General features: G+C 42.8%; 9 protein-coding genes and 1 long non-coding RNA gene across 34 annotated transcripts; 8 read left to right on the plus strand and 2 right to left on the minus strand.

The window, feature by feature from the left end:
* Positions 1-295: 295 nt before the first annotated feature.
* LOC106631505 (uncharacterized) lies at positions 296-2,562 on the plus strand. Its single transcript, XR_008732168.1, has 3 exons — positions 296-362; positions 1,593-1,656; positions 2,321-2,562. It is a non-coding gene; the product is annotated as an uncharacterized LOC106631505 (long non-coding RNA).
* Positions 2,563-2,612: 50 nt separating this feature from the next.
* Positions 2,613-12,550, plus strand: NWD1 (NACHT and WD repeat domain containing 1). Its single transcript, XM_055706692.1, is given in 23 exon segments — positions 2,613-2,626; positions 2,766-2,982; positions 2,984-3,397; positions 3,770-3,812; positions 3,815-3,886; positions 4,341-4,355; positions 4,358-4,408; positions 5,008-5,236; positions 5,354-5,421; positions 5,541-5,789; positions 5,965-6,001; positions 6,003-6,094; positions 6,097-6,149; positions 6,949-6,978; positions 6,981-7,250; positions 7,540-7,630; positions 8,007-8,231; positions 8,800-9,013; positions 9,015-9,088; positions 9,456-9,535; positions 9,537-10,019; positions 10,745-10,852; positions 11,809-12,550. Coding segments are annotated over 23 exon segments (3,330 nt in total). The 3' UTR covers positions 12,010-12,550.
* A 114-nt stretch (positions 12,551-12,664) lies between these two features.
* SIN3B (SIN3 transcription regulator family member B) lies at positions 12,665-27,508 on the plus strand. The gene is made up of 19 exons (XM_055710416.1): positions 12,665-12,778; positions 13,467-13,573; positions 14,188-14,341; positions 15,331-15,594; positions 15,994-16,137; positions 16,374-16,496; positions 17,006-17,095; positions 17,543-17,661; positions 18,595-18,802; positions 19,548-19,664; positions 20,036-20,274; positions 20,522-20,705; positions 20,930-21,524; positions 22,024-22,193; positions 22,774-22,947; positions 23,215-23,307; positions 23,600-23,694; positions 24,141-24,345; positions 24,733-27,508. Exons 1-19 carry the CDS (start codon positions 12,680-12,682, stop codon positions 24,961-24,963), a joined length of 3,411 nt encoding a protein of 1,136 aa, XP_055566391.1. The 5' UTR covers positions 12,665-12,679; the 3' UTR covers positions 24,964-27,508.
* A 4,112-nt stretch (positions 27,509-31,620) lies between these two features.
* Positions 31,621-34,727, plus strand: F2RL3 (F2R like thrombin or trypsin receptor 3). The gene is made up of 2 exons (XM_027812722.2): positions 31,621-32,262; positions 32,920-34,727. Exons 1-2 carry the CDS (start codon positions 32,172-32,174, stop codon positions 33,993-33,995), a joined length of 1,167 nt encoding a protein of 388 aa, XP_027668523.1. The 5' UTR covers positions 31,621-32,171; the 3' UTR covers positions 33,996-34,727.
* A 3,422-nt stretch (positions 34,728-38,149) lies between these two features.
* CPAMD8 (C3 and PZP like alpha-2-macroglobulin domain containing 8) lies at positions 38,150-101,946 on the minus strand. 8 transcript variants are annotated; one of them, XM_055710412.1, is made up of 45 exons: positions 101,837-101,946; positions 98,476-101,383; positions 97,743-97,838; positions 90,029-90,180; positions 88,741-88,763; positions 86,186-86,351; positions 85,995-86,047; positions 85,521-85,538; positions 84,481-84,535; positions 84,233-84,346; positions 83,343-83,427; positions 82,937-83,045; positions 82,238-82,465; positions 81,897-82,067; positions 81,390-81,518; positions 78,935-79,124; positions 77,520-77,692; positions 77,261-77,410; positions 76,986-77,147; positions 74,814-74,956; positions 73,759-73,824; positions 70,244-70,475; positions 69,499-69,652; positions 68,770-68,912; positions 68,267-68,318; positions 67,279-67,577; positions 66,631-66,856; positions 65,887-66,063; positions 63,459-63,540; positions 61,753-61,909; positions 61,213-61,287; positions 59,076-59,241; positions 58,437-58,523; positions 57,386-57,522; positions 56,858-57,013; positions 56,392-56,454; positions 55,777-56,015; positions 52,441-52,528; positions 46,952-47,026; positions 46,149-46,254; positions 45,949-46,059; positions 45,059-45,271; positions 44,526-44,600; positions 39,281-39,449; positions 38,150-38,978 (listed from the first exon to the last, which is right to left on the minus strand). In XM_055710412.1, coding segments are annotated over exons 7-45 (5,112 nt in total). In that variant the 5' UTR covers positions 86,031-86,047; positions 86,186-86,351; positions 88,741-88,763; positions 90,029-90,180; positions 97,743-97,838; positions 98,476-101,383; positions 101,837-101,946; the 3' UTR covers positions 38,150-38,977. The 8 variants fall into 8 exon arrangements, with proteins under 8 accessions (XP_055566387.1, XP_055566389.1, XP_055566388.1 ...); XM_055710414.1 differs by having other exon boundaries at positions 98,476-98,621; positions 99,060-101,921; XM_055710413.1 differs by having other exon boundaries at positions 98,476-98,647; positions 99,060-101,921.
* A 694-nt stretch (positions 101,947-102,640) lies between these two features.
* Positions 102,641-109,690, minus strand: HAUS8 (HAUS augmin like complex subunit 8). The gene is made up of 10 exons (XM_014284230.3): positions 109,008-109,690; positions 108,858-108,910; positions 108,476-108,554; positions 107,693-107,806; positions 107,111-107,190; positions 106,424-106,480; positions 105,752-105,910; positions 104,830-104,971; positions 103,672-103,813; positions 102,641-102,929 (listed from the first exon to the last, which is right to left on the minus strand). Exons 1-10 carry the CDS (start codon positions 109,075-109,077, stop codon positions 102,809-102,811), a joined length of 1,017 nt encoding a protein of 338 aa, XP_014139705.1. The 5' UTR covers positions 109,078-109,690; the 3' UTR covers positions 102,641-102,808.
* A 137-nt stretch (positions 109,691-109,827) lies between these two features.
* On the plus strand, positions 109,828-154,751 carry MYO9B (myosin IXB). 12 transcript variants are annotated; one of them, XM_055710398.1, is made up of 43 exons: positions 109,828-109,965; positions 112,804-112,885; positions 116,181-116,290; positions 119,443-120,336; positions 128,225-128,319; positions 130,002-130,064; positions 130,189-130,288; positions 130,437-130,537; positions 130,761-130,890; positions 131,366-131,455; positions 131,694-131,810; positions 132,094-132,228; positions 134,215-134,336; positions 134,938-135,079; positions 135,346-135,541; positions 136,123-136,198; positions 137,804-137,914; positions 139,006-139,045; positions 139,575-139,697; positions 140,123-140,203; positions 140,410-140,520; positions 141,066-141,188; positions 141,668-141,817; positions 141,926-142,092; positions 142,465-143,415; positions 143,967-144,033; positions 144,399-144,526; positions 145,197-145,354; positions 145,486-145,676; positions 146,142-146,240; positions 146,743-146,919; positions 147,384-147,425; positions 147,956-148,067; positions 148,251-148,321; positions 148,766-148,958; positions 149,291-149,419; positions 150,038-150,143; positions 150,881-151,012; positions 151,971-152,094; positions 152,559-152,606; positions 153,133-153,272; positions 153,557-153,684; positions 153,837-154,751. In XM_055710398.1, the coding sequence occupies exons 4-43, from the start codon at positions 119,500-119,502 to the stop codon at positions 154,274-154,276; spliced, it is 6,546 nt and encodes a 2,181-aa protein (XP_055566373.1). In that variant the 5' UTR covers positions 109,828-109,965; positions 112,804-112,885; positions 116,181-116,290; positions 119,443-119,499; the 3' UTR covers positions 154,277-154,751. The 12 variants fall into 12 exon arrangements, with proteins under 12 accessions (XP_055566373.1, XP_055566372.1, XP_055566380.1 ...); XM_055710401.1 differs by having other exon boundaries at positions 109,874-109,930; XM_055710397.1 differs by lacking the exon at positions 116,181-116,290.
* A 474-nt stretch (positions 154,752-155,225) lies between these two features.
* On the plus strand, positions 155,226-159,657 carry USE1 (unconventional SNARE in the ER 1). Its single transcript, XM_055710418.1, has 8 exons — positions 155,226-155,466; positions 155,671-155,720; positions 156,113-156,191; positions 156,705-156,857; positions 157,092-157,110; positions 157,842-157,872; positions 158,103-158,265; positions 158,487-159,657. Exons 1-8 carry the CDS (start codon positions 155,365-155,367, stop codon positions 158,667-158,669), a joined length of 780 nt encoding a protein of 259 aa, XP_055566393.1. The 5' UTR covers positions 155,226-155,364; the 3' UTR covers positions 158,670-159,657.
* Positions 159,658-167,533: 7,876 nt separating this feature from the next.
* On the plus strand, positions 167,534-225,022 carry INSR (insulin receptor). The gene is made up of 21 exons (XM_055710415.1): positions 167,534-167,904; positions 175,894-176,445; positions 199,484-199,799; positions 201,298-201,443; positions 201,735-201,879; positions 202,124-202,338; positions 204,654-204,780; positions 205,417-205,667; positions 206,043-206,210; positions 206,886-207,087; positions 211,782-212,053; positions 212,265-212,407; positions 213,070-213,229; positions 213,554-213,653; positions 213,914-213,981; positions 214,201-214,430; positions 214,802-214,912; positions 214,991-215,150; positions 215,976-216,105; positions 216,350-216,484; positions 218,149-225,022. The coding sequence occupies exons 1-21, from the start codon at positions 167,826-167,828 to the stop codon at positions 218,501-218,503; spliced, it is 4,065 nt and encodes a 1,354-aa protein (XP_055566390.1). The 5' UTR covers positions 167,534-167,825; the 3' UTR covers positions 218,504-225,022.
* Positions 225,023-227,413: 2,391 nt separating this feature from the next.
* Positions 227,414-279,555, plus strand: ARHGEF18 (Rho/Rac guanine nucleotide exchange factor 18). 7 transcript variants are annotated; one of them, XM_027812692.2, is made up of 32 exons: positions 227,414-227,598; positions 227,719-227,796; positions 234,702-234,841; positions 235,340-235,839; positions 237,497-237,707; positions 238,576-238,690; positions 239,644-239,701; positions 239,916-239,960; positions 240,240-240,320; positions 240,714-240,819; positions 241,360-241,534; positions 253,420-253,487; positions 255,038-255,101; positions 258,176-258,320; positions 259,127-259,239; positions 259,397-259,537; positions 260,019-260,269; positions 261,005-261,130; positions 262,346-262,463; positions 262,893-263,141; positions 263,987-264,063; positions 265,991-266,169; positions 266,544-266,635; positions 266,944-267,132; positions 267,798-267,935; positions 268,977-269,098; positions 269,542-269,598; positions 270,336-270,383; positions 270,982-271,449; positions 272,172-272,499; positions 274,212-274,334; positions 274,422-279,555. In XM_027812692.2, exons 1-32 carry the CDS (start codon positions 227,586-227,588, stop codon positions 274,580-274,582), a joined length of 4,779 nt encoding a protein of 1,592 aa, XP_027668493.2. In that variant the 5' UTR covers positions 227,414-227,585; the 3' UTR covers positions 274,583-279,555. The 7 variants fall into 7 exon arrangements, with proteins under 7 accessions (XP_027668493.2, XP_055563817.1, XP_027668496.2 ...); XM_055707842.1 differs by having other exon boundaries at positions 255,041-255,101; XM_027812695.2 differs by having other exon boundaries at positions 237,497-237,641.
* Positions 279,556-283,354: the final 3,799 nt, after the last annotated feature.

Below are 283,354 nucleotides of genomic sequence, written 5' to 3' on the forward strand. Positions count from 1 at the left end.
CCTAGGTTCATCCGGAATTGTATGTTGACAAATCAAGGGGAGCTGAACTGAAGGTCAGTCAAATTCCTTTGGGTAATGCGTTGGGCTCTAGATGTAGTGCATCTTGACTTGCGCCTGACCCCCCGAGATGTTATCGGTCTTTGCCTTTCTCACGTTTCACAGGGCGTGGGCAGGCCAGAGAGACTGGAAGCCTCGGCTGTTCTGTGCGGAGAAGCTGTCAGCCTTCTAAGAGAGCATGTAGCCAGCAAGCGCATCGTGGTGCTTCGGTACCAAGCTGATACCACAGGCCTCCATCTTTTTTGTGAAGAGGGATCACAAGGAAATGTGCTGCTGTTGAAGGGGGAAAGGTGGCGGGGGAAGAGGTAGGAGGCAGCTTTCAGCCACTTTTGGGCTTAACTCCTGTGTTCCTGAGAATGGTTCTGGGCTTTGAGGGGTTTGCTTTTGGCTTTTTGCCTTAAGCACGTCCTCCGTCACCGCTATCTGCATGCGCTGAGCTGCTGCTTAGGGAACTTTGGTGATACAGATTCTGTGCATGCCAACCATCCTGAAGGCCATAGCTGTATTTTACCCTAAAAAAACTTTCCGTAATACTACGCTTCTGTTAAGATGCAATTTTCTCGAATTCACACACACCCCCGTCAAGATGATTTTCCCACACACCTGCAGGCAGCAGGACTAATGTCATCTCCTTTTGCCTGCTTGGGCTAAAATCCCTTCCCTGATTATTCTTTAGCTTTTACAGCCGTTGAGCCTTCCCTTGGGCGTGGTTGATAGTTCTTTGCCATTTCACCCTGTTCACAGCCAGCATGAATCTAGGTACAGACTATCTCAAAGATTTTCAGTTACACGATAAACCTGCTTTTTTATAAATTAATTTTAGCATTTTAATTGCTTTCAAAGGGAACTACGGGAAATCCTGTCCGCATGGTGGCCTAGCATAAGCAATGATGGAAAGGTGCATCAGATGTGACCTCCGTGTCAGCTCAGTGTGCCTCAGACAGACTGCATTTGGCACTCTGTGGCATGCTGCGCAGCTCCAGAAATTAATGCTAGGGAAAAAAATGGGCAAAAATAATAGTCATGTAGTAACATGAGTTAGGAAGAAATGCTATAAATTAGGTATTTTTGTTGATTGAGGCAGTTGATCTTGCTTGTGGATCTTTGGGGTGTGAACTTGATGCTGAATGGCTCGTTTTTCATTTGACATGCCTTGAATTATTTTCAAAGAGATAGAAGCTTATGAAATAGAATAGGTTATTGAGTCTTCCTAAAACGCTCACAACAATTATGTATAAAGTCAAAGTGAAGGATGATGCAATAAAATTCTGTGCTTTATAAGTAAATACAGTACACTTAAACCTGATCTCCGTGCAGGGTCCTAGTTATTTCTGTTTTTAAAATCCAAAAGAAGTTTAGGAAGTCTTAGAGATTAGTATTGTGGGAAGTAAATGACTCTTCCACAAAAAATTCCACGTAAGCAAGGTTCTTTAAACAATTCTTTTTGAAATTGGTTCTAACTACAGCCAGTTAGCAGTTTAATGTTGAAATGTATACTTGCTCTCCTATAAAGCAGTATTTCATTTGCATTTCAGTGCTGTGAGTCCTGACAAATTTGGGAAGAGCCAGAGGGAAACTTTTCATCCTGAGATACAAAAGGTAGGAGGTGACTTATTTTTCCAGAAAATAATAAAAAGCCACAACCAAACAAAAAAAAGAAGTCGTTATGTATAAATGTTAGTGGTTTGTTTCTTTCGGTAGCAGGAAAATAATGATGAGTAGGGTTACAGTTACAAAAGAAGCTGTCTTTATCAGTTGAACTGGCTACTTTGAAATTAAACCAGTATACCGGTACGTTACAGGGTTTTTTGTGCTGTCTTCAGTACCGGTGTGCTAAAGATATTGTTTTGTTCACAGGATTTATTGGCTCTTGAAGAGCAAGAGGTAAATGTAAACTTTTCACTCCTAGCACTCGCTTGGTGACGTGTAACGACTTAGATAGCAATTGCTTACTGCGGTAAGAAAATGTGGTATTTCTGTGCAACATATGAGATCGAAAATAATTTTAAGCACCGGCATAATAATCATATTAATAGATGAACAACTTAGTAATATCATAAAATTCATAACCTATAATCAAAACTATAATCAAAAGTAAATTTCTAGGTATCTGCTACTTGAGCATGTAATGGAGCTGGTATGAAGTGTATATTCCCGTGTGTAGGACGTATACAAAAGATATAAAAGTCCTTAGAGGAAACATTATTTTAGGTCTTTTGTTTGATTGTCTGTTTGTCCTATAATATTTGGTTTTATTTCTCAGGGACCTGTGAATTTTAAATTTGGAGTCCTTTATGCTAAGGATGGGCAGCTTACAGATGATGAAGTGTTCGGCGAAGGTAAGTTTTTCACCTTTTCCTTGGCTGAAGGTTGCATAAAACATTGAGCTTCCCTGTGAGTACAAACATTCACAGTCATAACCCTCTTAGAATTCATCTTGGGAGCCTTGAAGATTTGTATATAAATCAAATTGTTATACTGAATAAACGGTTTCTTTTTTTCTAGTGGGTGTTCCCACAATTAAGTGGTGTGGAGCTGGAGGGGACTACGATGTAATGGTGACTGAGCCGTTTGGACCGAGTCTTGAAGATCTCTTCAGTTTTTGTTCAAGGAAATTTAGTCTTGAGACAGTCCTATTACTCGCTGACCAAATGGTAGTAAGGAGGAGGATAGATAATTGCCTTTCACATATCATACTTCACTTGCAGAAATGGGCTGTGAGACATGGAGCTGAAGGACATTTTATCCCTTGATGATGAAGTTCTCTCGAAGATTCACCGCTGTCGCCTTCCTTCAAGTAAAACTGTCCTGTGCCTTCCTCCTCTCCACTGGTCACGGCTCCGCAGTGTCATGAGAGAGTGCCTGGCAGAACAGAAGGCAGATGGCCTCACCCTTCTTTGCTCTGCACACGGGTACTCTTAGAGAATGAGAAGCCAAACCTCTGAGTATGGGATGTTCCCATCCTGGGCTTTTGGGCACCCTGCTTAGGCTCCTCTCCATTTTTAAACCCTGTCAGCCAGGAAAAAAACCAGCTCAAGATAGGTTCCAGTGTATCTTTTCCCTTCCCAAGCAGTCTGTTGAAATGATGCAGAATCATTATCTATCAAAACAAGATCAAATCAAGAGGCATTTTCTCCTGGCAGATTTATTCAAGGGGACTTGGAGCTGTGCAATGAAGAAACCTCTTATGTCACCACACTTTAGCAGGACCTTGAACGCTGACAGGAAGGTGAGGAATATCAGCAGGCATTTCCATACCTGTAAGCTCTGGACCAGGGCTCTGTGTCTCCACACTGCTTGTCGGGGACTGAAACCAGAAGACAATGGAAATAATAGTAAATAACACTATTCATATATATTTTATTTTTTTAAAGAGGTATCTCCAACCAAGGAGATCTAAAGTAATTTTACAAATGTTGTCATGCAGTCTTCACACATGCAAAAGGCTACTGCAACAAGGAAGTAATTTATTATTCACATCTGCAGAGAGACAGTCTGCCTTAGATTGTAGCATGAGGAATTTAACAAGAAAAAATACACAGCTGCCTTAGATTGTAGCATGAGTCATGAAAAACATTTCCTACTAACAGCACTGCCAGGACTTTCATTGCTTTCCTGTCTGGCATACCATGTGATAGTACCTAGCACTAAGTTGTGGAAGCAGATTAATCCACAAGCCATATCCCAAATCCACTGTTCTGGTTACTCCTAGGGAGCCCCTCAGCCACTCTGGTTCTCTGATACTGTTGCAAATCTGACAAGTTCAGTGAATTGCTATTTCATTTACTGAATGCTGGATGAACTGAGGAGCTAAATCGGGATGTGCTGGGTAAGGACTGGGCAAGAGCAGGAATACAGTGCTCTGCAGAGGCATGCTTCATGCCTACAGCCACAGGTAAGAATCAACCTTTCTGCATCAGCAAGTGCTGTGAGGAGGAAGCTTGAACAAGAGGAATAAGCTAACTGTTATGAACTGTTACCCTAGAATTATCACCACACTCCTTTAGTAGATGAATTATCTAGATCTTCCAAACACTGTGAAGAAAACATTAAAAAATCTAACAATTTTAAAAGAAAAGAGCATTTAAGAGGCCAGTAAAGGAACTGTGACATGGGAGCCCTCCACTTCCTCAGCAAGAGCCCTAGTTCCACTGCTAGTGGCCATTAACCCTTCTGTCCCCTCCTTCAAAAAAAAAAAAGCATTTTTTTATCCCAGTCTTTTCAGAATAATTGCACAATCTCAGGGCTGATGTTCTCTGCTGTAATAGCATTTCTTCTTGCAGGGAATATGAACTGGATCACTGTAAAATGATTGCCTCTGGAATAGAGAGTGGTGTTGATTTTACCATGTGTACTGACTGCATCAGCTGTCCAGAACGATGCCTGGTGCAGCACACCCTTCTCCTTTTGAAGCCTGCAGTCAGCAGTACACACAGCCCTGAACTAACAGCTATGTCAGAGTGACAAAGCGTGACACAAATGTTTGCCAGAGAAAAGAACTGAAATTTTCCTTTCCAAGTAAAAGTACTTTTCTGAGGAATTAAAACCAGCGTCAAAATTCTCTGTTCTGGGATCCATCAAAAGACTCTTAAATGCCTCATTCTGGCAGGGCCCCTGCACGGGAAGCTGAGATTTCTTCTATTAGAGTGGTTTGCCACAACCAAAGCGCCTGTTGCCCCATATCTAGTAGAAGCGCCTGTTAGCTACCTGGATTCTCTGGCAGCTTGAGAGCTAACCAGAGGACACGGTACACAGCGCTGCTCCTCTGTCTTCTCAGAATATCCACTCCTCCCTCAAGGGAAAAATCCTGCCACACCGTTACGTTTTACCAGGTTTTACACGGTAAGTGCCTGGCCAGATAAAGTCAGCTGCGTTGATTACACACTGTACATCACATAAAATACAACTATGGTAGCTCTCACAGGCCCAGCAGAGTCATGGTCTAAACTGCTTTTGTCTCTGCCATCTTAGGAGCAAGAGTAATATACACAGAATTGTTGGCCAGGCTTCTTTTTTTCATGCCTTCTTACACAGAGGTAATCGGGGACCTGTGTCAGCAGTGTCTAAGCTGGTGCAGCGTCTGTCCCTATCCTGTTCTCATGCCACTACGTGGCTTTCTCCAGCCACCCAGTAGGCCCCTACACATGATGCTCACCAGATTCCTCAAAGGTAGGGATTAGTCCTGGGGACAGATACAGCCCAAGCATATATCTAATTATCCATCTGTTATGAACGAGATCCAAGAAACATAATAAACAGAGCAAGAATGAGAGAATGTCTCTTTCTGTAGAAATAGTTTTGCCTGTAAGCTTTACACAAAGGCAGGAGAAAGGTCCATTTGCCTTTGTGTTCAGTCATGCACCAGTCCCGTTCACAACAGCTTCAACAAATGAGGACAAAGTGGCTCATTTTGTCATCAGGACAACAAAGGAACACACTGACTTAGATATATCTGAGGGAACCTAATCTTGCTCTTGGCACAGAATACGGGGTTCAGACACTTATAGAGGGGTTCCACCTGGGGAAACACAGCATATTAACAATCTCCAAATGGTTCCTTTTTGTCTGTGGTATCAAGAATAGCCTCTCTTCTCTGTGTATCACGGCAGGTGTCACAGTGATGGCACTTAGTTCTGATTACCAGCTGCTTGTGGCAGGTTCCCAGGATAGCTCAATGCTCATCTGGAATATGGACATTTTTGAGATGCTGCACACCCTTCCTGGACATTCCGGTGAGCCTTCACCACTTTGTGTAGTTGGAAAGCTCTATTCATGTCGGAAAAGAGCTCCGAGAGCTTGGTGATCCTTGAGCTGTAGGCACACAGGCACCTCCCAGCTGCCAGCCTTTTCCAATTGCTGAAAGCACTGAGAGTCCCTCATTTTGTGAATCCTTGTCTTATTTTACAGCTGAGGTGAGGTGTGTGAAAGTGTTTGGAAAAGGAACCTGATCACCGTCTGCACATCTGGAATCTGATTTCTGGCAGAGCAAGGTTTATTATCCAGAATAATAAACGCGTACTGAAGAACAGCCCTCACATCACCTTCACGTGAATGAGGGGCACATGATTGTATATTCTTCCTCAAATACAAAGGTGTGCCCAGGTTTAACTTAAAGTGTGCTGAAAGAACAAGAACTTTAGAAGTTACAGCCACAATGCTGAAGGCTGTAAACAGAAAAGCTGCCTCAGTCCTCACTACTCCCATCTCTTTTGCCACCTCTTGTCCTGGTTTCAGCTGGGATAGGTTAATTTTCTTCTTAGTAGTTAGTACAGTGCTGGATTTTGGCTCTGATGTGAGAACAATGTTGATAGGACACTGATGGTTTTAGTTGTTGCTGGGTGATGTTTATACTAAATCAAGCCCCTGCCAGTGAGAGGGCTGGAGGGGCACAGGAAATTGGGAGGGGACACGGCCAGGACGGGTGACCCAAACTAGTCAGAGAGGTATTCCATACCATATGACGTCATGCTGAGTATATAAACTGGGGGAAGAAGGAGGAAGGGGGGGACATCTGGCATTATGGCATTTGTCTTCCCGAGTAATCATTACATGTGATGGAGCCCGGCTTTCCTGGGGATGGCCGAACACCTGCCTGCCCATGGGAACTGGTGAATGAATTCCCTGCTTTGCTTTGCTTGCGTGCACAACTTTTGCTTTACCCTTTTTCCCCACCTTTCCATTTTGCTATTATTATTGTTAGTATTATTGTTATTATTGTTGTTCTTACCTCTTTATTCTGTTTAAATTATTAGATTGTTCTTATCTCAAACCTTGACTTTTACATTCCTTTTCCGATTCGCCTCTCCATCCCTCTGAGTGAGGGGGAGTGAGCAGCTGGCTGCATGGTGCTTGGTTGCCGGCCGTGATTAAACCACGACACCTCTTTACTAGGTCAGTGCTTGGCACCTGGAGACAGCAGAACACCCATCTTCCAGATTTCTGGAGAGGCACCAGATGCATGGATGTGTTTTGCAGTATTCAGCCCAAGGCTGGTTATGATGACTGTGTCTGAAGGAGGAATGCTGAGTCTGTGGAACAGCAACACTGGCAACCTGAGATCCAAATATCAGCTCGCAGGGCTACAGGAAAAAACACCAATGTGCAGCGTCCTGATCCAGAAGCAAGGGAAGATGATAGTGGGATTTACTGGGGGTCTCTATCCATGGCACATGTCTATCTGTTCGACTTGCTTACAATAATTCTTGTATTTTCATAGAATATTCAGAGGTTTACTGAGCCAGACAACAGATCTGGTAATCAACGGGCCTTCCTGCCCCATTTAGAGCAGAGAGCATCCTCCTCAGACTTCCAAATCCTAGTTCCCAAATGAACAAGCACAACGCTTTCTGTCGCACTGCACTTTATAGCTTTGCCCAATACCATGCGGCCAAATTAAATTTCATTGCTAATTTACCCTCTTTCCTTCATGAGAGGGGCAGCTCTCCTAGCTTCATGTCTTACTCTTGCCTTATTTTTGTGTAGATCCCTTCTGATGGAAACAGTCTGCTAGAGAAGCTTCCTGGAAGGGTTTGCTTTGTGATAACATCAGAAGGTAAGTCCATTATTGCTGCAGGTTCAATAGCACCCATTCCTTAGGAAAAGTGTTGGCAACAGCTGCTCTCCCACACTCTTTAAAAGAGGCCAGCATGTGGAATTTCCCATTTTCTTGGCCTTATTTAACTATTGTGCCTAAGGATGTAACAAAGATTTGATGAACTTCTTTTTGTGAAGAAGTCAGAACATTGCCTGTGTACCGGGAGCCCTTTCTGAAGCGAGTAAGTGAGATCTAAGTAGTGAAAAGGACTTCAGCTGGCATGATGATTTGCTGCTCTTTGGGCTTACCTTTGAAGAAATACAGGAATTAAATCATATGCATAAGGACATGGTGTTGAAGGGGATTAGAGACTTCCTCAGATCAATAAATCATTAACTAAATTTTATTGGTTTAGGCTTTGAGAAGTATGTGCAAGTGTACCTGGCAGACCCAAAGGGATTCCACAGGTTCCTGGCACCAAATCTGGAACATGAAGGAGCACTTCATATGGCTGTTATCTCTGCTGGCAACAGCGTCATTGTTACTGGTTCTCAGGCTCCATCTATCCAGGGAGGGAAGGAGGAAGGCTGGGCAACTTGCCAATCAGAAACATCTCTTTCAAATCCAGCTTACAGAATGTGCCCCTGATCCAGTAAAAAGGGTTGTCCTGCTCCCCAGCAAACTGTCTGGGGCTTGGATTTGTAGTTCTGAGCATGTCTCTACTACCGCCACAGCTCTAAAAAATGACCCTTTATTGCTTCAAGACTTTCTGTTCTTTTATTTTTGACACTGAATGGAGAGCACTTGATCCATTTAGAGGGCCAGACTCAAGCCTGTGTACACCTGAGGCCTGAAATACATTTCTGAAACGTTTCATATTTGAACTCCTAAAAGCTGCCCTGTTGCCCATTTGTGAGCAGGAGCCAGATGGAATATGCAACATCTAGAGCACCATCTCTTGCCAAAGAAAGAGGTGAACAGCCAGCACAGTCCAACACATGCAACTAGACAGCTTCCAGAGTAAAGGAAGCAAGTGGGCTGAATGGCTCCGGGTGCTTTGCACATTTGTTTTAGAGTAAGAATGCAATGTTTTGCCTTCTAGTATTAGGATGTTATTCTTTGATTTATGTTTCTGTTCAAGTTAGTTAAGGTATACTGTTTTACCTCTTAAACAGAACTAAGGAAAAAGCAGCTCAGGCACTGATGATTCCTCCCCCCCACCCCCAGCAACTTTTCCCAGGTGTGGAGTTTATCAGACCGGGAGTTGCTGACGGATATGCTGGATGGCATGGGAGCACCAGTAACACTCTTAGACCTGTGTGACTGCACTTTGGTTTCTGCCTCCCACCATGCACCATATGTAGGAGTGTGGAACCTCACAATCATCAGCAGAAAACCTTGGTGCCTGTCCTAAATACCAGCTGCACTGGGGTAACTATGTCTATTTTACCCAGCCTGAAGACACACATAAAGTCATCATCTGGAACACCACAGAAGGTGAACTGCATCTTAGAAATATTGCATTAAATTAAGCCTGCATATGGGGTAGAATAGAAACAAAACAGCTCATAGAGGCAGCAAAGGCAGGGTTAGCTTTCTGAGCATATGACGAGCATAATCTGCTCCTTTCTGCTTTTTCTAAGTATGAGATTTAGGAAAATCTGTTTCAGGCTTGGAGAGCTTTTTAATCTCCTCTTCCAAGTTTCTGCCTAGAATAGCTTATTATGACAAGGGAAAACTGGAAATATGAATAACATGCAAATTATTTCACAGTCAAGAAGTCAATCACAAGCCTCATCTGAGGGATGACAGTTGCATGCGGTTGGAGTAAGAACAGTCTTGCCGATTTCCTTCTGTTTTACAGGTCAAGTGTGTGACACACTGGACAGCTCTGCCCAAGTGAGATGCCTGGAAATAGCTGAGCAAAACCAGCTCTTTTTCACAAGGACTTGTGTCTGGAACAGTCCTTATCTTTCCACTGAACTCCAGGCAGGATGTAGCATGCATCCCACCTCCAGAGTCACAGAAACCAGTCAACAGCATGGCTATCAACAAGCAGGAAATGCAGCTTGCCATAGCATATGATAATGATAATTTAGTCCTCCTGCTGGATATTAGCCCTGCAGATCCATGCCCAGTGATTGACAGGCCCACCTACACCTTTAAAACTCATATCCCTGCCACTCTGATTTCCATAGTGGCTGTCCTTGCAGATTACAGCGTCCTCTATGGCATGACTAGCAGGGACGTATTCCTTTATGACTGCCCTTGGGCCCAAGTGTTTCCTTTGGAAGGTCACAGAAGCCAGATCTCCTGTTTGGAAAGCAGCCACGGAGAGCAGCAGGCACTCAGTGGCTCTGAAGATTCCCTGCGGTGTCTCTGGGACTTGGAGTTCTGTCAGCGGGAACACAAGATGTGCTATCATAAGGTACTACAGTGGTAACATGGCATCAATAGTCAATTACTGCCCTGAGCTGTCAGGGAGGATCCAGCTGACAGGATTCCCAGCTCCCAGAGAGAATCCCCAAATCCTGTATATAGCTGTGCAAACTGACAGGCAGCAAGGTATTCTCAGCACCTAGGTCTGATTTTAAAGCATCCTTACATCTAGATACACCATCAAGGTGTTGATGCTGTCTTAAGTGAGTAAGTGCTGTTAACACCGCTCTGACACTAAACTTAAGTCATAGGAGTTACTTATCTACAGCTTATTACTGCTCATTTAGCCAGTGCAAGCTAGATGACACGAACCAGCGAAGAGAATGAGACTTCACAAGTTAACAATAGCAACAGAAGGGGTAAACTGGGCCAGCTCAGGAGAACACGGTAGGGGAAAAAGCATAAATGATGGAGGCTGGGCCAATGCTGTTACTCTTTCACCTGACAATACACTATGGACGCGTCTGAGCTATTCCTTTCCATAGGTGGGATAATGGGCTTTTGTACAGTCACACTAAGCTCTTTGCTGTATAGCTATCAGGGCTTTATTTTGTGATACCTTCTTCCATCCTCCTTCCAGGATCACTCTTGTAAAAATCTTTATTTACTACCTCTATTCTTAAAGCATTGAATAACTACTGAATACTCTAAGGCATCCTCACTTCAACCCACATTTACCAGCACAACAGTCTAACCTTAACAATCCGTTTTCAGCCCACATCTCTTCTGAAAGGCATTTGCTGTGCATGCTTCTCAAAAGACGGTAAGTACTTGGACACTGGATTGCTGGATCAGTCCATTACACGCTGGGATGTTCCAATGGTGAGTAATTGTGAAATGCTGGCAACAACGAGAATCCTTCATTGTGCCTGCAAGCTGCAATTGCAAGGCTACAGCTGGGGTATTCCAGCACATAGTAGAGAAATATATTCTGGGTTCAAGTATCAGCACAAAGTTTAAGGGCAAGGCAAGAAAGGTTTCGGTAAGTTTCTATTAAACGAATCATCTATAATGCTATAAGCAGCATGGTTTATTTTTTCCCCTCTCACCCTTGCTCTTCACATGACCCAGTTTTACTGAGTTCAAACTGTCTGGTGACAAGGGACCATTTGAAGGAAGCGGTGTATTTTAAATACAATCCCACTACACAGTAAATACTTTATTCTGAGCATGCTTCCCACAGGTGCCTTGCTGGCTGTACAGTGCACGTGCGTACACAGCCGCTCACAGAAATGTACCAACTGCAGACAGATTTGTTGTAATAACAAAAATTGGTTGTACCATTCATGAGAATTTTGCAGCACGGGGGGGTGGGGGTAGTCCCACCATGCGCACATGGAGCAACAACTTGCCTCAATTTATACAATCAAATGTTGCATATACATAAGGTTTCCAAATATGCCTATACATATTCATAACCTAGCCCCGCTTCATATTAAAATTAGTTCCAAGAAGTAATTTCCGTAAGTCCCTCCCAACTGCACTTGCGTGGTGCCTCTTGATGGTGGTTGTGGGGATGAAGGCTTGGTAGTCTCCCTCACCCTGAACTTTTTACCTTCTCTCTTCACACAGACTCAGTTGTTCCTTGGTCTTTGTCCAAACTATAGAGTTGGTTTTAGTTAGTTCTCATCACAAACTGTCTTCAGGAGGAACTGTGGACTCCTTGCTTCAGTTAATTTACACAGTGGTTAGTAAAACAAAGCATTATTTATCAACGACAATCTAGGTAATCGTTAAGCAATTACATCTACTAAAATTTCTTTAACACCTTCCCTCAGTTTCGCTGTCCCAAGACCACCCTTCCTCGGCATAACCCACTCCAGAACACCATGGCAATGTGTACAGTAAAATCCAGAAAGAATGAGAGGGAAAACTCAAGCAACAATACAGCCGAGAAAATTCTTCTGGGAGCCTGCTTCCCACCAGCAAGCCCTCTCAGAGCTGTTCAGTGGTGTAAAAAGCAAAGATTAATAGGATAAACCAGCCTAAACACGCAGGATTGAGCCTATGGGTTTCTCTTTCTAGTCTTTTGCATCAGTGTCTTAGAATTACAATATTAAACATCGTTGAAACTCCCTTGTTGTGGTTATTGAGCCTATTGACACCTCGGTGCAGTACTGCTGCTGTGGCAAACCGAACGATCACCTCCTGAGGTAATTAAGAAAAAAAAACCCGCAAACAAACAAAGAAACCAACGGCAGCCCTGGAGCCCCGCGTTACACCCGGCCGGCACTAGAGCTCTGCGGGCCGTCGGTCGCAACCCAGCCGGGGGTTCGGCCTTCCCGCCAGGCCCACCGGGGCCCGGCCCGCCGCTGCCTCCTTCGGGGCTCAGCTCCAGCCCCGGCGCCACGCCCCCGGACCCCCACCCCCCCAGCCTCCGGTGCTGCCCTCCCTCCTTCAGGCCGCTCACAGGGGCCGCCCCATCTCCCGCGGCCGCCTCAGCGCGGTTCCCGCCGCGGCGGGTGCACGGACCGGAAGCAGCGCGCGCTACCGGCGCGCTGCCGGGTGGCATCGACGGCGGCCGGGAAGGGGCTGGGCCGGGGCTGCGGGGCGGGGCCGGGCTGGGCGGGGCGGGCGGCGCCGTGCGCGGTGACGCAGACGCGCTGACGGGGGGGCCGGGGGGGCTAGCGCTGCTGCCCGACTCCCAACATGGCGGCGGGGGGCGGCGGCGGCGGCGGCCGGGGGGGCAGCGCCCCGCGCTGGGGCGGCGGCGGCCGGGCCGCGGCGCAGGAGAAGTTGCCGGTGCATGTGAGTGAGGCGACCGCCCCGGCGGCCGCCCCCTTTGGGATCGTCGGGATTTTTCCCTTTCCCCCTCCCCGCAGAGGGCCGCTTCTCGACACCACCAACACCCCCCACCCCCACCCACCCCCAGCCCCCGGGGAGGCCCTACCTGCCCCGCACCTCCCCTCCGGTACGGTGGGGTGTCCCGCGGCCTTCGCCCTCCGGTGCTGTGGGGCACACCCGCAGTCCTTCCCCCGCACCGTGGGGTTCCCCAGGGGTCTGCGCCCTCCTCCCCTGGCACCGTGAGCACCGCCCCCCCCCCCCCCCCCCCCGGGCTTGTACCCCCCCTCCCCCGCCTGGCTGTGCCCTGCTCCCGCGGGCACCCTCCCCCGGGAGCTGTGTCCCTCTCCCCGGTACGGTGCCCCCCGCCCCCCCGCCTCCCGGTGCCTTGCCATCCTCCTCCAGCATTGTGAGGCCCACCTTCCCCGGGACGATGGTGCCTCCCTGGGGCCTGCCTTCCTCAGGGCCACCTCATCTGGTCCCGTGTTCCCCTCCCCGTGCTGCTCCCCCTTCCCCAGTGCTGTGGGGCTCCCCTCGGGGCCTGTGCCTACTTCCCTCAGTGCTGTGGGGTGCCCCTGCTGCCGTTCTGGGGCTGTGGGGCGCCCCAGGGCCTGGTTCCCCCTTTCAGGACCTCACCCCCGTTCTCACCCCGCAGGTGGAGGATGCGCTTTCCTACCTGGACCAGGTGAAGATCCGCTTTGGCAGCGATCCTGCCACCTACAATGGCTTCCTGGAGATCATGAAAGAGTTCAAAAGCCAGAGGTAAGCCCAGGCCCTGCACCCCAGGTCTGCTCCGGGGAGCTCCTCTGCCTTTGTGGGGGTCCCTCTGCCTTTGCGTGGTCCCCCACACTTCACACCATCTTTCTGGCCTTTGCAGGGGTCCCTCTACCTTTGCAGGATCCCCCATGCTTCACACCATCTTTCTACCTCCACAGACATACAGGCTGCCCTGCTGGCCTGTTCCCCAGTAGTGCACTCACTAGACGCTGAAGGTGGATTCTCTCTGTCCATCTCATCATTTTCCAGAGAGAATCCACAGGAAAAGGCAATTCTATTTTTACTTCCCACTCTGAAATGAGTGAAGAAGCCTGCATGCACAGCCCCTCTGTTACCTTTCAGCCCTAGCGGGGACGGCTGCCTTGCCTGGTCTGGGTAACCTGCACACTCACATCTCCTCTGTGTGGATAACACCCCCAGTATGAGGCTGCCGTGGTCGTTCTCTCTGTTTGGGCTAATTTCTAGGTCTGAGTTTCCCAAAATTGCTTGTTAAAAATTGCATCTCTAAGAAGCCAGATGCTTTGCACACCTCTATAATTTTCTGGGTTTAACTTGTATTTCTGATTTGGACACAAGTAACAAACTCTTATCAATTTTAGCATTGACACACCTGGAGTAATCCGACGTGTTTCACAGCTTTTCCATGAGCATCCCGACCTCATTGTAGGATTCAATGCTTTCCTCCCTCTGGGCTACAGGATAGAAATTCCAAAGAATGGGAAGTTAAGTATACAGTCACCTTTGAATAGTCAGGTAGGTTATAGAGCTCATATTCTCTAAATAAATGCTGTTACATGTGTCGCTGTACACGTATATTGCGCAGTTTAGGCTACGCAGATTGATGTGTATTGCATTGTTGCCAAAGTTTTTGCATGGTTTTCAAAGTCTATGGTAATGGGTATAATACAAATTTAAATATATATCAGTTGTTAGTTTAGCTTCCACAAGAATGATATCCCTGCATAAAGTGCCAATTCAAATACTTCATTCAGATTTGAAAACTGAAATTGTAATTGGCTTGACATATTTATAGAGATTCTCAATACATGGTGTGTGTACTGACAAATTTCGAAAAGAGACCCTGGAAGAATCACACTTTCAGTCTCCCACTGAGAAATCGGCAACAGGCAAAAAATACCCGTCAGGTATTGCCATGCAATTGTTCACATCCTGCAGTGAAAGACCTCTGCTGTAATACAGATGGATACATATTAGCCTCTGCTCCTTTTTTGCTGTTATGTGGTTGTGGAGGCTGAAATAGAGCTATTAACCTGAATTCTACTGATAAACCTGTGGTTTAACTCTTAATTAGTAGCAGTAAATATCTTTTAGATCTCAGTTCCCTTAGATCTCTGTTGCTTGGAAATTTAGCACCTTTAAAAGCCGTATGTATTAATATGTTTCTTAAAACTGACAATTCCTCTGAACAAAACAACAGTAACAGAAGCTGCAGAGTGTGTTGTTTGGGTCACCCTCTCAAGTGAGTGGATAATGCAGTGACAGTCAAAAGCACTAATGAGTCAGATGGTTCATTAGCCAGGTACGACTTACAGGATTTTTTTTTTTAACTGATGGTATTAATAAACCAGGTAGGGAAATTTACTGGCTGATTAAATCTTTTTTTTTTTTTTTTGTAGTAATCTTTTTTAGCTAAACAGCTTGAAAATACTGATGCTAGATTGTTGTTGAGCTTGGCCCTGTGTTTCTGTACAAGTCACTGTCTTGTGTGTCTCTGCCACTAGGTGCCCTCGGAGCCTGTTCCCAGCGCGCTCCCTGGCAGCGGGCTGTTGTTGCATTACTCCCAGGAGAATTCGCACAATCACAGTGACTGTTCGGAGGAGTTTAGGCAACAGCTTCCATACAAAGAAGATAAATCCCAAATTCCTTTGGAGTCTGACTCTGTAGAGTTCAATAATGCTATCAGTTACGTGAATAAGATCAAAACACGTTTCCTTGACCATCCAGAAATTTACAGATCCTTTTTAGAAATTCTTCATACTTACCAGGTAAAAAGTCTTCCATATAAGAGACTGTTGGTTTGTGCTGTAGGTGATTGACTAGTTGTTACCAAATGAAAATGTTTGCCTGTTAAACAGGCTTATACAGTTCCCGAGCGCTATCCTTTGTCCAACAATTGCCTCATGGATATTCACATGAATGACAAAAGCGTGAAAATTGTACAACTTCCCAGGCTCTGCAGTGTAAAGGGGTCATACCTAGATTTGTCTTTGCTAACCTTTGGTTGATATAGTGATATTCTGTGTGAAGTGATGCACTGTAAGAACCTTGGGCTCTCTGACAGTTACTTGATTTGCATAGCATATGGTTTTGAGCTGTTACAGAGTTGATGAGTTTTCTTGCAGAGTGAGGTGTGGTTTTGAATACATCTATGCGTATCTTTTCAGAAAGAACAGCTGAACACTAAAGGCCGACCCTTTCGAGGCATGTCAGAAGAAGAAGTGTTTACTGAAGTAGCAAATCTGTTCAGGGGACAGGAGGATCTTCTTTCTGAGTTTGGACAGTTCCTCCCAGAGGCTAAAAGGTCTTTGGTATGTGTGTGTTTAGGACAAGGCAGAATATTGAATGCTCTTTTTTTGTATGGAGAACAGGGATGCAAAACATTGTGGAAAAACATACAGCCAGTAGATAACTCTCCTCTTCTTCATTGTTTGGAATTTCGCAGAACTGGTGGTTTAACTACATGCTCTGTGTCCCGTTCAGATACACGGGATTCTTCCTGTGTGCCAGTTGAGAGCAGAACATTGAACTCATTTATTTACTTAAGTTCACAGGAAATGGACCCTGTGAAGTGAACAGTGTCCAGAAAACCGAGCATGACAAGAATCTGGAACACAGCAAAAAGCGATCCAGACCACTGCTCTTGCGTCCTGTTTCTGGCCCAGCAAAGGTATCTTTTATCAAGTAAAAACTTAGAAATAACCTGATATTACTCATTGTGTTTAGATAATTGCTGAGATAAAGTTGTAATGAGCAGCATCTTTGAGGTATGTAAGTGTTAGGTACAAGAAACAAAATTTCAAAGGTATTTTAAAAATAACAATTACCATAGGAAAAGGGAATTTTTAAAGTGTGCTTAGATATGTGTGCTAATATGTTGAATACTAAATATCAAGAGCTTCTGTGCTAAGTATTGGCCATGGAAAGGGACAATTTATTGCTTCTACAAAGAAATCTTTCTTTGGAATTCCTTCTCAAGTGATCCTTTTTGTTGCTTCGTCTTAGCTGGGAGTCATTTGATAGAGATTGCTGTGGAGGGCTTGACACAGCAGTGCTAGATGACTTATTTGGGAAATACAGAGTTTCAGCCTTTGCAGAGAGCTGTTGTATGTCAGTGAAGTGGAATTTGATAGCATTTGAGTCACAACACTTAAGTATAACTACTTATTCTTTTAACAGAAGAAAATGAAACTGCGAGGTACCAAAGATCTGTCTGTAGCGACAGTGGGAAAATATGGAACACTGCAAGAGTTTTCTTTCTTTGACAAGGTCAGTATTTGGCCTGATCTCACATTCTGTGGACTTATTTCAAACCATTTCTGTGGTTATTAATGGCCTGGTTTTCTGTACAATCTGTGTGTCAGTTGCCTGACTTTTCAAGTGGTAGAGAAAGACAGACCAAGTAAAGAGCAAATAGGTGGGTTTTGAAGATTAATAGAAATGGCTAATTAACCTTTTCCAGAATACTGGTCTCTTACAGACATGTTTTTCTCTATTTTTCAGTGATGTTTCCTCACGTACCATCTGTACCATGGATGCCTTCTGTGGTTACCAGATTATTGTTTGAAACTGGGCATTTTTATGCATATTCTCTTTTTATGTTGCAGTGTAGACAGAGGTTTGTCACTGTACCCCTGGTTCAGACTACTTAGAATATAAACTAAATAAAAGTGGTGTTCAAGTGATCCGATCATTTCTCTCCAAATTGTGCTTTAGGTGCGTAGGGTGCTAAAGAGTCAGGAAGTCTACGAAAATTTTCTCCGGTGCATTGCTCTCTTCAACCAAGAGTTGGTCTCTGGCTCAGAGTTGCTCCAGCTAGTTACACCATTTTTAGGGTAAGTTACTATCTTTTTTGCTGTGTTGTACTTTTTAGGTCTTGCTCTGTTACTTTTGGGTAATGAACTTTGTTACTGAAGTTCTGGATTTAACTTCAGAAGTATCTCCTAGGTATCTAGGTGTACTGTGCAAGAAATTGAAGGCTAATCTGTAAAGAGGACTAATAAAGTCTGAATCTGGAACAGGCTGCCCAGAGAGGTTGTGGAGTCTCCTTCTGTGGAGATACTCAAAACCTGCCTGAATGCGATCCTGTGCATCCTGCTCTAGGTGAATCTGCTTTAGCAGGGGCTTGGACTAAATGATCTCCAGATCTTCCAATCCCAACCATTGTGTGGTTCTGTGATTCTGAATCTTTTAACATATCTACAGAGCTCTTACAGAGCATTTTGAGGAGGATCTTTTCCTGTGACTGTGTATCTGGTTGAAATTGTGTATCCGGTTGAAATTGTCACAAGCAGCAGACTACCTGATGTTACACAAAATCACTGGGGGCAGAGCGTATCATGAATTCTGGAGAGTGGTATCTGTTCCTACTCCCTGTTCTAATCTCTGAAAATATAATACAGGTTTAAACATGAAATCTCAGAACAGAGCTGTGAAAAGGAGAAATAGTTCTAGCTCTGATGCGAGCTTCTTGTGCCGTTTGCCTTCCAGCAGAAGAGGGAGAGTCACACGGCAAGGATCAGTGACTCCTCAGGCAGTTAAGGGGAGTATTGGAATAAGGGGAGGAGGGAAATTATTTTCCTGCTTTAAGTCAAAAAAAACCCCTAAAGTAATTGAGAGAGAATGATAACAGATGTAAAACTTGGTGAAAGATTTCTGACCGCGATGCTGAATTGTTTAGTTTTTCTCCCTCACTTTTATGACACACATTAGCCACCTTAAAACTGTCAGAGTGAAATAAGAAAATACGCTTACTTGTGTTTTTGAAGGAAATTCCCCGAACTCTTTGCACAGTTCAAGTCCTTTCTTGGTGTGAAAGAGCTTTCATTTGCTTCTCCACTGAGCGACCGATCTGGGGATGGAATGAGTCGGGAAATTGATTATGCTTCCTGCAAACGCATAGGATCAAGTTACCGGGCTCTCCCAAAAACCTATCAGCAGCCAAAGTGCAGTGGAAGAACAGCCATTTGCAAGGAGGTATTTTGGGATCAACCCTTAACACACTTTGCGCTTACATAAATTGAAGTGGGGTCGTTAGTGCTACAGCTTCTGCATGTGCATTCCCCTCTTTATTACTGACTAGCCAGCTTTAATCTCACATCAGTTACTTACCCAATTTATTGCAATAAGATTATCCACATGCATTTTGCTGATTTTATTTAAATGCATCTCACATTGCATCTTTAATGTCTTTTGAGTCTGTGTGCATACACACATTATTCCTATAGACAGAAAAGAATATGAAATGGCCTGAAATTAATTTTCTAGGAGTGGACCAGTATGGCCTTTAGAAACGGTTTTTCTCCTGAAAGCGCACTGTGAGACAGTGTGTTAGGCACTGTTCTCGCTGAGAGCAGGCATCTGCAGCGCAGGTGCTCCCACCTCCTGCTGTTGTTGGCAGCTCTTGTCTCCTTTACTTACGGTTGCTGAGTACTGCAGAGTGGTCTCTCTGGTTTGTGAGATGACAGAAAAGGTTCTTTCAAGCTTTCTGGGCACAGTTCCTTGCAATCCATGCTCAAGAGCCATTCCACTGGCACAGTTCCACACAGACCTCTAATCACCTGAGGAGCAGTCGTGACAGTGACCTGTGAACTGGCTCTGAAATGTTCAATAGAAACTCAGGGAAGAAGTGTGCAAAAGTAAAACAGAGGAGTTTCAGACCCCGTGTGAACAGCTCTGGGTTCATAAGGCTCTGTTCATTGTTACCTCTGCACTGTTACAGGTGTTAAATGATACCTGGGTTTCATTTCCATCCTGGTCTGAGGACTCCACTTTTGTCAGCTCCAAGAAGACTCCTTACGAGGAGCAGTTGCACCGCTGTGAAGATGAGCGCTTTGAGGTACCTCTGCTACTGAGCTTCCGTTCTGCCTGCCTGCCTCCTCTGAAAGCAAAACTTCACGCTATAACAATTTTCCCTGAATTAATTGGTGGCAAATTACTGAAAGTTCTATTAGCATTTATTGGTTCAAGCTAGAGTTTGGTGTTTTCCATTTGCTTGGAGTCTTAATAGCTCTTTTTAGGCATGAGTCCAGATCTAAAAAGCACGTTACTTTCGGGAGAACTGGTGGAGGTATATTTTCCAGTAAGAAACCTTGCTGATGCTTCTTAGCTCCACCCAGTGGAGCTCATGCCACAAACCTGGAACGGCTGGTCTCCCATTTTCCTGCTGTGCCTGTTCTCACACTGCCTCTTGTGAACTCTTTTTAACAGTTGGATGTTGTCTTGGAGACCAATTTAGCCACTATACGTGTGCTGGAGAGTGTGCAGAAAAAACTGTCACGACTGACTCAAGAGGATCAGGAGAAATTTCGACTGGATGATTGCTTAGGAGGAACGTCAGAAGTGATCCAGCGCAGGGCCATCTATCGCATCTATGGTGATAAAGCACCAGAGATCATTGAAAGTCTTAAGAAAAACCCAGTTACTGCAGTCCCTGTTGTGCTTAAGAGGTAATTCCCATTCCTTTGTGTTCACCCGGCTTCTTCGAGAAACTGATACAGAATTTTTAAACAAAGGTTTTCTGTAGATGTTTCAAAAGATAACTCCTCTTCAGTGGTGGTGCTATTTTCAATTCATTTGTTGCTTCCAGGAATACTGCGAAGTCTTTGGTGCATCGGGTTTGGCTACATTTAAAATGCTTTGTGTGTACTTCTGTGGTTGTTTTTTTGAACTGAAGGAGATTATACATTTATGTAGATTGAAAGCAAAAGAGGAGGAATGGCGGGAGGCCCAGCAAGGCTTCAACAAAATTTGGCGGGAGCAGTATGAGAAAGCCTACCTGAAGTCCCTTGACCACCAGGCTGTCAACTTCAAACAAAATGATACCAAAGCTTTGCGCTCCAAGAGCTTGCTGAATGAAATTGAGAGTGTCTATGATGAGGTGCGTATGCTAGTAAATAGTCCATCCTGTGTGCCCTTTATTTATGGTATGATCTAGATGTTCACGTAGCACGTGGGACCTTGTTGACGTGGTAGTGCTCTGAAGAGTTCTCAGCCAAAAATGACTGTCCGAAGCATAGCGTTAATACTGGCTTATTTCTTCTGGCAGGAATGGCTCTGAGCATGGATTGGAAGGATCTTTATCTATTTGTCTCTTGATTGCAGCATCAGGAGCAGCATTCAGAAGGGAGAAGTTCATCCACAAATGAGCCTCATCTTATCTTTATCTATGAAGATAAGCAGATTTTGGAAGATGCAGCATCTCTTATCAGCTATTATGTAAAAAGGCAGCCTACCATCCAAAAGGAGGATCAAGCAACCATCCGGCAGATAGTGCATCACTTCATACCTGAGCTGTTTTTCTCTCAGCCCCCTGAGCACAGTATTTCTGAAGAATCAACAGATGAGGACAGAGAAAACCACCAGGGGCCCAACGTGGATACTCCTGAGCTACGGAAAAAACACGTGCCTGGGCCGCCAAGCAGTCCTTTGGATGCAAAAGCAACCTTCTGTGATGTTACAGCTGCTGAGCCCCACAACACTCTGGATGATGTTTACAGTCTATTCTTTGTCAATAATAATTGGTATTTCTTCCTCCGCCTTCACCAGACTCTGTGCTCAAGGCTCCTAAAGATTTATCGTCAAGCTCAGAAGCAGCTTCTAGAATATCGGACTGAAAAAGAGAGAGAGAAACTCCTTTGTGAAGGAAGAAAAGAAAAAACCAATGACCCAGCCATGGAACTAAGACTGAAGCAACCGAGTAAGGATAATCCAGCACATAGTCCCTTCTTAATGCTCTGGTTGCTAGTGGTCAGTCTTATATGTCTGAGTAACTGAGAGCAGCAGGCGAGCCTGTAAGGAATGTAGAGGTGCAAACCTCCACTATGTTTGTGATTTGTGGACATAGCTAATTGAACAGAATAGCTAGTTTGTATTTATCTTCTGAGGGCTGTCACGTGTAGTTTGTAGAGACTTCACGCTGGCCCACTCTTGTCAGATGTTCTCTGGTATCTCACTGTATTAATCTTTTACTTTGATTTGAAATGTAAACAGCTCCACAAGGAAATAGGTAACTACTCAAGGCAGTCCTGGAAGTGCACGACTGTTACAGTCAGCGCTCCTTAAGGCTGAACTTTCTCTTGGTAGGCATGTTCTCAAGACTGAATGTCACAGTTCTTTAGCAGCACTGTCCTTTGTATCTGTTGACTTCCCTCTGCCTCTTCCATGCATTAAAGTCACTGCACTTTTCCCCTGCCCAGGTGAGGTGGAACTGGAGGAGTACTACCCGGCTTTCCTGGATATGGTGAGGAGTCTGCTGGATGGGAATATTGACCCAACGCAGTACGAGGATACTCTGCGGGAGATGTTCACTATCCATGCCTATATCGGCTTTACTATGGACAAACTGGTGCAGAATATTGTACGCCAGGTAACTAATTTGATGGCTGTGCTGTGTGTCTGGGGGGCTGCCCATCTCCCTTCTATAGACAGATAGGTTTCTCACAGTACCTTGTAATGCAAGGCCTCAGTAAAATTAGAGCAGGTTTGTAGAAAAACTATATACGTAGGGAAAACACTAACAGAAGTTCAGTGAGATAGTTCAGCTTCAGCACAGGGAGTACATGGGAGGGGTTATTTTACCTTGCTTTTTCCAACATTTTTTGAGCTCCGGTCTTTTCAAAATTCTGTCATTCCCAAAATACATCTAAGGGGGTGGGGGGAAAGAAAAAAAAAAGAAAAAAAGAAAAGAGTCCACGCCTTTTTACTCAAATCTGTTTTCTAATTGCAGTTTTGTTACAGTTAAGGCACATCTGCCCCTCACTCTTCTCTGTTAATTTTATTGCAAAGTAGTGAAAAAGGGAGTGAAATGTGTGAAGTCTCTGAAGTTAAAAATTTGCTGCTTCATCTGAGGTGTGATGCTGTGCTGAGTTTTGTGCTCCTTTCATAACGCACTAGAGTTAACTCTTGGCCCAGACTTGCTGACTGAATTCCCCCTTTTTTAATGGAAGCTTCACCATCTAGTGAGCGATGACATCTGCTTGAAGGTTGTTGAGCTCTACTTGAACGAAAGGAAGCGAGGTGCTGCTGGAGGTAACTTATCCTCTAGGTGTGTCCGGGCAGCAAAGGAAACCAGCTATCAGTGGAAGGCTGAACGTTGCATGGCAGATGAGAACTGTTTCAAGGTAAGAACTTGCTGCCAGGGAACTTCATCAAGTGACTGTGCCACTTTACCTGGGGAAAATGGGTTTGGAAGCTCCAAGGCCACAATATGGAAAGAAGGTACCAAAACCAGAGCATAGACGGGGAAGTGGTATACTGGCTCACTGGAAAGCCCTGCTGCTTACTTCTCTCCTAGCTCATGTTTGTTGTCCAAATAACTTCCTGTGATTATACAGCATTTTATTGTGAACCTGTGTGGCCAATGTCTTGTGCCTGTAACTGTATTACAGGTGATGTTTCTTCAGCGGAAAGGACAGGTGATCATGACCATTGAGCTTCTGGATACGGAGGAAACCCAGACAGAAGATCCTGTGGAGGTCCAGGTAATATCACAGTGACTGTGGAGTCTGCTGTACTACAGACAAAGCAGATGTCTAAGAATGCTTTCCTGCTTTCTTGTTCCCAAATGTGAGACTTTGCCAGGAGAATAAATGTACCTGGGAGGTGGGAAGATTACATGTGGGGCTGTGGTCATTGACAGAAACGGGTATGTTAGTACAAGAGTTTGAACATGAATCAGCTTCATAAGAAGCAGCTTGGAAATAAACTCATTCTTTGCAGAACTGTTTGTCTTGATGAGAGTGAAATCTGACTTGAAATTGGTCTCTCTTGTAGCACCTGGCTAACTACATGGAGCAGTACGTTGGGGTGGAAGGAGCTCCGAACAACCAGAATGATGGCTTCTTACTGAAACCAGTCTTTCTGCAAAGGTGAGTGTGTTCCCTGTCCTGAGTCATACCTGCAGCAGCTGGTACTGCTCCTCTCTGCATTTGTGGCAGTGATTCTAGGTGATGTGCCATACAAGCAACTCTGGGGAAAATGCACTCATCTTTGAGGTCCAAGGGGGCTGCTGTAGTCCAGTGCACTGCATAAGAATGCTGAAGAAAAAAATTACCACCACTGCTTTGAGGTTTGCTCGTGAAACTGTTCAAAATGGAGTGGAATTGTCTAAGCGGTCCCTTCTGGGAGGAACTGGAGATATAATTTGTTCCCGTTTCCCTAAATATTTGTCAGGGCGAGTGGTGGAAGATCCTGGAGAAAGTATGAAAACTAAATGTGGAAATACAGATTTCATACTTGTGCTGTCAGCTCTGCTAGCATAAGAGAATAAATAACCAAGTGTGACATGTGCTTCATAATCCTTGTTTCGATCTAGAAATCTCAAAAAGTTTCGCAAGTGGCAGTGTAAGCAAGTGAGAGCTCTGCGCAGCGAAGTGAAGAGCTCCTGGAAGAGGCTGATTGGGGTGGAAAGTGCCTGCAACGTGGACTGCCGGTTCAAGCTCAACACCCACAAAATGATGTTCATCATGAACTCGGAGGATTACATGTACAGGCGGGGAGCTCTCTGCCGAGCCAAGCAGGTGCATCTCCTATTTCTGTCTCTGCAGCTCAGGCAGTAGCAGAGGTTGAGGATGTGAGCCAAAAGACAGGTACCGATAAGAAGTCTTGTGGCTGAATTCCTGCAAACTACACCCAGAAGTTACTAGTCTGTGTTGGATGAAACACGGAGGAGAGCTGGTAAATGCTCTGTACTTTGGTTTAGTTTAGCAGCCTTTTCTTTACCATGCAAATGTTAAGGGGGAGTGGCAAACATTAAGAAACAGAGATCTTTAAATGCAGGTATGCGTTTTTCTGTTTTACTGTTGGTATTGTCTTGTAAAGCATGTGCATCTCGGAGGTACAAGGAGGTAAGGGTTTTGGTTCCTCCCCCAGAAACCTCTCTGTGATCTTTACTGTCCTTCTTTCAGGTACAGCCGATGGTGCTGCTAAAGCATCACCAGCAGTTTGAAGAGTGGCACAGCAGGTGGCTAGAAGAGAACGTGACCATGGAGGCAGTTGATGTAGTGCAAGACTGGCTAATGGGTGACGAAGACGAGGAGATGGTGCCCTGTAAAACAACCTGTGAGACGGTGAATGTCCATGGGGTCCCAGTGAACAGATACAGAGTTCAGTACAGTCGCCGTCCAGCTTCACCGTGAGCAGAGATTTGTTCCTGGGACAAAGACAAGTAGGAGCATTGCTGGTGAAACACATTTACTCTGAGAATAGTGGTGGGAATGCAATGTATGTATTAACGATATTTATCCAAACAGCATTTTACTTTGGATTATGATGTGTTTTCCATATGGCATAGACTTGTTTCCTTGCAGTGTAATCCTCCAGCCATCATGAAGAGACTTAAAAGCTTTATGGGAAGAGGGCTCTTGGCATTGCCACACACTTTTTAGTAGTTTTCTAGCTTTAGGCCACTGCTGACCAGCCAGCACTGGAAGGCTGAGCGAGGAGGTCAGGCTCTGGGTGAACTACCACTAGTGGCTTTGTTGGAGAGATGGAGCTGGGCTGGTGTTCGAGCAGATGCTGGCAGCTGCTTCCACTTTGAAGGGTTTGACGTTCCCTATCTTCCTGAATTTGCCGTCTTGGAGCCTGCAGAACTCTTCGACATAACCTCTGAGTGCCGGCGGGGCTAAGAGCACCTGGTACAGATCGCTAGCCCCTCGATGGGCTGCTTCATTATCTGTGTGTACTAATAAGGCAACGAATGCAGTATTTGTTACTGGTGCTCTGGTGAGGAAAATGCCAAAACTGATCAAGGGTGAATAGCATACTAAACACTAACTTTCATTGATCGACTAAGTCTTTTTGAGCATAAACTAAGGGAAAGAAACTCTCTGAGCTACAGTGCTAGGCGAGAGAGCCTTTTGCAGCGCAGATGTAGTGCGAGACTGGCTAATGGGTGACGGAGACGAGGCCTAGGCCTATCAGCCACCCCTCTGCAGACACGCACCGGATCCCGTCTTGTTGCTTTATGAACTTACGACCCGCTGCAGACTCTGCCTTCTCAGATCTGGAGCTGCTTGGAGCGTGTGCGTGAGGAGGAATACCCATCGCGAGGTCTGGCCTGTTTTATTTTGGGGTTTGTATTTTGCATGTTGACTGGCAGCCTCTGGAGACTGCGTTCTCAGGCGCTTTTGCTTTCCTTGTGCATGCCCGGACTCCGTGGTTCTGCTGGGTTAAACCACTGAAATCCCATCAGTAGATGGAGCTCTCGCAGCACAGCGTTTGCACCGGATGGGCGGGTTCTCCCGGCGACTTCCCTGTTTCTGCTGGCTCAGCACAGATGCTGGATTTGCAGTGACACATGGAAATCTGTAATGGGCAGTAGGAGATCCAGCCGCAACCATCGCAGACAAGCTTTTCCACTGAACCGTCTGTACTTCTATCAAAGTTTTTTGACGTGAAACCTAGCAAAAAACCTCCCCTGAATCATGCAGAACACTATGTCAATTGTCCGACTTAATCTATTGAAAATTCAGTTGTGTTTGTCCTGTAGCCCCGCTGTGACTTTGCTCTTGTTTTTCAGGGGCCAAGGGCAAGCACACTGTCATGGAGTGTATGACAAACATCGTGTCTTGAGGCAGGTCCAGCCTCTTCTCAGCTCTGCTTCCAACTTTTTCCTGGCTTTTGGGGGAATAACCCCCCACCCCGATCTTTTTTTTGTGGCTTTGATTTTTAGGTTATAATTTCTGCCAGACCTAAGTAACAGCCTGTAGAATTTGTCCTGGGTTATTTCCGCTGTACAACATTTTGTTTTGCAATTGTCTCACTTGACAGTAGAAAAATTGGCCTTTGGGGTACATTTAATAGGAAACTGTACTGACTCTTTGTCTTTTTTTGCAAAATCATCTGTAGGAGGGAGGGAGGCCAGTCTCTGGCATTCGTGGCCACTTGCACAACCACTGCCAGCAGAAGACTTTTCATCAGGAACTCATGTTCTTGTTGTCTGGGTCTCTTAGATTTTGGTAACTGAGATGATCTGAAGGTTTTTCTCCTGCTCTTGTTCCAATAAGTGATGAAAGACGCTGACCATGTCATATAGCTTATGCGAGGGCTGGGTGGAGGAGCAAGAGAGAGAAGCCCCATGCAAAGCACAGTGTCCCCCTTTTGCTTCCAGACAGCTCAACAAAATACACCTCAGTCCTGTTCATCTCTCTGCTGTCTTCCAGTGGAGATGACAACTGTGCCAAACTTTATGGTTTTATGATACAGAAAAATGTTTACTAGAAAATAGGTTGCAACTAGTGGCTTAAAACGCATTTGATTCCAAGTGTACCGAGGTGTGGGAGGGGTAATGTGCCTGTGCACCGTCCTGTTCCATCTCCCCATTTTTAAGTGTACTTCAGATATTTTTAAGCATCCTTATTTTTTAAACCTTAATTTATAATCTGAACAGATTGAGTAAGACTTTTGCCCTTTACAGTGCTATTGTCTCAAAAATGATAGTAGCAAATGATGTGAACGGAATAAGCAGGCAGTGCAGGTTTGAGAGTGGCTTGCTAATGTCTGAGAGTTTAAGCTCAACTGCCGTGTGTCTGCTAGCACGACCTTGATTCAAGAGTTTGTTCTTCCATTTTTTTGAAGGATCTTTGCTTTTGGGCTTGTAATTGCTTTGCCAGCTCTTTGAATGTAGTTTTTTTTATATTTATTTGCACATTCAAGTAAAATAAAATATTGGTTTTAAAAGTCTGCAGCTCTCACTGTTTTAAATTTATCTTAAATTAATTTCAACTTTTTGACAATCCCCAGAATTGATTGTCTTGCACCTGAAACTGAATTTTAAATGGTGGAAAAACGGAGTTGAACAGTTGGGTAAGCTTCCCTTCAACCTGGACAGGCTCCAGGGTGCGATGATTTAGATGTGCTGGCTCACTTCCAGCAGGCAGCAAATCTTTAACCTTACCCATACTGAGAAGGTAGTGCACAGTAAGCACCTGTGAGCCAGTGCGCTAGCTAACATAAAAGGGAAATAAATTTGCTGCAAGAGGTGTGCAATGGGAGATCCTGTGCAGGACCTTATGTGTGTGCTGCCAAGCCATGACTGGATGTGAGCACGGGAGCCCATGGGGTGGCATAGTTGCTCCATGCAGAGATAGGTTGCAAAAGGAAAATACTGTGTAGTGCCAGCAAAGCATTATCTTTTTGTAGATAGGTTCATTTCTAGCAGCACCTTTTGCCATGAGACGTGTGGCGCAAAAGATACAGTCTAGGCCTGGCCCCCCAAGTCCTCACATGCTAAATGCAACAGATGTTCAAGAGAAGTGGCTGATTCCAGTTCTGAAATCTGTAAGCCCATCTGCTACAGGTTAAGACAATACAACTGCAACCATGAATATAACCCTGCACCCACCTTTCCCTCAACCTCCCCAAATTTCTGGGTAATAACACGTTTAACTGTGTTCCCTGTGAGCTCTGCACAACAAACGAATGTGTAGATTTTGCAAATTAAGCTGCAGTGATGTGACCCAGATCTGATAGGAGTTTCCTTTACATCATTCCCAACGCTTCTGTTGCCATAACAAAAGGCAACTCTGCTTTCTGTGCAGCATATTACATGCTCACAGGGAAACAAACTGTTGTTCTCCTAATAACAATCCTCTGATGCATAAATTGCATGGAATAATTTGATTAAAATCATGGTAGTGGCATCTCAGAGGACGCAGTCCACTTTACACAAGTCTTCTCGCAGAGATCTTGGACTCCTCACGAAGAGGACATTCCCTGTGCTCAAGCGGAGGGACGGCCAGATCTGACATCACCCAGGAACAGTTAGAGATTGCAGCAAGTGGACAGCTTTGGCAATGAAAGGACAGCCAGCTTAAAAAAATCTTTCAGGTTTGCAGGATGGGATAAGAATTAATGGTTTTCTAAATTAAGAATTGCTAAAGGGAGTACCTGAATTCAGTCTTCAATATTTCAGGCCTTTTTTTTTTTTTTTTTTTTTTTTTTATGTTTCCATATCACAGTGATGCACAGAGAAAGATGAGGTTGCAAACCAGTGAGAGGTCATCTAGACGTATGTTGTGAACATGAGTTTTTTCTTCATGCTTTAGCCGTTCCTCCAGATTAGAACTAAGCAACTCAACCTTAATGAAACTAAAGGTACGCTCTACTTTCCACTCATCAAAATTAAAGCCTAAATTAAAGCCTAGCAATTCTAAACCATACCTGTGCTAACAGGTGAATCCAAAAAGTATCATCCGAGACCCAGTGCTGAAAAGGGATGATGTTGCCTCTATCAGGCAAGGGACCCCTACCCCCATGTCATCATCTTGCCGAGAAAGAACCAAAAGAAGGTATTCCAGAGCATCTAGTGAGTTGTAATGATGCTAATATACTTCAAATATTCCTGAAAGATGAATTTATGTGGACTTCCTACATACTGAAGTGAAAACTGCCAGCGAGCAGAAGAGTAGTTCTGAAAAAAACCCCCTGTCTCCTCAAACATATTGCACCAGTAGAAGGCTTACAAGCGGTGAGAATGTGAGCACAACTGTGCACAAGAAGTGTGGCATAACTGAGGGAAAAGATTGGGTGGGATCCCGGCAGAACAGGAGAACTGTGACACAAGCAGAAGAGAAGCCACGCAGGGAGTCTCTCTGGAGCTGCCCGGAGTCTCTGGGGAGATGGTAAGAGACCTGATGAAGTGAGAGGATGGGGAGACGGTGTGATGGCAAAGTCAGGAGGAGTGCCCAAGGCACAAAGTCGTCTTGTATGTGCCAGAGCCTGCAAAGACAAATCTGGGGGGGGGATCCTGGTTCAAAGGACCATCGTTTCTATTTCAACAGCCAGTGGAAGTTTTCTGTGCCTTGTAATTCCATGAAGGCGCAGATGCATGCACACCCAGCGGCTGGGAGAGGCAGAGCCAGTGTTGTATTCATGGAAAACGTGAGATTGTGCTGACATGGGTGGAAATGCTTGATGCTGCTGGCGCTAAGGCAGAGCTGCTGCCTCCATAGTCAGCTGCCCCTCGGGTCGGCATCGCAAATGCAAGCTTAGCCTGGGGCAAGTATCAGGGACACCAAGATTTCTGTCTTCACACCTGCCAGCTTGCAGCTGAAGAACTACCTGGTGCCACTGGAACAGATCAGAAATAGCAAGCCCCATTATTTGCCTACCACAGTTTGCTCTTCCAAGCCTTAAAGATGTATGGGACAGGCCAGGTGGTGTTTGTACCCGCCCTCTGAGCTTTAAAATCCCTAGCCTGTTTTCCAGCATTACATCTTCTGGGTTCAGAGCCATGGAATAAAAGAGCGCCTTCTCCCACGAGATGATCTATTGCACAATGGATTACTTTAAAACCAAATTGTTACCCCACAGGGCAGGGATCACACAACTTAAAGAGATGCTAACAAGCCATGACAAACCTCTGGCATGAGAATTTTCAAGCAAGCTGTTCTGCATCCGAAGCAGTCACTAAAGATCAATCAGCATCTGAAAAATGAAGGGTACAGCAATGAGTAACCTCTCTCTGCTCCACTCCAGAGACCTGGCCATAGGAAGCAGGGCTGTGATTTGCACACTATCTGAGCCTGATTATGTCTAATTTTTTGCATACAGAGCATGGAAAAGATTCTGGCTGAGGCATGGAAAATATGTGGCCACATGAGTCATTCTATAATGGTTCATAAATCCTGGGAGAATCACAAAAGCAAAACATCTAACATTGCATCTTCCCTGTCCCTGCCAGTGGAACTCCACCTCTCAACATGCTCGGCACAAGGATGTGGGAATATGGTGAAAGCAAAGGAAATAGGATCATTTTCTCCTTGGAATAGAAGAATCTCATCAAACAGCAGCCAGGCTCAGATTTGCAGTCTTCACAGAAGAGACCATTCATAAGCTGAGGAGAAAGAAATGAACTACTCCTCAGGTTGCCAAACCAAATTTACAGTTCCTACTGCCTGGACTCCAGCTTCTGTCTTTACTCCCCTGCAGAACCAGGCAGGAGACTGGAGAGCAAAAGCCTAAAATCCAGCAAGCTCTCAAGCTACGATCTCTTGCCCCACTGGCCTACCCACTGGGCGACACTGGGAAGTGGCCATGCTGGGGCTCTGACACAGGCAATGGGAGAGAAGTTGGGGCTTCCCCAGCCATGCTGTGCAAGGCAAAGCACGGAAGGGACTCTCAAGGAGTTAGAGAAGGGGGGACCAAGCAGCAAAGGGTCTTAAAGGTTCAGGTAACATCTGCCAGTCCCTCTTACAACATTACACGTGCCGTCCTCTCCATCCAACCAGCAGGTATGCGGCAGCAGTACGCTGCTGCTCCAAACCATTACCTAACACAGAGTGCTCAACCCTCTTGGGGATTTGCTGGGTGGAGACTGCACATCTCTGGAAAAACACAGCTCTTCTTGGGCAAGAGTGGCTGAAACGCACCATTATCTACTCAACAGCAGAGGCTTCCTGCACACCCCTGTCAGGCCCCTTTCCTGCTGGATGGAGCTGCTCTCCCTGTTCCTGGCAGTTTATCAGCGGAAGCACCGTGTCTCCATCAAGCCGTAAGACCTTGCCCCTTATTGATGGTGTGTTATGGTGCTCCGGGCTGGTGCTACTGCTGATCCTTTCAAATGCAATAGCTCCAACCCACAGGACTTTTAGTCAACCTCTGCAGTGAGATCAAGAAGGAAGGTGCAGGAGCTTTGTCTCCTGTTTAGCCAGGGAGCAGGAGCAGATATAAACAGAACTGAAATGCCCGGCCTGACTGGGGGCGGCAAGGCAGACAGTAAAAACCTTTAGTTGCCACAACGTGAGGCTGCAAGAGCCCGGTGTAATCCCTGGGAGCAGGGGAGGTTTGTCTGGATCTGCAGCCCTCTTGCACTTCATTTATGTTTCTGCGGGGGGGTGAGATCTTCTCAACTTGCACCAGAAAGCATTCTGAATGAGGGTGTGGGGAAAGACCTCGGATCCCACACAGAGCCACTTGTGTCTCTGTTGGGTGGAAGGATGTCTGACAGAAGAGGTCAGAGGTGCGTGGGTTCAGTTTACACTAAACCAAATTCAGACTACATCAAATCTGACCACACTTGTTATTTCCAGGAATATTCTGGAGCAGGAAGGAGGCCCAAATGAGTCACTTGAGCCATCATCTAGCTCTGCGATGAAGTACAGCCCCATTATACTTTGGATCTGGATGCATACGCCCCTCCCAGTCCCGTGTCTGACATTGGAGTCAAGTCTTTGCTTAAGCCAGGCATACTTGCGCATGTCGTGACAGCCCCCCATACGCCTCATCCTTCACGGGATAAGCCTGGTGCTTCCGTGAGTTAAGGACTAACAGAAGGAAATGCGTAAGCAGGGTCACTAATACGGCCTTTCCCACACAGCAGCGCCCTATCGGATCCTGCACTGGCATGGAGACCCTCAGCAAGGGATGGCTGTCACACAGGCTTGTGCTGTGCTGTGCCTTTTGGGGACTCTGCCTGGCCTCTCCGGACTACGATGGTGAGTACGTACCTATGGCTGAAAAGCTGCTGTTTCTTAAAAGTACTGAATAAGTGGTACCTTTATAAGTTCCCTAGAATATTTTTTAATGAGTTCGCATGGGAGCATGCTCTAATTGAGCTTTGTGCATACTCTAGTTGAAGCAGGAGGTGACAGAAGCTGATACAGAAGAAAAATAAACTGGTGTGGAAGAAACTAGAAAGAGAAAGAAAAATTAGAGAAGTAAAACAGAACTTGAAACCAAAAACCCATAGCTAAAAGCTAGACACCCACAGCCATGACTTTACCCTGGAGTGGCCCCAGATCTTGGGATTCTTTGGAAAGCTGGGCAGACGAATTGCTTTACTGGTTTCCCAGGCCCGCTGATAGTTGTACAGCCTGGCAATTGTTTGTGAGCTGCGGGAAACCACACGACAGAGGAATTGTGTACATTTTCAGTAAGGTTGCTGATGGTTACTCCTGCAGACCTAATTCCATTAGCCGGCTTTTTCCGCCCATTGCACCAACAGCATTTTACAGAATACTCCCACTTCTAGGGACGACAGCATAAAATGCAAAACCGTAGCCTTTGGGGTAAAGCATTATGTATGCAGCCTGCTCTGCAAAGTGCAAGGGTAACTGCGCAAACAGCAAGTAACAGACTGTGTTTTCTGACAGACTACTCTCAGAACAGCACCAACGAGCAGGTAACAACATCGGAGATCACACCGTGTCCTCGAGCCATCCCTGGGGAAAAGGCAACCATAAACAATGTCACCTACCTGTTGGTACACGAGGCCACATGCTCTCAGCTGAGCAGCGTGGTCACAGTGCGGCTCATCCCCTGCCTCTACACCCTCGTCTTCCTGGTGGGGCTGCCTTCAAATGCGCTAGCCCTGTGGGTGCTGGCCACCAGGGCTGAGAAGCTCACCTCCACTGTCTTTCTGATGAACTTGGCTGCAGCAGACCTTCTGCTTGTATTGGTGCTGCCCTTCAAGATTTTCTACTATTTTCTGGGGAACAACTGGCCCTTTGGGGAAGGCCTATGCCGGCTCACCACAGCTTTCTTCTACGGGAACATGTACTGCTCAGTGCTGCTGCTCACATGCATCAGTGTCGACCGGTATCTGGCTGTGGTGCATCCTTTCTTTTCACGTTCTTTCCGCACCCCTGCCTTTGCTGCCTGCACCTGCACTGCCATCTGGCTCTGTGCTGCCATCCTCACCCTGCCCCTGACTCTGCAGCAGCAGTCGTATCCCCTGTATGGGGTAGACATCACTCTCTGCCATGATGTTCTCCCCAGGCACGAGGATGACGGGTATTACTTCTACTACTTTACCTGCCTGATTACCTGTGCTTTCCTCGTTCCTCTGGTGGTGATGCTGTTCAGCTACTGCTCAGTATTGCGAGCCCTCCTGGACAGTGGGAAGCGATACTCCTACTCTATGAAGCTCACAGCTCTTGTGCTGTTCACGCTGGTGGCCTTCTACACACCCAGCAATGTTCTGCTCCTTGTTCATTACTCCAGCTATAACTCCAAACTGTATGGCGACCTGTATATCAGCTACATGGTAAGCCTGGCCATCAGTACCTTTAACAGCTGCGCTGATCCCTTTGTCTACTACTATGTTTCTGAAGACTTCCGGGAGAAGGTGAGAAGAAGATTCTTCAGTCACAGGAAACAAAACACTACATCCCTAAAAACTTCCAAGGAAACACTGCCTCAGAAAAGTTCCAAAGATTCACTGGTATAAGCCTCCAGCCCAGCTCCCTGCTCCCAAGGCACTCACAACATCCAGTGGGGATGAGATGAAGACAACACTGGTATCCCAGAGCAGCAAGTGGTATTTCCCAGGAGACAAGTCCTTTCTCCTGTCTGCATAGCTAAGACTGAATAAACCTGGCCCACAGGGTTCTGTGAGAGGTGTGGAGTCCAGACAAGATGCGGAGTGCTGAACATGTGGAGATCTGTTACTGGGACACTGCATGCAACTTGTCACCTGGTCACTTATTGCCAGGGATGCTCTTACTGATACACCTATGTCTGGTTTTCCTCATGCATCTTGCAAGCTGATTGCTATCTGTGTTCTGTTTCTTTCTCTGCTACTGACTTGCTTGCTGTCCTTAAATGTATATTGCCTTTACCTAAAACTGAAAACCAACAGGCACTTGCAAAACCAAATTCGTAAACTTTTCAAAAGTACTAGGAAGTACCAACATGAAAGGTACTCTCCTAAACTAAAATACGCTGTCAAGAGAATGTAGAGCACTGGCTTTTCTACCAAAGATGCTCTTGCAGCACGATAGTGATGTCAGGCCATTGCTGGTAACAAGTGCACAAATCTCATTCACTCATCCTTATTTTTGCAAATGACCCTTGGCATCTGTAATTCCTTTGGGGCAAAGATTGTATTACTGGATATATTTTTTTAAAAAAATCATTATGTATCTTGAAGGGAATTAAAGCAGGAATTGAGAAAACCCTTGCTCTAGAACTCCACGCTGCTTCTGTGTAATGTCACACACAATCAAGAGCTGTCCCCTGAAACACATGACCAAGCTTGCTGCTTATTGGAACCTGTTGCAAATTTGACAAAAAACAGCCAGCTCATCTAGGGCGTTATCCCAGTAAGCAGCAAGGTAAAAAATGAGCAACAAACCTCCTTAGAGGTTTCCTGAATTCTTTAGTTTTACTTGCAGGCACGACTTCTGTCCTCACTAACCTGTGATCAAACATACTTACAGCCTACAGTGTGAGTAAGAAGAGGCAGACAAGATTGTCTTAAAATCAGTTTTTAATAAAATATTTATCAGAATCTAAAACAAACCCTTTTCCGGACTCAGACTTGCTAAGATTTGTGTGAATAAAACAAAAATGGTCATGGAAATGTTTGCATGTACATGTATGTGCGGGGGCAAAATGCAGGTGAAAAATTAGAGCCTATCTCCCGTGAGTGCAGCACTGCATGTGCAGAGGATGTGCCAGCTACTGAACACTGGAGACCTGCTGTAGCCAGGGCTATTGTCACTCAGAAATAGCAAGTACTAAAAAAAAACCCCAAAACTCAATCTGAGCTGAGGTTTTCTAAAGAGGTGATCTATTCGCAATAATGAAAACCAGGTTATTGTGCATTAAATGTCAAGATTCAATGTCATCAAGGCAAGTGCTGTTGTTTCAATGATGTTCTTCAAGCAAACTGAACATTCTTCTCGTATTTGTTTTCTACTGAGGCTGATTAAGGAGGAGGGAATGAGGCAAGACCAAAACACTTGGAACAAGAAAGAACAAGGGAACTATTGCTTTAAAATAAATACCATGGTAATGATTACTCTGCATAATGTACAGTTAAAAATATATAAATATTAATTTCATTGAAAGGATTGCAAGCAAAAATCACTGATAACTAGCACTGCTCCTGCTACTCAGTAACGTAACTTGATGTAAGTACTCTGTGTCTTACAAACCCATGGGCACTCTTCTTTTACAATGAGGGACCATCAGAAAAAGCAAAGGAGAAGCATCCCTCTGACAGAGGGCCAAACGTCTCTAAGCCAGAAACAATTTAAAGCCCAAAGCAGCAGCAGGTCTGCTGTCCTTATAGCTTTCCACCACTGAATCGGTCTCTTCCTCTGTTAAAAAAAATAATTAAAAAAATCAATCCCTTCCCTCCAAACTATGGCTGGCCAGTGTTCACAAAATTGGAGCCTGAGTTTTCAGTGCCGATACATCCTTGTGTTCTCAGGGATGGGAGCATGACTGATAAGCTTCAGAGTCAGAACTGGGCCAAAGCCTATGAATACCACTGAGTCTAATAAGGCTAAGCTGTATCCAGTGGTTCTCACGGACCTAGTCCTAAAGAGTTTCTGTATTCCAAGTAGGATTTTGAAGAACGGAGGAAAAATAATCTAGGAATTTTTTTTCCTCCTAGATAAGCATTAACGATGATTACAAGAAACACGAAAACAAATCTGGGACAGGGCAAAGCTATGGACAGAGGGACCATCAGCTGGGGGGGGGAGAAGAGGGAGAAAAAGGCAACCACAGCTGGGTAATCCCAGGTTCCTAATTCAGTTACTTAAATAAAATGACTTATTTTAACTACAGAAAGGAGCTAGTCTGGTATGGCAAGACTGGGGGGAGGCAGAGGCTGCCAAGAGCAGACAGACTAGTGATTTCCCTGAAAGTGCCAAAGCTGTGAAGAAGCATTCAAGGTGAGGTCGGGCTCCAGGATCCAGAAACCCTGGCACACTACCTCACACGCACTGTCCTGTCCTAACTGTCTCTGTTTAGGGACGCTAAGGCTGCTCTACCTTTGCCTTCAGAGGGCCCGGGTCCCTCTGGCTTTTCCTCTGATTGTAAAACAGAAGCAAGACCGCTCTGCCTCAAACAGGTGAGCGCACCGACACACAGACCCCACAGAACAAGGCTGTGATTGATGGGCTGGCACCACCAAGAGGAATTATTTAGCTGGCAGCAATGGAGAGATGCCTGCATCTTGAATTAGTACGTTACATGTACCAGAGCCTGAGGAAAGTGAAGAAAGTCAGTTTTAATACTTGGCCGAAACTCCCTACCTTCATCTCCTTGTCCCCGGTGGTGATGCTGTCTGACTGCCCAACGATCTATGAAAGGACCAAGCAATCGAAAGTGACTTCAAGTATCTATCCAGAAGCATACAATGGATGAGACAAGGAAAGTCAAGTCAGAAAGGGACCGAGGACAGGAGACTGAATAATCCAGAACATAGGTCCCATTTTTGTGGGAAGCTAGTCACAGGCATTATCAGAGTGACTAAATGTCTCATTCTCCCAGACTCAAAGCATTAAACAGCTGCGGCTGGAAGCAGCAAACAGCAGGGTTTGTATTGTGCAGCTTTGATATTTAGAAAAGAAAAAAAACCCAAACCCCAAACTCTTGTTGCAGCTCACACTAGCTCTGTTATTTACCCAGGGGACAAATATTGACTCAGTCCTGTGTGTGTACACAATAGCCAGTGTCTGCCAGGCCAGTTGCTTACAGGAGATCAAATTTAGTTTAAAGGCATTTATATACCTGCCAGACAGGAATGCAGCCGCCAGTGCTTCCGCTGTGCTGCGTGGACACAGTGAGGACATGGTCTGTTCATGCACACTGAAGACACGTGGCAAAAGCCTCTGCTGAGAAGCAATGGGTACATATGGGCAGCAGCCACGTCAAGATTTGTGAGGAGAGCTCAAAGCAGCCATGAAGGAAGGCCTGGAAACTTGCCAACAAAGCACTTCTGAAATTTCTGGGAACTTCAAGACCCAGACTTTCATCATGTCAACTACATTCTGCAAATATCTGGCCCCAGACAAAAAGGACTGGAAACTACATATGCCCAGCTTCTGGGGTACCTCCTGTTTTGTCCCCTTGTGGACATTTTTCTGGAATAAAATTGCCTTCATTTTGGAATGGAATGTCTATACTGGGATATATTCTTGTCATGGTTCCTGTGTAAACAAGCCCTAAAAATGAATGGAGCTGAGCTTTTTCCTGTTTCCATTCACCAATAAACACCCTCAAAAGGAGCTTCCACCCCACTCTTGGTCCTGGTAACAATAGAAGTGGGAAGATAAAATATTAAGACTATTTTGCAACAGGCAATCGCATGTAACTCCTCCAAAGAGAGCAATGCTGCTCCAGGCAGGAAGGGAAACCAAAAAATCTTGGGTCCTGCACTTTTGGAAACACAAAGCTTTTGTTTTTAGCTTTACCACATTGCTTGGGGCAGGCCAGTCTAAGGGAGCCCAGCCTGTGTGTGACACCAGCGATTTGTACTGGCCAGCAGACACAGGGCCTACGCATAGATTCCTATATCCAGAACAACCACTGTATGGGGAACCTAGTGGGAGCAGAGTACAAGCGATGGGTGAAGTCAGGCAAGCATTTCAAAGGACGGTGCCTAGAGTCAGCTTTATTTTCATGCTGGGGTTCAAAGGAGGAAAAGGGCTGAGAAGGCTGCAAGCAGCCCTGATCCAGCCCATGGTGCAACACAAAGCGGGCACACCCACCTAATCCTTGTCACTGCTATGGCTGGCAAACTCCCACCCGAAGCCTGCAGTCATATGGTAGACAATCAAGCCTTTCAGCCCTGACATTGGAATTTCGGTTTTCTCCTGTAAAATGTACCTGCCAGCAACTTCCCTGAACATGGAGCCACTAGGGAAGTTTTTCTCTTGTGGGATGTTGTTGTGGGTGCGGTAGACTTACAGGCTGGGGAAGATGATTAGCCTCCTGCTATGTTATAATTGGCAAAACACACTGATTTTTATTATAATAATTTGAGAGAAAACTTCTCAGCCATCTTTTCTCAAACAGCAGTTCAGCTAAGCACAAGGCCTGGACTTAGCTTCTAAATGTAGCTAGGAAATAGCATTTGCGGTATCCTGATAGTAGAGAAAACACTTTGAAATGGTCTATAGGTTTGAATTCCAGCCCCTATTTTTCCTCACCTAGAGGACACAGCATATTGGTCTCCCATCCTTGGAAGAACTCCAAAGAGGATGCACAAAAGGCAGGAAAACGGACAGAAAAATAATGCTGAGTGTCCCCCTTAGTGCTCCAGATCCCCCCCACGGGGCAGCAAAGCCTACAGTTCTGAGTGCATCAGGAAGTAGTCATCATTCGGTTTCTGTTCTGCAGCAGGTCGTCTGTAGGAACAAACTCATACAGGAGTTGATTCTGAGCCTCTTCTCTTTATTTAAATTATATATTTCTGTTGAAAAGAGAAGATAATGAATAAAAGTCACTTTCTCATTACATGTATTTGTGAAACATCACTGAAGCTGGGCAGATAAAAGCTTAAAAGGTCACTTTTTATTCTGCTAGGGATGGAGCCATTCAGGTCGCCAAGACTTTTATATGCTGCCCTGTCAAGATTCCTTGCTAAAGAGGTTAGCAAGTCAGTTGTAAGAACAGCTTTTTTGAGGAACTGAATACATCTGACCCAACACATGAATTATTACATTATATATCAACTCTCAAACCAGATTTATGATCCCCTGCTTTCCAGCTCACCATTCTACCGTGGTCACTACTTCCTGAATCTTGTCAACTTCTTTTAATGTGCTTGCTGTTGTCAGTTCTGCCACAATCTCAAAAACATCAGCTTCCGATGCATAGGGGTCTGGGTCATATTCATAGGAGTAATAAGACAGATCTGTCTGTAGTGGAGGGCCTTCCTCTGCTGGAAAGGAAACAACAGAGTCTCAGGTTGTGCTTCAGCCAAAGAAACTGCATTTCGGCATCACATATTGCATCACAGAGAAGGAGAATGATATAAGAAGAGGAAAGGATTTTTAATCAGGAAGGCAAATCAAGGGCCAAATGAGTGCCTTACATGAGTAAAGGAGGCTACACATGTCAGTGGACCAGCACACGCCTGCTTAGATTCGCATGTGAGGAGAAAAGCTGCGGTAAATCAGAATTTTCAGCTTCCCAGTCTGAGACCTGGGCACTGGAAAAAAAATTTGAAAGGGATCATATTTGAAGGAAGAAAATTTGAAAGGAAGAAAAAGAAAGAGGGCCATGTAATTGGAAAAAAAAACCAACCACAAAGCCTCATTTTACAGTATCTAATTATCTGAGGTGCTTAAGTTAGGAACAAACCTGTTCACCCTGAGACCTGCATATAGGAAGATAAAAGTAAGAGGTATCTTTGGGAATGCCCAATGTCACAGATGAGTTACTCTGTACCCTGAAAATACATCTCTCTCCTTTGACTAGGTCTAAGCCAAGTACCTCAGTTAAGGAGAAACCAATCCATACAAAGATGTGTAACGTGTACACTCTTTTAATCACTGTTTTTTAAAAGTTAGTTACAAAGCTAGAAGGCAGACAAGAAGGAGCAGTTTACTTGGTGCATGTCATGAAAAAGATCAGTGTAAGCAGCTAGATTTCTTTTCAGACCAACATGAATGAAGATTTTAGCACAACAGGCCAGGAGCTTATGTCAAAGCCATTTGCTTCTCCCTCAGCCTGAACTAGCAGTAGTTGAGATACATCTGCTTCAGTACCGCCACATACCACTGAGAAACTTCTGTCACGTAAGATAGAGACACACCACGGGCAGAAACATGTATTTACCCTCCTTGCATTCACTCCAGTCTATACTAAGACATTGGGAGGTCACTCACACAGTACGTATCCCACTCGGAACAGGCTGTGCCTCTCTGTGGTGGGTGACTGCTCACTGTCCAGAGGGCAAAACTGCAAGATAAAACTTCTAGGAGTATCAATAGGTCCCTATTTTCTAAACTGTTCCTCGAGTCAGCTCTGATGTCCATCTTCCCTGTGCTTTCTGTATACACGGCTCTAATCCACATCGAAGCAATCACTGAACCAGTTGTTGCAGGGAGGAAAAGTCCCCCTCCTCCCTCCCCCCATTGCAAAGTTGGCTTTATTTAAGAAGACTCATCAAGGCCTTTGAAAATGTTTGGTTTCTAGAAATAAAGTATCTGAAGGCTTTTCCCTGTTGCCTCCCACATCCTCCCAGCAACAAGGCTCAGCCCCAGGCAAGGGAAGACTTGCCTGAAAGCAGTTGGTCTCTGCGTTCACTTCTTCTTGGCCTTCTCCATGTGAGAACTTGCCAGGTTGTGAGCTCATTCTATGAATGGATGATTGCTGTCCACCAGGGACACAGTTAACATCACAGACTTTACTCTTCCCCGGAACGCAGCACTGGAGTCAAAGCAAAGACGAAAGGCCGACATTTCCTGTTGCATACAAACCCCTCCCCCACCTCCAAATGTTTGTGCCTAAGCCAATGTTTGCTGAACATTGATGGGGTGAAAGGAAAAATGGCCCACCGCCAGTTCAATCAATCTTAGAAGAACAGCGGTCCTGTCAATAATGCTCCTGCCAGGGAGCACTGTGAGATGACTCCACCTGGAAGCAGAGTTCACTCTGGTGTTCCTGTTAGGAGCTAGTGATGGGTTTAAAAAAAAAAACCAACAAAAAAATGAAAACCCCACCACTAAATAAAGGTATCACAATGCCTCCTAGAATTTTCTTCCAGCTACTGGTCTCTTTACTTGCTAGAACAGAACTGTACAAATAACACAGCTCCAGCCACTGTGAGAAGGCTGGGGGGTCAGACAGCACAAGGCTGGGTGGGCTGCCTGCTCAGAGCAGCGCAGAGTGTAGCACCACAGCAGCACCAACACCACCGAGTGCTGTTGCCACACACTTGGATATTGCTTTTCCATCAAATACCTGCAGAATCACATTACCATGATAGCAACACACTGTCTTCCAATGTCAGTGGCTATACACTTAGCGCTTTCGGCAGAAAAGATTCAAGCAGTTTCAGAAGTGTGTTTGTGATCTACAGAAGCAATCAAAGTACTACATCAGAGAGATGGTATAAGAGCTACTGAGGATCCCCAAGGCTCTGAAACCCACCCATATTTTCATAGCCTAGCCCGACAATGATCTTAGGAAAGCCACAGTCAGAAAGGCACTCGAGGTACCGATACTCCAGGTAGCAACCAAAATCCTGCTCCAGGAGCTTTCAGTCCAAACAAATACAACTGCAACAGGCTGTGAAAGCATACTAGCAGAGCTTCAGTGCTTAGAGCCAGAGGTGGGTCCATGCTACTCGTCACAAACCCCTGAGTCTCAGTGATCCACCTGTGAAAAAGTGCAGCTGAGGAAGGGGATTCAGACATGAGCTGTTCCAGATGAGCCCTGTCACCCTGCACACTTCCCTCCCAATCAAGAGGGTATTTCTAACCATGCCAAGAGGATTTACCCATCTGTACAACAACAGACTACGGTTTTAAGATCAGCCATTCTGCCTCACTTGCTGCAACATCTGCTGCAGACTTTTGAAAGACATTTTAAAATATTTTGACAATAGCTAGGAGCTGGAAGAAGCACTGCATCCTGGTTTTGCAGGACCGTCTATATACAACTGCTTAGCTTGACTAGCATAACTCAAAAGCTGTTGTTTATTCTAGCAAACTCACTGGTGTATGTGGAACTACACTGCAAGTCTGTGTTTGAAAGAGTGAACCCAAACACATTATGAAGTTCCCCACGGTTTGCTGGAAGGAAACGGGCTCTCATTGTTTCCATCGCTGGGGTAACATAGACAAGAGCTAACAACGAAAGCATCAATCAAACCAAGCTGAGCCTGCACAAGTCATACAGCAGATACAGAAGGATTTCAGACAATATCAACACCATGCAGTTCTCTGAGAAAATGGTGTTTCCTGAAGATTAACACAGTGAGGCAGTTTCACCAAGGTGCCCTAATCTTGATTTGGTTCCTGGAGTTTTGCATCCCTTTAGGAAATCACAGATTTAGACACGGCTCATCAGAACTTTCACTAGAAACCCAGAGCACCTGAGCAGACTTAACCCAATCACATGCTTCAATGCTAACAAACCAGTGAGTCCAAATAAGACCTGTGTATGAGGAAGGATTCATTCACTTGTTAACCTTTGATTCATGTACCGTGTGGCTGACCTGAGAGAAGCCCAGAGGATTAATGAAAATCACATGCTGGGTGCTTTTCCTGATGCAGGATTTAGTAATTTTTATTTTTGAATGCTCACTCTGCCATGGCTGCTCAGACAGCTCAGTTCAGAAGAGTATCTCACCTCCAGGAGACTCTCAACTTGAACACTCCCAGATCCTAGAACAAAGGCAGCTCTAAATGCTTGTGCTTTGACAAACATGTCATTAGGGCATAGAGGTTTCTTAAATCTAAAATCTGAATAAAAATACCACATACACAAAAAATAAAAATCAGAATTTCCACTTCAGCTTACTGAGCGAACACTGCTTTTGTCTGTTTAGAACAGAAACAAGAGGGTTATTTTTCTTAGCCACTTTAATGCAGATTATTTCAGAAACGCTGTTCTGATTTTTTTTTTTATTGTGGCCTACCATCAAGTTCCACAATTTTTTCCCCAGGTAATAATTTTTACTACCGAATTTTTATTTGAAAATAATGCAATTGCTGTCCCATTTTGTAGACCAGCAGCAAAACACTTAGTATGGCCTCGCATACCAGCGGTACCCTAAAGAGCAGTTTGTGAATGCTGCTTTAAAGGGTTCGGATTGCAAACAGTTTCCATGCTGAGTACATAGCGTTTGCACAGAATAAAAGGCAACAAGCATTTATCCCAGTTTTTTCAACAGACAGCTATCTGGTACATACACACACACGTATATAAAAAAGGGAGGGAAAACAGGAAAGACATTAAACACTGTCATATTGAATGACCTATACAAAAGATCATAATGGAATATTCACTATACTTTCACACCTTAGTAAAGAAAACTATCCATCAGCTTTTGCAGAGCAGAGGAAGGGGAAAGAACAGGATGGTGTCTCTCATGTTGGACACACGCTAGCCCGAACTCTGGTGCACAAGAAGGACATGAGAAGGCACAGAGTCTTCTCTTGAAGAATTAACTTGTTTTACTGATCTGTTAGGAGAGTTAGAGGCCAGAGGAAAATTAATGAGTGGAAAGCAGCCAGGAAAAATCTCGTCCAGTTTATTTACTAGAAACAGCATGAAACAAACTATTCTATTGACACTCCACTGCTTCTTGGTGAGATTTATTGTGAGCCATGAGCAAGTTCAACATGAAGTCTTGGAAAAAAGTGTATGGATATGAGCACCAAATAAAATGAGCAGCCACATTCCTGGCTGCTCCATCTACTGACCTTAACGTTTTTGCTCACTAAGGCCTTTTATTCCAAACAGCAGCTCTGAAAGAATCAAGACTGCCAGCTCATTTTTTGTACAGAACTGCTAAAGAAAAAGTTAATCCACCTGGATTCTAGTTCTTGCAGCGGTTTGGTCTGTTGCCATGCCCTGTTCAGCTGTTTGTTGAAACTCATTACATCAGCCTGGTTTTAAATGTGATCTTTCCAGCTTAATATTGAAGAAAAGATCACAGAGCATGTGTTGTTCAAACATACAAAGGCTGAGAAAATAAGAGGGTCAACTTGCCCACCTCTATGAACCACTTATTAAATCTTGCATGTGCACTGAATAGAGCAGGTACCACACAACATTTCCCGGAAGGAAAAGGACTAAAAGAGCTAGTCTGTAGTTGAACAGTTTCTCCTTGACATCTTCATTTTTTTCTGATTTCTGACCGTTCTGTCTTTTCTGAAAGATGAAGTTCAGCATCTTTGTTTGAACATGCTTGAGAGCCATTATACTTTAATACAGTGACAGGATAGGCTACAACCTTGACAAAAAAAAAAGGCTTTGGATAAATGCAAAGGTATGATATTACCTTCTGGATTTTGTTTAACACTGGGTTGCTCAGCTGTGTGGGTGTGTGTCTCCCTTTCTTCCGGCAAATTCTTGGCTGTAAATAAAAATAAGTGCATTGGTCATAAAATTTGTTAATGAATCTCTAGAAATGTCTGCATTTCCAGAGGTGGCATACTCTGTTCACTGAGCTACTACACTGCACATTGTGAAAGCCGACGTAGAATCTCCAAAGAGTGCTACACTTCATGGATGTTCATTTTTATCTAGGATTATTCACTTCAGATAAAACAGTATCTATTTTCTCTGAAGTTCATTCTGATTGGTAAAACATGTGTTCATGAGAATAGAAACCCCATTATTCTGAGCTAATCACAAAAGGCAGCTGCTCTTATAACTTAGTCCCCTGTAGCATGAGTAAAAAAATAATACATAGGAGGTTCTGAATTCTCCTCTTTTCCGTACCACATGTACGTAATTATCATTTGCTTAGATGAGGATTTGTAGTGTTCCGCATCTCCATCATAACAGAAAAGGGAACTGAACGAAACCTACAGGCAGAACATTGAGACATGGGCAGCTGTTCTATTCTTGTATTATTCCTGCACGATGCTACTTCCATCTGGCAATGGTTCGGGTAAATCTGTCCATCTGATCCACATACAGGCTCCCCATCATAGCCACAGTCTCGCGAACACATGCACTGTTCAAAATACTCATCCTCCAAGCAGCCAAAAATGTTATTGCATGGTCCAGAGTGAACAAAGCCTGAGAAGTAAACAAAAACATCCAAAGCAATATTTTTGCATAGCATGGGGAAGGGGAAGACGGAGTGGCAATATTTCACTGATGTCAGTTTTCCTGTTGAATTCCTTAAGGCTTCTCACAGGATTTTACAAACTTGGTAGAATTAAAAGCTCTGGGAATAAGGCTGTCTTTCTGGAAGAACCATATTGCAGCAGGTTCCAGATATAGGATAAAGCAACTGTTTTGTGTGACACAGAGGACAGAAAGGAACGTATCGTTTCTGGGGAAAGTTATTCCTTTCACTAATGCATAAAATTGTTCAATCTTCCTATAGTTAATTGTGGAACTCTATTGCATGATATTTTAGAGAAAGAAAGCCAAACTGCATTTTACAGAGTTTCAGCCCGTATGTTTATTAACTCGTCTCACTTTGTGCAGGTTCTTCCAGAACTGTCCATTATATCTTGCCTCTGAGGCAAATAGTAGTCATGTCGGTGACTGAAGAGCAGACTACATTGGTCTGCTCGGTTGTCACGAGTTCAATACTACTATCCCACAAACCTTTGTAAAACTTCCACTAACACAGACAGTGGAATAAGAGTATTTTTTTTAAATACAGTTCTGACTTCTGAATTCCTGGAAAGTATGTCTGTGGGCTCCATTTTCCAAAAAATATGCTTGGCTTTGATGCAACTTACCAACCCATTGGCTAGCTGAGCTTTCCACCTCATTGCATGTTGGCCCATCACAGAGCTCCCGAGCCAAGGGACTGTTTTCACTCACGTTGTAGAAACGAGTTGCTTCGAAAGCTGCAGGCCAGCAAGGATGAGAAATCACAACTAAGCTTTATGCCTAGAGCATTAATGCTGGCAAAAATCAAAGGAAAACAGGCATATACCTGGCTCATAGTAATCATACACTTTGATAGGAACAGGAGCTGTTTTCCCAACTATATGCTCTCTGAAAGCTTGAAACTTTACACAGGTCACGCACTGGCTGGGAATCTGTAAGAAATTGTGTAAAAGACTCAGTGTAACAAAAACTGCACTTGAAGCAAAGAGAGAGACAAATAAACACAGCACGTGCCCCTCACGTAACATGCTGTGCTGGACACGTGGGGAGAATGCAGACACCTCCAATACCAGGCATAGAGACAGATAATGAAAAGCCAAACAGGATGAATTAAAACATGATACCTTGCCAGCCTTTAAAGCACACACTTGCCATACGACAATGGCAAACCTGAAACTCAGGCTGTATTCCCTGGCTTACCTAGCAGCACTCCTGTCATCTAATGTAACTAAGAATTTACTGCTGATGACCAAGCCAAGAAAGATCTCATCTTCCACTCAGGTATGTGCTGTGAGACCTAAATTACACCGCATTTTTTCTCTGCCTTTTTAGCAATGCTAGTTGTATCTGAAGGTGAGATTATTTTGAGGCAAAAACTAAGGTGATATCTGCCCAGGAGTCCTATATGGTCTGAAGCTAATCACCTGCCTCTGTTAAGCTTTCATTTCCAACCAAACCCACAATCCTTCCTGCCTCAAAAGAGGTTCAATGAACCGGCCAGTTAAACCTGCATGGTAATCCCCATCTATGGAGGGACCACTGACTTCAGTACACCGTGCCTATGCCTGATCCACTTGTCATTTGCCTTTCATTAAAAACCAACGTAACTATAGTTAACAAAGTCATTACCTCGTCAAAATAAAAAAGGACTTTTCTTCCATCCACTTCATATCTTTTTAATCCAATTTGCTTGTTCATCAATAACTGGGAAGAAAATCAACATGTTTAGTTTCATCTCTTTTTATAGAAAACAGGTTGAAATCAGAGAATAAGAAAGATTTTAGATTGCTTAGAAAACTGATCAAACACTAAAAGTCAGGGATTTCTTCTGCTGGAAAAGGATGTTTCAGAGAGGGTAAATGCAAAAAGGATTGTGGCTGCTGTCGCACAACTTAGAAAAAGCCATCTCTGTTCCTTTCTGTGATCTGATGAGGAATGCTTGCAAGGTGCATAATGTTGAAAGTTCTTCCTGGTCCCTGGTGTATTTATATGCCTCAGACTACACCTGACACATCATCCATAATCTAATTGAATAGCTCCCAGCTCGTTTTCAGTACCAATGCTCAAGCAAGAGCTCAGAGACCCCAAAACACTCAATAAAGTCTCTTATTTACACTCCTTCAGACCACCAGGGAATTACGCTGTTGGATCACACCAGGTATTAGAGGTCCCCTTCTCCCACCAGCTGAAAACCCCAAAACATTCTTCTGCCAGCAAAATTAACCCTTACATTTGAAAAGAGCAGCCATTTGAAAGAGCCCTAGGCACCCTCCTTTTTGACAAATTGGGGTGAGGCAGGCCTCGGCCACTCATCTTCTCTCCCTCTGAGGCCCAGAGATTTGTAATTTGCGTTGTACCACTCATGCCTACAGACTACCTAATTTTATGCTTTTTATTTATTGGGACAATCTGCGTATGAGAACACAGTACTTCCTCTATCTGGGGTGCTACTGCCCCTAATGTACCCCAGCTATTTGTAAGAATACTTGAGCTCATCTCCTGCCAACTGCAGGTCTGCATGTATAGCATGATCACAGCCTTCAGAGGAAAGTACGAGCGCTGTCATTTATAGAATTACTGCATCACCTCAAAGAATCTAGTAATTATCTCCCTGGTACAGAATGCTCATGAACCACCACCAAAATATAAATGCTATCATCTGATATAATTCCACAAAGTTTTATTTCAAAGTTTCCAAAAGAGTTACTCCTCTGATTTTCTGTTTGAAATACTAACATCTCATTATTATGATGACCATCATGCTGTATGTACTAGATCAGTCAATCATTACTGTCCTGATGAACCGTATTCAGAACACATCTATCATGTGAAAAACATTTACTCCAGAAGCTGGGGAAGACTATGCTCTGTGAAAAAGGACTTGTATTTTAATCCCCGTTTGGAGAATGGAGTAACAGTCAGAGCTGATGCTTTAAGTCTGTTCTCCAAACTGTTCTATTACTTTAATCTCTCTGTCAGATAATCCCATTTGTGATGTAGGGAAGATACATTTTCATGTCTTCCCCCACAAGATGTTCCTAAGGTATTTTTGGATCTTAGAATGAAAACTGTGCAGAAAGAATAAAGCATTATTATTGTTATTATTATGTATTACAAAGAATGACATGAAGCAAAAAGCATTTCTACTGAAGTTTGCCCAAACCTGCTACCAACGGCTTTAACTGTGAATTTCTTCAGCATAGTGCTTCTAGTTGTAAAACCCTGCACACAGCTTCCTGCTATTACTGTAACAAGCAAAGGAACATGTGTTTAAGTCCCACACAATATGGAAAGGGCCAATTTAATTTGTCCTTATAATTTTAGGGGCCTGATGGTGACTGTTATTACTCAGCAGTAGATGGCTGCAGACAGTCCTTTTATGAGGGCTTGGAGAGGCTGGCGCCACCGGGAAATGCTCAGCTCAGCTAAAGTTGCATTTTTCTGGTGAAGCTTGATATATACCAGCCTGCGGTGACCTCCTGACCTTGTCGACACCCAGCATTATTAGAAGGATTTGTGGCTGCACAGACAGGGGGGCTGCCCTCAACGTGCAACAGAGCATTCATTAACCATCGCTGCCCCGGAGCTGCACGTGGGTCCGCTATGCACATACTGCTCCCTTGTGAGGGCAAACAACACACAAGGAAATCTGATTTACAGCCCTGCTCCTCCATACCAGGAGGAGAGGGAAATGGCTAGGGTGACAAGAAAATGCAGCAGTGGGAACGACAGGACTTGCCTCTGCTGAAGGTGGTGTCCAAAATACATAACAAAACTAGTACTGGGTCTTCAGTGGAAGAATTTTGGTTTTGTCAGCGTGATTTGGATACACATTTGACAGCCACAAATAAATCATTGGGGCTGTATCTGTGTCTTCACTGCCTACCGATATATACACTTGAGCTTTGTCCCTACATTTCATTTGTACCGATGCAAAGGGTTTCTGCAATAAGAAAGATGGAATTCAGCACTTCCAGGGAGACATTCCCCCTTGAAGATGCAATATCCTTCCCATTTCAGCAAAGTCTCCTACTGCCCAAAGGAAGTAATTCTGTTCTGGTTATGGAAATAGACTGCCCAGTACTGAATCCCAACCACAGAATCCTCTCGCCAAACTGAGGCACCAACTACACAGTCTTTTGCCCAAAGAACTTTCACAACAGTGGGTGTTGAACCAGCTTCTGTGTAACTTACCAGTACTAAAAAAGCACGTGCTACATGAAGTACCTGACATCCTTCTGAGATTTGCAAGGACTTAACTTGGAGCAGCTCTGTGCTGCAGGAGCTCAGTCTTACCAGTTATGAAAGAGAATCCGCTCCTTTTCCCACTAAGACAGGGGGAAAACCAAAAACAAGCTGCCTGATATTCTGAGCTCAGAGACCCTAACGGGTAGGGCTGCGCTGGGGCTCTGTTGCTTCTCTACCCATAGAGGCAGGAACACGAGATTCAGACAGGCAACAAGATGCCGCAAGGGAAAGCACAACCAACTGATCTGCTTAGCGCCACAGAAAGCCTAATGTGCTGGAGAGCTCGTTCAGCTTTAAGAAAGTCAGACTCCTGCAGTAGCAGAGCAGCTTGCTTTTTTACCCTCTGCTTCCATCCAGGCCAGGCTCGGGGATATGACAGAAGAATGGTATGAAACTGACACATGGTGCTTCCCAGACTTGATGCATCTGATGCACAAGCTGTGTGGGTAAGTCTCCCCATTTCTCTGCTCCAGTTTCAATATGCCCAGTGTTTATTTCTCATTTACAAGTGCTGACCTAGTCAAGGAACTAGCAGTGCTGAGGCACCAGCAAGATGGCACTGAACGTGACACAAGAATCTCTGAAGCCGTGAGACACACTGGAGGCAAGCTGGTGTCACAGAGCACAAGGACCATGGCAACATTAGTAGACAAGAGAGAATAAGACGTACTGCAAACAAAAGTGTTTTGAAACATCATACAGCCAGTTCATTGGGGAACCAGAATCAGTTTCCTTGCAGACAGTATATCTTCATGTTAATCGTATGATTCACAATTATCTTTAGTGTTTCTGCTACTTACTTAGAACATGTACGACGTGCCCTGAACACAGGTTAGTGTAAACCAGACACAGCACAGGAGCAGGTTGCTGCATGTAGCAGCCTTTTAGTAGTAACTAAATACAAAATAAGCATGTTTGGTTTACAAGTCTTTATCTGGGACACCTGCCTGACCCAGCCATGTAAACAGGTCTCACACCAGAGCACAGCTGGCTTGGCAAAAGAGAAAAAACTTTCAGCTCCGGGACTGAAATACAGAACCTATGTAGTTCCTTGTAACACACGAGCATATCGGACCTTCTCAGGACTCTCAGCCCAGAAACTCTTAACTCTGTCCCGGTAAAGGAGTTATTCACTCAGTACATACAGCCTGGACAATGGCAGCTCTTATTTCTGTAATTTCTTCTTAGCCCACATCAGGAAAAATAAGGACTACAGGGATTTGTTACTTAACATAACCATTTTTCTGTTCTTCTCTAATGAAAACCCCTCTGCACTCTTTGTTTCAGCTCCTTCCCTCTGCCGATAAAAAATTCCATGGGTTTAACAACATAAAGATATCATGTTGTTCTCCTGTCCCATTTTGAGTTCTCTGCTCCTAAGCCAGCTTTCCATCCATAATTTTTCAGCCATTATTTATGTAAATTACTATGAGAGAGAACTTATTTGAAAGCAGTACAAATAACTGTCACTCTAGCATCTTCAGCAGGAGGAGATAAAATACTAACCAAACCCACTACAGGCCCCCTCACCTAATTTTCTTCCTTTCTCTTACCACAAGGATACTGGAGATGACCTACTGGTGGTCTTGCCTCATCTGAATACCCATATTCAGTTTGTTGCACCATTAGTTGCACGTGAGAGAGAATCAGACTCAAAGGTCAACAGGTAAATAAAAATTGATACATTTTACATGCAATGCATTTGAAAACAGGATTCTCAACATGCAGCTTGTGAAGAGATAAAAAATTAATTTTAATATTTCTCTTCACAGGAATAATTTCATATCTGATCAACACACATCTCTGTACAAAAGTATTCTAGCACAGCTTCCTTACACTGAAAGGATGCAATTCTCTTCTCAGGGTCTAATACACAATTTTCTCCGGCCTCAGTGACAGCCCAGGAGACTATCTGATAGCAGCTTTTGACATGGATTGTAAGCCCCTGAAGAGGAACATATTGGTCTCATTTTCTCCAAGAAAATGCAATAATGTTTATATTCTAAATTAGGCAAATCAAGTGAAATCCTAGAGAAGACAAAGTAATGTGCACTTTTCCTTGAATTAGGATGTCAAGTTAAACTGCCTGGTCTTCACTATAACTCTAGCTCAAAATTCTTTCCCCAAATCCCTCCCGCTCCCAGTATAATTAAGATAAAGTTATTAACAGAAGAGAACTCTTGGAAGCAAAATACTTTTCAGCTCTTTATCAGTTGTCAAGGATGCAAAGATTTTACACCTCTTTAGTTTAATAGTCGTTAAAAACTATTTGCAGCATAAAACCCACCAGTGAATACACTGTCATGCTTCCACAAAATATAAAGCAAAGCTAAAGATCACAGTTCATCTCCCCCAGAGGGCTGGCTGGGTAAGACGCACATTCTGTCCACCTCAGTTTGGCTTGCAATAAACATGATGTTCTCCCAGAAGGGGGGGGGGGGGGGGGGGGGGGGGGGAGGCAAAAAATTCCAAGACACAGAGCCTCCAAAGAAATAGAATCCAGATGTTGGAGATAACACCGCCCACTAAGAAGCCATAAACAGCTCCTGTTAGAGCACATTTTCACTTCAGCATTTCCAAATGGGTCTTGTTTAATTACCATGCACTGTGCTCAGTAATAAACTTCATTTGGCCATGTTTAGTGAATTCGTTACTCTTGCTCAGAACATCTGCTTACTCATTTCAGATAAATATTTTTTGACAAGTGAAATCTCCTGCCTCCCCCCCAATTTTAATTGCATCTTTTTGGACAGTGCACTAACATTCAATGGCATTTGCTTCCTATTGCTCCCCATAGGGAATCCTTGCCAATTAAGAGAGCCAAGCCCTGGCCCAAAACCATGCCTTGCGCTCTCATTACAACATCTTACCTGCTCTAGGCTCTCAATATCTGCACGAAACCCTGAGAACAACGGCACTTCCAAGACAGCCATGTTTGAAGATCCAGAGTGCAGCCATCTTCCCATGAGAACAAAAAGAGAGAAAGAATGAAAACAAACTCAGAGGATCCAAGATAACAAATGGTACATGGACAACTCAAGATGGAGAACAAACTTCCGAGGAAACAAATATTAAAAGGAACTACTCTTCTTTGAAGAACTTGTTGAAAGCCACAGTCTTCTTGGTTTTACAAAATCCTCTTCTGCTTTTATGTAACAAAAATTAAGCACAAATCACAGAGGGCAGAGATGTAGGAGATGTCCAGGCAAATGGAGGCAGAAAAGCAGAAGGAAGAATGTAGTCTCCCATGGGACTGCTTGCCTTATTTTTCAATTAATCACTGAGAAAATGCACTTGGTAAAACAGAATAACACCTTGGAGTAGAAGAAACTTCTGTTCTTTCCTAAGTGGAGGGCTGTAAAAGGGTTGTGGTGTAAGAGGAATGTTACTTTCCAATAGCAAGCAGTCATTCAGCCCCAGGCTTTTGTAAACGGCCATTTTCCTCCAGCATCCAATCGACACTGAGAAAAGTATCTTTGCTAATGAGTCAGCAAACTCACTCTATTTATTAATAGAGCATTAAAGAATTTACTGCCTATATTGTCCTCTATGATATCTATGAAGGCTCCAAAAAACCACTGAAATTCAGAGTTGTTACTGCTGAAGTGTTCATAAAAAAAACACAACACAAAAACACACAGGAAGGGACGGAAATAAAGTTTATTTGGGCTGTTGCAAAAGATTTCAATTTCTTGCAGCATGGCAGAAGATTTGACATTGCAACAAAAAAAGCTCCTGCTAATTCCAGAACAATGCTCCTTTTCTCCACATTCACACAGTCAGCTCTCAACTATCCCTCCCTGGTAGCTTACCTGTTTGCTGTTTAGTTGCACCACAAAGACAATGAGCTTGGACCCAGGAGGGCTTATTAGTTCATGCCTGGTGCCAAGAGAACACCATACGCAGCTTCCAAGAGCAAATTTGCCAGATTTGAACTGGCTCCTGCTGGGCTACCTGGAGGCTTTATGTGGAGACCTCCACAGCGAGGGTGGGTGTCCGAGTTTGCGGAAGCACTGCACGGAGCCAACCTGCATGTACCACCACACCCAAGCTCATACGCCCACAGTAGCATGAGACAGCCTGTGGACAGAGCCAGCAGCGTAAGACACTTCTGGGCTGACAGCCTCCTAAGAGACATTAAACCTTGTTAATCCTGATCTAAGTCCATGCACCATGCTCCCCAAAAAATCCTATAGTATCCCTTGGCCTGAATTTTCCCCATTCTCTGTTTTGTATCACAGCCTTCTATTCCCTGTTTTCTGTTTTCTCCCTAACTCCTCAAAAGTGCCCAAGGACTTCACTGAGCACAACACTTAAAACAACTGCATTCTGAAGAACACCCCCAGCTCAAAATATTTCAATTGCCATTCTTAGATGTACTCCTCTATTCATATCACCTAAATAAGATGATGAAGGAGTTAAAAGAGCATCATTACAGGAGAAAGGGAGGAAAGGGAAGATGTCATCTGCTTTTGTTTTCTTTCCAAGCAATCAATCTCCTCGGACTGGGCTTCCTCTCAAATTTCTGTCTTTGCTCCAGAAATCCCCAGGGCAGAAGTTTCAGAAACAACAGAAAGGTTGTGCTGATGCAGAGCAGCCTCCTTAGTTACAGGCATCTTCGAGCGACTGACAAGACTTTAAGCCTACCTCCCCAGTACAAGCTGCAGTGCTTAGGCAGGGGGGAAAGAGGTTCAGAAGGTGACACTGTGTTATATACAGCCAGATCAACCCTAGCAAACTTTTGGATGATGAATTTGAGTTGCCCATTACTGGCTGTTGTTACTGGAGGAAGGAAAAATTCAACTAGGCTGAAAAATGCCTGGCCCAGGATTTCACAGGCTTGTGGCAGAGGCAATGCATCTGCCAGCAAATGGCCACACTAGCAAGGGGCAAGTGTGTTGTCAGAGATAACAAGATCTCATCTTTGCCTGGAGTCACTGGAACTGTTTTCAGGACTGTAGTCACTGTATGGCATTGCCTCTGCAGGAAGGAAGGAGACAGAAACTGGCAGGGGAGCGAAAGCTTTCCATTTCCATGAATTACATCTGAGCCATTCACTTGATTTTTGTTGTGTGAGTTCAATGACGCTGTAGCCCCACCACCTGCTGTGCTTCTGGTCACAAATATGCAGATTAGTTATGAATTTCTTGGGAATGTTTTTTTCTGTTATACAGTAGGATGCTGTAAGCCCTCCTTATTTACTTTGGTTGTGGCTTCCCGTCTTTTGGGCCAGCTTTCCAACAACCTCCTCAAAAATCAAAATATTTTGTAAAGTGATCAGCAGCTCCTGATGACCACAGCAGTACCAACGTGTTTAAGCAAAATGTTTCAATGGATTAAATACAGGTCAAACCATACTTCCTGCTGTTTCTTTATAGGCAAGCTGTTTCCTCTTAATATCTTGAGCTTCCCAATCTATAAAATGAGATGGAATTGATAATGTCTTTACAAAGTGCTTAGAGAGCTAGGAATGAAACTTGTGGAGCTTTAGTAGCAAGCCATCTTTAAAAATTACTTTAAATTTCTTTGTATGGAACAAGAAGAGAAACAATGAGCTTTAGAGAACTTATTAACAAATATCTGCACATATTGTGCCTTTACCATAGATTCCAAATTCATACCATGGCAACAAGCATATTCTGTTAGGTTTTTGGTATCCAAAACTGAAAAATAAGTAACTCAAACATTTAAGTCAAGTCAATAATATTTATAGGTCTATTGACACATTTAAGATATTGATTAATCAGTTGAAATTACCTAGTTCTTTTAGGCTTTTAAGGAAAGCCTGTTACTGAAGACCTAGAAAATAATCCAGAGCTGCTACTTTTCCTCCTGATACAAGCAAAAGACATTCAATTTGTTGTCTTCAGGGTTTGGAGAGGCAATGATGAAACTTAAAGGTAAAAAAACAAGGTGGTGTCCTCTTAAATTTTGTTCTTGTTTCTCTATGTTTGACAGATACTTTGCACTAAAATTATTAATGCTAAAGACAACGCTTGTGAATGTCCAGACATTAACTCTGTCCTACAACTCAAAATTATGGTTGAAATCTTGCATGTGAGGTGTTCTATCTTACACTATTTGAGATATAGCGTTATTTAGTATTTTTCCTGTATCAATGAATGTATCAGTACAGAAGTGCTGATCAGCAAACTAGATGGTCTCTGAGAAACAGGCAGGACATGATGCAGATTGGCATTTCCTACCTAGTGCAGGTCTCCAGAATCACTTTGTATTCCCGATGGTCCTGATCTGAAGCTGGGTCATCATCATCCACCAGTGCCCTCTCTCTGTGCAAGGCTTCAGAGCGATTCTCATCTGGAGAGACAGACCGCAGGAGATTTGGAGCTTGAAAATGCTGCTCTGACTTTGGCTCCTTCAGATTAACCAGGAGCTGGAAAGCTGGTTTGGCAATAGGATCAGGTACATTGTAAGTGACATCAATCTGCAGCAGAAAGAGGGGAAAACCAAAACAAATCAGGGCAGCCTATTAGACCCCAACATTTCACAGCATCTACAAATGCTCCCTAAAGACCAGCATAAACACCAGATCCTTCAGAGGAAGGCAATGGCAGGCACAGAGGCAACAGAAGCTTTACAACAGTTATACATAGATAAAGCCGTACCAGAGTAGATTCAGCCCACTACAGTCACATTTACATCTAAGAACTAAAGCACCATCCCGTTATATAATTGCTTTAAGAGAAATTCAAAGTGTAACAACTTCCTCACAGCAAACTGGGATTAAAAAAGTAGCAAAAAGACTGTGAGTTTACAGGCCATCTGTTCACATATTTTCTCCAGCCCCATGGCAACTTTACCTGCATCAGACAGCAGCCTTCACCTTTGGCACTCACAAACAGCCCCGTTGGAATACTGGGGATCTGGGGAGAATCCACAGTTAAGACACAGACAAGACATGGCACTCAGAAAGGAAACAAATTCAATTTTAGCTTTATTCTATACAAAATATCTTTCTGGTTATAAAGGAGACTGCAGAAGTGAAGTAAGAATGGCTTACTCTTTTCAGCCACTTGCATTTAACAATGGTGGAAACAAGCAGCAGCACAACATAAGCATCAGGCATTAGTTATGATGAAAAATGCCTTTAACTTTGAGTGCTGCCTCCTCCACATCAGAATCTAGCCATAAAACCCCAGAAAGTATCAAGATCTCAGTGTTTAACTTGTGCTTTTACCATTACTGAACTCATCCAAGTTGTCATTCAGAACCCAGCTCACATGGATCACTTTAAAAATATGGCTACATAAACACAAAGCCACCTACCACTGCAGTCTGGAGGACTTTTTTATTCATCTTGTTAAGCTCAAATGTCTCCTGATAGTCTAGATTAGTAGACGCCAAGGAAATGGTAAGGTTGACTCCTCCAACGTAAGAAAGGATAGCATATTCAGCCAGAGCCTGCAGGGCTACACATGTGTCCTAGGGATCAGAAGAGGTAGAGATCAGAATAGTGAAGAATACAGGAGCATAGTAAGCTTACAAACAAGCACTGTGCTGTATGATCATCAGTGTCTGGTAGCAAAATCTTCCTTATTAATTCAGCTAGCAAAAGAAATATCAGGTTTTTTTCACTTTTGCTGTCAAGTGCATCTGTAAGGACAAAGTCCAGGTTCCTTTCAAATTATCAGTCTGAGAAAGAGGCAGAAGAGCAATGGGAAATTTTTCTTCTTATCAGGACACAGTTTCTGTCAAGACTCTAGACAGAAACTCTTCATTGACTGTTCCTGAACCAACTGATTTCTACAGTTGATTATGCATGTACTGAAGCTAGCTTTTTCAGAGGCAGCCCACCTGAGTAGAGGAGAATCCTCCAAGTGCATTCCTTTGCTGTGAAAGCCATTTTACTACTGGGAGAGCAGAGGCCACATCTCCTAGGAGTGTGTATGTCAAAAGGGCATAAGATGTCATTTCCACTTCTGCAGAAACAACTGTACAAGAGGGGGTAAAAAAATAAAATAAAATCAAAATACCGTCTAGAAGGAGAATCTGGGAAGGCCTAGAGACAGTTCTATGAATATTCATTAACTGAAAACCAAGAAAAAGTTAAGAGTCTGTAGAAGTAAATACAGGAAGAAAAAAATGAAGTTAAAAGATGTCTGGACCCAAGATGTATTACCTTCCAAAGATCTCTGCTTCAAACATAAGCTCTTCCCTTAGATCAGTTAACCTTGTTTCTACTTCACTGTACCCCATAAGTAATTTCTCTCCCACTCCATTTCTACTTTGCTGCTGCCCATACTGTATTCCTGTCCTAGAAATTTTCATACAATATCCAGTTAGATTCCTCCTGAACATCGGTGCACCTACATCAGAAGAATCAATGGCTTTAAGTGACTCAAAAATACAGCGTTGTTCACTGTTGTTGTGGCTTTGGTAGTTTAAGTCTAGGAAATCGGCTGAAATGCCAGTGACTGCCATTAAAAGCTGGGTATACAATCCCTAGATTCATTTGAAAATACAAAGCTAAACACCTCTAAAATTAAATGTATTTGACTTCTCTCAGATTTCCGTTTCAAATGATTCCTCCCTGATGGAATCCCATATGGCTCTCACTCTTCTGTATCACCGTCTTTATAAAACCAGAGTGGAAAATGCTGAGATAGCTGGGGCTGAAAAGACAGTCCTATCTTGACCACATCTAGCTCTGTCTCTCATTTGCTCTTAACCAGCTCCTTCAGCATAATGTCACCTGCCTTTTGTTTCATCTCATTTCATCCAGACCCTGCCCTGACTGCCATTTTTTGAATACCTTAGATCATGTAAACAATTCACTGGAATACACGCAGTCAGTGGCCTGCTGTTGCAGCCTATTCCCTTATCTCTGTCTTTGCCATAGAAGTACCTGATTGAGAGAGACCATCATTAAATCCCATGAAGGTATCTTCATCAGTAACAAGAGTTCCCGTCAAGCTCCAGTGCGTAAAGCCGTCTAGGAAATAGGACAGTGGAATATGTATGTTATTACAGCAGGACTGCAGCTAAGCCTCTGTATGTGGGAAGAATCAAATCCTACTTCTGCATTGACTCAAAGAACAGATTCATGCCCTGAACTGCACTGTCCCTCCTTTTAGACAAGCATCCCCTGGTGAAGAGGCTCCCTTTGCAATTACAAAGATGGCTCAACATAACAAATCAGGTAATTCTTGGATTTTGGATTAAAATACACCATCAGAGACTGTGACTGTTACAAGGCAAACTTTGTCATAACGACAGGAAAGGCACTGCAGAGCCTCTGGTACACTTGCCTGCCCGCAGTATCAACGGCATGCCTGGAACTAAGGTAGCCAGCCCTTTCTAGAGAGATTCAGGAAAAGTCTTGCCTCACAAAGTCAAATTGTGCCATGAGGAAGACCTCATCTCACCAGTTCTATCCTCCCCAGCAACTCAAATATATCATTCAAGTTGCAAATATTATTTGCTTGTTCCTGTAAGAGGACTGCCAGTTCAGGGACTTGCCAGACTGGACCCAGGAGCACAGTACCTTGCGTAATAGCCATGCTGTTCATTTTCCGCAGCATCACAGCAGCAGAGGGACTGTGTAGCAGCGTCAGGGCATATGCAGTCAAGGCAGTAGTGTAGGGGTCTTCTGCTGAATACAAGTTGGACTCTAGGAAGTGTTTTGCTTTGTCAACAGCTGTTCTTTCTTCCTATATTTAGGGGGAAAAGCCCAGACATATTACCAGCATCTGTATCTCAGAATCACTTCATTTCTCATTACTTAGTGTCCGTTAAAAAAAAAAGATAACAAAAATAACAAGAAAATAAAAGAATACACTAGGAAAGATGCATTTTGCTCTCTGCAGAATGACACTAATGCTCTTTCTAGGAAAAGCCATGTATCACAAATTCCAAAAAAAAGGACAAACAGCATAGCAAGAATGATCTAGACTAACACTGAGACACATTTATTCCCCCTTAAAGCTGAAGAAATTTTAGGCCCCTGCAAGGCAGCAGATGAACAGAGCAGAAGTGAGCTCTCTACTGTGTGTTTGATTGTGTTCCTGACACTCTGGAGCGTCTACCAGACGCCAGAGGATAATAAAGGCCAAGGTTCCCAGGGGTCCCTGCAGCCAACAAACATGTTTTATTAACTCCCTCTATGACCTCACCATGTAGGAACGTGGCTCTGATAATTTATAGAAACAATTTAATTGGACTTGATGTAATTTGGTTTCCTTTGATTTCCCTGTGGCACTAACCTTCACCTTCCTCATTTCCTAGCTAAGATCATTAGTAACACTTGCAAATCTCCTCTAGGAAAACCATTAGATCCACACAAGCTGCACTTCCAGCAAATAAAAATGCTAGGGCTGTCTTGACACACAGCAGCCCAGAGAGAGTATCACATCACTTCCCAGAGGGGGGACACTGCTGACAGGGAGGTGGAAAGTTACTCTATGAGCACTGGAGGATTTTCTAATTTTTTTATTATTATTCTTTCTAATAAGGTTGAAGGCTTTCCAGTCCAACAAGAACTGGGGGTTAGGGGCCATCTGCTTGATGGCAGCATGGTCTCACTCTTCAAGCTCTACAGGGATTCCTCAGAAGTGCTGAGATTATCACAGTTTCTGAATAGATACTGCTGTTAGCACTGGCTGTTTCAAAGTCTCCATAATTTTTTGCCAGAATGGGCAATCCCTTCTGTCCAAGTACAGATCACAAAGACATGCTGCAAAATCCTCTACACCTCCTGCTTTAATCTTCCAGTTTTACCTGCGCAGACCTACTCACTCACCATGACTCTTTTCCCTTGGCTGTTGAAGAGCAAGTGAAGATCTGTACTCATGACTTGCTCGGCACAAATGGACATCCCAGTCATAGTTAGTGGGAATGTTTAACTATGATGTTATCTGAGCATCTCCATTCCAGTGGAATGACATGCAGGCAAAAATACAACAGAGAAGTGCACTGTTTTTACCATGAGTGTTAAGAAGAAATCTTTAAAACAACAGTTGTCCTGGAAGTGATTTTTTTGTTTGTTTCTACTTCAAAAATTATGCAGCATAATTGCATGTTCCTATGTAGCTATTCTTTTTTCCACCGTGTTCCTGTTCCGTCTCATTACAAAGAAAAGAAACATTTTCCTCCAGAGTCTTCAATCCAGCACGTTACAGGAGCGCAGCTCTCCAAAGACACTGTAATCTAATCGCAGTAGCACTTTGGCCACTGTAGCAAAGGCAGACTGCAAAAGTTTTCTGGATCCCTGAAGCCTCTGCAGCCCTAGTGAAACTACTGTTAGCACTAAGCTAGCTAGTTAAAGTATATATTACCAAGCTACCAGTATCCACATAGCCTGCAATCACACCTTGAAGTTATAAGGCAGAAAATATTTTTTGCAGCCATTTCTGGGAGAGGTTGAGGGATGGGGTTGCAGGGCAAAGTTTTGCTCTGGTAGAATAATCCTTGGTTGAAGGATGGTGGGGGATCACCTTGAATTAACAGATTCCTTAAATTTAGAACAATGTCAAGGCTTTCCAACAGCCTCTGTTACCTGGATGCTATCATTCTAGCGAGCACAGAACCTTTGAAAGTGAACAGTAGCAAAATCAAGTTTAAAAACAATAGATTTTTTTAGAACATGTAGAGCGCGAGAGCTATTTTAACTAAGTTTTTGTTACCTCAGAAGTTACACCTGTTTCCAGTAGAGATGCAACCACATAAGCTGTCAGGGAGATTTTACCATGGATTCCACCCTGGAGGGCAACAAACACAAATGACTGGATGAAAACTAGGGAAAAGGACGTTGGATAAAAAGACTCTTGAAGCAAGACAAAGAATATGTTATAAGAGAAGTTGTGGCATCACAGAACTTTTACTTTGCACAGAAGGAGGACAAAATCTAGGAACCCAGCCCAATGTTGTAGCTTCCTTCCCTAGCAATAGCCTGAGAACACACTCAACACATGTAATTTCACAGTCCAAGGCATGATTTTGAAGTGTTTTGCAAGACTTGACACCTTCCTTCCCATTCTCATGGGACAGCACACAGATAATGTTCCCATACATGCTTCTTTACTGAAATTCTCCTGGTTCTTCCTATACTGTTCTAGCCTTTGAAATATGTACATTAGCTATAAAGAAACCACATCACTTCATGCTTTTGATAATACCTTTAAAAATGCACCTATTGCATGATTTTGAGTCTGTGTAGTTTTTACCTGAATGTCCTTATTTAGTATCCTGCCCATAGCAGGAAAAGAACCATCATCTTTCTGATGCTGGATGATCCAGTCTTTGGCAGCTGTTAGTTCTTTCGGGTCAATGAAAATAAACCCACGAGACTGTGCAAAGGACTTGAGGACAAAAGCTGTTAGCCTGCAAATACGAATTTATCATCTTTACTGAGAAAACAAATTCAGAATAACGTATCAGTAGGGGGAAAACAACATTCTTAGAAAGCACAAATTTCCAAAAAACTTGTTGGGACACTAAATCAATTGTACATTAAATCACCTGAACGTTGTCCAGACTTCTGGATAAGAGCATGATTAAGGGTCAACAAATTAAACCAAAAAGTATAACTTGAAGATATGTGTCTTATTTTTGACACACTCTGAAATTCAGTGCCCTTTTATAGGTGCTCATCTGCTACCAACATTATAAAAGTTTTTATATGAAGAATCAATAAGCTTATAAATATGGAATTATTTGTAAAAAACAAAAAAAAAAGAAAAGTCAATTTTCCAATTTTGTTAGTCTTAAAAAAAACAAAAGAAAAGAGAGAAATCCAGACTAGTTGCTAAAGTCTGAGGCTGTTAGACTTTACGCAGAGCTAAGACTTGAGAAAGCAACAGCAGTGGTTTTGGAATTCTAAACCTCTGACATGCAACAAGTGCGAACTCTGGCCAGCTCTGGGAGATTGAATCATTCATTTTACAAGTCTCTGAGGAATGGGAGGATAGAAAGCATGCTGCCTGGCAGGGGATTTTTCAAGTGTTAAGTAATTTTGTGTCACCATATTTTACACCTAGGGACTGGGAGATGCCAGATTTGAGATTAAAGTTTACTATCTTAGAAACAGTGAGGCAGCAGCATCATAGAAGTGGTACTTCCCCTCAGATGAGTTCATGAAGAAAATCAGTTTAAAGCAAAATAGAGAGCAGATCAAGAAGCCAAATGACAGCACAAGCAAATGAATGAAGACAAGAATCTACAACATCTGAGACATTACGGTCAACTAACACGCTAATGGGATGTAACATACAACCTTAAAGGCCGTGGTTTCCTAAGGGGGCCATCAGCAAGATGAGCTGATTTCTCAGTTTCATAATTTCTGGCTCTCATATTGTTTGACATTCAAAGGTCCTGCACATCAGTTCTTGGGGCATAAATCCATACCATTCCATTTCATTCATGAGGGAATATAAAACACGTGGAAGAAAGACTTCTTTGGGGTTTTCTGGGTTGGTTTTGGTGTTTGGGTTTGGGTTTTTTTCTACCCCGGTAGAAGTCTCTGAACACTTCTAGAGACACCAAGTTTCTCTGTACATGCTTCAGGTGAAGTTCCATTCCCTAGTGGAATTAGGTGCTTAAACATCCCATACATGACTACTTCAATTCCAGTAGACCAAATACGTTCCTTAACTATAGCTTCTGTGCCTAAAGCCCAGCCATGTTAGTAGATGTGACTAAATCTTAACTGCCCCCGAGTCTTGAAACAACTATAATACACCTACTAGTGTAGTATGAACACTCAGCAGCATTGAAACAGTAAGTCTATAGTCATTGAGTACTATTTCTATTCTCCACTGTGTGCGATACCATGATGGAAGCTGGAAAATTACTCTTCTTTCCTTGCCAACTGTGTATTTCTCCCATTTAGCAAACACTGAATTTTCTAACTCTGTTTTAAATAGCAACTCACCACATACTCCCCGAGGAATCCCTCTCGCCAAAAGCACTGTATGAACCATCTTGTCTCTTGTAGGTCAGCTGGCGCTGGTAGCCTGGAAGTCACAAAAGAACTGGGGGAGTCCAAAATCCTCACACAGAGAAAAACAAGTATTCAAAGTGAATGAAGACTCAGACCATCTGGCACTAGTGTAAGGGATTCTGCTGCCTGAGGCAACCTCTTATTTTTCTGTGAGTGATAAAGCCAGCTCTGTCTTATTTATGCTGTAGCTTATTCAGAAATCCATTCACACTAACATCTGTAAGACTACAACTCCTGCATTTTGGCCAGTAAAAATGTTAAAAATTTGATACTTTTTGAAAAGATGCAGTATTAAAAGAAAGTTTTTTACTTCATCATACAGTCATTCTCCTTCCATTTTACTGAAAGCACCATGCAGATAATTTTTTTTTTCCTTTCATGATACAACTGGATTCACTTTTCTCCAAAGCTGTTGCTTGGAACAACTTTAATACAACATGACAATAACAGCTGTGATCTTAATGTATACGAACACTTCCTAGCTGCTAGGGCTGTCCTACAAGACTTGTTTTATTTTACATGTTTATTAACATAATATAAATAAAAAAATAATATAAATATAAACATAATATAACATGTTATAACAATAAATTACATTTATTAACATGTTAAATGCTGAAGCTAAGAACTCTCTACCAGAATGCTTTTTTGAATTGAAGATAAAGACAGTCAAAACGCTCTTCCTATTAGGAAAATAATTTGCTGCTCTAACTTGTCTTATAACCATGAACTGCCCATCCTGCTAAAACACTCTAAGCCTCTATATTGAGTAATACAGAACACACACTTTGATAAAGCTCTTAAATGCCCTTCGGAATCAAACCCTTCAGAATGGGTATTTCTGATACAGATATGTCAAACCTGCAAGACAACCGTGTCAAAGGCATTTTGTACCCACTTAATTCTCTAACATGTGAACAGACGTTTTATTCCACACTACATGACATTTTTAGGGGAACGGATTAATTTTTCATTTCTGGAGGCAAAGTTTCTTTGTTGACCTCTCCAGATAGAGGCAGCTCCACAATCCCCAGGCAAGCACTGCCTATGACTCCTACACTTCTTCCTGTTGCTCTAGAGGTTTCTGATGCTCATAGGGAATGCAGATAGAACGGTTTGAAATATGGGAGGAACAAAGCCCTAGAGATTAATGATGGTCTTGTAGTAAAAGCATTGTTGTGTGTGGGCTGTGGAATATATATAAGCACACGGTAGAAAGTGTAAGTAACTATTATTTTTTTCTTCCTCCAAACAAAATCGGCATTACATTAAGTCAGACTGCTTTTCTTCTATGCAGGCCTTGGATACAATTTACTACTTCCTCCTCGATTGTTCCTAAGCACTCATTTCCAGTGTGTGACACAGACAAATTAAGTAATGGTATTTTTACGTCAGCCTTATAATTTTCTCTGCTCTTTTCTTTGAGTGTTCATTTTGAGTTGACTTATGCTTCATTACTCTTACATTCATTCATTTGCTAGCTTGATAGCGGCACAGACTCTATTTCTTGCTTGCTCTTCTGAAATCTTCTGTTTTCTAAACACTCCTCTAGACACTTGGACTCACTGGAGAGGTTCACCTTTCTAGTTTTCACCTGTTCACCTGCTTTTGTAGAACTGCATTATGGGAAAGTAGAAAAATTACTGCCTAGTTTAGCTCGGGCCACTTCTAAAGATTAGGGAATGCACATATGAGAATTTTTGGGAATCAGCACTTTCTATGATGGATGACTAAGTGATGAAAAAGTTTTCTGGCTTGGTAAGTCACAAAAGCCTTTTAGAGCAAGCAAACAGACTTTCCCATCTAAACCTTATACTTGGCAGGGCTCCAATAAACACAGAGAAGTTTAAAACTCTTGAGGATTTCTTCTGTAAGGGTTAATTAGCAGGCAGAGTTTGGAGCCAAAAACCTGGAAGGTTTGCATATTCATAAAAAGAAACAAAAGCAGCTGATAGTGCCAAGGAAACAGTGACTTGGACTATTAAAAAATTCCCTTTGTCTTTCTGCTATCAGCAAGCACCAAAAAAATTACAAATGAAATGACTGTAGCCAGACAAAGGAAGCACCACTGGGCTTTTGCTGCTGAATACAATAAATATATTACATTTACATTTGTATTTTCAGAGGAGAACCATCTAATCCTGTCACCTCTGATTTCATGACATGACTATTGTCTGACTCATACGAAAGACAGCTTTGCCCCTTTAGGTCATTCTTGTTTTTAATGATCTCTGAATTCTTACTCGTCCTGAGAACTGTATTTAGTTATAAAACTATTTTGCACATGGCTCTTCCCAAACAGCCATGTGCAAAGGCTCTTCTTTTTCTGCTTCTATAGATTGGAAGTGCAATGAGTTACCTTGGACAAGGTAATCAGTGGCTTCACTCTCCACCTCGTGACTGAGCTGTTTGGTCTTCTGCAGATATTTTAGGACAAAAACATTAGGAGCAAAATGTATCATGTTCTGCTCCCCACATCCAAATGGTAATCGCAAAAGATTGTCCAAGTTGTTCAATGTAGGACCCATCACATCTCCTGTTTGAAAAAGAGATGATGTGTTCATTGTCAAGGAATTGCGCTTTACTTGCTTTTGAGGTCTTAGGATTAAAACCCACCTGACTACACCAATTTCTACTAGCTACACACAGTCAGCTTAAATAAACTGTATCATAAGTTGGAAGTCCTTCAAACGTTAAGTCTTAGCCCTTCAAGCTCTTGCTGGAATAAATAAATTTTACATTTCAGAGTCTGATTATCCACGATTTCCCAATTTAGACTACTATAGTTTAGAACACAGCATAATTTGTGATTATGAGGATTATGAAACAAATACTGTGAATTGTAACAGGCAGTGCCTCTGCAAAGCCCTCACACGGTATCAACTTCAAGTCACTGTAGACTCAAACAGGGTTCAAAAAAGTGACAAAAACCCCAACCAAGCAATTATTTGCCCCAGAATCAAGCAGCATATACCTTTGTAACTGCCTATGACTATCTTATCTGGTGTGTATTACTCAAATACTGATCACAACCAAGTAACAGCTGGAGCATCTCTTCATATTTGACAACAGGTACCTAGTGATAGCTCCTCATAATTGATACCTATTATTGAAGCCGTAGCTCTTTCTGATCCTGGAATTATGTTGTGGGGAACTCCAAGTGTAAATGCTTCATTGTGATTTTCATCAGTTTCTTCTTTTCTCCAAATTTTAAACTCTCCCATTGACCCCCAGCCTGTGGAAAAGCCAATGTACTTCACCTCAAGCTGTTTGGGGACTGTCCACTCCACAATAATAGACTCATTTAGCACCTGAGTACCATGGCCAACCTGAAAGGAACAAAAAACCATGCAGTTCCAAGAACCTGCATATATGAAATCAGTCTGCCATGTGTCCTTGGATCTAGTAACTTATATGTGCACCAAGAACATTGTAGATGGACTAATATCTTTCTCCTTCCCGCCCACAAAACAATCCAAGGAAGTTTAATGATAATTCCACAGACTTGACCTCCAAGGCCTTCAGAACGCTTAGCACTATAAACATTGAAGACTGAGGTCCTGAGAACATAATGTGGCAAGCAGATATGCTCTGATTAAAACAGCCCGATCAAGACTTAATACAGAAAAAGCAACAGGAATGAAGTTTTCAACTTGTGTAACAAACCCAAGGAAAATCTGCCATATGTGTGCTCAAACTCTGTTTAAGAAAGCAAGAGACTTCCAGACTATTACGTAGATAAATTCACTACCTGGATAATTCCATTTTTCCAGCTGATCCAGAAGCTGCGGAATTCATCCCAGGAGAGGATACCAGCTGTGTCCCTGCTGGCCACCGGATCACCCATTTTGCTTACAGAAATCCATGTTTTCGTATTTTGATGTCCACCAATAACAATCTCTGTCATCTCTGCCATGTCATGTGGACCAGAGGACAAGGCCAGGTGAGCATCATTGTGTGCTTTCACAGCAATGTCAAAGTGTGTCATCTGGGCAGGTTTCTGCATGTATTGGTATTCATATTTGTTAGGTGTAGAAATGTGTATTTTCTCTAGTCGGAAAAATAACGGAATGTTGTAAGAATTAGAACTTAGCTCACATACTTCAAAAATAACTCATAGCTAGCTATTTAAATTTAAACAAACAGACCTCTCCCTAAGCACATATTCTTTTTTCCAGCTTCTCTTAAACAAACTGTAAAAGTACACATGGATATTTCTTCCCATCTTCTCTTTATAACCCCTTCCAATATAGCAGATCATTCAATTGAAACTGCTCAGCTGGATTTCTTATGAAGTCTCTTAAGTGATTTTTCAGTTCTAATCTAGCAGTCAAAAGCATCACTGTTTAGCTACTGGAGCCAACTCTGAGCTATCCAAATCTCAGGTAGGAAGGACATACTGATTCCAGAACTGAACTTTAAAACATCAACTAAAAACATAGTACAGTCACAGTTACTGTCCACAGTGCTGAATACTTAAACTGTTTCATAAAGTAAAGGAATTTAATTGCCATTTCCAGAAATCACTTGGGCAGCTAGAGCAAATTCATAATTAGCCAACCAGGTAAAAAAGATCCTTTATTCAAAGGTTCATCCTACACACCATAACTCATCCATCACAGGGAAATGGAAACAGATATTTTTTTTTTTTATTATTTTTTACCATGAGATGAAGCCATATGTTTATATTTATAACTAAATTGAACAAACTTAGTATCTCATTCGTATCATAAACTTACCATTTGGACAGAAGAACACACTATAGGTATATTCTCTGGACAGTCCCTCTGGCTATATAAAGACAGAAATCCATGCATAAAAACGCAGTACTCAGATTAGCAGTAACAGCTATTCAGTTTTACTTACAAAATACAGAAATAATATTCTGCTACTGCATAGTGGTTTACATCCTTTATGAAGTTATTACACTGTATTCTGTTAGCTAGAGATATGCTAACCACTACCAGCAAATGTCACACCACAGCATATTTCTTAGATAAACAAAGCAAGCTTATCCGATAAAATTTCTATCCCTTTTATGTCTGAACAGTATTGAAGATGTACCGGCATGAACTCAGAATCAAATGGGCTCTTTCTGTACACATACCACTACAATTTATTATTTCCAGTCATGTAAATATACAATACATCAACTTGAAGATTCTTATAAATCTGTTTACATTTGATTAACTACCTAAAAAATTTCATGATTTGCCCATATTATAAATTCATATTTTCTTACCTCAATAACAACACTACTGCGAACATAATCCACTCCCAGTGGAGTCCTTTTGTCCACATAATTGTCCTCTGAGTGCTTGCCATTCTTTAAGGTCTGCATCCCATCCTGACAGCAATTAGTTCCACCATAAGCAAAAGCTTTTGCTAAGAAAGAAACACACGGGAAAAGAAACAGAAATTTTGAGATAGGAAGATCTTCAACATTTCAAGTGAAGATCTAAACGAATTAGATACAAGAGAGCTGTAAATAAAAAACACGATGATCAACTCTATCACCTTCATTCTGTTTTTGAATGGTCACCTAAACCTGGACAATATTTGGACAGCCACAGGGCAACAGAGAAACTCTTTCCTAGTTTCCAGTGCTGCAATTTTTTTATGTGATTATTCTGCTTGAAAGATGTACAGAATTTTTGTTATTTAAAATTTTCCACTGATCTCTTCAGGGAGATGTAACAGGTCCAAAACTTACATGACCACATATCACACAACAGGAATAACAATGACTAGGGAATCTGCTGAAGTTTGTTCACACAGGTTCCTCAGTGCATTACAGCTATAGAATCTGTTTCTCAGAAACAAATGAGGTTGAACAGCTAAGTTGGCAGGATGTGGAGTGACTGATTCCACTTTCGGTACTCAAAAATAAAAACTTTCTTCTGAAAGAGCAATGAAAAGACAGACTTGTAAAACTCCTTCAAGCAGCAAGCTATTTTTATTTCTATACTACCAGTGATGTTGCTCAGTCCAAGCTCATTGAAGGACAAAACGATAGAGGTGGGTTTAGCTTCCCCAGGGGCAACGCACTTCTTTCTTGTCAGATGGTGTTTCCCAGGATGTCCAACAAACTTTATACCTTTTGGAACAGAAATCTTCACATGGACCTGTGAAAGTTTTTGAACGCCATTTATTGCAAATTTCAGCTGCAAAACCAACAAGTATATGTAAAAAATCTGAAAACCACTACATGTTTAATAAAATCACAGTATGCACAGATTATTAATTCTTCCAACCTTCTAGTAATATATTCGACTGACAGCATTACTTTCAGCTCAGCAGTTCTACAAGTGGTTCAGAATGATACTACTGGAGATAGATAATGAGCTTGAGAAGAAAACATCTACAGAGACAGGATTTCTTGAAAAAAAGCATTCTTTCAAAATAAACTACTTTCAGCAGTTTTCTGATTAGGAAGGAGATTCTCCGTGGTTCAGCATCATATTTTTCGATATTTGTATTTCTGAAGTGGTGCAAGACACTTCAGACTACTACAGTTGTTTCAAGCTGAAAAATATAAAGCAATAGCATTTATTCATATTGAAAAGCAGTATTTTTATCTTGTTCAAAGCATTTATGCTGAGCGTATCACTGCATTATCCCTATACCTTATCTACTGTAACTTATAGATCAATTAGGAAATTCTGATCATAAAGCAGAACTTAGTAACTTAGCAGCAGGTATAAAGAAGCTGTTACCTCTACGCAGACAGCTAAGTAATTGTAGACAGTCAATGGGATTTTGGTCTGTTCTCCCCGGATGACATGGTATGGCAAAGTGAAATCAATGAAGAAAGGTTTAAATGTCTTTAGTTCTGTTTGACTGGCAATGCCCAACCCCTTCTCTTCAGACAGACCCACAGCTTCAGTTATCCAGGTAGTGATGGAGTCTGGCACTTCCACATGCAGCTCCGCTTCTCCTGATATGTTGCTACCAAAGAGGATAGAGAATAACTCAGTTTGATCAGATTAATGAAATGCTTCTGAATGAAGCTAAAGCACAGAGAGCCAAACATTTTGGGGATCTCCCTCCAGACCCAAACTTACAACATTGCATCAGTGTCTGCTTTGAACAACAGTTTATAAAAGGCTCAGTGTTTTTTTGAGAGCTATGGACATTTATAAGCAGCCAAACAGCAAATAGCTGCTTCCACAAAACATACTCTAACATACAAATTCTTACTGGATTAAAAGCTTTACAGGCATTTGCAGCCTTATTATAGAGTCACTTTTCTTAGAGGCGAAATGTAAAAAAATGAAAGAAAGAAAAGAAAAGAATCCTAGACTGAGGACATGGATAAAAACAGTTCAGCAATAATTTATTTAACAGCTAGTGAAATAAAAGTAATTTCTGTTGGAACCCATTGTCCTTGTATACATTGCCACATCACAGACTCTGCTTGAACATAAGGACATATGAGAAATTTTCCAGACACCAAGTTCAGTAACTGCTTGTCCAGGGGAGTGTATTTTGATTCAGAAACATTTTGGTTCATTGGTTTTTGGAATGCCTGACTCAGAAGATTTCCAAAACCATCATTTTCTTCCAATAAGGATTGAAACTAATTATTAAAAATCAATTTTATATTCTGAGTATTTAGCTTTACTGTGCATACCACAACAGGATATCATAAAACTGGTGTCCTCTTCCACGCTTTGTAATAATAGAAATTCAATTTTGTTCTGCAGACTTTGCTATTTCCCTCCTGCAAAGAAGCTTTGGCCTTGCCCGGAACAGAAAATATTTCCTCTAAAGCAAGAACAAAAGCTATTTCATGGCTCAATTGGCAGGATGATTGGTGCAGTTATGAGTACACCCTAAGGTTGTTTTCTCTCAAGTTCTTATTTATTCCCCAGAGCTTGATACACACGCTGCTAGCTCTGTAATCTTTTGAGAGCAACGTGCATCTTAGTTGGCATGGAACTCAAGAAAGCAAGATCCTCAGTATAAGCTCTGTAAGTCTACAGCAAACACACTGTCTTTCAACACTAACACCGCCTGATTCACATCCAGGACAAACTGAAGAAATGCACTTTCACTGCTTTTCAACTGATGGTTATTCACATCTTAGGCACCAATGAAGTATCTTTACTTTCATTATCTAAATCAACTGTTTGTAATTTTCAATGAGCCCAAGCTGTTGTAGTAACTAGGCAGCATATCATGTACTAGTCTGTGTGTATATTACAGTAGGAAAAGGATTAAACCAAAGAGTTTGATAAATAACTAGAGATCACTATGCCTTTGAATAGGCATGCTAGGGTCTGTCAGTTGCCAAGCCCTCTGGCCAACGAATGCAGTTCCCCAGCTCCAACTACAGAGTGGAGAGCCTGGGAAATGCACTCAGCTTGACAGCACCAAGTTATTTAAACTTCTTTTAAGCACACTAGTTTCTTAATATTTAGGTTTTCATCCTAAACTTGAGTTAGGCAGCCAGTACCTGCAATAAACTTCAGCCCTGAAGAGTGAGCAGAAGGGTGTCCTAGCTCCAGAACTGGCAGTATTCCAGTCTGCTTAACCAGACAATTTGTTGCAGCTGATGTTCTTTCCACTGGGATTTCAGCCCATAACCAGCATTAACATTATTTTCACACATGAGGGCACTTACACTTCTGGGCAGGGGCCCAAAGTACACACACATTTCCAGCCATTAGACCCTCCAGCCAGGCTCTAGGAATTTTTAGAATTGGTTTGGGAAGTTGACATTAGGCTTTTGTTTCTTTTGGGGGGGATTGTATATTATAATTATAAATGGTAGGAAAAAAAAATTAATTCTTCCTGTTCAAGAGAGTGGAAATCAAGGAATGCTCAACTCGGTTGTTTCTAATGAAATGAAGTGGAGAAAATGCAATCTGCAACTTTTTATTCCACACTCTCCCACTTATAATTAACTGCCCCAGCTCGCTGAGGCCCAAACAGGCACTTCTGGAATTCTTTGTGTATTTCTACAAAGCATATTTCATGCTCAATTGAACAGATTTGAATACACTTGCTGCAAGTTCCTGTCAAATTTAATTTATAATCATTTACTGAGAATGAAGTTTACTTGCAGACCTGCAGAAGCCTTTTATTTTTTATTTGTATTTGAATTCCTTCAAATTATCATAGATGTGCTGTTTCTGAGAGAGATTAGTTATCTGTTTGTTCATTTTTTTTTTAGTTCCAGTTGTACCTGGGGGAATCCATGATTTATTACGCAGTAAATTAAGGTTTGGGGGAGATGCTTTTGCATCAGATGAAAGAGAAAGAAGGGCTCTGTGCAATTTAAAAAGCAATCAATATAGAATACTCACCAGTGCATGGTTAGGCTATAAGAGGATTTACAGATGCAGCTATTCTGCCTCCAGCTACTCACACATATTACTCTGGGATCACTTTCCCCTACAGCATACAGAGCAATTGATGCTAGAATAGGGGTGAAAAGGACAAAAAACAGTAGCACTCACTGAAGCTGACCTTTCTGGGTTACCCTAGGGTCCAAACACAAACCCAGACCCAACTCATCCCCCTCCATAAAGGTAAACTGGAACTTCAGAGGGGCTGGTCTTGCCTCTTAACTGTGAACGCTAGCAAGACTTCCCATTACCCTTCACTGTCTTATGTGGTGCACAGAATTCTGGTTCATATGACAATTTTAGCATAGAGCTAGAAATGCAACATCACTTTATATCTTACAGTCCCTTTTTATTGCAAGAGCAGTCTGACTTGCATTTACTGTGAGGCAAGCTTATGTAATGAGTATTTCCTCACAACAGCGTATCACTGCAAACCTATATCCTCACTTGCTCTTCAGTAACACCCTTTCCATAAATGAGTAAAAGCTAGACATGTGTTGAACCAAACCATTGCTCCTTTTCTTCCCTGAAGATTCTCCTCTGCTTGTGACACCATGGTGAATTATACATGGGTTGCAATGTAGTCACAACCAAAAGGTTCAACCTGCAGTAATTGAATACACTTCAAGAACAGATTAAATGTTACAAAGAAAGTGTATTGATTAAAGCAGTAATAAACAAAAGCAACAACACCAAAAAATACCAGAGAATGCCACTGTAACTCCAGCAGGTTTTAAAGAGCTTTGTTTCCTGTAGCTGAAGAGTATAGGTTTTAAAGAGCTTTGTTTCCTGTAGCTGAAGAGTATATAACCCTCTAGACAAAATTAGGGAAATTCCCTGTCAATACCTGACATATTAAGGAAATACCCTGTCAATACCTGACATTGAAGCAGCGCCAAATCCACGTTTCAGGAAAGAAGGTTCTTTTTCTCTTCTCTGCTCTGCTGCAACAAGAAATAGATCCTTGACAATTAATTATTTTAACAAGATGGTTTTAACAGCAACTAGTAAGTCAGTGTTGTCACTTGAATGCAGCTCACATGACCCATCAAAACTCTAGCTAGTACAGAATCATTGGAAAGTGAACTGGTGTATCATTCATAACACAAATTAGTGTCTTTCCAAATGATCCCATTGTGCACACACACATCAAACAGTCTGGAGACATAGAAAAAAATACGATAAACAAGATAACCTTAAAAACTAGCATATATAATCTCAGAAAAAAGTTTTACAATCTACATTCTTACACCAAGCAAAATCAAAGGAAGCATATAGAGCATGTGACTTCCCATGATATCATGATGTGGCCTTGCTAATAGTAGTTACTACAATCACTACTTTATATTCCCCTCAGTTTCTTCTCTTGGAATTGCCTTATCTCTAATATTTTCATAATTTAGTCCATTTTTCTACAGCTGGCACGCTTCATTATCTTTTTCTTAACTAACCTCCAAAACTTTGCTAAGAGGCCACCAGGTGGTTCAGAATACAAAGGGAAGGCACATCCTCAGTTGCAGCATTAGTCACAGCACTTCATGACTTTTTCCTCATGCTGTCTGTCATTTTATTTATTTTGACCACCAGCTGAATGGTCAAAATAATGAGCAATGAGCAACTCTGCAAAACAAGTGCTAGCTTGCAAATATTGAGAAGCAACAACTAATCGACCAAAAACCAAGATATGCAAAAAGATTCAAATGATCATCTTGAAGAATGTTACTTTGCATTTTTCCAGGACTAATTTCAATTTAACAAAGCAGTGTCAGTTATAATTTTTGTTAGGTCTGTCAAGAAAATGGAAGAGTTTCCCCACCACCACCTTGTCTAAACCAAACAGATTCCTGGCAGCATGGAAGTAGAAATCAGTAGAATACAGAAAAAGAATAGCTAAGAGTAACATAGACAATATGCATTACAATAAAAATGTTACCTTGGTGTTATTTTAGAATGCATTGTAGCCACCAACGTCCCAGTATGTGGCTGAAAAGCTGGAACAGCCTCATCTGTGTACATGCCTCCATTCTGTCTGTGGTTTAAGCTCACTATATCAGTCATTACAACCAAGCCGGTTTCCTAGACAATAGAAATGAAGACCACAAAACAAAAGCAAGGGGAAAAATTTTTTTAAAAAATTAAACATATACCAATAAAAACTTTTCTGAATAGAATTCCCCAACCCTATTCCAACGTTTATGGGGTAAATTGCAATTGAAACTTGAGGATTTTTTAAAACTTTATCTAAAAATGACTGCTAATGTGAAAATAGGCACTTTATAGGCAGAGGTTTTATTTGAAAGCTCTTATTTGCTTGGAAAAAGTATTTAAACCAATATCTAACGTTACTGGGTGTGTGTAACTGCCAGGCAGCTACAGGTGAAAAATTATTACACATATTTTTCCCCTAGAAAATTACATTACAGCTTTTTACCCTTCCTAAAAGTTTCCAGTGTGTTCTGCTGCAGTTAGCAGGCAGCTCTCACATCAGACATCACCAATCCTGCACTACCAGGAATGCCAAGCAAAATGGAAACTGTCCACATAGCTTCACAGTAAAAATACAGAATTCATAAAAAAGCTGTCTGCCAGCTCTGTCCCCTAAATGCACTTATTCATAAGAGACAGTAGTTCCCAAACACCAAAGGGAGTATGAGCTTTGTTCTTTTCACATACACATCCAATTATTACTAATCATGTACACAGCAATGCATACATACCAGCTATTAACATATGTATCTTTTCCCAAGAGTTTACACCTCTTGGTAAGAGGAAAAAACCTTCAGAACAAAACCCCAAGAGATCACAGAGAGAGAAGCAGCAGCAACTCCTGCAGCAGTGGATAGTAATGAGGATTTAATTGAGGCATTGGGGGAGTATGTGGAAGCCTATGGGATTTAAGACAACACAGAACAATTTAGCTAAAAAGGACAAAGAATGAAGAGACAGAGGATCTGAAGGAATCAAGGCTCATTATTATTAGCAGGTAGGTGGATTAAAAATGGAAAGAACATAAAACATCAGACCTGTGACACTGGCTCTCTAGGCTTTAAGAGCAGCAAGTAGTAAAAGCCTATGTAAAGAATACAAAACATGTAACATGCATAGCATGGCCTTCCATGTGGCATGTCCTTACAGCTTCACATAGCCAGGGAACAGAGATTACATGCTGCAGCAGCATGGAAGGCAAAGAGGTAGGATGTCAGCAGAGTCTGCAAGGTTGGATGGACTCTACTGTGCAACTGTAGGAAGGGAAGAAAGAGGCTAATGAACAGAACTTTTCAAACAGATCAGGTAAAAATCATTTTAATCAAAAGGAAAGCAAGAAGCTAATGGAAACATAGTAGCATGTCTTTTAAAACTTAGAGATGACCGAACTGGTTTTAGCTTAAAGGACTTCATTGTTAGTATCCAAAGCAGTGAAGAAATGCATTAGTGCGTGAGTACATTAAAAAACCCCAACAAACCTAACTTGTTTTAAGTGCTCAGCCTGAATGCTGATGCAAATACATGGCACAGACCAAAGGAAATAAGATTTTTAAAATCTGACAAGTTTAACTATTGAAAGACACCAACCAACACAACTGCCTAAATATATGGCATTTAAGTAACAACCAGACAAAGGATAAAAAGAAAACATTACTGATCTTTCAACACAGATGGCCACAGAAGCTTTCTGAACTAGGGCAGGAAAGAAGTTTAAAGGATTTCCAGAGAACAGTTTAAAAGTGAAAAGGCTATAAGGAAAGACTCACATCCCACCTTCCTTCCCTGTCAAAGTAACTGCAGAAGGGATCTGCTAGCTCACCCATGACTGGAAGAATCTTCTGGTCCCTTGTCTAATTTTCCAGAGCATCAGCATGAATTACTTCACCCAACAGGATATCTGGCCCTCTCATCAAGATTGGCCAAAATCAAAACACATTTCTCCACGATTTTTGCTGCAGCTGTACTCTCTGTTCTCAGAAATCACTTTTCAGCCTACCCCCCAGCAGAAACAGCTCTGATATGAAAAAAAACCCACAATGGCCTACAGAGCTGAAAATTATCCTGCACACATAAAAGTAAAAAAGACACTCCATAGAGAAGTGAGGCTGATTCTTCCTACTGTAAACGCGAAGCGAGCATCCTTGGTGATGTCCCAGTGCCAGGGAAACACAGAAGATCTACGGCGTCTACGTGAGGACATGCCTGGCCACCAGAAGTGCCCTTCTTCCTTTGGAGCTCCAAAAGCATCAGATACATCGTACTCTGCAAGCTCCTGAAACACCTGCAGGGAAAGGGAAGAGACTGCTGTCCTTCGGTATAAAGGCTACTAACTAAAGGTAAAGTGCATTTAGTGGTACTAACAGAAAGACATCAGTGCCTTAAGCTTCCTTTTACCTGACTGGCTGTCAGCTGAAAACCTGTCTTCAGCAGGTAGACACTCTTATCCACAGTGGCAATGCAGACACAGCTTGATTTTGCAGCTCTGACCTTGATGTTCACAACATCACCAGGTCTTGTTTCATTTGCCGAGAGAGCCACAGAAACCTAAGAATTTAACATTAAATCCCATTATCTTGACTCAAAATCAGCAGACAGAACTACAAAGAGTAACAAGACACCACCCCTTCCTCTCCACTAGCTACATTGCCAATACCTGATTTTCAAAGGAGGACTTCACAGTGAACTGCAGGCTGTCTGTGACCCCTTCTCCATTCTCCCTGACATAATACACCAGAAGACGGCCCAAGGGAGCCATGTTGTGAACTACTGAGAAACGGAGGAATGTCATGCAGACTTCAACCTCTGCTGCAGGGGTACTGGTAGGTGCTAAAAAATAAATTGTAAAAGGGACAGTTTCATTTATCAAAATCACTCTCTTCCTCCCTATTCAAATGCTGCAAGGCGCAGAACTTTACATCCAGGACTTGCATCCTTCACAAACTCTTCTTGAACTCAGAATCTTTTCCCTTTTTCTTTTCTTTGTGAAAGCTGACAGACAATTAGCACCCATAACATAATGAGCAATATGGAGAAGGTGGGTAGAGATTGACTACCCAGTGTTTTGCCTGCCATAAACCCAAGGAAATACACAATTAAGTTATCAAGCCATTTAAAATAAACAAGAAAAGTATCCATTGCTGCAGAACACTGCAGAGAGAAAAAGTATTAATGGGTTTGAAAAAGGATTATGCATCATTTCACCAGCAGCAGTTAAATAGAATCATAGAACAGTTTGGCTTAGAAGGGACCTTTAAGAATCATCTAGTTCCAAGCCCCCTGCCTCGGGCAAGGACATCTTTCACTAGATCAGGTTGCTCAGAGCCCAGTCCAGGCCCTGGCCTTTAACACTTCCAATGATGGAGCAACCAGTGTGCCTCTGGGCAATCTTTAAATACAACAGCTCAGAACCAACCTTCGGTGAAGAAAGTCATTACAAATTCTTAAACCACTGGTTACCAGAAGCTGGGTGGGCACATCTAGGAAAGTTTCTTTTACTTTTTACCAAATTATCTGAAACTGGCTGCTATTGCACATGTTGCTAGGATAGACAGACTGTTGTATGCATCTTCCCATGCACACCATTCTTTATCCCCAGTTCCCTGAATTCCCCAGATTTGTATCTTTCTGTTATTCCTTGCACAAACTAGGAGGCCACACTTCATTTCGCTTCCCATGCTGACTGAACGATCTTCTCCTTTAGCCTGATTGCTGCTACCACTCCATCTATGTTCTCTTCCTAGTTTTAAGCTCAACCAGCTTAGTACATTGCCCCAGCCCCATCATACGCTTCCCTGCTACTCAGCTGATCCCAAGCCAAGCATATTAAACTAGAGGGGTTTTAACAGAGAAGCTACAGAAAGACTAGAGAAAACTGCAAGAATTACCCCTCTTGGAGAAACTTACCTTGTTCCTATGACTATGTGTGCAATGGATCGGTATTTTTCTTGCACAAAATTATTCTGTGCCCTTTAAGGACCACCAAATTCAAAAAAAGAGGATACTTAGGTTTGCAGAAAGTTTGTTTTTCCCTGAAAACAGGGGTGAGTTTGCATTTCTGATGCTAGCTACCTGTTCCTGGGAAGTGTGCGATATCAATGTTCTTCTCAAAGGGAAAGGTGGCTCTTTTGCTCCTCTGCTGGGTGATGTTACTGGGCTGCAGTCCTGAAAGGACAATGTTGCCTCGTGATGCCACTTCATAATGTAGAGTGAAGTTGCAAGGACATGTGGACTTCACTGCAATCCATGCCTCCTCTCCTACCTGCACCCAGAGACAGAAAAGCAAAAGATCTGGTCTGTTACAATGCATGCTTTAATGTACAAAGCACAGAAATCTATTTGGGTTTCAGTCCACACGAGACATGACCCCGCTGTTAAGAAACGTATACTACATTAGCACTGTTTTCATGAACTTTTTTCACAATAAATAGGGGTCTGTGCTCAGCTCTTCACTCCCTGCAGATCTAACAGGAGAATGGGCTGGGGGGTTGCATGCATTAATGAAACAATAAAGGAATCTCTGGAATCCTGAAAGTTAAGCCTTTTGGCATGGAGCAGCTGTCAGAATTGGTTGAATTTTAGACACCTCTTCAGCAGTCCAGCCCAAAAAAGAAAGAGATGGGTTGGGGGTGGGAAGAGATGTGCATTTGATAGTCTTTGCAGTTGAACTGAGATTATACATGGTGATTACTTTCATATGGCAAATACTAATTCAAACATAACCAAGCGTGGCATGAAATTACTGGAAATAGATCTGAGGAAAAATACTTCCAAATTACACAAGTCTTGATATTAATTTGCAAGTCTAGCACTCAAGGAGCTGTCAAACACATAAATAAATGAGAAGAGAGCTTCTTTTTTCTGGGTAAACTCATTTGATGACTGCAATAGGCTTCAGAGCAACACACTGACTTCCTGCACTTTTTGTGCACTGAAGTCCTACAGCCAGAGGTACTCACCAAGTACTGAATACCCTGAGACAAACCCCCCAAATACTGCCAATCCCAACAGCACAGGCATCAGTGTGCAGTCACGGGATTAGGACTGGGTCATGTCTGGCTAAGTAATAAGCCCTCCACGAAGGAGACGACTTTCCTAGGAACACAAACTTCTTGCTTCTGGGATATGAGGAGCAGCTAACACTTGTGTTAACTATGGTTTCTTCAGCAACTTCCACTCCTGACCCTCCTGCCATTTTAAAGCATAGCACTGCCCAACTAAGACTGTTAAGGCTGAACAGCAATATTAAATCCTGATGAAATCTTTCAGAAAACCTCCACTTACAGTGTCATCTTTCCAGAAAGTATATATGGTACAAACTGAAATGGCAAGGACTTGAATACAAGGAGCTGCTAATGGTTAAATACAGTAAGAATGCCATAGAGGCCAAGAAGTGCCTCGTGACATTAAATATTTGAAGTATTAAGAATTCCCCAGTGCAAATGATGAAATAATTAATTAAAAAATGAATGTAGCTAATTGGAACACCCAGTAAGAGCTGGCAAAGCAGGGAAACAGTTCCTACCATCAGCTGGTCATCCAGCTCCTAGCTTTCCCACAGAAGAATTAGTTCTAATCAAGTTATAATAAGAACGATGTGTCCAGATTAGCAGTGTATAATCCCCTTTCCATACCTCAGGAAACTTGTAAAAGATTAATTAGCCATTAAACTTCCATGAAATGCAATGATTAAAAAAAATTGCTCTTATTTGGATACCAAGAGTCTGAAACCAACCTGACGGATCTGCTCACAATGGAAATCTAAGTGTGTATATTGCCAAAACCCACAGGTTTTTTTTCTGCAAAGCAATATGCAGACCCACAGCATATCTTCTTGGGAAGAGAACAAACCCTAAACAACCCACAGTAAAACAATATGCAACAGGAATCATGGTTAAATCAGATCTTTCCTTTAGGAGAGAGGCCACAACAACAATTATTTGGAAGGACTACATTTCTAGAGAGGCACCTACAAAAACTACAAAAGATGACAAGATAACTATGGTCATAGTTCGATAACTGGAAGAATAAATAGATCCAGCTGAGATTTAAACTGGAAGTTCTAATGAGACTACACAGACCTAATCTGGACCTTCAGTAATTGAGCTATTCCTACTAGTATCACTTCCAATCTTTCAACATTTGTTGACTTGAACTAAAGCATGTAATTTTCACTGAGCAATTCATATGTAAATGTTACCGAGATGCACAGAACATATATTCAAATACGAAAAACTTAGACCTTGCCAGCACCTGTATTCACCCTCTCTCCCCTGTCTGCACAGCACAAAGGAGAATGAGGTGCTGTGCAAAGCATCAAAGGTATTTTTTGTTTAGAGCCAAGTGCAGCCCACATCGAACAATTATTTATTTGGTGGCTGAAATGGAGCTACTTCAGACTTTGTAGTGGAAACAATAACAGTCCAGGATCCCAGAAACAGAAATGGCTAGAAATATTTAATTAGAACAAAGTACTTTAAGCCAAGAAATGCAGTTTTTGCCACAATTGAATATGAAGACTACATACCTGGAAAGGTTTATCTGGTGCCTGGAGCTGGATGTGACACTTGCTGGGCGAGTACCAGCTACTGATGGACAAGTAGTTTGGCAGATACTGATCCCCAGATGGTTTCCCATCAATCGCAGTCACTTTGGTCTTAACAAAAGTTACATCTGAATGTTACGCATACATAGAAAGCCTGATGTACTCTCTTCTTACATTGTATCCCCATCTCCCATTTTATACTTTCCAGCTCTTCATCTCTTGTCATCCTTACATAGCAACACTACTCTCCAAATCCTAGACCCTTACTACTATATGTTAAGCTGTATTCCAAGAAGCATCTTTTCATGATGGTTATCAACACCAGTTCTATTGGCAGCAAGAAACAAAGCAAGTGTTTGCTGCAGTTAAATCAAGAAGTTGAAGCTAAAAGGCACCGATTTCCTGTTTGTAGCACTGATTTATAAAGTGCAGGTTTGACAAGATTAGTTATGTTAAAGCCCACTAATCCTATAAAGAGCTTTGACCCACCTCCAGCCAGACATATTGGGCAGCTGTAGGGATGGAGGGGATTTCAAACTCCACCAGGCCATTTCTTGATACCAGTTCACTTGTATAAACGTTGTCCTTTGGTGTGAGTTCAGCTTTAATTCGGATAGTGACTTTGTTAGCTGGACTTCCATCAGGGTAAGTGACTTCTACCTACACAGTGTTTCATTTACAGAACAACAGTTTTTACATTATAGGCAATTCCAGTCAAGGACAGAAACAGCAGGTGGGAAAAATACACCAGAACATGGTATAACATCCTGGGATGAAGTCAGTATAACCTTATATCAGCCACATGACAGTGTCTCTACTTTTAATCTTACCTTTCCTTTGTAAGGCAGTCCAGGTTTGAAATGTTTTCTGGTATCCTTGGAGTACTTGATATCAATCAGCTGTTTCTGAACAGGTGTTGAGTCATCAAATGTAACCTGCTTGCTTCCATCAGAGCTGATCACCGTGGCCCAGATATTGACTGTGCCTCTAAAATGTTCTGGAACATCAGCTGGCATCATGTCTTTCACACACACATTGAAAACAGCAGAGCCATCAATCTACAAAGTGTGTTGGGGAACAGAAACATAAGTTTGCATTCACACTCAAAAAGGGTCTAGAAGCCAAATCTAAAGTGTAGGCACTTGCTATAGTGAGTTTGCAGCAGTATTTTTAAAGGATGTGGAATGAATGAATTGGAGAGTGGGCGAAGCAAGGAAGAAAGCAAGCAAGTTTCATTTTCCTCCCTTATCCATCCACTAGCTCTGTCACAGTCCCTCATTCTCATGTTCTCCCTCACCACTATATGCTCTAAAACCAGATCAATACTATGCCAACAAATTCTCATCCCCCCCAAATCATAAACACACAATGTAAATATACGTAATATCTTTATTACACTGGACCCAATTATTGCATTCATTCATTTATTTTCTGATATGCCATCAGTAACATTAAATAGAGCTCTGGTACTAATGTCAAAGAGTACAGATCAGGTAATTTTTTGCAGCTGACTCCGTGGTCTCCCTCACCTGGGTGGTCTTGAGGACAGGGTGTCCCACTTCATGCCTGTAGTACCCTACACCATTTATAGTCATATTGACAATTAACTTTCCTGTCACTGGTTTTCCAAATGTATATCTGCAATGAAAAGAAGATAATGAATAACTTCCAGAATAACAGTCAGCATTTTCCTGACTATATCAAGGCTAGTACCATGTGACCTGCACATCTAGAAAACAGAAAGAAATATCACAGAATGTTTTCCAGCTTGTTATTGTCAACACGTTTTATGATGGTTCTTACATAGGAAAACTTCTGACAAGGACCAGAAAGCATCCAAAAAGTCTGCAGAAGATTCAAGCTCCAGTGACTGCACCATCCTGTGGCTGTACTACAGTCCGTAACAATGAAACTTTATCCGGGACATGTTCCTACCTGGCATGGACAGTTCCTTTTTCACAGAGTGAAAGGTCACGAATGTAGCGAGGGGGATCAATCAGCAACTCAAACTTTGGTAATACTACAATGAAAAGAAATACAACAGAATCTTTTCAAGGAGATCTTACTGTCCAGGTTATAGCAAAAGCATATACAGCTCTGACAAGATCGCTGCTTATGGTCAGATGAGGGCAGCGTAGCTAACACTAGAAGGGACAGAACTCAGCAGAGAACGAATCAACAAAAGTCGCAAACTGTGACCATCTAGGCGAGACGACCTTAGCAAAACACCCTGAGATTTTTACTGCTTTTCAGAGGAATCTGTGTTCCAGGATTTGAGCCTGAGCTGTTTCTCTTAGATACATGGTAAAGAGGACAACTCGCTACTGACTCCTCCACAATATGTTAGGAATACAGGTGAGATATTAGCAGTTGTCAGTGCCTACAAATGCTTGTGTGATCAGGTCAGATGTCATAGATTGTGTGCTGGGTGTAACGATGCCCACCTTTCATCAGAGGGACTCAGACTGAAAAAGGGGGTAGCAAAAAAAAGAATTCAGAATTTCAAGGAGGGCTCTGGGAAAGCAAGGAAAGCACTGACAGACTGAAAGCACCTTAAAGAGTTTTCCAAAGCAAAATTAAATCTTTGTTACATGAATAGATCATACAATATGACATCCCATTTCAGGTCCTTTATGAAGTGTGGAGGACAGGAACAAAGGGCTTGATTAAGTTACAAATGTCTATACCCCTGAAGTACATAGCCTCTAAAGAGTTTTTCCTCACGACCTTTTAAAAGTTTCATCTCAAGTAAGAACATTTCATAATATTTTGTTCTTCCAAATGCACTTGGAGTTATAGCCAAAGTTGATTTCGATACAACTCACCGTATTTCTGAACTTCAAAGGATTTGTTGTATGTGTGCCCCTGCATTTCAGCAAATATGAGCCATTCACCAAACACTGGCTGATCAGACAAAGGAAAAGTCATATTTACAATACCTGAAAAAGGAAACAACATACTATGAACTCCATGTCACTCATCATCCCTTGTCAAGGCTTGTTGAACACAACTCAGTATAAGCAGAAGCAAAGGCAAACAACAATACACTGAGAAAAAATAATTTGAAACTTACCACAACAAAATGGTTTCAAATTGCTCCACTCTATCATACGAGACCCCCGAGGATCCTGCATAGTGGTTTAGGAACGAGAAACATCACAGTGAAAATGAATATCACGAACACATTTAACTCAGTTTGCAACAAAGAACTTCATTTTGTAATATATACACTTCACTAACAGCTCAAATGTAACTAACACCTGCCAAAATTTTTCCGAAGATACTTTACCAGGGGGTATTCTAAAATTCAGACTCATTTAAGGACACTGCTTCTATAACCAATGCACACAAGCACTGTCAAGTGACAGATCTTTCACCTATCTTATAAGACACCTATCTTCGATGGGATGAACTGGCCTCTGAAGATGCTTTCTTTCTATTAATAAAGGGAGCTGTACAACTAACAAGACATTTTTTAGATGACTAAGTCAGATGAAATTAATCCCGCTGTTTTTGTCAGCATTAAATCTGTGACTGAATGCAAACAAGAGGGTGAATTCTTCTGCTTGCTGACAGCTAAAGAAAACACATGGTTTAAAAAAAAAAAAAAAAAAAAAAAAAAAAAAGACTAGACACAGAAGGAACCTCTCATTCACCTCATAAGGAAGAAGACAGGAGCACCCTTTCCTTGCCATGAATTTCTATTGTCCACTATCATAATGTTTGGGTGCAGAGATGAGAATGGCCCTGCTATATCAGCCCAGCCAGATGAAGGATAGGAGTGTGTCTGCATTGAAAAGAAGGGAGAAATTGAGTGGGACTGTTACATTTATTAACCCCAGTGAATCTAGCCAATTTCTTCTCAGGCTGAAAAATGGGAATGGATTTCTGAAACTGAAGTAGAAAACAAGTATATTTGTTGATGATAACAAAAAAAGCAAGACACAAAGATCAGTTAAAGACACAGGGATAGAGATAATTGCACAGGTTACAGTTGGGAACGGCCATAATGGACTTGAAAAGGCACAGACGCATGACTGGTTCCTCTCAAGGCTACAAGAATCTTGCGCCTCTATAGGATACATGCTAGATGATTGGCAGACAGATACTCACCACCACATAAGCTTCAATCTGAAAGGAAAGAAAAAAAAAAAGAATAAAAAGCTTTACAAAACAAAGCTACTTTTCCGCTTCTTGTGATGAACTGCTGAGACACAGCACAAAGTGACAAAGTTTAAACATCTCTATTTTGGTAAGACTAGCCTGAGAAACACACATTTCCCTCACACATCCAAGTGGAGAAGTAACACCTTGCATATCCGTGCATTACCTAAACAAAGTGCAAGTCTGAAAAATTCTAACTGCTTTGGCATAGTTACATCATATTTCCTAGTGTTACAAAAGCGTGTATTCTCCTTCATCAGTAATGTGACCAACTAAATTGTAAATAACAACAAGCAATCCCAAGATATGCCTAAATAGGTTAAAAAAATCCAACTATATTTCTGCTAAATGTACGTTAGAATAAAACACAGGTTGCCAAGTATTCCATCATATTTTACAGTGTGAAAGAAAAGTTTTTTTTACCCTGTCATTGACTGGTCTCAAGTCAGAAGTCACCATAAAGAGGTTTATCAACACTAAAAAAGGAAAAGAGGAAATTTATTAGTCATCACAGCTGACACTGAGCAGAATATCTCATCCTAGAATCTACCCTCAAGAAAAGTTTTGCTTGAAAGCAGCCCTAGCATCTGGCAAGTTCTCCAAGGTCACTTTACCCTTCTGCTTGGGCTTATAGACAGGTTTATCAGTCTGGATGAACACTGATGATCCCTTGCTGTCAATGGTTACTGTGGTATAGTTGTGAAAAATGTAGCCTTCCTCTGCTAAATGCCGGTTGCCCCAGACTTTTAGATGTGCTTGTCCACGAAGTCCTGAAGGCACCTAGAAAACAGACCACAAGTTGAGGAAGACACAGAAAAGCCTTTGCGCTTTCTGGGGAACATAACTGACACTGAAGTGAGCAAAGAGCAGGCACTTGTTCAGTGCAACTATGTGTTAGTAATAAAAAGAAAATGAGGAACATACTAGATATTTTCCAATGTATAAACTTCAAAGGAGGTAAAGTCATGCTAAAAACAGGCAGGAAATTCTCTTCTGCCCTTTATCACTCAAGCAAAGTGGTATTTGATCTACATGTGCAGCTTCCACTAAAGATGATGTGTTACATGGGGAAGTCAACCATGCTATGGAAGACACGGCTCTACTGATGGGAGGAAAAAAGGATAAGCCCACAAAAAAACCCCGCCAAAACAAAATATGCACGCTTGCACATTTTCAATCAGTTCTTCAGAGAACTAAAAGACTTTTAAAATTAAATTAGATTAAAAATTATGAAGCAAAAAGTCTGATAATACAGAAATATTATGATAACAGGTCATAATTTGAAAGTGAATAAAATAAATATGAAAACAGCAATAACTGCATATTTTATTCAACAGTGAGTCTTTGGATAAAGAAATTACAGCATTTGGTATAACTGCTGATGTTTCCTATTACACAGGTCTACATGACACCTTCTCAAAATGAAAGTAATACTTACACACTTGTACATTAACACAGTAAAGAGTGAGGAAGTATCAAACCCTTCCTAGAACCTAATTCCCAGGCACAGTTTAAACGCTGACAGGACAGAGCAGTATCAACATCAGCCATATAGTAATTACAGAGAAGGCAAAGACAACTCTGGGGTACGCCACCAAGGCAGAGGAGATCCAATCGGGCACAACAGACCATCGCTAAGCAAGTTAGCCTTCTGTGAATCAGAGGCTTTAGCTTACTTACAGGCCAGTGATAATGTAGATGATGCAGTAGGTGCTCTGCTACAGTAATACAATAGAACTGTTCCCAAATACCTGGATCTACTGAAAAGAGGCCATTTTTTCTTATGGCACTGCACAGAAGAGACTTATTCAGACATGACCAGCTTCAATCAAGAGCTAGCGATGCAGTACGGAAATTTTTTTCCCCAGGGTCATATGCTACAGGGATTCATCTAGTATACTATCCAGAGCCTACTGCTATTCCAGAAGCGCATCACAATTTAATATTTATATGATTTGTTTCACCTACCCCATTTACCTCCCATCAGAGCTGACAACTCCAAAGCAAGTCCTAAGTTAACAGATCCAACACTTTTAAGACTTGTTCTTCAGTCCAGCTCTATTTTGCCTACACTTGAAGCAATAATCTTCCACCACAAATCACCACACATGATACACATAATACACCTCTTCCAGTTGCAAATGTTTTGATCATGCTTTATCAACAAGACTGAAAACCCTACTTTTCAAAGATCTAGGAAGAGAGATGAAGACGAAGGTCCTGTACTAGCACAGCCAAATTATCTCACAGAAACCAAGAAAATGGCTTCATTTTTCTCTGTATGGTATCACTTGGTCCTACATATAGCATAAACTAAATTACTTCTTTCAACGAACAGTGAACTCTGAACTAGTAGCATTTAGCTCACTCTGTGGCATGAGGAAGGATAACTCATGCAAGGTGCAGAGCAGGGGAGATCTTTCACAGGATGTCTTTCTGCTGTAAGAATGACTACTTTTCACTGCACCTCAGATCTCCAGTATCCTAGGGATTCAAATAAAGCCAGATACTGCTTTAAAAATGTAATTTACTAAGGTAAGCGTATTTAATGTCTTTTTAATGGCTAGTGCAACTCTCTGCCAGAATTGCATTTAATTTCATCATATTTTTACTCCACTACAAATCCTCTTTGGAAATAAAAAAGTTGTTCTCATTCCCTCCATCTCTTCAGCAAGTGTAAGCTTCATTTTATGGACTATGCTGATGGCAAAAATATTACTGATGTCAATGGTTAAAACGTAGCAAAACTAGTGAAAAACTATGCTTTTTAAATAATATAGCATTACCAGAGTAACTAGCAGAGACACAATGTTCAATAACCTGCCACTACTATGGATTTCAGTGGTCTGTGCAATGCTCCACATCACTTAATTAGCCATATGTACTGCCATTCTTATAAAATAATCACAACAAAGTTCTACATTGACAATGAGACACAGATTCAGCCATTGATTTTCTTCAGTGGTGTAAGGGCCTGATAAGCTGTGATGGATTAAGCTTTGTTTTTTCATTCTTCGCTCTTCCTCTTGCAAAGCTTGCATCCTCCTCAGTGTGTGCACCAGAACATGACCTGTATTTGTGCCGCAGCTGCTCAGAGAGCAATGCCTGATGTGATTGAAGACAAGTCCCTCATGTTTTCACCAAAAACATTAAAATAACTGACACTCACCTTCAGTTTAATTGTTCTTTTATCTGAAATGAGAGAGAGAGAGTTATTCTCCTCAGGCTACGGTACTAACATTTTAGACATTTGCAGTTGACTGAAAGGAGATGCCATGTCACAGAACTGCTAGCTGCAGTACCCCTTCATTATGATTTCACCTGAAGTAATTTTCATGTACTGTGTAAAACAATCTGCAGGGTGAGCAAGTCAGACCTAGTAGAGCTCTCCAAAATGAACTGGGTCAACATTTATTTACAATTTTTGCACAAGGTAAACTGCAAAGTGCTCTACAGTTAGAGAGTACCACCAAGGCTGAGGTTTCAGCACAGGGTATCCTACGCTTACAGAAGTATTTTGCTGTAAAACAGACTTGACCTCTTTTGGGACTTGAATAATTCTCAAAACAAACACTCACAGAATCTATTTTGATTGCTGCATACAGCCATACCCAAGATTTCTCTTTAGCATATGTTGTCCACATGTGTAAGCAACACTCCCTTTGAATTACTTAGCAATTGTCAGCCAATTTCAAAGAGAAGAGGAGGATAAAACCAGAAACAATCTGTTCCACGAAAGGAAATGTTTTTTCTATAACTCCCAGTTCTTACACACAGAAGGGTTAAAGCATGATGGTTAAAAAGCCTGATTGCCTGAGCCTTGTCTACATTACAGCTTACACCACTAGTAGCAGTGGTGGAACAGTGCTGCTGGACTTCATTTGCACTAAGGTAAATTCATTCGGTTTTAAGCTGGACATAACCAAAACACTTTTTGTCTTTACACACAGGACAGAGAGGTATCTGTCTTGGATTTTAAAGACTTACCCAACTGCACAAATATTACCACCTCTCTCAGCCCTACTCAGTCCTGAAGACTGGGGAGACTGCATTTCAGCAGTCTCATTTGAAAATAAGGTAGAAAATTTATGATGATGATGTAATTGTGTATTTTTCTTTAAAGTGAACTTGTATCATTCCTTACACAGCTTCCCAGTGTCAAACATTCCGGTTTCAAAATGAGAGATACTCACTATAAAACTCTTTAATATCAATTATCTAGGGCCTCTGTATGTCTTGGTATTCCACAATTATCAGCCTTGGATATTTCAGATCACATACATAAAAACCACATTAGCACAATCAACTGAGAACGTTTAGCAGCAGTCAATTAATTAAATATCAGTTTGGTTCCAGTTCTGTCATAACCTAAAGCAATTTTCAAAGAGGTACTGGTGTGCTCCCACAGCACCTCAACTTATAAACTAGTTCTCAAGGTCAGACTTACAGGAACTTACCCAGAACTGTTCCATGGCCTCGTGACACAGTTTCTCCTTTGACTACTAACTGAATCTGGACTGTTGTCTCCTTGATGGAGTTAAAGATGGTTACACTTATGGCTTCCTCAACGCCAGATCGGAAAACAGAAGGTGCTGCAATCAAATAGCCCCTGAGGAGCAAAATTGGAGGTGGATGGTCAAGAACAGAAACAAGAGTGCGATCTTTGCTTGTAAGTCACTATGTATGACAAAAGGAAAAGAACAGATTACTCTGTAACATATTTGCCCTGCAGCATCACATTTGCACCCACCATCAGTCTAGGCCTGTCTCTAATATGCATAAAATAAATGCAGAATGCACGTAGAAATGAACAGAGCCTAAGTGGCTTACAAATGCTTACTCTTTAAAGACAGTAGCATTAATGTTTATTGCATGTAAACTATAGATTTATTTATACGCTATATATAAAAACAAACTAAATCTACAACTAGCTAATCATAAAAAAGCTGAAACTCACAAAAGAGTAAGAGGGCACCTAAACCTCCAATAGAGTTTTGTAGATAATGCTTTGTTTTGAAACAGATTAGATACTTCTAACATTTTTGCCTCTATTTTTCATGGTTCAACCTGATACATTAAAAAAATGACTCTCAGTGCTGACACTCCACACTTTCTATGAGGCAGTCTTGCATATGTGTCACATGTCTAACCTCCCAATTTATATACAAGCAGCCCAGAAACTGCAGTTACAAGACTGGGCTCTAATTCTGTTCTGCTACCACTTTTGTGTTCAATTATATCCTGCAAGTTTAAGAACCCCAGCAAAAAAGAATTATTTTAGCAGGCACAAATACAGTTTTAAAGCCACCCTAGATGACCTCCCATATATACTACAACCCTTGTTTCTGAATGGAATCTGTACCATTACTCTGTGCTGAATGGCACCATGCCATGAACTTGCCAACTAAAAGCATTACAGGCTCTGAGCTTTTTGATGCGTTGGGCTGTAAGCAACACATTTATATTCTCTTCATGACACACCTTTCTGGAGTTTTTTCTAACCAAAAGGAACTTTTAAAACAATGCAATTGCTCATATGACTTTAAGCCAAATTTCTCAGCTCATGCCTCTCTACAGTTCCATAAGCCAGGTTGCTTTAGTTCATGATTAATTATCACTTTGGGATGACGATGATGGTGTTTTACAGCCCCCCAAGTAATCTTTTATCAAATTCCAACCCCATGTTTCTCTCTCAGCAGGCCTCATTGCCATGGAGATCCCACTACCCCCAAAGGAAGTTCAGATCTCTGTGGCATTTGAGTTAAATCGCATGGGGTACTTGCAGATTCAAAACCTTATGGTTGCCAGGTTTGAAAATTCATCAGAACAATAATAAATAACAATAAAAAGTTACTACTTAGCCTGCAAATTCTTGGTAAGAAAGACAGCCCATCTAGCTGTGGAGGGAGAAAGAGTACCATCTGCATCCAGTATGAAATGATTAGATTCAAACTGTCACATAAGCACAGCACTATAGTGCCATATGTGAAGCACATGTATTCACATTGTTCTAAATTGGTGCAAGTCTTTCTGAAGTATCAGTCCATTGGTACAGCCATTTAAATCACTTAATAAGTGGCATTTCAATATTTAACTTGACAATTAAACAGTTAACTTGACAGTGACTGGACAGATCCTTTATGCACATTTGACTAACAGCTCTGTCAGGTTACACTAAAACTTGGCAGGACATGAAATATTTCCTAGTAAGCAAGTGAAAATAAGTTCTCCATGGCACTCAGTTAATGCAGCTATTCAATGATGTTGATGGGCTAGAATAAGCTCGGGGTAAAGAACAAAGCAAACCTTAACCAAAGCTAACCTAAACACACCAGAACGAGCTGTGGATTCAACCCGGATGATTCTCCCCACAAGAATGCCTCACATGCTCTTCGGGAGCAACCAAGAGTACCTTCAACCATCCCAAGCACAACAGCAGCCCCTGCGCAACACCCCGGATTCCTTAAATAATTGTTTGCAGATAAAAGCTTTGCAACCACTCGCTGGAGGAGCTAGAGGCAGGTATTTCTGTGGCGGCTTTCTTCTTCCCCCCCCCCCCCCCCCCTCCTCCTCCTCCTCCTCCTCCCTCCCCCGCCCCCCGCCTTTCCCTCTGCTATGCACTTTTGCACCGGCGAGTACAAACGTGTTGCAGGCTCGGGAGCCGCCGCAGCTCGCCTCCCCGACCCCAGCCCCTCGAGGGGACTTTCTCAGGCTTTGTTAAGTGGTTGGTGCAGCCACCCCCGGAGCCCTTAGCGGAGCACAGGGGTTCGCGTCCCCCCCGCCACCCTTTACGGGGAAGCTGCCGACCTCCTCCCGGTACTTACTGCCTCTCCCGGGGCTGGGCTGCGCTCAGGCTGCAGAGGGTCAAGAGGACCCCCCAGGCGCAGCCGGGCTCCCTGCGGGGCATGGTGGCTCGGGAGCCACAGGCCACGGCGATCTCCGCGGCCAGGAGGAGCCTTTTGTTCCCGGCAAGCGCAGCCCGAGCTTCCCCGTCGCCCCGCTCCCGGGCTCGGCTCCCCGGTGCCTTTGGCCACCGCCCCCGCCGCGTCCCCGCCCCCGGGCCGCCCCCTCCTGGCCCCGGTGCCCGCTAGGCTCCGGCTCCGGCCCCCGCTCTTTGTCTGCGGCTCCCCGCCTGCTCCTGACAGCGTGCACCGGGGGAGGGGGCCGGGCCCCGCCGCAGCCCGCCCCGGCCGGGTCCCAGGTGCGCTGCCCGCCCAGCCCCGGCGGGCTCCCACCTGCGGCCACCGCTCCCCACCACCACCACCACCACCACCACCCCCCTCCCCTGCAGCTCTGACAGCCCAGCCGGGCCGGCTGCTCCGGCACCGGTGCCTCGTCCGTCGAGCCCAGCCAGCCCCGGGAGTACCTGCCTGGTCTCCCTGCCCTCCGCCTCGGCTTCCCCAGGGGGGCCGGTGTGCCTCACGCAGATGCAGGAGCTGCAGAAGCTCAGGTCCCCAAAACTCCCTAAAGGTCCCAGCAGCTTGGACCTGGGCACAGCATCCCCCCGCATGGGCTGGCCCCATTAAATGAGTCTTTGTACTCCCAGGCACTCCTCTGAGTGTTGCCAAAGAACTGCTCTCCAACTCAGAACTCGGTGCCGGCACTGATGCTGCTCTGTCCTCCTCCATCCCTAGGCCCTGATCTATCCATCTCCATCCCTCTGTCCTAGTCCGTGGTCACAGGGGCTCGAGACAGGAGGGGGAGCCCTCACTACACCAGTTTGAAGAGGGTGCAGCGGGAGAAGCATATGCAAGGCAACAGCAAACTCGAGGTGACAGAGTAAATGCCAAGTCTCACAGCGACGGATTCAATGCTGCACATAGATATCAAAGAATGACTTCTCCCATCCCTGCTGGAGACAACGCAGAATCCCAGATGTACCTCAACAGAGCTGAGCTCTCCTCCCATGAATAAATGAAAACCTGCCACATAGGTAGTTTGAATCAGTTCGCCCACACCCCAACACCCCCCACCCCCCTGAAAAAAACTTTAAAAATACTATTTTTTTCTAGATTATTTTCATTATTTGAACCTCAGTTCCATTTCTTCTAAAAATCACTGATATGGAGTCCAGCATTTAATTTAGCAAAAATACAGATTTGTTTCCAAAAGTTAATTTAATGGTTTACCAAAAGCCCTTTCTCCTAGCTTCTCACAAGAAAACCAGCAAATCATGTTGCTAAAGCTGCTAAACTTTTAAAATTATTTTTCTCTTTCAAAATTATTTCAATCACCATATATTTTAGCAGTATCAATACCAACACATTTTCTGCAAGTCAATCCATTCCCTAAAAACACAAAGTCATCAAAAAGGAATGAGGTTTCCCCGTCTACTTCACCAACACGACTTCACAGGCTGATCAGGCCCCAGCCAGGAGAGCACAAAATGGTGCCTAAATTTCTATATTGCTTGAAACATACACTAATTTTAGTACGAGACATCACTTCAAAAAACTCAGTAGCTTTTTGATAAGTTCAGATTATCTTCAGTAATGGATAACACTGCTAGATGTGGCTACATTTTCCTACTTAAACCTGTCTTAAAACAGCACTGTCTTATTTTTGTGGAGAGGTGTTAACAAGTCTAGAAGAAGAGGGAAAACTTAAACAAAAACCAACGACCACCTAGGCTAGGGCTTTGAAACACGTGCCTCACCTGAAAATTCTTTGTACCAAACAAATGAGTCCCAAATCAAAAGGACTATTTATTTTGCAAGGCTCACTGCAGTTTCTAGGACTGGACACAACAGTGTAAAATCACAGCCAGGCAAGTTTAGAAGTGTTAAAGAAACCACCTAGTTAAACCCCTCTTACTACATCAACAGTCCTTTACTGTTTGTCTACAGATTTGTCAAGATCAGGGCAGAGAACTGAAGGAGTTTTATTCAATACAATAAGATCATTGGAATTACGCTCCCACTACTGAACAAGAAGTTTTTTTAAGATTGTTCACCACCATGGGAAAGGTTATTTTTATTTATTTTTAGTGGGATTTTTCTAGCTATAGCTCATCTGTGGGAGGAGTTGCAGAATGTCTTGGAGCAGCTTTCAGCTTTTAATATTATGTAAGCTGAATCCATTTTGCTTGCTGCTGTGCTATTTAAGCCCAACTGCTCCTCTCTTGCTCATTTCATTGCTCATGTATCTTCACATGACAAACAATGCTATGAGAGCTATCAAGGGACTCTTTTGTTCGCCCAAAATTGAAGACACGTGCAAGAAAGCACGAAGTCAAAAAGAGGCCCTCCTAACACATCTTTTCTCTCCATCTTTAAAGTATATAGGGCTTTACCTCTGATCTCCCGTTCTTCAGAATGTATAATTGTACTCAAATGCTGTACTAGGAGTTGTACCAGCTGTGATGGTCAAGGCTATAAGTGAGACTGTATCTGTAAGAACCAGTAATGTATTTTGTTGATTATGTTAATTAGCTTAAGACATGAATGCTCTCCACAAAGCTTGCACTAGTATTTTTCGGGGTGATGTCTGTTTGACTGGCATTACACTGGTTTTACATGGAATTAGATAAAAAAATCTGAATGGTGGGCATTATAACAGCTGTATTTTTCTACAAATGTTTGGCTAGAACATTAGTTTTCTTTCTCTATACTAAATGCAACTATGGCACAGTTGAAATCATCATTAACTTGCATCGAATCTGTCAAACCTAGGTCTCACTTCAAACAGTTTATGATACTCTTTAATAAAATAACTGTTTCATAACACAGCTTGGCCTTGCAACTTAACTAGAAATGTCAATAGCTGGATTGTCTAAATTAAGAGTGGATTCTTCTTTAGTGTTGCATTCTCTTTCAGTTTATTCAAACTCTAGATCCATAGAGATTGTTTCCCAAGCAAGCCAGCTAGGCTTTATGAGAAGCAACTTACTAAAAAATACATTAAAGTTGGCATGTTTTGTGGGGGTTTTTTCTGGTTTTGGGGTTTTTTTTGGGGGGGTGGGGGGTGGGGGTGGGTGTGTTTGGTTTTTTTGGGGTTTTTTTGAGACAAACTGAAACATGCAAAGATAAAGCAAAATCTGGTAATTCCAAATTCTTTTTCAGCTTCATCATATTCTCAGATACAGAACTTTATACGCCTCAGTATTTTCCTGCCTGCAAAACAGCAACACTAATGTTAGTCTCCTTCCTAAGAGTAACACTTAAGATCATGTTGGAATCTTTTGATTAAAGAATACAAGGAGGCAAAATGAAAATGAAGCACCTCTGCTGTTCTCATGGTATAGCAGCCCTGAAAATGAAGCACATCTGCTGTTCTCATTGTATAGCAGCCTATAATTGATGTACAATATCTCACCAATCAAAGCAATGATTTTGTAATAATTTTGCAAAGATCAGAAACGTTTTGAGTGAAACAGCATCATGTTTCCTAAAAAAAGAATTATCTCTACACTTAATCCATACCTCTTTTCTAGAGCAGACCCACAAAGGATTCCTTACAGGCTCATGTCTGAGACCTACAGAATATGTACCAAAAAAGTCGAAGTGCCACTAAACACCCATTCTGTAGTCATCCACATCTCTGAAAAAGCTCTGGGTATGGACTTCAAAGCAGCAACTGGATTCAACAATGAACTGATAAATGCAGCAGAGTACACTTCTAAAATGGAGGTCCATCATCTGCAGCATAATGCTGCAGTATTTTTGAACACAAAACTCTGTATTTCTACATTTCAAAAGCCACAGCTAGAAATTATCATTATGTGGAGTACAGCCCTTTTAAATCATTGTTAACATTTTTTAAAGGAGAGATTTCTTCCAAAATTGAAGATTTTCTATTTGGTATTTACTGACTACAAGCAATATCAGGCAATTACATTCTCTAAAGACTGCAAACCATCTTCTAATTATGAAAGTATGTGCAATCCTGTAAATAAGGCTAGGATCAGCTTGGTCTGGGGGGTGTGTGTGTAAAAAAGAGGCTTTAGATATCATTTCAAACTATTTAGTTACTGAAATGGAATTTTCTGTGCCTGCCAAAATGAATCCTATTTAGTGTGATGCAACAGGTGTTGGAATTCCAGCAGCCGCCTGCAACCCACATCTGGTAATAGTTAAGAGTTTAAAGGAAGTTCTATAAGAACTGCTTATGTATAAAAACTATTCATCAGTGAAATCTATGGGCCATATTCACCCACCCGCTTGCACTGTGCATAGTTCAGATTTTTATTTCGTTTACAAAAAACATAATTCTGCTCCTCATGAAATTTTAGGAATCTCAGGCACTTGTCCAGGTTGAAAGTCTGTGGTGCGGGGGATTGGTATGGCTATACTGGTGCATTGGAAAGGTGAGGGAGAGACTGCAATTTATAGAAGAAGGTGTGAATAAATCTGTATTGGTAGATCTAATTAATATCCTGACCACTTGTACATTCTCATCGTTACTCTGCAGAAGAACTTCCCCTCCAAAAGTCCCATCTACCTAGTAAATAAGCTATGTGTAATGTTAAATTTATCAGACAGGTATGTGTCAAACAAAAAATAAGAGTTAACACTAAGCTCTAAATAATACTAATTCTTGAGTACTGCTGCTCTCAGCTGTGCCTCCTTTTGCTTTTTTCCACTCAATTGCAAAATTCAAATCTGTAAGGCTACTCACAAGAATCAAGTGGTAGGATCACACCATTAATAATTAGCCCTTTTTAACTGCCTCAGCATGAGTATTATCACTAACCCACCACACAGATGACCAGACTTAAAGGCACAGGAGGTAATACTCACTTATTTAAAGATTTTGATAATATATGCGTAAATTGTGTACATAAGTAAAACCAACTAATTTATTTAGTTTTGCATGAAGTACCGTACACACTAGATTTCAGCAGAACGTGGGTGAAAAATTAAAAAACACCCAAAACTGGACAAGTCACCAGCCTTAGGGAAGCCAGAATCATTTGTGCCCCCCTCCCAATGGAAAAAACATTCATGTCAGTCATTACATACCATCAGACAAGAAAAAGGTCTCTAGTTAATTTTTACAGCACTATATTCATGGTATAAACCCCACACCCATTTCTTTAACTCCTAGTTTTGTTCTCCTTTTGTGTTTCTATGACAGCCTCCTTTCTGTTAGCCAAACATAGATATGTAATGTAGAAACCGATAACTGCAAAAAAAGTGTCCTATCAGCTTTGCTGTACTACTGCAAGCTTACCAGCCATGAGGTTAATGTCTTTTAACAAACTACATCAGTCCAGATACAGAGTGGTAGAAACAAGACTGATCCTGCCTCCCAGGCATACAAGCATCTCTAGAACAAAATTACAAGGAAAGGATAATTAAAGAGCACATCTAAAATAAGAATGTAATCTGAGTAGCATATAACAATAGGATAATGGCATTGAGAACGTAATTATTACAGTTATGTCAAAAATGTTTATTAATCATCTACAGAACAAAAGAGGCTGATCTTTCACAGTACTATACCATTTAATTCCTGACAAAATGACTGAAATGGTGCTAAGAAGTCATTCCTATGGCCACATGCTGATTTAAAACAGGAATAGAGCACCATGCTTAATTAGCAGCAGTTGTCATTAAGTCATTTAGCAAGAAATTACTTCCCAGTTTTCTTCTCCGCCTCTACATACGACCTATGCAATATAAGTTTGTGCATAGTCAAGTGTTTGGTGGGAGTTTTATACAGAAATAAGGGATCTAGAGAGGCTGTGAAGTCTCCACACTCAGGGTTACTAAAAATTCAGCTGGACACCTATATAACTAGGAACAGGTGGAGGTGTCCTTTTATCATACAAATCATATTAAGTCGAGAAATTTGATTTTGTTCAGTTAGGTGAAGACAAATTTCTCAAGAGAAAGAAGGTAGCAAGAAAGGGTTACGGGCTCTTGACATCTTTGGGTACTGCCTATAGAGATTCTATACTTACCTTGTCAATAATACGCTGTAGTTGCCTAAGTGTACTGACATCGTCTATAGTCGAGCTAATAAGCTTCATCGTGGTTTAGCTGGGGATCAGTGCTGCGCTCCTAGATACTTGTTTACCATTTCACTTACAGAAATACTGTCGAAGTTCTGAAGAAACACACAACAAAGCTTGACTGCTGAAAAGATTAAGCACCAGAGTATCTTTTTGGTTAGCAGTCCTGAAAACTACTGTTCAATCAGCTGTTTAATTACCCCACCCCCCCATGCAATAGATATTAAAACAAGGAATGCAATTTTGGTACCCTACAGGCCATCTCCAAATACACTTTATCTACATAAGACATAACTAAGTTTTTGTTTAAGAGGCAAATTGTGTTTGCTTCCCTAACACATGAAATTTAAGATCCTGAAATAGCAGGAAGCTCAACAGGTCCTGCATATCCATTATTATTTTAAAAGAAACTCAGAGGCATTTGAGACTCCTCTGCAAACCTCACCCTCCATCCTTGTGCTTTACAGACCACACAAATGCAGTGGAAGAAACAACCTAAAAATCATTTCTATGAGTTGAACAGGAATGCTCACACAATCACTGGAAATGCTCTTAATTGGTGTGGCTCAGTGGTGCATTTCAGAGCTGTTAGATCTTCTGCTGCCGTGGAACTCTTTTTCATGTCCTGGCAATCACAGACCAGCCAGTTTGTTTATCATATTCAGTATGAGTTTCCAGATCTCCAACAAAGTAGTATTTACTCTGAGGCAGGGAAGGCTGCAGTAATCCAGTAAATTCTCATTAGCCTAAAATGCAGAAACATCTGCTGGGGTCACGAGCTGCTTACTTGCTGCTGCTGAGCAAAGAATCAGCTCCATTCAAAGCCAGTGTGAGCAAAGAACTGAAGGAATTGTAGGATTGGGGGTAGCAGTGAAGAGACAAACAGGCCTTGATTATCTCCTGGGCTGCAGCTCCACTGTAGTGCACCATAGGCAAGACCTTACCTTGATCACTGGTGACCCTACAGCACGGAGCACAGGAATTACAGCAAAAAAAGCTTAGACTCAGCCCTCCTGAGCTGGTGGTCAAAAGTGTCAGACAACACCAGCATAACTGAAGAGTATATGGTCAGAGCCTCCCAAGAAATGCTGGAATCCAGGCAAGGCAATCTGTGCAGAGCAAATCTAGTTTAAAGTCTTTGCCAGTTGCTTTTTAGAGAACTATGAGAATTTTGCAGGGCTGAATACCTACATTTCTGTGCTCCCCCCTCCCCACTCAGGCTCTCAGACCTAGCTGGCTCATTTCCAAAAACTAAAAGCAATTGTTAAAAGCACTTCCCTGTGCTGCTCTGCTCTGCTCTCCCCCGTCCCCCCCAACAAAAAAAAATAAAGCACTTTAGAACACATGAATGTTAACAATCAGTCAACAAGAACTTCTGGCCTAGAAGATGAATAGATAGATAGTAAGTACTGTACAAATTTAGATACCACAAAAACTAAATCTACATCGATGCAGGTTACAGAAGGAGGAACATTATTAATTCTAGGCTTAAAAAAAGATATTGATAACCTGAATAAAAAGAACGCTTAAGTTGTTTAGGATTCCAACCGATTCAGAGCATGTGACATTGTCAGAAAATAAGTGGAAAATACAAAATAAGTGGTGTCACATCTGTTTAGCTCCTGCTCCAATGATTCTGCAGTTCTTTGTTGTTGTTTTTGTACAGTGTTAAATATGGCAGCATCTAATTCTGCGGCTATTTCAAGGTGGACAAGGCTAAAACACTTCTGCAAAGAGCCAAAACAGAACCACTTAGAAAGAATATTCAAGAGAATCAAGATTGAAAAGTCTCAGTTCAAAACAGTTTAAAATTCTTTCCTGGACAGGCTAGGCTTCTTTATCTAACGCTTCTATCATTTGTACAAAGAATTACACTAGTGTTGAATTTAAGAAAAAGAATGACCAGAATGCTCAAATCAATGCCTATGATTCTTCCAAAACAATGAGTGCACATCCCCAAGCACTTCATTGTTTTGTACATGCAGTTGGCCTTTAGCTCCAGGACTCCCACTTTGCCTTAGGCTTATTGTACAGACAATGACTGCTGCCCGCAGCAGCAAGGATGAACTACTGCCCCAGAAAATTTAGAGCCTTTAATTGTGATCATAGCAAGCAGAATTTGCCACCCTTCTTCAGGGAAGAGAACTAAGAGCATTCCACTTTTTAGTGAAAATTTGTATTGCTGTCTGTTGCTTAAGTAACATTTGGGTGTATATATACATGCAAACACTAGTATCTCAATGGTAGAAAGCCACCTGACTGCGAAGGACGGGTTTAATTCAATAATTTCTTTTTTTTAGACCAGCAATGAAGTCTACCATCAAGAAACCCTAAGAAAGATATTCTGACTTATGCCTGTAGGGACAGACTTATCAAGATCCTATAAACTTGATTTTCATTTAATCCCTTAAATCCCTCATATTTAAGAAGATCCCTCAACTTTCTGAGTCTTAGAATGACATACTTATCATAAGCAGGTTAAAGGCATGAGGACATACATCCTAGCAATTACCCAAACCTATTAAAAACAGCTGTTTGATCAGCAGTTTCATCATACAGGAGCATTTCTAATGAGATCTCCATCCACCAAAAACAGAGACAACTAATTCGCAGCTAACCTATGATTCGACTGCTTAGTGAAGTTCCCCATCCAGTGGCCAACTTCATAGGCACAGCTCATGTTCCTGACCCCGAGCACGATCCTGCTGCATGCAGCACCTATGCCTCACACGCTGAAGGGCAGCACACACAGGTGAATTATTAGGTGCAGATCATCTAATGTGTTTAAGGAAGAAGAAATGACAGATGAATACCTTAAAAAAACACATTTCCTTCCCACTGGGTCACGAATACATTGCTCTGGAAAAAAGGACACTGATGTTATACAAGGAGGGTTTTAGTAGTTCGTTATATATTGACTTCTCATCCAGTGCATGGCACATCTTACTGATCCCATTACTATAGCTTCATTTACTCCTGATTTTTAATAAGAGACAAGAATCTAGTTAGACTCTTAGTAATGCCAGGAAGAAAGTCTGAATAGCACTTCAAGGAGTGCAAGGCAAATACTCCAAGTATTTTTTGAGTAGGCCCAAAAGATTTATAGACACAGCTTAAGCCAGAAACATACCACTATGCAGGCAACACAAAGCAAAGCTTTTGAAAAAACATCACAGAAAGAGGTTCCACAGGTGAAAAAACCAAACCAGGATACTGCATGTCTTTCAGAGAGAAATGCATGCCATATACAAAAATGGAAAGAAAAAACACGCCACATCTGGCATGTACGTTTGTAACACAACATACTCACTCTAAGGCCCTCGCCCAGTAGTTAGGTTTGAGGTTTCTCTCCACATTCACAATCTTCTGGCCTCAGCATTATGGGTGCCAGGAGGTCACAGCTTGCAATCGGGACTGGTTAGCGCCTCTAATTCCATCCCTGCATCTACTGTGTAGCATTAGCCCTACGTAAGCCCAGATGGAAACAAAAGCTTCCGCAGGGTACCAGTGAAGATGTTCAAACATGAAGGCTATTGCTATAGCAGTGGAAAATAGTCTTTATTATTAAAAATAAAAAAGAATTCTTAAAAGAGAAGGCGTCAAGTTAATACAAAGGCATTTATGGTTTTAATAATTTGTTTCCAAGACAATCAGGCAACAGGTTACCCAAACTCTTCACTTCTAGTTACAAGCAACCAGGCTGCTTCCAAGCATCAGCCTCGGTACTTGCTGCCCGCATAAGTTTTCCTCTCAGCAAATCCAGAAATCAGGGACAATTAAGAGTTCCTCCAGAAGATGTTCACTGAGTGACCAATGATCATGCTGTACATTTCTACAGATCCTCCTGATGAGATCAGCAAATGCACCATACCACATACACAATTCCACATCTACATTCTGTTCCATTTTAGAAAAACTACTTTGGAAAGAGATGCAAATCAGTACACTTGGATCCAGGTGCAAGAAAGTAAACCAAGAAGATTAGCAAATATGACCTATTTATTCTTAATAATACCACTTATTATTTATCTTTCAGTCTTGTCAAGGCAGAAAGTGATGAGAAAGGTGTCACAGAAATTCATGTTAAAAAAAGATGTCTCCTTACTGGACAGCATGCAGAACAAAACTCCGTTTATTCTGTTAGTAAGTACATACGCTGCTGGTTTCATATGCTGGTATAACTGCAAATTTGGACAACTCATATGTTCATACAAGAACTAAAAAGATAAAAACTCTGCTGGCATTGATTTAGTACCCACCCGTCAGCAAACAATACACAAACTTAGTTGAAGTACCAGCGTTTCACAACATCTAGTCCATGATTTTCTTCACATATGCTTTGGTTATGCAGAGAAACTTCTTTACTAACTTCAAACGACAGGTTCTCCACTTGTGTGAAGCTCCTAGAACAAATGAAGCAAGCTAAATCAGTTGCTCTGGAGGACAGTAACTTCTGGTTAAGCCCAAAGGCTATATGCCTGGACATTCATATCATCCTCCTACCACAAAACACTAAAATGTGGATTTTCTTCCCAAACGGCCAGAATTTGTAGGATAGGAGGGGGAGTTTGCCGGAACGGGAGACACATAGCTTTACAGACTATCAATTTTCAAAGATTTTAGCTGTAATCTCTTCTAGGGAAATGGAGGAAGGAAATTTATCATGCTTTATCTCTTCCTCATGCTCTCAGTGATATTTTGTATTTGTTGACACAATATTTAAGGAACAAAACCCCACACTGTTCTGTGCTCCTTGTGCCTGCTAAAGGATGATATATTTGCATGGTTATTATTCAAGACATAGTGCTTCCACCTTACTTTCCTGTCTCCTGGAGTTCACTCCCCTATATATTTGCCAGGGCTATTCTTGCTCACTGAAATTCTCAAGTAATCTGTCAGAGAACGGCACACTAAAGTAATTCCCTTAGAATACACAGGCAAAATAACCCAAACATCTTTAGTTTGGCTGTAGGTAGGGTAGGGACAGAAATAAAGAAGTCTACTACAAAAAAAGAATTAAACTTAGTGCTACTATTCCATCAATTAAGCCTCCTCCAATTTATGTTCTGGGTGTATTTGGGTGAGATCTGTAGATTTTCCTCTGAGAATTTAGCCAATGAGTCTTTTCACCTGATTTGTAAATACCTTTGAAGCTCTTTATCCAGTTTCTGAGACACTTCCTTAAGCTCTTTCAGTACACCACATGTTTTTGCACTTTCTTCCGAGTTGCTTGGCATAATTTCTGTCAGAAGCTCCTGTGTGATAGTTAACTGCTTTTGCAGTTCATCTACAATATATGTTAAAGATATTATACAGAAATGCATGCACTGGTATCACTTAATACATGATTACTTAATAGCTGGAGTAACAACAGAGACAGCTGAACTAGATGATGGAAAACTACTGTTCAGCTTTCACAAGCACACCATGAGAAAACTGAAAGCCACATTATTTTCAGCTATTGGGACTAGCATCAGTAACAGGCTATTAAAACTGCTAATCAAGCTCTCATTTCAAGTACAAAGATTTTTACAAGACAAATGCAAGAGAAAAACCCCAAGTTTTAAACATCCAAAATTCCCTGACCAGCTACATATATTGCTATTGGCATGTACCCCCAACATCAAGTTTATCCAGTCCTTTCCTTCAGCATTCACAAACCAAAGATAGGTATCTATTCCTCCTAAATTCTTCAATAAACCTTTTCCATTTGCTTTAAAGTGTAAGCAAGATTACTGTAAACAGTTTAAGAATCTTGTTTCTTGCAGAACAGCAGTTTAAAAACATAACTTCCACACTTCAGTACAAAACACATGTACTAATTTATTAAACATTCTCCAATTCAAGACAACACACAATATATTTAAGCTCCAGTTCTACAAGAAACATGAGCAAGTTTACCCACGTGACTATCTCTCAAACACAGAAATGAGATCACAGCATTTCTACAACGTGCTTACCCATTAGAAACAAGGAAGGAGGAGGAATGCCATGAATACAGTTAACAGATAAAGAAACTCGCTAAAGAAAGTCTATATGAAGACTGCCCTAGCTTAGAAAGTTAATTTTTTTCCTGCTGCAAGATAAAAACCTTGTTTAAGCGCAGTTTAGTGGTTAAACAGACAAGAATTATTCATAGCAAAACATGTGACTAATGTTGCAGGCCAATGTCCACACAAGCTCTAAGAGCACACAAAATTCCTCCAGGCCACAGACAGACCTAGCAATAACAATGTTAAGTATTTTACCATACCAAAACCCCACTATTTCTGAACCTAAGTTTGATGAATCAAATTTTCATACCAAGGTATGTTATCATATCTCCTTCTATGTGAATATTCTTTATGGGCAATTCATGTCTAGTGGCATCCAGGGAAACTGCAAAGCTTTTATATTGCTGTTTAAACTGTTCACAAACAGGAATAAGGCGTGGAAGTACCTCCAGCTGAAAAAGACACATGATGAATCGACATTTATTCAAAAGCAGCCATTTTGTTACTACAGACCTGGCCCAATACAGAAAAATAATTTATTAAAAACCCCAAATACCACTTTGAAACACTCATTGACAGAGGAATTGAATAAATTTGTGGGATTATACTCCCACCGTGCTGTTTAATAGATTTTCCTTTACCACTTCAAAATGCCTAGGTCAATACCAGTTTCCTTGTTACTGTAGCTCAGAGGTATTAGTAACATAGCTTGCAAAGTGTTTTATATTTAATACTTTGACTGCAGTTAACAATGTATTCTCCAAAAGACAAAAGTCTTGTTTAATTTTTTCAATGCATATTTGTTAAAAGCAAACAGAGGTTCAGTTTTGAAAATTTAAGTATTCAAAAATTAATTATTCATTAGGAACATGCCTTCTTACAACCAGGCCCAAACTATTGCTCTCTAACACATAAGACAAAGAACAGAACACGTTCACTTCTCATCTAACATTTAGCATCTCAGCCCTAGCTGTAACTAATTCCATAACTGCAGGATGTTCACATGCCTTAAGATACTTGCATCTCCTGTGCATCAACTACAAACTGCTCTGGCAACCAGTGCGCAATTGCTGCCCCTTGCTCAATAGCTCTAACTTCTCCTTCCTGCCTAATTGAAAGAGACAACAAAAAAGTGACAAAGGCATTTGCTTAGGTTACTAGAGCACATTAAATGCCACACCACCTAAGTGAGCTTGTTTGAATATAGAAGCATAAATTGTAATAAAGTCTACCTGTTTGTCTAATGCATCATCAAGTTTCCGCTCTCTCTCTTTAAGTAAAATTTCACGCTTTAATTTGAAGAGCTTCTCTTGTTGTCTTTCCTTTTCTTCATGCAACTTCAACAAGTTTTCTTCCATTTCTTTCTCCAGCTTGGCAAGATTTTTTCCAGCCTATGACATCCAAAAAAATACTCACAACTGAAGTAATGCTACTTCTAAGTAATTAACATATTCTGAATAAACAAATGTAAGCTTCAAACCAGGTCAAAGAGCTTCAATTAATGAATCTGAGACCTCATGCAATAAGCACAGTACATCACAGTTAAGGCCCTCCCTGCTTCTTCCCCCACCTCTGCTTATTTTTACTTTACAAGAAGTATTAACATATTTTTAGAGCACTGAGTGAACTAAGTCACTTCTACAACCTTGAACTACAAACACACTCACAGTTTTCCCAGAACTTCTGCATACCCCTACTGCATGAAGAACCAACACCAGTTTAATAAACTGGCACTGAATTTGCTCCAAGAGTCTTCAAACCAAGTCCTACAGTTCCACAACCATAAACACATGAAGTCATAAAACATTAACTTTTACAGATCAGAAAGCATAGACAACAGATTAAACAATTCCTCAATATCAAGTTCTTCTATCTGAAACACCAAATACTTGACTGACTCCCACCTTTACTCTTAGGTAAGTCAAAAGCAGCGTCTGAGATTCCAGCTCTTCTGTCAGATCCTTCAGAAAAGGAAAGAAAAGAATATTCCACATCAATTTGGATATTAAAACAATTGTTTTCCCAATGTTCAAATAAATTACTGAAAATCCAAGTTGTGTCCAGAACTACCAGAAACTCTCAGCTCGATGAAAAAAGTTTGGGGTTTTAAACAATGCATGTTAATTAAATATACCTCTTTGTTCCACCAGTTTTACAGCATTTTCAGCAGATTTTCATAATACTGATAGAGAACTTGACATTTCAGTGCTACATTAAACAAGATCCCTAAATAAGGCATTTCAAATTGGGTTAAATCAATGTTAGCTTTCTGAGCAAAAACATCAGCAAATATTTAAAGATAACGTGATATAATAAAAAAGTATGGACAGGAATACAAAAAGAACCCACTCGAGGAGATCCTACAGTTGGAGCAGATTCTCTACCACAAGAAACAAAAGTAAAGCTTTAGTCAGTGTTGAGAGGGCTGATAAACAAAACAAACATTGACAACAGTAGCACAGATTTCAGTCAGGAGGCTTTAGATCATCCCAGGACCTCAAAGCTGTTACCAAGATTAAAGAAAACAGCAAATCTTCATTTCACACATTTCAAAATAAATATGCATAACAAATGAAAGCAATGAGACTTACCACTGCTTTTTTTTTATCTGTTCTTTCATTTTTCTTGTAAGAAGATTCTGAGCCACAAGTCTTTTCACAGACAGGCTTAGCTGTACGACAACAGAAAAGTTATTGCTCCCTTCTACCAAGGTATATAGGGTGTGTCAATATACCATCAGGCTCTTCAAAGGCAAATTTCAAAATTATCATGTCTACCAGTAAAGAAGAGTTGTGCTCTCTTTCTAGCTCTGATTACACTCACAAGAAGATGTGGATCACATGAGCATTTAACTTTAAGTGACAGTTACAGATAGGTGTGATACAATTTTCAGAAGAGCTGTAATCTAACACCCATCTGTTACGGGGTCTCAAAGACTTGAGAGTACTTTAATATTTGATCTTAAACAAAAAGAACAGAGCACCCAAAACATACTAAAAAACAAGAGGTTAATTTAAACCCCAAAGGTCTTAATATCTCTGCTTAAAGACACTTGAAATAACACTCAATTTAGTAAAATCCTTTTGTGAATATAGATGAATACAAGGGTTACATATCATCAAGTTACATACTTTAAAAATAAAAGAAGAAACAGAGTATGAACAGAAGCTTACGGTTAATAGCTGAAAGATCAAGGTCTGGTCGATTACTTTTATCTTCACCTAGTAAGGTGGACTGCAAGCTACCGTTCCCAAAACTACTTTGATTAAATGAGCTAGCGGTACCACCTACAGAAAGAAGCTGTTATCAAAATAAAAGAATCAGAACAGATTTTGCACAAGTTTACAATTACATATGCTTTCACTAATATGTGGCAATCTTACACAAACCTTTACACATTTACTTTATACCCATGATTTGTGTACTCTCTAACTTGACTAGAGATAAGGTGTTAAAGAGGAAATCATTCTGAACTACATCACAGTTGAACAACACTCAGGTGGAAAAGGGAATAATGTTATTTCCTCAGCATTTTCAAGTCAAGGTCCTATCAGAAAATTCTTCTGCAATTCTTGCAAAAGAAATAAAAAGGGAATGCTTTGCAGACAGGGATTTTGAGTCATTTACACTGGGTTTATTAAAAAAGTAAAAGATGTAGACCAATGGTGAGGGCATAGTAAAAGAGTTCAAAGCCTTGCACAGAAGGCAAGAGATACACTTATTTTAGACAATCCGATTATTCAGTTCCAGATCCAGACAAGAGTTTGATGCACTTGAGTTTACACCTGTTAGTCCCAAATCAAGTATCCTAATTCCCTTTTTTTACAGATAATAATTGGTAGTGATGCAAATAATATAAAATGTAATATCTTAACTACTCTAAAATGTTGTTGAAGAGTTCCACAGGTTGGAAATACAAATTCACAGAACAACTTTTAAACTTTGGTAAAACCCACCAGCAGAAGTTTCACATTTCTGACGAACAACTGATCTTGGTTTAGTTGCAGATCGTTTCACAGGAGACCTCGAAATATCCTGACAATCGAGAAAAAAGACTGAACATAAGCAGCAACCATGACCACAATATATCTTACCGCCAACCTGAGTGCTGACAAGAAGTGAACACAATCCCTGGCAGTCTTGGCGCTCTGCGAGCCACCCGAGTACAGCCCCCAGTTCCCCCCGCAGTCTGCACCTAGTGACACACCACAACTCCTTCATAACCCCAGTGAAGTAATTTTTTCTAAGGCCTCGCCGCCGCACCCCCGAGCCGCCCCTCACACCATTCCTATACTTCGCTGAGCGACGCCTGAGCTCGGCAGCGAGGCGTCCAAGTACCTTCTTGTCGACTTTCTTATCGTACTGCAGGTAGCGCGACTTCACGACTTGTCCTGAGGAAGAAGGAGGGCAGGGAGCTCGGGCAGGGAGCTCAGGCGGGCCCGCCGCCGCGCCCCAGCCCGCGCGGCCCCCACCTCACCCCGCCACTACCTTTCTGCTTTTTCTTAGACGCTTCTCCGCCTGCCGCCGTACCGCTGGAGTCTCTCTCCTTTGAGGACATACTGCAAAGACAGCCGGAGATAACACCGAACGAAGAGACGGGCGCGGAGCCGCTCCCCACTCAGCCTCTTGCCGCCTCAGCCGCCGTCCCTTTCGAACCGCCGCGCAGACGCTACAGGGGCAGAGGAGGCTGCGCGCCCCCTGGCGGCGCGGAGGGATGAAACAAACCGTCGCCGCCGGTACATCCGCAGGCAGGCACTGACGGCGCGGGCGGGGGACCCTCCCCAAGGGCGATGCCTCCCACCCGGACTGCGCCCGCAAAGGACTGCCGCGCTCCCCTCAGCGCTAGGGTAAAGCAAGAAATGAGAGCCTGGCAACGCCTGCGGCATGACTGGCACCAAACGCTCTTCCTTCCCCAGGCCTCTGGTGGGAGGCGGCCATTCTCCGCGGTTTCAGCCAGTGAACCTCAAGGACGCAACGCCAGGGAGCGGGGCGGCGAACACCCGCACCGCCGCCTCGCCCTTAGCGGAAGCCCTCACAGAGCTGAGAGGCGACGCTTCCAGCCGAGGACGGCACTGGAGTTCTTTGGTTTTGACAGGAATCCACCCACTCCTGCTTCTCGCCGCAGGGCCCTGCCTCAGAAAACACCTGGCTCCCGACAAGCACCCGTTCCCCAGCCGTCTTGGGAACCGCAGGCGGGGGCGAGGCGGCCGGGCTAAGCCGAGAACCAGCCGCAACGCCCCCGGGCGACGCTTCGCGCCTCCCGCCCCTGCGCGCCGCCGCGGCTGGGACGCATGCGTAGTGCGCCCGCGGCGCTGAATGGGCGCCGCCCTGCCTCCCCCCACCCGGAAGTGGCGCGCGGGGCCTGTGGCGGGCGGCGGGGCTGGTCGCCAGCGCTTCACCCACTGGCTGAGGTAACCGGCGGCAAAGCGCGGCCCTGCGCCCCTCGGTGAGCGTCCGCTCTCCTTGTTTCCTTTGTCCCCTTTCTCTAGGGTGTTGCTGAGCTCTGCGGAGGTGGTTGGTGGCGCCTCGGAGGGACCGGCTCTCACACCGAGCCGGAACGGCACTGCCCACCGACCCTAGGGGCCGGCGTGGCGGCGCGCTGGCGGGGGGGGCGGGGGTGCGGTCTGGCGGGCGGGAGCTGTGGGGCTCCGCCGCTTTCCTTAGGAGGCCGGGGGCCGGCAGCCGTTCCCCGGGGGCACCCGTGGGGGCGGTGGGCTGCTCGGGGCCGCGGGCTGGAGCTGTGGCGTGCCCGGCTCTGGGGCGTCTGCGTGGGCTTGTCACGGGCGGGATGGTCGATGTGTGGCTGCCGGCCCGGTCTGTAGCTGATGTGCCCCAAGAGCTGGACATTCCCGAAGGGAAGGAGCGTGCCTCACCTCCCACCTGTACCGCCCGGCTCTCAGGCGATGTGCAGGAGCATCTTGCCCTCGATGTTAACTTTCATCTCATGCTTACTGATTTGATTTTTTCACCCCCTCAGTGTCCTGCTTTTTCACATGATATCCCTAACTCTCCTTAGGAACAGCCTGTAAACTTTTGTACAAATATCTCAGCATCTTTCAAGCAATTCGTTAAAATTCTCCGGGTTCTTTTCCTTTCTGTTTTTTGGGCAGCTCTTGACAGTACTAATACTGCTGCTGCTGTGTTGAGGTCATGCTTTATGATGGTGACTGTCGTCTAGTTGATAGATGCCTTTAGCTGTTTGTAAGTTGGTAGTGCTGTGTCTTTTTGGTAAGTTTGAGTTTGCAGTCTCTGGAAAGTAAAACCTCTGCAAGCTTTTTGTGTGTGTGTTTGTAGACTAAAAGTAGCAGTGTTGTCCTGATCAGTGACTATTGTTACCATGCAGTTGATATAGGTACATGTCATTTAAAGTAAGAAGACTTCGCAACCTTGTTTTCTATTATTCTGTAAGTATTTTGACAAAATTCTTACCCAGCTTTATTTGCAAGTCCTGTTGGTGAAAAGTGAGAAGTACTTTGGATGCAAATGAGTTCAGTATTCTTTGATTTCATCTTCTGGAAATGGGTGGTGGTGTGGCAGAGGGCTGGAGATGATCTCAGGCTTCTGGCAAATGCAATTAGCCTTTCAAAGATGTCATCAACATCCTCCCACGTTACTCCTAGAGGTGGATCAGTATCGGTTTGTCTACCTAGCTGTTTGCAAATAAAGAGTTTGTCATGGGTAATTAGAAGCTTTCTGATTTCAGGTCTGTTAGCTGGAATACCTGACTGAAGTACTTGCTCTAAAGTAAGCGTGAGGCAACCCTGCATTCTGGTTTAGTGTATTAGTGTTACACCCATCAAGTTTTAGTAAATCTTTGGTGTCTTTAACTCAGAACCTTGTCAGGAACAAATCCATTTAATGTAGGATAAACTTCTAATGCATATGTATATTTATGTTAGCATTAAGATTTATTGTGTCTCTTTTTAGTTAGCTTGATTATTTTTGTCTTTGAGCTAATGAGTTTCTTTACCCGCTCTACGTTTAAAGTTGAGTAAGGTTGTACTTTTCAGGATGATGCATTTAAGGCCATTTCCTTAATCGTTAGTGTTTACCTATTAGCATAACCCCCCCAAGAGTTACTGCAGTATTGTGATGAAACTGTTTTGTAGAATTGCATGGTTTGTGTTGTTTGGTAGTGAGGGGTTTTTTGCCCTGCTTGAGCATTTGTCTCAACAAAAAGCTTTCTCAGTAGTTGAACATTGTAGTTTCTGCAGTGACAGGGCAGCTGTCTGTGCAAATGGATAGTTTCATTGGAGCGGGAAGACTCATAGGTTTGTGTTTTTCTGTGGAACCTAAAACGCTTATAGAACTGAATAATTTAGGAAGAGTAAATGCAGCTGATGAAAACTTTAAATGAGGTTCACCTAGAAAGTAGTGCTTTGTACAGAGTTTTCTGACAAAAATTGATTCAAATGTTAGACGTCTTGAATAATCCTGTGTATGAATAACTGTTTGACTCAGTTCTGTATTACTTAAGCTAAATATGGCCTTTCCTAGATGGTCAAATGCCATGATTCACATATCTTAGGCATTTAAAAAGGAAAAATTCCTAAAAGATGCAACAGCATTAGCTATCTTAACAGTCAAGGAAAAGAGTGGAAAATTATGATTCAACAAAAAGTTTGTGGGGTTTTTTTGAATTTTTGAAGGCTGAAGGTGTTTATTAATCACATTGCTAAGAAGCGAGACCTACTTATTCAAATATCTAGGGGAAGTGAAGCCTGAGATGCTGTTAAGGATTTTTTTTTTTTGATAAATATCTATTTTAATAGATGGTCTGCCTTCTGAAGAGACTAGGAGTGTCTTTATTTCAGGAAATGGAAATTCAGAGGTTTTGTCTCTAGTATATCATGTTTTCTTGATGTATCAAGTGACTTGCATGGCTTACAGAATAGCTTTTATATAGGCTTTATTGTGTTCTTTGTATCTGATCACCAAGTGAAACTCAATGCAGATCTTAGAAAAATGTGCTCTTCCTTTAAAGACCAACAATGTTTAAAAGTGGGTGTAAAGGTATTTTCTAAATACATACATTCTGCTGATGATCCCCTTTATTTTTCTTCTAATTCACATAAAAATCCAACCTGAAGTTTTGTAAGAAAATTTCTTATCAGTGTAAACGCAGCATTAGACCAGTGAAATTTTTACTTCCTTTGCTGACAGCTGTAATGCTATTAAGGATAAACTTTAAGAAAACTGCAAAAAGTGGTAGAATAGTCTCTACCATACTTTTGCTTATATTCTTTGCCTCTAACACTCTCTGTTGTTTTGTCTTCATTCCTAGTGTTCTCAACAGGACCACATTTTCATTTCCTCTGAATCATACTCAAGTGTACATCTGTAACTGACCTCATGCATTTTGTAAGGTAATAAATATCATGTTATAGACCTTTAGTGTCGCTGTAAGTCTGATAAGGTATCCTTGTCTTGAGGTTAAATTAACATTAAGAGGAAGTAGAGGTCTGCATCTGAGGTGGTTTGGGACTGTAGATTGGGATCAGGGTAGGGTCTCAAGGGCTATAAGGAGTAGGGAGAAAATAACCAAGGAGGAACTGCTGTAATGAAGGTAATTTCTTTGGCTTTTTCCTGTATTGTGTTGCATTACTTGCATTGCAGTCTAGCTTCTCCTTTGTTAGGCAGTCTGTGGCAGTAGCATCTCTGTCAGGGTTGGTTACAAAGAGTAGTAACAAACATGTTGTAAATTTACATGCTCCATTCAGAACTACTCCTTTTGGAGTAGAAAAAGCAGAGAGCTTTTAGTTAAAGAAAATCAAGGATCTAAGGTTGTTTACTCCAGCAGAATTTTTTATGACCAAGAAAAATATTGTGTTACTAGAATGCTAGCAATATTCAGGTAATCTACAAATGTCTGGAGTACTGGGAAAAAAATTAAAAGCAATTATGCTCAACTAACAGCAACTATATATCCAGGGTTGAGTCCTTTGCCTTACCTGTAATGCACAGTTAATTGCGGAACCCTTAGGGTGTCTCTGTAGTCTGTTTTGCTGGAAACTGCTTGCTTTGGAAATCAAGGGTAAGTAGTAGCTGAATATTTTCTAAATTGCTATATGTTCTCAATTTGATCAGAGGGGTCTCTTTTGGCAGTGGTCTTTGGCGATTTAGGTATTCAAGAATATTAGGGGTCAAGTACTCATAGATTTCTACTTTTGTGTTGAAAATTACTTGATGAACAATGTGAGAAGCTTGAATTTTTCCATTTGAGGAATGCTGCACTGGAAATGCACATGAAAATATGAAGAACTGGAATATTATAAAGTTCATCCTCAACGATTTTGCTGTAATAGTAGCTTTCCCTTTTTAGCTTCACTGTGATTCATTGACTAAATATGTGGCTTCAAATTATGCCTTATTTAAACTAAACAGATACCCTTCACTGATTGAGGCAAAGTTCTCTTGTAGAATTTTACTGTGTTATTAAGTGAACAATATTGGCTTTAATGCATATTAAAAAAACCTAATTGGCTTAATGAAGACTCGAAAATGCTTAGAAAATACCATCAAAATTACCATACAGAATTGGAATTTTTGGGTTTCTTTTTCTATTAACATTGAGCAAAAAGTGAAATTACACATTGATGATAAGTTATGTAGCCTACTGCATTTCTTCTACAAAGTGTTGAAGTAGTCAGCTGAAGTGTTGCCCTACTCAGTGATTTAAGTGGCAAATATAATCAGTCCTCCAGTGATGGACGAAGTAGTACAGCCCCATGTTCATCTAGATTATTGTTTGGTAAGCTCAGTGGGGTTTTATTTTTTTTATAAGCAAATGGAAGTACTAACTGATAGGTAATATAAAAATAATTATGGCCTTAGACTGGTGCCTTAAAAGCTTGTTATATTAGTGCTATTAACAAATAAACTGTGTGTAAGACTTTCAAAGGATAGGGGAGCAGAAAATAACAAAATCCTGAAGAGGTATTTTGGGTTGGGTAGACTTGCGTCTGTTTTTCTAGACCTGTTGGAATTATCCTTCTAAAGCAATTGAGAGTAAAGATGGCCTGTGACTGGTACCTTACATTTAAATTTGTCTAGCACTATTTCAGATTTACTTATCTTCAATCTCACTGGAAATAAGTACCATTAAATTGTGTATGTTATACTGGCACAATGAAACCACTGTCTAAAGAGTGCGAATCATACATCACTGTATCCTTTAACACACTAATCCCACGCAGCTGTTGCCTCACTCATCCTACAGAATTAATGCTGTCTATAATGTTGTGAATAAAATGCTAGAATCAAAAACTTTGCATTTCTCTTTTGACTTGTCTTGCCCCACTTGCCTAACTTTGTGTTTGTATCTGTAAAATAGGACAATGGTGAAAGATAATGCTTTGCTGTGTTTTGAAATGCTGGTGACTGTCCTTAGCAAATTTGAAGTGCTGTGAAGATGTATACTTGTGCTACAAAAAACCTGTGAAAAGTAAAACATTTTAAGGAGAATAGGAAGGAGCCTGAATGTGAAGTCTAAAATTAGTTGATATGCACCTAGTGCCAGTTTCTGCCTCCCACTTACTAAATTCTCTAACACACAGCTTTGTTTTTTCCCATGTATTGGAAAGGTGGTTTTTATAAGAAAGGATATTGAAAGAAATTGGGGTAACTTTGCAGAATTTCAATCTACAGGACAAACTCAACAGCGGCTGCTGTTTCCCTGTGTTTGCTGTTTTGCATGCTGACCAGAATGGCTGCACTATTACCTTCTACTCTTATTTCTCCTTCCAATATTCTCTGCACCTGAATTCAGGCCTGTGCTTCCTTGATGAGCCAAATTACATTGAATAATTCTTCCAATTGCTTAAAAAAAATCTGAATAATTAGAGATCATAAAATTAGAAGGAATCATTGTAATCATCTGTTTGGAGCACTTTTGACATAAATGAGAGGGTAAAAAACCTGGGGGCTGGCTGATTTTCTAAAAGGAACTTCAGCAATCAGGTCTCATTGGTAGTGTCAGTTAAGTTTTTTTGCAGTGTAGAGTAGCCTTCTGGTGACACTTAGGTCGTATGTTAGCCTGAGTTTGCCTGGCTTCGAATTCCAGCCCCTGGCTTGTGTTATAGCTTTGTCCTCCAGACCGGTGATTGTTACCAAACTGTAGTTCCCCATGCAAGGACATAAACTGATACCTGTATCCTCTGTGTGTTTCTGATAGACAAAGCTTCGAGAGTATTTTGCTGTAAGGGGGTATTTTCTAAAAGATTTTTTTGTTGTTGTTGTCATCACTGTTCTTATCTCAGCTTCTTAATTGAATTTCAGATATCTTCTATATGCAGTATTGGTCACACACCTTCTGAGTACAAGGGTAATATGGCCGCCTAACTAAATACTTGTTTGATGTTTAACTGGGAGTTACATTCACTGTCATGCTGGTGGTGTTATTATTGAATACCATGTTTAAATGATTAGTCGCTATGGTTTGCAAGTCTATTTCAGAATAGCTTCCATTCCATCCCTCTGGTATGGATTGTTTCTTGGGTAAATCTGACATTAGATATTCGTAAACTTAGTTGAAATTTGTTTAGCATTTATTTTCTTGCTCCTATACTACTGAACTATGTATTTGATACAGCTTTCTGACTACTTCCCTTCTCAGTCTCTCTGTGATACATTCTTTATCAGTAACTCTTTTCTTTCTTTTAGAACCATTGTGAAAATGTTTACTTTGATGCCAGGAATCCAACTTCACTAGAATCTAAACCTCTAGTTGCTTGGTGATACCCTGTTCTTAGTTGAATACTGGGACTCATTAGGTAACTGACTTATAACCTGTTCAGTATATGTTCTTTTGCCTTTGTGTTCTAAGTTGTGACTTGAAATACTGTTCAGTATGAAGTTAGAGGTCTGTCTCTTCTACAGCAGCATCATGAAATAAATTTTATATCCGTTCTAAGAAAATCACAAGTAGTTGGAGACCAGCAGGTTTTCCCTCAAACCTCTCTGTTAGTAATGACTAGATAGTCACATTCTGATTGTCAGATAGAAGAATTTAAGCATCATGGTAGTTCTTCTGGGACTCATTTAGGGCATTGTCAGGTAAATAAACTGTAGATAACAAAAGTAGAATTGGTTAAAAGGAATTAACAGTAATGGGGTGCTACTCCTCCTTAAGTGACTTTTAGAAATGTTTTTTCTCCTTAAAGCCTTATGATCAGTATTAAATGATGCCAAGTAGCATATCTGGTTTAAGTTCTTGTGTGAAAGAGCAGTCTTAAAGCTCAGTGCTGCTGAAGGTAAGCAAGTAGTATCTGAATTGCATATCTAGTTAAAATGGGGCAGTTATGCTGTCTTTCTGTTTACTGGTGATGTGACTGTACATTGAAACTGTGTTTCAGGAAGTTCTTTCTACTGCAAATTATCTTCCAAATCATTCCTTTAAAGCAATGGATGCTTGCTTGAACTTCCATCAGGTTGTATGACAACTGCATAATTGTGTTGCTTTGTCAGAAATCTGTCATCTTCAGTCATACACCTGATCAGACACTGCCAGCTATCGCATTGCTGTTATTACTGTAATTGGCCAGGTTTTTTTATCAGTAGAGGCCATTTGGGTTCCGGTTTCCTCTTTAGAAAGTGTGTTATGGGAGTTTTGAGCAATGTACCAGATATATCTTGGTAGCCGACATGAGATGAGGTTATGTATATTAGTGAAGTCAGAGGTCAGCACCTAGCTTCAGCTCTTCTTTGTGGACAGTAAGTTGGTGCCATGTTCTTAGGGTGTTGTTTTGGCAGAAATGCTTACTGAGGGGACTTCCTCTATCATACCAGACTGTGTGTCTGAAACTAATTGCTGGGGGGGAGGGGGAAGGGGAAAGGGGGGAGGAAGTCTGCATAAGACTGTCTCCCTTGAACTGGCTGCCTAACTTGAGAGGAAAATGGTCGCTGTTGTTCTTTTTTTTTTCTGTCTATGCTCCAGATTCATCTTCCCCATGAGCAACAGTCTGTCTACTATAGATTCTACTGTATGTTAAGGTGTTTGGGCTTCTATAAACTAAGAATGCTTTATACTTGCATAATTACTTCAAAGGTACTTCAGACTCAGTAGCTACTGGTCAGTGATAATTGCAGGAAATGGAGAGGGCACTTTGAGCTCACTGGTCCATCGTTCTGTATGACAAGTGCTTGGAATAAGTTCTCCTTAATGAATGAAGAATGGAATTTAATGGGTGGGAAAAAACATTCTCAGAGAGATCATACAGCTTGATCAGAGATGTGCTGTGGTTTGTCTTGCTGCCTGTGGCTTCTTAGCCTTACTTTTGATGAGCAGCCACTAAAAATGATCCAGCTTGCATAACAATGTCTTCTGTAAGCTTATTATGCAGAGTTCCCTTAAAGCACAGTTCTCTACTTGAAGGCTGTTCATGAGGCAGAACTATGTCCTGTGTTTCTGTGAAGTGATTCGTCAGTTGTAGTGGAAGTGGCAGCTAAATGCCTCCAACTGTACTGATGTTAATTTGCAATGATTGCTCTCTGTGGCCTTATGCAAGTTCCTGTGCAGTTGTTTAGTGGCAAAAAGCATCTTCATTGGCATTTCTCTGCCTCTTTTTTTCTTTTTTTTAAAATGGATTTGGCATGTAAGTGTATAATTGGAACACTTTGTTCTTGAAACAAAAATTGAACCAGTATTCTGGGTATGAAGTCTAGACTATTAAAAAAGGGGGTACTTTGTTGTCCTTCTCCTTGTATTATCCATTGGTAAGCTGATAAACTGTTGAACTAAAACAGTGTAAGCAAACCTAAGGCCTCGTGATCTGGCTGCACGGAATTGCAGTTGGGAGAAAAAATACTGGCAAAGGCACAGAATGTTACTAAATGTAGAGGCTTTTAACTTGTCAGTAAGGAAGAGATTGACTTCTGTGAGGTTGATGTTAGGCTGAAGCTGGATTGCTGGCCTGCATCAAGGGTGAAAGGAGGAAAAAGTAATCAGAATGATTATTTTCTGGGGGAGACTCATGCATGAGGTTCCTGAAATCCAGTGAGGAAAGAGTTAATGCAACAGGTATAAGGGCTTGTGAATTAAGTGGGTTATTTGGGATCCTGTAGCTGAACTGAAAACAAGTTGCAATAAGACTTAATTTTACTTTGCTGCCTAAGATGGAAGATAAAAAGCACATTCAAACCTTTCTGTAGTAAGGATGTGGTTCAGTCAAGTGAATTTAGCAGTCTGTTTTCTGAGTAAATTACGCATGTTCAAGAAATCACTATGGTGATTAGGAGGAGTTGACAGCAATGTTTGCACTGGTCAGCTATAAGCACTTTTTCCTTAAAGCTGAGTGGGGTAGTGTACCTGTCTTGTACCTTTCAAGGAAAGAGGTCACTTGGGAGAAACAAAAAAACCATGTGGATCTCAGTGTTAGAACCATCTTCTTCCTCACACCTGGGCACTGTTCCTTCTGAAATAGTTCATGGCTGCTCTAAACTGTCACTGCTGATTTGAGAAGTGATCAAACCTTATTTTTACCTCAAGTTGCTGGTGCAGCTTTAAGGGAGGGTTTGTGTGGGAGGACGAATAGCCATACAATGAACCAGGTTATGGAAATTATCTGGGTTAAAACTAACCTGGGGAAACAAAGAAGTTTCAATTTGGACATTTATCCCAGTTCAGTTTGCTTTCCAACTGTATGAATACTTGTGCTGCCCTAACAGGGAGGAAGGGGTGGCATGGAAATAGAAGGAAAAGTGAAAAAAAGGTGGCGGTTGTGACAGCTGTCTGTTCCATGGGATAGGTTGAGCAGACTGTTTGAAATAGTATCACTGATGTGCATAAATAGTGCATTTGTTCTTTAGTAATTGGACAATTCAATATGTTTATTCTCTTCTCCAGAAAATACCTTGCCCTAATACCTCTTATACACATATTTTTTAACACTTTTTTTCTTTTTTCTTCTGCTTTTTTTTCTTCCAGATGATGGGCCCTGCATATTAAGCAGGGGTAGAAGTCTGAAGCCCATTTGGGGACAGAATGAGTTTAAAGGATGCTGACAGTGCAGTTTCCCAGGGAAAGGCAGCCTATAATCTTGACATATACCCCCAGCTCTCAACAGAAAGTGCTCCCTGCTGCAAAGTGACAGCAACCAAGGACAGCACATCTTCGGATGTCATAAAGGATGTGATTAATATCTTAAACTTGGATGTCTCAAAACATTATGTGCTTGTGGAAGTAAAAGAATCAGGTGGTGAAGAATGGGTACTTGATATAAATGATTCTCCTGTTCATAGGGTTTTACTTTGGCCTCGTCGTGCTCAGGATGAACATCCACAAAAGGATGGGTACTACTTTCTTTTGCAAGAAAGGAACACTGATGGGACCATCAAATATGTCCAGATGCAATTACTTTCCAAGGAGACGGATGCTCGGCGATTGGTTGAAAGGGGTTTTCTTCCATGGCATCAGGAGGACTTTGATGACTTGTGCAATCTCCCCAACCTAACAGAGACAACACTCCTAGAGAATCTCAAATGCCGCTTTCTAAAACACAAAATTTATACTTACGCAGGAAGTATTCTGATTGCGATTAACCCCTTCAAGTTCTTGCCCATTTATAATCCTAAATATGTCAAGATGTATGAGAATCATCAGCTTGGGAAGTTGGAGCCTCATATTTTTGCCATTGCTGATGTGGCTTATCACACAATGCTTAAAAAACATGTTAATCAGTGCATAGTTATATCAGGTGAAAGTGGGTCTGGGAAAACTCAAAGCACAAACTTCTTAATTCACTGCCTCACGGCACTGAGCCAGAAAGGGTACGCAAGTGGTGTGGAGAGAACTATTCTAGGAGCTGGACCAGTTCTGGAGGTAAATTTGTGCTAAAATAGCCTTCCATGAAATTTCTTGATAACTTAAATAACTTTTGTTGAATACTACTTTTGAGAATCACCTGCTTGGTTTAGGCTTTAAATATGACTGGGCTGCATTGGTGTTTGAATGTGTTGCTTGATTGCTTCTAATTGATTTTCCTTAATTCATCCTTCCATTCAGTTGACTTCCTGTTGCTTTTAATTTATATTTAACTTAACTTTCCACCACCAAATGCTAATATTCTGGGACAGAGGTTACTTGTGTTTTCGTTTTAAAGTTTTGACGGCATTTGAGTCAAATTGCAAGTAAATGTTTTCATAAGAAGATTGTTCCACTGCGTAGTGTAACTGTGCCTTTGTGCATAAGCATGTTCTGCAGCATTTTTATGAACTCACTTTTTGAGGGAGTTATTTCCTTTCTACAATTGTTTTGAAGAGAGCAACATTGTTAGTTGGGGAGAAAGTATGAGTCTGTTTTAGATTTTAGTTACTGCAGTGTTTCCAACAGAAAGCAAAACTAAACACGTGAGAAGGAGTGGGTACAGCTGATCTTGCATTAGGTAACAGCAGGACAAACTTAAACTGATCCCTTAGACTTAAGACTCTGTTGTCTGAAAGGAAAAACTCTGAAAGCTTGGATGGATGAAATGGTCACCCATAATAAAATCTGCAACAGCAAGAAGCTTGAACATGGCCATTGTAGTTTTTAGGTTTAAATAGTCTCAAGTGTAAAATGCTTTCGTTAAAAAAAGAAAATTAAGCTTTTTAAAACTTTTAGATAAAATGTGGAAAAGCAATGAAGTTAAGCTTTAAAACGTGTTACATTTATAAGTGTGATTTGAAAGCTGTTCTGTAAAGAATGAGGAGTGTATGCAAGTTCTTTTTTGCCTTGCCTTCTGTTGCTTGAAAGAAGAAGTAAAATTGTTTGAGGTTTGTTGGTTGCTGGAGCTCAAGTTTGCAGTTCTAAACAGAAAACAGGAAGGGGTCACTGTGGAAAGCACTGTTTGATCAGCTGATCTTTCTGTCTTTGATAAAATTAACTCTTTCAGATCCTAGTCTACCAGATGTGGTAACAGCTGTGTCAAACCAGGTAGAGATGTAAAATCTTGTCTTGCAGTACGTCCATTGCATGAGAAATGCGCATATCCCTGTAGTCAAAATTAATAACTTTGCTGGTGTCACAGGTAGATGTTGCCTATTTCTGGGTCATCACAAGTAACCAACTTCTTCAGATGTCCCATTGAGCATTTAGAAAATAGCCTTGCTAGCTAGAAATTTGTTGATCAATTGAAAGCTTAGCTTGCAAACTTGCTAGTTAGATTCTAACATGGCTGTTGGAGTACATCTCATCTGAAATGTGAGGCTCTTTTCTGAAATTCTCAGAGAAACCTCTACTTTGAGGGTGTTCCACAGTCACAAATGGATTCAGTGTAAGCTTGACCTCCCAAATATTGTGAAAGATGAAGAAATTTGCCAACTAAATGTAAAAAATATAGGAACATCTGAAACCAAAAATGTCTTTCAGAATTGAATATATTGGGATTTGTATTAAAAGCATAATTTCAAGTCCGTTAATAATAGAGAAAGAAACCTTTTCGAAACTTGCAGAAGCTAAGATTTGTCCAGGTTGAAATAAATCACTGGGCTACCTGTGATTTTGGCACAACTTGACTTATGGTAGTGGGATTATACTTCTCTGTTCACAGAACTTTACATCCAGAAGTGATGCAATGTTAGGTTTACATACCTACGGAACATAGAGAAGCAAAATCAAGGTATCTTACTTTGGCTACAGCAGAGTAGATTCAACCAACAGTGAAGCTTCCATGTTTCCCAATATGGATGCTCTTGTGCAATTCTAGTCACTAAGTGTAACTTTAAAAAATACCCAAGTCAGATCTTGGTCTCGGGCAGGAATGCATGGAAAGCTTACTTTGCTTTGTGGAAGTTAGACTGGCAACAGGCTCTTCTGCTAGCATTGGTCACTTCTAAATCCAACTGTGGTGACTCATTTGGGTTTTTACTTAAGGGAACTAAAGTGGTACAAGGGAATTTTTCTTAAATAGATGTTTCAAGGGGATTTTTTGCATGAATGGTTTTTGTAGTGTGCCTAAACTAGTTGAGAATGTTCTGCTTAATTTTGAAATTTTATTCTGAGTCTTCATGAAAGATGAGAATATACTCTTGACTGAAGTCTGTTTCCCTGACTTTTATGATGTAGAAATTGGTTGCATTTTGGCTCAGAACTTCCCCTTTTTAGTGACCTCTTGTTTTTCTGACACCTAAGTAAAATGTGCCTGTTTATAGGCTGACCTTTTGTAAAAGTTCAAGGAGTTAGTGAGCACTTCTAGCACTATTAGTGTGTTATGGAGGTGGATTTATAATTTTATCATTTCATACTGAGTTAACTTGGAAACCTGTGTCTTACTGAATCCTGTTTCTGTGTTAGCCAACTAATGTCTGTTCAAATCTGTGGTTTGCAGATAAACTGTTGTCAATATTTGAGCTCCTTGTTCACAATTTCTAGACTTCGAAGAATGGAGTTGTAGCTGTACTGTGAAAGGGAATTTGACCTTAGATGTTGTCTGATGAAATACATAATACGGTGGCAGCATAGTTAAAAATTAAATACGATACTAGCACAGTTGCTGTCACATGCACTAGTGAAAGGAAACCTAGTAATGGGTTAGTTTCTGATCCTCAGACGCTTGTTGCTGAATCTCAGCACCAGAGTCTGAGCCGTTTATGAGATTCCTTGTTGGGGATCTAATAAGTGGAGGTACCTTGCACTGCTGCTGCTGATGCCATTTGGCACTGCTTGCAGCTTTCTAGAGAAAAAGAATCTGAAAGGCTGGCTGCTTCCATTGGGGCAGTGATGCTTCAGCATGCATTGCGCTGATTTTTAACAGTTCGTGAGATACACAGTTGCCTTAGCTGGGTAGGAATTGCTCTCAGGTTTTATTTTTCTTTTTAATTGTTGCTCCAGGCTAATGTAAATCATGTCTAGTGAAGATTTCTTTAAAAGTGGTAGGAAGTTAAAGATAGGCTTTGTTTTAAGATACTCCTGACTTTTTCATCCTCTTCTAAATTTAGCAATTATAGTTCCCTGACTTGGAGTTTTGCCTTCTTGTATTGACTTTTAAGTTCAGTTTACTTACAGTTGAAGTCCTAAAAAGGATTTTATATTTGGGAACTATTATTTTGATCATATTGGGAACTGAATCAAATCTTTATCTCATAGAGCCTTGAACAAGAAAATTAAATCTTTCTGTACACACCTAAGAAATTTCCAAATTTGTATTTTCCTTTCATCAGGGAAATGGCTTAAAATGCATGTTTCTGATATAAAATGCATGGTGTGCAGTCTAAGACTCTAAACTTATTTTAGAGCCTAAAGTTAACTTACCAGATTCTTCAAGCTGATTAATTAGTGAAATGGTAGGAAATTGAGCGAGGATTGGATGGGAGCATCCGGCAACGGACATAGTAAGAGGGAATTGGAGCTTCCTCTTCTGGCAGCAAAGCTCCTGTTGGCTCGGTCTGTTAAATTGTAGCCCTTAGCATCCTGGGTTTATTACAGAAGTTACTTTCTTAGTGTGCTGAAAGTTCATTTCCCTCTGGAATGGAAGCTTAGGAGAGGTGAGACAGATGTGGCAATACTGGAGTTGTCGTAACTTTTTCATGTATTATTTTGAAAAGCAGTCCTTATATCCATTTGGATATGTTCTTGAAGATTTCTTAATGGCACTGAACCATCCTTTGAAAAGAATTAAGGCCCAGATAAAATGGAAATTGGAAGTATTCGTTAAGTGGCCTTCTACAGAAGGCAGTTGTAAATATGAATGAATTACTATTGACAGCACAATCAGGTGGGTGGGGAGATTAGGTTTCCTAAAACTCAGCGTACTAAAAAGCTTGTTACATTTCATTGTAGAAATTAAACATTTAATGCTTTACCATTCTATGGAAAACGGAGTAAAGCAATTTGCTGTCAGCTCTGTTTTCTTTATTACAGTCCCATTGTGCTTGTGGTTTTGGTATATGACAGACTTAAGCTGAATGGTATTTCAACTCTGGTCTTCATTTGTATTCACTGTAAAAGTCTACATATATATTTAGTGGGTGTAGTCTGTTCTATTTAAGGGAAAGTAGTTGTTTTGAGGCTATTATCTGCATGTGTTTGTTTTAAGAATCATAATCAGAGGGGGAATGGAACTTCCTTTTTCCATTTGGTTGGATGTTACTAGATTTTTTTGGTAGAAGTGTGTTGTTGCATGCTTTTCCCTGCTGCATGCATCTCTTGCGGGGGGGTGGGGGGAGAATCACCTTGTCCTTTATACAGTCTTATGTGGATAGCATGGACTTCCCCAGTACGTACAGCATGCAGAGTTGCAAAATTTTCCGGAACACTGCAATTCTGTGTCGATGAGTGGATATTTTGCAGCGTGAAGACCACTACTGAACTGAGTTCAACTCTGAAGCAGTCATTTCCTCTTCCAGGGTGTGTAATTTGAGTCTTTTATGTCATTTGGCACATTAAAAGATTAGTCTGTGCAGTGATGGTTCTGCCATAGAAACTCTGATAGCTTTTTCAGAATATGGTAATTCTTATGAAGGAATTAAGTGAGATTTTTAGTTGTGTTCCTGAGATAGATGATAGGAGCGTGTGTGTGGTTTGGGGTTTTCTTTTTACAGTAAATAAAAGGAGAATTTAGCATTTTTCTGAATGCTTTTAAAGTGTCATTGTTGCAGGAGTTTTGAGCAGCAGGCTCCAGTTTATGCCTCCTACATTCCAAGGTAAGAGGATGGGTTGGATGACTTCCTGGCTCCCGGAATAGGCTATCCCAACTCTGATTCCTGTTGGCCTTGGTCTGCTATTTTTGGCTTGTCCTCTTTTTTGTTTAGCTGGTGTTCTTGCATTGGAGAGATTTAGTTTTAGGTTTTCATTTTTTTATATTTCTCCTCATGGACTCACAAGGGAAAGCAGTAAATGGATTTGCTATATATAAATGAATATTTCTCTTTAGCTGAAATTATCTCCTGTCCCCTCACATCTTCTGAATTGATTTTTATAAAGGCCTGGGTGGCTCCCTGCAAAGGCAAAACAGGGAGCTATTTCAGTTGAATTTGAGCTATGTATATAGAGTGCCTGGCTAGAAGTATCTGTGAAGGATGCTTTCTGTGCAGAGCAGTGGCTAGGTAATGTGGGAGCTTAATTCTTATCTGTAATACTTTTTTTTTTTTTTGTAGGATAAAGGTACAGTAGGTTAAAGAAATCTAACTGCTAAATACAGAAATATTTAACATTTCAAATTTTTGCACCTTTCTGATTTTAGGCAGGGATGTCACATCTTACATAGTTAACTCATCAAAGTATATTGAAGGATATGGTAGCAGTGATTAGAGACTAAAGTTAAATGTTACCAAAAAAATAACAATCCACACCCAAAATGTTAAGCGACTTGGAATGCTCTTTAAAAAATTGTAAATGTTAAAGGCTCGTATGAGAAAACCATTCAATACATGAAAACTTTCCTAAAAACTGGTATTATTAGATCAGCTTTTAAGAATTTGCTGTACGCTTTGACTAAATACCAGACACATGAGATCATAAGAGCTTTTAGTTTTAAACTGTATTCATTGCTTACATGAGTAATCACTAAGAAAAGTTTTTCAGGAAGCCTGGGTTATGGGATTTCTTAACTCTGTAATGCCAGAATTTTTATTATTAGAAAATAATGTGGCAAATCTAGCTATACTGTGTTTTGGTTTCTTAACTATAACTAGTAAACTGATAGTTAACTGGAGACTTAAGTTAGAAAACCTAAAAAGAAGGTTTTCTGAAATCAGTTTTCAAGTCCACTGTTCTACAGCCTGGCAAACATGACTATGACAGATTTCTTAGTACACTAAATAGGAAGTTGGATGGTGTTCTTCAGTGAGCCACAGCTGAGCCACTGTTGGTGGGAGAGTAGGGTGTTTTTGATTTATGAATCAGACAATTTGCTGTGCTGATGTTACTTGACTACCCCTTTTCATTTGGTGGTGTTTGGTAGCTGTAAGGAGTTGATCTGGATTGTATACCTGCATTAACATGCATGTGTATGTAAAATGAGATCTAAAAAAAAATAATCTGGGCCATAACTTGTTGGATAGTAGCTACAAAAAGATACTGATGACTCTGGTCAATGCTTACTTTGAAAAATCTTGAGTGGGGATGCTGTTTGCATTATAACACATGTAGCACAGTCTCTAGAAATTAGAAGGCTGAACTCAGCCTCAGTCATCTATAAGCACTGCTGGACACAAATCCTCTCTTTAGAAACCCCTTCACTTTTCTGAAGTTACAGCAGAATCACACTGTGGGTTTTCACCCTGCACAGGAAAAGCTCCTTTAGCTTATTCTTTCAGGTCAGAAATAACAGTTGTCTGAAAAATTATGGACATTCTCCTAGTTTATAAGAAGCTTCTTGGATTCTTTGAACGGTAGGCAGCTGGCAGTGGAAATCTACTTGTAAGAGAGCTTTGAGAACCTATTTTGGAAATAGTGATCCAGGTGTCACGCTGCAGTGCAGCTGCAACCCTTAAGGTAGTTTGAAAAAAAAACTAAAACAAAAGGTAAGAGTGTCAATATACAGACAATATGACCATCATGAAAACATTACTCCCCTAGGATATACACCATAATGGGCAAGTTTTATGTATAAACATGTACAGTATTCACATGTCCATCATTCTCCGGATGCATATGTGGAGGAAGAGGGTGGCATTTTTGTGAAATCATTCCACGAATGTTCTATATTAGGGGGGGCGGATTTCCTAATGGAGGCCTTAATTGCTTGGAGCTTTAAGAGGAAGTATCTGTGGCAGGAATTGCTGTTGATAGTCTACACGGAGCGATTGTTTGGAAAAATACACTGCATTTTACACAGGGTTTCTTCTCTGTAATGCTGGATTGCTTCCTGCGTGTTAAAAGGATGACAAGTTTCTCTTTACCTGAGAACACATAGTTAAGAGTTGATAAAAGTTAAGGGCATTCCCATTTACTAATTCTACTGGACTTTTAGATGTAATAAATTATCTTTACAGTTCTTAAGTGTGGCTCATGCAGAGGATATTTTGTGTTATATGTGCACTAGCAACTATCAGAAAGCTTGTGACACAGGAAGGAGTATTAAAGATGCACAGTTAGGATTTCTGCCATACCTGGGTTTTCCCCTTCCCTAACACCTCGTAATGAAACTACATTTTGCAGTGCCGTGAGTGAAGTAAGCTGGAGTATGACATGGTTCTGTAAACCAAAGGTTTTCTGTTTGTCTTGTTCCTGTTTTTTGAATACAGAACTTTGAAAATTAATGTGCTAACTTTATGCACAAGACCTTAATGTTCTATTCTCACTTAAAGAAAAATTATGTTTATTGTGAAATTTTTGAGTGGGAGCAGTACAGTAGGGAATAGGATGTAGTTTGTGGCTTTTCTATGGGAGAGGCTGTTTCATGGTAACTGTGCTGTCGTCTTCCTACTAAATATCCTCTCTAAGGTCATAACTGTTAGTGATTCAGGCTGGTTTGTGCTGTGATTACCTTTCCTGTAGATAGGTGAAAGATATATTTATATTCCTGTAGATATATCTTAGAAATATCTAAATGTGTTATTCCCCTTCCTCAGTCCCTCAAATATTATTGCATGGGGCAAATAATAAATGTATATAGATCTGCAAGGAACAGCAGAGGCTTCCTCAGCTGCCTTTTTGATGCTAGTTCCATGGTATTTCAAGTTTGTGCTGCAAGCTAACAGGACAATGAACAATGAACAAAAGAGCTTGAAAAGCTATGTGTTGGCATATTTCGTTTAATTGGAAATTAACTCATTTTGTTTCATTACAGGCATTTGGAAATGCAAAAACAGCACATAACAATAACTCCAGTCGTTTTGGAAAGTTTATTCAAGTCAACTATTTAGAGAATGGTATTGTCCGAGGGTAAGTACAGTATGAGGTGGTTCTGGAGTTGATTGCTGCTTTTAGGAATTGATGAAAACTGTTGCATATAAAATGCTGCCTTACTGAGGCTCTTCTCATGTGAGAATAGCTTGCCACTGTGGAGTTTCAAGACTCTTAACTAGCTTTGTGGAGTGATCAGGTGATGCGTCATATTCTTACCTTGCTGTACAACTGTATCAGGTTAAGAATTTGACTGCTGCTGCACCATTACCCTCATGTTAAGTGAAGGCTTTTTTTCATAATGCCCATTGTCCTCTCCATTTTGCAATTAAAAACAAGATCTGAATTTTTATGAGGAGTGAAATAGATTTGAGGAAGCCATTTTAAAGATACAATTTAAACATTATTACAGAGATAAAGGTGACTATAAAATTATGATTTTACTTAATTGAAATTGTGTGCTTCTATCTGAAGGTCAGTCATGAAATATTCTATGCCTTCATTTATTTTTTTAATATATGATAGTCACAGCTGAGTCTTAGAATTCTATTTATATTTTTTTATCCCATAGGAGGTGCTATAATGTCATATTACTGTAGTCCCTCAACATTAATCAGAGGCTACGCTTCGCTCTTCTTTAGTAGTTGGCACTTTCACTTCAGGTGAAAAATGTCCAGAAATTTTCTGTGATATAAGGAATTTGTGTGCAAATACTTGCATATTTACTTGTGTAACATCATGCCCCAAAATAATTTCTGTCAGATCTTGCTTTGTAAAATGCATCTTAAATTTTTAACGTTTGTATCTGCAAAATTCACAGGAGTATGTCACATGTGTTTTCACGATGTACCTGTGCTAGTTTCGGTGCAATGACATAATACGTAATATTGGTGTGGAATTCTGCCTGAAGCTGAAGCTTGCTGCACTATGGAGTGTCACTAGCTGTCACTGACTTCTGTGCTCCAGTGTGTCTTTCCTTTGGATCTTGTCTGTGTTTGCAGTTTACAAAATAGCAACAACATAAATGCCTGGGAACTCTGTACAACATTTGCTTTGAGTGTTACTGTGAATAAAATTGGCATTTTTTCAAACAGTCACACAAGCTCAGGAGATTGGTACAATTTGAATACATTTTTTTTGTCTTCAGCACAAGAAAAACTCTGCTCAAACTTTGACCTTATTCGCTGTATCCCATGTCAAGGAGTTTAGATAATAATTTAGGAGGTGACTTTGTCAAACTGTAAGGGGGTTTCTATCTGGCTGGCTTCTATTTCAGGCTGAGATGTACTGTCATAAAAATCTAGCAGATTGGTTAGATTGAGAATCAGAGAGTGATCCAGTGTATTATTGGAGCTTTGTAGTCTTGGCATTCCATGTCAGATAACTGTTAATCTCAGAGTAGATAACATATTGTTAACACTCTGCGTATCTTGTTTCTGCTTTCAATTTTTCATCAGCACTTTTCTAGCTTCGTCTGCCTTTTCTCCAGTTATGTCTACTAAAACCAAGTACTGAAGATAGGTGTTAGTTATTTCTCTTTGTTCCACTTACAACGTAGTGCATACGGAAATTCTTGTTTTAGATTTAAGATAGTGACTAAGCTGTTCTCTTGTATATTCCAGTGCACATTTCATTATTTGAATTCTCTTGGCAGTTGCTGTCTGTTTTGTGAGATCTTCGCCTTTGCCTTCATGCTTTTTTAATTTTTTGTGGCTTTTCAGGGCTGTTGTTGAAAAATACCTGCTTGAAAAATCTCGTCTGGTTTCTCAAGAAAAAGATGAAAGGTAAGAGATAATACAGTTTACTAACATGATTATAATCAATGCAAGAGTTTTAGAGCATCTAAGGTATATAGAATAAAAGAAAATCTTTATGTTTTCATGAAAGATAAATGTATTGACTTTTTAGGAACTACCATGTCTTTTATTATTTGCTACTTGGAGTCAGTGAGGAAGAACGTAAAGAATTTCACCTCAAGCAACCTGAAGATTATTTCTACCTCAATCAGGTAACGTGTGACAGGGATTTACCAATGCATTGGTAAGTGTTGTCTGTCTGTTGTGTTAAAGATGAAAGAAAGAAGAAGAGATTTTACTTGTTTTCTTGTGATGTTTGGGCTTCTTTCTTTGCTTTTAATTATGAATTTCTCTTCACAGCATAACTTGAAAATTGAAGATGGGGAAGATCTCCGACATGACTTTGAAAGATTAAAACAAGCCATGGAGATGGTTGGCTTCCTTTCAGCAACAAAAAAACAGTAAGTACAATCCTTTAAGCTTTTGCTACTGATAGCTAGGTAATGTTCATGAATTGCAGTAAACTGTATGTGTGTTGGGATTGCATTTAGTCCGGTAGAAAGCAAGCGGAGCTGAGTATTTGAGGGCTTACAGACAAATTCTTGAATATAGATTGAGGTCTGCTAATCTGTTATAATGAACTCGTAAGAACAATTCTTATAAAATTCTTTTTTTCTTCCTTAGGATTTTTTCAATACTTTCGGCTATTCTTTATTTGGGCAATGTTACATACAAGAAGAAAGCTACAGGTCGTGATGAAGGGTTGGAAGTAGGACCTCCTGAAGTGTTGGACATTCTTTCCCAGCTTTTAAAAGTAGAGTATTTCTCTTTAGCTGTAATGTTTGATACACCTTTTTGCCATGCTCTGCCTCAGCATTTTACTTGAATATCTTGTTGCCCAGTTTGCTATGTGTAGGTCTGGTTTATGATACTTCCACATTTATCTTATGGGAGGGGAAACGGATGCAATTGGTGAAATTATTTGGGTTAGGGATGGAATATAACCCATAGCATGGAAATAGAATTTGCTTACTTGCTAATCGTAGAGCTGAGCCAGAATAAATTTAGTGTAGAAGTGTTTGCTGCCATAGGGAAACATCTGAATGAATCTAAGCTGAGAATAATTTGAAGAAGCTGAAGAGCTTGTAAAGCTATTGATGAATGATAAATGTAGCTGTTGTCAAAGGGCTTGGGCTTCTCTGAAGAAATTGTATGTCCACCATTGCTATCAAGTTACTCATTGAGAAGTTTGAGGGTGACAGTAACTCTTGGTCTTGCTTGTGTTGAAGGTTAAACGAGAAATTCTAGTAGAAGTGCTAACGAAAAGAAAAACTGTGACTTCTAATGATAAGCTTATTCTGCCATATAGTCTCAATGAGGTGAGTAAAAGAACACTAGTAGAATGATTTTTAAATAACTGAAACTTACTTTTTTTTGGATTAAAAAAATGCTAAAGGTACACTTTACATTTAGCAAGGGAAGTCTGGAAAGTTAGGAGTTAACATTAAAGGAAAACTTTCGTTTTATTGTCTGCTAGGATTGTAACCTTTAAGTGACACTAGTCTGAAGTAAAACCATTTTTTTGAAACAAAGTTCTGAACATTGTTTCATCTGCAGGCAATAACAGCTCGAGATTCAATGGCAAAGTCCTTATACAGTGCTCTGTTTGACTGGATTGTTCTGCGAATTAATCATGCTCTCCTTAATAAGAAGGACGTTGAGGAATCTGTTGCAGTGAGTTTCTCGCAAAAACAAGTCTTTGTAGAAAGTTGTGTATTTAGAGCTAACAGAAAATGCTATAGATTACATGTTCAGATATCTGGAAAAAATTTAGATTCTTTTGAAGTCCATGGTAAATGTCTTGTATTATTTAATCATGTCTGTTTTCATGACAGACATAACTGTTAAATATTCAAAATCTATTAGCGTACACTACAGTGCTTTTTGTAATGGTTAGCTGTTGTGGGTTAAGTTGCTGTATGAGATTGCTTAACTAGATTTCCACATCTGCTTTTAGTGTTTGTCCATTGGTGTACTTGATATTTTTGGATTTGAAGACTTTGAAACCAACAGTTTTGAACAGTTCTGTATTAATTACGCAAATGAGCAGCTTCAGTATTATTTCAACCAGCATATTTTCAAATTAGAACAGGTAAGAAATTAGAGCTGCTGAAACAAACGTTTTTTTATCAAGTGCTCATATATTATGCAAATTTAGCCACTGTTCTGCAAAACCCCATGGCATAATTTTTGTAACTGCTTGAATGTATTTCTGAAAGCCTTATTTTTTTTTAATGTTTTATCATTGCTTGCTATTATTTAAGGTTGTAGCTTTGCTGTATTTAGTGCTCTACATAAACTAATGATTGCGAGGCCTTTCTTCAGAGGGCTAGCATCAAGTTTCTGTTTGACTGCAGTAAACTGAAAAGGCATTCAGGCATCCCTGACAGAAGTCAGATGAAAACTGTAAACTTTGAGTTTGAAAGTCTGTAGGTGAGGTGTTTGTTTCAGGAGGGGGCATTTGGGGGGGGTGGTGGTTGTTTGGTTGTTTTTTTAATGATAGGAGGGATGGTTTTCAAGTTTTTGTTTTGGTTTAGTGGTTGGAAAACAGTTTCTCTTCTTTTTGTCAGTTTGTAAATAATTAATAACTGGTCTTTGTTGCTTCTTCTACCTGACTGCATTTAGGGGATGCAACTGTATGTTGATACTGGCAGTAGTTCTGAAATCCTGATGTTACTGTTGTATGTTGATTTACTAATTTTTAGATGGTATCATCCTCATACAGAGGTCTTTGAGTGCTGCAAGAGCTAACAGATCCTGGTTTTAGGCAGAGGTTTAGGGGTTTTTTTTGTTCTAGACATGGATTTTTTTTTTTCTGGTTTGTGCTAAAGCGTTGTTCTTGGTTCACTCTGCTGGAAGAAAGAAGTTGCTTTGTAGTATGTGGTATTTTGTCAACAACCTATAAATAACTAAACAAGCATTTTAAAGAGAAGAAAATTGCCAAACATAAAAACTTCGTATGTAAACATAATGTTGAGGTCCCTGTTTTGTAACTTATAACAGAAGTGACTATTCTGGCTAACTAGAGTAAATAGTCACATTGTTTTCTTTTTTCTAATGCCATTTTTCCAAAAAACCTTAATCCTTGAATGACCCATTTCCTGTATCTCTTGCAGCTTGAGGGCCCTCAGGGGAGGGATCTCTATATCTTTTTAAAGAAAGACTTTGTCTGTGGAAAACGGCAGTTCAGCTCTGTAATGTGGCGTGCACACTGAGCAGTCTGTCATTAGGCAGACTGAATTCTACCTACTTAAAAATAATCCATTTCTTATTATCATCTGGGACAGTGAGAGGTGTTCTTTGTCTTTTGTTAAACATAAAACTTATTTAGCTAATTCTCTGTGCAACTTTTTTTTTTACGTTACTACCTTATCATTAGCGGTTTTTTTCTGTGGGCATTAACAGCATTTAAAAAAACTGATGTTTTGGTTCCATATCTTAATGGGAAGCTTGTCCTGTCATTTGATGCATTGTCATTTCAGCAGAAGAGCTTCACGTTCTCTTTGTCAGAGTGTGCCACATTTTCTGAACCTAAGCGATATGCAGTGCTTCCTTAGGGAAGTTCTGATGCTGATGTATACAGCTTAACTGCCTGTTTTGAAACTTCTGTTATTTTGTCTGACAGTGCAATTTGGTAATTTGGGAACTTGAGGTTAAGTAGTTGTCATTACCTGTAATACAAGAACTATGGAAGAGAAAAATAGACTTAAATTCCTCCAATATATGTCTACATAGGGTTTTAATGCAGTGATGTAGATGTGAGGTTTAACTGCAAGGTCATAGGCTGCTGGTTGCTGAGAAAGCACAGCAAAACATTCTTCTCACTGATTTGGTTTTTAAATAGTTTCACCCCAAGCATCTGCTGTTGAGTGACTTGCCTAGGTGGACCTTTGATCTGACCCAATATGCCTGCTGTTCTGTTCTTATTTATAAATATCTTCCTTATTTTTGTTTCTGCTACCTGAACTAACAAATACAACTTGCCATAGCTTTCAAGGATGTCTTTTAAGCACTTAGACCGCAGGACATTAAAGGTCAGGGCACTGTACTGATAAGGGAATTTTCTTGAGCTACACAGGAGGAATATAAGAGTGAAGGGATCACTTGGCACAATATTGACTATACTGATAATGTGGCCTGCATTCACTTAATCAGCAAGAAGCCCACTGGCCTCTTCTATCTTCTGGATGAAGAAAGCAAGTAAGCAACAAATGTCTTCTGAACAAAAAATGTGTGGCAGGGAGGAGGGAAGGACTGTGAAAGGGAACAGAAATACAGCACTTCTTAAACTGTTGTGGGAAGTGAAGGGTCATCTTATGACTATGAGCTACACTCAAGTTTGCTTCTAATGACTCCAGTGTGGTGATGATGGAGATTGATGCTAAAATTGAACTTTGTCTTAAGCAAACTTAGAAACTTTCACTTTTGTGTTTCACCGTGGAGTGGAATTATATTTAAAGTAAAATGCATGTATATAAGTCTTTGGGACATTAAGCAGCAAATGTAGTAAACAGTTAATATGATGCTAACTAAACTTGACTGTTGAAGTGAGAGGAAGTGCTGACGTACACTGGAAACCTCAGAACATTCTGTGTGTGGAGCTGTTTGGTTTTGGTCTAGAAATTAAGCCCACCTCTAGGATTCGAAGCAGGTGTGTAAGACTCGCAGTGTAGGGATCTTGGACAGTACAATACTTTCCACAAGGATCAATAGGTGTCATTCACTATCACCTTGCACCTCAGTAACAACTACATACCTGTAGTTGAAAAACAGCTGACCTCCTTTTGTTTTGTATTCCTAGTTTTCCACATGCCACAAACCAAACTCTGCTTGCAAAATTCAAACAGCAGCATGAAGAGAACAAGTTTTTTGTTGGAACCCCAGTGATGGAGCCTGCTTTTATTATTCGACACTTTGCTGGGAAAGTTAAATACCAGATAAAAGTAGGTGATAAATCTGATTGCTACAAAAAACAATTCCTTGCCTTTCTGATGGGTTTTGTCAGGGTGTAGAAAATTTGCTGGGGATGGGCTGGATTGTATGTGTCCTCAGATATACTTCAGAATATATTTATTTGGTGTTGTTGTAGGATAATGCTCACTGTAGTGAGAACTGTGTAGAATAATGAATTCTTTTGAATAGCAATTAATATCTTGGATCAAAACACAGCTTTCCTGAGAGCTTGTGGTTCAATGTGCCTGTTTTGCAGGATTTCAGAGAGAAAAACATGGATTACATGAGACCAGATATTGTTGCTTTACTACGAAGTAGCGACAGTGCTTACGTTCGGGAGCTGATAGGAATGGATCCTGTAGCTGTGTTCCGTTGGGCAGTTCTGCGAGCAGCTATTCAAGCAATGGCTGTTTTTGCAGAAGCTGGGCGCCAGAGAGCTCAAAAGACTGCAGGTACAGTATGAAAAAATGTTCTGCAAATGCTTTCAAATACTGTGAATTGGTTAATGCTTGTTGACAGAACTAGTTTATGGGAAAACCTTATCATCCAGATGTGAACTTGGTTTGTACTGAGGGCAAAACTGACTTGTGAAAGTGGCTTGACATTCACACACTAAATTGATTGTCACTGTTTTACTTGAGATCACTCAGACTTCCAATAAGTGCACAATTTCCAGCAGGCTGTGCCAACTTTTAAGTCCTATTTGTAAAAGTTGGGGAAGGTATAACTAGTTCTAGTATGCATGCTCGTCTTATCGCTAGTTTTGATCTCCTCAGACCTCCTTGAAGTTTAAATGAGATTCAGGGTTAAATACTAATTTTGAAAAGCTTCTCTGAGCAGCTGCAACTTACTTTCCAGTAGTAGCAAGTTTTGAGAAACAAAGTGGACTAGCTTAATAACTGAATTACTAGACAAAAACTCCAGGCCCTTGGATAGATATTTTGGTTGTTACAGATGGTGGTTTTGTTGGGCTTTTTTTCTATTATGCTCACAGCTTTGTCAAAATTCAACTTACTGTTTTATTTCATAACAGGAGTGGTACGTCAAGGGCTTAGAGTTCCCCTTGGAGAGCTCCAGAGATCAAATACACCAGTAGAAAAATTTTATCGGTGAGAAACGCATACTTAACCCATGTAAGGGAGAATACCTGAATTGCTGAGTTGCATTTTCATGTATCAAATGTCATCTAGATATTTCCAGAAGAATAGCAAGTTTTATTTCTTCTATCTTGTTTTGTTTGGCCTTTTTAATACTATCAAAACAATACTCTAGCCTATTTTATGTAAGACCCAGTACTGCTAAATTTTGGTGACGTAGCCTCGTTTCCATTTACCACAGGGTTTTTGAGCTGTCTGTCTGTATATGTTTTGTATATGTTACTCTTAGCAGTGTGTATTCCTCTGCAGCCAGTCTGCGTTACCAAAGGATTCGTTGGAGCACTCGTTTTTTGCAGCCTCATGATGTGATTAGGAGGCAGGGCAAGTCCTGCAGAATTGCCTCCACGTATTGCTCTGTGTAGGCATATTTGCCTTTGTATGGAATATTTAGGTGTTATACATGTTCCTTTTGCAGCTGCTCAATGCTTGATTTCTCATTTGATTGTTCTGAGGATTTCAATATAAATGCTTTTGAAGACATCATTTCTTTTTATGAAAACAAGAAGCAAGTAGAAATAGGCTGACACTTAAAGGCCAGGGAGGCACATTCCCGGACAGACTGACCTTCTGAGCATGCTCCGTGTAAAAGTGAAGCCATGAAGTATACATGAAGTAAGGACTTCATGCTGCTTTATACTTACTTCATCCTGGGCAGTTGCTGTCACTTGTGGCCCCTAAGAACTAAAGATACAATTCGGTGAAAGGATTGGTGGTAGCTTAACATACCTGTTGCCTTGTGATATCTCAAAATAAAATCTTGATATTCAAAAGTGTTCAGAGGTACCAAGGGAAACAAGAAACCATCTGTAATAATGTGGCTGCCTGGGTGAGCAGCTCAGAATGGTAATAGCATCTAACAGTCAGAAGTGATTCTTACGCTTCTGTTATTTTTGGTTTGTGCCTCTCTGGAGAGTAAAGAAGGTAAGTTCTATGCCAAGACACAACACTTCACAAGCACGGTGCATGCTTAAAATAATGTAATCTGCCACAAATTAGGGACTATCCCAGGCTTACTTTGAAAAGCTAAACATGTGAAGAAGTTTGAAATGGAAATGAAAAACAGGATTTCATCAAGTGTTCCTGTAATAGCCAGTTTTTAACTGATTTTTTTTCTGTTTTTCTGATGTAAGTCTGCTTAAGCAGCCTCATTTTAGTAGTCAAATCTATATATAAAAATATTTACTGTTTGATTATAAAGAAGTTTATATCTATCCAAAAAGGCCTCTTAGCTTAACAAAAAGGCTCCTTGCCCATTAATTAAATTTTTCTAAATTTCCCTCTCTTTTCTGAATTGATGGCTCAAGAATTTAAAAAGCAGAATTAGAGTAAGTTTAGTATGAAACCCTGGTAATTAAATTTTAGGGCACTGACAGAGTAGCAAGTGCTGACTTGACATCAGAATCATTCATGCTTAGGAAAAAGTAGTCTGGGATTGACCTGCTACTGTTTGGCGCACACTTGGTGATGGGACCTCTTGAGTTTTTAACTCCTTTTTTCCCCCCTCTCATGGCTGTGTATCTTTGTTTGCCATCTTTGTTTTGCTGTGAATCATTTTAGAGACATGCATGAACAAATCATCGCAAGTATAAAAGGACTTCCATGGCAGGGTGATGATCCCTGTAAGCTGCTTCGGTCACTCAGTCGACTTCAACACCGCTCCCACTTCATGTGAGTTCTGGTGCTCTAGGTATTGCTTTGGAAGTACAACAATAACCAGGCAGTTATTCTAGTCCATGAAAAATATACTTGTCCCAAGTTTGCCTTTGCAAAAAACTAAACAAGACAATTAAGAATAAAACAATTCCTTCTAGAAAATATAAAGGCTGTACAGAATGCTTTGTTGCTTCATTGCATTAGCAGAAAGTTAAATTTACTTTTCATGTAAACTTGCTTTAAAACCCAAGTATGTAGTACAAGCTTGTTGCAAAACATTTGACAATGAAATCTCTCACAAGTTACAACTAATGGTTTCCTGAAATTCAGGTTGCTAATGTTGTGTATATCCCTGGGTTAAAACTCTACGTGTGCCCACCTATGCATGTGTAAGAAAATCAATCTGTGATCCATTGTATAATAATAAAAATTGTAAAACGGGTGGCATGGAGTTGGAACATGCCTTCCATCACAGAGTTAACATGCTTAGAATTAGGAGGATGTGAACTACAGCCCTGTGTCTGAGAGCTTTCATTTCTAAGTCACTGTCTGTCTGTTGGATGAGAGCTATGTCTGAGGTTTGTGTAGTGCCCCAGGATGTTTTGGGGGTGATCTCAGATGTGTCAAATTTGTAAGTGGAGTGCTGGGGCATGTGTTGTCCTTCTGTGAGCAGCTAATTACTTTCATAGGGGTTCTGGTGCAAGCAGCAATAACTTCTGAATCAAGTATTTTCATTTGATAATGCCTTAGTATTATCACGAGAGTTCAATGACTGTATGGTTAGCTAAAAAGAGTAACTTGCACAAAAATAGTCTATACAACAGTGGAGTTCTTGGTGGCTTTAACTTTAGAGAAGATGTTCCACTTTTGAAAGTTTCCAATACCTACTGAGTTTATTAAAAAAACCCAAAACTTGTTGCGAAGCAGTTTGCATTTCTTGCCTTGATCACTTGTAAGAGACATGCATGAACACGCCCTGATACTGTTGTGCTAATTTTCTTCTATCCTTCATCTTCCCTCACAATTTGCACCAACTTATGGCTTGCTGAAATAACCATAAATCACGTGTATTTTTTTTTCTTAAATTATCTTTAATATTTTAACAGGAAAAGTAGAGGTATCAAACAAAAGCAGATCATTCCCAAGGTAAAGCTATTCAGTAAATTCAGATTCTCTTGGTTTGTTTGGGGTTTTTTTTGCACTGTGAACATTCATTTTGATTAGCAGATCTTACTTCAGAAAATACTGTTTCATAGTGTAGGAAAGTTATCGTTTATCCTCTAAAACTTCCTTTTTTGACAACCTAAAGGATGGGTAAATGTTCACCTTTATAAGAATTGCCAAACAGGGCAAAAATTCTGAATTGGCATCTGTTCATGGCATCTCTAGTCTAATTAAATACATAAAGCCATTGCTAATCAAGTCATGGAAGGCAAACACAGTGATTGTGTAATTCACCTTGTTCACCTTACACTCTTGGAATGGGGCAGTGGAAAAGCTTCACTCTTTAGAAGATGCTTTAATCTGAAATAGAAATAATCATGAAGTGTAATATGTCCTTGAATGTGGAGCTCTAGGTAGTTGGTTTTGTTCTTACTCATTTTGATGCAGACAGAAATATTTCCCCTTCAGTTAAGAGACTTGCACTTCGTTGATTATAAAAACTTTCTTCTAGAACTTACTGGATTCCAAATCTCTGAAGCTCATAGTAAGCATGACTCTACATGATCGAACTACAAAATCCCTGTTGCACTTACACAAAAAGAAGAAACCACCTAGCATAAGCGCTCAGTTCCAGGTAGGTGACTGATGTGGTGGTGTACACCTCTGGGTGCACCCTAACCTCATGGGAACAGACCTTCCTGGTCTGATCTAGGCTGATCTTGCTGTAAAACAAAGTGGTTCTTATGCTTGGGATTTGACTGAAGTAGGGCTTATTACTTGATTAAAGTTAGGCTGCATTTAGAGACTACCCTTATGCTATGAAATGTGTTAGTTCTCTGTGCCAATCAGCCTAATCTTTTTGTGCAAATCTAGTGCTACTGTTACAGCATTTGCAAACCCCACTTTTTGTTACCTTGAGAAAAGGTAAAAACAAATACAGGGATCTGCTATGCAGTATGGGAGAAACTTACTTCTGAGGAAGAAGCTGTACTGCTGTCAAATGCAACTCAAAATGCTCTTGTCTGTAGAATAAAAATGTCTTTGAATATTTCATTTTAGACTTCACTTAATAAGTTATTGGAGACACTGGGTAAAGCTGAGCCATTTTTCATCCGTTGCATCCGCTCCAATGCTGAGAAGGTAAGACTGCCTTAAGCGTTGAGCTGAACTGACTGCTGAGGATCTAAGTCTTCTGACCCTGTAATAACCCCCTTTCAACTTGTTCACTGTCATTCTGTATGAAAGTGAAAGGTAACTAGGGTGTGAAAACAGAATATGCTTTCTCTACTGGACAGAAATAGGACTCTTCAGACATTTACTAGCTGTTGACTGCTGATCTGTTTCAGAAAGAGATGCTTTTTGATGAAAGCTTGGTGCTTCAACAGTTGAGATACACTGGCATGCTAGAAACTGTGCGAATCAGAAGATCTGGTTACAGTGCCAAATATACATTCCAGGTATGTGAGGAACTGGAGGTGGATTATGTTTTCAGAAATACCTGCTCTTTTTGGACAAACATCCATTGCCTCAGAGTCTTTTGTGTTTCTCTTCATATGAAGTTAATGACTGCTTGTGATGAATTGTAAAAATTCATTGTAGTTTTAACAGAGCCTGCATAGTAACAACTTGTTCTCTAAACTATCGTCTGAGTCATCCACCAGCAAGTTGTTTTACTTGTTGCATGAAGGAAAGCATTGAGTGCTGTGTTGGAAACAAGCAATCAGTGCTGCACATTACTGTCTCCCTATGTGAATTAGCTTTCTGGAAAACTTTTTGTGTGTAGCTTTGTAGATCACATATAGATGATCTTTACTGTTAACCAGAGGCTGAATGAAGCCTACATGTTAGAGAGCAGGGAAAAATATCTCAATTTGGAGTGAGAAATAAATACTTTCAAACCCCTATAGCTTAGATTTCTTAACTAGATTTCTAAAATAAAGTTAAAACTCTAAACTTGTGAGTTGCCTTCTAACTGATCTCTTGCTTTCTCTGCTTTTCACAGGAATTCATAGACCAGTTTCAGGTGTTACTGTCCAAAAATGCCAGAGCCTCTAAGGAAGATATCTGTGTTTATTTGAATAAACTAAAACTGGATGAAAACTACTATCAAATAGGGAAGACCAAGGTCTGTGAAACTTTCCATAAGCCAGTAAGAAATACTGAAGTACACTGCAAAACTTGGTGCAGGTCATTTACAGGTGTTACTCTTTTCTGCATTTGGTATTTAAAGTACCTGTTTTAATTCTTGCAAGTGTTGACACATACATCAGTAATTGCCTTCTTGGTTTTGATGCAGCCTGTCATCTTGCAATACAGTACAATTCTGTGTTACATGGATATTACTTTTGGGAAATTGTTGCTGTTGGCATTTGTCAAACAGGTCAATGTTTTCATTTTAGAAAGGTTTGTGTGTTTTAGAATCCAAACACTGAAATTTGGTAAAACAAAATGACTTCTACTTTTTGGGCGTGCTGTCAGCTAATAAGGTTTGGTTCAGTAATGAGCATTACCGTTCTCATATTTTTAGCTTGTGGAGATACCTCCAGTGGAGGCTGAAAGGCTCCTATTAACTGTTTACTGATGAGCTTCTCTTTAACTGAGCAGGTTTTTATGAAAGAGGCTGAACGGCAGATACTACAGGATACACTACACAAAGAAGTGATCAGGAAAATCATTCTCCTTCAGAGCTGGCTCAGGATGGTTTTAGAAAGGAGACGCTTTCTCAGAACACGGCAGGCAGCCATTGTTTTACAGGTATCTTGAGAATTGCCAATCTTCTTTTCCTAACAAGCAAACCCTCTCAAATAACACTCCCCACCTTCAAGTACTTTAGAACCTTACTGTAGAAATCTCCCTTCTTAGGCTTGCTGGCGTTCCCGTTGTGTTAGGATGGCACTGCAGAGGAATAATGCTGCCGTTTATATTCAGTCAGCATGGCGAGGATACAGGGAGAGAAAATGCTACCTTCAGCAGAAGAGGAGGATTTATCTCCTGCAAGCCGTGGTCAGAGGCCATCTACAGCGTAAGAGGTAAAGGAAGAGGAGCAATATGATAGGAAAACATGCGTTTTAACCACTTGGCTGCTTGGCTTCACCTGCCGGGCTCAGTTTCTGTGGGATATGTTGACTTAGTAAACAACTTAAAGACAGTTATTACCATGTGATACTGCAGTCAGTACCACATGGCTAGTGGTGTGTGGAAACTAGTTAAGCATTTAGTACTTGAGCATTATTCAGCTGAGCTGCACTGATGCATGCCAGTCCTAATAAGACTTCCATGCAGTCATTCTGGGACTATAGGTGTGTTTGTATTCCTGTTTAGGCTGCATTTAAAGAATTGGGGAATTTTCTTGATTGCTGGACATTAAATATTTGTGTTTTCATCTTACAAATTCTTAACAGATTTCAGAAAATGACTGTAGAAAAGCAGAAAGCTGAAGAAAAGCAGAGAGAAATGCAGGAAGGTCAAGACAGAGAGAATGATATGAGCAAGGATGAGCGCAGTGAACCAGGAACAGATCAGTTGCCTGTGAAACATCAGTCAGAGCTGGATCGAGCTGTTGGGGGCGGAGATCGAACTCCGAATGAGCAAACTGAAAACCTGAGCTCATCTGAAAAAGCCACTTTACCCCAGAAGAACGTGACAGAGGGCTCCGAGAAAGTAGCGAACAGCCGGGAGAAACGTGAATCTCGCCGGCAGAGGGGGCTGGAACATAATGAGTTACAGAATAAGCATGTCCTGTTTTCTTTGGAAGGACCATCTTTACTGTGCCATGAGGAACAAACCTCTTCTGAAGAGGCCCTGGAAGCTGTTCCAGAGCCAAAGAAATCCATAGCACAAGACACTGTCCTTCAAGGAAGCAGTGAGGGAGAGAAAAGTCCAAGTGAAGAAAAAGCCCTTTCAGACATGCCACTATCAAGCAAGATAAAAGAAAGTAGTTCTATTCCTGAGCAACCACCTGTATCAGAAATAGGTGATAAGGCAGCTGATAGAATGAAAACACAAGGGAATCAAAATAACCAGATAAAAGGCAGCCAAAGCTTCACCTGCCCTGAAAGGCCAACAAATCTTGCACTGAATCTTTGTAATACGCTATTTGCTGCCGGGAGATTTCAAACTCCAGCTGAAGGCTGGGCAGATAAAAACAGACATCTTGTTCAGAAGGCAACCAAAGATCTGGATAGTCCTACTTCTTCCCCAATCCAGAGATATGTGGATGACCCGGGAAAGCTCAAGTACAAGAGAGAGAAGTGGAAAGGAAAGAGACAATCTGATGCCAGTCAGAATGATATGCTGAGTCAATCTTTGGATGAAAGAACACGTGCGGATAAGTCTCCTCAGGATCAGCTAGAGTAAGGGCAGCTTCCTAATTATTTTTACTTTTTCAGAGGACAGGTATCTGTAATACTTAAAAATAGATGGAGGACTCCTAGGAGGCTGTACATCTGGCATGAGAGGGAAAAACAGAGCTATGACCAACTGCTGCTTTTTCTTGGCTCCCTGTCCTGCAGTTAAATCTGTATGGGTAGAATATTTTCAGAAGCTAACAAAAGCTACAAAGCCTGCCTTGCTGAATTAAAACAGAGTGTCAGGGCTTTAGTTAAAGTAGTGTCTGGAGTTTATTTTCATTTGTCTTTTTCCATTGAAAACAAGGTCTTAGTGACTTGCAGTTTACAAGCAGTATCCCTCTGATATGGCCAGAAATCTGACATACCGATTTTATTTTTATTTTTTTTTTCACTTCTCCAGTACATCTTGCATTTAAAAGTGAGTTGCAAGAGTTGATTAGGATTCTGTCTTGATTGTGACATTGATATGTAGGTTATTTAAAAGGTGTCAAATATTAAGAGGCTACAGACTTCTATAAAATATATATTCTAAAACTAATCTTGTGAAATTGCAGAAAGAAGGGGAGTTCATCTTCATTAAATGATCTCTCAATGCTGGCCCAGTCTGTTGCCGTGAATCAGGTACTGGTGCTATTGTGCATATTTATACTTAATTATTCTTGTTTATTAAAGATTTGTGAGTAATTGGCTATAGTGTGTTCTGTATGCCAGTGTTCCTTTCAGGTTGATTTTTTTTTTGGCTTGAAATCCATGTTAAAAAGTCATTAGCAAATATACAATAATTTGAAAACTTAATTTTTAATAAATGGATCCTTGATCAAAGCATTAAATATACTTGGATCTTACATTAGTAAGCTAATATCTATTGGGTAAAATGTTTTGTCTGATAAAGCAAACTTTTTTCACCATTCTAGTTTTTTAAAGCCAATTTAGAAGAATCTGTTTCACTCAATATGTAGTTTTTTAACGACTCCTCTCTACTGTAGCAATCACCAGATACGGTAGAAGAAGAAAAAGGCAAGAAATATCCTGTGCAAAAGAAGCCCAGTGACTTCTTACCTACCTCGGATGCAGTTGTTTCCATGCAGCCAGCAAGTCAGCAAGTAGATGCCAAGTACGTATCATCTGTGTGACTGGCCTGCCTTTAAGAAAATGAAAAGGAGATTTTTCCACTGGTACTTGAATTGGGCATCTTGAGACTGTGATTGTAGAGACACACATGTTGGCATCAGTTATGAGTGGCTGTGTTGCTGCTTCGTGTTGATGTGAGCATGATATCTGACCCTGCTGAGGAACAGATTCTCTGCTTCTTGCATAACCCTTGTCTTTGAACTGGTTCTTTTTAACCTAAGAACCACCATACAGCTCAGGTCAAAGGTTCATGTTGTGTACTGTCATCCACACTGAGAAATAAGACACCAAGAAAAAACCTTAAGAACCCAGCAAGCAAGTAATGCTGTTTCCCTGGCCTGCGACTCCAGCTTCTGGCGTTCTGCAGCTCAGGGACTTCCAAAGCCAGAAATGATGTCTTGGATATGAGAGGTGTTGACTCTGTGTATATTGAGGGGTAGTGCTCTAGTCTAGTACATATCAGAATGTCCAGGTGTACTTTCAGACTCTTCCCTTTTTTGTGCTGCACAGTGTTTCTGCAGGCTGGAACTTAAAGTAAATATGCACAATAGAGGTTTAATCCTGTTGTGGGTCATTGTTAAAAGAGGCTTTTCTTGTAGTAGAGCCAGTTTTCATTACTAATGGGACAAACCTGTATCTGCTTTTGGGTTCAGGTCTGCTTTTAAAAGTCCTTTGCGTAGACTTTTGGGGAAAAAGCCAGACAAGAAAATTCCAAAGGAGAGTCCTGATGTGATTGATGAAGCAGAAGGCCTTTCCCTTGTATCTTGTGTCCTCTTCCCAGAAACAGGAGGAACCCAGAAAGTATCAGAAGGTGAGTTTCTGTGACTTAATCTTCAGCTTGCTAATGTAATCTTTCTGTGATGTTTTGCATGGCTACTGAGGGAACAAATACTGTAGAATTCAGTCGTCCTGTTTTACTGTAAAAATTAATTTCTTTCCCAGCTGCTTCTGGACAGCCAAGTCGCCTCCAGGCAGGGGAGCGCCACATGAAAGAGAGCAGTAAAATGAAGAAGAACCGTACTATAAAGATCAGCAAGATCTCAAGTGTGTCTCAGAATTGGCGAGCTTCCATGGTCCGTGAGATTGCAAATGCCAATGAACTGAAACATCTTGATGAGTTCCTTCTAAACAAGGTAAAAGGCACTCAACTATGCTAAAATTCAAGTCTGTGTTCACTGTGTGGAGTTTTAAAGACTACTTTTTTTAGGTGCAAGTTTACATTATGATTTAAAGCAAAGGGGAATTGATATCTTGACTGAATTAGGTCTGTATTAAGGCCCTTCTTCCTTCCTTTGTCTCTGAATGTGTTATATTAAATCAAATATTCATGGCGTTAGTGTTACTTCTCCATTTGTTTACAAACAAGTGGGCCGCAGAAGTTGTTTTTCTTAGAAAAAGTATGAGTTGTTAAGGAAATAGTTCTCTAGAGAACTAACAGCCTGACTCTCCTATTTTGTATCATCATCACAGTGCGTTAAGGAACGTTGTTTTAAATAATTGGAATGGTCATAGATGACTAAGCTCAGCAACTGAAGCTTTAACATGGGTTGGATGTTCTTGTTTTAATGAAAGTTAACACAGATGGATTTGCCTTCTAGATCAATGACTTACGCTCCCAGAAGTCTGGTGTTGAATGCTTGTTTTTTGAAGCCACGGAGAAGTTTAGAGGAAACATCAAGACCATGTATTCTGCTCCAGTAAGTCGTAACTCTAAAAGTGAAAAGTTGGTAGGTGATAAGTTGAGTGTGTGTTTAAATGCTTGACCTACACTCCTTAACAAAGCAATTTAGCAATTCTTAGCATAGAATTTAAAGCTGAATGTTAGACTTGAAAGAGAACATTTTACAGTTCCGCTGTAATCTTAACCAGACTGTTTTGTTCATTTTTCTCATTCACTTAGCTGTAACGTGTTTTTAGAAACGGATACATTTTGCTGTCTTCAGCCTCTTAATGTTGCTGTGCTTAAACCCAGAGAGGTGCCAATAGCTTTTACAATATTCTTCCGACACTGCCTTGTCTCAGCCAAATACCCTTCTACAGTAGGGAAGTGTGCTAGCTTGTTTCTGTCTTCGGCTGTTATCTTTTACTTTAATCATGAGCATGCTTTCTCACCTCTGAACTTAAGCACATAAAAATATGAAACTGTCTCGGTGGTATCCAAAAAGACTGTCTTCTGAGTAATATTTTTTCATTGTCTAGAATGGGCAAATCCATGTTGGCTACAAAGACCTGGTGGAAAATTACCAGCTTTTAGTTACAAATCTGGCCAAAAAAGGGGAAGAGAAAGAAGTCAAGCTGGTTTTGAATCTTTTCCAGTCCCTTCTGGATGAATTCATCAGAGGATATACAAAAAAAGAGGAATCTGAGCAGCCCAAGGTATAAAACTTTAGTCTGTTACTGGCTTATGGGATGATTAAACAATGTTACTCTCATAAGAAACCTGTGTTACCTCAGAAACCTTTTCCATAGGGTTCTTCATTATTTGTAAAACACTTCTGATGCACAAATCATGCATGTAACAAATTCTGAATGCTGGTACACCTTTTTGGAATTGTTCATTATTTAACTCACTCGATATTTTCAGAATCTTAAACGTTTGTGCATTTTCTCTGAAGGTTTTAGAGATGGAATTGCTTTATCGTCAGGCAGTGAGCTCAGCTGATTTTTAGGAAGTTGACAGAGCTCAGACAACCCTTGTTGTACCAAGCTGAAGCTGCAGTATAGTGTCTCAAATGTCTGGAGGTGAAGAAGAGTCTGGGAAACTGAGTAGGGGAAAAAAAAAAAAGGCAATGGAATGTCTGAATTGCAGAGACTAATGCCAGTTTTGTATTCCACTGCAGCAAACCAAAGCCCGGAAGAAGAAACGAAAACAAGATTGTGCAGTAAGTACTTCTTTCTTGTAATAATCTAAGTCCTCAGCTGCACTCACAAGAACACAGAGAAAAACACTCTTGACAGAGCTTGACTTTTATACTGAAGTTCCATTTTATTTTGCATGGTAAATCACTTAACTCTTTTATGAAGATATGACACAATATAAAACTTTTCCATCAATCAAAGATCTTTCTTATGCAGTGATATGTGGTACTTGCTTGTCCATAATATCTTTTAGAACCTAACGGTGCTCTCAATTACAAGACTGTTTAAAGGAAAACAACTACTAAATGTTAATAACAAACTAGAGCTAATGTATTGCACTGATGAACTTTAACCAAGGCAGCAAGTCAATTATGAAATGATCCAGCAAACCCAGCGAACTGCCTTAAGATAGGGTGACATTCCATTTCAAGGTCAAAGCCATCAGCTGTAATTGTAAAATAAAAGGGAAAATCTAAGATGGGGTAGATAGTTCTATTCAAAATAATTTTAAAAGGCAAAAAAAGTCCATTAATTTCTTCCTGTCTCCCACCAGATTGAAGAACACAATGGCCATGTATTCACAAACTACCAAGTGAGCATACGGCAATCGTGTGAACACTGCTCATCCTACATCTGGCCCATGGAAAAGGCCTGTCTCTGCAGTGGTAAGTAAAAACACCTCATTCGTGCCACTTAGTTTACAATACGTGCAGATTGCTTGTAACTTTGGCTGGTACAGGTAGGGCTTAGTGAACAGTACGTGCAGCTTGTATAGTAAGTGAATAAAACAAGATACTTGGCATTTTAACATGATTTGGAATGCTTGTAATCATTGCTTCTTTCTCTAGTTTGCAAGTTGACTTGTCACAAGAAATGCATGTCCAAAATCCAGAGCAGTTGTACATCCTGTGGAAAAAAGGTAAGAACTGGAGATCTGGCATGCGGTACTGTGATACCATAAGTGATGCATGCAAAATGCTGCATTTTTTTCCTCAGCAAATGAACAGTGGATGTCCAGGTGCTGAATAAAAATTGCTTGAACAGTTTCCTTTTCTACATATAGGCAGAGGCAAGCCCTGCAGTTGCAGAAGCAGAACACTCTTCTAAAAGAAGTTAACTTGGGAACTCTTTCTTTAAAATGTGTGCTGTGTTGGACAAACTGTTGGAGAAATCCTTCAATGTGTGCCTAAAGTTTCTTTGTTGCTGCAGCTCAGGAAATCTATTTTATGATCAAAGACTTGTAGCAAGCCAGAGTAAAACACTTGGCTTTTGTTTCTGGAAGCATAAGCTATGTAGCATGAAACAATGGAATCTTCTAGCTTGGGAACAGGTATTCACAGTGCTTGACCTGTATGAATTCCAGAATGAACAGGATGCAGAACCACGTCATTTTGGAGTGTGTGTGAGTTCCCTGACCAGTGAGAGAAATTCAGTCCCCATTGTCATGGAGAAGTTGCTGGAGTATGTGGAGATGCACGGTCTCTACACAGAAGGCATTTACAGGAAATCAGGATCAGCAAATCGTATGAAGGAGCTCAAACAGTTGCTGCAAGCAGGTCAGGCAATGTTGTCCACCCTTTTGACTTCCTTGCGTGATACCAGTTTTCCCTGCAATTCTCTTCTACCTGAAAGTATCTGGCACTTATACTAGTGTTTCTTAAAAAACAGCCTTTTGGTGGCCATGCAGGCTGTTAGTATTTTTCTTGGCTGGAAAAAGCTGCTTAGTACATATAAGTTAATATCAGCAGACTTTCTTTTTTTTTGTTGTTCTGAATTGCCACTTGGATTCTGTGAACAGGAGACTTGAGTATTTCTAATCTTACTTCTTTGGGGTCCCATTGTGTACATCAAAGGAATGAACTGCTCTAAAAAAACCATTAATTTTCAGATCCAAATTCAGTGAAACTGGAGAATTACCCTATTCACACGATTACGGGCATCCTTAAGCAATGGCTACGGGAACTACCAGATCCACTAATGACATCTGCACAGTACAATGATTTTCTCAGAGCTGTAGGTAGGTTTTAGAAATGTTTGAAACAATGTTTTTTTTCTTTTAACTCATTATGTCCTTGGGAAAAGAAACTTAAGATGCTCATGCTGGCTAAACAATTTCCTTCCAGTGCACTTACAGCAATGATTTTAGACATTTTACAAAACTCTTTTCAGGGAATTTCTCCTCTAGCTTACTTGACCTTGCTTCAGGATTCCTGGTTTTTGTTGTGTAGCGTAATGTCACTATACAACTGCTCTTTCTAAAAACAGCGAGTGTGGGAATAGTTTTCCTTTCACACACAGTTTTTTCTTCTTGATGTTCTGAACTAGGTCTGGATATGCAGATGTCTCAAATCTTTAGATTCATTTCACTTCAGCGAGATTAAGGCACCCTAAATATCGTTGGAGATCTTGATGTGTCACTTGATGATGGCGAACAGCAGTAGCATCTGAAAAGGCAGGAAAATTGCAGTGCCACAAGGGGTGCTTTAACATCCAGTTGTAACAACTGGTAAATGAAATGACAGTGTGACTTCTAAGAATTTAATCTGTTATCTGTTGCAGACAGTTTGCGACAATGTCGGTACTTTGCACAGTGTTGCACAGCAATTATGATCTTGTGCTTTCTCCCCTTGTGCAGAACTACCAGAAAAACAGGAGCAACTCTGTGCCATTTACAGTGTCCTTGAACAGCTTCCACAAGCAAATCATAATACCTTGGAGCGACTCATCTTCCATCTGGTCAAGTAATGAGTTTAATTACTTCATTCAGAGAGAAACTCCCGTGTGACTTTTTTTGAGTCCCTCTTGGAAGCTTTCTAAAATCTTTTGAGCATCAGTGTAGGGAGTGCTGGTTTAGAAATTAAAGAATTTAAGTCGACAATTGTGCTTAAAGAACAGACAGGTGCTTACTTCTACTGTCTGGTGAATTTCTATCAAATCAGGTAAGAACAACTTGAAGACAAGGTCGATCTGAAAGACTTGGCGAGTCATCTGAGCACCATGATTGATACAGATGGGTACACAGTGAGCTGAGGATGTTGGCATACTTGGTAGGGACTGTGTAAGGATTATATATGCTTATATGTATGCCAGTCTTAGGAGCAGGGATAAATGGTACTAGTAAAGGGATTGCCCTTATCCAAGGAACTTGAGAATTTTTCAAATGCCTCTCTGAACATAGGGAGAAGGGATTTTTAAAGAGAAGGTGCTGAATCACCAGACATACTTTGAGAGGCTACCAAACTAGCTTAACCCTGGGTGCCTTCTTGTTTCTTTTTCTGATGCATGAACCTTTGTCTACTTAGTAGGTGTGAAATAACTTCAGAACTTCTTTAGACTGCTATACATACTTAGTACCCTAGAAGCATCCGTACATGCTATTTGGGAACTGTCAAAAGTTTAATCACATTGCTTGTATTCTAACAAGGCTTGCCTAAAATCCTTTTTTTTTTCCTTTGCCCCCCTCAACATTGAATTTCAGAGTGGCTTTGATAGAAGATGTCAATCGTATGTCACCCAATGCCTTGGCCATTGTTTTTGCTCCATGCCTCTTGCGTTGTCCTGATACCTCTGACCCTTTAACAAGCATGAAGGATGTTTCAAAAACAACCATGTAAGTTTTAGCAGTCTGCTGCAAAGTACTACTTTGAAATACGGTGGAAGGCCAGTACTGCTGCCTGCATTTGTTACAACCTTACTCATATCCAGCTGAGAAACTGAGGGATAAGAATTGCTAAATGCTAGCTCAGCTAGTGTTGCCAATTTATGGGCCCTTCTCTGAGTTGTTCCACGTGTCTCAGGTTTACAAAGCATAAAGTAGGATGACTTAAGTCTTAAATATCGGGTTTGTATTTTAAGTCAAGACAATTTTGGTGGGATTGCACGCTAATCATATACATTTTGCTGAGGCACAAGCCATAATAAACGGTAGGATATAGAATTCAACTGTCTCCTGCATACTTGGAAACCCCTGATAACTACTTCTTCATTGTTCCTTGAAGAAGCTTCTGTCCTTGATCCTCTTTGTTCTCCTGATCCTCCAGCAGCTCGGACTCTCTGAATGCCCCTCGCCATCCTCACTACATGGCTGGCCTTGCATCTACCTCCAATGCAGAGTTTGAAAAATGACAGCTTTTGGTAACTTCTTACTGACCCATGGGGCCATAGAGGTGGAAAAGGGTAGTTGCAGGCTTGTTCTGTGTCTGCCAGTCTGTGCCAGCGCAGGGAAGACAGGTAGAAGATGCAGAAGCAGTTAGCAGCCACGGTAACGTCTGTTTGCTTACCACTGTTGTGTACAGTCAGTGTGAGAGGCTCTGGGGTTATCCCAGGAAGAACATGTGCCATTACCTTTAACACTCTGTCCTGTTTTGCTTGCTGTATTGGACTGTTCACCCTGTTACCAGGCAGTGCTACTCCTTTTAAGGCATCATTGGGACATTTTGATCACAGGCCATCCGCATGTGTGCGTGGCAAACATCCCCAAACCTGGAGAGGCACCTCATCCCACCATGGTTGTCTCCAAGACTTTTATAGTATGAGGCTGCTCAATAAACTCTTGCCCTTTTGTCCAGGTGTGTAGAGATGCTCATAAAAGAACAGATAAGGAAGTACAAGATAAAAATGGATGAAATAAATCAGCTGGAAGCAGCTGAGAGCATCGCTTTTCGACGACTCTCATTGCTTCAGCAGAATACGGTAAGTGTTGAAATAAACCACAGAAACACACCATCCAGCAGAAAGCATCCCACCAGTTTCTTGGGAAGGGATGTGCAACTTACTTATCCTGTCCATCCCATTCTGTAAGTGAAAGATCAGTTGCACAATAAGAAGAAAAGGGATTTGGGCTTGCCCAAAGCTGTAGGTAGGAGGTAAATAATATACAGCTGCACTGGAGTCTGATAAATGTAGAGCTCAGGAGTGGGGATCTGCTCTTGTAGTGGTCAAAATCTATTCCCTTATAATTCAATCAGCAGAACAAAGATTGCTGAGTCTTTTACAAGGCAAAGGAGTTCCTTCACTCCAGAGATGGATGGTGGGCAAAAATACGCTGCATTCTATTAGGGCAAATACACTTTTTCTTTTGTGTTTCTTGTACCAATTAAAACAAACCAAACTGTTTGAAGCGACATATAGTGAATTTGGTCTTCATCTCTCTCTAGCTCTGGCCTGTAAAACTTGGGTTTTCTTCCCCTTATGAGGGGATGCTGGTACGTACACTGCCTGCGTTAAGAATGCATGGGGTTTTTTTCTTACAGTACTATTGCATGACTAAAATACTTACTATGTGTATTGTAACTTGGTTTTAAATATTCTTTTCAACAATCGAGACTGCATGTGTTGATGCAACTTTCTCCCCAGACTGCATGCAGGGCTGCTGACCTGTCATGACTCTGGTATTTTATAGACATTCTGAATGTAACTTGTACTGAAAATAATATATATTAATATATAATTATATATATATAATATTACTCATAAGTGACTACTAAAACTGAGCTGAGGCTGGCAAATCAAATTACCGTGCTTCAAAAAAGGTAACAAAATACCAGAAATCAGGTGAATAGAAAAATTTATATTACTTTTTTGAAACATCTGTACGGGTAACTAACAACTCTTCATCAATTCTGTCAGCCTTTCATTTGAATTATTCATTTGTCTTCCACCTTGCCAGACAGTCAAGATTTGTATAGCTGCTTATGACTGAGAAGTGTTTCACACAAATTCGTCTTGCAGAGTAAAAGCTCACAGGTCAAAGGAAATGATAGTGGCAACTCAGAACTGGACTTGCTGCATGAGGAAGAGGAAGTTTCTGAAGCCGATAATCGGGAAAAGGAGATTCTCATTGATCGCATACAGTCAATAAAAGAAGAAAAGTAAGTCACCCTTTATTTCTGTAGGTCATGCCCTTTGCAGTTGGAGGTAACACAGATAATAAAGCAGTATATGTTTTGTCTAGAATGGTCCAGTTAATTCTGTTCTATAGACCTTTATGGAGGTGAAAAGGGAAATACAAAGGATTAGCTGAGAGAAAATACCGTGAGAATTAATATTTAATGACTACTTGCAGGAAGGCTTACCCCTGAATACAAGCTGCATGAAGTTGCTCTTATCAGAGGCATTGTCCTTCTAGAGTGCTACAATCTCTGTTTTGATGCAGGGAAGATATAACTTACCGGTTACCTGAGCTTGATCAGCGAGGCTCTGATGAGGAAAATGTAGACTCCGAGACCTCGGCAAGCACAGAGAGCCTGCTTGAAGATAGAACAGGACGGGTGGATACCGAAGGTCAGTACTAAGGTAGTATGTGTTTTTTTTTATTATTCTACATCTTTCATTGCATACAGCCAGGTGACCAGATGTTATCTGGCCATAGTTACTTGTATCAAGATACAGTTTTATGCGTGCTTTCAGTATCTAAGTATCTTGTTTCTTTAAAGCAATTATTGGATTACACTGCCGTGCTCAGAACTCCAGTATGTCTGCCAAAGACATTTGCAAAGTGCCTTCTCTTTTGCAAACCTCTTCAAATTCTTCCTCTGCATCCCTGGCTTCAAGACACAGATCATCTTTAACACTGCCCAAGATTAAAGTGCCCCGTCGAACTCCAGTGATGCCAACAGCAAATATAAAACTTCCTCCTGGGATTTTCAAATGTACAGAATCCCAGGGCAGGATTTCAGCTAACAAAGAGTCACCAGTAATGGTGAGACAAAGGGAGCAGCCAGCAAGGCGAACTGATAAAATCCACTCTGTATACATTGCACAAGGGTCTGCCACGGTCCATGCTCAGGAACTCTTGGATGAGTACAAACCAACAGCAAAAGTAAAACGGAGGTTTTCGGACCCTTACTCTCACATTCCCTGTGTAGAGAAGTGAAATACTTAGCTGTCTGGACTTTTTTTTTAAGTTGACTGCAACTTTGGCTTTAACCCTTTGAAGGCTGTGAACTTAATTCACATTCTTTTAAGTGGCTGCAGGGAAGACAGCCTGGACATGTACTGTACTGTAAGGGTTAAGCAGAGTTGTCTAAAGCAAATATTCTTCACTTTAAATTAAAACCCTGCAAAGAAAGTAGAACGTAAAACTGATGTTGAGTAAAATACATGTGTTGAGTGTACAGGGAAACATCCCCTGATTCTGCTACCCGGGCCTTTTTCCATTTGCCTTTACAATGGACTCTAACAGTGAGTTTGGATCAGTGTGTTGCCTTAATTTTTTATTTTTTTTATGACAGTTTTCTTTGTGGTTTACAAAACTGTTAATGTAATAGCCTTAACTGAGACCAAAATATATTAAAAATGTTTATTAATACATTGCACTTTTAAAAAATACACGTGTTGGTTTCTAAACATCTGTTTTGTCTAATGAACGGTTTCTTCCGAAGGAAACCTTTAATCTGAATTGCATTATCATTGTGAGTACTTGACAAACCATTGGGAAAGCACGAAGGGCAAGCCCCTGGTGTTCCTCCGAGTATTTTGATGCCCTTGGAGCAAACGAGCAGCTCAGCACGCAGCCACAGTGCAGGACCCTGGCACGGTGCGGAGCCGCCTCATCCTCCCCACGCTTCACCCCGTGCGGCACAACCCCAGAGGACCAGATGCGATCTGGCATCAAAGGTTTGGAAGCAGCAGGCGGTGCACAGCAGCCCTTCGGAGCTGCTCGGGCATCCCGGGTCCGTCGGCCTTGCGTCATGCTGAAGCGAAGGCAGAGCACAGTTCGGGCGCTGCTGCCTCCATGGCTGTGGCTGTGCCACCGCGGCACGGCCGCAGTGGCCCAGAGCAGCAGCCGGCTGTGAGGGTTGGGTTGGGTTTAGGGTGGTGATGGTTTTAAATAAAGCGGCGGTCAGAGCACCGCGCTAGAGGCCGGCCGGCCCGCCCCGCGCCTCCCGCCCCGCCCCAAGATGGCGCCCGCCGCCCTGCCGGAAGTGGCCTTGAGGCGGCTTCCGCTGGCGCCCGGCCGCCATGGCGGCGACGCGGCTGGAGCTCAACCTGATGCGGCTTTTGAGCAGGTGCGAGGCGCTGGCGGCCGAGCGGCGGGACCGCGAGGAGTGGCGGCTGGAGAAGGTGAGGCCCGGCCCAGCTTTCCGCACCGCGGGAGCTTCCTGACTCTCTGGCCCCGCAGCAGCGCGGTGGGGCTGCTGGGAGCACACTGAGGGCAGCGAGTGCTGTGCAGCGTTAAAACCACAGCCTGCCGCTCAGCCATGCAGAACCCCCTGCCAGACGAAGCTTTTGCTTAATACTGTCGTTTAAAGGCTTTTTTCTCCTCAGTATGTGGCCGCTCTGGAAGACATGCTCCGAGAGCTGAACAAGCAAGCCAGGTGAGTCGCTCCAAAGTCCGATGGCAGGCAGGTACCTTGGGGTTTCCTTCACCTTATACTTGCAAGACAGACGGAGCCCGCAGACACCGCAGCAGCACCTACACTTCCCTGTGGGAATACCAGGCGGTGAGGGAGAAACTGTGCCCGCCAAGAGCTGCCACGCTGCACTGGCCTGGCATCACCCCGGCCCTGCGTGGGCCTGTGCCCGGCTGCCAGGGAAATGGGGCATCCAGGGAGCTGCAAGTATGTCCCTAGCCCGGGGCTACTTCTCTTAAGAAGAACTATGCATTAGGGTTCTTTTTATTTTATTTTATTAGTCACTTAAGTCACTTGAGCAATAGAAAATACTGATAACTTCTGGTTTTCATATTCTTCCTCTTCAATTCCAATAGCAAGCCAGCCCCAGAACTGCTGAATGAATACTCTCGCAAAGTGGACTTCCTAAAGGGGCTTCTAGAGGCTGAAAAATTGGTAAGATCTGTTAGTTCAGCTTGAAAAGACTTAAGTGTTCTATGCTTATGTTCACCTTATTGTCTGGTTCCTATGTTTGCCTTTATGTCTCAAAGTAACACTTGTGAAAATCTTATCAGGCAGTCTGTGTAAAAACATGAATAAATGTATAGGGGTTTGGATGTTTTTTTAAAAGGGGGTATTGTATGAAATCTGAAACTTCTGCTATTGGAAAGCAAAGTACGTCTTCCCTGCATACTTCTCACTTCTTGGATGTGTGAGATAGAGGGGCAGGTCCTGTCCTTTAGGCCCGATGCCCCTTCTGGATGGTACCATGTGTGTCTGGGGAGCTGTGAGATGCCAATAAGCTGTACTGCAATTACTGCAGGTGCAGTCAGTGCTGCTGATCAGACAGATTTCACTGTTCTATGGGAAGCAGCTACAGAAGGGCTCCCTGCATCCTTGGTGTCACACACCCCAGTGACCACACGCTGCAGAATGTGATATTCATGACTTGTTTCATCCTGCTCACAGTCTTCATCAACTGAAAAGGCTCTGGCCAATCAGTTCTTGGCCCCTGGACGTACCCCTACAACAACCAAAGAGAGAACCCCAGCTACTAAAACAGTTCATCTGCAGACAAAGGCTCGTTGCACAGGCAAGATGAGGAGTGAGCTGCTTGGTACAGTATGTTTTGGTGCTGCTGCTTTTTACTGCTACTTTATATATTGTCTCCGATTGCATTCAGTTGCCTTTGGTGGCTGTGCCTCAGGCTGGGGGTGGAGGGGTGTGTGTCAGCTTTTCTGATTTGGATAGTCTGCTGGACACAGGCACTATGCTAGACCTTGGAGGACTGGCTTTTATCACTGGCCCTTTGTAATTCTCTTTTTGTTTTGTTTTGTTTCGCTTTCTGCCTCCCAGGACCCCTTGACTATCGATGGTAAGTTTAATCTGTTGTTTAATTTTAGTTAACCTGAGTCTTACAAGGGAGAGAAAGAGGAATGTCAGGTATTAGAGATTGGCCAAAGTGTGCTTTTAATTTAGTGGCTCACTTCTTTTCAAGATAGACAATTTTAAAAACAAACAAAACCAAAAACCTGAACAGATAACACTTAGCTTTCATCAGTATGGTAGCAGGGACTTTCAGGAATCTGTTTTTCTAGAATTTGTACAGAAACAGACGTTATAGAATTAACAAGGACAATTTACCTTTGTTGTTAGTCCTGTTCTGAGCAAATCATGTGATTTTTAGGCGCTTAGAGTCGGCGTTCTTCAATTCCCCTTTAAATATACAGCTGTGTTATTCGTGTAGGGAACTGGTAGGAATTAATTTGCGGTTTCCATAGCTACTGTTACAGTGGCTGGAGCTAGGCCAATCTGATGTGTCCTGAAAGAGAGTGCCAAGACACACAGGCTTAAACCATGCCCTTGGGGATATGATTAATCTCTGGGTTTGTTTTCTCTCAACCATACTTTTGATGTTATGTGTTGTCTTTTCCCTGTGGAAAGTAAGTAGGCATTAGAAATCCATATTCCCTGGGGTAGAGGACCAGGTAGCATTTGGACATCTGAAAATCCCTTCTAGAAATCTTATTTCTTCAGCCTATGACTGCACAGGAATTTATAACGTGCTATAAAACACAAATGTAACTTTTTTTTTTTGTCTTCCAGATTATGAGGACTTAAACATAAGGAAGCGAAAGTAAGTAAAAATTTCTCGTTCTGATGCTTAAGTGTTTGGGAATTACTTTCCCAAGAACCTTTAAATCACAAATGTACTTCATCTAGAAGTACCAGCAACCTGCTGGTAGAAACTAAAATATGATGACTTCTTGTTGTTTTGTCAGAGTTGTAGAGTTCTGGGGAAACCTTGGGAGATAGACCCACAAGGAAGTACAAATACCAGTGGTTTTTTCCTTTATGTTCTTGCAGAGGCCCTGCATCTGATGAGAAGCAGTCAGCCGTCGAGCTGGATGCTGTGTTACAGCACCATCAGGATATGCAGGAGAAGTTAGCTGAAGAAATGCTAAGTCTGGCTCGCAGTCTCAAAAACAACACTCTGGCTGCACAGAATGTGATAAAACAAGATAACCAGGTAGCGCATGTTGAAGTGCTTGCCTCTCAGTTTTGCAACCTAGAAGGTTAAAGTGCCAATGTGTTAAATACTGTATCTATAACTTCAGATTAAACTGGGGAGATGCCTGGAGGCAATACCTGTCTGCTTTTGTAGCACAATTACCTTTTCTCAGTTGGAAAAAATAGCAGTCAGGACTTTTAAACCTGAGTTTGAAACCATTTGTTCTCTTTGTTCCTCAGACACTGTCGCATTCTCTCAGGATGGCAGACCAGAACTTTGAGAAGCTCAAGGATGAATCTGACCGCCTTGAACAGCATGCAAAGAAATCTGTCAACTGGCTTTTATGGATAATGTTAATTGTAGTTTGTTTTATATTCATCAGCATGATTCTTTTTATCAGGATTTTCCCCAAACTAAAATGATTTTTTTTTATTATTATTTATTTAAATTCCCAGAAGTGCGGTTGGAAAGCTCAGCTGGTATGATAACTGTCAGCAGTCTCCTTTTCACCTATCATGTTCTTAAAGAGGCTGTCCAAGGCTTGCCCTTGCATCTCTGTCTTGTGCAATCACTGGATTCAGTGAAGGGTTTCGTGACGAAGGCTTTCTTGGATGCTTGGTTACTTTTTACCTAGTGAATACTGTTGCCTATTGAGGGGAGAACTGGGATAACATGGCAATTTACGCTGAGCTGCTGCTAAGTTCTTTAGCGTATAGGTATACTCCTGTTTCTAATGTGGCTGTGGCAAATGTTAAAATTCCTAAAAGGCGTTTACTTGATGCAAATACAAGTAACAGTTGGAGTCTTACAGTTTTTCCTGTCTTTACAGCTTTACTGCGCTGAACTAGGACCTTGCTGCCAACAGGATATTTAATTACAAAGTTATGTACATACACAGCTGTAGGGTATAGAAAGAGAATGCTGCCATTGAGTTGCTTGCCTGGCTCCGATTCAGAGAGTATCAGCAGGTAAAATTATTCTCAGACTCACATTTTTCCCATATGGGTATTTGAGACTTTGGACTTGGCAGTCTTCTTCATTTTAGACTTACTACAGAAGGGCTGAAGTTGCTTGCTGTTGCAATGTTTGCTTCCTTTTTTTTTTTTTGGTATGCACAAGTGTTCTCACTTGCTCATTGTCTGTTGTTGCTGTTGCATCAAGAAAACACTGTGACCCTGGCACAGCAGAATTGTACAAACAGTACTCTCCATATGGCGTGAACCTCACCTGTGCAAACATCTTTTCACTCTTAAGATGTGGGCAAAGGAAGCTGGTGTCTCCAAGACAGAAATAATTTTTTTAGAAAATTAAAAATTCAGCCTTTACCTTTTGAGACAAATTATTCTGGTCAGGAGTGTGTCAAACTCATATTCCTAAGAGGTCATTACAATAAAGCAGATACAAAATAAACTGGAATGAGTATTTTTTTAAATGCTGCTACTGCTAGAGAGCATGCAGTAAAGCAAGGTTTGTTGTGACAACGTAAAAGCCATTTCAAGTGCTTGTGATAAGCTAAAAACAAGCCATTCTGCATCTGTGCAGTCATTAAGAGGAAGTGAGGAGCAGCAGGTGGCCTTTGCTGAAGAGCCAGAGGGTTCCTCTGCCGTGCCTGTCGCAGCTCGGAGCCACCAGCTGGGTGTGCTAGGCACGTCCGGTGATCGCTGCGGCCCTGGCTGAGAGCAAGGGGCGGGGAGGAGCTCTGTCACAGCAATGGAGTTCTTACAAAAATCTGACTGCTGCTTTGAACGCATCCCAAAGTAGCAGGCTCTTACAGAGTTGTTCTTTGTTCTTTCCCAATCCAGTTGTGTTAATGAAGACAGTTAACTTTTTTTATGTAAAGCATTTTTGTTCATGTAATAGGATGTTTGCAATAGTATGCCATTCACTTACAGATTATCAAATGAGTGATTATACTATGAAATACGGCTTTTTATTCTAGCTGCTACTCTGTGTGATATCCTCATTCTGTTTGAGCAAACTAGTTACCTTGAACTTTATAGAAATGTAGCAATCCATTTATGGGCATTTCTATTTTTCTCAGCAGTTTTTCTTCAACTGTAACATTTGACATCTCACTGTGCTTTGTTAGTGAATGCTGTCACCAAATTATTTTTTAATTCTGATTGGTTACTACTCTCCCTGTGGGCATCTCAGTGCTGAGCTCTTCTCTTAGAGCAGAGGTTGTATGTAGTGCCGGAATGATTTTTGTGATACAACAGTAATTCTTCATCATCAATAATATTTTCCCCTTTATTACTTGAGTTTGGTTTTTTTTTTTTCCAGCTTGCAAAAGACTTGCTGTCATTGCAGCTGAATTTTGCTGTCAGCCATGTGTTGGCTCTGCTTTTTGGCACTTAGAAATTAGAAGTTCAGTTGGAAAGACCTGAAGGGGAACTACTAGTGATAGCTCGCCCACAGGAAAATATCCACCCCTCCAAGACTTAACAGCCATTCCTTTACCAAGAAGCCTGCTAGGAAATCAGTTCAGAAACACATGCTGTTTAGCTGTTGACATTTTGTGAGCGTTTGTTACTTTGAAGGGTAAACTGCCAGAACTGAGACTGAATTCTGTAATTACTAGCACCTTTTGTGATATCTCACATGACTGTTGAGCGCAGTGCCTCCAGTGCTGCACAGAGCTTCTGGTTACCTCTGACCCAGTGGAAGAATGTTACCTTCTGCCCTGGCAAACCCAACGGATTAATTGCCTCAGTGGCCAGCAATCTCCCTGCATGCAATGGCTGTGTTGTCAATTGGCAGTTGCAGTCTTTTGCTTTTCTTGAGTTCCTTTAGTGATTAATAGTCATTCAAAAGCACTTTGGAGATGGGTTCTGGTAGTATTTAGAATAAACAATCACCCAAGGCTTTGTGACATGTCATAGGTGGAGTGACAGTTTTTATTTTTTACTAATTATGGGGGGGGCAGGGGTTGTGTGATCTGTCACTTTAGCCCTCGGCTCCATTTCGTAGCATGGGGCTCTGATGTGCTTCCCTCTACAGAATAACGTTATATATAGAAATAGCTTTCTGTGAGAGTTGCAAACATTGTGAAGTGAGAATTGCTTAACTTTCCCAAAAGCTTGGGAAATCCAGATGGAGAGATGTTTATCAGGCATAGGGCTGGGCCTTCACTGGCTTCTTGGCAGACTACCTACTTTCAGAGAGCAAGTAAAAAAAAAAAAAAAACAAAAAAAAAAAACCAAAAAAAAAACCCTACCAAAAAAAATTTTGGAGACTTAGGTCACGTCAGGACGGTGAATGCACCATTTCCGAGCCTGGCAGCAACAGTAACCATGGGTCAGTCTAAGCTTTTCTGGCAAACATCCTTGGTGATATAGACTCCTTGTATTATAATACTTAATGTTTAAGTGGTGTCCTCCATCACAGCTAGATCTGATGTTTTGGAAGAGTTGTTTACAGTACATAGTCTGTCAGTAAAGATGCGGGAATATCAGGAGCAGAGCGCTGTATACAACAGCTCCTGTGGCTGGGTAATCTCAGCTTGTTTTGGGCATATGTTGCCCAGGCTTTACGTTGCAAAGTCTCTGCTCGCAGCCTGTAAAGCCTGACACGCAGCTTTTCCAAACTGGCAGCTGTTCTGCCAAAAGAGGGGGTATCTTGTAAAAGGGCAAAAACAACAGAGTGGTATTGCTCACCATGCAATACCAGGCAAGTCACCTCTGTTCTGTCTCTGATTATGAAGTTTCACGTCAGGTTTCCAGCAAAGTCTTATGATTAATAGTCACAAGCACGAAAAAAATTTTAACCACAATAATATAGCAGATAGGAGCAGCAAATAATAATCGAATTTCTTGGTCTACAGCAGAGTGCTGATGCCATGCCACAGTCCTACACCCCAGTGCAGGGCAGGTAGCTCTTGTCCTGATGTGCCACATTGCTGAGGCTCGGTGTGTGCTCACCATGTGTTCCCACTGAACAGGAGTGACATTAAAACCCAACTTAGCTAAATCAATACCACCTGTCACATGATGCTGCCGTGACATTTCTGGCATGCGCGCTACCTCCTAATAGGAGGTGGAAGTGGGAAGCAGCAGCAGTTAGTGAATAATGGATCAGATATGCCTGATTTGTAACATTTACAAAGAAAGGGCGTGTCTCCTAGCTACAGAAAGAACTGGTTATCAAAATGGGAACTAGAAGTTCTGTGTCATTCAAAATACAGAATATGAGATAAAGCAGCATGGAGCACACAGTTGTGGTTTGCTGAACTCCCCTATGCTGCCTGGAGTGCTGTCCCTCCAAATTTGGCTCTGCATCAGTAAAAACATGCGTTAGTGTAAAGAAATGAAAAAAAGAGACAAAGCAAGGGGTGGCAAGTTGTAGGTTAGAACTGGTGTAGCCAGTTGGTTGCCTGGAGCGTGGCATGCCCATACCACGTATTAGAGTGACGCTGTTGCAGCCGCTAACTTGCACGTGGTTGCTGATAGAGAACAGCATGCCTGGCAGCAGGGGAGTAGGTTGTGCAAACTAGGTGTGGGGTTGGCTTAGGTGTACCTGTGAGAAGCTGTAGGAGAGAATGCTGGATGAGGGGGCTGAAGGCCAGATACAGATCTTTCTGGCTGTGTAACAGCTGGGCCCTGCTTGCTAGACACAGGTTGGGAATGCTGAACTGTAGGGTGGTTTTTGTAGCAATGAAGAAAAACTGAGGTTCTTTTAAGTTTAGAAGTTTGATGCCAAATTAGAACAAAGATGTTCCAACAAGGAATGGAAACAAAGTCCAATAGTGCATCTGCCTCTGTGACATCCAAAAACCGAACAAAACCAGAAACTGGATAAAAGATGATAAGACGAGGCAATGCTGCAGTAGGCCGTGGAGAGCTGTGGTTTCTTTTGCATCCTTCATCTCCAGTTTCTTTCCACATGTGACAGAGATGCCCTCTGCCACTTTCACCTTGGGCAAAGGTTGTATTTGCTAATGTAACAATAGAATTCCCCAGAAGGATCTGACAGTGTTTCCTGTTTCAACAGTAAAAAACTGTCCTTAGCACAAAAAGTGACCGGATCTTCATCCTCTGAGCTTTCTCCCATCAAGAAAGGAGCAGTCACTTACTGGATTTGGTGCGGACGGAAGGAAGGGTAAGAAAGAAACTTTGTCAATCCATGACGTGAAGTATTTTATATTAAGAAATTTGGCAAATGGTTCTGTGTGACTCCAAACAGGATGAGATACATTTTCCAAAATTGGCTCTCCTGTACTCTCAGCTTTGGGTTTAGTCACTGAGAAGTCAATTCTGTAGCCTTTACAGCAACATCCTGCCAATGCTGCAGAGACTTGGCTATTGTGGGCTTCAACAGCAATTCTTTTGCATCTTCAAAGGACAGGAGGCTGAATAACGTGCGTACTTCATGGTGAGAAACTTGTGAGCAGGCAAATATGTTTGACAATAAAAATAGAGCAATCTGAGCAACAGTGTAACTATTCACCTAGGCAGTTGCGACCTGTTGTGAGGATCAGGCAGTGCTGAATGGTGGATGAAGCAGAAAGTGAGAATTCTGACTCTCAGCTCGGCCTTCTGGCTTGCTGCGTAGCTTTGGCTCACTGAATTTCAGCTCTGTTGTTCTTAAAATTACTTAGAATTACTACCGATGTATCTTCTTAGTGAGTCAACTGCTCTAAAAGCTCCTTTTGGGCACAAAGCTTTGTGTTCCTTGAATATTCCAGGGCTGATTAATTAGCATGGAACTTTACTTTTGTAACCCACCCACGTGTTTGGTTCCAGTGCATATTTCATGAGAGAAAGATGTATTTCGTTCTCAAGACGCACAGCTTTCAGCAAGCGCGGTGTCTCGGTGATGGGGAAGCCAAGCTGTGTTCTCTCTCATGTGCAGTTGCATCAGTACAAGGATGACTGCAATCCAAGGGTAGCATGCAAACACCCATGCATTCAGCGTCCCCACGCTGCTGCAGACAGCAGGCCCTGCAGATAAGACTTTGAAGAACTGTGTTCTTGGTGCCTAAGCAACTTTGTCTCTTACCTTTTGTTAACTTGAGCAGGGGAAAGCTCAATGAAAATGATGATAAAGCTGGCAGCTTCAGCCCTTTCAGAAGGTAGGGAGTAACGTCGAGCTGGTCTACAAAGTCATCTTCCGTACTCATTTGTGCAAAGGTGGTTCCTCCTCTAGGGATGTTGCTGCCAGGGGTGGGCTTCCAAGGGCTTCAATTCCTAGCAGCATCGATCTGGAGGAGCTGGAATCTGCTTAGGATGTTGGTATGCTTAGGCTGGTTTCGTGTGGAGGCATTTGTAAGGCAGAGCAGTATGACTGTGTTTCCAGTCTCACAGAAAAGGAAGCTTGGGACACTGCTCCCAAAAGTTGTTTGGGTTTCTTTGTTTTTTCCCTCAACTTTTGTGGGCTAGAGTAGACCAGTGCACACGGAATGCAAAAACTAGTGCAAGGTTTGGGCCCCAACATTTTTTTTTTTTTTTTTTGGTGACAATATATGTCAAAGTTCTTTTCCAGGACTTGAAGCCATGCTAGATGTGCCATGTAAAAGCAGCATAATCTGAAACATCTTTGGGCATGGTAACATGTCCATAGCCCTAAGCTATTTTAACCTTTATATTTTTGTATATTTATAAGAATGAGCAAAGAATAAGGGCCTGTGTTTATTATTTTCTTTTTAAATGGTGAATGCCATTGTTTGGAGGGCACTGACCCTACAGACAGACTTTATGCACCTTTTATGAGGAGGCATTAGACATACAGCTTTAAATTGCTGTTTCTCTGGCTTTTTGGTACCCTTTCAGTCCATCCTGTGATTCTTGGCAGCTGTGAAGTGACTAGAGCAAAGAGGAATCCATGGAATGGCTCTTTTTTGGGGATTTCAAAAGGAATGGGGCTTTTGATGGGGCCCGTAAACTTACTGCATTATCTTGCGATGTACTGCTTTCATACTGTATAGTATATAGCACTTTTACTGGGTATTACCTCAGCTGAAATGCCATAGATGACAAAAACAGAAGTGTGTTTTCATGAAAACACCACAGTGGGGTTCCAGCTCTGAAATCACAATAAAAATTTTGTCACACTAATTTTCTAAATAGTTTCAAGACTAAAAGATCCCTGCCTTCCACATGCACTGAGGATTCTTTAGACAGAAATAGTAACCTGGCTGATACTCTTTGTACAATTTTGTCCTGTGAGGAATATTATTCAGCAAGTGCACACTGTTCAGGTATGTAATTATAGATAATCTTCTGCATCAAAGATTAAAAAAATATTGAAAGTTAGAAAACAGAGTATTATTTCAGAGTTCCGTACCCATTTTCCTTTCCTTCCCTGGCAGTTGATACTTCAGGGATTTATTTAAGGAATGGATCAAAACAGAAAAAAAGTCTTTGTGGCGTCAGATAGGTAGATACCCTCTGTTTCAAGTCTCTATTTATTTTCTTCAGAGGATTCAGAACTGAACCCCAGTAGTTTGCAAGTGTTACAGTTCATAGCAGATACTTACCACTGCTTAGTTACACGTTATTTTAACTAAACCATGAAACATCTGTGGAGGGGAGAAAGAATGTTGTTGAAGAAAGGAGTCCTATTTAATATATCAAACCAGTGACTTAGTGGTTTCTTGAATCAGACATTAGAGAAGAATCTGCAGTGCAGCTATTAGGAGAGAGAAGAGGAGAAAAAAAAGAGTAAGCAGGTGCTGGCTTAGTTTCTCAGCACCCACATTGCTGCTGTTGGTTTATCTGATTGCAAAACTAGTGTACTGTAGCACGATGAATATGTAGCAGTGAACTTATGGGAAAGATGCTGGAAAGATTGCACCCTGATATTCTTAATCAGTAATTAGAAACTAAAAATAGTATTTGATGGAAAGATAATAAATCTGTAGCCTTTAATCCTCTGGTGCCAATCTGTAAGGTGATATCATTATTATATGAAAGGCAGTAAGAACATAAGTGTGTAAGCAAAAGTAGGTTGCTATTACAGTCCCATTACAAATTCCACATGGCCCAAGCTGTCTAGATGCTGTTTGGCTCTGTGTGTTTTGTGCAAAGTCTATAGTCATAAAGCAGGTTAATTTGCAAGCAGAGAACACATAGTTTTGTTGTTTATTTCCATTCCTTAACTGCCCTGACTTCCTGAAGTGTTGTGAAATGAGTTAGGTGCTGAGTCTCTGCTGTACTTGTGCGTCCTAAGCAGTCGTCTGTTCTTGAGAAAATGGCAGCACGAGCAAAAATGTGGGGGATGTGTTCCCACAATGGCAGTTCTGATGCACCAAAGGCTGAACCGATAGTGAACATGCTGTGCAGACACACATCTTTTCCTGCTGTAATGGTGACAGAGAAATCGCCGCCACTTAAGCAGGGCCTTTCATCTTAAATAGTTTGCAAATGCAAAGATGTAGTTATTGTTACATGGGTACCATCACAGCTAATACTGCTCAAACTCCGGTGATTCAGTCGAATCGGGCCATCGGCTTCTCCCTGTCCCACTGGGAAACCTCAAAGAACGTCAGAGGGAACCATACCAAAATAGATGTGATTTCATAGACCAGTCCTCCTCCCGTTCACGACTGTGTAATATCCCTGTGACAACTGCAGCTATTCTTTAAACGGAGAAGTAACACAAAGTATTTTAAATAGTGCAACCTCTCTTCATGCAATTTGGTGCCTAGAAAAAGGAGCCCATGCCAAGTGCCCTGCTGGCCACCACTGGCCTGCCTGCTGGCCTACCAAGCAAGACACCTAATACAGAATCTCTTGTAAGGTGAAGATGGTGGAGGAGAGCATTGAAAGAATGCTTATTTACCAAGTATTTTTGGACTAAAAAAGCTTTAATGCAGCAGTTTGTAACTCAGTATCTTGCAGAAATGGGTGGAAGCGAGCGCCAGGTAACTGCTATCATGGCTTAGCACCGCTACAGCACAGAGGTGATTAAAAAAGGAGGCAAAGGCAGCGAACGCTGAATCCCACCGGGAAAAAGACAACCAGAAACTAGAAGTGGCTCTGATCTGGGCCATGGCGGCGGTGCGCAGGAGGTGCCCCCCCCCCCCCGCGCCCCCTTTCCGATGCTCTGAGGCCCAGGCGGTGTAGGGGAGGAGGGGCAGGCCCGCGGGGACAAGGCCGCTCTCCCGCCGCGTTCAGGCCCGCCGCCCGCGCCCGGGCTCCTCGGTGTGCCTCGCTCCAGGCGAGGCTGGGCCAGCCCCGCGGAGGCCGACAGCGCTGCCCCCCTCGGCGGGCTGAGCCCCCGGGGCCGTCCCCGGCAGGTGGATGCCGCTGCTCCTCCCCCGTCCCGTCCCGTCCCCTGCCCGGCTCCGCGCCGCCTCTTGCCGCCGCCCCGCTCCGCTCCGCTCCCAGCTGACGGGGGCAGCCCCTTGTTTACTGGCCAGGGAGGCCGCCGCCAGCCCGGCCTGCGCTGGAAGGGGCCGCCGCCGCCGGGGCTGCCGCCGAGGAGCAGGGAGGAGCCGGGCGCTATAAAGGGGGCCGCGGCCGCCCGCCGGGTGTCTCACCGACAATGCGAAGCCGGGCCCGGCCCCCGCTCCCGCCCCGCGGCCTCTGATTCGCCCCCGCCGGGACTCGCCGAGCCGCGGCGGCTGCAGCGACGCGGGCATGGGACCGAGAGCGGCGGCGGCGGCACTGGCCGTGGCCGTGGTGCTGGCGGCCTGGTGCGGCCGGAGCCGCGGGGAGAGTGAGTGCGGGCCGGGGGCGCGGCCTGGGCGGCCGATGGGGCCCGGGCGGGCGGCGGGGCCGCGGCCGCCGCCGGAGGGGGTGAGGCGGGCGGCGCGGGGCGGTGCGGCCCCGCTTACCCTTTGTACCTGTTCGGGGCGAGGCGGCGGCGTCGGCCGCGGAGCGGGGCCGGCGGCTGTGGCGGGGCCTGCGGGGCCCACAGCCCTCCCGCGGGGGGCGGCGCGGGTGACCTTCACCCCGCGGCTGAGCCCCACGGTGGCGGTGGGGCGGCGGGCGCCGGGCGGGAGGGCTGTCGCTCGTCCCCGGTTTCTCGCTCGTCGGGGCTTGAGGCCAGCGGGGCCGCGGGGTGGGGGGGGTGGTGTGCCAGGCTGGGGCCTCACCCGGCACCGGAGGGGCTCAGGTGTGAGGAGGGGCGCGGCCCCCGATCCCACTCCGCTGTCGGGAGGTGTCGGTGTGGTGGGGCTGGGGGGTGTCCTTCCTTCCCCGCCCGGCCTCCAGCTGCCTCGGACCCGCGGGGGAGGGGGGGGGGGGGCTGGAGCCCCGAGGTGGGCAGCGGGGTCCCCGGGGGCGCCGGGTAGGGGTGTAATGATGCACCGCAGGCCGCAAGTGCGCTAAATCCACGGAGTTTGATGTACGGGAGGTCACAAACTTGCTAAATCCGCGGCAAGTTTCAGCCTTATGAGCTCTTTTGATGGGTCACGTTAAATAAACTTGCATAGGAAAGTCTTCTAGTTAGAGGTCTTAATTCTGGGTGATTTTTACAGATGTTCTTTAATGAAAGGCACGTGTTTGTTTAAAGAGAGCTGACTAGATAAATAAATTCTCTCTCCTGCAGACGACCCCACAGCCTACCTTTTAGCTTTCCCATTGGAAGAGCTGATAGCAAGAGAATCAGTGCAAGCGCGGACAGTGTGATGAGGGGCGGTTTTGAGATGTGTGTGATACTCGGGGAATAAAGCAGGATGTATCCTTAAGACAGCCTCCTTTTCCCAGCAATCAGACAAGTTCTATATTGCAAAAATAGCCTAGTTTCTTCCTCAGTCATGTTCTTATGCTGGAAGCCTTAAAAGAGACCAGTGGTATGGTTTTAACTTGGGAGGGTAGGTTCCAGCTGGCAAGCGTGTACAAACCTGCCTGTTACAACAGAGAAATGGAAAAGGTAGTTGACATAAAACACTAGTAATAAATACATATACAACTTTAGTCCAGCAGTTCCTAATTTTAAAACATTATTATTATTATTACTACTACTACTACCGTGAATCTTCTCATTTATTTATTTGTATCATACTTGCTTTTTGGGCTGCAAGTGTATTTGTGATCTTAACTCCCTAATCTTTGTTGTATTACTACAAAAATCTGCTCTCCAATTCATGGATGGAGAGACAGGAATGATGCACAAGACCAAGTAAAATCTGGGGTGGAATGTTCTTATGTCATTCATGTAGCGCAAATACTTTCTATTTTGCAGACAATTTAGATTATAAGGCCCCTAATTAAAAAGGTTTTCAGCTGCTATGATGTTTGACTCCATTTTCTGAGAATGATTAGATCACACAGCGCTACAGTGTGGGGGGAAAACAACACGCTAAATGTGAAGGCCTGCATCAGCATGGCTGGAAGGGTAGATGCACGTACAATAGTATAAGCAAACAAGTTGTTCCCTGAGCAACGGAACTAATGAAGTCTGCTTTCTTGGAGATTTGTGTCCTGCGTTCTCTGCAGACGTGCCCCGTGATCACACTGCTCTCCAGCGACAATAGACCCCCCCACCTCTGAGCCCAACCTTGCACAGTTTTTCTTGTACCCTATGTCTTTCTCTTCCCCTTACTACTTTTAGGCAATGTCAAGTAAGAAAGCATCATGTAGTATGTCTATGGGTGGTTCAGCAGGCGAACTGGGGGATGGTTTGAGTTCACACTTAAAGCATCCTTTGGATGGAGATGCTGAGTTTTTCCTCCTTAATCCATCCCGTTTTCCTAAGTCTTTCAGGATCATGATGTGCGAGAACTCTCTTCCTCTTTTACATGTGAATGAAGTTAGTTGGTGAGTTCAGAAGTTACTGAGAGGAGTAGAAGCAAGGGTTAAGGAAAGGAGACCTGACCTGCACATAAACTGATGATACATATATCTTGTTTTATGAAGAAAACCCAGTTTGTGTGTTGTGTTTTTTTTATCACTGTGTAAACATACTGCAACTGCTTGAAATAAATCTCACACATGACTCATGCACGTCAATTCATTAGCTGTGGTATTTAGGGTGGGATTTACCTCATCTAGTTTTAGGCAGCTACCAACTCAGCAGCTAGCTTTGGGCTCCTTTTGTGATTAGTAGAAAATTATAGTCAATAGTCACTGGAATTTAGAGGATGCTTCCTCCCCTTCTAAACTCTTCACCTAAATTTGGGCTCCACACGTCTACTCCTTTGCCTGCTGCTGATGGTGGGAGCTAGAAATGTAGCTCAGATCTCTTTACCTACATCAGCAGGTGGGACAGATTTCACTTTGTCTTTCTGTAGTAATAGCCTTTGAAAATAATTTGTTTCTTTATTATTTCTAGCTCATAGCAGGTTTTTATTTAAAAGTATTTAAAATAGTGCAACCTCTCATATGTGCTCAGAAACTCATTAAGAAGCTGGTCCCTTGTTCCACCTCAAGCCTGTGTTAATTTTTGACGTTGAGAGACTCGGTCTAGAGTGAAATTTTGCTCCCAAGAGTATCAAGTAGAAAGAGTAGGTGCAGCAGGCCAGGGCTGTCTCAAAACCAGGCAACAACTGTGTCTGTCAGCTGTCCCAGCATGCCCTCTTGCTATTTTAAAGAGTGGTTGTACACTAACTGTCTCTGAATAGTCTGTAGAACCCGTAAGCTTTCTGGAGGTCAGTTGTGGGGTGACTGTCTTGTGGACTATAAATTACGTTGATATTGGCAACGTGTAAAACCTGTTCTCTCTCCCTTTCAAGTAACGAGGGATCTGAAGGTCTGTCGGCATTGATCTCTGCCTGTTACCCTGCGCGATCTCCTGCAGTCCTGGGATGCAGTCGCTTCGCTGCCTTTTATCTTTGCATGGGAAGCACAGCAGCATGAGTTGTGTTTTCTGTTTATGTTTTAAATTGAATGCAGAGATCATAATGATATAGCAAACCAGGCTTTCTAGGCCAGACTGTGAGGCTATCCATGCTTTTGGCATTAAGGAAAGCGACCTCCGTGAGAGGTTTGCCCTGGTTCGGCAGCGCTGTCTTCTGTAACGGAAGAGAACAGGCAGAGATGTTGTCGGAGGGGGCCGGAGGTGTATACATGGGCTTCTTTCTGAGTCCATATCTCAGTTTGCTTCATTGCTCAGATCTCAATGGCTGAGGTGGAAAACTGAAGTTTAAAAATTAATATTTCACAATTAAATTATTTTATATCTGTGAAACTATTGCTACAGTAGGCTAGAAGCTGTCTTACAGTCCTTTCTACTAACCGGTCGCTTAACAGGGTGTTTTCCTCTCCCAGCAGTTATCCCAAATCCTTTTCCCAGTTTCCTAATACTGCTTCTAGAAGTCAGCCTTACATAGAATTGCAAGGCTTTTGACTTGACCAAAGTGAGTGTCATTTTTCTTAAAGAATTAGTTTCTTCAAGTAGGCAGCAAAGGCTATAAAAATGCAGAATTAACTAATAGTTACCTGAAATGGTTTGTGATCTTTCTGTGCAGTGCTACATTGTTCTGGTCTTGATTGATAAAGGGCCAGAGCTCTGAAGCAGTGAATCATGAAGGTTTGGTATCCACATGGTTTACTATAAACAAGCCTTAAGTTCCAGCTATTCCCCTGGTTGGACTTTTATCTTGAACACTAACCTCTGACATCAGATCCAGTTTCTTCATTCAGTACTTTAAGGTTACCAAACTAGTTTGTTCAAGAGGCTTTGGCATCTTGGGATTTTTCTGTTTGTTTGTTTTTAAAATGCATGCTTTACAACATTTTCTTGGGGGTCTGATGAAACATATCTATAATTATATTTTTATTGGGTTTTTTTTAAGCTGCTTTGAATAGCTTGGTAACTAGGGATGGAGGAGTGTTTCCTCTCTGGCAGTGTAGTGCTGTGCTGCTGGACATGGAGCCTGTTTCTGCTGAAATTTAGGAATTTATGTTTAGTAGAGATTTTGCCAGCAGTTTGAACAGGAATAGCTTTGGGCCTACTACTGGAGAATCAATTTGAGATTTTTATTTCCCTGAAAGCTGATTTATGTGTTTTTTGAAACCAGGTTGTCTGTAGCATAATTGACTGCTCAACTTTGTTCTCCTTCTGGGATCAAACCTGCCTAGCTTTCATACTGAATTGTTGATTAATTCCCCTGTCCCTGCAGAAGAAATACTATCAAGGGAAGCTATGGAAAAACACTTACTATTTTGCTTAAAACTGCTTCTTGTTGTCTTGGTAACAATAAATTTATGGGGTGACTTAAGCAGCTACTGCGTGAGCAGAAGGTACAAACTGCTGAACAGAATTCAAAAGCGTGAAAAGATTGAGAACCCTCATACAAAAAAACATATTTTGTTTCAGGTATTCTTAACTCATTATTCTCACTGATCATTGTGGTGGTAAAAAAAAAAAAAAGGAGCTCAGATACTGGGGCAGTATTTATCACTGAAAAACTAAACTTAAGTAGAACATGAAGAACAGTTCTTAGGTGTGATTTTTTTTCTAAATGTGGGAAAAATCTGTATAAACCCTTTTAGTCTTTGTAGAGTTACCATTGTATTAGCTTTTTATTCAACTGTTTATTTCAGAACCAAACCTCTAATTTGTTTTAAATTCCTCCTACGTTTCTATACCAGGCTAATGTCACTGTTTGATACTGCCTTCGTTAAAAGGACTTGTGCAGAAGCCCCCGGTGTTGGAACCCCTTAAGCACAGCAGACAGCGTGACAGGTTTATTACGTTGCTGTTGCTCAGCTTTGAAAGAAGCAGAGTTTGAGTAACTCAGGTCACATCCTGGTTTGCCAGGATGTGTGGAATCTCCTGTCTGGTCTGTGCCGGCAGCACTAATTACAAATAATGCATTCTGTATCAGAGTTTGGAACAGGTGAAAAATACAGGAATAGTTCTAAAGTGCAAACAACTGGTGGATTGTGGATGTGCACTTCCAGCTCTGCTGGATTTAGATGATTATTTAACTCCTCAAAATGCTTTTCTGCTTACTCCCAAGCTTTGCCTATCTCTTTTTAGATTCAGCTTCAGCTACCTTTCTTCTTCAAGTCACCTGGTCAAAATGTTTGGCTATCTTAGCCTTTGGTCACGGATCTCCGGTGAGGGATGTGTTTCAGGGTGGGGAGAGCTGAAGGCGAGGGAGGTTTGTACCTTGCGTGGGTGTTTCAGTCACTGCATTTTTTGAGGAGATAGGAAGATCTTTGAGGGGCTTGCTGGCTGTTTTGGGCCAGGAGCAGCACTTAGTAGTGATCTCCAGAAGCCTGTAGCGGTACGGGTCAGATTCACAAGCAGTGTAATTTGACTTCTTTTGAGTCTGTAGGAAAGTGGTGAGCGCTGCGACCTCTGGGAGCGCAGATGATCAGCCTGGTGCTAGGTAGAAGCAGAGAACACTCTCTGTGAAGCCTTGCTGGATGCGTACCTTTCCTCAGCCAAGCAGGACCATGATCTTCCTTGGTGCATGGCACCCTACCCTCTGGTGCGTGGCATGGGGCTGATGCAGCAGCTGACCACCCGGGATAGCTCCTTCAGACCCCATTCCCTGGCTGCGTTACCAGGTGATAGGAAGTTTTTTGTAGCCTGAAGTGCAGCCACAGCACTTGCGGGACTTCCTGACTACCAAACTGCAGTTCTTTTCATCCGTGCTCAAGTTTTTGCTCTCTTCTCTTTCTATGGAGCTGAACAGGGATAGCCATGTGGATTAAGGGCTTGTCTGGGGGCCAGCTTGTGGCTTGTTTCTAGTGACTTAATTCTGGTCAAAATGATGTAAGACTGATGTAATTATGCTTAGTGTGTATATATATGTATATATATGTTGTGGCCTTGAGCCACAATAAAAGCCTAGAGCTTTTACTCTTAGTCTGTAGAGCTGAGTTGTATTTTTTGACCTTTCCTTTTCCTTGAGGTCAGCTGTATACATTCACGTTACTCAAGGTAGTACTTCATACTGTGATACAGCAGCTGGTTGTAGGTACCACTTCGGCATGCTGTATTTTGCCTGTGTGCTCAGCAACCAGTATATAAGAACCAAGATGCTGGATTTTGAATTTACTGGATAGTTTTAGCTGCACTGGTGACTTGTGCATTGAATGTCAGCGTCCGACTTTTATTTGTCCTTCTGTTGTTTCTCCTTTCATGAAGAAACCACTGGCCTACCCTGTCATACACTTGCTTCCTTGGAAATACCTCTTAATTTTTTTAAATAAGTAATTTAGAATACTTCAACTAGATCTGTGGCTCTCCCAGTGCTTTTAGCCCATGGTTGGGATGTGCAGCGAGACAGCTTTCTGGCTTGCTTCCAGTTTGGCTGCAGTTTTTCATGGGGCAAAGAGGTTGCTGCTAGCTGCACATCAGATTTCCTTTCCCACTTTGAAAAAGTACATCCTTGATCTTTGAGGCACTGTGCACATTAGCTTTTTTCTTCCAGAAAGCAATTTATGAAATGGCTTGGATATAGTGCCAAAAAATCCCATTGGGCAATAACATTGTTTCAAATCCTATATTAGTGTTGCCAGATTTGGGGTTTTTTTACTGCACTGGAACAATTTTTTGAATAATCATTAAGACATTTGCATAGAATTTATTTTTAACCCACACAGCAGTGGTCTGTGTAAAACCATGAGGAGTCAGACAATTGTAACTATTAAACATCTGTCTCTACATCAGTTTTTTGAGGCCTGATCACTGCTGGGTGATTTCTTGCAGCTGCGATGCAGTAATTTTAGTCAGTGAGCTTTACATGCAGTGACAAAAAGAGTAAAGTTCCTGTGCTTTTAATCCGGGGGGGGTGGGGGGGGGGTGGCTAGCTCAGCCTTAGACAAAAGAGGGGAAGTGGGTGCAGTCTTAAAAAAAAAAAAAAAGGTTTGTCTGTGTATTTCTATGAAGTTTGATTTTTAAAAGGGTTATGGCTGGGACTTCCATTGTGCTTTACAGGCATAGGGTTCAGAATTTCCTTCTTGATTTCTTACCTGTGCTTAGACTTAAAAAAACCCCAGTATTTCCCTAGTCAAACTTTTTCCTTCCGGTCTTTTCCTTTTGTGGGTGCCTGGATTCGTGTTATTCTGTTTACCTTCTAATTTATGTGACTTTTCCTTTTGCCAATTCTTTGGGTTACTGGTTCTGCTAAATAAACTGTCCAGATAGTCAAGGCAGGGAGATTTGCAACCTTGAGAAAATAATAACAAAAAAGTCCAAACACCTAATCTGAAAAGAATGCTTAGGGCAAAAATTACTGGTGTAGTAAATAACTCCTGTCAGCAAAGTCTGGGCAAGAGTGTAGGCTGTACTCTTGCATGTGTGTATTTCCAGGTTTTTCTGCTCTCTTCTGAAGCGTTACCATTTCCTAGCCATCATTCTCTTCCTATCTTTCCCACCCTGTAACCATTCTAAATTACTCCCTCTAATCCACTGGCATTAATTGCACAATCTGAGATGAGGTAGGTGTGTCGCTGGCAACTATCTAAAGAAAACAGATTCAGTTGCATAGAGGTCTCTTACTTTTGTAAATGCCAAATGACGTCTCAGGACTGGTGTTACAGCTGCAGTCGTGACAGAGGTAATACAGGGAAGATCAAGATGGCAGAAAAAAAATGATGCAATAGTTTTATTTTGTAATAATATACCAGGGCACATTCCCCACAGTATATTTCTTAACACTGGGAGCATGCTTTACTGAGAAGGCCCTAGCCACATGCTCTGAGTGCAGCTATATATTACCGTACGGTTGGACAAAACTGTGTATTTAGAAAATGAAAACAATTACCTTTTCTTGAATAAATTAGGTTGTTCTTTGCCTTCCAGTTTGCAGAAGCATGGACATTCGCAACAATCTGACCCGGTTGAACATGCTTGAGAACTGCACTGTGATCGAGGGCCACTTGCAAATATTGCTGATGTTTAAAACCAAGCCTGAAGATTTCCGTGAGCTCAGCTTTCCTAAACTGACAATGATTACAGACTACTTGCTGCTTTTTCGTGTGTATGGCCTGGAGAGTTTAAAGGGACTTTTCCCCAACCTCACTGTGATTCGGGGAACTCATCTGTTTTTTAACTATGCGCTCGTCATTTTTGAGATGGTTCACTTGAAAGAGATTGGCCTCTATAACCTGATGAACATCACTCGAGGCGCTGTGCGGATTGAGAAGAACAACGAATTATGTTACTTGTCCACGATCGACTGGTCAAGGATTTTGGATTCTGTGGAAGATAATTACATTGTGGCCAACAAGGATGACAAAGAAGAGTGTGGAGATGTGTGTCCGGGAACTGTGAAAGGGAAGAGCAACTGTCCGCCTACTGTGATAAATGGCATTTTCATTGAACGCTGCTGGACCCACGATCGCTGTCAGAGAGGTGAGTCTGCCGGGTGATGTATGTCGACTACGGTTTTGCTGTCAATTTTTAACCTGTCGTATCTGTTGGAGGGCTAATAGCTACCTATTAATTGCTACCTTTAAGCACAGGTTCCTGAAAGCAAGGCTCAAAATTGACGCTGGACAGGTGAGAGAACCTTTGGGATGGAGCTGTAGTAGCAGTTCTTTTACCTATGTGAATAATGTATCTAAAAATGTTGTGTTTGGTTTCTCTGGAAAGTTTGGGACTGCCTAGAGCTCACAGGATCAACAGATCTTGAGTGTAACTGCTATCTTGTATAATAGTTTGATGGTTTAGTGTCTCTGTTGGGGCTTGGGTGGAGGATTAGAAGTCCAGGTTGACTGAAGAGCCACAGCAGGTGGGAACAGAATGGCAGGGAAAAGTCTTTATGGAATAAACCTGCCACTAGAAAGGTGCAATTACATTTTTACTGAAACCTTCCTGCCATAAAAAGGTGTAAGGAACATGATGATAAGTGAGCAATGTTTGCACAGAATAAGAAGCTGGAAGCTGAGTCAGACCTGAAGGGAAAAGGGAAAGGAGGAGTGAGGACCTGGATGGGGGTTACCCGTAGCAGGAGCCCTGGGAAGGGTGAAATAACTGGGCTTTGAGCCTGGGGTTTTAATTCAGGGCAGAAGGTATGTTCAGAAAGCTAGCCACTGTTGCAACCCCTGAACTCCAGTTCTTAAACTGTATTTAGGGTTGCTTTTGCTTTCATACAGATTTGTTTTTTCCAGACTTGGAACTGACCTTAAGTTTAGTTTTAATTATATATTTACTGTGATTTATGTTAAATCTGACCTGACGGGGAGCAAAGTGAATTGAGGTAAAACTGACAGATTTAGAGTTGACTGTCTTTCTGGAGGTAGTGCATCCCAATGAAGCAGTGTGTCCTAAGATGAAATTAGGAAACTTGTGGGCTGGAGAGAATTTCTTGCCAAGCTCTAAAGGGCAACTCTGAGTGCTAAGTGCCAAATTTGAGAAGGAATTCCTCCCAGTATGCATAAACTAATGAAATTAATGTGGTTTCCCCTCTGCTACTCCTCACCTCAAAATCATCTAGCTTCCTTTTAAAGAAAGTGGTTATTTTTTGTCACCAGAATAACAGGGTATGAGCAGGAAGATGCAAGCATGTATGTGTGTGCCTTTTTTTAAAGTGAAAAATAAGGTTATAAAGCATTTTAATGTATGAACTCTTTCAGTACACAGTTGTTATCAGTGCTGAAACCTGGTTTCTTATGCATTCATGTTTTATGTTTTCTGCTGTTTCATAAGGTTAAAGATGTAAGTGAAACTATTTCAGTAGCTAGACTACTCATAATGTCCCTCACTCCTGTGAATTTTCTGGGGCTGTGCTGCAGCAGGTTGGAATGTGTGGTTTCCTTCCTTTATATAACTGCCTGTTCCCATGAAACCTGTAGGAATGTAGTCTTTTACCATTGGGGCAGAAATCGCAGCTCCTGAGCCTCTCGTACAGGTTCAGCTAAATTTGTTAGAGGATACCCATACAGCATCACACACCATCTGAGCTTAGTTCCTGAAGGAGCCAAGCTAGTAAGTCCATTTGATTTGCATTTGAAATTGAAATTTGAATTTGACAATGGTTTTGAAAGTAATTATATACAGATGCTCCCATCTGGCTTTCTGTGTTCCTTGCGGAAGATTTAGAGAAGCAATACTCCTACATATTCTGGCTGTAACTGGTATGTGTTTTCAAAACCACTTAACAAGCCGCACTTATCTTGTTTTGAATGCTAAGTTTTCTACTTTTATTTATTGGGAGCTGGTGTTTTCAGCAAGCTGGTATCTATTATATTGTGACACCAGCCTGTGTGCTTCTAAAGTTATTTTAACAGCTTGAGTAGTCTTTTAGACTTTTTAGGCTTTTTTGAGTAGCCTTTAGACTTTCAGCACACACACTAGTAACTATGGTAGAGGTTAAGTGACATTTATTTAGTGAACCTATTGGTGGAATTGCTGCCTTCTCTGTTCTCGTGCCAGCCGTAACATATCCTTAGCATGTGTAATGGTTTTGTCGGGATTATTAAGGGCTTGTGTGAATTGTACTTTGGCTTTCCTTAGCCTGAAGAGCCTCGTAGCAATTCCCAGTATTGAGGGCATTAATGTCATGAAACGTTTCCCTCTGCATTTTTACAGGTTATCTGGGAATCTTCAGTGGCTCACGCTGTGCCGAAGTCTCCCATTTCTCTGGTTTTAAGTGTATTCTCTTTTAGTTTTGCTCCTTGTTTTTTAACCAGTGCTGGAATGAAACGTAGCCATTTCAGTATAATTTTCTTGGGGAAAGTTTGCATTTGTGTGTTGTTTCAACAGAGGTTATTTGTACCTCTAGCCTGTTTTATAAAACTTGGTGTAGAATCTCCTATTTGCTACTTTTTTGTTGTGCGGGAAGTTGTCGCTGCCTAAATGGGTAGCACTGCTGCCCTGGGGCTGCTGGCCAGGATATTTTGTTTGCTGTTTTGTCTACCAGAAAAAAAATCCTTAAAGAATATGTAGATATTTTGTTTTGATGTTACAGTGTGTGTCAGTTGACAAAGACAAGTCCCAAGCTGGCAAGCTTTTCCAGCCTGTTAAGTTTGAGTCTTGCTGAAGAAGATTAGGAGATGGGCAAGAGAGCAGGTGTGGGAAGGCTGAAAGATGTCGCAGAAGGGTCTTGTGTGAGTGAGAAGGGCGAGATGGCTGGAGTTGGAGTGGGGTCCTGGGTGTCCCCCATCTCTTCCACACCGGTCTCAGACCTTCCCCTGCCTGCTGTATTGTGGTGGCTTCCTTCACGTTATCCCTGCCCCATCTCATATTGACGATGCATCTTGGCTATTTCTCTATTTTAATCAGCACAGATATTCCACTTAACTCCAAAACTAACTTTCAGTTATAGCATATAATTACCTCTGAGGCACATATCCAAGTCTCTGAATCATGCTTGCAGCTATAACTTCAGCCCAGAAATTTTTTTAGTTTGTGATAACATGTTCAAGACAACAAAGTGAAGGATCTTCTTACAGATGTTAGAGCTAAGGTTGTGGATGAAAACAGCGGAGGAACTGAAATGATTTGTGGGCAGCTGCATGCTTTGAAAAAACAGTTGCAATACTGAGGAATCTGGGTCTGACTGCAAAGATGTGTAAGTGGGTATGCCATAGATTGAGATTGGTCAGGATGTGTGTCCTGAAAGTTTTCTTTTTTTTTCTAAATTACATGTGTTGGTGTGAAAAGCAAGTTGGTTCAATTAAGGCCAACTCATATTTTAGGTAGGAAGAGAGGGAAGTATGTAGTTGGTTTGGAATTTGGGTCTAGCCTTATGCTGTTTATGGCAGCCAAGTGCTGTTCCTGTTCTGAAGGTTTTGTACCTTTCCAGCCCACATTTTTATAAGGTTTTTTTTTTACATACATACTTACTTTTATTGCCATAAAAATGCAGTTCTGGGTTCGGTGCAGCATGTTCATGCAGAGAGTGTCTTTGCTGAAGAACGCAGACAACAAAAATGCTGGAAATGCCACGTCCTAGACCTCAGTCTAGATTTGCCAAACATGATTTTCATATTTTGCATTTTTTTTCCACATGTTGATGTTGGGGTTTTTTTATGTAATAAAAATGCTATATGTCTGTCACTTCACTTGCGGAAGGAACAATTCCCTCTGAAACAGGATTTCCTGCCAATTCTCTGTGCAGTCAGATTTCTATGTCCATACATAATTTGAAGCAGTCTGATGTTTCTGGCAGTATAATTATAAGGGCAGGTTCAGCCTTTTTCTTGCATATTAGGTCATCTGGAGGTGGAGTAAGGTAATAGGAAGGAAAAATGGAATGGCCAAATAAAAAAGACCAGGAAAATGATCTGCAATATCAGTCCCTTGGTGAATATCAAAGGGCCACGCATTCCTGGAATATAAAGATGGATATCTGAAATACAGGCTTTGTTCCGTAGAGGATATGATGAAATTCAAGTTCTCCTATTCATCCTGAATAAAACCTTTGTGGGAGTCTGTTGTCTTCTTGACCTTGGGACTTCACACTACCAGGAAATTTGAGTTATGAAGAGTGTGGGCCATTTCAGGTTTGTCGATAGACTCTTTCTTTGATCTGTTGCTTTATGTGATAAAAACAGAAGCCATGTCTCTCACTTGGTGCAATCTAGAATTTGTTGCAAAATACTAACCTCATGGAAAGAAAGCAGAAAGTACATGAAACCATTTGGGCCAGTTAAAGAGGACGGTAAGACAGAGCTGATAGAAGGGATGATGGTCTGAAGTAAGTGACGTGCAAAGGAGCCGCTAAAGGAAGGTACTGTATGAAAATAATAATGTTTGTCCAGATTTTGTTATGACGTTGGGGAAGCAGGTCTGGAGACTAGTGATACAATGGAATCTCTCTTTAATTTTGCTGTGATTTATCCAGGGAAAATTCTGGGACGGGTAGGGGATAGGTAAGGAACTGAAGAGTGGCTTTAGTAGCTTGCTTTGTTTCCTAGGACAAGCAACACAACAAAGCAAATTAGAAAAACGTTGCTCAGCCTGAAATACCTTTCAACTGCTGTGAAATAGCACTGGTGCCAGGAGAAAATCTGCAGCTATGAGCATCTTCAAGGCAGGTTTGAATAACAAAGTTCAGAGGTGTATGTGGGAAACATTTTGTGATGTTTACTTAGGTAGAAATATTACTTAGCAACAGCTTCCTGTAATTTTTATGTGCTTGGAATTTCTGTGACCATAAGCTTAGTTTTACTACCTTCATATGGGAAAGGGGTCTTGAAGCACAGAACAGACTTAGCCAACCTCAAGGGCAAGATATTTTTAAAGCTTCAAACACAAAAGAAATTTTTCCAGTTGCTACCACATGAAGTGGAAGAGCTCCTTTTATTTGGAGATCTTATCAGAGCTGCCTTTCCCCAGCTCTAGCTCTGACAAATGCCAGATGGAAGTTGACACCCGATAATCTCACTGGGGCGTCTGTTCTGAACCTTGCCAAGCGACAGCTTTATTGAGTGCGTGTAGTGCTTGTGGTTGGGGCTATTGTGATGCTTGCAAATGGCTAGACATCCTAAACTAATTCACGTCAGCTTATTAAGAGGACTTAAGAGATTTATGGTGCTTGATGGTGTGATACAGCCCAGAATTGGGGGAAGAGGGGTGGAAGCAATCGCTCCATACAAATGGCTATTTAAGAGTATGCTACTTAAACACACCAAACAAAACTTGGGGCTGTGAAGAAGTATCTATTAGGCTTTTCTCCACCAACCTGGGGTGATGCAAGACTGTGGGATTTCAGTATGTACCAGTTTCAGCTTGCTGAGAAATCCCCATGCGTGCAGCTCCTGCGGTCTCACCACATGTACGTGTCTTCGGCTTCTTCACCACTGCACCTTGACGCAAATGCAGGGGACTGAGGATTTGCTTCCCCCACCCCAATTCCTGACCAGCACTTTAGACAGAAGCCACTGTCAGATCTGTTCTGTCATTAGAGCATGTGCACAAGAACGAATTCCTAGCTCATCCAACAGTTAATAAGCAGTAAATACAGAGAATCCTCCCCCAAAGTTAAGATATCTTAATTTCTGTACAGAGGGCTTGTCAAGGCAAAGCTTTTTGGTTAGTTAGAAAGGAGAATGAGGTATTTTGCTGCTGATACAGTGAAAATTGGAAAAGTTTCCATCTCGTTTGGTCTGAGTTGCCATTTTAATTCTTTCATCCTTAGCCCCTTCCCCAAAACACTTGTTATTTAAGTCAGTCTCTGGGCCACTGAGGAGGCTGAGAGGAGTTTAATGCTTCACATGCAGGAGTTCAGCGCTGACATTACTGGAAGATGTTTTAAGATCTCTCATCTTCAGTGGTGACGTTGACTGCTCGTGATTTTCAGGGGTTGCCTGGTAGTTGAGGGTACTTCAGATAGAATACTTACTTTTCCCACTTCAAGAACAGTTCCAAGCGACCTTATTTGCTTAAACAAGGGAACCTGCACTGCCCCTGGTTTGATAAAATGTACAAGAATGACAACACTTATCAGACACTTTTGTTGGAAATTGCTCTGTCTGGGCATGGATGTAGAAGCGGGAAGTCACAAAATGTAAAATAATAATAACACTGAGCAAGAGTTAACCTGCGTTAGTAATGCACGAATGGGAGAGCTGCAAGTGGCTCAGCCTGGTGTGATGGTCTTGCTCAGTTTGTTTCATTCAGAGAAAATCCTGCTGCATGTTGGGGTTGCTTTGTTACTGTAAGTGAAGATAAAGATTTGGCCAGCTCATAGATTCTGTATGTTTTCCTCCCTTCAACACCCCCTTAAAGAAGGCATAGCAATGATTCTGTATTTAAAATCTTAAAAATTTTACTTGATTGTAAAAGTATTCTAAATCAAACGCAATTCTGATGCCCCTTCCCAGATTTCAGCAGAGCAAATTAAATTTCAGTTGTGTATGATGGTATAGCATTCTTTCATTTTATGATGAAGGAACTGGAAATCTTTGTTGTAGAAGGCTTTGAAGGGATTGTGAACCCCTGAGTCCATACAAAGAAGTGTATTCAGTGTGTGAGAAGACCAACCGAAATATGTCACTTGGCAAAGCTCTCTGAAACATCTTTCTCTATCAGGAATTGGGTTTGACAGAGATTGCCTCTGTCAGTAAATTTTGTGTTTAAAAAAACCCCGACCACCACAAAACAAAACACAAAAAAGTTCAAAAAAACCCAGGTGTGACCAGCACAAAGATAGTTTCTGACTGGAAGGTTGAGGATTTCGGGACCTTTTGATTAATTACAGAGCTGGTGAATAACCAACCATGTCCTGGAGGAAGCACCACTAACCATTCTCTCAGTTTGTAACAATAGCTGCTTAAAAGTTCAATGATTGTACTTCCCAATTATATCCTATAATTGTCCACAAGTTCCTTTTGGAGGGATGTGAATGAACTTGCTGGGATGTTTATGCTTCTTCATTAGGGCTGTTGGTTAGGTGAAAAAAACCCGGCGTGCTGGGCAGGGGGAGGTGGTGGGGGTACTGGCTGGACTGCCTGGCAGCAGGCTGAGCTGTACATGCCTGTAGTTATTTCAGTTGCTGCTTTGATCCAAGGTTCGTGGCTGGCATTGCATAAGTGTGCAAACCAGCACGTGGCGGCTTGGTCACTGAAATACTGTAGATTACAACTGTGTGCGTTCATCGTCTTTATCTAGATTTTTTTAGATGAGGGTACCGGGGGGCACTGGGCTGGCTGGGCTGGCGTTGTTTGAGAGTCGTCAGCGTTGCTTTTATTTTGGCTCGTGACATTTAAAACAAACAGAGTATTAACTTTGGCTCTTGGTAGTGCTTAAATGTTGGCTAAGTGAGTATAGGGTTTTCAGATGAAGAGTCTGGCTTCCTTGTGAATGTGTATTTAAATGAACTGGAAAAAACAGGGCAGGATGCTCAGCACCTGTTCATGTCCAAAAAGTTTTCCAATGTGGAATTTCCTTCTCCCTTCTTCAAAACAGGGTCAGAATTGCTGTCAAGAAGGACGAAGGCAGAGCAAGAGGATGCTCTGTACTAACAAGGAGCTTCTAGCTTAGTACCCTCAGTGTGAATTCCTTAATTTGAGAATGCACTTTCTGATTTACCTGACCAGAGGCTGCCTCCTGGGCACCTTGAGAGGTTGGAGGCTCTGAGGAAGATGATGTTTTAAAGGAAATCCGACAAAAGAGTTGGAAAGAAAGTCCAGTTAGAACAGCATTCAGCAGAATGCTGGGATTAATTTCCTTCTACATATTTTTAAAGAACTTCGGGTATATGGTGTTTCACTGGCATCACTTCGGTGCACTCCAGAAAAATAAATGTGATTTTAATCTTGTGTATCAGGGTAGAGGTGCCCTTTTTCAAGAATGTCAAGAAATACTGCTCTGTTGTAATGTAAATGGGGCAGTTTCAGCTTTTGAAGACATCAGCTCCCACACTGCAGTCACTGAAGCACTGGCAGGTGTCGAACAGTTAAGCTGTTAAGTATTATGAGCCTTGTTCATATGCAAGCATAATGAGGGGGACAGGTATTTAGCAAGGTTGGTGCAATAAAGACTGTAAAATTTGCAAGGTCTTCTTAGTTGGGGAAGGGGGATTTCGTTAATCTGTTCATAGAACTGCTCCAGTCTTCTGTTTCCTGTGCAATCTGAAGGCTTCTGGAGATGTACAGATCTCATTGCTGGTCACTTGGGACTCCTGCAGAACTGCTGCTGCTGCTGGTATGTGGCCACGCTGGAATTTCAGGGCCCTGACGTGATGAACTGAGCCTGAGCTCACGTTACAGGGTAAGACTGATGTTTTTTAAGTCAACCCACTGAGTTAAGGCAACTTAGGTAGCAAGTTTGTCAGAGATCAGAGTAAAGATCTGCATCCTGAGTGAGCCACAGTAACACCTAAGGTTGGTGGCTTTCTGGTTCTTTGTGTGCCTCTCAGTTCACTTTAGCCTGATCCCTGAGCATAAGTCCTCATTTAGTGCTTTTTAAAAAAAACGTGAATTGTTTGGGGCAGGGAGGGAGGTGGTTGATCTCAATTTATTCATCAAAATAAAGCTTGCCGGTCTGTAGGATTGTAAGGAAGGGAAGGTTTCTAGGGCAAGGGAACAGGCATGGCTTGGAGTGGTGTAGCCATAATTTCTAACTCAATTTTTGATATTTTTTCTGGTTTAGTAGCTGTGAGGCTTTAATGAACAGCACACAGCATTATTGCAATGTCAGGCTTTAATACCTGTGGGCAGGAGCAGCAGTGACAGCAGAGCCACACATGCGGTGAGGTAGAGGTTGGGCTCTGCGTGGGTTTTCGGAGATGCAGGAGCAGACGCGCCTTCCCTGCCGAGGGGAAAGGTTTCAGTGCTGAGGTGTGACGTTCTCGTGTGGCAAAACTTTAAGGCAGTTTGCGTGACATACGATGGGTTTGCCTGTGTGCTGGCTGATTTTTTTTCCACTTATTGATGTGAAGAGGGCCAAGTTCGATACAGTGTTCAAGGGAAGGATTATTTGGTGTCTGTGGGAGAGCTGCTGAACTTGGCAGCTTTGCTTTTGACAATGCGAGTGTGATGCCATTAGCTTCTGAGTTGTTTGTTCTGAAATATCTGAAAATAGTAACTGAGATTTTACTAAGCAACCTGCTGCAAAAAAATCCAAGTCCCAGCTATTGCACTGAGCTGAGCATCTGGAAATCTCTTGTGCAGAAACTTCAAATTGTGTCATATCGTCAACTTTTTATGATTGAGAAGGTACGTAAAGAATGCTGGCACTTGAAGGTGGGCTCAAACCCTGCTGCACTGTTAAAGACACAATTAGAAAATCTTAGGAATGATGCAGGAAGCTTTGCCAGCATATTGGGTTTCCTAGGGATAAGACACGTGCAATTCAGCAGACATCATGGCATAACTAAGCATTTTTCTGTTACCGTTTTAAACTTCATTAGGCATCCATGTTGCGTTACCATGCTGCCAGGATTGTAATACTGCATGAGCAATGAAAGTATTCATTAAAATTAGAGTGTCAAATGTTTTTCTTGTCTTTTCTGCAAAGACAAACCAATTCTATTCTATGGGTAGTGAAAACATAACAGCAGTGGTTTAATAAAATGAATAGGACTTGTTTTTTCTGGTCTTCAGTTTTTTCTGTATGTCATCTTTCTGAAGTAAGGCTGATCGCGCTGGATGTGTTTACACAGCTTCAGCTCGGGATGAATGAGTCCAAGAGTTCCCTTGTAAGTACCCCTCAAAAGCTCCCAAAAGCCAGGGAGGAAATGGAGCTCCTCGGTGTGATGTCTGACTGTCTGAAAGTCTCGCCCAGTGGAGCCTTAATGCAGCTTAAAGGAGTAAGGCTTTTGTTTTTAAACTGTATTTGAAGCGAAGCCTTTAAAGCTCAATAAACATTTCTCTGTTCATTCAATTCCATGGGTGGTAGGCTCGGGGAATCTGGAGCTCTGTGTTTCTGCCAGAAGGGAAAGCACAGCATGCAGTAGCAGCCTTACCTGGAGACTTAACGAAAAAACATTTGTGTGGAAACTTGTGCTTTATATGAAACAACTTCTAACCTCATAAGCAGGCTTCTATAATTGTTAAATTAGCAAAAGCAGAGTCACGTGTAGATAACCTTTACCTTAGGCTTCTCTTCCACCCTCAATAACCTTATCTCCAGGACCGCTTAAATAATTTGTGTAGAGTTTGGCTGTTCTTTCAGTGCTTAGATATCGGGTTTCTAGCCCACAAAACTAGAAGTCTATTAGAACTACGTATCTGCATCAAGTGTCAGGTTTTGTTCCGGGGCATATAAAATGTTCTCCTTTGAGCCTGTACAGTGTGTGAGTTTGGTGGGTGTGATAAGAAAAATGTCCTCGTGTTTTGCACAGCTCCATTGGCAGAAGGAGAAGTTGCTGCATGACAGTCCTTGTTGGTCAGCACCAGGGAAGAGCGTGTTGTTTTTCCACATGCTCTAATCTGTGATAACAAAAAGAACTCCAGATTGTGTTTTTCAAACACGCTTTAGGTCTCTGGGTGCTGAGATTTGCCAGTGACTATCCGCTGTGGTAATACATCCGTCCACCCAAAGCCTAATTTAAAGTGGCGTGGTTTCAAATATGAGCCTTGCTTTGATACGGAAGGAGACTGAGCAGGACTCAGCACAAAATTGTCAAGTGTTTTGCGTTGTACTAAGTATTGTGCAGAGGATTGGGCAGTGGATGTGGACTTGGATACCACAGATCTCTTCTCAGTGCTGCTGTTGGCCTCTTGGGTCCCTGCCCATGCCCCAGTGGTTGTCTGTAAGGTGGAGCTGCTCAAAGCGACCTGCTGACGAGCTCGACTTCAATAAACTTCAGACGGCAAATGCAGGAGATGCCTTGGGGCAGAATTTAATTTTAAATGGGTTTAGGCAAACAACTGTCAGAAACGTCTTGGGTAAAATATTTGATCTGCCCATGGACAGGCGGATGGACTGTACAGCATCTCAAATGCTTCTGCAGCTCCCTTCCCTTCAAAGATTGCTTTCAGTAACGGCAGCTCTGTCCAGAGATTTGAAACCTCTGTAGTTTGCTTAAGAAAAAGACTCTTTGTCCCAGGAGAAACTGATACAGCTTCAGGTTTCTCGTAGGGGAGAGTCCCATCTCTTTTTCTTGCTAGGTAACACTAGTTTGTGTAGGTTTGGTTTTTTTCCCTGAAGGATTCTGTCCATTGTGAGGTTATTTCCATAACTTTCCCCTGCACACACAGTAATTGCACCATTTAGGGATTGGCGGGTGTCACAGCTCATGCTATGGTGTCAATTAGACCAGTCTTAATTGCTCTGAAATGGACAATGCTGATAGTAGCTGGTGATTAGACCATTATCTCGACTCCTGTGCTGATAAACATCCACGAAGCTGAAGCTTTTTGGTGATCGTGGCACACGCCTGCACAGTTCACATAGTGTAAGCAGATCCTGTTCCTCTCCATGGCCGAACATAGTTTAACGGGCAGATAGTGAGACCTCTGCTACTACTGTACTTCCTTATTATTGAACAAAGTGACTTCAGTGATGCTCAGTGTTATTTTTAAGTGTTTACCATGGTAGAGGCATGATATGAACCAGGCTTTTCACCGTTCTGATTCAGTTGAAGCCATTAACTGTCGTGGAAGAAAGAAGAAGAATCTCCCCTGAGTTTAATGTAACTTCAGAAGATTCAATTCCCTTGTTGTTGGCCTCTGCTTGTTGGGATGGCATGACTAGTTTGGGCTTAAATTCCTTCAGATTACAGCTTTCTCTTGCATAATTTACAAGGAGAAATAGATTAATAGCGTCTAAGGGTGGCTTGTGCAATGTAGTTAATGGTTTTTTACTCATCTATCGCCCTTTGTTTTTCCTTAGGGTTGTATTTGTGTGGCTTTTGGTCATTTTTGTCACTTCTTATTTGACACTTTGATTAGAGAAGCAGAGTAATGTGGCATAGCACACATCATATAGATCAGGAACTATAGGGATCAGTATGTTTGCAGTGAGAAGCCATTAAGCAGATATATGTCTGGATAGAGCACAGTTGGATAGTTTGTGCAGGGCCACGTACTACTTTACTATGTTGAGTTACTTGAAAACGGGCATTGCTGCTGTGCTGAAGATGGCAAGGGCAAGTAGTAAATAAAAATACACTTCATAGAGAGGTCTCAACTGCTTGGCTCTGGGACTGCAAGCAAACAGTATCTGTTTCAGTACTGCTAAGTAAATTCTTATACCTAGAAATAAACCGTGGAGAGCATACTTACAGCTTTGGGCAAAGAGAGGAAGGTGTAGAAATTAGTGAGCACAAGCTGATGAGGCCAAAATGACTAGAGTAGTTGAGAGAATATTATATGGGTGCATATGACCTATGCATTTGATACTAGTATACCTAGTAAGAAGATACTGCGTAGTTTTCTCCTTTCCACAGTTGAAATAGGATTTTAAAAAAAAATATTATTGTAGGTTCAGGGAAAACCATGACACCTGTTAAAGTACTGAAAGACAGGCTTTACGATATTTAGGTCTGGATGTATCTACATGGGAAATAAATCTGGTAACCGAAGGATGTACACGTTAGCCCTGGGGTGGATCCTTCCTGCACTGGCTGCTCACGTGGGGTGTAAGGGCTCTGGTTTGGCTCCTGCCAGGCTGCCTGCTGCCAGCCGGGGGTTATGCTGGGGAGCAGCACTGCTTCCAAGGGCGCTGTCTGCTTGGAGAGGCTGCTGGAGACCCCAAGTCGCCTTCCCGTTGCTACTGTCTCTGGTAGTAAGCCTCCTCTTGGCACAGAGCAAAACCCCTTACCCTTGGAGCGGCTGCAGCGGGACAGAGAGCGGCGTTGTGATCAGGTTCCCACCACAGCCCTGCTATGTCCAGCGCGGAATTGGGCAGCGTGCCAAATGACCACGCTCAAAACCAGTTTATGCATCCCGGTAACTTAAGAAAAATAATTCTGATTGGTGGAGCTAGTTAGCTCTGCTTCCCAAGAAAATTCAACCTCCAGATATTTCTTTGCACAACTGGCCTTCAGGGAATACTTCACCTTTCTGTCTCTTCATCCTCTCCGGAGGTGAGGCAGGAAGGGGGAATCTGGAATAAATCATGTTTCTTCTTTCTCTCTGCTTCTTCGCAGCATCTTCATCCACAAACACAAATTCAGTTTCAGCATCTGTGTTTACAGTTCATGACTACGCCATGAAATATGTCCAGATTAAAATCTTAACCTCTGTCTGACATTTCTGTGTAGATCATTAGCTATCGGCTTAATCTCCTTGTGGTTAATCTTATACTTCCACCCATTCCATTACCTTTCTCAGTTATGGACAGCTCCGCTTTCGTGTTTGCTGTAAACTGTGTGTCCTTTTTGGTGTAGATTTGCTGTCGTTTTGTGTGTCCGGGTTACATTTTGCACATCTTTTCACCTAACATTTGTAAAATACAATCTTCCTTACCCCACGCAGCTGAATGTGTTAGCTTAGCTTTCATTGTTTCATGCCTTGTTTACTACAACATTCTTCTCTGTGGCCTTGAGAAAAGCAGTCTTAGCCCTCTCTTATCTTTGCAGAAAGCAAAGGTTATACGTTTCACCTCATGCTTTGATCGTGTTGCCCCTTGTTTTCAGGACAGGATTTGTAGGTAAAACTAATAGCTTGTCTTAGACTTACGTTTGGAAAAATTTAGAGGGACCTTGTTCTTAGACCATCACCGTACGCTGAAGCACTTCTGCGTGTCTCCATTCATCTCTGTTTCTCAGTAGGGCAGACACCAGCTCCCATCCTTCTCTTCTATGGCTTGTCCCGATGCAGCAGCATCTCTCGTTCAGCACCAAGCTGCTGACTTCTATTCTGGTCACTCCATGCTCTCAGTCAATAAGAAATAAATTGGTCTGATGAGAAGCTTGCCCCCAGCACTGTGCTGACACAGTCAGCTGGCTGGGGAGGGAGGTGGTTCACATCCTGCTGGTTCAGGGATCCAGAGTGCAGATCTGTAATACAGCACGGACGGAGACTTCACGTGCAGTTACGCTTATTTTAGGATGCCTGTGGCTGCCTGGACCACTTCACTGATTCTCTTGGGTCTGCTGGGATCACAGTCTGAGCGAGCAGGTTTGATGGGAGTAGGTTAAAGTGAACAGGGATGTTTTCAAGATGCTGTACATCAGAAAGAGCAATATATAGTTAAATATTAACATGAAGCTTTCATGAGGCTCCCAGGTGGTGTGTCGGCTGTTGAATGATAGAAACAAATCCTTAGGTTGTAATAAGGATTGGCATTTAACAAACCATAACAACAAAAAAGCACCCTCATAGCTGTGAGTAAAATTATGAGCAAAGCTTTACAGAAAATTTCCCCAAATTAACTTTAAAGATTCTGGTCTTGGTCTAAATTACAGATAGTCTGTTCCAATGTACAGAATCAAGTACAGTATGAGGTGGCAGATGTGCAAACTACTTTAAAATTAACTAGACCTTACAGATCCTCATGTTTCCCAGAGGTTAGGGATGCTGAGCGTCTCTGCCCCTTTGTATAGGGAAACAGATTTCACATAGTGGCTCTTTTGCAAATTACTGTCAGAAAGGCTGAATCTCGGGGAATTCATGCCTCCCAGTCCTCAGGTAGCTGAGGGATCGGGGTGGGTGTGGTGGCTGCTTCATCTTCCATCACAAGCACCAGAGGCACTGGCAGTCGGAAAGCCTGGAGTTAGGATAGATGTCCATGGGAGCGTTACACTTCGTGGTAACTGCCTGGGGACTCCAGGTTTTGCCTGAAGATGTAGTGTCAGTTTTGGGGCTTGCCTATTAAAGAAAAAAGCAAGCAAGCAGAGGTTGTGGTTATTTCCAAACCCTTATGCTGCGCTAAGCTCCCATGTAATTTTGAACACAAAATGCAAGGAGCAAGCTTGATCTGCTTGCCAGAGAGTGGCACAACAGCAGCATTGTAGACACTAGGTAAAGTATTTACAACTTCTCGTCGCTATCCTTGTGTGCACTTTGTGACACTTGTTCCACCTTTAACAGTGCTGCTGTGTTTTCAAATCAAACTCCATGTTTTGGTATTTTGAGCTTGGTTGCCAACAGTTTAGTCAGATTTCTGCAAGTTGTTTTTACCTGCTTGGGGGAATCAGCTTGATTGAAAGGTACTAGGAGAGTGAAAACAGACCTAGTCCTGAGTTTTAATTTTTTAATTATTTTTTTTTTATTTCACTTTTGTCCCCTAGCTCTGATCAGAGACGTGCTTGGCTCTGTAAGTTCGTTTCATAAGGGGCTTGCGGCCATGGTGTAAACACCACATGCACCACTTAAAATGCATGAAAGGAAAATGATTCTTTGATCTTTATTCTATCTGGGCAATATTAGGCACACTCGAGTGGAGGCATCCACTTCTCCATGCGAATAGTTGGGGTGACAGACAAGAGCAGGAGTGAAAACCTTCAAGGGAGAGAAACAGAAAGGTGTAGGATATTGGTGAAACGAGGGTCTGTCCTGAAGGTTCAGTGGGAGAAGGTGAGGGACTTTCGTAGCTGAGGTTTGTAGCCCAAGAAGTTCTGTCCCCCAAAATAAGAGATGATGGTCAGGCTGCCTGACTACCTCTCTAGCCACGGAGGTGAGCCATTGAGTCTGACGTTAGGCAGGGCTTTGTACGCCTGGGCAGGGGTCCTGCCTCGTGTCCTTCGTGTGGTAGCTGGAGAAGCTCATTTGCAAAGGTTACAACTTTTTAAGAGGGTGAAGAGTGAGTGATCAAAGGCATTGTGGATCTGTTGTGGCTGATGACTTCCTCCAGGCTTCATCATATGACTTATGTATAAAAATATTTTCATGTATCATATAAATGAAAGTATGTGTGTCTATATGTATGTATGAGTTCCTCTTAGGAAGTTTTCTGTATTCTTTGGCATAATTCGTACATGAGTAAATGTCTCTATTTCCAGAGAAATACCCCACCAGCAGTTGTAATGCAGGAGGTAGCAGGTTACTTCGCAGCCTCAAGAGTGGAAGGTCGCATGGAAGAGACTGCGTTTCGAGAGGCATCTGCCTTCACTGCTCTCCTCCTCTATAAAAGCAGAGCTCAACCTTTTCCCCTTAATCTCCATTCACCCACTTCTTTCGCAGACCTCCATATCCTCCATTATCGCCACTGGACAAGGAACCACTGGACATCTCCAGGCCCTTTTATCTTCACTAAACTCACATTTGCTGACCCTAACAGGTCCACACAACAGTACCAGCATCTTCGTCGGTTTTGGCTGTGGTGGCTGTTCTTGGCTGGGAGGATGCCTCATGGGAGCAGCCAAACACAGGGGGGTTGCAAATGGCACCAGTCCCATTTTGGAATATTTGAGACATTCCCCGTAGCTCCAAATGAGCACGTAACTTGTGAAAGGGTTGGGAGGTGAAACACGTTTTTTCTTATCCTTACTGATAGATGAGATAAGAGTTGTAACATTGTCCTGAGAAATTTCAATGGGAAGAGTTTCCTTTCTGTTTGAGTAACAGCGTGTTGTTTTTGGAAGTCACTGTCTATGGGAAGGGAGGCACCTGCAGTTAATTTTATCTGTTCCTGTGTAAATACAGACCTCCTAACGTTTCCAACTCGCAGTTCAGTGGGGTCATGGCATTATGTTCTATAATATCTCATTATATAAATAACACTTTAATTTTTGTGCTGGTTGTAAAGCCTTGAATTTATTTGGCACTTGCTCCTTCCCGAGTTGGTGCTAAAAACTGAAATCCTGTGTGCGGTTACCAGCATTGGAGTCGATACGTTTTGGGAGGGTTGTTCCTTGGATGTCTTTGGCGTTGGGGAAAAGGGAGGGATGAGTGTTGTTAGAGCAGTTGAACACTGTGAATAAGTGTCATAAAGTTTGCTTGAATATCTTGTGATATTTCCTGAATTTCGCTTGATAACTACAGCCGGCGTCAGGCGTTGCTGGCAATCTTTTTGTAGAAGCATGTTAACCTCTTATTTTTTGTTCTGTTCTAGTTGCTCTATTTATTTTGTAGGTTTAAGAAGGTCTGGGAGAGCTACTGTTGTTAGTCACTAAGGCAATCAAAAGTCCTTGTGTTCTTTACAGTCCGGTAGACCTCTATAACCATGTTCTTCCCCGGCACACTGCCATTGTGATGCCCTGGGAGCAGTTTGCCCTGTGCAGCCCAAGAATGCCGCTGTTGGGGTTTAGGATTTACGTTTCTGCCTTTCTGGTCTCGGTGACATGAAGAAATAATTGAAGGACATAAGCCACAGTGCGGAGGGGTTGGCAGAACACTCTTTTTCTTGCAGCAACCCTCTGTCAACCTGCTGTGCTATAGAGTTTTAGATTTATACCTAGTTTTCGCTGGATGCAGTTTTATTTAATCTTTAATAGCTGTTTTCAACCTGACAATACATTAATGCATTTGGATGAGGTGTCATCTCAATGTGTTCAGATCGCATAAATGCTCAGAAGAAAATAGGTGAACATGTTAAAAAAATGAAAAAGATTGTTTTATGGATTAAAATCATGTTATAGAACTCTGTAACAAACACTGCTTAATGACTTACTGAATTTGGAGTCTTCTTGACAGAAGGAGAATGAGTTAATTTTGAGGAACAGTGATCAAGTGAAAAATGCTGTGTACATGTAACATGATTCAATACATAATTCTATAAGGAGGTAAGATTAATACGAATTTCAAGAGCAGCAATGCCACTCAGCACTTGCAGAAATTCAGGAAACAAGCACAAACTCTGCAGTGCTAAATTAAGATCACATGCTTGCAACACACTCAGGAGTTACTGCCGTGGGCAATTAGTCCTTGGGTTTCCTTTTTTTTTTTTTTTTCTTGTTGGTTTTGTTTTTGTTTAGAACCACAAGAACCCATTTCTGTGGAGGTCATTGTCATGACTGTACAGTGAGGAAATTAAATTACGGTTCCCACTGCAACTGTAACTGGAGTATGGTTCTATGTGGGGGGGTGTGTGTGCAAGACTGGATTAATTTGTATGCCAGATACTGCAGCCATTTACAGTAAGAGAAAAAAAAACACAGGGAAGTGCAGAGCTCTCCGATACTGTTTCTGTGGGACTCTGGCTTGAATTATACGCATGTGCACGTCTTATAACATTACACTAACTTAAGCTCTGGCATCGAGCGATATGTATCGCGGCCAAAACAAGCCATTTTAAGCCGTGTCAGTGCTGGGTTCAGACTGGCTTCCTCCCACATTTTTCTCCTGGTTCTATATACGCCTCAAAATGCTTGCTGTGAGAAAAACCCTGCAAAAAGCCAGTGAAATTGCATTATCCTGATGAGTTTGGTGGCATCGTGGGCTGCAGGCGGTGGGAGGCGAGGGCTTGTTTGGGGAGCTGGCAAGGGGTTCAGGCGTGTTTGCCCTGTGCAGATAGCGGAGCGGTTGGATGCCTCCCTGTGCAGGCAGCAAATGCATTGGCTGAGGTTGAGGGCGGTTCTCCTGCCGCTGTTGTTTTCTGTCCTGGATTTCATTGGATCTGGAGCCTCCTAATTGCCTGGTCTGTAATCAAAATACAGCTTGTGTAAATGAGACGGGACCTGACGGTGCAGGGTGAGTTTGCTCCTTGCCACTGGCTGGTTCAGTGGCCAAGAGGAGCGGCTTGCGCGGGACACAGCTGGTGACCCCGGCCGGCCAGGATGGCCTATGGTGGCCTGGGCTGCCGCCTCTGACCCACGTTCACATGGATGGGGCTTGTTATTGCATGGGCGAAAGATCATGTCAGTTCACGACAAATCAACCCCAGAACCATGTGGGAACATCTGTGTATATATGCAGCATTTTGACGTTCACACGTGTGGTTTAGAATTTTGTCTTAAAGAACTGTGTACCCCTTGTCGTACCCAGGCCACCATCCATTTCAACACTCAGTTCAGCCCACCCAGGACGTTGCTATTTAAACCCATCCAGTGGCAGAGGATCCCCAAGGAACAGGAAAACTTACTCTGAGTGATTTTTATCTTTTTTTTTTTTTCCTCTTTTTCTGACAATTCCCAGCTATTGATTTGTTAGCAGAAAGCAAGAAACAAGACCTAACACAAATGTTTTTAATCATACCTCAATATTCAAACTGTGTTTACTAGCTGAACAACTTAATGCTTAATTGACTTGCCTGTTAAATATGGATCTCCTGGTTACCTGTGTTGGCTTGGGAATGTGTTTACCATATCAGTGTGTTTTGTTTCCACCTGAAGAACAGGGAAGTGGTGAAACTACGGGACTGATCCACAGAGGTAGACATTCCTTTGCGCTGACTCTGCTGCCTTTTGTCCCCCCCAGCTGGGCCTCAGCAGCCTGAAAAAACGTCAGTTTGAATCTATAATCAGAAAAGTTTGTAAAATGCATTGTTTCCCAAGTCTTTGGAGCCACTCGAGCTAGCTAGTTAAATATTTATTCACCCCTGGAACTACAGGTTTGAACCTCTGTGTCGGCTCTGTTTCTCCCTCATCCAGGGCAGATTGGTTAAGTGCTATGCTCTTTGTCATCTTTGGGACAGGGATTTTGAAAGTCCTGTCTTTAAAGACCTGCTGAAGCGGTTTCATGGCAGTGACGAATAGTTTTGCGCTGGTGCTGGTGCTGAAGCACTTTTCCCTGAAGTAGCTTTTATGGTGCAGTGTGGGGGTGTCTGCCCCTACCCCAAAACAGCTCTTCCCTTGTCTCTAACTAGGATTTACAAAGTTCACTTTTGACTTTCTTCTCTTCTGTGCGGAATGACGAGAGTTGACTTCTGCTCCCTGGGCTGAGAGGGAGGCACCGCATTGTCCAGAAGTCCCACAGCACTGTGCAGAGGCTGGGGCTGTATAGCTGCTGTGTCTGAGCGTACCCTGTGCCTCCTCGGTCTGCACCGAACCGTGCCCCAGCTCCCCAAAGCTGCCCCAGCTCCCCAAAGCACGGTCTCATTGCAAAGAGGCAAGTCTACACGGGCCAGTGGTGATTACTGGAGTCTGCAAACCCCAATGATGAAGGGGTGATGGGGTGCACTGCTTCAGCACGAACCTATTCAGTGTTGTCCTGCAGTGAAAGCATAAGGTGGCAGCAAAAAAAACCAAATAAAAAAACCCTCTTCTGACCCATCTGGAGTCACATAACCTGGATGCTGTAGTAATAGTTGTAAGAAGTGGTAGTGAAGATCGGCTGGAGAGGTTTCTACGTGATTTTCACGTGCTTTCTAGCATGCGTACTTTGACATGTCAAGATGACATCTATTCAGGATCTCTGTAATGAGGATGTACACGAAATAGTGATTGACAATTTCTGGTCTTGAGTGCTTAATGGAAAAAAGGTGTTGCCTTGGCTGCTTTGCTTTCTTCAAGCCGTCTTTGAAACATCAAAAGCTGGTAGAACAGGAAAAAGAGAAAGTTCAGAACAGTTTAAAAATGGTTTAATTGTACCTTCTAAAAACCTTTAGAGCTGAGAATTTAAACAGTTTCTGCCCTGTGAATATTTGCAGCTGAGTTTGAAGTGTGTAAATAAGCACAGGACATGGAAGATTAGTTTCCATAACAAACTGAAAGAAGAAATACTGGGTGGTATAATGTTAAATAGGTGCCATGTGTCACTGGGTGTTTTGCATGAGGGACAACTTTTCCAAATTACCTGTCTGCTCCGCTGACTCCTTGAGATACAAATGTTGTCTCCTGAATATTATGAACTTCATAGTTCTTAGGCATGAAACAGACCTGGAAAAATACTGTTTTGGAGGAGGCGCTGTGACTGATGTTGCTATCACTTGCCCTCCAGCTTGCGGAGATCATTCCTGCATGTATTCGCCGCAGCAGTTTACTTCCCAGCTGGATGCTAACTCAGCCTAGGGAGGTGTGTGCTGCAGGGAGCGCTGGTACTAGCAAGCGTAGAAGTCCTTGCAAGACATCAGTGTGTTGGTGCTCACTTAGGAACACAGGGAGGTGTGTAAGAAATAGCCCAGAAAATTTTTTTCCCCCATAAACCTTGATATTTTAGACTGGAATTAGCAAGTTTGATAGTGTTTTGGACTAAATTCTGGAATTTTCTCTCATGTGTTTTTCTGTTGCCAGTACTTCTAATAAACTGCAGCCATGACATCTGTTGCTAGACTGTGCTTCATCTGTGGCCTGGTAAAGAACATATAACTGTGCTTCTATAGCAAGCTTCTCATTTTATAGTTAGACTGTAGGTATCACCTGCAAGTTGCTTCTGTTTGGCTGTTGCTCAGTTACTGTTTGTGGCAGGTTCCCAAAACAAGACCTAAATTTGAAATACACTCCCGTGTTTCTTGTTAACAGATTAATCTTGAGGGATGCACAGAGGAAATACCTGCAGTGAAGGGCTGACATGGAAGCAGTAAGATATTTGAGATTAAATTGACCTTGTGGTAGAATTTCAACCTTACCCATTTTGTATTTCTTCAAGGGATTAATCAGGCTGGAACAAACCTGAAACTGCTCATCTTTACTGTCCCATCTACTGCAGCTACTGCTGCTTATTCCACAAATGGCCTTAACCACTTTAACACACTTAATTCTGCAATCCTTTAACGTGGGGTGGGACACGATGGAGGGGGATTTTCTTCCTAACCACAGCTGGGGATGTGATGGTCAGTACTTAGCAGCACGCTGTACTAGGGATCCTGGGTGCTGCTCATTTAGCTGATAAAACTAGACCGTGTTCCGTGATGGGTCTGCTCACGCACATTAGCCAGTAATTAAAAATAACATTTTAGCCCCCAGACATTGGTGTGTCTGGGATGTCCCCAAATAAAGCCCCTCTGGCTTCAGTGCTGAGTATTGGACAGAAAGCTGGGGAACTGTGAAGGCAGGTGGTGGTAATTCGGTGTGAGGCTGCTTGGTCTGGCCAGCCCAGATCGCGGGAGGACTTTGCCTTCCTCCACCGAGGGCGCGTGGGTGGCGCGTCAGAAGCCGTTCAGATGTGCCCTCTGACCAAACGCTGTGTTCGCTGAGGAGCTGGGGTCTTGATCTACGTGTCAGCAACTCACAGCTGTAGCCCCGAGGCTGGATGTCACTGTGCGGATAAATCCAGGCCCATGTCCCCCATCCCCCACCTAAAGTTCTTCCTACTGCTCCCTAAATGGTTCCGTCAAAGCCGCGCTTGGCTTTGGTGCTCGCTCTTGTAGCGGAGATTTCAGCTTTGTTGTATCTTTCCTGATGGCGTGTTCCAGATTAAGCAGTTGGGTTTAATTGGTTCAGCCTCATTTGAACCGTTAAGACTGAGGGAGAAGGTGCTGAGCAGCGGAGGGGCAGGACCATCCTTTCCCTCCGAGCTCCCCTGGGTTTGCCCAGCCTCCCCTCCCGCTCCCTGCCCAGTGCTGGTCATGGGGTTTGCTCTGAGCTACGCTGCCACTCGGTTTCTATTTCAAAGCCCAAACGGCTCACTGAAAGTATTGTGAGGCACTAAGTGATGGGCAATTAGAAAGTAAACCATAAAAGCCTCAAGCAATAACACTCGTGGGTGCCCTTCTTTTTGGACTTGCTGGGAGAGTCACCAGCAGGCATGTGTGGGGTGCCAGGGCAGCAGGCTTCCTCCGGGGAACCTTCTGACAGGGTGGTAGGCAGATGGAAAGCAAATCCTGATAAAGCTGAAGGGTTATGTAAAAGTATTGTTGGACGTGCATTACTTGCGGCACTGCTGTGGGAAACTACATTCTTCTGGCTGAAACTGGCTGTCCCAGACTGGGAGACTCTTGCTGTAGAGTCTCATCACTTCTGGGATTCAGGAATAATGACGGAGTCGCTGGAGCTCTCCTGGGAGCCTTGTAGTACAGGTCCGAGAGACTCGTTTTTTCTCTTTTTGCAGATGAGCATTAATGAATTGTGAGAGTGAATGATAACACTCTCCAAAAAATGTTTTTAAAATTTGGAGTTTACACTGCAAAGTGGAGATGATGCAGATGCCTGCGCTTGTGGCATCTCGGGCTCGTGCCCTTTGAGAAGAAAGATGCCAGGCCAGGCAGGGTGACGTGTCACTGCTGTAAGCCCTTCACGGTCATGCCGCATCGGGTTGTCCTGTGGTACTCAGTTGCCTTTTCTCTTTTCTCTTCACAGTTTGTCCACCTGCCTGCAAGTCCCAAGGCTGCACCTCTGATGGTCAGTGCTGTCACAGCGAATGTCTTGGGGACTGCACAGAGCCAAACAACCCTGAAAAATGCGTGTCTTGCCGCAACTTCTACCTTGAGGGCAAATGTGTGGACACCTGCCCACCCGGTTACTATCGCTTTGAGGGGTGGCGTTGTGTGACCTTCAGCTTCTGCCAGGAACTACACAACAAATGCAAAAATGCCAGGGAGTCGGGGTGTCACGTTATCCACAATAACGAATGCATTCATGAATGCCCATCAGGGTACATCATGAATTCCAGCAAGTAAGTACCAGTGTCTGCAGGCAGAGAAACCATGCTCTAGGTTTGTGTCCTGTGTCAAGACCAAGAAAAGTTTCCAGCGTCAGCGTGTCTGTGACAATTACCTGGTTTAATTAGATTTGCAAACTAATACCTCGCTAATTGAAGCCATTAAAAGCAGACGGGTTGACCTACCACGTGCTGGTACTTTGTTCTTCCCTTGGTTCCCCTCAAGTCTGGAAAAAGTGGGAAAGGGAGATGGAGGACGAGGAAGAGGAGCACCCTCAAGCTGCAAGGGTCTTTCTGTAACCAAGTGAGACGAGGGAGATGGGCAGTGGAGAGGCTTTAGTAGCCCTGCTTCCCTTCCCATCCAAAGCACACCTCGGACTGGAACGCCTTGCTGTTAAGCAGAATAGGGAAAAGTCATGTCTAATGAAAAGAGCGTAGCGCATTTTGAGTGGATCATTCTCAGAATCTCTGTCCCTTGTCCCTGTAATTACTTTCATTGAGCAGGTTCAAGCTGTGCCAGACATAAATGGACAGTGTAACAAACAAGTGCAGCATGAATCAAAGCAGCGAACAGCCATTCTATCTGTTCCCAGGGTTTCTCGACAAAGGAATTAAATAATTTATGTTGCTGAGCTGTTTATCACTGAAAACTTTGTTGTTTGTCCCACAATAACATTATATATTGTGATGAGTCAGATTTCCTATGAATATTGGTAGCTTTGTGCTCACAGGTATTTGCTCCTGCCATAATGATTTCAGGGAATTCACTCCAACGGGACTTTTTATTCCATTTCCTGTTTTGCTTTTTAAAAGAGCGAACTAGCAGCCCCCGGAGTCGATACGCTGCTTGTCTAACAGCAGCCATCACCTCCCTCCTATGCTTGTTCCAGGCTGCTGTCAGTAGGACCTTACACCACTAGTCCGTGCTTTTCCTAGAGTATTTATTTCTCTGAACTAGTTGGGAACACATTCTTGTGGTGTTGTGACCAGGGCAAGCAATCATCTTGCTGCTATTTAAGAAGTATTTCCCCAGAGCACAAAGCACATGCTTGCTTGCCTTTCTTTAAAGCAACATTTTATGCAGTACTTAATCAGAGGATTCCCAGATGAACGGCCTGCTCTCTGCTCATCAATTACCTGTTTGGTTAATGATCTTGGCATGGAGACTGTGGCTGGATTTCTTGATCTTGAAACCCCTGGTATGCATAGGACTGAGAGCATCGTGGTGGGTGGGCTATTTAAAATCATCAAAATCAATTCACTCTGGTTTCTGTTGTGTAGGAAGGGACAGAATGATTAGTGTTTGAAATGTCGAAATGACAATTTAAAGAATTATCAGTTATTTGGAGTTCGTAAGAGCTGTGTGCTGCTTACTGCAAGTGGATCCCATGGCATGTTGTCAGGACGCTGTCGCTTTGCATTGATTACTCAGCTTTTGAGAGTTGCTGAGGACGCCTGAGATGGCATTCTGCAAAAGCATCGCATCTGCATTCCTGCCTCTCCTGTTTTCCAGCTTGCACTGTACACCCTGCGCAGGGCCCTGCCCGAAGGTTTGTGACTATGGGAAGGAGAAGACAATCGATTCAGTGACATCGGCGCAGGAGCTCCGTGGCTGCACAGTTGTTAATGGAAGCTTAGTTATAAATATCCGTGGAGGAAGTAAGTTCTGTCTGTGGAAGGGGGCAGGGAGTGCTGGCTGTTAGATGGGTGAATGTGACACCATCCCTGAGCTGGAGCATTTCGCTTTTGCTTTGACCACCCTGAATCTTAGAGTGATTCAGAAAAATAAGCGCAAAGCAAAGGCTCTTGTGATGTTCGTTTGAGGTTTTCATAAGGTTTTATGAATTATGAATTAATGTAAAGCAGCTCTATTTAATATGGTTGGGCTCCGATATCAGTGTTTCTCTCTGTGATATCAGAAAACTAAAACCCATGTTTTCCTCTCCGTAGATAACATAGCAGCTGAGCTAGAAGCGAATCTTGGCTTGATAGAAGAAATCTCAGGTTACCTAAAAATTCGCCGGTCTTATGCCTTGGTTTCTCTTTCTTTTTTTCGTAAACTACATCTGATTAGGGGAGAAACACTAGAAGCTGGGTGAGTTCTTTCAAAATATACTTCATTTTAACACTGAAGTGTAAGGAGTACTAGTGCTATGAGGGTCATTTGTATTGGTAAACAATTTCCAAGTTATTTTTAAATGTTCCTCTGCCCAGGGCTTGTGGCCTGCTAGGGAAGGGAGTTTGCATTCATTTTTCTTTGGTGTCTGGGTTAGTGCATGGGGGGGAAAAAGTTTTCAGTGGATCCTCTCCCAATCCACATTTTCATTCTCTGCTTTCAGGAATTACTCATTTTATGCATTGGACAACCAGAATCTCCGCCAACTCTGGGACTGGAGTAAACACAACCTCACTATTGCACGAGGCAAACTCTTCTTCCATTATAATCCCAAACTGTGTTTGTCAGAAATCCACAAGATGGAGGAGATCTCTGGGACTAAGGGCCGTCAGGAAAGGAATGACATAGCCCTGAAGACAAATGGTGATCAAGCCTCATGTAAGAACGTCTTAGGAGGCAGCGAGACTTGCATCATTTTCATCTGCCTTGCTAACCTCACGCTCTTATTTCTCTCAGCCCAGCCTATGATGTTTTTCCAGGGACTGTCCTTTTGTCCTTTTGGGGAAGCACCAGACTCGCTGGTTGCTTGTGCACTGGGGCAACACTGTCACTGTGCCACAAGTAGAAGTACTTACGGGTTCTCCATCTGGCCAGGAGCCTACCTGGCCAACTGCGGTTTTCAGAAGTTTGCTCACTGTGTGCTCAGCTGTGATTCTTGCAGGGTTCAGTGTATTGTTGTGCCTTTTTGAAGAGTTTAGCACAACTTAACCTCAGTCCAGATTGGGACTTTGTGTTACAGCTGAGTACCTGATTAATAGTCATAATCTTCTTTTCCCGTGTCATGAGCCGACAGTCCGCACACAGAGTAAACATAGTAGAGAAACAGGATTTCTACCCGTCTCTGGAGCCATGTGAGAGAATTGCTGTGACAACGGTCAGAGACATTTTTCCAACAATTTCTGTTGTGCTTCTCAGAGGTTTTTAAGCCAACAGCTTTCTTCAAGAACAATGATAAGACAATGCCTGTGTCAGCATGGCTAAGGAGCAAACACACAGTGTTGCTTTATGCTTTAACTAAAGTCATGCTACTGAAGAGGTAGCTTTGCAGATACTTTGGCAGCAACACTGCCGTAAGTGCATCTCTTCCGCACCCCCAGCCCTGCTGTTTGTTCCCATTCGGTGCCACACACAATCCCCCTTCCCGGTTTGTGCCAGTAAAACTCTTTACAGGTCTGCATGGTGAACCAGATTGTAGAGTTAATCTGGGATAAAAGATGGCAGGCTTTGTTGTTCCTAGCTCGTGTCGTCTCTCTGCTTTGATTTATTGCCTAGCCCCGCGAAGTTGTAGATGTGCACAGGAACAGGGGCACACACAGGTTGACACACGAGATGCTTAAGCAAGTATTGCCACCAAAAAACCCAGCATTAATTAAACTATGATTTCAGTTCTTTGCATTTCAGTTCCTTGCTCTTTTCACAGCTTGCAGTGCATCTTAGATCATCCTGCTTCTCTGCATCTGGAGACAGCGCTGCTTAAGCAGCCCCTTCCCCAGCTCTGCCCTTATTATGCTGACGTAGCTATTTGTGAACAAAAGTGAAGATCTTTCGGTTAAATCAGTTTCCTGATGTGGTTTGCCACATATCAACACATGCAGCCGTGCCAGCACAGCAGGGAGAAGGAAGTCTAATGACTGTACCTAAACACTGGCTGTGCCAGTGAAAAAACATACACAGAGCCATACTCTCAGGTACACCACTCCAGCCTGGGCAGAGTGAAGGGGGACAGGGAATCAGCTGCCTGTAAAGGTCATCTCCTCCTGTGAGACACTAACCAGCTCTTCCCATGTTTGGGGATGAGCCTGGATCTGGGGTTCAAAGCCAGCTCTGTTGTGTGGTTGTGTGCAGCTCCCAGCCGGGGAGCTGGTTGATTCGTTTAAAGGCACCTGGAGGAGATGGTTGCGTTTCTCTTCGCCAGCTTCAACTCCACCCTGCTGAGCTGTTCTCTGTGCCGCCCCTCCACCTCAAAACACAGGTTGCCAGTGTGATTGGCTTTTTGTTTGTTTTTACATTTCAGGTCTTGTTTTCACACTGGCAGCATCCTGTTTACCAAAAAAAAAAAAAAGGGAAAAAAGAAAAAAAAAGCCCTTGTTTGTTCCGGATGTGGTGCCAGTGCAATGGACGTTCTTCCTCCCTTGTGCAGTTACTGCAGGAATGGCAAATCCAATCTGAGCTACACAGTCAGTCCTTCTTGGGCTGCTTGGACATACCATATCGTGACGCTACCCTCAAAACTCCACCCTCCTGCACTACTTGTTGTCCTTCCCTCCTGTTCGCAAAGGGACCGTGCTGCTCCCAGGCAAGGCTGGGAATCCACACACTTAGTTTTTGTAGCCTCTGCCTTCTATGCAAACCATATTTTGCTGGGTTCAGTTGCATAGATCATGGTGAATTTTAAAATATGTGGCCTTTAGGTGTCCCACTTATTAGAATTTAGTTCAGCTCTTCTACGGGGTCATTTTCATAAAACTATAGAAAAATTTAAGCTGGCAGGAACCTTAGGAGGTCATCTAGTCCAACCCCGGCTTAAGGCAGGAATAGCTTCGAAGTAAGATAAGGCTTTAACGAGCAGCTCTTCTCAGTGCCAACTTTCTCATAGTCATCTGTGGAGAAAATAAACGTCAAAGATAATTAAAAATAGAAAACTTTTATTTATTAGCATTAACGAAATCGTTGTTGGTTCTCTTTTGTTACAGGTGAAAATGAATTGCTGAAGTTTTCATCCATTAGAACTTCTCATGACAAGATCCTGTTGAAGTGGGAGCCGTACTGGCCTCCAGATTTCCGTGATCTCCTGGGCTTTATGCTTTTTTACAAAGAAGCGTAAGTGATCCACTGTTAGGTTACCAAATAATAGCCATGCTGGGATTCCGCGAATGGCAGTTGGCATTGAAGAGCAGGTATTAGATTTGCTGTAGGCACAGCTATTTAGTCTCTGTGGCTGTCTGGCTCCTACACTTCAGTTTCCGATTTTACCCTTATATAAAAGTGTTGATGAAGATCCCTGGCTTACTGAGCTGTGTACAGTCAAAATTCATTATTTAAGAAGAATCCAAATATTAATTGTTCCAGCTATTCTAGACATACATACTCTAACCATGGAGTTTATCATCTCCCCACTATCTCCATGGGATGTTGAGGTTTTTATTCCCTTTGAGGTGGGGAGCACTGTTTTGGAATTGAGGGTTACCAAGCTGATTTTCATAAAGCTGAAAATAATTAGCCTGGATTTAGTTCTTGGGTTCGTCTGTGGAACAGTACCTGTCCTGTGATGCTGTTAGGAGACTGGGTTGCAAAACTCCCTATGCTTCATTTTGAGAATACATATAATGAGGTAGCTATACTTTCTGCAAAGGGTAAAGGATTATCACTTTCAGTGATGTATTTAAAAAGGTTGGGTTTAAAAGCTTGAATCAGGATTCTGTTAGTTTGAGGCTTTTTTGTTTTTTTTTTTTACAGCCCATACCAAAATGTGACAGAGTTTGATGGCCAAGACGCTTGTGGGTCAAATAGCTGGACAGTTGTAGATGTCGACCCACCTCCACGGTCAAATGAGCCCAAAGCCCAGGCTCAGCCAGGCTGGCTGCTAAGGGGCTTGAAGCCATGGACACAGTATGCTGTCTTTGTTAAAACTCTGGTCACCTTCTCGGATGAACGAAGAACATATGGTGCAAAGAGTGAAATCATCTACGTCCAGACCAACGCTACTGGTCAGTATCGTTAAAATAATGTTGCCTTGCAAGTGGAAAAGAAAAACAGATCTAGTCTTTTACTGGTAGTTGTGATAGTCCCATATCTGTGAAACCGGGCACTGCCGTTGCTGCTCTGCTGTGGTGGGAAGTTATTCCTAACCCAGTGGAAGGAGGTGTGCGTCCCTGCGTGGGGGGGTGGTGCCAGCGTGCCCCCCTTCTGTCAGGCTCCGGTGGCCGCATGTAGGAGACTGTGTGCAGGCTGCTGTACCTGCAGCAGCACTGCTGGCTCTCAGCAGACCCGCTGTGGAGAACGCTGCTTATTCCCGTAGAAGTGGAAACTTGCCTGTGTTTGTCCCTCGTTCTGTCGAACTCTGTCTCTTCCTGCCCACACAGTTCCGTCAGTCCCATTAGATCCGATATCTGTTTCCAACTCTTCATCCCAAATCATTCTGAAGTGGAAGCCACCCTCGGAGCCCAACGGGAACATCACGCACTACCTGGTGTTCTGGCAGCAGCAGGCAGAAGATAGTGAGCTGTATGAACTCGATTACTGCTTAAAAGGTGCGTGTGTGTTTTTCTCTCTGTGCATTTTTTTCAAGCTTTCTCAGAATTCCCTGGGCATTCCTCAAGCAGCTCGGAGGTGCTCTGGACGCCTAATTTTGCAGATTCCCAGACTGTTGTTGAAGAAGCAGGCTGAGATGCAGCTGTGTTCTCTGACTGTTCAGTTACATTATACGTGAGGTGCTACTGCCAAATTATGTGCAAAAGGTCTCCAAAACCATTTTTTTACAAAGTGATCAGCTCTTTTTTCCTTTGGGGATCTCACTTCTGCACTTGTTCCTTTTAAACTTAGTAATAAGTTTAATAACAGCTACAGAGACAGTAAGGGGAAAAATCTCAGTGCTTCTGGAGATCAGTGGCCAAGTTAATTTTTGAAGGCATCCTGTGCCTGTTTTGCAATTCTTTCAGAGCACAAAACTTCACTGAGGACTCCCAAAATCTCACCTGTTACCTAAACTGAGATGAACTGGGGTAGAACTCTGGCCACAACAGCATCTGAGCTCCATTCCAAGACCTGTCATAAAAAAGGAAAAGCTGCTCGGCCCTGGATACCAAAGCTCAGGATGCTCACATGTGCTGTGGATCTTGTATATGCTAGTCTGGGATCTTTGTAGGATCAAACATCTGCTTCTGCTGTGTCAAGCCTGAGTGATACTAAAATTGTTTTGTCCACAGGGTTAAAACTGCCCTCAAGGACGTGGTCTCCTCCTTTTGAATCCGAAGACTCGCAGAAGTATAATCAAAGTGAAAATGAGGATGTCAGTGGAGAATGTTGTTCCTGTCCTAAAACAGACTCTCAAATACAAAAGGAGCTGGAAGAATCTGCCTTCCGCAAGACGTTTGAGAACTATCTTCACAATGAGGTTTTTGTCCCCAGGTACAAATATCCAACAATATCGTCTAGGTGGCCAGGGGGTAGGGGAATGTAATTGATTATTAAGCAGAAATGCCAGACGCGGTGTATTGCCAGTCTCTCTGGGCTTCCACGAGATGGACAGTCCAGCTCAGTATGTGTGTCGGAGACTGGTGAGAGCTGAGCACCTACAGCTGCTGTTATTACAGACTGGGAAAATCCCGCTTTTATTTCCTTTCTCTGAATTCTCCTCAGCTTGAGGATAAAGTGAGAATCCTTAACAAATAGCAAAATGCCTGCAGCTCATTTAAACTTGGGTGATGCCAAAAATAGCTATTTTTTTCTCTCTTAAAATTTTGTGGTCTAGCTTTTCACTCAGTCAAAAAGAAAGGAAAAGAAAAAGGGAAGTTTACCATCCCATAGCCTTGTCCTTTAGCACGGTATTTGCGGTCGTCCTTGCACTTAGTCTGGGAAATACCTCCAATACCATGAGGAATGCAGCTGCTGTGGGTGGTGAATGTCCTGTTTTGAATGGCACACACAGTGTCACATTAAGTGGTGTTGAATGTCTTCACACTTCATATGCAACTTACAGAGGAAGCACTGGGAATCAGGTTAGAGTCTGTAATGATTTACCCTCTTCGCTGTCATGCATTTTCTGCTTGAAATTTATTCTCTGCTTACCACCCTTAGCTAATAAACATTTATTTGTAGCTGCTTGACAAAAGCTGTGTTACTCCACTGAATGTTTTTTATTATTGAATGCACTGCTAGACAGTGTCTCTTCTCTGCGAGCCTGGTTTGATGCCTGCAGCCAACACATGGAAGTTGTGCAGTCGCTCCTTTTGCTCCTTCTTTGCTCTTAGTGCCAATCAGAAGGACAAGTTTCAGTGTGCAGAATGATGCCAGGACACAACGTAGTCAGAAGCAGAGGAGAACCAAGCCATGTACAAAAGCCAAACTCCTCTTGTTGTAGGCGGACAATTCTGACAATCTGATTTTTTTTACTTTCTTTTTTTTTTTTTTCTTTTTTTTTTCCCCCCAATTTTATTGTGCAGCCAGCCCAGGATGCTTCTCAGACCAGTTTCTGGGGTATGTATTTTAGGAAGAAACCAATCACCAGGATGATCGCCACCTTGTCAGCCTGCTAAGGAAGAAATCTCCACTTCCCTAGGCTAATTAATCCTTTTAATACAAGCCTCTTTTGCTGTTACAACTCAGCAGTAAAGATACCTTCCTGCTGATGTGTGTCCTGCTTGTCTTTTCTGACAGGCTCCAGGCTGTCACAGCATAAATTATAATTAGTTTTCCTGTGAATAGTGTGTATTTTTTGAATATTCCCCCTGTGCCTGTTGCCTGCTTGCAGGGCAGCCTGTCTAGAGCCTGGCAACTGAACATGAAGTGTGTTTGACTTCAAGCGCTTTTTGTGTGGCTCCCGATAATTTGTTGACCTCTCCGGAGGTACTGCGTGGACTCCCCTTGAGACACCAAGCATTCTGCCAGTCACGGGGAGGAACCTCACGGATGAGGTCAGCAGGGAATATGAGATGGCAGGGGTGCAGAAGACAGAGCAGTTGAGAAGTTACTCCCCCGATGTCTTGTCTCCTTGTTTTCCATCTTCTCCTGTCCCATTCCCAGCTCTCTGGTCCCGTGCAGTATCCGGTCCGTACGAAGCTCTGCCACGGATCTGCCGTGCTCTGCCTCAGGCCAGGTCTGATCTCACTTGCTGGGAACCCCTCTGGAAGTCACAGAAGCTGTTCCCTCCCCATGTGCACGGCTGATTAGCTACTCAAGGAGATACTATCACAAGTCTTGTGGGTTAATTTGCTCTGGCAAGGCAAACCTGAAGTTTCTAAATGCTTCTTGCTATACCCACCTTCGCAGGCAGAGCTAGCAGGTATCTTCACACCCCATGCTTCATAACCTCCCTTTGTAGCTGAACAAAGTGGCCATCAGAAGCTGATGCTTTGTTTCTTCTTTCCTGTGTTGTTTGCTCTTCTATCGGAACAAGTCTTGCACAGATTGGAGCAAACAGGTAAACATGCTGGAACAGGTTGCCCAGAGAGGTTGTGGAGTCTCCATCCTTGGAGATATTCAGAACCTAACCAGACGTGGTCCTGAGCAGCCTGCTCTAGCTGCCCCTGCTTGGAGCAGGGGGGGCAGATGAGACAGTCTCCAGAGGTGCTTTCCAACCTCAACCACTCCATGATGCTGTGGAAAGCATGGAAAGATTTCAAAAGTCATGTAAAAGCCCTGAGAGGCAGAGGGGAACTAAATGGCTGCAATTCAGGGTGTAGTTTCAGGTATATTCTCCACCACCACTACTGCAGAAGCAGCAGTCTCACTCCTCTCTCCGTCTCTATCCTGTCTCTGTCACACACACTCGTGCCATTACAAATATTAGTGGGTTACAGAGCGAACAAGATCTGGGAAATGACTCACATGAAAAGTAACTGTTTCTCCTGGGTTTCCGAGTTCAATTAATTGTACAGGCAAATATATAAAGGCTTTTGCCAGCACAAGGAAGGCAGGCCAGCTGTTCCTGGGCTAGTTTCAGGTGTGTGGAAGAACTTGGCCCAAGCTAGCTCAGGAATTATTAAAATCCCCCAGCACAGGCCGTATTGCTTGTGATGAGTTGTCACTTCCATCCTCCTGGGAACCTCACACACACTGATCATCTCTGGCAGTAGGACGAGAAGGAACCTGAATCTGGGTGTTTCACAGGGAAGATTATTGGAGCTACTGAATTGGCCATAATGAAAATTTCTCTGAAACAACTATGGGAAGACATCAGATGTTTGAAAATACAGAGAATTTGGCAAGAAAATTGCTGTAATTCCAGGATATTAAATATGGGACGATTGGGGTTTAGAGCTTCAAAAGTTTTTCTTGCTTTCTCTTACTTGAGAGGGAAGAAGTTATTCTTGCGTTTTACTCTGTGTTGCATCAGTGGTCAAATTACTGTTTTACTTGTGAAAAACAAAATTCTCTTAAACGTGAGGAACAGCTGAATCCACACTTTGTAAACAGTGGCGTGTAGCTTTGCTTTTAAGTCCAAACACAGTTCTGGTTGACCGTAAAGAATCCTTCCAAAGGAGGGAGGTGGCCTGACACAGACCTGGGTCTCTGAACTCTGCCCCGTTATTAGGGGACACTGTTCAGAACAATGCACAAGCTGAGATAACAGCAGCTCCAAAGTGAGTTAAATAGTAATTAGAGAAAGAGAAAACTAAAAACTGTGATGCGCTCTGCCGAACTTGCTGTTTGGCATCCCGGTTTTCGTCAGGTGGATGAATACGTTTATGTTGTTGTGTACAATCTGATGTTTAGTTCGAGAAAATCTTAAAATCTGCTTTCCAGCTGGTTGCATTTACTGTTCGAGGAGAAGTAACATCAGGGGATGAAGCTGGGGGTTGCAAAGAGCTGATCTGCGCAGTCCCCCATGGTAGCTGCAGCTGGCCAGTCGTTTGCCTGGTCGTCAGAGGGTGGCAGTGGAAAGTTCAGTTCAGCAGCAAAGATTTGCTTCAACAGCTTGTTACATTTTTAGAGACTGGCGATGCCTCAAGGGTGGGTTCAGTTCAGGTCACTCTTTGTACCCTTTAATAGCTGCACACACATGCACGCACAAAAAAAGATCATCCTCCCCTTAAAACGCGTGGTCCAGTTTTCAAATGTCATTAATTCCTTTTATGTAACCTAATACTATATACTGATTCACCACGTTGGTTAGTTCCCAACCTGGAATTCCTCGTGGCAAATGTGTGGTAGGATGTGAAGTGTTAGAATGAGGAGTTTTCTTTTGGTACGTGTTGCTTCTTCACCGCACACACACACCCCACCCCACCCCCCTCAGAAAATGAAATTTGTGAATGGTTCTTGATTCTGGTGAATTTATTCTGTTTATTTACTGACAAAATCTGACGTTAGAGTTGGCTGGTAGCGCTCACTCGCAAACAGGGGAGCTGACACGATCACACTGCTGGTTCTGTTTTTACAACTGCAAGAAATTGATTTTCAGACCGAAGTGCAATAATTTGAGAGGCAATATTTGGTTAGCAGAACCGCACAACTACATAACTAGTAAGTCATCTGAATCAGTGAGTTTTAAATGTGGCTGTTGAAAAGAACGTCATAGATGTGGTCTCTCAGGAAAAGGTTAAAATTATCTGTCTATCTAGATTCAGCCTTAGGGTTCCGAGGGGCAGATGTATGCCAATAAATGCTTTATAAATGCAAGTTTACAACACCTGGAATATGTGGCACATCTAAGGTCATCAGAGTCGGGGGCTGTGGTATGACCTCATTTGCTCCAGGCTAGAATGTGTAGGAGATGAACTCCAAAGCATTGCAACACTGTACACAGCATCCGTGAGGCAACCTAGTAAAGCTGTATCTAGCTGAGAGGACCTAGAGGAATTTGAATTCTCAGGCAAATACTTTAGACTTAGATTTTTTTACTTTATTTTTTTCCCCCCTGTATGAAGTTGTGCAAGGAGTCAGTCTGGGGGATACGTCATGTTAACAAGCTCTGTGCATTACAGGGGGTGCGATAGATTGCTTGTTAAAAAAAAAAAAAAAGTCCTGAATTTCTTTGTTGCATTGTAAATATGAGGCTTGAATTTGAGTTCTCAGTGGCACTCTGAGCTCTCCCATTTTAACTCTTCCTTTTCAGGTGAATGTGTTCACATTGAATGTAACGATTAACATTTATTTCATAGGCCATCGAGAAAACGAAGAGACCTCGGCTCTGTGGCAAATGCCACTGTGGTGATACCCACCATCGCATCCTCTCCAAACAGCTCTGCAGCGGCATCTGAGAACACAGAGGAACAGAAACCTTTTGAAAAAGTTAAGTCAAAGGAGTCTTTGGTTATCTCAGGCCTGCGGCATTTCACTGGGTATCGCATTGAGCTCCACGCTTGTAACCATGATGCTCAGGAATCCCGATGCAGTGTGGCCGCTTATGTCAGTGCCAGGACCATGCCAGAAGGTAATTATCTTCCTGAGCTTTGCTTTGGGTTGATGAGTGTTCTCAAAACGCTGCTTTTCCTACGGGAGCCAGCTGCAGTACAGAAACATTGTGCGGGCCTGGTGCTATCTTTATGTCCTGTTAGGAAAGGATGATGGATGAAGTATTGGCAGTTTTGAATTCTGCCAAAGACCTGAAATAAAATTATTATTAACCATGAACTTGGTTCTAGCTAAGGCTGATGACATCGTCGGTCCAGTTAGCCATGAATTGGTTGAGAAAAATACCGTGCACTTGAAGTGGCAAGAACCAAAGGAGCCAAATGGTCTAATTGTGCTGTATGAAGTGAATTACGGACGTCTCGGGGAGACAGAGGTGAGAATTTCTGCTGGTCCCTTAAAGCAGCACGTGTGGAGAAGTAGCTCCGCCTGGGAGTCCAGAACTATTCAGTCTTTACAGTCCTCATGCCTGTGGTGTTCTGTCCTGCCTGCTTTCCTTGTGCATGAGCCGACGTGGCATGAAACTTCACTGGTGAATCCTCTGGAAGTCTCTCTGGGGTGACATCAAGAAATAAAAGTCTGCCCCAGTGATGCCTGTTTGCCAAATAAGCTTGTCTAATAAATAAGCTGACTTGCTGCAGGTGTTGTTTTTAGGAATTCTATTTCACAGAAGGACAGAAACCTAAATACACCTAAATTTAAGTTGCTTAGAGAAATTAAGAAAGTGTTGAGCGGCCAGAGGGCTTGTGGGCAGCCCCGCTGCCTGTGCAGGGTGCCTGTGCCCTGCGGGTAGGAGGCCTTGCCAGCCCCGGTCGGGTTTCAGGGCTGAGCTCTGGTACAGCAAATGCCATATGCTCTCTGTAATCTGAACCGCTGCACTGTAAAATGCAAATCTGGGACAAACCACTATATTGGAAAAGACCCGGGCATGTGAAAGCCCGATTCAGCTGCGTTTGCCAGACAAGGAGGCGAGGGAGAAATCCTAGCATGCTGTTGCAGAGGTAGCGCAACGCAGCCTTCCTCTTCCTCCTCCTGCAGGAAGCACACTACTGCGTTTCCCGTAAGCATTTTGCCAGCGAGCAGGGCTGCAAACTCCGTGGACTGCAGCCTGGAAACTACAGCGTCCGTATACGAGCTACATCACTGGCTGGAAACGGCTCCTGGACAGAACCTACCTATTTTTATGTGGCTGATTATTGTGAGTCCGTTTTACTTTACAATATTTAATGCCTGGTAGAAACCCAGGTTATTTTGGGAAGATGGGGGTTTAGCAAACAGCACACAGAGAAACGTAGGGGGTCATAAAATGTTTACCGATACACGGATTTTCAAGAAACTGAACTTACTTAGAAATGTCTGGCTTTTCTGTGTGAGTTCTCGTTCTGACCAGCCCTGCATTCTGTATCTGAAATCACCTCTAGTGCCATGAATGTTCCAGTTGATTCAAGGGGAAGATTTTATTGAGGAAAATACTTGGATTTTGGACCTGCGTACTATCTCCAACTCTTTCTTTCTCTTTTAGTGAATGCTCAGCCTAATATTGCCGTTATAATTGTTCCGATTATTTTTGCCATAATAATTGCTGGGATTATTGGAGCTGCTTATGTGCTTGTGAAAAAGAGGTGAGTGTAATGTTATGTTGGTTTCACCAGACCAAGCAAAACTTATCCAAATGTTTTGTTTATTTGTTGGGAATAAGCCTGTGTTGATTTTCTAATTTAGATAATGATGGCGACATTAATTTAGTTTAGGAAATATTCTGTGCCTTTGGAAACTGGGACAGTTTGTATTTGCTGCATGCTTTGGGAATTAATCAAACTGCCTTCGGTTCTAATGTGTCAAAGGCTGCAAATGTGCTGAAGCATTTGCGTCTCTCTTCCAGACAAACCGAAGGACCAACTGGACCGCTCTACGCATCCTCTAACCCTGAATATCTCAGTGCCAGTGATGGTGAGGGCTTTCATCCGTCACTTATTTCTTGTGGAGTCATTCAGACAGCACAGCAGTTTGGGATTGGCATTGTCTTTATGGAGTTTTCTCGTCTTTTTTTTTTTTTTTTTTTTAAATTTGTACCCCCAGTGTCCTGTGGCAGTGCTAAACAAGGCTGCTACAGAAATGGCTTTCAAAAGATACTTGCTCAATTCAGAAATGTTTCCCTCTGCTCAACAGTCTATGTCCCCGACGAATGGGAGGTTCCACGAGACAAGATCACTCTCCTCCGAGAGCTGGGACAGGGCTCCTTCGGCATGGTGTACGAAGGAATCGCCAAGGACATAGTGAAGGGAGAGCCGGAGACTCGAGTAGCTGTGAAAACCGTTAACGAATCCGCCAGCCTCCGTGAGCGCATCGAGTTCTTAAATGAAGCTTCTGTGATGAAAGGGTTCAGCTGCCATCATGTGGTAGGCATCACTGGGTACCTTGGGTGATCAGCAAGTCCCATCCCATAGCAGTTCTTTAGCGCTTCCAGAGCTTGATGTTCAGCTTACAGAAGCAGCCTGTCCACAGAGGCAGTTGATCAAAAAGAGATGGGATCTTCCCATGTCCTATTTCATACATTTAATAAAAATTTCGTTTAAAAAAAAAATTTCATCTGCCTGCACCGTTTCCCTTCTGCTCTTCCAAAACCTCTCAGCGTAACAAGGCTTTGCGGTGCTGTTCTGAGCTCTTCTTAGGGGGGTGTTGGCTTTGCTACAGCCCCCTCTCCGCATAGCTGGGCTCTGCCCAGCGTGTTTGGGCACAACCCTGAGGGAATTTCTCGTTTATTTTCCAGGTTCGCCTCCTCGGGGTGGTCTCAAAAGGGCAACCTACTCTGGTGGTCATGGAGTTAATGGCACACGGAGATTTGAAAAGTTACCTTCGCTCTTTGAGACCCGATGCTGAGGTAAAGATAGGAGAGAGGGAGTCTGTTGCGCAACAGAGTAACTCGATTTGGGTTTTAGTACTTCTTCATTTGTTACAGAATAATCCTGGTCGGCCACCACCAACACTGAGAGAAATGATCCAGATGGCTGCGGAGATTGCTGATGGCATGGCCTATCTGAACGCCAAAAAATTTGTTCATAGAGATCTTGCGGCTCGTAACTGTATGGTTGCAGAAGACTTCACTGTAAAAATTGGAGGTAGGTAGCATGTGATCAGAAGATAATTCTGTGAGTCAGGTTTGTTGTAAAGGCAAATACGTGAAGCCCGAGACCAATGTGGCAAACACAGGTGGTTTTCACTGGCTACCTTTGGAAATGCAGCAAACTTTCTGCTTTTTCTTCCCTGTGAAAGTATTTTATGGACTTCAGTAAGCATCTCCTTCAGAGCCAGAGCAGCTTTTGGCACCTTCTCTGTTCCCAAACCTTTGTCCAAAAGGTTTGTTGCCTTTCCAGCCTAAGCTGCCTAGGGTTATCTCACTGTTCTTTGCTTTCATGGGAATTACGACAAAGAAGGTGTTCACTCCAACAAACCAGGTGTTGATAATCCTATCATTAGGTCAGGTGCCTTCTAAAAGTCAATTATCTTCCACAAGAACCAGTTTTTAACCCAAACCCTTTTGGAAATAAGTAAATTAACATTTAAAGATAAACCAAATCCCCACAGGGTGGTGGTTTGTCAGACCTCTTTGGACTTAAAGCCAAGACAGTGGGATTTCAAGGCAAAGAGAGCTCTGTTGTGCTTACAGAGGATGAATAAAAATAATGTTTAGAATACAAGCTGTCACTAAAAAATTTAACTCTGGAGTGTCTATCACAGCGCTGTAGAAAAAAACGCAGGGGAAAAGGGAAATGTTTTGAATGTTAATCACGAGGTGACATGACTGCAGGTTGGGCCATAGGAGGCTTGCTGGGTGTACGAAAACAGCCTGGCATCAAAGGAAGGAAACATTCTTCTGGAGATGTTGCACAATCAAAGTAGCATGGAAGGAGAGGCATTTAATGCATCCAAATTGCTTTTCTCAGACTTTGGCATGACCAGAGATATCTATGAGACAGACTATTATCGTAAAGGAGGCAAAGGACTGCTGCCCGTGCGGTGGATGGCACCCGAATCATTAAAGGATGGTGTTTTCACTGCTTATTCCGACGTGTGGTAAGTTGTACTCTGCAATCCCAGACGATTCCAGCTCAAGAGCTCACTACTTTAACACACATAGTTTAAATTGTGAGTTGCTGACTTCTTCAGAGTACCGACAAAGCAAAAACATTGTTTTGAAACCCTCTTCTTAAAAATAAAAGTCGTGTTCTTTTAAAGTATGTGTTCTCCAAAGTGAGAATTACAGCTTGTAGATCTCTGGGGTGTTTTATTCTTACCAGGAGTCCTCTGTCTTTCTTAGGTCATTTGGTGTTGTCCTTTGGGAAATCAGCAGTTTAGCAGAGCAGCCATACCAGGGACTCTCCAACGAGCAGGTGCTAAAGTTTGTAATGGATGGAGGATACCTGGATCAGCCAGACAACTGCCCGGAGAGGCTGTAAGTAGTAAAGCAGGGGACAATTGTCCAAGCTGCACTCTTTAGCTAAAGTGTGGCCAGCAAAAGTGGCCTGACACGTGGCACCTCCTCTAACCCCTTCTCGTCGGGGAGGGACAGAACAGACTTTAGCGAGCCACCTCTCGAAGAAATGCAACTGAAGCATCCTTAGTGATCCAGGAATTAAAGACCTGAGCCAGCCTATTTCACTAGAAGGGAAATGAAACCACCCTGGGCCCTATGTTGTGAGTACAGGTTTAAGGGATGGAAGTACAAAGCACAGGAAAAGCTTAAATTACAAATAAGCGTTGTATCAACTACCCAAACAAAATGTTTTTCCTCCACTCCAGACTAGTGGATAGCAGTTGGCTCATGTAACATTGCAAGGCCTGGCCACCGACTGCATCCATGTGGCTACAGAGGCTGGAGAGCAGCTTGTTAGTCCAAGGTCTGCTGAGCTTTTCTGTAATTCATCTCTCTGTACCACGTAAATAGTCTTGGGAATTACAGCTTTTTACCACTGATTTTCAGAAATCCAATTTATGGTTAATGAGGAGGGAGAGGCAGGAGAACGCCGTGGTGCTGAGCCAAGAGCTGTTTATCGTGGCTGAGACCTTTTCATTTCTGCTGCAGACTCGTTGCCTCACTTAAAGTACAAGGCTGGGCTGCCTGCAAGGTTGGGAGAAAAGGGGGCACTGTGTGAAGACAGTGAAAAACACCTCCCGGAGATCACAAACCGACACCAGGCATTCTCCTGCGCTGGGGTTACGGATTGTTCTCTGCAGCTGCTCATGACATTTATTGTCTGGAGGCTACTGCAGCCCCAGGTTGGCTGCATAACCAGATGCTCCCTAAACCCTCCCTGTCAGAGTAATTAAAAAAGTCCCGTTACTGAGCAAGGGCATTTTGACACATTTTGACAGAAGGGTGTGAGGAGGAACTGCTGACGCAGCACACAGTGGTGAGGGGAAGGAGCCCTGGCTGGAAGAGGGAACACAGGTGGTAACTCGCTGGTTCAGGTAACCTCTTACCCCAGCCCGCTTCTGGCCAAAACAGCGCTTCCAGGGTCAAAAAATAAACATGTTTTGTGCGTATCCTTATGAAAAAAGCCTGCTGTCCTAGACATCTGTCTCTCACGGCCAGATACAAACTCCAGTTCGAAACTTTATTTGTACTTGTGAGTTCTTTCTCCATGGTGTCTGATAACACATGACCTCTTGCTGCAGCCAGTCTTTTGGGTGGGATGTGTACAGGACCTCTGTCCTCTGCACAGCCTCCTGTTTTCCTTGAAGTTGTAGGAGCTTTGTTATCTTTCAGGCTGAGTTAAAATTAAAATCGAATTAATTAAAAAATTGTGACCTGGCTATAGGCGTGTGTGCACATACACAGAGTGTGTGAACTGCAGCCCTGTTTCCTTCGGAAGCCAAGTTAAGAACAATTGAAGGAATTGGAAGGAATTTTTGATCTAGACAGAAATAGAGAAAAAAAAGGACTGTCAGGATCTACAGGCAAATATGGAGACTGGAAAGGGAACAGACAACCTGGAGTGTCAGAGGAGTGGTGCAGGTGGTGGGTGGTCTGACATGGATACCCGTCTTGATTTGTGCCCGCGCTGCCCACATGAAATTGTTTCTCCCTACCCCTGGCTCTTGTTTGTCCTGCTCTAGGCACAGCCTGATGCAGATGTGCTGGCAGTACAACCCAAAAATGCGCCCCACCTTCATCGAGATCATCGAGATGCTGAAGGAGGATTTGCACCCCAGCTTCCATGAGGTCTCATTCTTCTACAGCGAGGAGAACAAACCTCTGGAAACAGAGGAGTACGAGATGGACTTTGAGAACATGGAGAGCATTCCCCTCGATCCCTCCTCGTACTCGCAGAGGGACAAAGTGCTGGGGCGGGACAATGGGCCCTCCATGGCCCTCAAGGGGAACTACGAAGAGCACATACCTTACACTCACATGAACGGTGGCAAGAAAAACGGGCGGATTCTCTCCATGCCCAGGTCAAGTCCCTCCTAACGCTTCCTGTTTGGCCCAAGGGTTGTGTCTACTTTTTTTCCCCTCCACAAATCTCAGGACTCTTGTTATTGCTGCCACAGTGTATGACACACATCTACAAACTTCAGATTTTTAATCATCTTATGATTAATACTTTTTTTTTTTTTTTTTTTTTTTTGCCAAGTTGACTGGTTGTCAGTGGACTTATCTGTGAACATAAATGGAAGAGGTTTCCATGGCTGCTGTCCCTTCTGTAACCATGGTTTCAAAACAGGAAGCCACCCTGTAAGTTACACTGAAGGAGGAGCGTTCACGTTTGCCAACAAAAGACGTGAAATTCACTGGTATCTGAGCTCCAATGTAACAGTGCGGAACAAAACCTCTGCAGGAAAAAAGCATTTCCAGTAGAATTCCAGGCTTTCAGGCATACTTTTCACTACAGCTGAAGGATTCAACACATCAGTCAGACGCGCCAGATCCTCAAATTGACCAATAGCTGCTGCTTTCATACTTTTTAAATGGGTTAAATCCCAGGGTGCGCGCGCGCGTGTGTGTGTGTGTGCGTGTGTGTGTGTGTGTGTGTGCGCAGTATATATATGTGGGGTGTATATGTATAGCAAAATATACACTTCCCTTTTTTTTTTTTTTGTACATAAGTTTTGTATGTTCTCACAGAAGCTTTCCTCTTCTCGGAAGTGTGTAATCTTTTTTCCCATTTCCCTGGAGTGACTGAATCCTAAACAGATTATTTTTATACTAAGGACTCTTGGGAGTAGGTTTTCTCTCATTAACAAATGAGGAAAATGTGCTGGGAGCCAAAGGAGCAGAAATCTGAGATTTGTGGGTACTTTCAAGACCAAACGAAGTAGGAGTCCCCTGACCCGAGCTACGGAGTTTTCTGTCCTTACAGCATTGAGTATATATATTGTTTGTTGTAACATATTTAAAAGTGTCTTTAGTTTAAATTTTAACTTCATATAAATTATTGACTGTTTATGATCCTTTCGGGGAAGGGAGAATTTGGGGGATTGTTTGGTCTTAAAGTGGTCCAAAGATTTCAGAATGAACTAATTTTAGCTGATGACCCTTTTAGGAGCTGTGAAGCACATGTTAAGTTTATACTTGACAAGGCTTTACAATACAGTTTCATGATTTATACAATGCAGTCAGCTGGCTCTAGTCGAAGCCCTGAGATGAAGTAGTTGGGACTTCACATGGTTGTTGGGGGCTGAGGGACACCACAACATCCTGATCCCGAGTCCGACTACTCCTTTGCCCCTGCACCCCTTGCTTTGCCTTCTGTGCACGCTGTGCCGCGGAAGCAGCCGGCAAGAGAGGATGAGCAAGAACTCTGAAGAAAGACACTAAAGCCAATGTAAAGGGGGGAGAGCACAAGGCTCTTGGCTCTGCGTGTGAAGCAGAAGCTGAACGTGACTGTGGTTAGCTACCTGCTGCCTGTCTGCTGCTGCTCAGGCGTCTGGCCTCGTGCTGCCTGCAGGCCTTTGATGTTTTCCTGAGATACCCACGCTGTGTCCTGCAGACTTCCTGGGACGTGTGCGTTAGCCACTGCTTTCAGCTCTTCGGGATGTCAGCTTTTGTCTTCTGGACCGTGGTTTGTTTTGCTGCCGTTTGCATTAAAGAGACAGAGCTGATTAGCATGAAGATGTTAGAAAATAATTGTGAAACTAAACGTGTCTTGTAGTGATGAGGGAGTGTGCTGGCAGGGAGGAGTGCTAAAGCAAGAAATGAAGGTGATCGATGTTGCAGGCCCTTGTCATCAGGAGGTGGTTTTAAAAGGGGGGAGAGATGCTCAGTCCTCCACTTCTCCTGCTGGAGAAGTCCAAGAGCCACTTTGTCCTCCCTGCCAAGAGAAAACAAGGTTCTGCCTCGCTGAGAGTGGGGATGCCAAGCTGGTGTGTGGCTTTTTATTCCAGCCCAGGCGGTGCAACTGATTTCTCCCTGTAACCGAATGCAAGGGGCTGGAGTCCGTAGGGAGGCTCCTCTCCATGCCCGCTCCACCCAGCCACGCTGTAGCTAAACCAGTCAGTGTCACACCAGGGGAGGACGACGGACTCTGTGCACCACCAGGAGCTGTCGGGCCTTTGCGCTGGCTGAATCTGGCCAGTTCAGACAAAGGTGGAGGGTGTAGGTTGCTCGCAAAGTTAAATGGAAAATACACAGTCCAGACATGGGTGAGAACCTTCGATTTCAAAAGGCCTTGTTTACATTTCTTCTGCTTTACAAAGTAGTAACTGTTCAGCAGCTCTATGCTACACTGCAGGAAAGAAGACATATTCTCACACTTTTCTAAGGAAGAGAAGTTTTTCTTATTAGAATTTTTTAATTTATTTTAATATATAAAACAGTGTAAAAAAAAACCAACCCAACAATTTGTTTTCTTAAACACACAGAACGTGTAAATTTGTATCCATAAAATCTTGGCAGGTGGATGTGGTGGGATTATTTTTGTCTTGTTCTGGTGCAGTCTACCTCAGTATTTCTTAAGGATATTTTTAATACTACGCACCTCTAAACCTGTTTAAATATTCTGGTCTGGACCTATTGTGGATCAGGGAAAATCAATATCAGCTGATTCCAATACTAGGGACCATTCACCGAAGGAATGGGTAGGAGAACGGCTCGTCACTGTTTATCGCTCATCTGAGCAGTAGTGACCAAAGGAACCGATTTATAAATTTGGATCTGATATTCTGATATCATCCTCTTGGTTCTGTTGTGATTTTAAAAAAAAAAAAAAAAAAAGGAACAAAAGAGCCATTTAAATGTTTGGACTTCAGTGAACTAATGACCTAAAAGGCTTCCTCCTGGAGCAGTATTTGCCGGCGTGGAGCAGGGACTGTGACCAGCCCTTGTTATTGGAGTTGGATTGGGGTACCTTGGTCACTGCCCTCCTCGCTGTGCACAGGTAATCCGGAGTCCTGCCAGTAGGATGTGACCTCCTGAAACAAACTTTTCCCAGTATGGCCTTGTTTTGATAACATTTTAAATTGCAGTGCTATAACTGTGGGAATAGAAGATCTTTTATACAAACAAACATGGGAACCTTGTATTGGGTCTGGCTTTTAAATTTAGTTGATATTGGTTGGCCCTCTGAGTACACGTGATTTGCAACACTCAGATCACTGAACAAGGGAATGTGTGTTTGGCTTTGTGGGCAGGCAGTCCATTCACACGGCTCATATTGTCATCTTCACTCTGCACCAAACGGAGCAGTTGTTTATACCCAATACTGTGCGTAAAGATTATTCCAGTTATCCTTTCTACATTATGCCAAGGGTGAGGAAAGGCATTTATGGTACTGGTGGCGAGAATATCGTTTTTCCCCTTTTTAAAAACACAAAAAAATTACACTAGCTATTGCCACTCACGGCTGTTAAAGATTACACTCACTTAATGATAGAATTAGGATGAATAAATGAACATTGCCTGTAAAGCCGAGCTCTCACTTCTGGAAAATCCTTTACTCTCAGCCTGTGTAGCTGACACTGTGGTCTCTGTTGTTGGAAGATCCTCGCCCTGGGGATGCCCAGGTCCCTCACTTGGATCTTGCCGATGCCTGTTCAGGGACGCCGAGGGTTGCGTACGAGTTGAGATTGCATGTGCTGGATGAAACCTCTCTGCAGGGTGTTGCGCAGGACTCCTGCCCAGGAAGGTGTGCTGTGCCAGCAGGTGCTGCGCCTTCATCGGCGGGAGCTGCTGCTCTTTGCTCTGGCAGGTTCCATGTCGGGGTGAGGGTACCGCTGCTGCAAGGGAAGCACAAGCCAAGCAATAGCAGAGGAAAGCAGGTAGAAGGGCTGGAGGAGGGCAGCCTTGACCGGCAGGTGGGAAGCTCGCTCTTTTCTTGGGGTAGTGCTTGTTGGAGGGTTGGATCCTGCCTTTCGTGGGCAGAGAACTTCCCGCTCGCAGCACAGGGCAGCAGGACAGACGCTTCACCCTGTTCAGGTGCAGCAGTGACCTCCTGTGCGCAGTCTGGGGACAGGGAGGGTACCAACAAGTAGCCAGGACTTCACTACCCTTAAAGGTGGTGAAGCAGGAGGTATAAGAAACAGCTTTCTGTGCTCTGCTTTGTTTTCACTGAGCAAATGTTCGAAGCATGAGACTGGAGAGGTTTCTCAGAAACGTTTGCATGTTAAATTCAATTGCCACTTCCTGATCGCCTCTTGCAAATCTGGTACTTCTCTTGCAGTACAGTGCAGCACTGCAAAGCTTGGCTGATAGGTTAGAAACATGTCTTTCTTGGCTGCTTGTAAATACTCTATTGTGTTGTAAAATAGAAGAGCTAATAATATAAACTCTGTGCCAGCACTGGCTTGGGAAGGGTGATAGGAACTAGACCATGCTGCGACGAGGATATTTTCTGTCGATCATAAAGCAGATCATAAAGTGTTGGTATGGAAGAGGCTGCTTTTAGGTTGCTAAAGGGTACTCTGAATTTCTGGGTAGTATCTCTTTTTCCTCCTAAATTTGTATTGTAGCGATGGGACACTTTGCTTAATTTTAGTATGTTGCATATAATGTTGGTATCTCTTTGGAAAAATCTCAGAGTCGCTTACTGCGTTACTGACCTAACTATGATTGAGGGCAAATAGGAAAAGGCAGGAACAAGAAGGGTGCTGTGTCGGATATTCCTGAGCCTCCTTTTTAGGGGAGGGAGAGAGGCAATCCAGTTCCCTCTTAACGTCACTGTGACACGAAGATGGACCCTGAGGTGTTCCAGGCCCTTCGCTGCAAGCAGTGATTCCTGATACTAAGACTGGAACTTTGTTTTACAAATCAGGAAGTAAAATATTTTTGTGCCATAAAAACCTTACTCTCAAGGCTGTGCTAGGTGCTCCCGTGATCCATGCGAGGTCGTTTCAGAGCCTGGAGTGAGCAAGAAACTGCAGATAAACCCTGTGATCCTCTCGCTGTGTCCCAGCCTCCCTCAACGCTGCCTGCTGCCATGGGGAGACTCACAGGCACGGCCACGGCAGGAACCCGTGCCCCTCCACGGAAGAGCCAATGCCCCTCGCAGTATCCTGTGCGTGTGGTCCAGGGAGGGAAAGGAGCTGTTGAATGGATTGGAATCAAGAAATAGTCGCTTCAGAAAGACATGACATTCAAAATAAGATTAGTTTGGTATTTGTATGAACTTAATTGAATTTGGCCATTTTATTACCTTCTGCTTGGCTCTGTGTTAACTCTGCTTGGATTCTGTATGTGAGCGTTGGTGTAAGAGCATTAACATGTTCAGCCTGTTCTGTTCTGGCTTGCCTTGTTATGAGCATCACAAGAGTGAAGCCAGTCGTACAATTGACTTTTAGAGGAACCTGACTGTTCAAAAGCAATTTTAAAGCTACCATTTCTAGCAAATCTTCTGTCATTAAATGTGTATTTCTTTTTTAAATGAAATTGCTTGTCCTTCTTAAAAGTAAGCACTTATTCTTGCAGTTTCAGCAAATAAACTGTAGCACAATGCAAGCTATAAGGGGACAGGTAGAGAAATTACTTTTTAAATATTGTATAATAAAGTTAGTATTAACTCCTACAGCGTTGTTATTTTTTTGCCAACAGATTTGCAATCAGCAAGAAATTACGTTTCTGGTAGTAGTTTTGTTCTGAGTCCAGTGTTTTCAACTGATGGTATGAAATAGTTTCTTTTTCTGAGTCCAGGTCCCTGTGGGAGTGGTGTCTGGCCAGCTGGGAGGCCCTGGGGCAGTTCTGGCAGCTAAAGAGGAACCATCAGTGGAGTTTAAACATGGGCATAGGTGCTCTTGCTTAGCTGAGTCCCAGCCCCTTAAGTCCCAGTGTCACCAGTAAATCCTGAGCTCAGGACTAATTACCTGAGATACCTGAGCTGGACTCAATAGCAAAGCTCCTCTTTTAATCCAGATTCTCCCAGCAACATCTACCATCTTAATTTCTGAATACTTTTCCTAGAACTGAGTCCCGTGAAAACCAGCTGATGGACAATTTTAGAAAGGCCACTTCTCAATCTGAAAAGGGAGAATGTTATTTAATGAGGAAAAGCATTAGCTTTTGCTTTAGTTTGGGGAATGAATCTACTCTTGAAGTATCAAAACTAGTTTGTGTTTGAGGACCTGCATGGATGGGGGGACCGGACATCAGCTTTATCAAACACAGCCAAAAGCAAATGCTTTCTGCTTGCACTTAAATAAACTAAAGACAGTTTCAGTTACATGTTAAGTGATGTTCTGTGAAGTCTTTTTTTTTTTTTTTTTCTGTTTAATCTTGCTGCTCCCACCTTTCTCTCTGCATATCTAAGGTTCCAGAATACAAATAGTATTGCAGTTACCTCTTGTTGAAGTAAAGGATCAAATGTGCCATTTTTTTTAAAAGGAAGAAAAAAAAAAAACCCTTTCCCCTTTATTTTTTCAATGTTTTTGTAAATAAGAGCCAAGCAGTGACATGTACAGAAAACATCTTTGAATATTAAGGGAAAAAAAATCTTGCTGTGTGTCAGAATATTGAACAATTAACTGTTTTTATTAAAATTCTGAATAAATTATCCAAGAATAACTGTTCATTTTTTGTCTGCTGTCTGTGCAGCACTGAATGCTGCTTTACCACAGAGAAAGCACTAAATTTATATCTTGGAATAAGCAATACTTTCAGTTGCAAAATGAATGGTGTTAAGAAAAAACCCCAACCAGATCTGCCAATTATAGGCTTGTGGTCTGAAGCCCGTTGAACTCCTCTGCCTGGTGGCTTGGGCAATCCGTGCTGGGCTCTGTCCTCACAGTGAGGGGTTCTCGGCAGCCTGATGCCATTACATAAACATTGGTAAAGGGATTCCTTCAGCCTGAAACATTGAGAACTGCTTCTCTGTAATGTAATTTTGTTATTTCCCCATGAACGGATCCGGGCTTCCCTCCCTGTGCAGGGATAAACTCCAGTGCTGGCAGTTTTAAAAAATAAAAGCTGGAGGATCTGCTTCATCCCTGTCCTGCGGCTGAGCAGCTGTAACCGGCTTTGCACCAGGAATCACCTCACCTTCTGTTCTGCAGCTGCTCTGGAAGCATGAAATCTTCCTGACTTAAATCTTGAGGTTTTTCACCAAAGGTGAGATTTCCATCCTGATCAGCTGCACAAATGAGGTAGGGGACATACTGTTGCTATTTTTCTTCTCACTGTATTTAGGCACTTAGTTAAGACTGTGCTTTCCTGCCAGTCAGCAAAATCCTTGTGTTGTGCTGATCCTTGTAGCCTTGGGATTGCCGCCGCACACGCCTGCAGGAGCTGCTGCTGGGGCAGGCTCCGCACCGGGGCTGATGGCCGGGTGGGATGGTGCAGCCACGCAGCTGGTGGAGTTAATAGCTTTGGCTTAATATCTCCTTCCCCCTGATTCTGACCAGCCACAGCATGATTTGCTCAGCTCCGCGGCCGACAGGCTGCTCTGCAGCCCTGGCTCTTCATGCCCCGGCCCTGCTGATGGTCTTTCGCTGCCCGACCTGAACGTGTGTGCTTTGGGGCTGCTCCGGACCCGCGTGGGGCTCTGCTCTGCCACCTGCCCCTCAAAAGGACCCAGGGATATCGCCTGGCGCTCGTGCAATGAATTGCCATAAAAGCGAGTAGCGAGATTTTCCTTTCGCAAAAACGTGCTGCTTTTTCAGAGGGGTCGAGGTGAATCCTTGCCCCTGTCCCTGCCAAGTTCCAGTAACTGTTTCCTCAGGGCTGGGCTGGGCTGGGGGGGAGGCGGTGGTGCTGGCTGAGCAGAGCGCGTGCGGTGCTGATGCCACCTAGTGCCTCTGAACGTGGGACTGGACACGACAGCCGGAGCAGCTCCTGCTCTGCCCGCTGCCCCACGCCTGCTCGGGCACACCAAGGAGCTCAGCCGGACTTCAGCTCTTTCCTAAGCCCATCTGCAGTTCTCTTACCGTGAGAATAAGAAACAAACTGGTATTTGAAGATGTTTTGGAGTTGCTGCTTCTAGCACAGGCTTGTTCTCTGGGGATGCTAAAATTCAAAATTAAGCAAAGCCACAAAACTTGAACTTGCTGTCACGGGAGGTTTGCTGCCTGCTGGGCTCTGTGGGATGCTGGGCAGGCACTGCTGAGGCTCAGCCAGTTCTCGTGCCATCATCCTTCATCACTTTTCCAGGTTGCCTGCACAGCTCTCCTTTGGTAACCTCCAAACCCTGTCAGACACGGGGCAGGAGGAAAAGATCTTGTCCTCATTCAGGCTGAGGATAACTCACCATCCCGTCAGCTGAAGCAGCTGCCTGGTATTTAGGAGCAGCCCTGACTGATACTAATCAAGCTCTTGTGGACTTCAGAGAAATTAAACCTTAATTCCTCTTTGCTGTTGTGGTTTCCTGGAGCATGGGGTAATTGCTATCCAAGTGCTGCCAAAGCTGCGGTCTCTGAGTAATTGGAGTATGAGTGGATCTTGTTCTGATTAGGGCTTGGCTGGGGTTGATGCGTGCTCGGGGCAGTGGGATGAGGAGCATGCGCTCATCAGCCCGTGGGGTTTGTTGGGAAGGAACGAATGGCCGTGCTGAAAAACCTGAGCCCAGGCCATGCTGGGGGCTTTGCTTGGTGGACTGCAGGCAGCAAGGCCAGGGTGTGGGGCTCACCCTGCTCGCTTTGGGAGCTGAAGAGCCTGTCTCTCACCTGCATGCATGAACATGGCCAGCACACGCGTTTCTGTGCTTTGCTATAACTTCACCCCATGCAAGATAAGACCTGCTGGTCTTTGGGGTCTCTGTTGCTGCCCAAGGTCAACCCAAGACAGCAAAAACAAAGGACTAGTTAACAGGAGCCCTGCGTGAGGCCTCGCTGTCCCTGGCAGGAGGCTGATGAGTAATGGTGCAACAAGCCCACAAGCTCAGCTGTGCCTGATGATCTTTCATGGCACACACAGAGTGGTTTTTCTCTGAACGGAACAGGAAGCAGTTTGCGGTAGTTGCTGTCCTCGCAGCCATCACTGGTTCAGCTGCTCTCAGGGACCCTGCACTGAGCCTACAGCGTCTGTGACCTGCCCCCTCCCCGTGACTCTGCTGGACCTCCCAGAGCCCCGACCCCCCTGAGGGTGGGAGGGAGCGTCAGGGCAGCACTGGGACTGCTATCGAAGGAACTGCAGCATGGGAGGTGCAGGTGTGTTTGTGCCATCAGAAAGGGGAAGCGGTGAGGTGGTTGAGCCAGAGGCCCCTGTGAGCAAACCAACCACACGGCTGCTGCTTCCCTGATGAGTCTTCGCTTCTTGCTTTGATCCAGCAGCTGGAGAAGAAGCCGGGGCTGTCAGATGCAAGCATGCACAGGGAACCTGCCAGAGAGATGCCTGCAGCCCTCAGGGTAAGTCACTTTCTGCATGAGCTCCATCCCGTGACAACAGAGTTGTTGCTCCTCTTCCTCAAAGCCTTGTGAGGAAGCAGCTTGTCTTGAAGCCAAAAGTCCAAGTGCTGGGTTTTGTTTGGCCTCCTCCCTGCACACGCTTGAAGGCGAAACGTGGGCTGGGGGAGCCTCAGCCTACAAGGACCTTCACTCTGCTGTGACTGAAGAGGAGGAGACAAGGTCAGGGGTTAACTCAGTCTGTCCCTGTGTTTGGTCTTGGGCAGTGCTGGGGTAACTGAACATTCTGCGGGTGCTGCTCTTGGCTCCTGCTGCTGCTGTGCCACAGCAGAAGGTTTGCAAGGACACCTCGGCACTGCCCACGGCTGGGCTTGGGCTGGGCACAAGATGGGTCCATGCCTGGATACCTCCAACCTTCTCCCCCAGCTGCCCACCCCAGGACTGGGGACCTGGCTTATCGGGGAGATCGAGGCAGAGCGGATGTGGGAAGGGGAGTGCTGGGCAGGTGACGTTCTGGGGTTTGTGGCCAGGCGAGGGGAATGCCCTTCGCCACTTGCCTTTGCATAATACCAGCCCAGTGTGGGCTCCATGCCATGGAGGTGATTGTGGCCTTTCCCAAACCGGCTGAGCTCTGCTCAGCAAGGCCACAAACATGAGCTGAACAGCAGGGAGAAGGTTTGGTCTGGCCCAGGAGCCCAATAGCCACACAGAGATAAAACTCGGCTTCTTCAGCCTCATCGTGGGATTGGGAGCAAAGTTTGGAGCCAGTCTGAGCTGTGGGGCTGGTGCTAATCGGGAGCAGTGGGCTTGGGCACCTCAGGGAGAGGAGTTCAGTCCCTTGGGGTGGTTTGGAGATAGCCAAAATAGCTCCCACCTGCCTCCCAGCCTGGGAGAGCTGAGAAGGGCTTGGAGAAAGGTCCTTGCCAGGGGATGGGGACGTGCTGTGAGCTGCAAGATGACAGTGATGTTGCAGACAGACAGGGTCTTGTGCCTTCTCTTGCAGAGGCTCTGCCATGGCACTTGAAAACGATGCCAAAGGTGCAGATATCAAGCCTGTGATCTTAACTCTTACCCTGCATTGAAGGTGAAGGTGACTCTTACCCAGGTGAACGTTCTGCACCTGCAGAACTGCCTTAAAGATGATGGTTTGTCAGGCTGACAGCTCATGGTCATGAATGGAAGCAGGGAGGTTTTGGCAGAGGGGGAAGTGGGTTATGGTGTGTTAACAGCTTGTTTTCTGTTTCTGTCGGTAATCCTCGAGTGGCGTTGAGGGGCTCTGTGTGCTCCAAGGCCACTAAACCCCAGGCCCTGCTGTAGGAAGTCACTGACCCATCACACAGGTGGGAACGCCAGAGACCAGGAATTTCTCTCTGGCTACAGCTTCCATCAGCTGATACTTCTGACAAAACACTTGGCTTCTCCACTCCCCCCTTGGCAGCCCCTGGGCTGCAGCCTGCAGTGCTGCCTTAGACCGCGCTGAGCTCTGCTGTGCTCTGTGCCGTCGTCTCCTGCTTGGGGTTATACCTTGCACAGGGCTCAGAGGGTTCCCAAATGTCAGATTCGCTGCTCAACCACTCCTGGCCATCGTTTTCAAAGCGCTGGAAGAAGAGATGGTCCTTTAAGCGAGGTAATGGCCTTGTGTGCGGGGAGAGCTGTCTGAGCTGTGTGTGGGGAGCTGGGCTGCTGCAGGGCAGTCGGGAGAGCCTGTCCCAGACCAGCAGGTAGCAAAGAGTTCTGGGGCATCTGGGCAGAGCTTGGTGGTGGGCGCACCCCGCTCCTCTCTGCAGGGGACACTGCGAAGTGTTGGTTAACACTTTTCCTTCCGTTTCATCTTCTTTTCAAGGCACATAAATGCTTTTAGGAGCTGGGTAACGGGTTAAATATCAGCCTTCTGGTTTTGTGATAAATTTGTTTCATTGCTGCCAGTGAGCTGGAGGTCCTGGTGTTTGTAGACAGCTGTCTCTGTGTGGCTGCCCAGCAATGGCTGAGCCTTATGTTGAAAGTTTGGCATTTGAGCAGATGCTGGGGAAAAGATTCCTCCAGGCTTTCAGAGAGGGCTGACGAGCAGAACGCCTGTGTTTGGAGCACAGTCTGAGCTGTGGTGGTTTGTGTGGCACTGACTGGGCTTCACGGTGTCTGACACCAGGGATGGGAAATGCCAGCAACGGTGTGAACTGGCCTCATTCCTGCATGCAGTGCCGTGACTTGGAAAGAGGGAAGTGAGAGCCCCAGAAAGCAGGACGTTTGCAGTCCCAGAGGAGCCGGACACTGCTGTCCTTGCCTGCAAGCACTAACTTCAGACTGATGTTTTTGGGTATCTTTATCTGTGGTATTAGAGCTCTTGATATTCTTTCTCCCTTGTTATCCCCTCACCCACCCAGTTCTCTTCTGGTGTGTATGTGCAGGAGATCGATATCCAAACTGAACTGTCAAAGGAAGGTTAATTCAGAGCAGGAGGCAGGGTCGTGCAGGCTCTGATCTGTGGTGAGCCTCAAGCAGCTCCCCAGAGCCCCGGCTAGGACACCCCCCTCCAGCCTCCCAAGTGCCATGCCTGCTGGTACAGTTACGGGCTCACTGGGAAGGCTCAGGTGGGCTAAGGTCTATAATAAGTTAGTCAGCCTCACAGTGTTTGCAAGCACTGACTGCTTTGGAGAATGTCTCTGTAGAGCCCTCTCCCCCCAGCACGTGCTTGCAGAGCATTTTGTCCCGCTGGGGCTTGGGCTGTGGGCACAAAACATTTGGGTCTTGCTCAGCTCTTCTTGTTTTGGCCTTCTGCACCGTGGCACTCGCCGCTCCATGGGGGACCTTCCCTCCGTGCCTGGCAGTCACTGGAGGAAGCTGCACGGTGACTCTTAGTTTGTGGCTTGGACAGTGTCAGAGGGGCTGCAAATCCCCCCTCAGCCCTGCCAAGACCCTTCAGCTGAGAGCGGGCTGAGGACTGTGCTGGCTCCCCACTCCTCTGGCCCTTCACGCCCAAAAAACAGGCCCCAAACGCAGTGATAAGACAGCAGCTTGCTGTACAGTATGTTACAGTGTCGGACAGCTTATCTTCTCCCCTCCTCCAGCCTGGGCCACATGAGCCAATCCCCACTGCTGCCAACTGCTGATGATGTGGGGCCCAGACCAGGCAAAGGACTGCACTTCATCTGATTTTGGCACAGTGAGTTTAGCACTTGCTTTACTGAGGTTTTACCCTATAGCTCTGGGCGTTTGCAGGACAGTATGTAAAGGGCAGCTGGTGTGGGGCCAGCAAAGCAGGAGCCAGGAGAAGATGGAATAATTTTTGTTTCTTCTTTGTGCTGCTCTCTGTGGTTTCCCAGCAGTCTCTACCCATGACTGCTGGGAAATGCCCAGATGCTCTGGTCTTTCCTTCCTCCTAGGATTGTTTCACATAGTAGAAGTGACCAGTGCCTTTGTCCTGCCACGTTTGGTGTGGCCTTTCCCCACTGGAAGTGCAGAGAGTGTTTGATGCTTGGGGGATGTGATCTGCATGGCAAGAGCTCACATCCACGTTTCCTTTGATGTTTCCCCTGCCAGCGCCAGCCTGGCTCCAGGGTCACTCAGGGACCTGCAGCATCCTGCGCTGAGCAGCAGAGCAGGCAGCTGAGAATGGGCCACTGCTGGCAAAGCTTGTTCCAGCACTGGCTGCTCTGGTGTCCTATGGTGTCCTCAGGACTCTGCTGTCCTGCCAAGACATTTGTGGGTATGTCTCCAGTGAATGGCCTGTCTGAGGAAAATGAGCAAAGGCAGTTGCAGGAGGGAGATTTTGACTGTAGGTCTGAATAGGAAGTATTAAAACCTTTGCTGGGGTCCCAGTGGCCTTGCACAGAGTTACAGCAGCATGGAGTTTTCTTCCTTGAGACAAACTAGCTCAATTGGCTGATCCCACTGTCCCCACAGCACCAAAACCCCCCGAGACTAACCCAAAGCATCACATGCAGCGGACATCGGTCACTACTTCCTTCCTCCCCACGCAGGAGCCTGGAGTCATCATGTTTTGCCTGCCGGGAAGCCCTGGCAAAGTTCAGCAGAGCCCCGCTTGTGTGCAGCGACCTGCCCAGCCCAGCCAGCAATGCTTCCTCCCCAGCTCTGCCCTGGGAATTCCTCTCATGAGGCTGCTCCCTCCAGCAATAACCTTTTATGGTTCCTGGCCAGAGGCGAATTAAGCAACTGCAATACCTAATCTGCTTAATGTTCTCCTAAAGCAAACAGCATACGTTCTTGAAAGTGTCATTTTGTCATCCTATCTTCAGCTTCAGCTGAGTAAAGGTGAATGCTGCTATCTGCCAGTGCCTAGAGAGCCAAGACGCACCATCCCCTTACCACCATGCTGCAGCTAGACGGAGCATGGGTCCTTCCAACCAGGCTCGAGCACAGTCCAGGAGACTCGAGAGGCTCCAGAGCTTGCCATACATGCTGATATACAGGTGACCACCTCGATCGTGGATATAGGGATGTCCGCAGACCCCCAGACCTGCCTCTCTCCTCTGTGTCCTTCATGCTGGTCCTTCTTTCCCCATCATGCCAGAATCTGATGCCTGAAAGTGTTTTTTCCCCCATAAGCCCCTCCAGCAGCCCCCCTTGCCCAAGCATCCACACAGCTTGGCTCTATACATGGTGCCAGCCCAGCATCAACTGACTGAGGTGTTAGATGTGGGGAGCCCTGAATTGTCATGTCTGATACTCATGCATTGCCTAAAATGGTCTCCCCATTGCTGTAGCTCTGTACTGCTGCCTAACAGCCACTGCCGCCAAGCTCACCGGAGGCTGGCTGCAAATCTGATTTACTGCGTGTTGAACAGGAGTGTCTGTAGTCTCTGAGGAGAATAGAAGTTGTTTGGTGGGCCTGGAGGGGGTCTGTTGACTGCAGCCTACGTCTTAGCCAAATCCTGAGCCCTGCATGGCACAGGCAGAGCACGGGGAATATTTTCCAGGCCTCCAAGGAGCTGACTCTGTTCCAGGGATCTGCTTCAGAGCTGCAGACTGGAGCCTGATGCAGGCCCAGAGTAGCCTTGGCAGGACAGCCGGACCCTGTGTGGGAGGAAAACACCTCTTTGTTTTAGCTAAACCTGAGGGCCAAGGCTCTGGTCTCCGTGAGGCCGCAATGCTTGTCAGCTCCCGCAGCTATGTCCCTGCTGCCTCTCGGGGCTTTGCTGCTTCCTCTGCAGGTAGTTCACTGCTGCAAGTGGTAGCGAGAGCAGGGAATCTCCTTTTTCTTCCTTCCTTGGACTGGTATGAGGGAAACACCATTTGTCCTGGTCCCCCTGGGACCCTCCCCACCATCTCGTTGCTCCCCTAGGGTCCGTTCTACTTCAGCCTTCATCGCAGCCAGTTTTGGAGACTCAGTGGCTTTTACAGCCCACTGGCATCTTTGACTGCTCTTTCCTGCAAGCTCATGCCAAAACTGGAGCTGGTTCAAATGTATATTCACTTCAAAATGCTGATTTTTTTATTACAAGCTGAATGGAGGCAATCCAGATGCATCCGAGGAAAACAAAAGGCGATGTTCAATAGCTCACTAAACCTCCACCAGCTTTACAGATAGAGCGTTATAGGTGCAGCTATGTCCTGGGCAGGAGTTTGCCTATTAATTAAAAATGACTTGTGAAGTAAATTCTACAGCCTTGCTAGAAAGCCTGTTTCAAATTTTCCCTGCTCTTATAGTTAGAAAACCCTTAATTAAAATAGTGCCTTCACAGAGTGCTAGCTTTCTTTATTATTTATAGACCCTCACTTGAAATTACTGCACACATTTAAACACACCAAACACTTCTTAAAACAGAAAATCTGGCATCTTCAGCGTGCAGTGGGATCCAAGGAACAAAGCTCCAAACTCTCCCTCACGTTTGCTGCCTTTTTCTAGTTGGCACTACGCAATTTCTGGCTGCATTGCATAGCATTAAAACCCACAGCAGGATGCAAGGTTTCCAAGAGTGTGTTTTTTAACAATGTCTTCCTCATATTAATGTTTTTATACTTGGCTTTCCTGGAGTATGATGGATTTCTAGCAGTTTCTTGCTGTTTTTTTTCCTGTTGGACAGATATAGCCGCTTACAGTCTCTTGCTATTGATCTCTGCATCTTCAGAGATCCACCATGGTGCTGCAGCCAGCAGCCTGGCTTTTCTCCATTTGCCTCAGCTGTATGTATCCAAAGGAATACAAGGCCTCTGTGAGTCATGCGATGGTTTAGAGATTGTGGCTAAAGTTTACAGTGTGTCTTGTTACATCGGAATGTGCTTCAGTCAGCTGGACAATCTATTGTAGCATGAGGCACATCCAGACCTTGGTTTTGTTTCTCAGTGAGTTATTGGATGGTGTACACACACTCAGGTTCACACTCGCTTAGCAATCCTGGGCGGGGAAAATCCTCATGAGTGAGCCGGCACCATGAGAACTATGCACTCCCGCTGTTGCTCCGCATACTCAATGTTGTCTGGAGTCACTAATGTGCCTCCAATTTGGCCTCCCAGTGGCATCCCTTATTCCTTATGGAAAATAAAATCACTGTCAGTATTTTTAGTCATAGTTTTCTGTTTTAAAGTCCCATAATGTCAAGCACAGCCATAAAAATATACTTAACTCTTCTGGTTTACTGTGGAAACAGACTCTGCAGCACCGGACATCCTAAAAGGGTCTGGCTGGGATGGTGCAAGCCTGGTCTCTGCTGTGCACATGCTGTGGCTCGAAGGATGAGGTTTCCGCTGTTAGAGAATGCCTGCACCAGGTTCCCAGAGGATCGAGGCTGCTGAGGTCCTGAGATTTCCTGGTAGTGCCTGTCTGCAAAGGGTGAGGGACCAGAGGGCCACGTGGAGCATTCCAGCACTGCCTAATGTCACCTGTCCGTGTGTAGCTGATTTTACATCCCTCTTAGCCATCTGGTTACCTTGCTGTGACCTCTGTCTTGCAGGATCCGACTGCAAGCCATGTTTACGGGAATTCACTGACCACAGCACCCCTGCTTTGGAGTATCGCAACCCCAAAAGCTTCCTCCCATCCCTGATTGCTGAGGATGACAGCAGCCTCTGCACCAGCATGGCTGAAGAAAAGGCAAGTATCCTCTTTCCTTCTGCTACCACCATGTGAGGCAGGAGCCAAGGTCAGCAAGATGAGTGGTCAGCATCATACTCAGAGGGGTCTGTGGTGGAGTAAGAGTGGGGGAAAGGAGTACTGATCCAGATTACCAAGGAATACAAGGTTATATTGCTTCTGCTGCTGGGAAAAATCATACCTCTGTGCTTTGTATTGGCGTTAGGGGGAATGAGACACAGAGGGATCTCAGGGACTGGAGGCAGCATCCACAGACCCCTGTAGCAAGCCAGGCCGGTGGGGCTGGGGCAGGTCTAGCTGTGAGGTGCAGTAGGAGAGCGCTACTATTAGAAAGTCTAGTTTGGAAAAACCAGCTGCAGGCCTGGCCCTGCTAGCTGCAGGTGGGCTGTTTGCCATGAGAAGGGAAAGAACAGCAGCTCTAGCTCTGCACAGGAGGGTGGGTGCGAAGCTCTCAGGGGGGATTTGTGCCCTCAGGCTAAGCTGTCAGTGCCTTTGCAGGAGGACTCATCTTCCACAGAGCTGGATGCCCCAGCAGCAGACTCACACAGCAGCACAGAGGATCTTCTCTCAGACTCCACTCTCCACGGCACAGAGTATTACAGAGATCTGGGACTCCTGAGCCTGCCAATTGCCAAAACAGTGCCAGAGACAGCAGCACAGCCAGAACAAGCAAGCCAGGCTGTGTCTGCCACTTGCTTATTGGAAGAGAGACCAGGGGCTCTGAGCAAAATGTCTGTGGATGTTGCTTTTTCCAATCCTGTTTCCTGCTCAGTACGTTACGGCAAGGCTGACTGCCATTATCTGAACAAAGGCCACATTTGCTCCTGTTCAGCAGCGTGGGAAGATGGTGCCAGCACTTCTGAGTGTCCTGCAGATGCAGACAAAGAGCTGGACCTGCAGGAAGCTGAAGAGTCTTTCCCCACACTGGTGAGATCTATGTCTACCTCTCGAAGGCACAGCTGGGAGAGCCCTTTATCACCCATGGACTGCAAGCGCAGGTACAGCAGAACTGTGAGCAATACTTGATATATGTGGTACAACGATGAGCGATATTTGATATATATGGTACAATGATGCTACATGAGGCTGGAGTGATCACATTTCCCTGAGCTCGAGCTGCGGCTGGATGGTCTCCCTCGCTTGCCAGCATCTGCCAGAGCAGCTGGATGCCTACTGCTCATGTTGGGTAGGATGTGGAGGAACAGATGCTAGGGCAGCAAGAGGCTTTTAAGTCTCCTTGGCAGTAGGAAGACCCTCTTTTCCCAGTCTTGGGGCAGGGAAGATGATCTCTCATCTGGAGAGTGCTTGTTTCTGTCAGGAGGGAACCTTGAACAGCATAAGCTGCCCTGATGGTGTCCATCCTCTGGCTCCGAAGGAACTTGGCCCACCCAAGGGATCAAGAGAGCTCTGTCAAATCCTTTTCCTTCTTGCCTGTGAATTGGCTTGGTGGTGCCTGTGCCTGCAGTCGCCGCAGTGTCCTCCAGCCCTCTGTCCTCCACATGGCTGCAGAGGAGAGCATATTTTAAAGTATGATGCTGAGCTCTGCCTGGGAGTGGTTTCCAGGCCTGGCATTACTGCTGTTCTCCACTCCTGCCACATGAATGCCTTGGGCTCCAGGATCCTACACACATGCATTCCCTGCTGACAAATGTATTGATCTCCAGGATGACTGGGAGTTAGGTGCAAGCCAGCAAGGACTATTTTTATCTCTCCTCCTTATAAGGTACCCTAAAATTATCTCGGCCTGAGATCTTGGCAGTTCTTTATCAAGCTCAGACTTTGGTTCTCAGACCTATTGTTGTACCATGTGCCACGTGCACGGTTTATGCTGCGTAACAGGCACGTGAGCAATGGCGGCACAGAGTGGTTGTCAGTGTCAGGGACTTGTTCGGACCCCTCGCTGGGTGATTAAGCATGTGTGAGTGCAGGGCCAGGGAAGAGGAATATGCCCCACTGTCCCTTAAGCAAATGCTTCCTGAAGCCTGTCTCTGGCAGCAGGAATGAATTGACAGTGATCTGCAGACAGAACTGATGCGGAGTAAGATTTTCCACTGAGCCCTATCCATCATTTTGCTTCTATGTTGTTGGCACTGCAGCAGCACTTGATGTTCAGAGAACCATAGGGCACTGGGGGAGCCGGTCCACCCCTCGTTTCCCAGAAAAGGATTTCTTTTTCCTTCCTCAAAGGTGGGCCCCAGCGAGAGCAGGATTTATGATACGATGCTACAGTGATGATTCGATAAACGACAACTGCCACTTCTAAATGTCCAGAGGGACTTTTCTGGCATTGCAGCTAACAGGGCAGCAGCTCTCATGCAGGCAAGGCAGGCTGCTGTCTGGGTGGCTGCACAGTCTCAGGGGTTGCTAAGAGATCAGCGAGAGCTGTCCAGCCTAAACATCCCGGGTGACCAAGGAGCTGGTGGACTTGCTGATGGCAGCCAGAGAAACTGTTTTTAAGAGGCTCAGGACTTGGCGTCCAGGCTGACGCTTCTTGGCATTTTCTTTTCCGTGTGCCTGCCGTGGTGACCCTCATTGTTCCAGCTGCATGACCTCTTTAGGACTGTCCACCCAAGGCTAGGACATTGCAGGGGCTGTGCCATGCCTGACACAATGGGCAGGTCTGCTAAACTGGCTTGTTCCTCTTCCTTGTCTTAGATTCAGCCTGGATGCCACAGAGATGGGCAGTGACCCAGAGCAGGAGGATGTGGAGAAGGGGAGCCTGTCCTGCCCACAGCCTTGCGTGTCCCTTCAGCTGCCCAAAGGGGAACTGGAAACCTGGAGCAGCAGTGGAGGTGCCACGGTAATCAAAGTGGAGATAGAGCCATTGTGCTCGAACCTCATGGTCAGCCCTGGCTTGGAGGAGGCGGTGAGTTTGCGAGGGCTGTGCGCATATTGGCAGCAGGGCAAGCTATGGGTGCAGAATGCAACACTTGCAGGTGTTGGCTGCAGGCTGGACTCCCTTGAAGCCAGCATTGAACCAGGTATGCCAGGAGGTCTGCAGGAATGTCAGCAAGGATGGGCTTTCTCTGCTCTGGGACAAACTGCCCCATCTTGCAGGATAAAGGCCCTGGGAGCTGGCTGATGCACAGCCCTCTTTCCCATAAATCTAGCTGGAGTTTCCCATGCTGCAACTTGTGCCTGTTGCCTCTTGTCCTGTCACTGTGCACCTCTAAGAGGAGTCTGGCTCCACCCTCTCTATAATCCTCTGTCGGGTAGTTGAAGACAGCAGTATCACCCCCCTTTCAAACTGCTTTCCTCTGGGGAGTATCTTTAGATTCAATTAGTATTAAAAGGACAATTGCATCACAGTGCTACATGTTCTATAAAAGTGAGAAGTGCCTAAGAAGGTTTCAGCTACAAGTGTCGCTTACTCCAGCCTCCCTGGAGCCCACACCTGAAACCAGCAAACAGCTGGGCCTTATGGCTTGCTGTCATCAGAACCCTGACAAAACGAGAGAAGGGCTGAGGAGTCAGTCTGTTTCCAGTGACATTTTGGGTCTTGATCTCATCTTGTGCTCCGACATAGCACAGGTATCAAACCACACAGCAAGGGAATCGGCCCTCAGGCTCCCAAGGCAGGCATGCAGGGTAGGAGGCTGTGGGAAGGCAGGGATGATCGCTGGCACTTAAGCCGAGATTCCTTGCATTACACCTTGCCAGCCATACTGTGACTCGATGGGGGCTCCCTTGGTGCACAAAGGACCAAAGATATCCATGACTTTTTACTGCTCCAGGAATGTGGCAGCAACGGGAAGAGACTGAGGTCAAAGTCTGTCCCATCAGCATGCGAGACGGTTGCCCCCCCTCAGATACACTGCAGTTTTGACACTTCTCTTCCAGCCATGGAAGGTTGGTATAGACTATATATATGGCATTAAATGAGTTCAAGGTGTCTGTAATTAAGAAGATAAAAAGCTGGAGATGTAGCCTCTGCAAGCCCAGACATATTCTGCCCTTCCCTTCTACATGGTTCCAGGAGCTCCTGAAATAAAAAGTCAAGCTGACTTTGAGTCTGATCCTGGCTAACAGCGCAGTCTAATCTTAGACATGCCCATCCCCAGTGACACGTTGCCATATAACCTCTCTGTGGCTGGTGCACTGGTCACTCCCTACTCGCACCAGGCAAAGATGATTTCCTAGGAACAAAAAGCACTGCTTCATCTGCCTGGATTTAAGTGTGCCCTTTCTCCTGTACCCCCAAAGAATGGAGCAAACATGGTCTGTTCGCAGGCCCCTTCTGACAGCGGTGCCCTTAACTAACCCACAGTGCCCAGCTGGCAGGGAGCAGGCTTTGGGACAAGGCTGTCAGATTCTGGTTCCTGCACTGAAAGCCAAAGAGCCTTAGAAAAACAAAGGCACCCTAGCTCCTGTAAAATTCATTTTGGCCTTCACTGTGCTGCTGGAATCCATTAATACCTCCCATCTGTGAGGACTGCCCCAGAGCAAAATGTAGAGACTTGTTAAGAGTACAGCCTGGGAAGTGGAAGTAAAGCTGGCTGTCATGGGGAGGGTCTCTGGGGTGGTATCAACTTCCACCCTTTAGCTGCAAGCAGGATCTTCAGAACTTAATGTAATACAGGCTGGAGAAGGGAGGGGTAACACAGAAAAGTGATGTAGCCTCCAACTCCCCCACAGAACTGCAGTGCAGCCTTTCCCTCCCTAACTGCTCCCAGCACTTCTCCCTGCCCATTAAAGGCAGAGTGAGAGCCCGGCAAGATTAACAGGATCCAAATGCATAGCTTGCAACATGGTGCTCTGCAAAAGCAAATCAGGATCCCTGCTGAGAGTGTTTTGTGTTCCAGGTGTTGAACCCCCTGCTCTGGAGATGCTGGAGAAGGACCACGTGTCCCCAGACCACGTGTAGGTATTGTCAGTCCTGGCTGTTTTGAGCTGGCAGAGATTCTTGAGTATATCTGAGCTAGTGGAGATTGAATAGCAAAGGAGATCCCACCTCATGCTGGGGCATAGCTGAGAAGTTGGTTTTAAACCAGCACCTGATGCTTTGTGGGGTGCAGAATGTCTTTGCAAGGACATTTTTTAATCCCTCACTTTTCTTTTGTCCCATTCCTGGTAGGCTAATTGTCCAGCAAGTACTTCAGGAGCTGAAACATTATCATGGGTAAGAGTATTTGGGAGAGGGATGAGGGTGGGGAGGCCATAGGTCTGCCTAGGACTCACCTGGCAAATGACACTGTGGGGCAAATCCCCAGGGTACCAGAGTCACTGTATTCTTCCAGTGAAACTAAGGCAGAATTGCAAGGAGAAGTAGCATTTCATGTGCCTCTTCTGTAACTCTAAAGATGTTCCTGCCCTGTCTCCAAAGATGAGCCTTTCTGCTGACCCAAAGTTCCTGCTCTTGTGTTCTTTGCTGTGCATCTGACGTCTTTTCCCTGCACAGGGCAAAGCAGAGAGCTTGTGTGCAAGAAGGCAGTGATTCTTCTCCACAGAACCTCACCTGGTTTGAGTTCCTGTCTAATGAGTAAGTGAGACAGATAGTAATCCACGCACTTTGTGCTCCCAGTACAAACTGATTTCAAGCCCCCCTCCATCTAAACTCTACTGCCCTGCTAATACTGCATGCAAGACACTGGTATGTGCAGCGGTTCAGCCAGGATCTGGGCCTCATTGTACATGGCACTGCAAAAAGACAGAGACAGCCAGAACTCGCACACTTGGAAATTTCAGCTCCTTATTTGCAAGTGTCCCATTAATAAATTACATGACTGGTGCTGAACCAGATCCGCCAGGAGATGGAAAGCTCAGAGATGGGGTCCTAAAGTAACGCTTCAGATGAGCTTCATCAGTGATCTCCATGAACTGTGCCTGGGCAGTTAAATTCCCCTTAGTTAAGATGTTTTTGGTCTTGTTTCAGAAATGAGGACAGTGGAAAAAGCGATAAAGCAGAGAGAGGCACGAAGGTGATGCGACGTCTGAGTTCCCTGCGGAGCCGAGTCACCGGATCCTGGCAGAAGGATAAGGTGAGGGAGAGGTGCCGAATTTGTGTAAGGAACTGTTGAATTCTTCAAGGGGATCTAACCCCAGGGACCAGTTACTTGGATTGCCCTTGGATGGCTGAGGCCGCTATATTGGTCCGCAGATGTGCTGTGACCCCTAACAGAATGCGCTGGACAGAATGATCCCTGACTTTCAGCCCACCTTGCTCCAGGGCATGTTCTGGCTGCTTTCTTGCTGTCTTAGCACGAGCTGTGCAGACCAAGAGAGGAGTGCTTTGGCTGGGTGACTGCCTGGATCACCTGCTGTGCCAAGGGGGAGAGCCTGCAGAGGCACAGACATGTGCTGCAGTGCTGGGTCTTGCCCTTCGTCGCACATGGACCTAGACTAAAGGGCCTTTAGGAAGGCATTTGGGAAAAGCACTACCATCCCAAAGGTCTGGGCAGAAAGGTGCCCACTGTACTTGCTGTGCACCAGCTTCCTGCATGCTCGTTTTTACTGGTGGGGAAAACAATGTGTGAGCAGTGCAAAGCCTGTAATGGAGCTCTGTTTTTCTCTCCTTCCAGGGTAAGAACAAAGAGCAGCCAAAAGAGAGAGAGAAGGAGAAAGAGATAAAGGAGCCAAAAGAGAGGTGGAAAGAGATCAATAGACACCAGCTTGTGCCAGGGGTTTTCTCCAGCTGCACCAGCTGCTCACTGTGTGCCAAACCTCTTGTGAATAAAAGTGGTCTGCAGTGCCTGAGTGAGTATTGCTGGCACTGTCTGGCTTTGCCTGGCTAAAACCCACTCCCCAGCCTTCCCTCCAGCCCAGGCTGGCCATTCCCCTGCTTAAAGCAGCCTCACGGGTTGCTTCACTTCTCTGCCTGGCTTCACTGTACCCCATCACCCTGCTTGGCCTGGCTTGCTTGTTTCTCCAAATAGTCCAAAATGATCTCTAAATCTTGCCTGGCAATAGTTTATCCTCATTTTCTTTGGCCACTTGACCATTTCCTGCCCCTTTCCCCCAAGGAGGGTTCTAGGCCAAATTTTCCTTTAATTTTTTTTTTCACTCAAAGTTCTGCTTTCTCCATGCAAATATGCCTGCTGCCTGAGCGAAGCTGAATCTTTTAGGGTGTTTTTCAGAGTGGCTCAGCATCTACCCTGTGCATGGGCACAGGAATTTCTGGAGTATCCAAAACTTTATTATCTAACATAAAAGTCAAATAGACCCTCCTAGGACCTGCATGGGTGAGCTTGTTGCTTTTCAGATATAAGTAGTGCACAGGAATGGCAGCTGCTCCTTTGCCAGCGTGCATGGGACTCTGTCCTGGCACTGCATTCACTGTGGCATTGCTGCATGGCTTTGGCTGATGGACAAACCCCGCCCCTCCTATTTGGAGCAGGTACACAGGGCACTGAAGAACATTTTAATTCCCAAGGGATTGTCTGTGGGCAGAGAAAATCCTCTGGAAATGAGACAATTGCTCTCTTTCTCTACCCTGTATCCTCAAGCAATGCTCGCTCTCCAGTAAGGGTCTCTCAAAGGCTCTTAAGGTCAGTAAAACCTTCCTAGGGCATAAAAGAACTGGCTGCCCTTGGACGCGCACTGTGAGAAGTATATTTTCCCTTCAGGGCAGCTGGAGGGAAACTGAAAAGGACCACAGGCCTGGCTATTAGTGGACGTTTTTCAGGTGTCACAGCAAAAAAAGTAGGAAGCAGGGAGCTGAATAAGAGCAAGTGCTTTATGGGTGTTTAGAGAGAACCCAAACATTAAAGGAGGAGCAGAATTATGCCTTGTCACTCCTGTCTGTGGAACCTCCTAGAAGAGGCTCAGTTTGCAGTTTTGCACACTGCTCTACAAAAAATATCTGAACCTGAGAAGACCCAGACAGTCCTTGATCCCCAGTACACTAAGAGCTTGCAGCCATGCTCTGCATGGTCTTGGGAACTCTGAGGTCATTGCCAGTGTGAGTGATTCTTCTCTGGACAGCCACTATGGAGATCTGTGATCTGGAGCGCAAGGAGTTAGTGCTAGCTATCGAAATGGGAATATAGCTCGGCCTATTGTCATCCATCATAAATGCACAGGGACTGGACATGAGTTATAGTAATTTCTACCATGTTTCTCAGCCCTTCCGTGAGGAATCTGTGTTCTTGAGTCTTGCTAACACTCAGGAGAAAAACCTCCAAGGTGGCCGAGGAGCTGGTTTGTGTTTGAGACTCTGTAACATCTCCTTTGGCTTTCTGGGCTGCTCAAGGGTACACTGCCCAGGCTAACATGGGTGGCAGGGCAGCAAAGCTGGTTTTTGCATGTTCCCTTTGCAGTGCTTGAACTGAGGCTGAACAACTGGGCAGGGTTCTGAGATGTTCATTAATGGCCTGTCTGTGATCAGATCTGGATTGAGACTTGTTGTGTGACAGCTGTTAGCCCGAGAGTGACTATATTTGGATTTTGCTGGGCTGAAACCCTTTGCAAGCTGCTTCTGGGTAGCAGAGCTGATAGTTGATATCACTAGTTCCTGTTATTGCAGCTAGGAGCAACGCATGGTCTCCTGACTAGCCACTGATAGGGCTCCTGAAAAGCAAGCTTCGGGGCCACTGTGCAGCCAGACCGGCAGGCCGACTTTTCGGAAGAGCAAACTGCTCTGTCAGGGCTCAGTCTGAGCTGCGGTTGTTGCCAAGATCTGAAGGTATTTGGCTGCTGATCTTGTTTTCTCATAATGAACTCACATTTCACCATCTACACGCTTTGGCCCTCGGCCAGCTCTCGGTCCATCTCACGGTCAGGTGCTGCGGTTTATGTTCTCTCTACGGTATTTTTAACTGCAGCACCACCACGTGGTAGAAGACAAAAAGGCTCATAGAAAGAAAAGATGGTAGTTAAAGAAAGGGATGAGCTGAAGCCAGGAGGAGGAAGGATGGGAAAATGATTAGGAAGCCTGCCTGAGGTCCTTCCACTGTCCAGTAGACACAAAAAGTCTGGTGGCTTCCATAGCTGTGATGAAATAGAGGAGCAAGAGATCTTCTTATTAAAGTAACAGCAGGAGGAATTCTGCTTTTAATTCAGAACAAGGAACCATTGTTCTGCTAGAAACATGCACGTGAACTGTGAAGAAGGTAGGCAGCCCAGGTGGCCCTTGTTTGGTGGTCACTTTTTTCCCTCTCCCACTCGATTCCTCCCATCTATCCTCACGCCACACAGTACAAAATCTGCCAGGGAAGGAGGCTGTGATATGTGTTGAGAGTATAAGTGCAGGAAACATTCTGCAGCTCCAGTTTTGGAGTCTCACAGATGTAATGTTAGGAGCCTGGCAGGGATGAAAAACAAAGAGGAATTCTTGCAGTCACTGGAATCTCTACAACAGTGGCCACCCAAACTTCGCTGTTACGTAAACTTTGAGCTGTGAGTCTCTAGGTTTATTGTTCACCTGGAAATGGAGAAAGCTCCTTTTCAGCCTTTGCTGTCAAGAGTAGAGAAGGTTCTGTGCCTAAATTAATCCTCTCTTATAAACATGCTTTCAGAGTTTATGCAACAGGAGTTAGATGAGTCCCAGGAAAGCCCTGACAGGAAGAGAACTCTCCAAGCAGGCTGTGCCATGGAGGTGAGCCAAGGATATGCCATGGAATACAGATGGCAGGAGGATTGCTTCCCTCCTAGCGACTTGTGCTTGAGCACTGAGGTGCTCACCCAGTAGAAGTGGGTCTTCTGCATCTTCTTTAGTTGAAAGTTACATCTCTATTACTTTATGGGAAAGGTGGAGCCCCCCTAGGGGGGGGTCAGATGGACCATTCCCTTCAAGAAACCTATAGCTGCAACCAAAGTGTTTGGTAGGGTTCAGACAAATTCCTCTTCTTTAAGAGAAAGTGCTCGGTTTAATGAATCTTCCTGAATAATACAGGCTGGGCTGGACATCAGACTGTCTACTCATCCTAGGCTGACCCTTGCTGGCTGCTTCAGTATACAGGTCGATTTATAAGAAATTGCTGTAACGACTAGTCTCCAGGACTTATTTAAGGCACGTTGCGAAAGAGATCTGGAGAACCATTTTCTTTCTCACAACAGTTCTGCGGGAAAATGGAGGACATAGGTTCCTGGCGTTTGTCAGGCAAACATCCTCCACCCATGCTTCTTTATCTGTAAGGGAGGCCAGAGTGGCTTTTGGTTTTGACTTGAAATTCGGTGTGAAATTCACCTCTCACTTGGCACTTGTGCCTGCATGCTTTTGCTTTTAGGATTCCCAGTGCAGCACCAATAAGCTAATTGGGAAGGGCGGTTTTGGCTTGTAGTAAGAAGGAATTGTTTGAGCGGAAATTTCAGCATAGAAAATCATAGCCCACACAGAGTCCTGAGAAATCTGAAAAGCAGCAGGCAACCTGGAACTTCGCATTTCTGGAGGGAGACACAGCTGCCAAAAAGCTTTTATTTTGGGGGGGGAAAGGAGGTGTGGCTGCTGTAACATGATGACAGGGATAAATGGACTGGGAGTCCCACTTGAAATAAATTATTATCGACAGGAGTCCAAATAAAACAGGCAAAACCAAAGCAACTGCGATAGGCTGTGGGTTAATGCGGTTAAGAGCCAATGAAGCAGGATCTAAAGTAAATGTGAAAGTGGTCTGCAGCACTGGTTTCAGAGGAAACACTGAGCTATGAGTCTGCTGACACAGAGCTGGCTCTACTGAACTCTAGAGATTTTAGAAAAGGAAGCTGAAGAATATACTATTCTTAGCATTTCTCCTTTTCTGCTTTTCACTTCCATTTCATATCTGGGCAGTACTGCCTTCATCTGGAACATGTCCAAGGTGCTGCTCTTTGCATTCCCTGATAAGACCTCAGGATCTTGTACACTTGGCCTGACAAATGCATAAGGCTGTATGACAGTAATCTCCCTGCAATTCATTCAGTGAAAAATCTTTTGTTATTGCAGAATTACACAGGATTAGAAAGTTAGTGCTATTCTCTTCTTTGCAATCCAAACCTTAGCTCTAAGCTACAGTCTTTCAGCTGGTTGCTGTGCCAGATTTTGCACTGATTTTGTGGAGATGCCCTGAGGCCAGCCGCACAAGCACAGCACGTTCTCTCCATGACAGCTGTAGTTGGGCAATCTGCAGTGCTTTACTTTTATATTACAGCAAAGCACAAAGTTTGAAGTGTCTAAGGATGAATCATTCACCAAGTGACAGCCAGCTGTTTACCCCCGAACCACTTTCTTTAATGATTATTTCTCAGTAGTGCTGAGAGGCCCCAGTAAACAACTTGGACCTTGTTGTGCTTAGTCCTGTACAGAAGCAGCACAAAAGGGTACATTTCTGAAAAGCTTGCAAGTACAAGATGCAGAGAAAAATAAAATCAAACAGGTTGCAGTGTGGAAACCAGAGATGATATTGGTCCCATGGTGGTGTAGGATTTCAGCACATTTCCAGCCCAAACAGTGGTGGGTTCTTTCAAAACAGCGTGGGAAAGCTGTAGGGTGGAGTTTGAGAGGGAAGTTTGTTTTATAATTGTGTACGTTGCATTTTCAAGCTTGACAGGCAACTTGGATGTGACAAACTTGTGATGGAGATCAGTTCAGTATCGTAAATCCTCAGAGCAACTCACAGATCAGGAGGTAAGGTTTAGGTCATGAGCTTTTCTCATTTTTCCTCCTTGCAGAGTACTTCAGCAGCCCAGTGCTAGTACTAGGTCAAACCTTATTGGAGTCAGGGAAACGGTAATTTTTCCAGCAAGTGATTTAGTTATACAAGTCAGTGTACAAATCTGCTGATAGTGAAGATAATTCTCCTTTTCTTTCGGTGTTTGTCTGTGCAGGGGTCGTTGGCGAAGGCCCAGGCAGGCACTTGCAGCCACAGGGTTGATAAGGAAGCCAGTGTCCTGCCAACCTGCTGGGGACCCCAACCTCCCCTTGGCAGCAGTGGCTGTAAACATTTCAGCATGTTTTGAATGACAAATCCCACCAGGCTTTTAATAACAAATTGTGTATTTAGAGTAAGTCCCAGGCGCTGCGCAAACACATGAAATACTGTGTTAAAGCTGTCACTCGGGATGCTACATCCCATCCGTTAAGGGCCTGTTTAGTCTTTGTTCCCACCAGAGGCAGACGCTGATGGAAGGCAGGTCCCCCGCAATGCCCCGTGGTGCGGGACACTCACCGCCATGGCTGGGGCAGGGGAGAGGCCTGGCGGCTCTTGATTCCAGCCATCTCCCCCATCCCGGGAGCGGGCTGAGGGGGAAGCCCGGGCTGGCGGTGGTCGGTGCCCTCCCCGAGGGGAAGGCCCGGGCTATCGTTGGTGGTCGCTGCCCTCCCTGAGGGGAAGGCCCGGGCTATCGTTGGTGGTCGGTGCCCTCCCTGAGGGGAAGGCCCGGGCTATCGTTGGTGGTCGCTGCCCTCCCTGAGGGGGAATCCCGGGCTGGCGCCGGTGGTCGCTGCCCTCCCCGAGGGGACCGGGACCCTCCCTCGGCCGGGCCGCGGCGCGCAGGCGCGCACCCTCGTCTTCCTTTTGCTTCCGGGACATCGGGGCGTTTCCTGTTGCTGTGGCGGCGGCTCCCGGGACCGAGAGTGCAACCGGCGGCTCCCGGGGGAGTCCGGTAAGAGACCAGGGTGTCAGCGCGCCCGCCGGCGCCCCGAGCCTCGGCCCCCGGCTCCCCGCGGAGCTATCCCCTCCCGGCCGTAGCGAGCCCTCCCGGCACGGGGAGGCCCCCTTCCCAAGGCCGCGGCCCGGTGCCCACCCCGCTCCCGGTCCCTGCAGCGGGGCAGTGCCGCTCCCGGGGCTCCGCAGTGGCCGCGCTGCGGGGGATTCAACGGGCAGCCGCGGGGGGAGCCTGCCCGCCGGCCGCGGCCACCTAGCAACGTGCCGCAGCGGGCAGTTACACAACGGCGGCCTCGGGCAGCGCGGAGGGGCTGCGGAGCTCAGCCCGGGCAGCCGGTGTGTCGTCCCCTTCGTGACGATCCCCGCAGGGTTTACAGCCGTCCCGGTGTAGCGGATCAGGGCTTAATCTGGGGGACTGTACATAGCTTGAGAAGATCCAGGCTTTGTCTTAGAAACCTCTTTTAGGTGCTAAAGGAAGAGCTGAAATACTGCGATGCACTTTAGGCAGGCAAATTGATGTTGCCTGATGTGGACCTGGTTCGCTTTATGCCACCGCTGGAGTCTGAGCATCCTTATGCTTGTGATAACAAAATCCAGCACCTCATCATCTCAGTTGCTTGCACAGGTAGTACTGCAGCAGTGAGAGGAGTCTGGGATGTACATAAAAAGACTTTAAATGCATTAAGGAACAAAAAACCGGTGAAAACTTTCCCACAATTTTGATTACTGACCCATTTTAATTATTCCACAGCCCTGGCATATCAGGGAGAGGAGCAGGAGATAATACCACCTTGTAGGCTTGGCTTGTGTGTGCTGGAAAGGTAAACCCTGGTAGAAGCGAGGAGCGGTGACAGGTTTTGGAGGAGGTGGAGGGAAGCAGAGAGTGATCTAAACGAACAGCTTTCAAAATGCTTCTGGTACTGTATTTGGGTTTGCTGCTCTAATAAATAAGCAAAACTCCTGAATACTGTTTGAAGATTTTGTGCTGTGGTTTTGTTACTGTAGTATCTGTGCCTTCTGTGTAAAACCGAGGGAAGAAATGGCTGCTTCTCCATTCCTTCTCACTCCCCTCTTGAGAGTTTTGTAGGTGGCTTTTTTATATGGCATAAAAAAAATGCATAGAGTTATAAGGTAATAGTTTCTCTTTGATACGGTAGAAGAAACCAACCAATGAAACACATGGCTCTCAAACAGGAGCCACCAGACATTTTGTGTTGTAGTTCCACCTAATGTTTACCTATGAAATACTTTAAATACCTTTTATGATTGTCATCGTTGCTGTTTCAGTTCTGTAGCGTTCCTGTAGAATGGGGGAAGGGTGCAGCACAAGAGATTTGAAGTGGTACTCATATTTCTTTTAGGATAACATGCTAATTTTACTTTGCATTATTTAAAAACCAGAAACATCAGTTGTTCATTTGTTTGATTTGTGTTTCTGTGCTTAAAGAAAATCCCAAGGCCACCAGAACTTGCAGTGTTGGGAATGACACAGCCCCAGCTCCCCATCCATCTGATATTTTGCAAATAAAAGCAGATACAGTCAGAAAGTAATTACGAGTTGGTTTTGGTGACAAAGAGGAGTACTTTAACAGGGAAGCTGAAACTTGATAATTTAGTGCTATTGCTCTCTTGCATGGTCTGTCCCTATTTCAGAGTGTGAAGTTATCACCCTGTACCCTTTCAGTTTTCTGTTTCTGCCTCTGTGTAATTAGGCAAGTTAGCAAAACAAGTAAACAGCAGTCACCAAAGCCACTAGGACAAAGTTAAATTTGCTCTGAGTTCCTGAAGGTACCTGACCTGGATTTACCGAATACAGAAACTTCTTCATGTTCTGCTGAAACTCCTCCTCTTTCCTGAGGAGATTTGTCACAAAATCACTCTGCTTCTTCTGGAATGCTGTGGTTTGAAATGTTTCTCAGCTGTTGGGTTGTCTATCTCTATGTATAAATTCAAACTTTATATTCTGTATTAATCGTTGATAGGCAAGTTGTTTCCTTTGTCAGTTCAAAAAAGAGGAATTACCTTGTAGGGTGCAAGGGTGAGGAAAGAGGGAAGAAATTCTCTTTGATCCCTGAAGTATCAGACATTTGAAAACAGAAAAAATATTGATTTCACAAAAAAACTATTTTGACCATGGTGCTCTTCTGCTGATTGGATTTAATAGGTGGTAAATATATCCTTAGCTTTAAAATAGTGCTTGAACTTCTTGTATCAATAGAATCACTGTTAAAAGGTGTCCCTGCCTGAACTTAGCTGTTTTAAAGGGGGGTTTTAATCTGTCATTTAAAAAATGGGAAAAAAAACGTAAGTGGGAGGTGGGCTGGGGGTTAGTAGTTCAGTTTTAGAATAATCATAGCATATCTGTCTGTTGTTTGTAGTTGTTTGCAAATGGCCTTTTAAGATTTATTTTATTGGGCAGTGCCATTCCAGACTAAAGGTCAGGGTCATAATACTCATAATATCTGATGAGTCATAGATTTGTCCTGGAATCCAATTCTGCAAGACATTTATAGGACATTGCCGGTGTCTGATCCAGTGGAAGATATTCCAGCTGGAGGAGAAAATGTATTTGCCTGCCCTTTTTCAGCTAGGTTCACTGCCCTCTTGCACACTGTGAATCAGTGTTATGCTTTTGGGCATTGTAATGTGTTGTCCAATAAAATGCTCTTAAGTTGTAAATTGGTTTCTGTGAGCCTTTGGGAAAGCATCTCATTAATAAGGGAAGGCTTTTTATTATACCAGAGATTAATTTCACTACCCTCAGTCATGAACAGGATCTTCTATGATGTTTGTGAGTCTCTTGGTCTTAAAAATGTCTTTGGATGAGGCCCTTGTTTCAGTTAGCCTATTAGGTCATCGCTGGCACTAGCCCATGCAGAATGTTTCAGAGGCAGTGACAGCCCCTGTAGTAAGCAGATGGGGGATAATATGATGCTCCCCAAATTCTCACTTTTGACTCCAAGCCTGCTGATTTAAGCCCAGAGGCAACTATGGTGGGTTTGCTTAGTTTCCGTGCTATGTGTGGCATTGATTGCTGTTGTGCCTTTAGCTCTAGTAGTGGTGGTCCTGTCCCCATCCAGTCAGGGTAGCCCAAATCCTTGGACCTTCTGGGCGTGTAGGCAGTTTAACTGGTGCTCTCAGCACTAGCCAGAGCTATGGCCCTTCTGCATAGTCTGTGTTGAAATGAAATCCTTTGGAGGATTGGTTTTTTTCCTCACTAAATTAATCTTTTTGCAGTTCCAGTGAGTGCTTGTGGGAGGAGAGGACAGGGAAGAGGAAAGGAAGAGCCTGGGTGGCAGGCCTCTGAGTTTTTAGCTTTGTCTTTCTCAGGAAAACTTTCTGTGCCTCTCCAGTTTGAGACAAGCTTGCTGACATAACTGTCCATTTCATTTTTGTACCTTCCCAAATTCTTGATCTGAGTAATACCAAATACTACCAGTTACTGATGATGCATAGAAAAATATTTTTGTCAGTTGTGAGGTTACCAATGCTCCTTTTCTTTGGATGTCCATCTGTGTTCTCTAAGGTTAGATATTTATTATTTCTATACACCTATAACAACCCTCCACATGTATCTCTGCTCTTAATGTGTGCAGGTTCCTGTCACTTCTTTGCTGTCCTCTGGCTCTCATTCTTCACTGTTTTCTTGAACCCTGAAGTTCTCTAATACCCTGTTCAGAGAGGCTGTCCAGAAGAATAAAGAATGCAAAAAGGTCTCAACAGCGAAAGGAAATCACGTTCACTAGTATTTGAATGCTTGTTCTCGTGCCTAATTGGAGTGTACTTGGTTCAGCACTGTCTGCAAGTGTGTTGAATAAGGAAAGCTGGAGCATATTTTATAAAATGAAGTATGCTTATAAAACAGTCTGATTCTTCTTGTCAGTTTTCAAAATTCTCGTCTCTTATGTGGACAAAAAATAATGCCACCTGGAAATCATTAAGCTAATTGCATTTCAGATAGTCTGTTAGAGAACCAAGGCCTCAGATTCAGCTGCAGTTTTCTGAGGCTTTTCTGTAGCATTTTCCTGGTTTCCAGCATGTTCTCTCCTGTTGTGTAAAGAATTTTTCAACAGCATGGAAAACTAATACACAGCGCTATTAGATACATCAGCTGATTAAGTGAAAAATACCTACCGAGAGTGAAACAAGCTGCTGTCTTTAACAGAGCAAGTGCATTATACTAAAATTGAAATACATTAAGTTGATATCCCTATTACAGTTACCTTAAGGTACCAAAGTTTTTGAAGTAAATTGGTCCTGCTAACCATTAATAGGAAAGGAATTATCTAATGTAATTGCTAAAGATAGGTTAATGTCAGAGAATATAAATGTCTAGTTGAAGTCTGATAAAGTGTTTATAGATAATTATGTTACACAATTCTAGGGGAATGAAGTGATTTCAAGACAAGAGGTGATGTTGCGGGGCCGCATGGGAGGGCAGTGGCTGTATGAACACTTCCCTCCATCATGGTCCTGCCCTGAAGGGGACCCGTCTGTAAGCTAGACTCAAATCCAACCCAGCTTGATGTCACGGAGAATTTTTTCTATTTCCTTTTATGTGGTGGGTTTTGCCCTACAGTTTGCTCCTTTGTCTCAGGAAGAAAGAGGTTTCCATTGTCAGCTAGTTGTTTGTTGTTGTGACATGTCTTTTAACAAGCTCTTCATTTTCTGGTGATAGGTAGAGGCCTTGTCAATGTTGAAATAGCTAATATATTGGTTATTCTCTACATAGTTTTAGCAAGTGAATAATTTTGATACATTTTTATCATATGCTCGCAGAAGCATGTACATTTGAAATTACATATAGTGCCTTTTGTTTTGTTGCGTGGGGTGTGGTAGTGGAAGAAATATCACAAATAAGAGAGCAGTTATAGAAGGTGATTGGTTTTGTGAAATTTTTTGTGTGGCTGGCACTCAAAGTGCAGTATTTTGCTTTTATTTCCTTCACTTGAGGAAGCTGCGTAACATCTGAGTGTCTTTTGGGCCTCTGCACTCAGTTTTTTTCTCAGTCCTGTTTTTATACCTTTATTAATTTATTTGTATTTAAGGCCAAGTAAGCATTTTGCTGCTCCTGTTCTCAGAGTTTTACTGTAATTATGGAAAACATTTATAAGTGAGTATTGCTCTACATTAGCCAGGAGCCTTAAAACAGATCACCAGTCTTGGCGCCAGGCATGGGTGATAGTTCTGTTTGGAGGAAGAAACTGTAAATAATTTTTCCTCTGTGCTTTAAACATAAACAGGCTTTTCTCTAGCAGATACGGTGTTCATCTTCCCAGTTTTGTTCTATTTCTTTTCTAACATGCATGCCTGAAATACATGGGAAGAAACAAATCCTGGTTTCCTTTACTGTCTAGGTTGCTGGTGTCCAGCTTCTGCTTTGGTGAAAGATCTTATTTTACAGATGGACAGAAAGACTGCAGAAAATATTTAATGTTACCAGTTGTCATCCTGTTTTCTCAAGCAGTCATTATTATAAGGGGGAAAAATGGATTTTACTATACTGTTAATGGTGTTATGCCTTGGGTGAAAAAGAGCTGCTTTAGTTCCTTTATCTGGAAACAGTTCCTTTGTGAAGCTCGGAAAGTGGCAGTGCTCTGATGGTGGTAATACTCTGATGATTCTGTGGTGCATTTTGACTGTAGTTACTTTAGTTCCTACCAATTATGCAGAAAGGCAGCTATTCCTGTGGAGCCAAGTAAACCCTCCTGAATGGTATCAATTTTGAACTGAAAGATGTGGAAATAACCTTTGCAAATCTGAGGAAAACTGCTCTGGTTGAGTGGAGGTTAGGCAGAATACTGTTAGTGCATTCGATAGTGTCTCTTTGTGCTTGCATGTGTGAATTGCACTATCAGTGATTCTGAGTCTTTTTGAAAGAACTTGAGTATTTGCTGTAAAGTCAAGAACAGAACATGCACAACAAGGATGCTTGCTGAAACACCTGAGCTTACTCTGCATCTCTTCCAAAATTAAGATCTTTTGTGTGGCACTCTTCCCTAGATGAGAATGGCAAGAATAATTTAAGTTAAAGCCCCTCTTTGTTGTGTCTTGTTTCAGATTGTGCAGTGAATGTCCATAAGAACTGCAAGACTTTACTGGCTGAATGCAGCAGCATCAGACCCAAGGTAGGTTCTAAAATGTGCTCTTCTTTTATAAAAACAGTGCTTGACATAGTAAGCTTAATTTAGTGCAGATATTTTAGTTTACATCAGGACAGAATCTTGCCCTACATCTTCAAGACATTGAATAGTTATTAACTTGTCATTATAGTAATTTATGACAATGTACGTAGGGAAAATAGTGAAACGTTTTATTGCTGTACTGAAAATTACTTACCATTGCTTGAGTCTGTCAGAACTGTGACTAATCCTTTTAGGAATGCTCAAACCCATCATTTTTGGGGGGAACATAATTGAATTATATGGTACCTCTGAATTTTATGCTGCTATACTTTAATAGGTTGTGCCATCTCAAAGCTAATGGAAGAGTGTGAGGGGTGGAGGGGAATTTGGTTATAACAGTTACATATTATTTATAAGCTAGGCAATGCAGAATAAGTGATTTCATTTTTGAACTGTGATGAACTTTGTCTTGCTAAGCTGTTCATTTTTATCTGTGTCACTGTGGTGCCTGTGACTGCATGTAAGGTCACAGGCTGGTTTCAGATAGCTGTCTATCTGTCGGTTTCTTTGTTCTGGTATTGGTTTTGAAAATCATTTCCTCCTCCTGATAACTAATTACACTTGAGGGAGTTTTACTTTGTTTTAACCTGCAAGTGTTGATGATTTCAGAGACTGATAGCAGATTAGGGAGTACTGTGAGGGAGAGAAGAGAGAGCAGAACAGCTCAAACCTGGGCAATTAGAGGTTAGAGGAAGTGCTTTCAGCCATTGGTGATTTAGAATGTAACTCTTTTGAGGGCAGAAATATTCTTGTGGGGGTTTTGATGTATAGCTTTAAACTTCTTAAGGCATTGTGCATTTTCCTTTTAAACCAAAAAATTCACTTGCTGTGATGCTTTTGTTTCCACTCTTTACCATGTCCCAAATTTTCGTGGTTGAATCAGCCCTGACAAACCACTCCTGAAGAGAGTAGCACAAAATTGTGTGAGGAATGAAGTCAGAAATTAGATCCTCAAAGTGAAGCAAGACTCCCCAAAAGCCATTTGTCACAGACTGTTTTACTTATTTAATTTCTTTGCATCTTTGATAAATTCTAGCTCAATGAATTGTAACTTCCTGGTGTTGCAAGAATGAGAAAGTTGTACAGATTACCGAAGATGCCATTTTAAAGAAGCAATCTCAATTTTTTGTTGAAATTGGCTGGGTTTAGTTAGTATTGCTGTAAACAAAGTGTAGGTGAAGACTGTCTTCGTAAAGGGTTTGCTTTCATTTAATAAATTATTTATTATCATAGATGTAATTCAGCTGTGACTTCAGTTTTGGTTCTATATCAGTCTGATTTATACTTGATGGCATTTTTATACAAAGTGTTAATGTCTATATGCCATTCTTCTGGAATGTGAAAAAAATCAAAAACTGTTACTGTGTCAAATCTTTTATACTTTCGGTATACAGCTTCACTTACAGTTAGTACTATATGGTAGGAAAAATATGATTCATTTTGGACTGGAAGTTTGGTCTGTATGTGTAAGAATATTGTATTTTTTCCTATAGCAGAAAGATTTTCAGCACAGACCTTCTGGATCTCCACAGAGTTCGCCCCAGTGTATTTCCCCAGGTTTGTACTAAAGAATGATTTCTGTGCTCAAGGCTTATCTGTTCAATTGTGTTTTTTTCTTTAATATGTTTTAAAGGCTATACACAGTGTGTTATTGAAGTATAGAAAAGGTCTCTTTTAATAAGAAGGCTTCATTTTTTTTTCTATTGGGAATGGCTTAGAGGCTCCTAGCAATCTCCTGTGTGTTTTTATCTTTTTATTTTTCTTTATACCTTCTTGCTGTGTAACCTCAAAATATCATGGTGAAAAGGGATCAATAAGCTAGTTTTTCATTGATTGTCTATTCTCTGGCCTCTGAAAAGACTAGAACTGTGAACTTTGTTTTACATCAGATTTTCATAATTGTCTATTTAAAACTTGCCTGCAGCTAGTGGTTGCTAGAAATCTCTAAGACAAGCTGGCACTAATGGTCTGAACATAAATCTTTGTTGAAACAAAGTGGGAAAAGGGATCTGGGAGGAAAAAAAAAACCCAAAAATGAACAGCTTTATTACAGCATAGGCTTTGAAATAGCTTTTTGCTACTGGAAATGACCATCATGGTCACAGGTGTATAATTTAAATGGTGTTTTAATTTGTAGATGTTACAAGGTCTGCATTAATAGAACAGGCTTTTTGACTCTCCAGTGACTGACCGTAACTAGAGCAGAATTATTTTCTGCCTTGCATTTGGTCTGTTTGGTTGCTTTGATGGATGTAAGAAAGTTGATGTGAATGTCTGAGTATTACTATGTTTCATGTGTTTTTGTTAGGTATTTGACTTCCATTGCAAAGGTGTACTTTCTTATGAAATGATTCTTACCAAGAGGTAGCACAAAGGGAGTAATTGTTATAAGAAGATAAGTGGCTGTTTGTGTTACCATGAATGGTTTTCTGCATTTAGTAGAAAGTGCAGAGACTGAAATAGGAAACAGTAAGGAATAATGAAAATAGGAAAAGTTGGCTGTAGGGCTTGTCGTTGAAACATCTCTGTGGTATACAGTCTGGTCTGGTGTGATAGGTTAACAATGATCAATATGGTCTCTCAGCAGTGTGCAGACAGTGCTAATTGAACTCAGAAAATGGCTTTTTGTTGGTGCAGACTCTGCTAGGCAGCCAGTATTTATTTTCCATAGTCCAAAGCAGAAGCTGGAAATTAAAGGAACAGCTAATAGCGTGAGCATTGTATGTCTTTACCCATCCACTACAGACTGCAGTGCACAGCAAAAAAAAAAAGCCAGAGGTATTGTATCAATTTAAAAGAGAAACACATTTTTAACATGTAGTGTTTGTGTGTATGTGTCCCATCCCTCTCCCCATGTATTGCCTCTGGAGATTTTTAGATTTGGCCTACCATTGTGAAACAGAACTTTGTTCTTGGCTTTTGGAGCACAGAAGGAGAACTTGATGGCTGGTGATTTCAATACTTTCCCAAATGGAAACAGGAGAACATTTATCACCAAGCCTTTGTTTAGGAAACCTGCCTTTACAAATCTTGCTAATATCTGATTAGTCTCCTCTTTCAGGACAATGGGCTTGGGTCTCATCACTTGGAGATAGTGGAAGAGGACTCAGTTTACCTAGTTTGTTGTAGACTGAGAATGTGCATGTGCGTAGCCAGATTTCAAACCCAAACAGGTTTTGGGAAAGGTATTTCCAGCAAGAAAAGATGTGGTGATACAATTTCTATTACATGTCATTGATGAAACCTCCCCTGCAGCTCTAATACAATTCTAGTCAACTGTTTCAAGGAAGATGAAATGAGAGACAAGCAGATGTAGAGTATGGGATATCAAGAAATGTGGAAAAACCTGTTTCATAAGAAACATGAATACCTTGATTTAGCTGTGTTTTATTGAGCAAGGCAGAAGTAGAGTGAGAGATAATTGTTAGCGGAGGTACGCCAAGGAGTGCAGACTAAGAAAGGGGGAACTTCTGGGGATGGGTAGACACCAGTGTTTTTACAAGAATAGTTGTAAATTGGTGATGCGTCACCTTGGCTGGGAACTGAGGACTATCTGAGCTGCTGCAACAGCCTGGTCCTGAAGCAGCCTCTCAGACCCAGTACAAAAGGAAGAGTTGCATCTGGGTGTTAAGGCAAAGCTTGCCTGCAATGGCAGAGCCCTGGGTCCAAGGATCCATGAGATCTCTTCCACTCCCGTGTCCTTAAAAGCACTTTGAAAAAAGGGCAGCTGCAGACCTTGTTAGTGATAAGTTTTAAAGATTGTCTGGCTGATTCTTCATCTTTGACTTCTCTGAAGTTTCCTTTTTAAAAGGATGTATTTTGTCTCCTGTTCCTTATCATTTATTACAGACATTAGTGCTAAATAATTATTTTTTTATATCCATTTTTTATAACTCTATTACAGGCTTCCATGTATTGTGTAATAGTGATTAAAGTTTTAAATATCTTTCCAGTTCACAGTCTGTCTAGATTTAAAAAGCATTAAAAAGCTGCAGTATTAAAATTAAATTTAGCTCTGGTATCTATTATGTTCAGTGTGTGTGCATGCAGATATAAATCACTGTGTAGCAATAAGCATTGCAAAGAACTTGTGGGTTTTATGTGATCTCAGATTTTTCTTGTTTGCCATGAAATGTTCTGTGCCCTTATACGGTAGGGTGTGAATAATTGTGTGTAGGTTCTGGTGTTTTACTAAAGGAGAAGATACTTTGCAATTTCCACACTAAATGGGCACAGTAGGGACCAATTTCCTGCACTTCAGACCTGCTGATTTAGCCAATACAGTAAGTTAAGTGGCAGCTTTACATTTCTAGAAGGATCACAGGTAGTATAAAAACAGTGCATCTCTGGGGCCACTTTACTGTGCCAAGTCTGAGGGCAGCCAGTAGTGAGCATGGGGAATACAAATTCAAAAAGCAGCGGCAGAAGCAATACAATTCCAGCTCATCCTGAGCTGTCTTTTTGTGGTTCCTTTTCAAGAAAATGGAATGAGAATGTTTTTTTGGACAACGAGCTTTTGACATCCAAGATCCTGTCTGTTCTCCGTCCACATTCAGAGAGAGGTTTGAGAGCAGGCGATTTGCAGTGTACACCTCATTTTCTGAGTACCAATTCAATTTTTGCCTCTCTAGCCACTTCTTTGAAGGAGCAGCCCCGAAGTCTTCTCCTGGGACCGGATGGCACCCCAGTACTGTCACGGAATCTCGGTATGACTATCACCCAAAGAGGAAATTCTCAGTCTTCATTGAATACTGCTGGAGCCGTTAATAAATTTGGGTAAGTAAACTGCTTCTCTTCTATTTCACTAGCTTTTCCTGTCCCGTGCCCCCGGCAATGTGAAACAAAAAACAGTTACAGAACTAAAGCAAGAACTCACGTTGGTTTTCAAGCTCAGAAAAGATTTATTGAGCTTTTAATGCTGAAATTAATTTCCCTGAAAAGTAAGCTTTTTTCTGTTGCTTAAATCACCTTGTCTGTAGTCCCTCTGTACTATGAAACAAAAGATATCCTATCAAATAGGGCAGTATTTGAGTACCTCTGTCTACATTATGGCTTTTGTGGGTATATTTGTCTTTAGACTTGTGGAAATTCAGAAATGTCTTCTAAGTTCAGTTATTCTAGGTTGTGCTAGTTCTGACCAGTGTAGGAGACAGCAGTGTTTTAAATTGCAGGATACTATGATTAAAATAGTAGACTGATTCAAAGCTGTCTGCTGTTTTAAGTAGTAGTTTACTTTTTATGTGCCACGGTTATGCTTCCTTCGTAGTGAAAGTGCCCTTTGTACTCTGAACTGGCTATGGCTTGTCACCAGGTGATGTCTTTTTAAAATGTCATACTAGAAGTTGCATACTTGCTCATGCTGCTCTAATTAAAACTGTAATATTTCAGTGATGGAGTTGCTAAATTGATTTGACTGTTTAAAATTTGAGTGCAACAGTAGTTTTTATATATTTAAAGTTAATTTCACTGTAGTTTAGGAAAAATGCTTGTTAAAGTAGTTGGATTTTTTTTTTTTTTTTGTCAAGCAACTTAAAAATAACGTTCTGTTTTGGTCCCTTGGTCTAATTTCTTTGGCCATTTAGACTAATTTCAGGAGACATGGATGAAGGGGATTCAGTGTTTATAAAATTTAAGCAGACTTCAGATGACGTTGTCTCGCTTGCACCTTCAACAGCAGACTCCGTTTTTCTGGAAGGTATGGAATTTTCTGTGCTTTTCAGGATTTTTATTCAATTTCTGACACAGTCTTAAAGCAGCATTGAAATGTCTTTACCCTTGTTGTTGTTAATGATGATAATGAGGGATACGGTGGGAAACAACAATAATTGAAATTGAATGTGCTTTTGGTCTAGATGCATATTCTGTATCCCTCCGAAGTGAAATAGAAACAGATGCTCATGAGTTTGAGGCAGAGTCCTGGAGTGTTGCAGTGGAACAGTCTTATGCAAAAAGGCAAAAGAAAGATGTTATAAAAAGGCAAGATGTCATTTATGGTAAGAGTATTTGTTATTCTTGTAACTTTTTCTATTTCATAGTGCCAGTGTTTTGAAACAAAGCAGAAATCATTTTTACTGGCTCCCATTTTGACTTGTGCTTGGAAACTAAAAATGAGTGAAGATTTTCAGGTCTTGTTTACCTGTGTTAGTGTGCATAAGTCATCCTGTTAATGATTTAAAGCAACCCATAGTTTTCAGTATGCCTGTGTCAGCAGCAAAGCCCAGCTATACAATTAGGGAATGGCTCAACTGCAGCTGGGAGATGTCATTAAATGAGTAGGGTCCATCCCTGTTTGGCTGGGAGATTAACAGGGCAAATTTAGGAGCTTCACATCAGCGATGCAGATTGTGGTGAAGAAGAAGGTGGTGCAAAAGATGGTGGCTTTTGGAGTCTGCTCTTCTACATCTCACTAGTCACTGCACAGCATATAAATGACTTTTGATTTTTTTTTTTTTATTATTATTTCCCCTTGCCCAGAACTAATGCAGACTGAAATGCACCATGTTAGGACACTGAAAATAATGCTGAAGGTATACTCCAAAGCCATGAGAGAGGAACTGCAGTTCCCAAATGCAGTTATCAACAAGCTCTTCCCCTGTGTGGATGAGCTGTTGGAGATGCATGGGCAATTTCTGCTCCAATTAAAGGAGCGACGAAGGGAATCCTTGGAAGAAGGCAGTGACCAAAATTATATAATCCAGAACATTGGAGACCTCTTGGTAAAACAGGTATGAATTAAATTCTACTAATGTTGTTGACACTATTTAATTTCTGAAAAGCTAACTGTAAGGTTAAAGTTATGTAAACATTGATTTAGTACTGGGTTTAAGATGATCTTCCCAGTGTAATGTGTGAGCATAACTCCCAGGAACACAGGGTCACAGATAATGTGAGATGTTCATTAAGTGTTCTTTAGGCATGTGTGTATGCATGCTGTGGGATATGTCTGCAGATGGCTTGGTTCTGTCTTTGGTCTGTTTCAAAAGTAAAGTAATGCATTCCTGGAGCCATGTCAATGCCTGGTGTCCATGGCTTTCCTGCATTTAATGCCGAGCTTCTTGGTTCTGACCTTTTAAAAATGCAGTAAAGATCCTTTGAAGTCATTACAGCTTTAGCACCCATTCTGGTATGGAGTGGATGCAACAGTTTCTTTCATATATCATGACAATTTTTGACCTTTCACCTTTTACAGTCCCTCAGTCTTTTTAAATGCAGAGGCCCAGAAATCCTTTTAAAAACTCTCATAATGACAACCATCATTTAATGTTTGGTGATCTTGTGGTATTCCAAGCTCTCATATGTCACACTGCATAAATCTCTCATTTCTGGTACAGAAGAAATTGAAATACCGAAGAAATGTCTCAGAAATCAGTTACCATAAAACCATGTTAAACCTGGGTCTTGCAGTGGAGGTAGCTTTGCTCATAATTGTTCACGTCTTTCATTCTTATGTTTCCAACTAGTTTTCAGGTGAAAATGGGGAGAGAATGAAAGAAAAATATGGTGTGTTCTGTTGTGGACACAATGAAGCTGTTAGTCACTATAAAGACCTGCTCCAAAGCAATAAGAAGTTCCAAAACTTAATAAAGGTAAACAACAACCAGAAGTCTACCGTTCTGACTGTCCATAATATACTTGACTAATTCAGGTTTTATTTTTTACTTAAAAGATTCCTTAAATTTGAATGAGCAGGGTTAGAGTCATGTTGTCATTATTTGATGAGTTGTTAGCTTCTTTTATTTTATGACTTTTGAACTGTTTGGACACAAAGCCACGATTAGCAGGTGTTACATTTGAGGCAGGCTCTTAAGAGCACATAGGACTAGGGAACAGTATTTTTTCTATTCATGGCTCTATCACTGACAGCCCTGCTGTGTGGCCGTCTTTGTAAATTGGCTTCATAATAAATAAAATCAATGATAAATGCTGTTGATGAACTACTATAGAAAAAGCAGGTACTCTTCAGCCAAGTTTTACCCACTACGTCGTCTTTCCAAAACCAGAGGATTGGCTCCAGGGTGGTTTGTTTGTCTCCTGCACACTGTAATGTGCAATTAATAGGAAGGACTGGAAAGACACAGCCTAAGTGAAGCCTGTAACCTGAATCTCAGATGGCATGGCACAGTCCTAAGTATTCTCATTTTCCAGTCATCAGTAAGTGATACTGTGTGAACTTTCCAACGTAGTTCTATGCTTACAGCTTCTCTTAACTAGTTGTCTTTAAAAGTGAGAACACTTTACTTTCAAGTAACTAAGTGAGTGGCCAGAGTTTTAAAATATATAGCTCCAGTACTTGGAAAGATCTTGGTACTGCATTCTGCTGCCAGGATTGTGCTCTACTAGCAGTCAGACTAGTGGGATTCTGATGCTTTACAGTCTTCCCTTTCTAAACAGAAATGTATCTCTGTAGATCAGCTTGCTGTGGTAAAATAAACACTTAGCTTATTCATTATTGACCTAATTTGGCTGTTAGGTCAGGTTTTAGAAATATAGTACTTCTCTGTATATGTAGGGACTAATCACATTATGAAAGGCAATCAGTTAGGAAATAGGCCATTAGATTTGGAACTTGCTCTGCTTGGCTCCAGGTTTAGTTCAACCATAATAATACCTAAAATATTTTCCAGTGATAAAAGCAAATTTTAATGTTATCAGGAGTTTTGCTTTAGTAAAAGTGCAGCTAATTTTGTGGTGCTATGCCTAAATGTACAAAAATGTTTTGAGACACAAGATGTGTGAATGGAGGGGTGAGAGAGTTAGAGCAATGTATACAATGGATATGATGAGTCTGTCTTGTTTTCTAGAAAATCGGCAACTGTTCCATTGTGAGGAGACTTGGTGTTCAGGAGTGTATCCTTCTAGTTACACAGCGCATCACCAAATATCCAGTCTTGGTGGAACGTATTATTCAGAATACAGAAGGTAGGTTGTTTAACTTTTCCCAGAAGCCTCACAGTTGCCTGCCAGTTCTTTTTCTCCCATATTTTGAGTGTTCGTTCCTCAGACAAGAAGGGACAGGCTGTTACTGCCTTACACCTGGCTTTCTCACTTCTTTGTTAGCTGAAGATGCTGTTCTAGATGCAGATCCAGATCAGTCTCACCTCATCAGAGGGTCAAAAGCAGCATTCAGTTTCAAGTCTGCAACCACAAAACCATAGTAGGTTAAGCCTGTCAGTTCATTAGAGATTTAGAGCTTTAGGGTGTTTTATTTTATTTTATTTTAGAACTTCAGCTCTTAAGAAATACTGTTAGATATTCATTATGGAACCTTCATGTTAAAATATGTTTGGGTGGTTTGTATCTTGCATTCCAGAGTTGAAAATGTGACTGACTGCTACTCTTTTCTCTTAGCTGGAACTAGAGATTATGAAGAGCTGACTCAGGCCCTTAGTTTAATTAAGGACACAATCACTCATGTAGATGCCATGGTAAATGAGTGCGAGAAGGGGCAGCGCCTTAAAGAAATTATGCATAAAATGGAGCTAAAATCATCTGGAAAATGCAAAAATGGACTTTTCTTCCGCAAGGATGACATGGGACAGAGGCGGCTTCTGCTGGATGGGATGCTGTACTGGAAAGCTGCATCAGGACGACTCAAAGGTAGAGAAAGGACCAGTAAGAGAAAAAGTACAGTGGGGAAACAACTTTTTATTTATTGTCTTTTTAAGTAACTTTATTACTGATCAATTGAGTATAAAGTAAGACGAGAATAACCTGCCTGTTTAATAGGATATTGGAGGAAATAGCACTTGTTCTATTCTTGGCTTGTCCAATAAGCATCTCTATAATGGTGCATGATAAGTTCCTTACGCTGTTTGCTGATTATCTGCCTGATCTGCTTTCCAATTCAAGAGGGAGGTCTTTAGATAGATGACAAAGCTTTGAGTCATACCAACTTAGTCTCCTGTGGAAAGGCATTATCTTGTGCGAGCTCTGTTTCACACTTCGAAAAAATTGTGTTGTGTCGACCCCATGACACCTTTGTTCTGCATAATGTCTGTTTTGCCAGAAAATCAAAACGGTGTCTGCCAGTGAATGTTTTAACAGCTTCATTGCTCAAGTATTCAAGGAGAAGCTTCAATGGCACACAAAATGCAGCCAAGAGTAGGTAGTACCATGAATGGCTGCAGTTCCAGAAAAATCTGCTGTTGAGGGAGACGTGTTGCCTCACGAGTGTTTGAGTCAATGCATAGGATGCCTATGTAGGTGTTCTCAAGCTTTAATTCCACTCCATTTGTGTTGTGCTGGTTCTGCACTACAATCTGTCTGTGGACAGCGCAATTGGAAGGCAGTAGTAGACCCAATATTGCAAATGTTGACGTGCTATTCCCTGACTCACAGGAAATTTAAGTCGAGATTTTTTGAGTCTGGAGCAGTCTTTCTGCTTTAAAACCTGACCTGCTTCTCCCTCCCTGGCTTTTGTTTTTTCTCTGTTGTTACTGTAGATATTCTGGCAGTCCTGTTAACTGATGTACTGTTGCTCTTACAAGAAAAGGACCAAAAATACACATTTGCATCAGTGGTAAGTATTGTTCTCCTTGTTTAATACATTCACTTAGAGTATTTATGAAAGTGATAGTAATTACAGAAGAAATACGGTTAAGAGATGTCAGATACTTGTTGTGGTAGGTTCAGAAGGAAAATTAAGTTAACAAACCAGACAACTATTATAGAATCACTTTTTCTGAAGTAATTCTGGTACACGTTGAATCCCTCCCACTATCTCTTAGTGCAAAATAGTGTTCCTTTGCGTCAGCTGGTTCTAGCTGCCATGTCTGCAGTTTTTTGATGCCCTGCACATGTTCTGAGGTTCACTGCTTCTCCTTTTCTGGTGCTGTGACTTTCCCTTTCGCTGAACTTTGTTAGGCTGCTATTTTATACAAGTCATGAACATACTAGAACTGTGCTTGGAAAGGGACTTGCCAATAAGGTCTGCTTCTGTTTGCTAATGTGCAGGGAAATAATTTTCCATTTCAGTTAGGGGCGTGGTAACCATGGTTACATAGCCTAAGATTTACTGGGGGCAGAGAACTTTCCTGAAGTAAATGTAATAAGTACTAAATGCAAATGTAATTACTGCAGCACTCTAGAACACTCAGAGGATTTGCTTGCTTTTCTAGGGCATTTCCACAGGTATCCTCAGAGTAGTTAATTGTGTACATTTTGTCCTGATGTAGTTCAGTTATGGCTGTAATAGAACCAGTAACAGAGAAACTATTTTATGTAATTGTTTTCTTGGACATATTTTTTTCAAGACATTAACATTAAAGCTGAATTCTAATGGCAAAAGCTATTTTGGTGACCTCAGGGCTGTAAAAGCAACTGCTTTTCAAATTACCCTTCTTCTAATGCACAGAATATCGATGCTTTCATAAATCAGGATGGCTGCAAGTTGTTCCCTTTTGAATAGCATTAGGTAAATCTTTGAACAATAGTTAATTTTATGACATTGCCTCTGATAGACTAATTCTGCCCTGTTTTCCAAATAAACAAAAATCTGAGCTATGAGCAGAAGAGCAAGTTCACAGAGGGGAAGAACATACTGTTAATGTCCAGCATCTTGACTGTTGTACTTCTTCATAGATAAATCAAGCAAATGAGAGGAGCAAACGGATTTGCTAAGTGATTCTGTTTTTCCAGTGACCTCTGTTCATGGCTTGAATTGCAATACAGCTGCTCAAAGACGCTGGCAAAACCTGGTGTTCCTGCTGTCTGTTTCACAGTTCAATTTTCTTTTCATCCCTCTAGATTATGTTGTGAAGGTTCAGCAGTTACCAAAAGCCATTTTCTTCTTCTAGGAAGGCTCTTTCTAGGCTATGTATGTTGGACCTATGGTGTACGAAGCATAGATGGGTTTTTAGTAACTAATATCCCTTCTGTAAATTTGTTTTCATTGCAAAGGCTGACAGCTAAAGCAGTTAATCCTTAGTTATACAATAATTGTCACCTGGTTTTATTATTCACAGGACCTGGTGGCACACTGTAACACCTCTGTCTTATGTTTTTATTTCTTTTCTAATTTGCCAGCTTGGAACTTCTAACACTTCCTTTTGTTCTCTTCTTTCACTTCACATGTGTCATTAGGGTTGTTGTTTTCTATTTCAAATTTTGGCTTTGCCTCTCTTTGATCAAAATTTTTGACCCTGTTCTTGACTTCTGGGACCCAGTGGGAGTCTTCAGGTCTTTAAATCAATATATGCTTTAATATTCAGTTACCAAGACCTCTTGTTTTTGAAAGGTACATTCTTCATTCCATGTTCTCATCTGTAGTTGATAAGTATAAAATGACGTCAAAGGTCACATGAAGAGGCCGTAGCAATAAAGTTACAGCATTGTGATGTTATGGCTCATGGTGGCCCTGTATAAGTAGGAAGACAGGGGGAACTGGGTAACACAAACCCTAAAGAACATATATAATGTAGTGCAATAAATTATATTTTGTTTTACAGGACTCTAAACCACCAGTTATCTCATTGCAAAAGTTGATTGTAAGAGAGGTAGCTAATGAGGAAAAGGCAATGTTCTTAATTAGTGCTTCCTTAAAAGGACCAGAAATGTATGAAATTCACACAAGCTCGAAAGAGGAGAGGAATTCCTGGATGGCACACATCCGTAGAGCTGTAGAAAGGTAAATTATGAATGAAAGCAGAAAGGCTTGATTTCTTGTTTGTCTGTCTTCTCTTTGCAGGACTCATAGGTGTAAACTTAAAATAAAAATCCATTTGACTCTCTTCAAATTTTCATTGTAAGACCAAAGCTTGCAAATCTGTTTGCGTTCTTTGGGAAGCCACTTATAAAGATGCAATAGAAACCAGCCAAAGACTTTATTCTGCTTTTTTTAAAAAACAAACGAAAAATTTAGTTGACTGATGTACAGTGCAACAGGGCTTTGGTTAAGGGAGGAATTTTGATACACAAAGGTAAACCACATCCTAGGCAAAAGCTTCAGGTTGAATCCTGAGATGCAAATCCAAATGTATATCTGTCTCCCCCTTTGAACAGCTGTCCTGATGAAGAAGGAGGAACATTTAATGAACCTGAAACAGAGAGGAGGCTGGCTGAAGCAAGAGCTGCTAAGTTAAAAGAATTTCAAGGTAATGACTTAGTTACATGTTTCACAAACTGCTTCTCAGAATCATTTGTGATTTATGACTGTCTTATTCTTTTATCCCATGATATGATCAAGTTTCTCCTTCACAAGTCTTTCAGGGTAGTGCTATATAGAAATAGTAAGTTAAATATGTCTAATAAGCTTTGTATGCTCCATGAGTTTTCCCCTTAACTATTAATTATATCTTTGCATTTGATGCTGTAATCATAAAATGAATAATAATCTTCTAAACTGAACATTGTATGCTGACAGTGATTAGGAAGGCAGAACTGAGTTTGTTTCTTCCTTCAGAGCGTTTGAACATGAAAGATGACCTGATTATACAAAGTCTAACTGAGAAGCAACAGATTTATCTAGAAATGTATGAAATGAATGGGTTTGAAGACCATTCCCAAGGATCGCGATCTAGGCTACTTCTTCGGGGGGATATCTCAGAAAATCTGCAAGGAGAGGCGATTTTGAAGTCTGCAGTGACAGAAGGTAAATGCAATGTGGGAAGGCGTATGCATTCACTCAGATGCAAGGGTGTGGATAAGCGTACAGGATCTCTAAGTACAGGTCCTGAAAATCATCCTGTAATAATGTAATACTTTTATGTAACGCTGTTCAGACTCTCTTATTCACAGAACTGGTCTGCAAGATACGTAGAGTGCACCTGTATTTATAAGTAGAGAACCTCCAAAGCTTGGATTTTTTTAATTTCAGGGATCAACCAGTGGAGTCTTAGGATGTCTCTATTTAGATGGGTAACTGAGTGCTCTAATAATACGCCAATCCTGAAATATAATATTATATGAGGTTCATATATTAAAATAGCCTGTCTAAAGATAGTATACTTAGACAGAAAATAACGACAAACATAATTTTTATTTTGGAGACAAAAAAAGAAAACCCAAACACTCAAGGCTTGATAATCTAACCTGCAGTCAAGGAAGAGGTCATCTTTATATGCACAATACGAAGAGTATGTCATAAAGAGCTAGTCACAAAGGAAAATTCATCTGTCTTGCAGGAAATCTCTCAAACTGCTTGATCTTTTAATGTAATTGATGGTTGAATATTTCTTTTTTACCTTGTTAGCATGATGCACTTGCCTCACTGCATAAGACATGGCTGTTTACATGGCATGTTCTCCTCTTTCCTAGCTGAAAACCTCCAGAACTTTATCTTCACTCACCTAGGCAGTGGATCCTGTCATCCTGAAGATGGCTCTGGGTCAGGACTCCCCAGGAGAGCAGAGACCTTTGGAGGATATGACAGTAGTCCCTCAATTTCAAATAAAAGTAAGAAACAGACCATTCAGCATTCTTCTGAGCTTCTTAGCTCTTTACTGTGTTTCTCTGTACAGATAATGAAATAAGAACAATTAATTAAGTGAGGCTCTGATACAAGGAAGCTTCACCAGGCTCTGAAAGGAGGATAAGAGCAAATTTCTAGCATGAAGTATTAGCATGTTGTATCTTTTGCTTCTGATACCAACACTAGGGAGCAGAGTAGGCCTCTCTGTTAACACTGAGGGCGTTACCTTAACCCATACTTTTTAAATAACACAATTCCACACAGAATTCTAATTTTGTTAAAAATAAGCTTGACCTGAAAAGCTAGGGAATTTGATTTCAGCTGCCTGCTTTTATTATTGAATCGTAAAAACTTTTTTTCTACTTTCTTTTGTATCTGCACAGTCACTAAAGAGTTGCCAAAACCTTAGATAATATAAATTGCTCTTTTAGCACACATGATTTATCAGTTCATTAATTGAATGGAAACACTAGATACTATTTATCTCTATTTTTGCTTCATGCATTACTGAAAAATAAAATGATCTTTATTTCAGTGATTGTTAATCTGTAGAATACTTTCTGTTGTCTCTGAAAGGCTATATATGTATGTCATACCATAAGTGCTTTATACAGTATATTTATATTCCATCTCCCCCTACCTCCTTCCACGCTTCCAGTGGTGCTGCTTTGAATAGAATTTTTCTGCTAACAACTATTCCATGTTACGAGCTTGCATTTCTGGTAGCCACAGACAATCACTTTCATGCGTGCATTGTGGTTGCTTTGCTTAAAATACTATAACGTAATCTGAACTCACTGTCACTCTATCTTAACCCACTCTCCTTCAGGTTTTATACTTTTTTGAGCAGTCCTACCTCATCACTGTCATCTGCTCTTCCATTTTGAATCATCATGGAGAAGCCATGCAGTTGCATATTGGCTCTAACTTCAAAGCCACAATTTTTTTCTGCTTTCTCTGTTGTGCAGTGAGTTGTCACAGGCCCTGTGCTGTTGTGAGCTATTCATCCTCCACTCTTCCCTCAGGTGGTGGTTTTAGGAAGAACAGTGGTGGTGACCAGAGACAGTGGGACTGGCGAGGCCCTGCACTAGGTTCAGATGTGCAGCTCCCTGACCTCCCTTCTGATGCAGAAGAAGGATTGCAAACCGTACGTTGGGCTTACGCATGATTTAAATGCATTTCCTCATGTTCCTCTTGATAAGAGTGGTGCAGGACACATCTTGCGAAGTTAAAAGTGGTAATAGCTGGTAGGGCTAGGCTGTAACAGAGTTGTGTCTGTCAAATTACTAGGCTCCATTAAGGATGTTTTGTGGGGCGAGTGGATAGCTTAACACTTGAGAGGCATGCTAATTGGGTTTCAGATTTGTTCATTTGATGCTGTACCATTAATGCTAGCTTTAATCACCATGCACCTGTTTCAGCCTGGCCTTTAAGTATTTTTGATGTGTGTCCTTCAGAGTATGGGAGCAATCTGTGCTCCGTCAGTAAATCTGTTCCCTCCTGAGACGAACCCTTCCAACTTGTTCTGGCAGCACTACCAATGCCCGACAAGTGTCTCAAGCACAGATGTTGGTTTTGTCTTTTTTACAGAGTGATGTAACAAGGCTGGATGACAGCAGTGGTTTTCAGCTGACCATAGAGTCTCAGGTACATTACTTCTGCTGTTACAAAATTGAATGGCAAATAGCCATATTATAGCATGCAAAAACAAAACAAACAAAAAAAAACCCAAAACAAAACCACCACCAAAAATCTTAGTATCTTTAATATCTATGGAACCACAGGCACATTAACATCCTTTACCTCATGATTCAATGCATTATTAACTCCCTGTCCATGGCAGGGGCGTTTGAACTAGGTGATTTTTAAGGTCCCTTCCAACTCAAACCATTCTATGATTCTATGATTATGAATACAGAGATAAAATGCCCATTAGAGAACAAAGCCGGGCTCTGGGTATGTAGACAAGCATTTCAAAGAGCTGGCTTCGCAGCTCACTGACAAAACTTGCCTCTTGAGTTTCCCGTGAGTGCTATACCTGCGTAGTGATTCAGTGCTGGAGCATGGGAGGAAGTTATCATTAAGTAGCGCATGTGAAGAAAACTGATGATGAAGATTGCACGCTGTAATCCCAGTGATATTTGCTGGGCACTGATTCACATCTGTGCAAGGACTAATACACTGAAATTCACTGTGCCTGCATATTGCTCTGTTGGCTGTTCCTGTGTTAGAGTACTCTTGTAACCATGCACCCATTGTGTGTGGGTTTGTACACATACCGTTTACATTCACTGCTTAAAAATAATAAAGTCATGCATCAAAGCAGAGCTCTCTTCAAGTGTCTAATGTCTGTCTTTCTTCCCCCTGCCTCCCCTCCTCTTCAGCTTGTCCAAAGGATACAAACGCTGTTACAGTTGCTCTTCAGTCTTCAGGTAAACCACTATTTATTATCCAAGAGGTTTGTTAGGTATTAATTGTAATCAAATTTATGCAGGTGTTGAGAGGAGCTACCTTGAAAACATCCCCTAAAGCTAGAGTGAGCTGCAGATTTTAAGACCTGAGACTCAAGGAAACAAACATTGTGTCCGGTATTTTGAAGGAAGTGTTAGATCTGTTGTCTTAAGTAATTTTTTCTTTTTTCCTACTTGCTTAAATGCTGTTCTTTTGCTACTTTGAGCTCCATCTGCTCTCTGTGCACGTTTCGTCTTTAAATTGTTGTTGATATACACATGTGTATGTATTAGTTGTTTTTACTATAATCTTGTAGTCAGCAATATTTTGACTGATTGGATTCAGAGTAAGAATTCGAGGTGCAAGTAATTAATTTTGATACACATAAGTGTAACTTACTTGCTTAGCCATCTTCAGTATCGTGTTAGTCACAATGGGCTGTACAAGCTGGAAGTTTGATCTGCTCATGAAGACAAAAGTCTCTGTGATCTAACCTGGTAGATGGCATTGTCTTTTGTTTAGCTGTGCATGTTTTTTGAACCCATATGCCTTATGCCGAACATCTTATTTCCCCTCCAGGCAGTGATATCTCAGCAGGATAGCTACATTGAGCTGCAGCGTGCCACCATGGTAGACCGGGAGAAGCAGTATCGACTGCAGTCTACACGAGGCAATCTGCTGCTAGAGCAGGAGAAACAGCGGAACTTTGAAAAACAGAGAGAAGAACTGATGAATGTACAGAAACTTCAGAACCAGCTGAAGCTGGAGCAGCAACGCCTGGAACGGGAAAGAAGTCGGCAGCAGAGGGAATTTGAAAGCACAGAAGCTTGGCTGCAGGAGCGTGAAGAGGAGACTCGGCAACTGAGAGAGAAGTTGAATCAGGAGAGGGAAGAACTCGAGAGGCAGCGAGAGGCCTATCAGCATGACCTGGAGAGACTGCGGGAAGCTCAGAGAGCGGTCGAGAAAGAGAAGGAGCGTCTAGATCAGCTAAGGAAGCTGAAGAAGCAGAACACAGTGTCAGGCACGTTCTCCCCAGAAATGGGACAGGTGAGGAATTAATTTTCTTGGAGTTTTACTTCTGTTACCCTGCTTGCTTCTGAACAACGGTTGTCCTTTTTCCGGCACTACTACATGTTTTCTTTTCACTGGGCTCCTTGAACCATCATCTGAAATAGCTGGTGATGGCTACTGTCAGAGAGATCGGAGCTTGGCAGTTCCCCAGTGTCTGTGAAATTCCACCCAGACATTTTGTAAAGAGAGTACTTTTTTAAAAAACATAGAAACAGAGAATGGGGGGGGTTTAATGTGGCTGACTGAGGATTATTTTTTTTTAAATACAGGAACTGCCCTATTGCAAACAATTGATTGCAGAAGATGTGCTACATTGACAGCATTTTGTACAGTTGACTTCTAAAAACATTTCTTGTGTTTGAAAATAGGAATTTTGGGGTCTGATTAAATTGGTTCATTCGTTACTGTCTGAAAGTCCTGCTTTCTGTCCGTCCTGTCATCACCTAGTATTGTCTGCTCCTGCACTCCTTTGCCAGGTGCAGTATTAAGCAGTCTGGAGCTGCTGAGGTTCTTTTCAGTGTTCAAGGTCTTACAATCTTGCTTTTCCTTCTGTTTTCCAGCATGCTTTAGGCTTAGTTTAACCTGTCATATTTTTCACTAGAAAGTGCGTTGTGCTCTCAGGGCTGAGGGTGGTCTCTCCTTGTATCTGAGAGGGTGAAGATACCTGTTTGACCTAGAATGATTTTTTCCTCACATAGAACCAGATGCTAAGTCATTCTGTCAGCTTCAATGGAGAAGGGTTGGAACCATCTCTCCCCATCTTGAAATCCTCTGTGAGAGTGAGCGTCTCCGGGATGGATTACCTGGAACGGCCAGACTTGGTTCGCAGGGACAGTACCACCCTGGAGAATCGTCCAGTTCTTGCATTGAAGAATGAAGTGCCAATACATCTTCTGAGTGCAACTAACCAGATACAGAAACCAGCTGCAGTCCAGCAGCAGATTCCTACTAAACTGGCCACTTTTGTAAAAGGAAGCAAAGAGAAAGGTGGGAAGAACAAAGCATCTCATAGGACAGACAGTTCAGGTAAGTGTATTTAAATGCATTTCTAATCTTTACCAGCATCACAGGGAGAAAGAATGCTGCCATTTAAACCTCTGGCTACCCCTGTGGAACCCAGAAATTAATATGCTACAAATTGTTAGTGTGATTACTGCAGTCAGTAGACTCTTAAAATCTTGAAGTTAGGAGTTCCATGTGTATACTCTATAAATTGGAAATATAGCCCAAAGGGATAATGTGGACAATGGAGTTCTGTAATCCAACGGGACAGAATGGTGATGAGAGGTTGTAAATCTGGATGTAAAATCCTCTTGCCTAACTGTAGTGTTAAAGGAAAACGGTGCAGCGGGAAGCTTGTTCTGCATGAGCAAAATGTTTTGAGGCTGGCTTACCCTTTTCTCACTATCTGTCCAGAGTTGTAACAACATTGAAGGCGATGCCTTTCTTAGCACCAGTCAGTCATTAAATACAGATTTCCAGGCCAGAATTGAGGTGTAGTCCATGTTGTAGAGTTCAAAAGGGCTAATTTTGTCACAAATAGAAGCAAGTAAAAATACAGTCATGCTGTCATGATGTAATTTCTGCTGCTAACTGCTAGGTACTAAAGTAGTGATCTTTGCCAATGACAGATGCAGTAAAAACCATTTTTTCTCTACCGCTTAAAATAGCCTTACTGCCATCTTAGGAGAATGACTAATTTTAAGTTACAAAACTATCTTTTTAGCTTTGTGTAGGGTTCAGACTTGGCAGGCTTACCCATCACTTGAGCCTATGCTACGACAGCAGCCTCAGGGCCAAACCTGGCTCAGGAAGGGAGGGGGAAAGTCTTTCGCTTACTGTAGCAATGTCTGTCTCTGTTGTGCCTAAAGTTTAGTACATTTGCAAACTTGCTTATGTTTTTGCACATAAATGAAGCCTCATAGGATCTTACCCTGAATACCAGATGCTGTTAAATGGGAAAATAAAGCTCTAATACCACATCTCCCCAAGTTTATTTTTAATAGCTCTTACATAATGATCTCTGTAGTGGAAATTTACTTAATGGTGTTTTTCTGTAATTTATGTGAAAGATATAAAACACAAATATATTGGTCTCTATTCTCTCGTGAGCATTAGTGGCGTGCATGCTTGTTACGCCTGTCTGCAGATCTTGCAGTAAAATAGAACAAGACTTTCTGCACCAGAGGCAAAATACTGTGTATTGAATTTGGGTTTTGTGATGTGTAAGGAATGTGTACTGAGAGGAGTTCTTTGGATCCAGAGTAACTGTTTAATGAATTGCTTTTATTGTTGAAATTAAGAAACTGAGAGGCTGTAACACCAGAATTAATGTACTGTGCTGCTGAGCAGCTGTGAAATGGAGAGCACAGAGAGAAGTTCATCACAGTCCTGTGTGTTAAAAGTAGCACAGATAGCCGTTGCTATTTGAATGCTAGGGACAAAGATATTTTTTTCCCCTCTTCTGTGCTTTGTAATACTAGGTTTTAAATCTGTGATTGTCAGGGCCTGCTAGTAACTGAATTAGAAGTCCTCAAGGAGAGGAGAGAGAAAGTATTAATGGTCTAAACAGCTGAAGAGAAAATTTAAGTAACTTGCAAGAGAAGCACCAGCTCTGTGTGGTATAGCAGCTTCCTTGGATATGTAAAATTTTCAGTACAGTGGGCCCCAGCATGAAATAGTGAAATTGGTGAATTACTGCTAGCCTCAAATACTGATTGGTAAAATATTTTCTTTAGCATCTGTTGATCAGAAGCAGCTACTTCCCCCGAGGCTTGTTGGACGAGAGGAGGGTGTCCTGAGAGGCAGGCGATCAGCAAGTCCAGTTCTCCCAAGCAGCCAGACCACTGCATTCCAGCCAGGTATGTCTTGCCCAACTTGCATGCTCATGGAAATGCATGTCTCTGTGCAGTGTCATGAATATGTCTTCTTCCATTTTTTTTCTATAGAATTGTATGGCCCTACAGATGCTCAGCCGGAAGCACTTTCATCTGCCTCAGCGAACCTGTTCAAACCCAGTAACGTTAACGTTCAGACCCTGGTGACCCCTCAGCCGAGTCTGTTAAATGTGCAAGATGATACCAGCAAAGAAGATGTAATTTTCTTCTAATTCTTTCCATTTAAAGATTCATCTTCTGACTTACTGTTTCAAGAACTCAGGCCCCAGTGTGCAACGTGACACAGACCTGACATGGATGTCTTTTCATCCCTGCCCTGTTACTACTAGCAAGGACCAGACCAGGATTACCATTCTACTTTGTTGGCTTTTCTGCCAGCAGGTCAGAATGAGGACACAGTAGTAACAATTTGCTTTAAAATTCTCCAGACGTGGAAATGTATTGACACATGGCATGGGTATATAAATTCAGAGCATATCAAAATGCTGCCGTTTATTGTAATGTGCTCTTTTTGGAGAATGTACACTCTTCGTGGGCACCATCTTGTACATTGTTATATTGGTTGAACTGCCCAGATTTTTATGTAAAAATTTTAGTAGTAGGCCCAAAAATGGCTGCAAATTTTTAAAACCATTTTCACAGGTAAACGGTCAGTAATGGGTAATGCTAATAGTGTGTTGATAACTAGTTGACTAGTAAGCCAGTCTCCTTACAGCCAGGCGTGACGGATGTTGTGATACCGGCTCAGAGAAGCTAGACTAATCTGTCTGTTTCTTTAGTGAATTCAGTGGAGGACATGCTCAGTGGCGAGGTACAGTGGAAGAGAGAAGGTAAGCTTCTTTACAGAGTCTTCAAGGGTCAGGAGCTCCACCTGCTTGTGGATGAGAAGGGCTGGACATGTGAGAATATACAGCGGTAATGAAGAGCTGGACTAAATGCACATTTCATTGGCCATTAGCTTGCAGGGATACCTGTCTCCTTGGAGACACTGGGTTGCTCTTCATGTTAGTGACAGCAGTACGGGTTCCCAAGCAAAACTCGTGAGCTGGTTCAGAATGGGCTTAGAGACTTAGATTTTATTCTTTGCTGAAGACATGTATAAGAAACATTTGAATACAGTAATTTATTGTCTTGTTTAATCCTAAGTTTTCTGCATCTTTTGTTTGTTAACTTGTTGGGACTTTACTCCAAGTACTAGGAAGATATCAAAGCTGCTGTTACTGCAGAGACTTCTCTGCAGCACTGTGTTAGGAATGAAGGGAATCAGAACTATTTGGTTTTAAAATTGGAAAAAAAAGAAAAAAAAAAAGAAATACTAAAAAAAAAAAAAATACTCCTGGCTAAAACCTGTGCTGGTTTAGCTGCTTATAGCTAAACCAGCTTTGATACCTCTTGTTAAATGGGTCAGTTCTTAATCATGGAATGGTGATGACATTAAGTGTTCTGAGCAAAAGGCATTATTTCTCTTTGTAGTAATTTGCACAGTCATTTTGTTGTGTTGTATTACTTCACTCTGTATCTCAGCTCTTTATTACACACATCGCCTAAGGATGTGTATTCCAATATATGTTGAATGTGACCAGTCAGATATATTGTGCACAGGAGAGATTTTTTAGAGGGTTTTATTACAGAATTAAAGGAATCAGTATCTCAGAGCTTAAAAACCTGGGTTAATACTTTTCAGAACACGATTGAGAATATATTTTTTCTGTATCTTTAACTCTGGTTTAAAGTGATTTTTAGCACCAGTGAATGGAATGCCTAGTCAGTTCTCCATCCAGTCATGTGGGAATGGCATCGAATGGCAATGTGTCAGTCTCCTTAAATCACTGATGCTGTCTCAGCAGTTAGGCCCTATGTGACATTAGTAAAATTCTTTAAGGCCTTAACTTCACTTTGCTTGAAAGTATTTTTAAATATTTCTGTAGTGCAGGAAACATTATAAATTTTCAGCAAAAAATACAGCGGTTATTTTCAAGTGGTGATAATGTGGGTTATTGTGTTCAGAGAAGAAATAGAGAAATCTAAATTTAGTAGTCAGTGTGAGGGGAAAGATAAGCTAGAAAATACTGAATTGGTCTTAGGGAGCAAGCACTCCTTGCTGTAACACTTGTTGGATTTAAGGGGTTTTTTCTTCACTGAGTGATGCTGGTATAAACCTGAAGCAATGGCACTGAATTCAAGGAGAGGGAACTCCAAACCATCTGGCTTCTTACCACACTGGTGATACTCCCCCACCTCCGAGCAAATTATTGCTCTGAAATTAGACATGATTAACTGTCATACCAAAGGACTGCTTGGTAAATCATCAGCACTGCAGAATTTACACAGATTATCAGCGGCTAGATTTGCAGAAAACAGTGTAGGGAACATAATGATTTTTGCATTGTTATGATACGATGTTGATGATGGTTAGAACATGGTTCTACCCTGGATTCATTTTTTGCATTCCTTAAAAGCTAGGTTGGAAAGGAGGGGAATTCTTCTTAAAATGAATGTAACTTCTGATTAAGCCAGCTTGTGAGATCCAGCAGCTCTGTAGGACTGATTTTTGAGCTGGTTGATGGGGAGACTCCAGTCATCTCTGACACCCATGCAATTTCTACTGTAAACATTCTGTGCATTCTGCTGTTTCACTGTACATTCTCTCCTTTGTGCTGTGGTTGGGGCCACTCCTAGTGTAAACTATGATCCTGTTGCCTTAAATTACCAGGTTTTTAGAAGGAAAGCTAAGTTGCATCAGTGGAATTAAACCACCTCAACCAAAGAGAGATGTCTCTGTTTGGGTATTGGAAAAAAAATTTTTTTGAAACATTTATTTAGCTTAATTTTGTGTCTGTCCTAAAGTATGGGACAGAGTGTTCTATGGACTGAAGAGGTTGGTTTGGCTACTGTCGTCGTCTTCTTCTTCTGTGCAATGAATGAACTTAGATACAAAACAGTGACATCTAGAAAATAAAGTCTGCAGCAAGGCCTCATTTCTTTTAATGTTTTAATTAAAACATAATTGTTTTAATACTCAGTCAGCAGTGCTTCAAATAAGTTACGGCTGTTAGCAAATGGATCCAGGACTGTTACAGGCTAGGCTGTTGGTTCAACACCCCAAGAGCTCCTTGAAATATGGGTTTTCAATCTGTAACTGGGAAATTACCTTGAAAGTCATTATTTGTCCTCAATACACATGTCTAGCTGCAGCTAGCTTTATGAAGACTGTTTTCACCTGGAACAGGGACTGCATCTTCTTTCACTTGGGTCAAAATCATTGAAGTGCCATACTAGGTATTCATGTGGCATCCTGTTCAGTACCATACCCAGCTTGGAGAAGGTTGTAGAATTAGCGAATTCTGTGATATCTTATTGCTAGTGCAGCATTTACCACACCAGAGCATGGTAAAATTATTTGTAGAAGACTGAGGGGAAGATGAATAACGGGTCATCGCTTCTGCAAAACTGAGTCTGTGAAGCTGTTATCAGATTACTCCAGCTGAGTGAGCTAGTTTTGGAGTCTACTCAAATCTCGTTCCTACAAAAATAACTCTTCTAGGTGAAGTCGTTTGCAAAATACTGCTGTGTCCTGGGCTAAGTAACCTGCTGTTGATTCAGAGTCATATCCTTTCCATTTGACTTTTTGATTACTTCAGATAAAGATTCCTTTTAAGTGATACCTGAGGATTAGACAGTTCAAAATTCTGTGCCTCCCAGGTGCCTTTTGGCTTCTTTCTGAGCTGGGGTGTGGAAGAAAGCACGAGCTTTGAACTGCCACCTTCTTTGCTTTGTGTCACAGCCTTAAAATTATTGTCATGTTTGTCCTTCAGTATTGTGATGTTGCAATGTAGAGGCTGTCTCTGTGGTTCTGATTTTCCATTTTAACTGGTGTAAAGGATGCTTCCTCTTTCCCTTCCCATCTGGAATATGGTCATTTTGTATTTCAGACTGAGGATCCCTCCATGTTCACTAGTACTGAGCACATCTGCCCTGTGTGCACTGTAAATGCTTTCCTAGTTTCTAACTGTGCTATCTGTGGATTGTAGTTGTGGCATGTCCCACAAATTGAGATTGCTAATCATTTCCCAGTGTGAGGCAGAAGAATTGGTATTTCTAGAGACGCTTGCTCATCAAGGTAATATCATTTGTGCAAAGGTAGGAGTAATTCTAAATTATTTGCGGACAGTTTTGTCTTTCTGAGTAATAGTCAGATGATCCTGTGTACATGGAACTTGGTGTTTGTCATTTGCATTTACAATGGAAGTTGAAACTTAAACTGGGAAAGGGTTAAAAATACATACTTCATTTCACTTCTACTTTGAACTTTTCAGAACAGGAGCTCAGGCTCCCCGGTGCTGCTCAGTGGAGACCCTGTGTGTTGTACCCCTGTGCAAGGGAATTTGGAGCGTTTTGTTGTCTTCCCCAGCAGTTCTCGCATTTACAAGAAAATAATCTTGACGCCAGGGTACGTGTGTGCTATCCTTGCCTGGCGTTCTTGCTGAATAGGTAAAAGACAAGCCTTCTCCCCTGCTCTCTCTTTTGAGGCCAGACCCAATGACTTTGTAACCACTGGCGGCTCTTTATCATTTACCGTCAGTGTGTGCTTCATCAAATACCATTTGTGTGAGCTCTGGTTCATAACATTTGTGCCATGTTTATAAATCAGTTTTTTATATTTTTGTACTGAAATAAATTGGAGCACTTTAGAAATGTTTATTTCAAATTCCATTTCTGTGTGTGTATCTGGAAGGAAATCTCTCATGGAGGTAGATCCCAGCATAACTGCGTGCATCTCACTTGGAGCTGTGAACTCTCTTGATGCTCTTTAGTCTTAGGTCTGGTTTCTAGGCCCACCTTGCACTGTAAAGGTTTAATAAATAATCATGGTCCATGGTTAAATTGACCATTTTGTTGGGGAAGAGTTTGGTTTTGTTTTTTGTTAGGGTGTAAACACTGTAAATAATTCCTTTACTGTTCATACTGCAGTAGCAACATCTTTGTAGTCTTTATTTTATTTGTAAAGTTGATGGTTAAATGTTAATATTATGTTGAACTGTGCACTCTTGATTAATTGTAAACTTGATCTTAGCACACCAAATGATGATTTTTACAATGATTGCAATGTTTCTCCACTGAAGGATTTTCAGAGCTGCAATAGGACTGAAACCAACTTCTAGCAATAAAAAAGAACACTTAAAAACTGACTGCCTTTAGATCTTTTTTTTTTAAAAAAATTATTATTATTTTCTGTTTGAACTAAATCTCAAGGCAGCAGCCACTTCTCATGTGCTGCTCGTTTTCTACCTTGGACAGAAATAACGTGCCATGTGAACAACACTCCGATGGTTTTCCAAAGGAGAGGAATGGAGCATAGGAGGTGTTAAGTGGAGGATGCTAATAGCTGCAGACCTTGCCAGTGAGGTGAGCACCTAGGAAGAAATCAGCTGGTCTCAAAATGTTTGAACTCGGCATGCTAGCAAGAGAGTGAACCTAACAAATTTGCTTGTAATTAGCAAGTAGGTACTTTGCATGGTGCCAGTCTGAGACATGCCTGGCTCTGTCCCAGACAGTATCAGTTCCTATTTGGAACAAGTATAACAAAAATAGAAACTTTCTCTGTAGTGCTTGTGCCAGTTTGGCAGCCCTCGCTCCCTACACCATCCCATAGCCTCTGGCTGGTACAGTGCTTCCCAGCTCCAGAGTCAGCAAGTTGCGTTTCCTGGTAAAATCCCCACTCCGAGGAAGCCCAAAAGCTGTAACCTTAAATAATTTCTAGAGATTAGAACAGATGCAAAACTGGGGAGAAAGGAGGAGAACTGGGACTTGGGTCGGTGCTCTCTAAAGGAAGAGGGATGATGTTTGTCATCAGAATCCGGGGCTGTAGTCAGTGCTGAGGAAAACCCTCACCTGGTGTTGGATGACAGTGCCAGTGGCGCAGCCTGGGAATCACACAGTGATAAGGCTTTGTCTATCAAAGAATCTTTGGAGGACCCAGGTTCTTTGTGTACAGGAGTCGGCAGGGTACAGTCTGCATTTGTCAGTCTCTGAAGTGCAGTTGACATCTGGGTTGTGGCACAAACTGGAACTTAAGTGGAAAACCAGAAGTTTTTCTGTTTTTCCTGATGTATGTAAATAATCGAAAACTTACAGGCACACCAGTGTTTAAAATAAGACTTGAGCTTTATGGGGAGTAACAGACTGATGTGTTAGCGCATGAAGTTTTAAAGTGTGTGTGTATAAGCTATTGCTTGCAATTCCTTTACGGCAATATTTCTTACTGTCTGCTTCTGCTCTGTTCGGCTTGCAGGGAGCTCGGCTGCCGCGGCCGCTGGAGGTCAGTGCCCCCGTGCGCTTTCAGACCTTGCTGTCTGCTGCTAGAGCAAGGCAAGTCATGTCATGTCCCTTTCTACGTATTTTTCAGCAGCAAGAAATGGCATCAAAGTGGGGGACAACTGAGAGGGACAGTCTAGGCCAGAAGTTAGGAGGAGCTGCTTCCAGAGAAGTGGGTTTAATTTTTATTTTCTAATTGCACTGTACTGTGCTGCAGCCATAATCATGTGTCAGACCAGTAGGAATTACTTCAAGAAAGACAAAAGAGCCTGGATCAGGGAGATCCAGGGTTAACGTGTCCAAGAGGGATCCCTGCAGCACAGATTCCCCCTGGGAACTGCCTGGATGAGGCAGCCCAGAGCTCAGCTTGGGCAAGTTTAAATCTTGGGCAGAATTTGCATCTGTTACAAGTTTGGTGCTGCTGCGGCCATCAGTCTTCAAAGGAGTGTGGGTGTTTCCGTGTTACACTTCAGGCTTTGCCGCAACAGCAGGGTAGGCATTCCTTTGGTGATTGCCAGCACCTTGACTGACAGTATCATTGATAACGCTGTCGCTCCTCTATGAGGCACATTCTCTGTTTTTCCGAGAAGGGTGTGATTTCAGGATGGACCGCGGTGCCTTCAGAGCTGTTAACTTGCTCATACCAGTATTCCAGCAGCTCCACCCTGCCTTGTCTCTCTTTAAAATCTGTAGCTAATTAACCCGAAACCCAAACCACATTCTTTCTATTTGGATGAATCATTTTGAGGCCATAGGCAATGACCAGCTTTATGCTAAACCTTCCTCTTTCATGTGGGTGAGACATGGCTGATGGTTCCCATCCGTGCATCTGAGATTTATTGGCAAGCCAGATGCTTGAGGACAAACGTGCACAAAGGATATTGGCTCCGTAGTGTGTGCTGACAGTGGGAATGTGCTGGTTTCTGCCTTTCCCTTTCCAAACCCCTGTGACTCAAATGCAGTTTAATTTCTCATCCCTGCAATGGGGCCAGCCCAAGGCTCAACAGAGAAGGGATGTGGGACCTGTCCTTGTGTGGTGCCTGCATTGTTTGCTGCTTCTGGGACCATGGGATCTGGCAGAGGATCAAAGCCAAACCCTCTTAAGAGCTGGAGTGTGCAATGCACGGTCCCTGGCTCCGGGACAGTGTCGCATGCACAGGAGGCTCAAACAGGGCTTTGTTGCAGGGCTCCTGAGCAGCACCGTGTAGCCATGCCTCTCTGGTGTCAGAGCAGTAGCTGGTGCTTTTTCACTGTATGGGGCACAGTGTGTTGCTAGAGCTGAAGCTGTCTCAGATGACTGCATGTGACATGCAGATCTTTCAGGAAATTTCAGCCCCAGTAGATGTGTAACGTCCTTTTTCCCTTCTTGAACATTTGAAGTCACAGACACAAATCACACTGGGTGTAGTTAGTGCTTTGTTTTTCCCGGGCTGCTGTAAATTGTCATTGTAACGTTGTGTGCTCCAGTTTCTTGCTAGATGTCTGGTGGGTGTACTGCAGAATTTGAATGATCCGTATCCCATCTTAGCCAGAAAAGGGAAATTCTCAGTTACTGCTGTGCTGGGTTTTTTTGCGATTAACAGCGCTGGCCATCCACAGCAGAGAAGAGCGAAAGGCTGTGTGCTGCCATGGCACTCTGCCCACAGGGGCTGCTGAGCAGGGTGCACCTATGAATGAATGCAAGAAGCAGTGCAATTCACTTAAAACCAACATTGGCTGTATATCCTGGGGCCGAGAGGGAGGTGGGTCAGTCTGATACCGTATTTCTCTGGCTATGGTGGCTTGTGGGCTTTGTCTGAGAAGAGGAACATCATGGGACAGCGATATCACACTTGGCTTTGTTTTGGTGATGCCTCTATGTGTTGCCTCTTGCAGGTGTGATTGTGGCCTGGGGTCTAGCTCCTGCAGCTGGAGGGGTGCAGCTACGAAGCAGGGTTCTGGGCTAAGAGGAGAGGCCTAGGTTTGAGCTACGTTGAGACTCTAAATCAATTCTATTAAATTCAGGAGGATTTCTGTCCCAGTAACCAAATCGACCCCTAAAACCAAATTCACCTGCAGCCCATTTGGCCTAAATTTCTGGCCCCAGCAACTGAAGCAGTGAGTGGATCAATGCATGGAAATGTCAAACTGGGAAAACGGGTCTGTTGGGACTATGTCAAGCATGCACAAGTAAAAGGTGTCTTGTTTTCCCCAGGGGTGCTCCCTGCTGTGCTGGGAGCTGGTTCCTGTGAGGAGGTGGAGCTGGAGGGACAGCATGGGGCTTTCTGCCAGATGAAGGAGGATGAAGGCAGTGAAACGCAGCTCTGACTGTTTGTTGGCAGCAGTGGGGAGCCACTACGGAGCAGCCAAGCCCAGGTGTGCTTGAAGTGCCGGTTTTCCCTGAGAGGTAGTTAGCTATAAGTATAGTTTGAAAGGATGAAACAATTCACAGACACCAAGGGCTTCAGCAGCAGGGCCACTCACTCCCTTAGCTGAAAATGCAGTGAGCTTGGCTCAGATAACACCCCAGCGCCAGAGGCAGAGACCCGTGTTGCTAGAAGCAACTTTGTCCCTGGTGCAAAAGGCGGATGTGGCTGCAAGCCAACATTTATTGCTTGGCAGCGCAAATAAAACAGCTGCTGCTCAAATGGCCATGAATGAAACCTCCGCTCCTCTAACTTGCTGAGCAA

The sequence above is a fragment of the Falco cherrug genome, chromosome 4 (assembly GCF_023634085.1).
Source record: "Falco cherrug isolate bFalChe1 chromosome 4, bFalChe1.pri, whole genome shotgun sequence".
Lineage (NCBI taxonomy): Eukaryota > Metazoa > Chordata > Aves > Falconiformes > Falconidae > Falco > Falco cherrug.

Coding starts and splice junctions, on each gene's coding strand:
- USE1 (XM_055710418.1), top strand. CDS start 155,365: ATGGCGGCGACGCGGCTGGAGCTCAACCTGATGCGGCTTTTGAGCAGG. Junction 156,192..156,704: donor TTCTAGAGGCTGAAAAATTG/GTAAGATCTGTT, acceptor TCCTGCTCACAG/TCTTCATCAACTGAAAAGGC. Junction 158,266..158,486: donor TGATAAAACAAGATAACCAG/GTAGCGCATGTT, acceptor TTTGTTCCTCAG/ACACTGTCGCATTCTCTCAG.
- MYO9B (XM_055710398.1), top strand. CDS start 119,500: ATGAGTTTAAAGGATGCTGACAGTGCAGTTTCCCAGGGAAAGGCAGCC. Junction 135,080..135,345: donor AAGTTAAATACCAGATAAAA/GTAGGTGATAAA, acceptor CCTGTTTTGCAG/GATTTCAGAGAGAAAAACAT. Junction 145,355..145,485: donor AACCCAGAAAGTATCAGAAG/GTGAGTTTCTGT, acceptor TTTCTTTCCCAG/CTGCTTCTGGACAGCCAAGT.
- CPAMD8 (XM_055710409.1), bottom strand. CDS start 92,478: ATGCCCCGCAGGGAGCCCGGCTGCGCCTGGGGGGTCCTCTTGACCCTC. Junction 90,181..92,395: donor GCCCAGCCCCGGGAGAGGCA/GTAAGTACCGGG, acceptor TTTGCTCCTCAG/GGGCTATTTGATTGCAGCAC. Junction 86,048..86,185: donor CTATAAGCCCAAGCAGAAGG/GTAAAGTGACCT, acceptor TTCCTTTTTTAG/TGTTGATAAACCTCTTTATG.
- HAUS8 (XM_014284230.3), bottom strand. CDS start 109,077: ATGTCCTCAAAGGAGAGAGACTCCAGCGGTACGGCGGCAGGCGGAGAA. Junction 108,555..108,857: donor ATAAGAAAGTCGACAAGAAG/GTACTTGGACGC, acceptor CTCGATTGTCAG/GATATTTCGAGGTCTCCTGT. Junction 104,972..105,751: donor ATGATGCATTAGACAAACAG/GTAGACTTTATT, acceptor TGTCTTTTTCAG/CTGGAGGTACTTCCACGCCT.
- F2RL3 (XM_027812722.2), top strand. CDS start 32,172: ATGGAGACCCTCAGCAAGGGATGGCTGTCACACAGGCTTGTGCTGTGC. Junction 32,263..32,919: donor GGCCTCTCCGGACTACGATG/GTGAGTACGTAC, acceptor GTTTTCTGACAG/ACTACTCTCAGAACAGCACC.
- ARHGEF18 (XM_027812692.2), top strand. Junction 259,538..260,018: donor AAGGCAAGATGTCATTTATG/GTAAGAGTATTT, acceptor CCCCTTGCCCAG/AACTAATGCAGACTGAAATG. Junction 264,064..265,990: donor AATACACATTTGCATCAGTG/GTAAGTATTGTT, acceptor TTTGTTTTACAG/GACTCTAAACCACCAGTTAT.
- INSR (XM_055710415.1), top strand. CDS start 167,826: ATGGGACCGAGAGCGGCGGCGGCGGCACTGGCCGTGGCCGTGGTGCTG. Junction 207,088..211,781: donor AATGAGGTTTTTGTCCCCAG/GTACAAATATCC, acceptor TTTATTTCATAG/GCCATCGAGAAAACGAAGAG. Junction 213,982..214,200: donor ATATCTCAGTGCCAGTGATG/GTGAGGGCTTTC, acceptor TCTGCTCAACAG/TCTATGTCCCCGACGAATGG.
- SIN3B (XM_055710416.1), top strand. CDS start 12,680: ATGGCGGCGGGGGGCGGCGGCGGCGGCGGCCGGGGGGGCAGCGCCCCG. Junction 20,275..20,521: donor GTCCCTGTTGTGCTTAAGAG/GTAATTCCCATT, acceptor ACATTTATGTAG/ATTGAAAGCAAAAGAGGAGG. Junction 24,346..24,732: donor CTCTCTGCCGAGCCAAGCAG/GTGCATCTCCTA, acceptor TCCTTCTTTCAG/GTACAGCCGATGGTGCTGCT.